The 276741-nt window shown below is 36.2% G+C and overlaps 8 protein-coding genes across 9 annotated transcripts; 6 read left to right on the top strand and 2 right to left on the bottom strand.

The window, feature by feature from the left end:
* Nucleotides 1-3209: 3209 nt before the first annotated feature.
* Nucleotides 3210-8270, bottom strand: LOC306867314 (stonustoxin subunit alpha-like; the record flags this gene model as incomplete). Its single annotated transcript, XM_079412915.1, has 4 exons — nt 3210-3281; nt 7344-7867; nt 8060-8113; nt 8252-8270. 4 exons carry the CDS (start codon nt 8268-8270, stop codon nt 3210-3212), a joined length of 669 nt encoding a protein of 222 aa, XP_079269041.1.
* A 53420-nt stretch (nt 8271-61690) lies between these two features.
* On the top strand, nt 61691-67519 carry dusp5 (dual specificity phosphatase 5). Its single transcript, XM_079412702.1, has 4 exons — nt 61691-62158; nt 63865-64007; nt 64380-64599; nt 66784-67519. Exons 1-4 carry the CDS (start codon nt 61795-61797, stop codon nt 67176-67178), a joined length of 1122 nt encoding a protein of 373 aa, XP_079268828.1. The 5' UTR covers nt 61691-61794; the 3' UTR covers nt 67179-67519.
* Nucleotides 67520-69373: 1854 nt separating this feature from the next.
* Nucleotides 69374-94626, top strand: LOC306867597 (structural maintenance of chromosomes protein 3-like). The gene is made up of 29 exons (XM_079413351.1): nt 69374-69586; nt 70122-70197; nt 70500-70538; nt 70629-70696; nt 70927-70998; nt 71070-71149; nt 71241-71319; nt 75954-76071; nt 76298-76473; nt 76576-76656; nt 77733-77897; nt 82342-82463; nt 82894-83107; nt 84053-84156; nt 84417-84516; nt 85713-85873; nt 85970-86111; nt 86352-86502; nt 86581-86733; nt 87480-87631; nt 87732-87890; nt 89615-89722; nt 89811-89919; nt 90002-90249; nt 91952-92164; nt 92751-92939; nt 93026-93203; nt 93602-93708; nt 93846-94626. The coding sequence occupies exons 1-29, from the start codon at nt 69572-69574 to the stop codon at nt 93915-93917; spliced, it is 3651 nt and encodes a 1216-aa protein (XP_079269477.1). The 5' UTR covers nt 69374-69571; the 3' UTR covers nt 93918-94626.
* A 5419-nt stretch (nt 94627-100045) lies between these two features.
* Nucleotides 100046-162116, top strand: rbm20 (RNA binding motif protein 20). Its single transcript, XM_079413050.1, has 14 exons — nt 100046-100346; nt 137817-138819; nt 139875-139936; nt 140341-140438; nt 141237-141328; nt 149246-149389; nt 149784-149915; nt 149992-150071; nt 151631-152249; nt 152530-152622; nt 153078-153624; nt 157602-157709; nt 158089-158210; nt 161451-162116. Exons 1-14 carry the CDS (start codon nt 100255-100257, stop codon nt 161517-161519), a joined length of 3261 nt encoding a protein of 1086 aa, XP_079269176.1. The 5' UTR covers nt 100046-100254; the 3' UTR covers nt 161520-162116.
* Nucleotides 162117-163470: 1354 nt separating this feature from the next.
* On the top strand, nt 163471-176517 carry pdcd4b (programmed cell death 4b). The gene is made up of 12 exons (XM_079413426.1): nt 163471-163578; nt 164000-164087; nt 164397-164699; nt 167300-167394; nt 167837-167950; nt 168101-168322; nt 173546-173643; nt 173722-173839; nt 173977-174084; nt 174163-174273; nt 174352-174491; nt 175782-176517. The coding sequence occupies exons 2-12, from the start codon at nt 164045-164047 to the stop codon at nt 175840-175842; spliced, it is 1413 nt and encodes a 470-aa protein (XP_079269552.1). The 5' UTR covers nt 163471-163578; nt 164000-164044; the 3' UTR covers nt 175843-176517.
* A 2980-nt stretch (nt 176518-179497) lies between these two features.
* bbip1 (BBSome interacting protein 1) lies at nt 179498-182042 on the bottom strand (the record flags this gene model as incomplete). Its single annotated transcript, XM_079412914.1, has 3 exons — nt 179498-179799; nt 179970-180014; nt 182033-182042. The coding sequence occupies 3 exons, from the start codon at nt 182040-182042 to the stop codon at nt 179627-179629; spliced, it is 228 nt and encodes a 75-aa protein (XP_079269040.1). The 3' UTR covers nt 179498-179626.
* Nucleotides 180647-203836, top strand: LOC306867158 (leucine-rich repeat protein SHOC-2). Of its 2 annotated transcripts, none has more exons than XM_079412710.1 (9): nt 180647-180731; nt 193884-194861; nt 195760-195897; nt 197247-197377; nt 197497-197685; nt 199213-199335; nt 199446-199583; nt 200484-200601; nt 200689-203836. In XM_079412710.1, exons 2-9 carry the CDS (start codon nt 194222-194224, stop codon nt 200895-200897), a joined length of 1686 nt encoding a protein of 561 aa, XP_079268836.1. In that variant the 5' UTR covers nt 180647-180731; nt 193884-194221; the 3' UTR covers nt 200898-203836. The 2 variants fall into 2 exon arrangements, with proteins under 2 accessions (XP_079268836.1, XP_079268837.1); XM_079412711.1 differs by lacking the exon at nt 180647-180731 and adding an exon at nt 184313-184473.
* A 1861-nt stretch (nt 203837-205697) lies between these two features.
* Nucleotides 205698-209278, top strand: adra2a (adrenoceptor alpha 2A). The gene is made up of 2 exons (XM_079413106.1): nt 205698-205866; nt 206493-209278. Exon 2 carries the CDS (start codon nt 206607-206609, stop codon nt 207774-207776), a length of 1170 nt encoding a protein of 389 aa, XP_079269232.1. The 5' UTR covers nt 205698-205866; nt 206493-206606; the 3' UTR covers nt 207777-209278.
* The last annotated feature ends 67463 nt before the right edge of the window (nt 209279-276741 follow it).

The following is a 276741-nucleotide window of genomic DNA, read 5'->3' as shown; positions in this document are numbered from 1 at the left end:
TGGATTTTTGAAAATGACCTTTCATGCAATGTAATTAACACAGCTCTAAGTGAATGAAAACGTCCTGCAAAGTTTTAAATCTGAAAGTGCACTGTGTATAAATTTATTGTCTCAAAAGAGAGTTGACTCTGAATCATTAAAACAAGTCATTTTTAAAACGAATCCCAAGCCGTTTCATGTTGACATCAACATGAAACATTAGCATATTGCCCGCCCTCTTGTTGCACGTGCAGACCTGGGGAAACGTGATTTTAGCATTGGTCTGAATGAAAATGCAAATTCATTCTTTGCCACTAGGTGCCGCTTTTTCCCAATCACATGTTGGTGGGTGGAGTTAGTGAAAATAGCTTCTGCCAACAAGGCAGGATATTTGCACTTAGTGTAAATAGACACTCCGATAAAATAAAGGACACTTGTTTTTATATTATTACTTGTGTTTAAAGAGTGCAAATACTTTTTTGGGGCCCCTGTAAATCTCATAGTGAAAAAAGTTACTCATCCTGTTTTTTTTTTTACATCACAGAGAGACACTGAATTAGTATACAGCACAAATCCAGTATAGAGGGGTATTAATGTAGTAATAATGCATGACTTAAAGGGGTCATTGGATGCAAAATTAACTTTTCAAGTTGTTTGAACATGTATGTTGGAAGTGTGTGTACAAATCCATCCTATAATGATAAAAATCCACCCAGTGTTTTTTTAAATCCCTATTTTAAAATCCCCTTTCTCAAATCAGGCTGTTCTGAGAGCCCTGTCAGAATGACGTAGTTCTGTACAGACCGCTCCCACGAGAGTTGATTGACAAGGCCGTCTTACCTTAGACCCGTCCCGAGTGAGCTAAGATCTGTTCGCCAACTCTGGTGCAGGAGAAGACAAAATGTCTCAGATTAAGCAATTGAGGCGTTTTGTTGTTGGGTGTAATAATGAATAAAGCAGTCGTCATTCACTCCTGACATCTGAGCCACTGAAGACACAGAGGATTAACTTTACTTTTGCTTTGATGTGAATGCGCCGATCCCGATCTACATAAATGCGTCTATGTTCGCGCGAATCATTCATGATCCAGCTTCCTCTACAGAAGAAGTGAGTATAAGGGTTTTGAATGAATCTTTGCAAATTGCCTTTCCTAATATGTGCTAGTTAGCCAGTTTTGCGGCTGAAGTAAACAGTACTGCTCGTCATGAGCATTTAAAGCAACATGGACTAAAAAACGGCTTGCTGAAAACAGAGCTGATTTTGACAGGGTAAAGAAGGTGTTTTTTACACTACCATTGAGAAATTTTAACCAAAGTATGTTATAGACTTTTCATTAAGACCCTAAAGAGTCATATCAATTTGTGGAAAATAGGCATCCGATGACCCCTTTAAAAAAATCTGCTGAAACTGTCAAAAAGAATGGGTTTCAGCACGACTGTTTTGAAAGAGTTACAGTTCCAAATGGAACTTCTAGAGTCACGTCACCTCATAACTTGTGGTAGGGGATGAAGTAGTAACAGTAGGGTCACGGGTGTCTCAGCATCATCAGCCTCACAGTAATAAATAGTATCTGGAGCATTAACAAACTTAAATGAAAAGTGCATGGTCTCCAATGTGTTCATGTTATCACATACATCAGCTGAATGCGTGCCATCGTGGGATTTTACACATAAGACAAGCTCTGCTGTGACATCTCTTTCAAATTCGCAATAAAAAAAGTATATTTTCATAATCTTCTATTTATTTATCACATGTCCCATCAGTCAAAACCTTATCTTATGCTTTACACTGAGTTTCTGTATCTCATATCTTAATGTGGAATGGTATCCACATGAATAATGATTCTTTATTAAATAAACATAAGAATCAATCAATATTACATCATAACACACTCTGGACTAAACAGAAGATGCTGGCTTACATTGTTCACATTAGCGAGTGTCTTAAACGACCGATTTTACTTTGTTCATGCAAAACATGTCGTGCTTGTCATCACAGAATCTGACCAATCAGAAAAAAGTGTCGTCATCAAGGCTTTCGCAGCCGATTTTGAGCAGCAGCAGCAGCGCCTGACCTCGGCGGCTGGTCTTGTTTTGCTCTTGCGGTACTTTGATGGCACATGTGATCGTAAGGTGGCTGCAGCGCTGGTGTCATGAGAAATCGAGCCTACATCTATAGTCAAGTATCCCCTTACGGTAAATACGAACACTGCAAAGACCTGAAGTAAAGGTCCTAGCACACAGAGTCCAAATTTTCATATGTGTTTTTCAAAAATTTTTTCATATTCGTCATCCTTTCCTATCAAAATGCATGCTAAGGATGTGAAAATGCAGAAAATCGAACCTGGTCCGAATTGTTTTACGATGGACGTAAGTTTTGGACTGGAGTTGAAAACCGCTGCGCTAGAGTTGAAAACCGCGACGAGTAGTCGACAAGTTCCCGGATATCCTACTGCTTCTGCCCAGATTCTTGAGTGTTCATCCGATGCACACTTTTCTATCCCAGAAGCCCCGCGTGAGAGGATACGTCATCATCACGTGACGGAGATCAGCGACGCGGGTGTTTACAAATGTGAGTATTATCGATCAAAAACACGGTTACATGTGTTAAAATCGCATTTCTTGAGCTCCTGTATAGTAAATTGTTGATTTGCTGAAGGTGTAGATGCTAGACAGTAACGTTACAGTATATTTGTATAGCTCCAGTAAACACTCGCGTCTCCAAAGTGCATTTACATAAACCTTATACATCTTAAAGACCATTAAATGTCTATTTAATAAGAGACAGGAAAATATTCTACAAGAATATTCAAAGGCTCTCAGTGAGCTGAAAACCTTTCAGTTACTGAAATGAATAAAAAATATTTGAAATCTTAAGGTTTCGTTTATTTTAATGATTGTGATTTCAAACGAAGCTGTTACAGCGCTTTTCTGATTCTTGATTGCTGTGCATTTGATGCAGAGCTTTTGTGCTGGAGCAGGTGACCGCGGGATTTGTGGGAAAAAAAGGAAAACAAAAATATAAAGTAAAAAATAATTTTGTTACTTCTAATACAGAAATCAAATGACATTGTGCTGTTAAAATGACTGCTTGTGTATTATGTTTGTGCATCTTTGTATGATCTGAAATGTCTGCAGACTGGTGTGTGCAGTGAGGATGGAGAAGTCCACAGCAGCATCCTGGAAATGATCCAGTGCCATGAATGAGACGCTCCATCACTCCAGCTGCCCTTACTGCCTCATCTGAACCGGATGCTGCTGTGGTCTCTTCATCCTCAGTGACCCCAGAGCCAGCGACAGCATCTAGAGAAAGACCAAAAGAAATTGAAGATGTGATTTTATTCAAGTTTGTCCTGCTGGTTTCTGTTTATACAACATCAGTCAATGGAGCAGGAGTTTCAGAAGCTTCAAAAGCATCGTCAAATAATTTCACGAAGAATCTGAAAGTTAGGCTTCATTGACTGATATTGTATGAACAGAAACCAGCAGGACAAACACACACACACACACACACAAGGATTGAACAATGTGGATGTGTGTAAATAACGACTGAATGTATATGTTTGGGTGAACTAACCCTTTAAAGCCCCAAATAGAAATTGTATGAAATATATGTAAGCATTTATATTATAGAAGTACTCTGAAGAAATAAACTTTAAGAAACAAGCAGCTTTGTTGCGCGTTAGTGCATTTAATGTTTTGTAAATTTACAATTATGCATTTGGCAGCTAGATTTTCCCACATGCGTTCTCCTGCTTTTGCTTCAAGATTGTGTGTGGTACAGGGGTGTCATCATGGTCTTCCTCATCCTTTCTGTGCACTCAGGCAGCAGTGACGGACGTGATTGACAGCAGAGACAGGTGAAGCTGGACACGGTGGTCTTCATCAGAATAAAGCTGCAGAACTGGCTCAGCTGTGTTGAGATGCAGTAGGATGTGGGTTCACTGCCTGGAAATACATGATTTTTAGAACAATTTTGTTTGACTAAAGCTTTTTCATGTGTTGTTGACTGGTTTATTTATTGTCATGGTTACTTTTATTTACATTTTACTCATTTGTTCATCTTTCCTGTTGTCAGTAAATAAAATATAATTGTTTCATTAACATATGCATTAATTCATTACTTGGCTGAAAATTGAGATGTATTCACCTTGGCTGCATTTGTCTAGTGTACAGTCTAGTGGCCAAATTCCCTCCACTGGCCCTTATCAATCATGGCCTCCTAGTAATCCCCATCCACTTGATTGGCTCTATCACACTCTCCTCTCCACCTGTATCTGGTGTGTGGTGAGCGCACTGGCGCCGTTGTGCTGTGGCTGCCGTCGCATCATCCAAGTGGATGCTGCACACTGGTGGTGGTTGAGGAGAGACCCCCACATGATTGTAAAGCGCTTTGGGTGTACAGCAATACACAATAAAGCTCTATATAAATGCATCATTCATTCAGTCATGCATAGCTATGGCATATGAAAAAAGAAAATTACATTTAGCTTGTTTTACTAAAAAATATAATTAATTATTGGTCAGCATTTATCATTATTATTGTTCATAAGTGTTGGGCAACCAATGCATTCTGAAGGAATCTTAATTTCTAAGTAGTAATACTTACATTTTTGGAGTAAAATCAACGATCCTCTCCAAAGGTAAGATCTTTGAGCAGCTGATTGACACTGACCTCCTTTGTGCAGAAATTACAAACATGGAGGAAAACATACTAGGTAGGGTTGTGGATTTATTGATGCTTTGAGATGTTTGTGTGCCTGTCGCTCTTATTTTATTTTTATTATTATTTATTATTACTGCAGAACATACAAGCTCAGGGAAAGATGGTAGTAGCTTTAACAATGAACAATCATAATGACACAAAAAAAGAGAAAGAAAACAACTAGAATTGGTTTGCGTACATCATAGTATGAGATTATATATGAACAGGGACAAAAAGAATAAATATCTGAATAATCATAAAATTAATATAATCATAATGCATTAAAATTGCATTTGTTTTTGTTATTTATAAGCCTCGGGGATGAACAAGAAAAAAAGGAAAACAAAGGAGATTTAAGCCAGTTTTGCATGTGGATGAACGATTTTGGTTTTTCGTAATAAAAAATTATATCTTTAAGGATTAAACTGTAGGGTTATATTAGTTGAGTTAAAAATATAAAAACTTAAATCAACCCTAAATTTGTTGGTTATACTACAATCATAAGGGCAGCTGTTTCTTCAACAAGACCAAAAATGAGCTAATTTCATCAGCAGAATTGAAATTGAAATTGAAATTGAAATGGGTGGTGATGGCGCAGTGGCTAAGACACATGCCTTTGGTGTGAGAGACCCGGGTTCGAATCCACTGTGAGACACCAATGTGTCCCTGAGCAAGACACTTAACCCCTAGTTGCTCCAGAGGCGTGCGACCAGGGGAAAAAGTAAATTCGTCCCCCGCACTTTTTCATTGGACAGTTGTGTTCTCGACATGTTGAGGTTTTAATGGAATTATTAAAAATTCAAAGAGACAAGATATACATGACGTTTACGTTTCCATGGCAATCAGTCACTCAGTTTGTGACGTCACGACATGCCAAGGCTCGCGCCAGCGGTCCCGCGCTGTATCCAGATGAGTTCAAAGCGGCAAGAAACTCTTCACTCCTTTTTTACGAAGAAGTCAAGCAGCGTAAGTTGTCATGTGGGATCCGAATAGTGTTGCACAATGTTGAGTGACTCTGCCTATTGCTCTTGTTGAATAATTAGCCAGTTTTGATGTTCATTATATGGAGAAAAAAAAGCTGCCTGGACAAACATGCACTTATTTATTTTCAGTGTATTTTTCCGTAACTCTTTTGTAACGTCTTTTATTTTAACACGTATGTATGTTATCAGAACCCTTCAAATAAGAATAAAGATAATGTTGAACTGAGCTTTTACAGCGTTTGCAGCATTGTGACATGTTTTAACTCAAATCTAAGTTACATTATGTATTTCAATCAAGTGTGCAAGCACTGATCTGATACAGGACCGATCTTCATTTAGGGCTGCTCTGTCATTATTGCACTCATTTGACGTTTTTATGTGTTGTCAAGAATGAACAAGAAACAGTCAGCCTAGGTTTGTTAGAGCAGAATCAGGACGACACACAAGAAAAACACACTTCACAGCTGAGAAGAACTGATAGAGTGGCTTTTAATACCTGGCTGTTTTTATATTGTATAAAATCTATTAATACAAGTGTTTGTAGGATTATATATGGACCAATCATAGAAAACACATAATTAGATAAAAAATAACATTAGTATGATGAACAACTTCTCATCTATCATTTTTAACTACAGTAGGTAATTATTAGCTTGCATATTGGTTGTTTATTAGTACTTAAGCACATATTAATTCTGTATTCTTCATGATCATATTCTGCATCCCATAATCCTAAACTTAACAACTACAACGACTACCTTACAAGATATTAATAAGCAGTAAATGAAGAGTTTATTGACGTAAAAGTCATAGTTAATAGTGAATATGTGTTTATCATTCTAAAGTGTTAAAAAATAATTTAGGATACAAATGATTGGTTATTGTCCAGCAGTGTATTTAATTAGTTATTTTTAATTAATTAGTTATTTTCTTCTGTATGTCACTATTCCCTGTATGTAGATGTTTCAAACACTGCTTTATTTGCTGTAGACAGAGGCAGAAGTGAATACACAGATGAGAATGAATGAGGCAGAAAGTTTCAGTGAGGCTTCAGAGGTAAAGATTATTTACAGCATTGTCTATGATAAGATATTTATTTTAACAGACTAATCAGACTAATGTATAATAGAACAGAACAGAATAAAGTAGTATGTGAATGTGCAAGTATCCATTACTGTGTGCCATGTACTCTACATACAACACACACACAATACAATCTGAAATATGTAAACAATAGTACCCTTATAAGGACATCTTTGTAACTTATACTCAAAAAGGTGCACATATAGAGTACCAATATGAACCGTAATGTACAACTATGAAACTTTTTGGGGTAAATAAGGTACAAAGATGTCCTTTTAATGGTACTGTCCCAGTGACAAGCTGTTGTATTTCTTTATTTTTTCTCTTTCCTTCTGTTTTATAATCATATATAACAATATAATCATAAAGCATATTAAGTAAAAAGGTATGATTAAAAATAAAACATGTCAATTAGACAAGGGTTAACTGAAAAAAAGAACAGGTATAGCTCTAGACATTCCCCCCCACCCCCCACTTTTGAAATGATGGCTACGCCCCTGCGTGCGACCTCTGACATATATAGCAATTGTAAGTCGCTTTGGATAAAAGCGTCAGCTAAATGTAAATGTAAATTACTCATCCTGTTTTTTTTACATCACAGAGAGACACTGAATTAGTATACAGCACAAATCCAGCATAGAGGGGTTCAGTGAATTTGGTGTTGAATGTGTATAAATGTCGGAGTGTGTTTGTGTCAGAGATGCTGTAGAAGGACAGAATCCCAGCCGGCTCGTCCACATACACTCCTACTTTGTTTAGGGGAGGTGCTGGGGGAGGAATGTGTGCTCCCACATTATCATGCCAGGCAATCAGTTTCTCCCCGAAGCAGCTCAGAATCCAGGATTGGTCATTGGCTCCGAACCTGCTTTCACAATGTTTTCCTTTCCTGCCGATTCCTTCATATGACACGACCATATCACCCAACCCGCTCCATTCAGCCTCCCAGTAACAGCGCCCAGACAGACGCTCTTTACACAGAACCTGCGGAAGGCCGTCAAATCTCTCTGGATTATCAGGATATGACACTGGTTCTGGATTACATATCAACTTCTTGTTGCCGTCTACAACAGAGAGACGATTGTGTGCCGTGTTTGAATCCAGTGTCAGATCACAGAAATCTGCTCACAAGAAAAGAGAACACAATTAAGTCCACAAAATGTCTTCAAGAATCATATTGGTCTTGGATCTACTTTTTTGTTCTACATAAATATTTTGGACCACATGTACACAGCAAACATTTTATACTTGAGATTTTATTTTGGTCTTCTGTAAAATGGTGTCCTGTGAAAAAAATGTATATGTAGACCTACAATTTAGGAGTTCTTCTCTACTCATGTTCCCTCCGCTGTGTTCCATGATCCAGACTGTTAAATAAAAAGAAAAGCATAATGTGTCATGTTCTAATTATTGGACTCGCCACCATCAAAAAAACAAAAACATAAATAGAACAGTTAATAATCTATAAAAATGGTTAGTTTACTCTCCTTCACGTCGTTCCAAACCTGTAAGACCTTCGTTCATCTTCGACGAGCGTTCAGGAGAGTACCATGCATGCGTTGTGATACTCTTGTGAACGCGCGTCGACTGACACGGAAGAGAAGAAATTGTTCAATAAAGTCAGATTTTTGTTTTCTTTGCACACAAAAAGTATTCCCGTAGCTTCATAAAATTAAGGTTGAATCACTGATGTCACATGGACTATTTTAACGATGTTCTTACTACCTTTCCTGGCCTTGAAGGTTTCGGTTGCATTGCTGTCTATGCAGGGTCAGAAAGCTCTTGGATTTCATCCGAAATATCTAAATTTCGTCTTACGGCTTTTTGACGACATGAGGGTGAATAATTTTCATTTTTGGGTGAACTAACCCATTAAATATAATAAACAGCATTTTGCTTTCCATCCTTTACTAGAATATTTTTTGTAGTTTATTAGGGACCAAGCACTGAAGGTACCAAGGCATCTGTTGTATCCGTTACCGGTTAACTAGTTTGCTAGATAAACATGGTCTTACAGACATACTGTACACCCATAACACTTGTACTGTTCATTGCCGGCAAACTAACATCAGGGTACCCAACAGACATGTGTTATGGAAATTATGGTGTTGTTAAATCCTGCATTTGTAACTTCTATGTTTTGTAGCAATTTTCAAATCTGTATAGTTTGTTTCATTAAGTATGAAGGCCAAACTATTTTTCGATAAGAACAAAATACTAGCACACATCAATTCATGTGACAATTACCTTTTATTTTCACCAATCTTAATGTAGTTAAACTATCAGTTCTCACTTTCTTCTTTTAATTTTATTGGCGGATGTCAAACCCAGTTCTCACTTTGTACAGCCAAACCAATAATCTAGTTCAAATGTGTCTTTAAAGTTTCTGCCACATCACTTCCTGTGGGAACTACTATTTTGGTGTGTTGTTGTTCTTCTTCTTTCAGCTTATTGGCGGCTGGCAAACTAAATTACAGTGCATTTCCGCTACCTACTGAGATGGAGTGTGGAACAACAATGAGGAGTATAGGAATACATATAAATATATATATATAAATTATTTTATTTAAATTTGTGATCTTTACAAATTCTAATAATATCTTGAAAACTGGTGAATTTCTTAATAAATAACCACTTAAACAGACTTAATTTGATTTCCTAGTTTTAACCTTTCATTTCTCTACTGTCTCTGGTTTTTTACAGTTATTACATAAACCTGACTCATGTTTCCCAATAACATGACCTATACGTAGACGAGAAATAACCACATCTTCCCTCATATTTCCACAAACCACTCTCTTATGACCTGCTTCTCTTTGAAAGTGTCTTCCCTTTCCCTCCTTATCCCACCTCTCTTGCCAGTAGCCTTTAGTTGCTCTTTTTATTATTCCTTTAACCCCAAATTGGCTTGGAATACTAAGTCCTATTTCTGTATTTTTTAATGACTTCTTAGCTAAAAACAAATCTGCTATTTTGTTTCCTTCCACCCCAACATGAGCCGGAACCAGGGCCGTGCAGAGACCTTTGGAGGAGCAGGTGCTCAAAGTATAAAAGGGGCACATGGAACAGGGCTTGTAATAGGGCTGTGCTCCTGGCTGATATTGATACAGCAGCAAATGCCATGACGCGGGTTTGAAAAAGAAACACTGAACAGAAAAGACCATTTTAAATGTTGGATATCACTGTAGCTGTATCACAGGATATCACTGTAGCTGAGATGAATAAAAAGCGTTTTTACTGATGAAACGTGAAGACAATAAAACACACGATTGCGAAAATATATGGTTTATGTGTGTGTTTCAAGTTATCTTCAGGTAATAAATAAATAAACTATATGAAAAGAACTGACTGAAGAGAGTTAACATGCACATTTCCTGGATTCAGCCATGCTGCATAATGTTACACTGAGAGTAAAATCCTATTTGAATCCAAAAATCCTCGAATGAATCAATACAGCTCGATATATATATATATATATATATATATATATATATATATATATAGCTCAGTGCGTTCATTACTGGCGTCTCCCAGCGAAACCGGGTTTTTGGCCGTATTGGAAACCCATAACAAACAGACTTTTATTTATTTTTTGTTCCGTAATTCAGCCGCCACGAGCGATCATACCATTAATTTGTAATCATTACAAGAATACCCAAATCTTGAGGAAGTGTTATTAGACAGCTTAATATCACGCTTTCAGAATCGGCGAATCTGCTGCGGTCGTCCCATCATCCGGTTCTGGACGGCGGTAAAGTTAGTTTTACGTTTGACATTCATTAGACATTCGGTTTCATTTCAGTTAAACTCTTAACGCCTGTTATGTTTCAAGCCGTAACTAACTCAGATAGACATAAATATGTGTCCTTTACGTTGCACAAGGCTTAATTTTTTGAAAGAAAAATTGAAAAAATTAACCATATAAATTAATTAAACAATTTAACTACATTAAATTATACTGTAAAACCAATACTAAAATGTTCTGAAAAACATCCCTGTTATTGCACAAGGCTCTGTTTTTGGAATTAGCATGTTATGCATTTTATAATAATTTTACAACTTTTAATGTATGCAATAATACAAATACATTAAACAACAATACCATCTGATTTGAAGGTATCTTACCAACTGTTAAAAATATCTACATATTATTCCCTATAATGCACAAGGCTTATTTTTTATGATTATGTCTTTGTTGTTTTTATATACAGTATAGAATCCATATTTTTCATGTTTTATGTACTGTACCTACTCAAATGAATTAAACTCTGACACCGTTGGAGATAAAGATATCAAACCAACTGTAAAATATTCAGAATATTATTCCCTATAATGCACAAGGCTTATCTTTTATGATTATGGCTTTATTGTTTTTATATACAGTATAGAATCCATATTTCTCATGTTTTATGTACTGTACCTACTCAAATGAATTAAACTCTGACACCGTTGGAGATAAAGATATCAAACCAACTGTAAAATATTCAGAATATTATTCCCTATAATGCACAAGGCTTATCTTTTATGATTATGTCTTTATTGTTTTTATATACAGTCCACAATCCATATTTTTTATGTTTTATGTACTGTACCTACTCAAATGAATTAAACTCTGACACCGTTGGAGATAAAGATATCAAACCAACTGTAAAATATTCAGAATATTATTCCCTATAATGCACAAGGCTTATTTTTTCAGATTATGGCTTTATTGTTTTTATATACATTATAGAATCCATATTTTTTATGTTTTATGTACTGTACCTACTCAAATGAATTAAACTCTGACACCGTTGGAGATAAAGATATCAAACCAACTGTAAAATATTCAGAATATTATTCCCTATAATGCACAAGGCTTATCTTTTATGATTATGTCTTTATTGTTTTTATATACAGTCCACAATCCATATTTTTTATGTTTTATGTACTGTACCTACTCAAATGAATTAAACTCTGACACCGTTGGAGATAAAGATATCAAACCAACTGTAAAATATTCAGAATATTATTCCCTATAATGCACAAGGCTTGTTTTTTCAGATTATGTCTTTATTGTTTTTATATACAGTATAGAATCCATATTTTTCATGTTTTATGTACTGTACCTTCTCAAATGAATTAAACTCTGACACCGTTGGAGATAAAGATATCAAACCAACTGTAAAATATTCAGAATATTATTCCCTATAATGCACAAGGCTTATTTTTTATGATTATGTCTTTATTGTTTTTATATACAGTCCACAATCCATATTTTTTATGTTTTATGTACTGTACCTACTCAAATGAATTAAACTCTGACACCGTTGGAGATAAAGATATCAAACCAACTGTAAAGTATTCAGAATATTATTCCCTATAATGCACAAGGCTTATTTTTTATGATTATGTCTTTGTTGTTTTTATATACAGTCCACAATCCATATTTTTCATGTTTTATGTACTGTACCTACTCAAATGAATTAAACTCTGACACCGTTGGAGATAAAGATATCAAACCAACTGTAAAATATTCAGAATATTATTCCCTATAATGCACAAGGCTTATTTTTTATGATTATGTCTTTATTGTTTTTATATACAGTATAGAATCCATATTTCTCATGTTTTATGTACTGTACCTACTCAAATGAATTAAACTCTGACACCGTTGGAGATAAAGATATCAAACCAACTGTAAAGTATTCAGAATAGTATTCCCTATAATGCACAAGGCTTATTTTTTATGATTATGTCTTTGTTGTTTTTATATACAGTCCACAATCCATATTTCTCATGTTTTATGTACTGTACCTACTCAAATGAATTAAACTCTGACACCGTTGGAGATATAGATATCAAACCAACTGTAAAGTATTCAGAATATTATTCCCTATAATGCACAAGGCTTATTTTTTATGATTATGTCTTTATTGTTTTTATATACAGTATAGAATCCATATTTCTCATGTTTTATGTACTGTACCTACTCAAATGAATTAAACTCTGACACCGTTGGAGATAAAGATATCAAACCAACTGTAAAGTATTCAGAATATTATTCCCTATAATGCACAAGGCTTATCTTTTATGATTATGTCTTTATTGTTTTTATATACAGTATAGAATCCATATTTCTCATGTTTTATGTACTGTACCTACTCAAATGAATTAAACTCTGACACCGTTGGAGATAAAGATATCAAAACAACTGTAAAATATTCACAATATTATTCCCTATAATGCACAAGGCTTATTTTTTATGATTATGTCTTTGTTGTTTTTATATACAGTCCACAATCCATATTTCTCATGTTTTATGTACTGTACCTACTCAAATGAATTAAACTCTGACACCGTTGGAGATATAGATATCAAACCAACTGTAAAGTATTCAGAATATTATTCCCTATAATGCACAAGGCTTATTTTTTATGATTATGTCTTTATTGTTTTTATATACAGTATAGAATCCATATTTCTCATGTTTTATGTACTGTACCTACTCAAATGAATTAAACTCTGACACCGTTGGAGATAAAGATATCAAACCAACTGTAAAATATTCACAATATTATTCCCTATAATGCACAAGGCTTGGTTTTTATGATTATGTCTTTGTTGTTTTTATATACAGTCCACAATCCATATTTTTCATGTTTTATGTACTGTACCTACTCAAATGAATTAAACTCTGACACCGTTGGAGATAAAGATATCAAAACAACTGTAAAATATTCACAATATTATTCCCTATAATGCACAAGGCTTGGTTTTTCAGATTATGGATTTTTTGTTTTTATATACAGTATAGAATCCATATTTCTCATGTTTTATGTACTGTACCTACTCAAATGAATTAAACTCTGACACCGTTGGAGATATAGATATCAAAACAACTGTAAAATATTCAGAATATTATTCCCTATAATGCACAAGGCTTGGTTTTTCAGATTATGGATTTTTTGTTTTTATATACAGTATAGAATCCATATTTCTCATGTTTTATGTACTGTACCTTCTCAAATGAATTAAACTCTGACACCGTTGGAGATAAAGATATCAAAACAACTGTAAAATATTCAGAATATTATTCCCTATAATGCACAAGGCTTATTTTTTATGATTATGTCTTTATTGTTTTTATATACATTATAGAATCCATATTTCTCATGTTTTATGTACTGTACCTTCTCAAATGAATTAAACTCTGACACCGTTGGGGATAAAGATATCAAAACAACTGTAAAATATTCAGAATATTATTCCCTATAATGCACAAGGCTTGGTTTTTATGATTATGTCTTTGTTGTTTTTATATACAGTCCACAATCCATATTTTTCATGTTTTATGTACTGTACCTACTCAAATGAATTAAACTCTGACACCGTTGGAGATAAAGATATCAAAACAACTGTAAAATATTCACAATATTTTTCCCTATAATGCACAAGGCTTGGTTTTTATGATTATGTCTTTGTTGTTTTTATATACAGTATAGAATCCATATTTCTCATGTTTTATGTACTGTACCTACTCAAATGAATTAAACACTGACACCGTTGGAGATAACGATATCAAAACAACTGTAAAATATTCAGAATAGTATTCCCTATAATGCACAAGGCTTGGTTTTTCAGATTATGGATTTATTGTTTTTATATACAGTATAGAATCCATATTTTTCATGTTTTATGTACTGTACCTACTCAAATGAATTAAACTCTGACACCGTTGGAGATAAAGATATCAAACCAACTGTAAAGTATTCAGAATATTATTCCCTATAATGCACAAGGCTTATTTTTTATGATTATGTCTTTATTGTTTTTATATACAGTATAGAATCCATATTTCTCATGTTTTATGTACTGTACCTACTCAAATGAATTAAACTCTGACACCGTTGGAGATAAAGATATCAAACCAACTGTAAAGTATTCAGAATAGTATTCCCTATAATGCACAAGGCTTATTTTTTATGATTATGTCTTTGTTGTTTTTATATACAGTCCACAATCCATATTTCTCATGTTTTATGTACTGTACCTACTCAAATGAATTAAACTCTGACACCGTTGGAGATATAGATATCAAACCAACTGTAAAGTATTCAGAATATTATTCCCTATAATGCACAAGGCTTATTTTTTATGATTATGTCTTTATTGTTTTTATATACAGTATAGAATCCATATTTCTCATGTTTTATGTACTGTACCTACTCAAATGAATTAAACTCTGACACCGTTGGAGATAAAGATATCAAACCAACTGTAAAATATTCACAATATTATTCCCTATAATGCACAAGGCTTGGTTTTTATGATTATGTCTTTGTTGTTTTTATATACAGTCCACAATCCATATTTTTCATGTTTTATGTACTGTACCTACTCAAATGAATTAAACTCTGACACCGTTGGAGATAAAGATATCAAAACAACTGTAAAATATTCACAATATTATTCCCTATAATGCACAAGGCTTGGTTTTTCAGATTATGGATTTTTTGTTTTTATATACAGTATAGAATCCATATTTCTCATGTTTTATGTACTGTACCTACTCAAATGAATTAAACTCTGACACCGTTGGAGATAAAGATATCAAACCAACTGTAAAATATTCAGAATATTATTCCCTATAATGCACAAGGCTTGGTTTTTCAGATTATGGATTTTTTGTTTTTATATACAGTATAGAATCCATATTTCTCATGTTTTATGTACTGTACCTTCTCAAATGAATTAAACTCTGACACCGTTGGAGATAAAGATATCAAAACAACTGTAAAATATTCAGAATATTATTCCCTATAATGCACAAGGCTTATTTTTTATGATTATGTCTTTATTGTTTTTATATACATTATAGAATCCATATTTCTCATGTTTTATGTACTGTACCTTCTCAAATGAATTAAACTCTGACACCGTTGGGGATAAAGATATCAAAACAACTGTAAAATATTCAGAATATTATTCCCTATAATGCACAAGGCTTGGTTTTTCAGATTATGGATTTATTGTTTTTATATACAGTATAGAATCCATATTTCTCATGTTTTATGTACTGTACCTTCTCAAATGAATTAAACTCTGACACCGTTGGAGATAAAGATATCAAAACAACTGTAAAATATTCAGAATATTATTCCCTATAATGCACAAGGCTTGGTTTTTATGATTATGTCTTTGTTGTTTTTATATACAGTCCACAATCCATATTTTTCATGTTTTATGTACTGTACCTACTCAAATGAATTAAACTCTGACACCGTTGGAGATAAAGATATCAAAACAACTGTAAAATATTCACAATATTATTCCCTATAATGCACAAGGCTTGGTTTTTATGATTATGTCTTTGTTGTTTTTATATACAGTATAGAATCCATATTTCTCATGTTTTATGTACTGTACCTACTCAAATGAATTAAACACTGACACCGTTGGAGATAACGATATCAAAACAACTGTAAAATATTCAGAATAGTATTCCCTATAATGCACAAGGCTTGGTTTTTCAGATTATGGCTTTATTGTTTTTATATACAGTATAGAATCCATATTTCTCATGTTTTATGTACTGTACCTTCTCAAATGAATTAAACTCTGACACCGTTGGAGATATAGATATCAAACCAACTGTAAAATATTCAGAATATTATTCCCTATAATGCACAAGGCTTGGTTTTTCAGATTATGTCTTTGTTGTTTTTATATACAGTATAGAATCCATATTTCTCATGTTTTATGTACTGTACCTTCTCAAATGAATTAAACTCTGACACCGTTGGAGATAAAGATATCAAAACAACTGTAAAATATTCAGGATATTATTCCCTATAATGCACAAGGCTTATTTTTTATGATTATGTCTTTGTTGTTTTTATATACAGTCCACAATCCATATTTTTCATGTTTTATGTACTGTACCTACTCAAATGAATTAAACTCTGACACCGTTGGAGATAACGATATCAAAACAACTGTAAAATATTCACAATATTATTCCCTATAATGCACAAGGCTTGGTTTTTCAGATTATGGATTTTTTGTTTTTATATACAGTCCACAATCCATATTTTTCATGTTTTATGTACTGTACCTTCTCAAATGAATTAAACTCTGACACCGTTGGAGATAAAGATATCAAAACAACTGTAAAATATTCAGAATATTATTCCCTATAATGCACAAGGCTTATTTTTTATGATTATGTCTTTGTTGTTTTTATATACAGTCCACAATCCATATTTTTCATGTTTTATGTACTGTACCTACTCAAATGAATTAAACTCTGACACCGTTGGAGATATAGATATCAAACCAACTGTAAAATATTCACAATATTATTCCCTATAATGCACAAGGCTTATCTTTTATGATTATGTCTTTATTGTTTTTATATACAGTATAGAATCCATATTTCTCATGTTTTATGTAAACTCTGACACCGTTGGAGATAAAGATATCAAAACAACTGTAAAATATTCACAATATTATTCCCTATAATGCACAAGGCTTATCTTTTATGATTATGTCTTTATTGTTTTTATATACAGTATAGAATCCATATTTCTCATGTTTTATGTACTGTACCTTCTCAAATGAATTAAACTCTGACACCGTTGGAGATAAAGATATCAAAACAACTGTAAAATATTCACAATATTATTCCCTATAATGCACAAGGCTTATTTTTTATGATTATGTCTTTATTGTTTTTATATACAGTATAGAATCCATATTTCTCATGTTTTATGTACTGTACCTACTCAAATGAATTAAACTCTGACACCGTTGGGGATAAAGATATCAAAACAACTGTAAAATATTCACAATATTATTCCCTATAATGCACAAGGCTTATTTTTTATGATTATGTCTTTATTGTTTTTATATACAGTATAGAATCCATATTTCTCATGTTTTATGTACTGTACCTTCTCAAATGAATTAAACTCTGACACCGTTGGAGATAAAGATATCAAAACAACTGTAAAATATTCACAATATTATTCCCTATAATGCACAAGGCTTATTTTTTATGATTATGTCTTTATTGTTTTTATATACAGTATAGAATCCATATTTCTCATGTTTTATGTACTGTACCTACTCAAATGAATTAAACTCTGACACCGTTGGGGATAAAGATATCAAAACAACTGTAAAATATTCAGAATAGTATTCCCTATAATGCACAAGGCTTATCTTTTATGATTATGTCTTTATTGTTTTTATATACAGTATAGAATCCATATTTCTCATGTTTTATGTACTGTACCTACTCAAATGAATTAAACTCTGACACCGTTGGAGATATAGATATCAAACCAACTGTAAAATATTCAGAATATTATTCCCTATAATGCACAAGGCTTATTTTTTATGATTATGTCTTTGTTGTTTTTATATACAGTCCACAATCCATATTTTTCATGTTTTATGTACTGTACCTACTCAAATGAATTAAACTCTGACACCGTTGGAGATAAAGATATCAAACCAACTGTAAAATATTCACAATATTATTCCCTATAATGCACAAGGCTTATTTTTTATGATTATGTCTTTATTGTTTTTATATACAGTATAGAATCCATATTTCTCATGTTTTATGTACTGTACCTTCTCAAATGAATTAAACTCTGACACCGTTGGAGATATAGATATCAAAACAACTGTAAAATATTCACAATATTATTCCCTATAATGCACAAGGCTTATTTTTTATGATTATGTCTTTATTGTTTTTATATACAGTATAGAATCCATATTTCTCATGTTTTATGTACTGTACCTACTCAAATGAATTAAACTCTGACACCGTTGGGGATAAAGATATCAAAACAACTGTAAAATATTCACAATATTATTCCCTATAATGCACAAGGCTTATCTTTTATGATTATGTCTTTATTGTTTTTATATACAGTATAGAATCCATATTTTTCATGTTTTATGTACTGTACCTACTCAAATGAATTAAACTCTGACACCGTTGGAGATAAAGATATCAAACCAACTGTAAAATATTCAGAATATTATTCCCTATAATGCACAAGGCTTATTTTTTATGATTATGTCTTTATTGTTTTTATATACAGTATAGAATCCATATTTCTCATGTTTTATGTACTGTACCTACTCAAATGAATTAAACTCTGACACCGTTGGAGATAAAGATATCAAAACAACTGTAAAATATTCACAATATTATTCCCTATAATGCACAAGGCTTATCTTTTATGATTATGTCTTTATTGTTTTTATATACAGTATAGAATCCATATTTCTCATGTTTTATGTACTGTACCTACTCAAATGAATTAAACTCTGACACCGTTGGAGATATAGATATCAAACCAACTGTAAAATATTCAGAATATTATTCCCTATAATGCACAAGGCTTATTTTTTATGATTATGTCTTTATTGTTTTTATATACAGTATAGAATCCATATTTCTCATGTTTTATGTACTGTACCTACTCAAATGAATTAAACTCTGACACCGTTGGAGATATAGATATCAAAACAACTGTAAAATATTCAGAATATTATTCCCTATAATGCACAAGGCTTGGTTTTTCAGATTATGGCTTTATTGTTTTTATATATGGTACTGGATCCATGTTTTTCATGTTTTATACATCTGTACCATCTTAAATTCATTAAACTCTGACACCATTTGACGTAAAGATATCAAACCAACTGTAAAAATAATGCACAAGGCTTTTTCTTTTTTCAAAGTAATTATTTATTATTTCTATATACAGTACTGAAATTTTATTTTTCATGTTTTATATTCTGTACCCACTTAATGGAGATAAAGGTATCAGCACATCTGTAAATTATGCTAATTTTTATTCCTTATTATACACCAATTTATCAGATTATAAAAAAAGCTTTACAATTTTTGTTTTTATAAGCTTCTTATTTTCTGATTTTATATTAGAAAGAGATTAAAAATATATTTTGAATTCAGTGTTACAAAAGGTAATATATAGTATAATATATATATATTTTTTACTTAACTAACCCTAACGTTTCTAGAAAAAATTACATTACATTAATAAGAAGAAAATCTGAGAAATATGGTTTTGAAAACAAAATAGAATATCATGATGTTCTAAATTAAGGGCTTTCTTTATGTTTAATGTTTATATGTGTCGTGTATTTTAAAGTAAACACAAAATGAAATGGGAAATGGGCAAAAGAAAAATAAATGTTCAATATCTTCAAGTAATACGTTGCAAAAGGTACTTTTATCACAAACTCTATGAATATAACAGCTGCATTTACTGGATAACATATGTGAATAATTTTGTAAAGTACTTATTTGACTTTATTAGGAAAACATATTTATATGGTAATATCCAAATGCTATGCCAAGGCATGAAATGAGATCGAGTAATGTTGACGTACATGGAGGATTGGATCCAAATGTTTGAGAGACCATTTACAAAAGGTTCAAGATTTTGTTGGGTTGTATTAGTAATATTTACATTTGAGAATTTAGTGGTTTACATTCAAATGTCCGTCCCTGTTTGTAAATTACACTTTAATACTGTACATTTTACAGTTTTGTTCTGTAAATGTGTTTACAGTTTTTCTGCATTTTTTACACCCACAGCTGTCAGAATTATTTTGTAAAAACTACGGAATTTTGCAAAATCCATATTATTGTAATTATGCCCATTGTCTACTTTAAATAACTTCCATACTTTGGTTTTATTTAATTTAATTTACAATGTGTTGGTACCTATTTCGTTTTCCTGCACTATAACACCTTGTTACATATGTATGTATGTATGTATGTGTGTGTGTGTTTGTGTGGTACAGTTTTTTTTTATTTTTACTGTTGATTTACATTGCATTTTATTGCCTTTACAATATTTAAAAAATAAAGCTAATTTTGAATATTATGCAATTGCCCTGAATATTTAACTCTATATTGCACTATGCTTGTTTTGGAAATGATGCGTTTGGAACTCTTCATGTACATTTTTCAAATCCTGTAGCCTAAACCATTCAACACAAATATTTTTAACTCTAGCAAAATTGCAGAATGAGACTTGTGTGGTTTTAAAACGGGTTCGGGGACACGGCAAGCAGTGCAGTGGACAGACACTAAATCTGTTTACTGTGCTTAACATGCAAGCAAATAGCCAATCAGGACTCGGCATAAGGTTCGAGTACTTTCAGCAGTGATCACACAGGTAGGCAGCCAATGAGGACACAGGTTTCAATGACGTTTCTAAAAAAAAAAAAAGTTGCATCGCGTTCGGGGATTGACATTTAGGTGAAGATTATAGCTACTCACCCAGAATGTTTTTTTTTTTTAATCTTTTTTGGGGGCTACTGTTTGAAACCCATTGGAGTTTTCTTCTAATTCAGTTGCATCTTGATGGCAAAATAAGTGTTTTCAGTTATTATTCCTGTGAGGAAGCCCGGTCTCTTGAAAATGTGTATAAACAGGCCTACACCAAAAAAACAACAACAAACAAACAAACAATCAAAAAAACCGCGTCGTAGTGATACGCAAAAATGGACTTTGGCTTTTATCTATGGCTACACGTAGTCAAAGAGAAAGGGATATGTTTATAATTTGGAATATCAATATATTGCATGGGGCCAAAAAAAAAAAAAATTATATATATATATATATATATATATGATATTGAACGAGGCCCTTTTTTTATGAAGTAAACATTGATTAAATCCATCCAAAAATTAAAAGAAATATATGTATTAGCTGTCCAATCTTTCAAACTATTTTTTCATATGTAATAATACAAGTGAATTGCTTGCTTTTCGTTGCAAAATCCTTTGTAGGATATTCCGAAACTGCATTTTAATAATAATAGTTTTTGAGTGTTGTTTAGGCCATTTATTATTTTTTTCTTTTTTAAGCAGTGTATCCCACTAAAAAATTGTAAAGCTTTTTTTATAATCTGATAAATTGGTGTATAATAAGGAATAAAAATTAGCATAATTTACAGATGTGCTGATACCTTTATCTCCATTAAGTGGGTACAGAATATAAAACATGAAAAATAAAATTTCAGTACTGTATATAGAAATAATAAATAATTACTTTGAAAAAAGAAAAAGCCTTGTGCATTATTTTTACAGTTGGTTTGATATCTTTACGTCAAATGGTGTCAGAGTTTAATGAATTTAAGATGGTACAGATGTATAAAACATGAAAAACATGGATCCAGTACCTTATATAAAAACAATAAAGCCATAATCTGAAAAACCAAGCCTTGTGCATTATAGGGAATAATATTCTGAATATTTTACAGTTGGTTTGATATCTATATCTCCAACGGTGTCAGAGTTTAATTCATTTGAGTAGGTACAGTACATAAAACATGAGAAATATGGATTCTATAATGTATATAAAAACAACAAAGACATAATCATAAAATATAAGCCTTGTGCATTATAGGGAATAATATTCTGAATATTTTACAGTAGTTTTGATATCTTTATCCCCAACGGTGTCAGAGTTTAATTCATTTGAGTAGGTACAGTACATAAAACATGAGAAATATGGATTCTATAATGTATATAAAAACAATAAAGACATAATCATAAAATATAAGCCTTGTGCATTATAGGGAATAATATTCTGAATATTTTACAGTAGTTTTGATATCTTTATCCCCAACGGTGTCAGAGTTTAATTCATTTGAGTAGGTACAGTACATAAAACATGAGAAATATGGATTCTATAATGTATATAAAAACAATAAAGACATAATCATAAAATATAAGCCTTGTGCATTATAGGGAATAATATTCTGAATATTTTACAGTAGTTTTGATATCTTTATCCCCAACGGTGTCAGAGTTTAATTCATTTGAGTAGGTACAGTACATAAAACATGAGAAATATGGATTCTATAATGTATATAAAAACAACAAAGACATAATCATAAAATATAAGCCTTGTGCATTATAGGGAATACTATTCTGAATACTTTACAGTTGTTTTGATATCTTTATCTCCAACGGTGTCAGAGTTTAATTCATTTGAGTAGGTACAGTACATAAAACATGAGAAATATGGATTCTATACTGTATATAAAAACAATAAAGACATAATCATAAAAAATAAGCCTTGTGCATTATAGGGAATAATATTCTGAATACTTTACAGTTGGTTTGATATCTATATCTCCAACGGTGTCAGAGTTTAATTCATTTGAGTAGGTACAGTACATAAAACATGAGAAATATGGATTCTATACTGTATATAAAAACAATAAAGACATAATCTGAAAAACCAAGCCTTGTGCATTATAGGGAATACTATTCTGAATATTTTACAGTTGGTTTGATATCTATATCTCCAACGGTGTCAGAGTTTAATTCATTTGAGTAGGTACAGTACATAAAACATGAAAAATATGGATTGTGGACTGTATATAAAAACAACAAAGACATAATCATAAAAAATAAGCCTTGTGCATTATAGGGAATAATATGTAGATATTTTTAACAGTTGGTAAGATACCTTCAAATCAGATGGTATTGTTGTTTAATGTATTTGTATTATTGCATACATTAAAAGTTGTAAAATTATTATAAAATGCATAACATGCTAATTCCAAAAACAGAGCCTTGTGCAATAACAGGGATGTTTTTCAGAACATTTTAGTATTGGTTTTACAGTATAATTTAATGTAGTTAAATTGTTTAATTAATTTATATGGTTAATTTTTTCAATTTTTCTTTCAAAAAATTAAGCCTTGTGCAACGTAAAGGACACATATTTATGTCTATCTGAGTTAGTTACGGCTTGAAACATAACAGGCGTTAAGAGTTTAACTGAAATGAAACCGAATGTCTAATGAATGTCAAACGTAAAACTAACTTTACCGCCGTCACATACGGAGCTGAACCAGGAAGTCACCGGATAACACGGAAACCACTTAAACCGGAACACCGCACCGTTTATTTTTTTTTTTTTAATTATTAGTTTTTAAAAGCACATTGTTTTGTTGTTATTATGACTATACACAAATAAATGATACCTTACTCTTATCTGTACGATGAAAACTCGTGGAGTATGTTTAGTTCATAAAGGTAAAACGGGACAGAACAGCAAGTAATCGCAGCTTTCTCCTGTTATGATGAAAACACACCGCTACAGGAATATATGACAAGGAAATCGACCTGCTGTATGTAGCTGATTCTGAACGAACTCGTCTTCGAGATGAACGTGTTCTAACGCATTTTAGTCAATAAACTATTAACAATAGCACATATCCGTCCATTATTTATTTTTTTGACATTATACTGGAAGCCGAGCTCCCTTGCAGTCTTAAAGAAATCCCCACTTCACGCCATTCTCGTAAAATAATAATAATTCACTAATATAGCTGCGAGCAGCGATGACGGGCCCAAGCCGTCAGCATACGCCACCCCGGTGGCATCGATAAAACGGTGCCCAGCGAGCACAAGCATTACAGTAACCCTCTGGCAGTTTGGTTTTAAGGGATACGGCAATTAAAGGGTTAATCCAAACCATCAACTCTGTGAAACACACACACACACAGAACAACATATAAAACTTTAAATTCTGTGAAAATATATTTTTCATTGGTAGTTGATGTTAGTTAATGCATTTACTAATGCTAACAAATGAGAAATTATTATAGTTACCAAAGGTTTTAATGATTTATTTTTCCATTAACTAACATGAATATTTTTTTCTAACACAAATGAATAAAGTAAAAAATATATTGTTAATATTTAATGTTATTTGTGAATTAACCAATGTTAAAAAACAACATTATTTAACTGTTGTTAGTTAACATCAACAATAATTATATACCATTTAATGTTGATCAAAATCAATTCCAAAATGTGTTAATATATTATTACATTTTAAAGTTTTATCTTTTGAACATGACTATTTTTCTAATATTAAAAATATTTTGTTCATTGTTAGTTCGTTGTAAGTTCATACTATCAATGAAGAATTAACATGCTGTAAAATATATATTTTTCATTGTTAGTTCATGTTAATTAATGCATTCCCTACTGTTAACAAATGAGACTTAATTATAAAGTGTTATCAAAACCTTTAATGCTTTATAAGCATTTTTTAAGGATTTTATTGAGAAGTTTAAACAGACCCTCTCTCTCTCTCTCTCTCCCCCTCCACACTCACTGAACTCACACAGTCAGTCACTCACCCAGTCACCCACCGCACACATTAGAAGCAGTGACAGGAGAACTCTGATAAGTTTTAAATTTTCTCCTCTCCATAGTGTATTGTAAATTCATGAAATTAATCACATATCCTCAGACTGTATTGTTCTGTGTATGTAATTTTTTATGAAGTGTTTGGAAGCTGCTCTTAAAAGATAAAAAAAAAAAAGTTCTCTTTTTTCTGTAACTTTAATAAATTGCCATTAAATCATCGTTCAAGATATCCTAAATCCGTCCACAATTTAGCATCTTCAGTATTTTGGCATCATGAGAAAAAATGTTTGGTGTGATTTCTGTGTTTCTGCTTGAAGGAGTATGAATTTGTTTACAGCCTGTTTAAAAAAAACCCACATTAAAATAAATATAGCCGACTTCCTGTTGGTCATAGCTAATGACTGTAAATTAGAAAGTTGTCCGGATTAATAAGAACAATTTATGTACCGAGTTTGGTGTCTGTAGCTATCATTATATATATATATATATATATAAACATTAATAATTATATACCATTTAATGTTGTTCAATATTAATTCCAAAATGTGTTAATATATTATTAAATTTTAAAGTTTATCTTTTGAACATGACTATTTTTCTAACATTAAAAAGATTAATAAATGCTTTAAAAAAAAATTGTTCTTTGTTAGTTCATACTATCCTGGAAGAATTAACATGCTGTAAAAATATATTTTTCATTGTTAGTTCACGTTAATTAATGCATTTCCTAATGTTAAGAAATGAGACCTTATTATAAAGTGTTATCAAAACCTTTAATGCTTTATAAGCATTTTTTAAGGATTTTATTGAGAAGTTTAAACAGACCCTCTCTCTCTCTCTCTCTCTCTCTCTCCCTCCACACTCACTAAACTCACACAGTCAGTCACCCACCCAGTCACCCACCGCACACATTAGAAGCACAGAGACAGGAGAACTCTGATAAGTTTGAAAATTTTCTTTTCGCCATAGTGTATTGTAAATTCATGAAATAATCACATATCCTCAGACTGTCTTGTTCTGTGTATGTAATTTTTTATGAAGTGTTTGGAAGCTGCTCTTAAAAGATAAAAAAAAAAAGTGTTCTTTTTTACTGTAACTTTAATAAATTGCCATTAAATCATCGTTCAAGATATCCTAAATCCGTCCGCAATTTAGCATCATCAGTATTTTGGCATCATGACAAAAAATGTTTGGTGTGATTTCCGTGTTTCTGATTGGAGGAGTATGAATTTGTTTACAGCCCGTTTAAAAAAAAAAAACACACATTAAAATAAATATAGCCGACTTCCTGTTGGTCGTAGCTAATGACTGTAAATTAGAAAGTTGTCCGGATTAATAAGAACAATTTATATACCGAGTTTGGTGTCTGTAGCTATCATATATATATATATATATACAAATTAATAATTATATACCATTTAATGTTGATCAATATTAATTCCAAAATGTGTTAATATATTATTAAATTTTAAAGTTTATCTTTTGAACATGACTATTTTTCTAACATTAAAAAGATTAATAAATGCTTTAAAAAAAATTGCTCTTTGTTATTTCATACTATCATGGAAGAATTAACATGCTGTAAAAATATATTTTTCATTGTTAGTTCACGTTAATTAATGCATTTCCTAATGTTAAGAAATGAGACCTTATTATAAAGTGTTATCAAAATCTTTAATGATTTATAAGCATTTTTTTAAGATTTTAAAAAACAGACCCTCTCTCTCTTTCTCTCTCTCACCCACTGCCTCAATCCACACTCAATCCACACAGTCACTCACACAGTCACTCACAGCCCACCCCCACCCCTCACTCAGCAGCAGTGACAGGGAGCTCTCACTCAGAGGCAGGCTGGCAGGGAGCTCTCACTCAAAAGCAGCTCTGATAGTTTTTAAATTTTCTCCTCCGCATAGTGTATTGTAAATTCATGAAATTAATCCCATAACCTCAGACTGTATTGTTCTGTGTATGTAATTTTTTATGAAGTGTTTGGAAGCTGCTCTTAAAAGATAAAAAAAAAAATGTTTTTTCTTGTTTACTGTAACTTTAATAAATTTCCATTAAATCATCGTTCAAGATATCCTAAATCCGTCCGCAATTTAGCATCATCAGTATTTTGGCATCATGAGAAAAAATGTTTGGTGTGATTTCCGTGTTTCTGTTTGGAGGAGTATGAATTTGTTTACAGCCCGTTTAAAAAAAAAACCCACATTAAAATAAATATAGCCGACTTCCTGTTGGTCGTAGCTAATGACTGTAAATTAGAAAGTTGTCCGGATTAATAAGAACAATTTATGTACCGAGTTTGGTGTCTGTAGCTAAAACTAACCCCCCCATTTTTGACAAAAGGTGGCGCTATAGAGTGTCTCTTCCACGCCCGTTTATGAGCTTTTTCCAGTTTCTAACTATCATTAAAATGGATATGTGTGTTGAGTTTCATGACATTCTAAACATGTTATCTGCCTCAAAATCACCAGAAACGAATTTTCAACTTTGACACGTTGCCATGGCAACACAATTTTAGATATCAATATTCCCTTCACAGTTTTACATCGGCCGTGTTTTGACATTATTCTGGTGAAGTTTGAAGCAAATCGAGTAAAAATAAGATGCTGAATTCAAAGCATTTTGAAAACGACACACTTCCTGCAGCCAGTTGGTGGCGCTATAACTTTCAGTCATAATAGTCACATCTATCCGATCGGCATCATACAACGAACAAATCTCTGAAGTTTGATCTACATCATACAATGTATGTGGACGTTATTAGGCATTTCCTGGGTCTCATTTTTCGCCATAACTTCATCGCCTCGCCACGGGCAAACCGTTCGACATATCAAAAATATCTTCGCAATTTAGCGTCCCCAATGTCTTGAGATCATGTTCACCGAGTTTGGTGGCAATCGTATGGAAATCCTCAGAGGAGTATATCAAATTCCAGAGCATGTGCTTTTTAAACAGCCCTGAATAGCCGACTTCCTGTTGGGCGGAGCCTAAGACATGCTGCACGGAAGTTGTTCGGCTCAATGAGTTCTATATGTGTACCGAGTTTCATATGAATACGTGCAAGTATGTGTGAGCTATACATCAAGTTTTCTGACAATTTTCCAGGGGGCGCCGTAGAGCCCCTGTGCCACGCCCGGGTCCCAGCCTCAGCGGCGTCCTAATGGCCGCAGGTTCCAATGTGCGTGCCAATTTTCAAGAGTTTTCGGGCACGTTAAGGCCCCCAAAAGTGCCCGGATGATTGAAATAAAAAAAAAAAAAAATAAAAAAAAAAAAAAAAAAAAAATATAGCTGCGAGCAGCGATGACGGGCCCAAGCCGCCAGTGCATACGCCACCCCGGTGGCATCGATAAAACGGTGCCCAGCGAGCACAAGCATCACAGTAACCCTCTGGCAGTTTGGTTTTAAGGGATACGGCAATTAAAGGGTTAATCCAAACCATCAACTCTGTGAAACACACACACACAGAACAACATATAAAACTTTAAATTCTGTCAAAATATATTTTTCATTGGTAGTTGATGTTAGTTAATGCATTTACTAATGCTAAAAAATGAGAAATTATTATAGTTACCAAAGCTTTTAATGATTTATAAGCATTTTTTAATGATTTATTTTTCCATTAACTAACATGAATAATTTTTACTAACACAAATAAATAAAGTAAAAAATATATTGTTAATATTTAATGTTATTTGTGAATTAACCAATGTTAAAAAACAACATTATTTAACTGTTGTTAGTTAACATCAACAATAATTATATACCATTTAATGGTGATCAATATTAAAAAAATTTAAAGTTTTATCTTTTGAGCATGACTATTTTTCTAATATTAAAAATATTTTGTTCATTGTAAGTTCATACTATCAATGAAGAATTAACATGCTGTAAAAAATATATTTTTCATTGTTAGTTCATGTTAATTAATGCATTCCCTACTGTTAACAATTGAGACTTAATTATAAAGTGTTATCAAAACCTGTAATGCTTTATAAGCATTTTTTAAGGATTTTATTGAGAAGTTTAAACAGACTCACTCTCTCTCTCTCTCTCTCTCTCTCTATCTCTCTCTCTCTCTCTCTCTCCCCCTCCACACTCACTGAACTCACACAGTCAGTCACTCACCCAGTCACCTACCGCACACATTAGAAGTACAGTGACAGGAGATCTCTAAGTTTTAAATTTTTCTCCTAAGCATAGTGTATTGTAAATTCATGAAATTAAGCACATATCCTCACACTGTATTGTTCTGTGTATGTAATTTTTTATGAAGTGTTTGGAAGCTGCTCTTAAAAGATAAAAAAAAAAGTTTTCTCTTTTTTCTGTAACTTTAATAAATTGCCATTAAAACACCGTTAAAGATTTCCTAAATCCGTCCGCAATTTAGCATCTTCGGTATTTTGGCATCATGAGAAAAAATGTTTGGTGTGATTTCCGTGTTTCTGTTTGGAGGAGTATGAATTTGTTTACAGCTAGTTTTTAAAAAAAACCCACATTAAAATAAATATAGCCGACTTCCTGTTGGTCGTAGCTAATGACTGTAAATTAGAAAGTTGTCCGGATTAATAAGAACAATTTATGTACCGAGTTTGGTGTCTGTAGCTATCATTATATATATATATATATATATATATATATATATATATATATATATATATATATATATATATATATATATATATAATCATTAATAATTATATACCATTTAATGTTGATCAATATTAATTCCAAAATGTGTTAATATATTATTACATTTTAAAGTTTATCTTTTGAACATGACTATTTTTCTAACATTAAAAAGATTAATAAATGCTTTTTAAAAAAATGTTCTTTGTTAGTTCATACTATCATGGAAGAATTAACATGCTGTAAAAATATATTTTTCCTTGTTAGTTCATGTTAAATAATGCATTTCCTAATGTTAAGAAATGAGACCTTATTATAAAGTGTTATCAAAATCTTTAATGATTTATAAGCATTTTTTTAAGATTTTAAAAAACAGACCCTCTCTCTCTCTTTCTCTCTCTCACCCACTGGCTCAATCCACACAGTCACTCACACAGTCACTCACACCCCACCCCACCCCCACCCCTCACTCAGCAGCAGTGACAGGGAGATCTCACTCAGAAGCAGCTCTGATAGTTTTAAAATTTTCTCCTCTGCATAGTGTATTGTAAATTCATGAAATTAATCACATATTCTCAGACTGTATTGTTCTGTGTATGTAATTTTTTATGAAGTGTTTGGAAGCTTCTCTTAAAAGATAAAAAAAAAAAAAAATTATCTTTTTTACTGTAACTTTAATAAATTGCCATTAAATCATCGTTCAAGATATCCTAAATACGTCCGCAATTTAGCATCTTCAGTATTTTGGCATCATGATAAAAAATGTTTGGTGTGATTTCCGTGTTTCTGCTTGGAGGAGTATTAATTTGTTTACAGCCCGTTTTTAAAAAAAACCCACATTAAAATAAATATAGCCGACTTCCTGTTGGTCGTAGCTAATGACTGTAAATTAGAAAGTTGTCCGGATTAATTAGAACAATTTATGTACCGAGTTTGGGGTCTGTAGCTAAAACTAACCCCCTCATTTTTGACAAAAGGTGGCGCTATAGAGTGCCTCTTCCACGCCCGTTTATGAGCTTTTTCCAGTGTCTAACTATCATTAATACTCATATGTGTGTTGAGTTTCATGACATTCTAAACATGTTATCTGCCTCAAAATCACCAGAAACGAATTTTCAACTTTGACACGTTGCCATGGCAACATAATTTTAGATATCAATCTTCCCTTCACAGTTTTACATCGGCGGTGTTTTGACATTATTCTGGTGAAGTTTGAAGCAAATCGAGTAAAAAGAAGATGCTGAATTCAAAGCATTTTGAAAACGACACACTTCCTGCAGTCAGTTGGTGGCGCTATAACGTTCAGTCATAATAGTCACATCTATCCGATCGGCATCATACAACGAACAAATCACTGAAGTTTGATCTACATCATACAATGTATGTGGACGTTATTAGGCATTTCCTGGGTCTCATTTTTCGCCATAACTTCATCGCCTCGCCACGGGCAAACCGTTCGACATATCAAAAATATCTTCGCAATTTAGCGTCCCCAATGTCTTGAGATCATGTTCACCGAGTTTGGTGGCAATCGTATGGAAATCCTCAGAGGAGTATATCAAATTCCAGAGCATGCGCTTTTTAAACAGCCCTGAATAGCCGACTTCCTGTTGGGCGGAGCCTAAGACATGCTGTGCGGAAGTTGTTCGGCTCAATGAGTTCTATATGTGTACCGAGTTTCATATGAATACGTGCAAGTATGTGTGAGCTATACATCAAGTTTTCTGACAATTTTCCAGGGGGCGCCGTAGAGCCCCTGTGCCACGCCCGGGTCCCAGCCTCAGCGGTGTCCTAATGGCCGCAGGTTCCAATGTGCGTGCCAATTTTCGAGAGTTTTCGGGCACGTTAAGGCCCCCAAAAGTGCCCGGATGATTGAAATAAAAAATAAAAAAAAAAATAAAAAAAAAAATAATAATCCTTAGAAGAACAATAGGGCCCTGCGCCTTACTGGCTTGGGCCCTAATAATAATCCTTAGAAGAACAATAGGGCCCTGCGCCTTACTGGCTTGGGCCCTAAATATAAGTTTACAAGCACACTTACCAGCAGCCGCGGACGTTACTGAAGGCACCCTTCTTCTTCTTACAGTAGGTGCACACCGCCACCTATTGTACATGAGTGTGTAACATCACAGTTTTATATACTTTAGTTATTCTTAATTTCTTTTCTTTCTTTCCCCTATCTTCCCCTTTTCCTCCCTTCCTTTTCACTCTTTATTTGCTTTCCTTTTGAATTATAACCTACCTATATTTTCTGATCTAATCCTGTATTTCTTAGAAAAAGAAACAAAGCCTTACAGCAATCTCTCATTTTCTCATTCCTTCCTAAAATCCCTTCCAAATTCCAATTAATCCATACATCTTGTCACGTAAAATGGTCCTCTCTGCGCTATATTTATTACACCCATAATATAGACACGACCGTATTAAGGCCCTATATATATCCATTAGTGATAATTTATCTGCTCCCCATTCGTACCCAGTAACTGACCTCATTAGGTTTATTACCTTTTTACATTTTGTTTCAATCTGATTAATATGATTCCTCCATATACATTTATTTTTTCTAGTAAAAAGCATGTAGCATGACTTTTCTATTGACATTTTAAATCATTCATATGAGCATCTTTCAATATGCAATATAGCACTCTTTATACTATTAGTCACGTTTAATATTTTCCCCCCTTTTCCATATAGCCCCATCACCTGCGTAAAGTGATGACCCAATGTCTTTACCAACATTCATGAAAATATAATTGATCATAATATTAAACAGGATCGGGCTGATAACACTGCCTTGAGGAATACCATTTATCATATACTGAAAAAGCATCTCCAATTTTAACATGGAATATCCGATTATTTAAGAAATTAAAAACCCAATTGTAAAGTCTTCCGCCAATATACCCATTCTCTGCATTTTAATCATTAAACCTAACTTTCACTAGTGCATCTGTCGTAGATCTTCCTTTACGAAATCCACTTTGACATGGACTTAACAATTCTCTTTGTTCTAGATAATATGTCAATCTACGAACAATAATCTTTTCCACCCATTTACATAGATGAGAAGTTAGCGCAGTTGGTCTGTAGTTTCCTGCATTGGTTGGGTCTTTCCCAGGCTTACCAAAAGGTAATATCAGAGCACTTTTCCAGCTATCAGGTATTAGTCCTCCTCTCCATATCTTATTAAACAGATGTAATATGCTTTCCAATGTTTCATCTGGTAGTCGTCTAAACATAACACATAACATAATTGGTCCTCTCCTGGGGTCGAGTATCCACTTCCCTCTAACGCCAATTTCATCTCATTTAATGTTAATTCCATGTCAAGAGCCGAAAAGTTACACAACCTCCACCTTGTTTTCAATTCGGTCACATCTAATAGAATTGTATCCTGGTATGACAAATTCCAGATGTGTTCTTAGCCATGTTTCTTGTAAACACATAACATCAGGTACAACTTCCAGCTCATCTACAACCTTCTTAAACTCTTGCCCATTATTAAACTTCTGGCATTCCATTGGAGAATCTGGGAAACCACGAGTAATCTAGTCTTCATGAGATACTCCATCACAATCGGAAGGGTTCAATCTCATGTATCAGTTCAGATGTAACTTCTTTAATCCCCAGATTTAGCAGAAATAAATTCTCTGACATCATAACTCATGTATCCCATTCTTACTCTTTTGGGTAACACTCGCTCAAACTCAAGGACTACTGAAAAGCTATCAGTTCTTACACCATTTCTTTGTGTTTGTAGTCTTGTGGCTTTTACGACTTTTCCTCCTTTTACTTCTTGTACTATCTCATCCATTTTCATTGTCAAAGGAACTTCATCAATAACACCTCTGAGTTTTGCTGCATTCCCTGGAATATGAGCACTAATCCTTGCCCTCCTTCATTTTTAAACGTTATCATCACTTTCCAATCAGTCTCTTCATCCTGTTTCTTCTCACTAGCCTTTGCTTTTTTAACCATATCGCTCACCTCCAACCCAGAGACTGAGCTTCCAGAGCTATCATTTCTACCTTTCCTCTTTCTAGTTACATCTTGCCATGCCATATTATCACTATCTCCGTCCGTAGTATCACCCATGATAGTTACATTCACTGTACAGTTGTTGCTGATCCACCACTTAATCCAGACAGAATTACTCCGACTCCAAGTAAAGTTGATCCTTCTCCGTCTCCACTCAGCTCTCTCAGCCAAAGAAACACGTTTGGTCACTCTTGAAGGCATCCTGAACATGAGGGATCGTCCCGGATGAGATTGTCAGGTAAAAGGCCTTCATGTGGATAATTTTATTTACGGCTAAACTATATTATTAATTAATTTTACTAATAGTTAGATTGGGTAGGCCTTCACAAAAGGGCGTTTAATTACAAACAAAATAAAAAATTGCCTTGACAAAAGGGCACTTTGGGCATCAAGGTGACAAGCACGTGCCAGCTATTTGATTTGACACTGGTTCTTTTGATCCAGTATATATTTTTAAACAATGATTATGCTCCATGTCCATATATTGTCTCACTGCCAAGTCCTTTGACATATATTTTTCCAAAATTATGTTTTTCAACTGAAGTTCAGCTACTGGTGCCATATATAGGGACAGGATCAATTTCATTTATTCCTGTTCTCCGAGCCTCTTAATCTGCAATCCAGCCATAGCTTTCCACCTTTGAATATTCATACTCCCAAAATGTTTCCATGATTTTTTTAACTGGATGCGTTTCGCCATGACATATAATTGAAATCCAATACACCATTCTTAATTGCATTCCTCTAAATTCCAATGGCGTTTCCCCTATTTCTACCATTTTGGTGTGATGTTAGAGGGGGGAATTTAGAAACAGCTGTTTTCTCGGTTCTTTTGTTGTTAAATCCCTCTTATGTTAATGTTTCTTACATTGTTTGGGAAGCTTCCATTTAGTTGTGTTTTGTCTTTATATTATTTCATTTGACTGCTGCAAACTTTTCAGTTTCTTCCAATTATGATGGTTTGTCCTGTAGATGGGATTTATAGGCTTGCTACCCAAGTTTGTTGCAAAAATGCTTACAGAAGAAGAAGTAGAAGTTTATTCAGTACTGCTTATGGACAGTACTGCAGCCAGTTCTTTATTTACCCTTGCAAGACAAACTGAATTTACAGCTGAAACTTAAAGTTAACAACGGGGAAAAGCAAAGCAAATAAAAGAAAATAAAAAAGTTCTAGATATTTCACCTGCTTGCTTCTGCTTGGCAAAAGTTGTCATACTATACTCCCACCACTAGATGGCGGCCGAGCTCTATTAAATTGGATTGTTTACTACTCACTGAATAATAACACCTCTGTACGTTTTTGTAGCACAGTTGGTGTGCACCTACAGCCCAACAGATGCTTATAGATGCTGCTCTCAGTCTGAATGTGCGATATTCATATGCATTTGAGATTCTGATTTCCTTGCCCTGTGTCAATGGCAGCAATTATAAACTGCAGGGATTGACTGACAGCTTTCCGCGTGATTTATCACTTCCCACAGAGCGACTCACAGTCGTGAGCAATAACTCTACATGCATATCAATAATGCACGCGTCCTGTGAGTCATATACAGCGCACGTGGTTGTTTCTTATCTAGACATGAGCTACTTTGAAGGACAAGACTGCTGATAGAAGACACAGTTGCTCTGTGAGTAAATAATAATAAAAAGAAATAAATACATGCATAGTGCAGTCAATGATTAATCCAAATAATCCAAAATAAAAGTTTTTGTTTACATATTATATGTAAGTGTGCTGTGTGTATTTATTATGTATATATAAATACACATGCATGTATATACTCCAGAAAAATAGGTATGTTTATATATTAAATATATTTATTTATAATATGAATATAAATGTAGACGTAAACATTTTCGAAATATATACTGTGTGTGTGTATTTATGTATACATAATAAACATACACAGAAAACACATATATTATGCAAACAAAAACTTTTATTTTGTATGCGATTAATCGCGATTAATCGCTTGACAGCAGTACATACATGGGTAGTATCAGTGTGTCCTATGGTGTGACGGAAAAATGTAAAAAGATATAACCTTTAACACTGAAGATAAACCTCTCTCATGTTATTTGTAACTCTAAGAATGAAGATTTTTCTCATGTTATTTGTATGTTTAGTTTTTTTTCTACATTTTTGCTGTCACACCATAGGACACAGGCCAATTTTTATTTGTTAACTACCCACATACATATTAGCAGCACTATGTTTTTGTGCAAACTTTAAGCAGTATCTCCTTTTGTGTTCCACAGAAAGGGATGTCTATACCAGCTTGCAGTTAATGACAGATGAGGTCATGTGCACACACACACACACACACACATGTCCTGTTTGCTCTTGTTCTTTGAAGAAGTCATCTGTGATCAAGTAGACAGTAATTTTCTCAGTCCACAAGGAAGAATCAATACCACTGATCCTGGATCAGCCATCAAGGCCAGTACTGACTCATCCAGCGGTGAGATGTGTGTGGTGATCACTGATCAGGCATCAAAGGTGAGGAGGCTCTGATGGATTCAGCACTGATGCATTAAATTGATCAATAGACTTTTACAAATTACTATTACAATAACAAATTGCTATAACCAAATCATTTCTATTTAAATAAACACTGTTCTTTTGAACTCTCTATTCATCAAACAAGTCTGAAAAAATATATTATCCACAAAAATAATTATTAAGCAGCACAACTGATAATAAGAAGAAATCTTTAGCAAATGAGCTTATTAGAATGATTTCTGAAGGATCATGTGACACTGAAGACTGGAGTAATGATGCTGAAAATTCAGCTTTGCATCACAGAAATAAAATACATTTTAAAATATATTAAAAAGTGAATCAGTTATTGTAAATTGTAATAATATTTATGATTTTAATGTATTTTTAATTGAAAAAAATGCAGCCTTGGTGAGAGACTTTAATAACATTTTGAACATTTAAGATTGAAATATCTTACCAACCCCAAACCTTTCAACAGTAGTGTGTTTTTTTCCGCATAATGGCTTTTAAATTAAAAATTATTATTATTATTTTCCATGAGATCCTCAGTAAACATTTAGAAGTTCAGTTGTATAGATTTCCTAACCTCAAAACTGACAGGCATGGACTAAAAGCCCCCAAATTTTTAAATAGGCCTAGATTTAAAGATGTCACAAAAACAACATTTTGTTGAAGCACATGGACAAAAAGTGTACAAATACCCGGTACGGTCTGCGCTGCTGTATCAGGCTGCACATTGCTCTATGGAGACCTCAGAGGTGACTAAATGGCAGTGTGTTTACGTGTTTGTGAGTATGATGAAGCAAACGGGTCACTTCCTGTGTGCTATGTAATGGGACAGATGAGTGACAATGACAAATCCCAATCTACGGATCCAAACAAACACATTCACAGAAAGCTAAAGGTGTTCCTCTCTCTACTTTCAGTCTAACAACGGCGTGGCGAGACTGGGCGTAGTTTTCAGTCACACTGATTCTTCACACATTAGCAAGATGTCCCTGATAAACTGGAAAAACAGCAAGAGAAGCTAACAAGGTGTTTTTTTCTGTTTTTTTAGAATATGAATGTGCTGACTGCTGTCTCGGTTCGTGACGTCAGAGATGACACCTCCGTTCATGTGTGAGGCTGGTTTGTGCGCTGAATGTAAAAAGCTCACAGATACATTTCCTGTTCTTGGTATTTATCTGTGCATGTGATGAGCCCGAGTGCGTTTGGTGAAAATGACGTGTGGTGTTTGTGAAAAATAACCCCTTCTGGGATCCAATATCAGTACGGACGCCATCCGTTGAAGGACAAACAAGGGTGTTCGAGATAATCAAAATGAGAAATCTTTTACAATGCAAACTCACATAGTTGTTTGTGTTTGTTTTGGTAAAACGTTGATGCCAGTGCTGTTGATTTTCATCAAAAAATTGAATTTAGCGACTCATGAGGCAAAAGTTCGAAAATGACCTAACTCTGTCATGGGATTGACATGAAAACAAAATGGCTTCCTGTCAGTTACACCAAACTGTTTTAAAATATTACTAAGATATACTAAATTTTGTTTACAAACAATTTTAACATTTTCCTAAGACCTTTTCATATTTAATGTATCCACCTTATTTTTCAATGCGTAAATAAGTCGTTTTCTGTGAATGTGCGAGACTCCCAGTTCATTAGCCGCTGTATGTAAATAATGAGAAGAATAACAAAGTGCAGGAAACGGTAAAACTTTTTGCACTACAAACCGGTGTGTTCATAATTAAAAAATAATATGGTAAGACACACCAGTTTGCTATATCAAGCAGCAAAAACAAGCTGTTTCGTACAGCTAAAAATACCTGGAAGTGAATGACAAAATGGCCGCGCCGGCTCTCATGGGAAAAATAAGGTGGATAGAAAGTGTGTGTAGGTTAATTTTGAATAGTCAATAGACGACAAAATCACTTGAAAACATTTCCCTCAAGGTACACAGTTAGACATGTTTAATATTATCATATTTCAGCAATATTTACTCAATCGTTGTTGAAAAGTCGATGACGATTTGAGCAGAAAGCGCCAAAAGAACTGACTTGAAAGGGGAGAAACGCTTCAAAAGGGTCACATCTGAATGCACTGTACAGAAGCTGACTGGATGTAAGGTAATTGTTTTTTTTAATAGAAATACACAAATACTTTTTAATATACTATTAAAGCCAGTCAGTTATGAAGCCAGACAGTTGGCTATTATGAATGACAGATGATACATAAAATAAAAGACAATGTTTTATGTGGAACTCACATCAGTGCGCTGAGTAAATGTTATTCACGTCATCACAGTCCAACAGGATACAGACTCATCGAGCTCATCTCTCGCAACAGCCTGTGTTATACTGCCAACACATACACTCACACACATCTGAAATGCTTCAGGGAATCAGTGTGAGCTGCACCCTAGGTGTCCTTGAAAAGAAAAGTTCACTCATGAATGAAGGATACTCTCATCATTTACTGTATTATGTAATAATAACATATTTTTTTTAAAAGTCAGATTTTAATACATCCATCTTTTCACCTTCCCTTGCTGACTAATTTCCCAGCTTTAGTCAGAATATATGCAAAACAGCTAGGTGAAACTCAACATAAGCGGGGTGTTTTGCATAAATCATGCAAATTTCTGTGTAACAATTGTGTTTTCTTCCTTTTTCTGTCTCATTTTGCTCATTTTCCCCTCAGTTCGGCCAGCAGGAAGTGCAGAGCGAGTCAGTGTGCGTCTTCTCTGACAATTTTATATCGCATGTCAAGAAATTTGCGCAAATGATGATTTAATGAACTGACATAATAGAGCGTATGTGTCAAAATGCCCGATGACAAATATTTACTCACATTTCATTCAGTTCTGAGAGGTAAAATGGTTTGATCTAACTAGAAACTGACAGATTTACCCAATAAGTGTATGTGTGCTATGTATTTTTAAACTTATTATTAGCTTAGCAACATGCTAACGCCAGATCAATTGAGAATTGAGCCTAAATAGAGTAGATATTATTATGAATATAAACAGACTAGCTTTACTAGCCTAACTTTAACAGCAAAGCAGCTTCGGATCAGTGATTATGTGTGTGTGTGTTTGTATGTTGTCGTTTAAGGCCTGCGTAATTGCTGTCGTCAAATCAATTCTCCTGTTGTCATCACACACACTTCAATTTCCATTTCAGTGTAATCTTCTAGAAAGCGGGTTTTGTGTGTATGTGTGTGTGGTGTGTCTTTGTGAATCACTCTTCATGCATATATTTTTGTTATGTATCTGAGGAAAATAGCAATCTGACTGGAAATTCATGTTTTTCTGTGGTTTTAACTAGGCCATTGGTCCAAATTTTGAAGTACGTCAGCAATTAGCGCGTTTCGACCACTAGCCATCCCACTTTGCAGCTCTCTCTCACACACACAGACACACGTTGTGAGATGACACAATGTGGTTTTGGGGTGTGTGTCATCATTTTTGAAAATTCACATGTTCACAACAAACGTAGCTGTTTGATTGGCAAGCGGGACCGTGAAAATAAAGCACCGTTCATTGACGTTTCTGTGTGAGTATGTGCATGTTTTGATTTTCTCCGCTACTCACCACACATCCAGGTATCGATGCTTTTGAAGCATTTTACCAGGTGAATACAGGCAGTGTGACTCACAAACACACTGGCTTTGTTCCAGAAGCTGCCTACCTAGGCAGCATTTTAAGGCATCATAGGTGCTCTCGACACAGATATTTTCAGAAAGCAGACAGCATAATCAGAATGAACTTAATTGGCCAGGTATGTTTACATATACAAGGAATTTGTTATAGTGACAGAAGCTCCACAGTGCAACAGAAAGACAGCAACAGGACAGGACACATGATAATAAAAGAATAATATACAAATAGGCAATGTACACAACAGCAAAAACACAATATATAGACAATTGTGTGTGTAGAGGTCTGATATGTGCAAATTGAAATGAAAAAATAAGTATGTGTGGTGAATAAATAATGTATAATAGAGTTGTGTGTTCCACGTTTAGTGTCAAGTGTTCATGAGATGGATAGCCTGGGGGAAGAAACTGTTTCTGTGTCTGGTCGTTCTGGTGTTCAGAGCTCTGTAGCGTCGACCAGACCGTAACAGTTCAAAGAGGGAGTGAGCAGGATGTGAGGGGTCCAGAGTGATTTTACCAGCCCTTTTGCTCACTCTGGATAAGTACAGTTCTTGGAGAGTGGGGAGGGTTGCACCAATGATTCGCTCAGCAGTCCGGACTACCCTCCGTAGTCTTCTGTGGTCAGATTTGGTAGCTGAGCTGAACCAAACAGTTATTGAAGTGCAGAGGATGGATTCAATGATGGCGGAGAAGAACTGTTTCAGCAGCTCCTGTGGCAGGTTGAACTTCCTCAGCTGGCGAAGGAAGTACAACCTCTGCTGGGCCTTTTCACAATGGACTCAATGTGATTGTCCCACCTCAGGTCCTGAGAGATGGTGGTGCCCAGGAATCTGAATGACTCCACTGCAGTCACAGTGCTGTTCATGATGGTGAGTGGGGGGAGAGCAGGGGGGTTTCTCCTGAAGTCCACAATCATCTCCACAGTTTTGAGTATGTTAAGCTCCAGGTTGTTAAGACTGCACCAAACAGCCAACTCCTTAACCTCCTGCCTGTAAGCAGACTCGTCACCGTCCTGGATGAGGCCGATCAGTGTGGTGTCATCTGCGAACTTAAGGAGCTTGACAGAGGGGTCTTTAGATGTGCAGTCGTTGGTGTAGAGCAGGGGTGTCAAACTCAGTTCCCGGAGGGCCGCAGCCCTGCAGAGTTTAGTTCCAACCCTGTCCCAATATACATACCATGTAATTTCCAAATAAGCCTAAATGACTTGATTAGCTGGATCAGGTGTGTTTAATAAGGGTTGAATATAAACTGTCCAGGAACTGAGTTTGACACCCCTGGTGTAGAGGGAGAAGAGCAGTGGGGAGAGAACGCAGCCCTGAGGAGCTCCAGTGCTGATGGTGCGGGTGTTGAATGTGAATTTTTCCAGCCTCACTAGCTGCTGCCTGTCTGTCAGGAAGCTGGTGATCCACGGGCAGATGGAGGTGGGGACGGAGAGCTGTGTCAGTTTATTCTGAAGGGTGTCCAGGATGATGATGTTAAAAGCGGAGCTGAAGTCTACGAACAGGATCCTCACATAAGTCCCTGATCTGTCCAGATGCTGCAGGATGAAGAGCAGTCCCATGTTGACTGCATCATCCACAGACCTGTTTGCTCTGTAGGCAAACTGCAGGGGGTCCAGTAAGGGTCTGGTGGAGGCCTTCAGATAAACCAAAACCAGTCTTTCAAATGATTTCATGGCCACAGACATTAGAACCCCAGGTCTGTAGTCATTAAGTCCAGTAATTTTGGGTTTCTTTGGGACGGTGATGATGGTGGAGCATTTGAAGCATGAGGGGACTTGGCACAGCTCCAGAGATCTGTTGAAGATCTGTGTGAAGATGGGGACCAGCTGGTCAGCACAGGTTTTTAGGCTGGCTGGTGATACACGGTCTGGGCCATTCCTTCTTTTGTTCTTTCTGAAGACCTGGCGCACGTCATCTTCACTGATCTGAATTTTAGGTGTGGAGAGTGTAATGTAATGGTTGTGTGGAGAGGTGTTCAGGGAGGGTGTGGGGTGTTTTTTCAAACCTGCAATATAACTCATTCAGGTCGTCTGCCAGTTGTTGATTATATGGTTGCAACTGGTTGTTAATATATGGTTGTTAATATGCTTGTTGTTAATTATATAAGACCCAACACTTTGACCAGAATTCAAAAGCAGCTATGCATTACCATGGAGACGCCAATCCCAGAATGAATTGCGAAAAATTTAAGGCGGCGGATGACGCAAGAAAAATGTAGATTAAAAATATATAGTTTATTAAATAAGAACTTGGGTAGGTGACAAAAAACATCCATTAATTTTTTGTGCAAAAATAAGGGAAAGTGTTTATTTTAGGCAGGATTGTTACTGTTAATGACAACCAAAAAAATATTAACAATAATTTTTCTTAATTGAAATAAAGATGTAATTAAATAAAAATATAAATATTAGATTATAGATAAATTTAAACTTAAAAAAACAAATTATATTTTTGTTTTTTAATCACCTTTTAGTTTGTACATTTTTTAAAATAGCTCTGCTGTGGAACACATTTATTTAAATAAATAAATAAAATGTAATTTAGGATCCATTCATAAATACAGTATCTTAAATTTGAAAAGAAACAATTATAAATATAAGCAATAGTAATACACAAAATTATAAGTTATTTATAAAATTATATAAATAAAAATGAATGTACTATAAAACATAATTTAAATAGGGTAAATTCATATAAATACAAACAAAAACATAAATATAAAATGAAATATAAATAAAAAAGGAATAGACTATAAAACATAAAAATACAATACCTGAAATATATTTAAAGAAAATAAAAATATAAAAATAAACAATAGTTATGCAAAATTATAGATTAATTAAATAATGATATCAATAATGTAAATAAATTAATGTAAATAAATTTACTATAAAACAATTTAAATAGGGTCTATTCATAAATATACAAACAAAAATAAATAGAAACAATAACTATATATAACCCGAATTCCGGAAATGTTGGGACGTTTTTTTTAAATTTGAATAAAATTAAAACTAAAAGACTTTCAAATCACATGAGCCAATATTTTATTCACAATAGAACATGTTTAAACTGAGAAATTTTACAATTTTATGCACAAAATGAGCTCGTTTCAAATTTGATGCCTGCTACAGGTCTCAAAATAGTTGGGATGGGGACATGTATACCAAGGTGTAGCGTCTCCTCTTCTTTTCAAAACAGTTTGAAGACGTCTGGGCATTGAGGTTATGAGTTTCTGGAGTTTTGGTGTTGGAATTTGGTCCCATTCTTGCCTGATATAGGTTTCCAGCTGCTGAAGAGTTTGTGGTCGTCTTTGATGTATTTTTCGTTTAATGATGTGCCAAATGTTTTCTATAGGTGAAAGATCTGACTGCAGACAGGCCAATTCAGCACCCGGACTCTTCCAGTACAAAGCAATGCTGTTGTAATAGCTGCAGTATGTGGTTTTGCATTGTCCTGCTGAAATACACAAGGCCTTCCCTGAAATGGACATCATCTGGAGGAGAGCATATGTTGCTCTAAAACTGGAGAACACAGCGTCCATGTTTTCCAACAAGAATGTCAAATTTGGACTTGTCTGAACATAGAACACTTCCACTCTGAAACAGTCCATTTTAAATGAGCCTTGGCCCACAGGACACGACGGCGCTTCTGGACCATGTTCACATATAGCTTCCTTTTTGCATGATAGAGCTTTAGTTGGCATCTGCAGATGGCACTGCGGATTGTGTTTACTGACAGTGGTTTCTGGAAGTATTCCTGGGCCCATTTAGTCATGTCAATGACAGAATCATGCCGATGAGTGATGCAGCATCATCTGAGGGCCCGAAGACCACGGGCATCCAACAAAGGTCTTCGGCCTTGTCCCTTATTCTCCAGTTTCTCTGAACCTTTTTATGATGTTATACACTGTAGATTTGCAAAACCTTTGCTATTTGACGTTTAGGAACATTGGTTTTAAAATATTCCACAGTCTTTTTACGCACTGTTTCACAGATTGGAGAGCCTCTGCCCATCTTTACTTCTGAGAGGCTCTGCCTCTCTAAGACATCCATTTTATAGCTAATCATGTTACAGACCTGATGACAATTAACTTAATTAGTTGCTAGATGTTCTCCCAGCTGAAATTTTCCAAATTTCTTGCTTTTTCAGCCCTTTGTTACCCACGTGCCAACTTTTTTGAGACCTGTAGCAGGCATCAAATTTGAAATGAGCTCATTTAGTGGATAAAACTGTCATATTTCTCAGTTTAAGCATTTCTCTGTGTTCTATTGTGAATAAAATATTGGCTCATGTGATTTGAAAGTCTTTTAGTTTTCATTTTATTCAAATTTAAAAAGCGTCCCAACATTATGCGAATTCGAATTCGGGCAGTACAAAGGCCTGTTAAATAGCAGTTATTTGCTGAAAAGTAGCAAAAATAATGAAAAATGAAGAAAAAAAAACTTATTCATTGTGTATATTGTCCCTTATTATTTACCTCCTCGTTGCAGACGCATCAGGGCTCTCTGTGACCATCAATATCGCCTGTAGGACGGGTTGGCCCTAATGTAGATTTCGAATACTGCCTTAGAAGTCAACTGCCTAGGTAGGTAGCAGATAGCACAGACAGCTCACTAGGTTTCAGAGTCACTCATACAGTACAATGTGTTCGGATATAAGTGGATGGGAGGAGAAACTCACAGTGCGAACGGCGCCACACACAATGGGTCAGAGTCCTTTGTAGCTCAGTGTAATAACAATGGACAGACGTCAAAATGAATCACCACTGCCTCCTTCGAAACACGTCAGTCTGCTGTGTGTCAGTAACAAAAATTCAGTTTGGGAGAAACATATTAACCTTAATACCACTTTTATGAACAGTGATAGCAATTCACAGTGCAATAGTACATGCGCTAACCGCTAAGCTAACCACTGCACTGTACTTTTTGTTTTTCTTGCACTACACTGCAAGTCATTTTAGTTTTCATCCTTGATTTGTCTACTTTCTCTCACATCCATCTTTTCCATTTTGCTCTTTTTTGTCTATCTGAGCAAATCTGAGTACTTTGTGTAAGCGTGTATGTGTGGAGTGGAGTTGCGTCAGTGTGTGCAGTGATTATTCACTGCAACGCCTGTGTATGGAGGTAGTGAGAGCGTTTTGTGTGTGATTTATTTGTGTGAGTGTGTGTGTTGTCGGTGGGTAGCGGGCTGATGGGCAGGATGCTGCTGCATAAACAGTGGGCTCCAGAGCCAAGCAGTCTCTCTTGCGCTTCCTTCCCTGGCTGGGGGGCATTGACGGGGGATGCAGGGCGTAAAAACACCCCTGGCTGTTAGAGCCTCTAAGATCAGATGGAGATTAGCATCACATGGTCATTAGTAGTGATTGATAGGACAAGCACCACTATTACTATAGACCTTAGTCAGGCTGGACGCCATATTGAATTTTATGCGGATGCAAATGAGGCTCTTTACACTGTATGAAGGTCCTAGATCACATGTAGGCCTTCTTTTTACAGTTTGATTATACGATTACATACTATTCACATTGTCACATATTTCATATTTTTATTCATTTTTTTTATTTTGATTGTTGTCATTTTAAAAATATGTATTTTGAGTTTACATGTTTATGATTTAGTTATTCGTTTTTCAATAAACTTACAAACCCCCTGCAGTTCTTTCACGAACCTCAACTTGGGAAACTTTAACGTATTATAATGTTTAATGCACTTCATGTTGTTAATAACAACAAATGGAATATGTGATAAATGTGACAAGTTAGTTCAAAAGTAATCAAAAAGTAATCAAAAAGTAGTCTGATTATATTACCTCAAAAGTGTAATGTAATCACAATTTTTGTCATGTAATTAGGAATCAGTAGCCATGTTTACATGTACACTTTTTTGTCATTCCGATTAAAATCATTCCGATCGAAGATTCGGTGGACTGTTTACATGAGACGTTATCTAATCCGAATGACAGCAAAGCCTACAAATCACCAGAGGAAAAAAATGCCCGCGTTTTATTGCGTTAATATTTTTAATAGCTGCTTGCGTTTGCTTAGAATAAACGGACTAATATTTGAATATTCGAGCGCTCAGTCATGTGGCCAGAACACATATACATTCATAGAAATTATACGTCTTCTATTGTACCACACACAGAACCAAATTGATTTCTCATTTGCAGTTTCTAATCACTAAGTTGCACAGATATGTCTATCAGATAAAATAATAAACGCAATATAGCTTGATCTTGATGCCATAACTTCTTAATGTTAAAGCATTGATGGATCAAATAACAGAACGACCCTCTGTAATGCAGCTCTGAAATTAATTGTATTGTGATAATAAAAAGTTTTACTGTTCTTAAATAGAACAAATAATAGAACGCAAGAGAATTTTTATTCGGAGTGGACTTTTAAACCGATTACAGTGCTCCATGTAGTGATGGACTACAATTTGGACTACAATTTCAAATACATGAACAGTGCTCCAGCTGCTATGTTCTATGCAGTTTTGTTTATTGTTTTCCTCAAAAACCTTAATTTCTTTTCGACTGAAGAAAGAAAGACATGAACATCTTGGACGGCAAATCATCAGAAAAATTTTATTCTGGAAGTGAACTAATCCTTTAAGAAGCTCGCAGTTGAACAGTTAATAGTTGAATAGTTAATTGGGGATGAGTATGTTAATAATACTGCAGCTCTTTGACCTGAGCCAGTAGGTAACCCACAAATACACCCACAAATTACCCAGAAAACCCTGACAACCATAGTAGAAACCCCCTATAGCATTGGCATGGGAACTACCCTAAAACCCCTTTGAACGTCTGAGCAACAACATAGCCACAACCCAGCTGAAGTTGTGCTTTAAAACCCATTTGTTTTCCAAAGATGTGTTTATTTTGAACACAAAATATCTGAATGCTGAACGTTAGCATGAAGTTTAAAGCCAATTAGCTTACAACTGCAGTATGAGGAACATGTCCTAGCATGTCACAGCTTCGCCACAGGAACAGACAGCTGAGTAAAAGCTTGCCACATCACACACACACTCGAGCAACAGAAGAGAAGACATGTCTGTGGTTCATTAGTAATGACCCACTCACAGACACACCTCAGCCCCACCCTGCACACCCACTGGAGTGGAATGGGGTTTTTTTTTTTGAAGCCCTACAGTTTCATTCTCACTCTTAATGGAAAGTGTGGGTGGATTCCCTGCTTGTAATCACAAAACCTATTTTTTTTGGTATGAAATCCACAAAGTGTGACATAACCAGTCGATTGGGGTGAGCAATTAAAAAAGATCTTTTGTTTTTGTCGAGTCCTCGAGGTCTGGCACGGACTAGTGCTGTTTACATGCCCTGAGGATGCGCATTGTTTCTAATGCCTGGTCGCGCATAGCAGCCCTTCACTGCCAGTCTAGATCTGCTCAGAGCTGTTCCCATTTCCTGCTGAACAGGAAGAGCCAGCCCCCATTGGTCTTTGTCACTCAGAGAGACAGGAAGAGGAAATGGCCCACAGGAAATAGCTCCCCCACTTGCTCCGAATCATCCCACTGTACGCTACATGAACTTACATGTACAAACTGTCCTCAGTCAGCTGCCTTATGGTAAAATACAGTGTGAAAGGGAGCATGTGTGTATGAATGGTAATATATTTATATTTATTAATATATTTATTTTCAGATCTTGAAAATAAATAAAAGCAAACATGTACTTTAAAACTGTGAACTCACTGCAAACCAACAAGTGTTTTCCATAACAAAGATGGTATCAGTCACTCAGTACATTTAATAATGTTAAAAAGGTTTCATTTATGAATTAGATTATCAACTCATCCATTCGGTTGTGAGTGCAGAGCACTTCCCGGGATACACACGCATCTGATTGGCTGTGATATTTGATTGATTCTGTCGCGTCGCATATAGTGCGGACACTTAAATTGCTTGTCGCTGGAATCTTGTCATGTTGTGTGTAGTTAGGACACGGTGTTATAATGAAAAAGCAAAATGACATTATATAGAATCTTATGCACAAAATTAAATAAGTAAAAAAAATAACTTATTGTCATAATATAAAACCGGTGATTACGCTACGCCTACGTCCTAAATCATCCACTGGAATGCCACTCTATTGTGAACGTGCATACGACAGTTAGCGGAAGCTAGATATTATAGTTTATAACGTTTCAAATAAGGATATTTGGTGACACTTTATTTTAAGGCACCCTTGTTACATGTTACATGTACTTACTATTATAATAACAATAAATTATGCATAATTACATGCAAGTAACTGTAAACCAAACCCTAATCCTAACCCTAACCATATAGTAAGTACATGTAGTTAATTGATTTTACTCCGTACTTAAATGTATAATTAGACTGTAACAAGGACATCTTAAAATAAAGTGTAACCGGATATTTTTCTTACACAAATGCATTGCTTCGCTTCAGAAGACCTTTATTAACCCCTGAAGCACTTTTTATGATGGATGGATGCACTTTTTTTGGCTTCAAAATCTCGACCCCCATTCACTACCATTATAAAGCTTGTAAAAGCCAGGACATTTATATATAAATATAAATCCGATTGTATTCGTCTGAACGAATAAAGTCGTAAATGATACCACAATTGCAGAATAATCCTATGCTTGAAGAATATTGTTCTGAAACTTAAATATATTACGCAATGAGATTTCAGGACTCCCACTGACCGTATGTTGTAATGCTTTTGTAATTTTTATGCTGTCATACAGTCTTTTAAAGGGGAAGTAATACAGGTGCAGTGTCACCATAATCTAACCAGAAAGAAACCAGAAATTTACATGGGCGCACATCTGTGACTGACGCACCCACCGCCGGCTCCCATCTGCCCACACAGCGTTCACAACCCTCAGCTGCCGCCAGCCATTTTTGGACTGTGAAAGAGGGTGTTAGTGGTTAGCTTTGATATGCACATCCCTATTTTGATCCTGAAAGTGATACTGAGGGGAAAACACAGGTATGGAGTTTCAACCTCATTGTGTGTGAGGACAGAGCTTTTAATCGAAACTTTTTGAACCAATTGCCAAAAATGTATCTTTGGCCGAAAAGCACTGAAAAACACTGACATTTAAAAATAAGGAAGTGTTTTAAATATGATGGGAATTTGCAGATACTACTAATGAAAATAGAGTAATAAGTAACTGTGCTGGCAAAAATGTCACAGATTCATACTAAACAATGCTATATAGGAAGACTCTCTAAATGCGTTTAGGTTGCTATTTTCATTTTTGAGATTTAAATACTTAAAGCGTTATTGTCAGCACTGTTTATTTCAGAGAAATTAATCTTCAAACAGACTATGGATGTGTTTTTAAGTGTGTGTGTGTGTGTGTGTGTGTGTGTGTTTGGACAGTCACATGAGTCATCAACATGGTACTTCCAGAAAAATTATTTAAATGCTGAAAAACAATGTGGTCAAACATGCCAGGGTGCTGGAGCTATAGAAATATACCAGTAAAATATGTAAAAATGTGTGTGTTTATGTATATGACTATTAGATCTCAAACATCCAGCTTCATTGTTCCAGGGGTGTCGTTACTCATATAACTTGTGTGACTCGGGTTTGGTATTTACTTTTAAGTGGTTGACTCATTCTAATCATTTTGCATACTTTTAATAAGATGGTGGATTTTAGCACTTCACCAGCAGTCCTCCCACTCACCAGGGCCGTCTGCAGCGAGACTGTTCAGCCTGCCACAGCGCTGGACTGCGATATTAATAAAGCAATGGAGTAATTAGCACCAAAACAATGATACGATTATATAATGATACACAAACTGCACGAAGATGCCATTTCGAGTGGTTCGGTGCAACCCTTTTAATTAAGTTAAGCCATTGTTTGTTCATTAAAGGAAGAATTTGGTCAAAAATTAATTGATTAACATTGTGTGACTCATGTTGTTTTAAACCTGTCTGAATCAATGAAGAGAGTTATTTAGCTGAATGTCCTGGCTGCTTTTTTCTATACAATATGAATGAGGACTGGGCTGTTGAGTTCCTATAAAAGCAAAATATATTTTTGTGTTCCACAGAATATTTAACCTAAAAATAATAGTAGTAGAATGAATGAATGAATTCATAAATGAATAAATAAATATAATAATTTTCTCACCTCATGTTGTTCCAAGCCTGCATTGAAAAAAGGATTACTAAGGATGCTTGTTTCAACCACACAATAAAAAAGGTAACAGTTTATTTTAAGGTGTCCATAATACAGAGTAATTACCTAATTAAGTACGTATTAGTAGCCGTCGTACTTACATGAAACAAAATGTACTTACCATGTAACTAAGTTATGGAACAGCCTGTAATTACAGTTTGTAATTATGTAGATGTAATAGTCAGCTACTGTTACACATATGTAACATACTGAGTCTACTCATGTAACCAAAAGATTGTTACATATGTGTTGCAGACTTTATACAATGTAATTAGAAATGTAAGTACACAGGCATAAGCTACTTAAAATAAAGTGTATCAAGATTGTACTTAAGTGTACTTCATGTGTTTCTATACTGTACACCTTATCCAGCTGCACCTTAGTTTGATTTAACCCACCAGTACATAGCTTAAATACATGTTATACCTTTCTAATTACATTAAAATTACAGAATATTACACAGGGATAAGCTACTTAAGTGTAAAGTGTATCAAGATTGTACTTAAGTGTACTTCATGTGTATCTATACTGTACAGTGTACATCTTAGTTTGATTTAACCCACCAGTACACAGCTTAAATACATGTAATGTCTTTCTAATTACATTAAAATTGCAGAATATTACACAGGGATAAGCTACTTAAGTGTAAAGTGTATCAAGATTGTACTTAAGTGTACTTCATGTGTATCTATACTGTACAGTGTACATCTTAGTTTGATTTAACCCACCAGTACACAGCTTAAATACATGTTATACCTTTCTAATTACATTAAAATTGCAGAATATTACACAGGGATAAGCTACTTAAGTGTAAAGTGTATCAAGATTGTACTTAAGTGTACTTCATGTGTATCTATACTGTACAGTGTACATCTTAGTTTGATTTAACCCACCAGTACACAGCTTAAATACATGTTATACCTTTCTAATTACATTAACATTACAGAATATTACACAGGGATAAGCTACTTAAGTGTAAAGTGTATCAAGATTGTACTTAAGTGTACTAGTAGCTGTGTAACAGACTCGGCATGATACATATGTGCAACAGTAGCTGCCTATTACATCTACATAATTACAAACTGTAATTACAGGCTGTCCCACTTAGTTACATGGTAAGTACATTTTGTTTCATGTAAGTATGACGGCTACTAATACGTACTTAATTAGGTAATTACTCTGTATTATGGACACCTTAAAAGAAAGTGTTACCAAAAAGAATAATTAAAATTGCGAATTTTTGTCTCATAATTCAGAAATTCACAATTATTTTTTTGGTTATTGTTTTTTTTTTTTGGGGGGGGGGGGGGGGGGGGGGGGTTGACAAAATCCTGGGAAAAAACTGAGAATTCTGAGTCCTTTTTTTCCTGCCATGAAATACTAATTTTTATCTCACAATTCTGACTTCTGTTCTTGGAATTGCAAGTTAATATCTCCCAATTTGTTTGTGAGTTTACATCTAACAATTAAAATTTTCCTTTCTACTTTACAGAAACAAGCTTCCATAATCTTCACTCAGAAATTGCTAGTGAATGTACAAATAATTACTAAGCAGCATGCAACACATTGAAATAAACAGTAAAATTTTAAATAGAAAGCCTGAAATAGTACTTTTTTGTCAAATGCACTCCAATAATCTTTGTTTTATTTACAACTTCAAACAATAATTTATTTTTTACAGTGGTGTGTATGGGCTTTTTCCTTCAGAGGACGTCTCCATTCATTATAACAAACGCAAAATATAATGCAGTATTTAAAATAGTAATAGGCTACTCAGTTTTATTTAATATCATAAATAAAGCTTAATTCGTTCTACAGTAATGTCTAAGTATGTTAAATAGATAATAATGCTGTTGTTAAAACAGATTCAATTGCTAATTACAATAAAAAAAAAACACAAAAGTTGGTTTTCTTGTTACGGAAATTGAATCTGTAAAGTAATTTAATGCTACTTGCATATGTGTATAAAAATAAAAATCTAAAATAAAAAATAATAATGTAAACTCGATCTACCACTACAGTTATTCCATATTCTTCCCCACTGGTTTTGAATTACCACACACTGTGTAATTAATGTTTTTCTTCGTGACACACTTTCGTGAGTTAGTTTGTCAGAGCCACCAAACTCGTCTTGAAGAATGTCATCTTCGCCCAGAAACACATTCAGACACACTCGCAGAAACACACATGTGTGCGCCCACGCGCTTATCACCCGGTGAGTCATAGCAAGGACATGTAGCGTCTGCAGACAGAGAGCACAACGGTTTTCTCTTCATCTCCTGGCCTTTAATTGGCTTGTGAGGAGTAGGTAATGGTCGATACGAGTTGTGTTTTGGCAAAGCTGTATTGCGCGTTGTGGGTGAAGTGTGTGTGGAGAGCTGTCTGGTCTAATGAAGGCACTAGGTTACGATATTTTTAGATTCTGCCACAGAGGAGGGGAGAAAACCTCCAGCTAAGAGATGTGTCACCCGTCTGTTGCCATTGCCTTTCTCCTCAACACCCCCTCCAGCCCTCCTTCCTTCGATTCTTCATCCCTCCTTCCCTCCCAAGGGATCTGAGATCCAAGAATATAGAAAAATGAGTCATTCGCTTCATATCGCTCTCCAGCGAATATAGGGATGCCAACTGCAAATATGAAGCATACAATCCATATCAGGCTTGCTAAAAATACAGAGAAACTTGCACATAGGAATGTTCCTGGTTTGAAACAAGTTCAGAACAAAAGCTATCATTGGCATCCGTGGCATCCTGTTCCTCCAGGTGTCAAAATAAATAAATAAATAAAGATTGGTTACAGTAATGCACTTTCAATGGAAGTCTATGGTGTGAGACATTCTGAAGCGTTTAAAATAAGAAATGTTATGTTAGTAGTTTATTTAAATTATACTATAAATAATACTTCTATACAAAAATTTGTAGAGATCTTTATGGTAGCACTACTTTTCTGAGCGGATGAACACGTCGTCATTACACAACAACAGTATCGGGTAAGGTATTCAGACAATTTAGCTAGTTAAGCTACAAAATACAATAAGAAAATTAGCTAAATTAGCTGAACGTTAGCTTTAAGCAAACTTAGCTGGTTACACAACAAACATTGCCCTTTTAATGGTGGGAACTACTTTTTTGGGTGAATAAATGTTTGGTTATTCATTAGCAGTATCGCGCTAGCAAAGCTACAAACTTTGCTATTAAAATGACCTAAGCTAATCTGAAAGTTACCCTTTAGAAAATTAGCTTGTTAAACTAGCTACATTGTCCTTTTAGTGGTGAGACTATACTTTAATGGGCGGATGAATGTTTTGTTATTCATTAACAACAGTGTCAGGCAAGCTATTTGGAAAATTGGCATAGCTAAGGTACAAACTATGTTATAAAAATTATCCAAGCTAAGCTGTAAGCTACACTTTAGCAAAATTATCTGGTTAAACTGCAAGCTACGTTAGTGGTGGGACTACTTTTTGTGTGGATGAATCTTTGGTTATTCATAGCATAACAATAGTAGGGCAAGCTATTCTCGAAAATTTAGCTGGCTAAGCTACAATCTGCGTTATAAAAAATGAGCTATAAGCTCAAAATTAGCTGGTTACACTTCAAGATACATCATCCTTTCAGTTGTTGGACTACTTTTCTATAACTACAAACTATGTTACAAAAATATCTAATCAAAAACTCTTAATAGTAAAAAAGTAGTAAAAGTAGCTAGTTACACTACAAGCTATGTGGCAAAATTAGCTTGCTACATAGTAGCTTCATATTTTTTCATATATGATACAATAAAAATAGTAAGCAGGTTGTTGAAATGCCTGTTTTGTAACACCCCCAGAAGAAGTAAAAAATTTAATTTGTTGGGGACATGAACTAAAACGTCCTCAACAACGCTAATGCTAACATGCTAATGCTACCACCTCACTACTGTTAAATGTAACTGCACTATTTTAGTCACTATTCACTATTTTATATCACAAATATTTCTGATATTATTTTTTACGAGTTGAAAAGTGGATATAAATTTGCACAGACAGAGATGGTAGTCACATGCTAACATGTAAAATTGTTGCTATACACTTTCAAAACATTTTATTTCAAAAGTCATCCGAGTGCAGTGTTGTGCCCCATAGATTTCCATTGTACATGCACTCCTGTATACGCCTTTTAAAACGAGAGAGACACGATTCAATGGTTTTCTGTGGTAATATGACACCGTAATATTACCACAGATTGGTAACATGATTTTAGGATGCATCCTTCCCTGTGAAAACATTTAATGTTGCAATCAATGTAAATTGTTGTCATAATAGGGGTCTTCCAGGGTGGAGAAAGGAGGAGGGCCCTTCAGCCCTGGCCTGCAGCTATATCCCGCCACATGGGGTGAGATCCGAATCCCCTCTGTCTGTCATTCTGTCTTCTTTCTCACCCCCCTCCCTTATCTGTGTGGGAGTCAGAAAGCCCAATCCACTCAGCTAGAATTAAAAGGAGTGACCTGCAGTGAAGGACAAGGAGGAAATCAAAGCCTGGATCACTTGCTTCATCTGTGCCAGAATCACCACAATCATCTAGCGCTGCACGTCATATTGCACCCTCAGGTAGTAAAGTGATGGGTTAATGAGGAAGTAAAGGATTTAATCAGACACATGATTAATTAAATGCAATGATACTGTTGATGAACAAGGATTCTGTTCTAAGTGACATTAGCAAGCAACATTTGTTTTCTAGACAAGTGAAAGTAAACATGACAGTCCAAGTGTCGGAGGTCATTATGTCTGTAATGAGAATGACTGTCATTAAATTTAAACTGGACAATAAGTTCATAGCAGGTCGAACAATAGGGTGTTTGTTTACATCTAGAGATTAGCTCTGGGAAACCCCTGGAAGCCTGAAACTTTCCAGCTGAATGTCAACACTTCTGAAATAGAAGATTATCTCACATACACGTAAATTAAAGAGAAGTTATGAGAATGTGCTTCCATGAACAAAACAATGCACTTGAATGGCATTTTAGAGTGAGGGAAAATCATGAGCAATGAGGAACATTTCCAACGTCTTGTTTTAAAACTCGTAATGCGTTTTGGCATTGAATATAATTGTATCATTTCCTTCAACTCAATGCCAGTTATTCAAAAACAGCAGATCTGTGCTCTGCACAAACACATACAACTGAGTCCAGTGGAGGTTGGTGTTAGCATGTTGCTAGCCAAACAATGCAGTCGGGTTGTTAAAGAGTTAGTTCACCCAAAAATGAAAATTCTGTCATTAATTATTCACCCTCATGTTGTTCCAAACCTTCGTCCATGTAATAATTAAATAGTCCATGTGATATCAGTGGTTTAACCGTAATGTTGTGAAGCTACGGGAATACTTTTTGTGCACAAAGAAAACAAAAATAAAGACTTTATTCAACAATTTATTCCGTGTCAATCTTCGACGCGCATTCACGAGACCACCACAACATATGTGTGTGATGCTGCGGACACAGGAAGCACTGATGTGCACTGATGTCACATGGACTATTTGAACAATGTCCTTATGACCTTTCTGGGCCTTGAACGTGTCAGTTGTGTTGCTGTCTATGGAGGGTAAGAGAGCTCTCAGATTTCATCAAAAAATATCTTCATTTGTGTTCTGAAGATTAATGGAAGTTTTATGGGTTTAGAACGACATGAGGGTGAGTAAATAATGACAGAATTTTCATTTTTGGGTGAACTATCCCTTTAATTGTACGTAATGCATCCCTGTTTCCGGGTCCAAACGCTCCTTAAGATCCCAAAAGCAAACAACAAACTGTGCTAATATACTCTCATGGTGTGCAGTAGTACAGCTGAAAAATCATGAACTCATGATACTATTGATTTATTTATTTATATTGATGTCCATGATTCTATAAATTCCAAGTATTCTGAAGCCATATGACACCATTGTTTGATGATCGGACCAAAATTTACGTCATTATTACCTCAAAATCTTCCCCTCTGCTGTAGCTCAAAATTGTTTTATTTAATGTAATTTAATTAAACGAGTCATGAAGTGCCACACCAGATTTGCCATCAACGATATCAACTATTATATTTTTTAATGCGTTTTAAATGTCATATTTATATATATATGAATGAAGAGTTGAGATGCAATGCAGTGCTGTCTGAAATTTTCATCTAAAATTAGCATTTTTATCAGGCTTTTATGTTTAGGTTCAGTAATTTTATTCTAATGGCAAAGTATAGGTCCTTTTCTATGCAATTAAAGTGAAATAACTGAACATAAATATAGGGGCCTGATAAAAATGGTCATTTTAGATTAAAATTTCAGATGGCGCTTTTGCATCTGAACTCTTCATATATATATATATATATATATGTATATAACACTTAAAACACACAGGGATAGAGAATTTATTCATAAAACCTCTTAAACTTTCACATTTAATTGACTTTTTACTTTAAAATAGTCTTAAATGACACAAGGGTGACTAAATGATGACAGAATTTTCATTTTGAGTTAAAGTTAGGTGAACTCCCCTCTACAAAACAAAAAACATTGCTTTACTTTAGACACATTTGACCCATTGTCTAGTACACTCAACATGATCTGATTACTTGTAATTCTCTGGGCATTAAGCTCTGCTGGCTGACTCATGTTTCATTCTTAAATCATATGATTATCTTCTTGTGCATATAAAAATAAACATTTGGAGCATTTGATCCAGCTCTAGAAATATTTGCGAAGAATCTTGCGAATAAGACTTCATCTTCTCTACTTGAAATTGTGCCACTTACTCATCTTGCTGTTAATGATTTCTACATTAGTCAGTCGCTTTCCACCCTCACTCACTCAGACACCGAAAGAGAGAATAATGTTGTTGCCAAGTTTTTGCAAAATCCCTGCGTCAGGATGTAACCTAAAAATGCTGTCTAGCTAGGTTTTAAAACAGAGCTACTGTGAATGCCTTAACAATCAGAAAATAACAAGCAACTGTTCACCTGAACCCAAGTGAGAAGACACAGCTTTCAAAATCTGGGTGTAAACTGAATATTTTCCACATATGTGATAGAAAATAGATGCACGCCGAGGCGAGGACCCCGATGTGGTTTCAGACAGCGTCTGCGAGCACCTGGAGTCTGTGCTATTTTTACTGCTCCTGACTAGAATTGCTTTGTTCTTCTGAATAGAGAAGGCGAGGTACATTTATATCTCTCTCTCTCTTTCCGTGCCCTGTAGCATTGAGACATTAGAATGATCAGTAATACAGTCAGTGGGGTGTGTAGTGTGACTCAGGCCTGTGTGTGTGTGTGTGTGTGTGTGCTTTTAGGAATGAACTCTACTTCAAAAAAAACAAAAGCAAACATGACTGTTTGGCTATGAACATCGTCCTGTAAAATTTAAAGCAATAGTTCACACCAAACTGATAATTTGTTGAAAATTTACTCATCCTCAGGCCATCCAAGAAGTAGATGAGTTTGTTTCTTCATCGTATTTGGAGAAATGTAGCATTACTTCGCTTGTTCACCAATGGATCCTCTGAATGGGTGCCGTCAGAATGAGAGTCTAAACAGCTGATAAAAACATCACATATAACATCTTGTAAAGCGGAAATCTGTGTTGTAAGGAACAAATCCACTATTTATATACATTTTTAACTTCAAACCATTGCTTCCGGCTAATATACAAGTCTGTTATACAAAATATTGATGTCACATAAAAAAAAAGTTGTCTTGTCTGAATCAGGAGTGAAATATGCACAGACCAAGCACCATTACAGTTTTGATGTGAGAGGAAAACAAGGGACAGACATACTATGGAATATAGTCTAGTGTTTTGATCCGAAACAGTGGTTTAAAGTTAAAATGCATGAATGATGGATATGTTTCTTACAAAAACACAGCTTTTCACTTTACAAGACGCTAATTGATGCACTGGAGTGGTGTGGATTACTTGTGGATTATTGTGATATTTTTATTTGGACTCTCATTCTGACGGCACCCATTGGTAAGCAAGTGAGTTAATGCTACATTTCTCCAAATCTGTTTAGATGACAAAACAAACTCATCTACATCTTGGATCTCCTTAGACTCAGAGTGAACACATTTTCAGCAATTTTTTATTTTGGGGTTAACTTTTCCATTAAATGCTTTGTTTTTTTGATGTGACGCAATGAGCGAGATCTCAAACATACGAGGCGTTAAAGAAAACAGACGTTTTATTCGAAGTGCATTACGCTCTGTTCCTGGAACACTTGTTCACTCCTGGAACTACTATTCTTGAGTGTCTGTTATTAATCAGCTGAGATGGTTTACTGCGTGTGTCATGACGTGACCCACTATATTACCGGCACACAGCTGTGAGTCTAGGAATTTTGACATTTACCACCATCATCGGCATCACCATCATCATCAGTGAGGGGACGGGGCTTACCAGGTGCCCACAGTGCACATATATTAGATTAGTGTCAAGGCTCTTTATGTGAAAGGGCCTGTGTCGTAAGTGTGTGTGTGTGTGTGCTGGTGTTTGCTGTATATATTAAGAAATGCATTGGTCAGCAAGGAATTTCTGTCAGGAATCCAGGAAGCACCTGCATCTGTGACTAGAGAAAAAACTCATGTGGGTTCCATTGTGATCTTTTGTCCTATAACACACATACATCAGGAAGGTATTTTATACACACACACATACACACACACACACACACACATACACACACACACAGACACACACACACACACACACAGGCTATGGATAGAATAGAGAAGAAAGGGTATGACACACAGGGAGAAGCAAATCAGGGGGTTCTAAAATGAGACAAACCCTTACCCTACCATGGTATTTTGAAATATACCACATTATTTTAATCATTATCATATGTGACCATGGACCACAAAACCAGTCATAAGGGTTTGTACGATAGGACAATAGGACAATATTTGTCTGAGATACAACTATTTGAAAATCCGGAATCTGAGGGTGCCAAAAAATCTAAATATTGAGAAAATTAACTTTAAAGTTGTCAAAATGAAACTCTTAGCAATGCATATTACTAATCAAAAATTAAGTTTTGATATATTTACAGTAGAACATTTACTAAATATCTTCATGGAACATGATCTTTACTTAATATCCTAATGATTTTTGGCATAAAAGAAAATTTTGACCCATACAGTGTATTGTTGGCTATTGCTACAAATATATCTGTGCTACTTATGACTGCTTTTGTTGTCCAGAGTCACATATATTAATACCAATTGCTCCAAGGTATTTAAAAAATACCACAGAATAAATAACTGTACCATTTGTTGTATTGTTTAGTATAACTGATTATGTATACATTACATTTATACATGCATAAATATGACTAAAAGTAGTAAAAAACAAAAATGTTTTAATTATATTAAAATATGTAAAATATAATATTTTAATGAAATATAATCTGTATCCTAAGTGATTTATGATGAATCGCTTGTTGTGTAATAATTATATGAAAAAATAATACAATTGTATATATGTAAAAAAAATGAATATTACATCTTAAATCATTTTAAATATTTGAAAATATTTTGTTGTTATTGTTAACCATAACTATTAAAACATTTATTTTCATTAAATTATATACTAAAATAAAATAATTACCAGTAAATATTAGGTTAACAACTTAAAATTTAAAAATAGAAATGTTGCCTGAATTTACTAAAACTAAAATAAATAAATTAAAATCTGAATAGAATTGTTAAAAAACTATTAAATAAAAATGACAAAAGCACATGACAATTTTACAACATTATTCTCTCTTCCAGCGTATATCTTGTTTTATTGTAACAATTATATGATGCCTTGATTGTATTAAACCTTCTAGCAGACTTCCTATATATATATCATTTTTTCCCCATAATGCCTTTACAATCCTGTTACAGGGAAGTCATACAGACATTCAATTGATCCTCCTCATTCAAGCACTCACTCCTGTGGGCCACATGCACATAGTAACATACAATTACACACAATCTTCACCTCCCATTCATTTTGTCAATGCTAGGTTGGCGTGTGAGGGTGAGCGGGCCGTGTGTGTCACCCCAACACACTGTGATGTCATCAGCCCAGAGATTACACAGGGCCATATGGGTGACGGCCTGCCACAGTAATCCTCCATCAGCCTGCTCTTCCTGTCACACACAAACACACAGACACACTCACTCTCTCCTCACCACGGGGTGCATTCTGGGAAACGTTGGGCCCTTACCAGTGAAAACCATTGCTCATATAAGCTAATAAGACAATATTTTGATTATATTGCGCAGTGTTCGTGTACGGTGAGCAAAAACAAACGTCTGTTGTTGTGTATTTCCATAGCTGGTGACGGATGTGACGTATAATCGCATTAGAGGTCCTGGGATTATGAAGAACGGATATAGGACAGGTGGATAGAGAGAAGCAGGTTATTTATTACACGTTACCATTCACTATAATGCTGCCAAGACAATGTTATTCATTGTTTCGATGACTAAATTCAACATAGCACACGTAAACTGTACAAAAATGACTGTGAATTTGACAGTAAAAGACTGTAAAAATGCTACAGTAAAAACCTATTAATTGGTTTACGGTCAGTTCCCCTACTATATACAGTGAAAAACTGTATTGGACATTACATGTCATTTTACGGTAGTATACCATTTTTGGAAGTGGCAAAAGAATGTATAATTTACAGTGAATAACCGTAAATTGACATTCCCAGAATTCCCTGCGTTACATTTAAAATTTGATGTTTTTCTCAGTTGTGTACATTAACGTTTTATGTTGCTTCTAATGTTGTTAAATTCATGTTTATTGCATTATTTCAGTTTCATGTGTGTTACCATGATGGTGTTTAGTGTTTGTGTGAATGACACTCTGCACCTTCTATATTTGTTAATATTTAAAAGCTGCTTGTGATGGGCTTTTGGTTCATCATGTAACTTTCTCGCCACCTGCTTTTGGTTTTGGTTATCAGTGTATTACAAAGGTACAAAACTGATTTCAGTACTTCCATAGGTTGGTATGTTAATATTATATCAGTTAATGAAATTACGGTATTTATATGTAAATTTAAGTTAAATCCACAAAACCTAAAATGTTGCTACCGTATTTTTACGGTAAAATTCACAACTGCCACTTTTTACTGTAAATTTTACAGATTTTTTTTTTACAGTGTACAGACACATCTATTTGATGTCTGCACTTACATCTGCAAGACGTGTTGTTGTTGTTTTGAGTGTTCATCTGCAATGCATTCCTATAAGATAGACGTTTAATAGAAGATGTTTATGATTTAGAACATATGTAAAACTGATATCTTAAAGACGTCTGTCAGATGTTTGTTCACAGCTGATGCTTTCCAGATCAAGCGATCTTTAACAGACACCTTGCAGATGTACCTGCTCTCTGGGTAAATCTATACTATTCTTTCTTTTCGGAATAAAGTACTAACCCAACGAATATTTCTCAATATTTTCGAGCTTATTTCCAGGGAAATGGATCTGAATGACAAGAAAATGACATAATGTGTGCAGCACGGTGATGAACTGGTGATTTCAATGTTAAGTATTCACTTCTATCTCGGCTTCAGAGGCAGGCTCAGATAACAGAATGTAGGCGCGCTCCCGTGTCGACATGTCCATATATGGTTCGTGACGTCGAGCCCCGGAGGTTCCATTCATATAAAAGCGATGGGACGGAATCCCCTCGGAGGAAATGTAGACTCAGGCTCAGTACACAGGGTTCAGTAGGCAACCTACACCCCTGAAACATCCACATCTCTGCTACAAACATTTCACTTTGTCACTCCAACATGAAGGTCTCCAGCATAGACTGTCGACGCCTGAGGAAGATCATACGGAAGGAGTGTGGAAGTTGTCTGATTGTGGACTGTAGACCGTATTTATCGTTCTCCAGCTCCAGTATCAGAGGCTCCGTCAATGTCAACTTGAATTCAGTGGTGGTCCGGAGGTCCCGCGGCGGTCCGGTGCCTCTACAGTTTGTCATCCCGGATGAGAAAGCGCTTTTTCGGCTCCGCGAGGGCAGCATCTCCGCGGTCGTGGCTCTGGATGACCGCACACCTCATTTACAAAAACTGAAAAAAGACAGTATTGCTCAGATTGTCATTAACAGTTTGTCACACTTGGCGAGTAGCGCGAGCATCTGCTTCCTGAAAGGTGAGGAAACATTGTTCGTTTTTTTCTCAAGTGTTTGAGGTCTAGTAGGCTATTTAAAAAAAAAAAAAGGTCTCATTTAAGTTTTGTTTACGTTAAGAAGGACGATTCCAGGACAAAGCAAAATAATTTGATGTCTGACATAGTTTAAATGTTTAGATGTATACCAAAAAATCTATTTTAGAATTCTTTACAAGTGTCTCAATTAATAATTAATTCGAAGAATTCTATGGAAGAATTGCATTTTAATGAATACACTGATATACTAATAAAGTGAAAAATAAATAAATGTGTATTTAAAATAAAATTTAAACGGTATTAAAATTAAAAGTAAATAAGGAAGTCTATAATATATGTAATATATATTATATATTATTATTATTATTTAGTCACTTAGCAGACACTTTTATCCAAAGCGACTTACAAATGAGGACAAAAGAAGCAATCAATTGTAGTATTAAAACAACTAAAAACAGATCCAAAACTAAAAGCTAAAACTTTATAAATACAACCTATACACATTTTAAAAATAAAGAAATGAAATAAAAATGACAAATGCATACAATAAAATTTCAAAACTTAACATTTAAATGAAAAAACATAAAGCTAAAAACAATTCAAAATATTAAAGAATAAAAGGTATGAGTATAATAATGATTCTAACATAACACAAAGCCAAACACCAAAAAAACTACAACTATATATATATATATATATGTGTGTACAACCACACACACACACACACACACACACACACATACATGCATACATAAATATATATACATACACACACATTTATAAATTCAATATATATATATATGTATAATTTCATTTCCATTTAGTTTGTTGAAGTATTAAAATAACTCAAATTAAATCAAACTAAAACTTAATAAAAGACCTATACAGACATAATAAATTCAAACATTATTTAACTGAAATTAAAATAAATAACAAATACAAATCACGACAGTATAGTTTATCAGTAATCCTAAGAAATAACACTGCTTCACACGAAAATACTAATTGAACTTAGCTGGACTCACTTTCCTTATTTTTTCACAACAAATTGGCCAAGCAAGCGCAGACACTGACAAGATACACGAGACAGAACGAGACGCGATATCAGCACGTCATAGCCTATATATGCTATGTGTGTGTGTATATAATATTATTATATATACAGTATGTGTATATATATATATATATATATACACACACACGCACACACACACATGTGTTAATTTAATGCATTTTACAATGTAAAAGTGATTTGTATTTTATTATAATAAAGAATACATATGAAATAGCTTTAGTATTTAGTTTGATGGAGCAGATCAGGGCTTTGTATGGTTTTCAAGTGATAAATTCTCTCTGTGCGTCAAAGGACGGATGAGTCAGAGAGAGAAGTATGAGAACCAGCACAGTAATATTTATAGCCCTATATCATATTTACTCCTTTCATTGATAGCATTGCATTCAAATATACAGGGATTTTTAAATTAAGTTATTCAGTTTGTTATAAAATGAAACGTTGAGTTGAACTAGAAGATTTTGATACTGAAAGTCAAGCTGTTGAGCTGATGCTCTGTTGGTGGTGGGATTTTCTTCTTGCCTCTCACACTCTGAACTGCAACACGTGAAGCTCTTGATAAGGTGAACGACTCAACAATCCTTGACGACTCATAATAACGGGTCATTTCTCATTCCAGGAGGCTACGAGAACTTCCATTCCCATTACCCCGAGCTTTGCACTGAAACCAAGTCTGTGGATCTGAGTGAAGACAAAAGTGAAAGAGGCATCAGCAGTCACTGTGACAAACTGGGTTCCCACCACAAACCAGACTATGATCAGGTAAGAGAGAAGAAAGCGAGCTGTTGTTTCCTCATTTCAACCCACTTCCACCGAAACCACTTCCTCTTAACTGTAGGAGTTTCTGCGACAACTCCCCTTTTTATGAGTTGAAATACGCACAAAAGACTGATACCACTCCATATATACTGTATATAACTCTACCATCCATCTATCCAAACCAAAGAGCCCCCTTACAAACCTTCAGAGACTTCCAACGGATATCTGAGGTTCTTTTATGTCTGACCTTTGGTCTGCTGTTCAGTTTTTGTGATAAGGTCAAACGTTGCCTCTACACCACCTGTTTGTCTTTGGGTGGTGAATCAGTCTTGAGAGTTTCAGTTTTGATATCTGTTTATTGTTGTTATTTTTCAGGGACGGCCGGTGGAAATCTTGCCTTTCCTATACCTGGGCAGTGCCTATCACGCCTGTAGACAGGACTATCTCAGTGACCTCCGCATTACAGCGCTGCTGAACGTCTCACGCAGGGACTCGCGGCCCGCCAAAGGACAGTATGACTACAAATGGATCCCGGTGGAGGACAGTCACACGGCAGATATCAGCTCACACTTCCAGGAGGCCATAGATTTTATTGGTAAATACTGTACATATGCTATAGTTTTGTCTGTGTGTGTGTGTGTGTGTGTGTGTGTGCAATTAATTTTTTTATTATTTATTTTAATTCCTTTTTTATTTGTATTTTTTATTTAACACAGTATCTATAGTAATCTATCTATCTATCTATCTATCTATCTATCTATCTATCTATCTATATATATATCTATATATATATATATAGCTAGATAGATAGATCTTCAGTGTTATGTAAACTTCATCTGTATGGCTAAAACCGTTCCCAGACCTGAGCACAGACCTATAGATAGTGGAGCTAATTTCAGGCCGTTTAAAAATAAGACTTCCTCTACTTTACTAACACATCATTTCCATAATCCGAAAGACCTGCACCTTATATTACACCCACAAATCCCATGTTACTCGTACTCTGGGAAGTGCAATTAATACCAACTCCTACTGAAAATAAAAAATGAGATGAAACATAAAGATAAAGAGAGATAACCGGACATGCCGCTGTGACTAATCCAGGATCTTGTGTATCTCAGGCGTGGCCAGCGTGTCAGTGGATGAGTCAGTGATTAGTGGCGTTAGGTGTGTTTGTGTGCTATGACTGCACTGTCATGTGTTTTGTAGGTTGTTCGAGGCTTTTTTATCAGGTGGATGTGTTTACTCAATAATCTGACAGCGTTTAAAGCAGTTTATGGGTGTTTTGCAAAAGGCTTGTCAATAACAAATCTAGGTTTAGGCCTTATCTCACCCCTTAAAAAAAATCTAATTGAAACTGAAACTGAAAGGTTCTTTAGTGAACCAAAAATGGTTCTTCTATGACAGCACTACATAAAAAACCGTAAGAGTGTACAGTAGACGTTGTTTAGATAGACTTCACCTATGATCAAAACTCACTTTTGACCTGTATTCATATTTCAGTTCCTCTGGTGAGGCATTAACTATGTCATCCTGTCATTCAAGGACTTGCGTATCATTCGATTATACCCAAGATTCATTTACATTTACCTCAATATAGACAATATTACATAAGAGGTAATTTGGTCGCCCGCAGGAAAGCGATAGCAGTGAAAGAATAATCCATCGAAAGCTTCGGCTAATGAGAGTGTGGTAATATTTAGGCGCATTAGCGAGTGTGATAGTCATTATGACGCCCACAGCTCGGCCCCGCTCCGCTCCAGATGGGCTTCAGGCGTGATTCACACCAGCAGGTTTTGTTTTAAAGAGACCAGCAGTGAGGGATGAACACGGTCTTTACTTCTCTTGTGTGCGTCGTTCAGAGATATGAGGCAGGAATCTGCTGAGCTGTATTGAATTAGACAGGAATACGCAATCGGAGCTTTCCATAATGGTGTGTGTGAGTTTATGGATTTGTGCGTCAAAACTTTCTGGGGTGGAAATGAAATTGATATGACATTACGATAAAACAGGGTCAGGGAGGAAATGAATTAGCTGAGCGATAATGGACAGGGTATATCAGAAGAACTGAGAAAAATAACCATGATTACGTTTCACTTGTTCCCTCTCACAGTTATAAAACACAAAGCCATTTTATACACATTGTAATGATATGTAAAATATTTTATATACCAAAATTAACTACAAGTTATTCGTACACTGTAAAAATGATTTTTGAGTTGTAAATAAAACAAAGTTTATTAAGTATATTTTAAAAAGAATATTTCAGTCACATACAGTTCAATATGTTGCTTGACGTTTTTTTAGTATTACTGGTGAAACTTAAAAGCAATTTCTGTGAAATCGTAAATCCGTCATCAATTTTTCTTTCAGTGTAGGATAATGTCCCTTAAAAGTCTGAACTTTGTCTCTGTGGTGTGTTTGAAGATTTGACCAGTCCTGCATAGCAACACTGGCTCAGCCAATGGTGTGAATTTGGGGCGGGGCTATTTGTTTTACTGACCAATGGTAGATGAGGGACGTGTTTAGGGAAACTTATCTGAAAACAGTCATTATTATTTTGTCTGGTGCCACTACTTTGCCTTTTATTATTATTTTTCTTTCTTTCTTTGTTTCCATAAGCTTAAAAGCGCACAGGGCTTCTTCTGTTGTTTTTAAATGTGCTTTATAAATAAAGTCTGGCTTGAAGTTTGACTTAAAAGACAGGCTGTGTTTTTGGTGACTCATGCTGTTATTTCGAGAGCTTTTGTAATGAATTCATTATCTTTTCTCTCCACAGAACGTGTGAAAGCAGAGGGAGGTAAAGTGCTGGTCCACTGCGAGGCTGGAATCTCTCGTTCTCCCACCATCTGCATGGCGTACATCATGAAAACCCAACGGTTGCGTTTGGAGCAGGCCTTTGACGTCATCCGACAGCGGCGTGCCATCATCTCGCCCAATTTTAGCTTCATGGGTCAACTACTGCAGTTCGAGTCAGAGGTGGTTTCTTCCACGCCTCCGTCCGTCACTCCTGCCGCTCAGGAGACGCCCACCTTCTTTAGTGGTGACTTCACGATCGAAACCGGGAACTTCGAGTCCTCGGTTTTCACCTTCCCTACCTCCTTCCTGACACCAATGTCCATCCAGCCGGCGGTTCACCAGTTCAAGCTGAGTCCAATAACTGCGCTGCCTTAAAATGGCTGCCTGACTCATCGCAGTCTCAGCGTACTTGAAAAATAATGGACGGGCAAACTGAGCAAAGCAATGGACTACCACAGGGAATAAAAATGCTTATGTTTTCATATATATATAAAAAAAAAAAAAAAAAAAATCATGGAAGACAGTGTTTGCTTTTTGATTTTGTTTGCCTTAGAGAAAACCACTGCACAATGATTACACTGCAATACCTGCCTTAGCTCGATGATGTTCTGCCTATCAACAGCGCCTAGCTGGGCAAATTAAATTATTAATTTTTATTAAACAGTTTCTTTTTTTATGAATTGTGGATCTGTTAATAAACATTTTTACAGAAGTGTAAAATTTGTTCATAGTGTCACTTTATTATCAGTTTGTTGGATTTCCTCTGCTCTTGTTTTGACAATTTTGAAACAAATTCTGCAGATATTCCTCTATAAACAAAGAGAAAATATACTTCAGTCAACAATAATTACCAAAAACACACTTTTGTCATGAAAGGAACATGTCATTGTTATTATAGTGACAGACTATAAATGTTTGCCCTCACGAAACATCATAAGATACAACAGTGACCTCTGCTGTGACGAATACTGCAGAAGTATATATGTACTATAGTATACTTTTAAGTGGAACATTGCTAAGCCTTTTTTACACCACATGCAAAAGCAACACATTTATTTTAACGCCCGTTTGGGATGCATGTAGGAAGTAGACACACATCGAGAGCTTTGGTGCGCAAGACATGTTAAAAATGCATTATGAACATACTCATCAACAAAATGATTAGCAATAATAAAAACTTTAGTGATGCAATATTAAAATAACAGCAAAATTTAAGAAATAAGAGCGTGTGTTGGACTTCATTAATGTTCTGCATGCAGGCACACAAACAGCAATTGCTATTCACATAAACTGACTGAATCCATAAAAATCAGTTTGTGTTTCGTTTTGCATATATTAATTACCATGTGAATTTAATTCCTGCTTCAGGTTTGTGATAAAATAATGATCACCATTTTATAATTTATGGAAATAATCCGTAGTCTAGTAACCAATGTTGGGTGTAATGCATTACCATTACTTTTACTTGAAAAATTGTTGAGAGAACTCAAAAATCTGCTGAAGCTGGTCGCCTTAAAATTTTAAGTTGGCTCAACTTTCTTTTTACAGTGTATATTAGTAATATTTAGTAATAAGTAATGCAATACTTTCAGAGAGAGTAGTTAGTATAGTAACCTAATTTTTAAACATCTTGAACATGAAATTAGTAGATTTTTTCGAGTAATTTACACAACACTGTTCAGTTATGCAGAAGGTTTAAGTGTGAAAGAAAATGTGCTATTGAATGAGTATCCATATACTCTATTTGTGACCCTGGAGCACAAAACCAGTCTTAAGTCGCTGGGGTATATTTGTAGCAATAGCCAACAATACATTGTATGGGTCAAAATTATTATTTTTTCTTTTATGCCAAAAATCATTAGGATATTAAGTAAAGATCATGTTCCATGAAGATATTTTGTAAATTTCTTACCATAAATATATAAAAACTTAATTTTTGATTAGTAATATGCATTGCTAAGAACATAATTTGGACAACTTTAAAGACGATTTTCTCAATATTTAGATTTTTTTTGCACCCTCAGATTCCAGATTTTCAAATAGTTGTATCTCAGCCAAATATTGACCTATTCTAACAAACCATACATCAATGAAAAGCTTATTTATTCAGCTTTCAGGTGATTCATAAATCTAAATGTCCAAAAATGTACCCTTATGACTAGTTTTGCGGTCCATGCAATACTATGGTACTTTTCTGTTGGTGAAAAATTAAATGAATAAAAAAAATTACAAAAAAAATTGAAAGAGAGAAACATGAAAGGAGGTACAACGATGAATGAGCATAACATGCTTTACTCAAGTGTTTATTCTGCAACTGTCTTTTTGGCGCCGAATCTCTGCCTCGATGGACTAAACCACTTGTACAGAAATAGGAGAAGCGTTACAGACAAAATGGATATGATACTAATGAAAACGCAAGGAGCTTATTAAAAGTTCAATTAATAACACATATAAGTACGTTATCTTGAAATATAACGTTTATGCGTTCCATTACTATTCCTTTAAATATTTATAATAAACAACAATTATAAGGCCCCCTAAAAAGTCAAGTAGACTCGTCCGTTTGTCCCGCCTCTGTCGCCATTTTAACTGTTATGTCTGTTTCGTGAGGGGAGGGAAAATAAAAATTGATAGTCCAGAGGAGTAAATATCGGACAAATTTATCCGGTGTTTAGGCATATTAATCTTCTTCTAAACCCTTCTTCTCTCTGAGGAGGAGGGTGTTTAATTCGGCTGGTTTCTGAGGAGAGTTTCGTGCGTAAGCCGCCATGTACATTAAACAGGTAAGAGACTGATGCGACACGCGCTGCGTGTAAAATTATGATTTATATGTTGAAATATGCGATTTAGTCACCTATTTACATATTTTCACTGCCAGATGTGCGCATTTTTCTTAATCTTGAGCGTGCTGGGTTGTATGTTTTGGCCAGTAACGTTACATGGCCTTCAATGAAGTTAGCATTAGCTTTAGCATTAGCTGTCAAAACCCGCAAAACATTGCAAGCAAATTTATTATGCAACATTTATATTAAACAGTTACTACTGAAATTAACTTTTATTTGCTGCTGCTGTTCAGATGTGAGCAAACTACTAGTAGAAAAGTAAATAATAGCTGGTTCTTATGCACATGCTAATACGAGAATACATAAAGTGCTGTTTTATATACACAGACACATCTCTGTACGTTTTTGTTTGGGTTATACATTTGTTTAAGCTCATTGTTTACTTTTTAGCATATTTGGATGACACGCTTTCTAACATGTTGAATAACATAATATTGACGTTGTATGTAAAATTTTGTGAAATGTGTGTTTTTAGGTTATTATTCAGGGGTTTCGCAGCTACAGAGATCAGACTGTGGTTGATCCCTTCAGCTCCAAACACAATGTTATAGGTAAGGCTTTCCTAATCTTGGCATTTTCATCATAGCAGAAATATGTAAAGTAGGTAAATACGTTTTATGTATTTAAAATCAGACAGTAAAACAGATTTGCCTTAGATATGTTATATTTTGTAATGTGTGTAAAAGTAGGTATATGTAATTACATTTTATTTGTCAAATACAAAACCATATATATACAACCACCCTGTTACGTAAAAATAAGAAATTTAGAAGTTATAAAATAAAGCTATACAATTATTAATAATAATGTATGATATTAATATTTCATATATTTTACATGTCACTTTTCACAGTTGGAAGAAATGGATCAGGAAAGAGTAACTTCTTTTATGGTAAGTAACCGTAATTAATTTAATACATCAAAACACTAAAGGTGCAGGTGAATAGTTTGTGATGAGCAATTTTCTTTTATTCTCCATCAGCTATACAGTTTGTACTCAGTGATGAGTTCAGTCATCTTCGTCCAGAGCAGCGTCTGGCTCTGCTTCACGTGAGTTTTTATTTTATATTATTATTATTTTTATATTTTACTTCAATAATTTAGGAAAACAAAACAACAACAAAGAAAGAAAAAAAAACATTGTGTTATTTATAGATTTTTTTTTACCCAACATTTATTTATGTTCCTTGATTATTTCTTATTTTTAATGTTATTTATTCATTTTGTATATAAGAGTTTTCACTAACCCGCTAAACCATGTTCTGTCATGTAATTTTCAGGAAGGCACTGGTCCCCGAGTCATTTCAGCCTTTGTGGAAATTATATTTGACAACTCTGACAACAGGCTGCCGGTAAGAAATTTATCTTAAATTTTGAGAAGCGCACTAAAGGCAGGTGAGTAACAAGACCTCATTGCCCTCAGATTGATAAAGAGGAGGTGTCTCTTCGCCGTGTCATTGGAGCAAAGAAAGACCAGTACTTCTTGGACAAAAAGATGGTCACGTAAGTTTAGTTCTTGTAACACTGTAACATATCAGAAGAGCTTTGACTGCTTAGAGCTGTAGACAAATGAGTTGTGTTCTCTGTGCTTCAGTAAGAACGACGTGATGAACCTGTTAGAGAGCGCTGGTTTCTCCCGCAGCAACCCTTACTACATCGTCAAGCAGGGAAAGGTACATGGGATAAGTTATTAATGGGTGTTTACAATTATTCATGATTTTATTTAAAACCTGTTGTCACTTTAAGTGACCCACTTAAAGGGATAGTTCATCTAAAAATGAAAATTGTTGTCATTTACTCAACCTCATGTTATTCCAGACTAGGGTTGCAAAGGGGTGGAAAATTTCCGGAATGTTTCTGAAATTTACTGGAAATTTCCCACCTTTTTGCAACTCTATTCCAGACCTGTATGAGTTTCTTTCGTCTGTTGAACACAAACGAAGATATTTTAAAGAATGTTAGTCACCAAACAGTTGACAGTAGCCATTGACTTCCATTATATGGAAAAAAAAAATACTATGGAAGTCAATGGCTACCGTCAGCTGTTTGGTTACCTACATTCTTTAAAATATCATCTTTTGTGTTCAATAGAAGAACGAAACTCATACAGGGTTGGAATAATGGGATGCTGAGTAAATGATGACAGAATTTTCGTTTCAGGGTGAACCATCTCTTTAAACTGCAGCTAAAAGCCCTCTGGGACTGTAGCAAACAACATCATCTCTTTCATTAACATTAATGGGGTCATATGACGTTGCTAAAAAGAATATTATTTTTTGTATTTGGTGTAATGCAATGTTTATGCGGTTTAAGTTTAAAAAAAACACATTATTTTCCACATACTGTACATTATTGTTGCTCCTCTATGCTCTGCCTTTCTGAAACGCAGCAAAATTTTACAAAGCTCATCGTTCTGAGAAGCGAGGCGTGCTCTGATTGACCAGCTATCCAGTGCGTTGTGATTGGCCGAATACCTCAAGCGTGATATGGAAATGTTACTAAGTGATGGTGTTTCCTAACACCGACGAGAATAAAACCCATTACAAACAACGCATTTGTTGCATCCAGTGGGGACATAATTACTGATTATCATGACTTATCAGTGTTTCCCCAATAAATTTTTCCAGCAGTGGTGCTGTTACGTGCATAAGGTTGTTACCAAGCCGCTCGCGGGGGGGTCCGAGGGCATGCACCCCCAGAAGATTTTTTTTTTTTTTTTAATAACCCCTTAAACCATGACTTCTGGCAAGTTTTGTGGATAGAAATGCACATTTTGAGACATACAAACTTGACATACCATCAACAGAAGGCATGATTATTGCAGCACGTACCTTGAACTGGTCACAAACAAGATTAGGACAGGATTATTCATGTTTTTCTTTTGTGTTAATTTTCAGCTGTAAGGTAGAAATAGATAGTGGAAAAATGAAACGGCACAACCCAGAAAAAGATTATTTACAATTTATTGAAAATTTTATCCTAATGGCAAGGGCCACACCCAATCTGTGAGCACTTAATTTTTCTGGACTTTTCATAGAAGATTCATATCATGTAGGGTGTCATATCAGGTGAGTTTTTATTGATCGGATGTTGGGTTATTTTTTTGTGAAAAAAGGTATGTACCAGGTATCTGCATGAAGAGATTTCAGTGTGCCTGGAGCTGTAGGTATACAGAAATCACGTCAATATGTCTTAATGAATGAATAATGGATCTGATTAAAATCACCCTATTCAGTGTGGAAAAGTCACGCTCACAGTTCACACTGGAGATTGGTATGCCACAGGATTTCACCCATCTGAAAAATAATTTACCAGTGAAAATTCACGGTTTTCGGTACCAATTTCGCAGTTCGCTTTCTCCTTTCCACAAGCGCTTGCTCGCTCTCCCGTGGCGTCTGTCGTTGCTATGCAACCATGAACAGAGGAGCGCAAAACGAGAGTGCTGCGTCGCTTTCCGCGCGGCCACATTTGAAATATTTGCATATGAACGTGAACGGCCCCTTATGGCAATGTGACATATTAGCCTAATCAAAAATAATTTCCATTTGTGGCTCTTTCCTCCCTTCTTGTCAACTAGTGGATTCAGAGCCATCGCATTAGCAGCGCCGCCGGTCGCCATGTTTGTGTTATTATTGTGAATGTCGTGATATTACTGATCATGTGAAGATTTTTCAGCGGCGCTGAAAATCCAGCGGTGGCGCTGCGCCGCTGCTTAGTACATTGTAGGGGAAACACTGCTTAGTACATTGTAGGGGAAACACTGCTTTTTGAAACACTTGTCTTTTTACGTGTCGCGTTGCATCGCACCACGTAAACATTACCATGTCTGCATTTGTGATCGGAGAAACGACAAACAACAAGCACTACTCTACACTGCTCAACTCATGTTTGAATCGTCAGTAGCAGAAACATACTTACAGGCTGTAAATCAGAAGCGCCAGACTGTCCTTGCAAAGTTGGAATTGCCCCACTTTATAGAAACATCCTTTGAGAACAGCTGTCAGGCTACTCTCCCAGGTTCAGGAAATAGTCCTCCGTAAAATGCGCTGCACACACTCTAATATTTGGGTTGAACTGTTCTGGAACAGTGTTGTAAATACAACTTAACCACTGATTTCTAGTTGTGTCCTCTTTTGGAAGCACAAACAAAGTACTTTCACAATGAAACAGTGTCTCCACGACATGGCGCCAGCGGAAGCAACAATACTACAGCGAGAATAAAAATCATGCCCCCTTTCTTTGCATGTACAGTGCCCTCCAAAAGTATTGGAACAGTAAAGACAAAATTGCTCTGTTGGTTGTGGAGTCAAGACATTTACAAATATGATTAAAAGATGAATATGAGACAAAACTACAGAATGTCACATTTTATTATTAGCCGTTTCAACACATGTTGATGTTTTTCCAGCAAAGAAGTTCAGCACTTTTAGAGTTTCATCCCTCTGTCTGATGTGAGCATAAGTATTGGAGCAGTTGCCTCACAGGTCTTTCTAAGTGATCAGCTGTGTCCTGCTGCATTCATTCTTCAGATATTAAAAGCAGGGAATGTGTCGTATCAGTTATATCCATTACTTCTGCATTCTGAATCTTGTATTCGATGATGACACACACAAACCAGGATGAAGATGAGGGAGCTGACTTTGAGAGAAAAGCAAGCAATTTGGATGCTAAAAGAAAAGAGGAAGTCAGTTAGAGCTCTAGCAAAAATAAAGGGCATGGAGAAATCAAGAGTTTGGAAACCACCAACAACGACCTGATCGGCTGAGAAGACAACAGTAGTTGATGACAGACAAATCATAAAAGCTGTAAAAAAGGAACCCTAAAAGACAAACTTCCAGAAAGCTGGGGTGATGCTCTGACAATCTACTGTCCTCAGGAGACTTTGACACAGAATTACAGATGCTACACAGCAAGATGCAAATCTCTGACCAGCACCAAACATAGAAAGGCAAGATTAGAGTTTGCAAAAAAGCACAAAGGTCAGCCAGAAGAGTTTTGGAACTGTGTTTATGGACCGATGAGACAAAGATGAATCTTTATCTAAGTGATGGGAAAGCAACAATGTGGAGAAAAAAGAGAACTGCAATGATCCCAAGCAGACAGCCTCATCTGTAAAGCACGGTGGAGGTGGTGTCATGGCATGGGCATGCATGGCTGCCTCTGGAACAGGCCCTCTCAACTTTACTGGTGACTTAATGTATGATGACTGTAGCAGAATGAATTTTGGAATTGGGAAGTGCTTCATATTGCATCAGGACAATGACCCAAAACACCCTGCCAGTTCAGTCAAGGAATTTATAAGGGCAAAGAAATGGAAAGTCTTAGATTGCCCAAGTCAATCTCCAGATTTAAATCTGATTGAACATGAATTTCACCAGCTGAAGAGGAGAGTAAAGGCAGAAACTCCCCAAAACAAGCAACGATTGGTATTGGCTGCATTAAAGGCTTGGAAAAGCATTTCAAAGGATGAGACCAAGAGTCTGGTGATGTCTATGGGTCACAGACTCACTGCTGTGATTGTGCGCAAGGGATCTGCAACTAAATAATCGCTTTGAATCTTTTATATCTGCCTTATGTTCAACTGTCCCAATACGTATGCTCACATCAATGAGTGGGATGAACTCTAAAAGTGCTGTTCTTTTTATTTGGTAAAACATGTATGTGTTGAAATGGCTAATAATAAAATGTGACATTCTGTAGTTTGTCTCATATTCTACTTTTACTTACTTCTTGTCATTTAGCAGACGCTTTTGTCCAAAGCGACTTACAAATAAGAAAAAGTAATTAAAACTAAAAGTTACAACTCTATAAATACTATATACCCACACATTTAAAAAAAATAAAGAAATTGAATAAAATTGAAAATATTCATCTTTTAATCATATTTGCAAATGCCTTCACTCCACAGCCAACAGAGCAATTTTGTCTTTACTGTTCCAATACTTATGGAGGGCACTGTACATTTGGGCGGTGTTAAGCAAATCTTCCCACATCGTGATGTAGACATGTGGGGGCGTGTTTGAATGGGCTGTTTTAGGGGGGTGTGGACAAGTCTTAACTTTTATAAAGAATAGCTCTTTGGTTTTGAGACTTTAGTCTTTACAACTTCAGGGATCTTATCTATGCACAAACAGCTTGTAACACAACAAAGAGAACTTGAAATCACATCATATGACCCCTTTAATGCTCGTTTACAAACAAAAACATGTCTCTTGGGAGTAAAGTGGTGCTAATTTTGTTGCTACACATTCTAAATGAGTTTGCTCACTTTTTTACACTCATTTTACTCTCTGAAACATTAAAATAGATCAATCAGATGGCAACAGCGCCTGACTCTCAGCGTCTGAAGCTGCTCAGAGAGGTGGCCGGCACCAGAGTCTACGATGAGCGCAAAGAGGAGAGTATCTCGCTCATGAAGGAAACAGGTAGACCCTTTACTGATGTGTTACTATTCAAATGTGTCATCCTTAAAGTGATAATGCCATTTATCATTTCCAATCTGGAAATATAGCCTATCAAATAAGAGAACTGGTTGTCCTTGTATAGTGAAACCAAAACGTTTTAATGAATAAACACTGGGAAACACTACAGTAGATGCTTTATGGTCAAAGGTTTGTGACATGCAGTTTGTTATTGTGTGTATGTGTACAGAGGGAAAGCGAGAGAAGATTAACGAGCTGCTAAAGTACATCGAGGAGCGTCTGCACACTCTGGAGGATGAGAAGGAGGAACTGGCTCAGTACCAGAAGTGGGACAAAATGAGAAGGGCTCTAGAGTACACCATCTACAACCAGGAGCTCAACGAGACCCGGGCCAAACTGGACGAGGTACACGCATCAAAACACACCTAACAGTAAATACATTAGCATTCAGCACTGTATAATGCTTTGTTGCTGATAATTTAAAGATGGTGCGATTCCCTTCTCTAGTTGTCCAGTAAGAGAGAGACCTGTGGAGACAAATCTCGACAACTGCGAGATGCTCAACAAGATGCTCGAGACAAAGTGGAGGTAAACTGAGCTCTTCAGTGTGTTCTTGTTCTGGAAAAGTGCTAAAAACACTCAGAACAACATCACGGCGAAATGTTTTGCATGGGAATTTGTCGCATTTTCTTCTGAAAATGAAAAAGAAAAAAAAAAAGGGCATTATACTTTATTTTTAACCAGCTTGTGCATTCACATGTCAGCACATAACAAAAACCTGAAGATGTAGGGGTGGGCGATATACTGGTAGGCATGATTAACCGGTAGAGATTTTAGACTATTGTCTCTACATGGTCACCTGATGTTGCTGTGCTGCGTGGTCACGAAAACGTAATCTTTTAAGCATTGCAGATTAAAAACAAGTGATTTTAAGCCATTGAAACACAATCAGCCGTGAAAGAGAGCTTGTTTCGTTTTGTCGTGTCATGTTTCAGGGCGTGGAATTGTCCCCATAACAAGATTCTATTCCGCGAACTTTAAATATTTCACGTACTTTTGAAAATCCAGCGTTTAGTTAATTTTGATAAGCGCTCGGCATCTGTGTTTCCAGGCGGAACATTAAAGAACCGTCTCATGTATATCCTGTATAATTCAACCAATCCAGTGACGACTTTGAGACTCCTGAAGTGTTTCTATTATTTTGTGCGATATGCATCAGACGTTCAGCCAACGGTTTGTGGGTGTGACTTCTGAGGCTGAGACTAATGTGTAACAGTATGCTGGATCCGGGCAGCTCTTAAAGTGACAGCAGTCTAATATTCCTGCTGTCTGTCTGTCACATTAAAAGCAAAAATAGCTATATCGTGTGATTATATCATTACCATGGAACAAAATTACTCATTTCGTCATTTCGCCCACCTCTACAAAGAAGCATTATAAGAAGGGACTTCTTATGAATGCACTTATGAATCAAGCTCAATCAGACCAAGATCATTTGTGAAAGAGATTAGTTTTGATTTCAAGTTCACGTTTCATCCAGTCTGTCTAAGAAATTGACTCTACAAACTGAAAATAAAGTATTAAAATATGAAGATTTACGTAGACTCTGCCTTCATAAAACAGCTTATATTGTGTAATCTTATCTAACCTCTGTGTCTCTGTAGGAGACGGAGCGTGTGGTGAGGGAGCTGAAGTCTCGAATCTCCGCCATGAAGGAGGAGAAAGAACAGCTGAGCGCCGAGCGACAGGAGCAGATCAAACAGAGGACCAAACTGGAGCTCAAAACCAAAGATCTGCAGGACGAGCTGGCAGGAAACAGCGAACAGAGGGTGCGACTAGCAGACGCGCACACACGAACACATGCACACGCTCCAGGCACACATATGCACTCAACACATACACATTTCGAAGAAGTGCCATCTTGGAAAAGAGAGAGTTAGTTTTTTTGTTAAAGTTTAAAGTGACTACCGTTTATAAGATTTATTTTTATATTCACCCAGGCCGCATTTATTTGATCAGAAATATAGTAAGAACAATAATATTGTGGAATATTTTAACAAATAGTTTAAAATAACTATTGTGTATTTAGATGTTAAAATGTAATTTATTCCTGTAATGCAAAGCTGAGTTTTCAGCATCATTACTCCAATCTTCAGTGTTATGAGATCCTTCAGAAATCATAATATGCAGATTTTCTGCTCACAAAACATTTCTTCATTATTATCAATGGTGAAATCAGTGTTGCTTCATATTTTTGTGGAAACTGATGCATTTTTGTCAGGATTCTTTAAAAGCGTAAAAGAACAGCGTTTATTTCTGATTTTTTTCAAATTCCGTTTTCTCCATTTAAATTTTTCTGGATTTCATTTGAACTTTCTGGACTCATTTTTAATGGTTAAATAAAATTTTATTAATCAAAAAGCATGTCTAATGAAATAAAATCATGAAACGTATCATTACTAAACAGCTATTTATTATAAGTAAAAAAAACAAGTTTAGGGCCCTATGAAATGTTTTATTTTTTCTCACCTTATGTTTTATTGTTACCAAATTCTGTTTTTAGCATGTCTAGTTATTTGAATGCATAAAAACAACTTTTATTTATTCTTACAATAGCCTTATGAAATTCTATATTGTGTATTTAAACTTTCTGGTTATCAAATGGAGGCATAAAACATGAATTTATCTTTTAATTAATGAAAATTAAAATGTATTTTTTTTTTTTACAAGTAAAGGGGATTTACTAGGGATGCACGATATTGGATTTTTTTCTGATATGCCGATATTTTTCAACTCATTTTGGCCGATACCGATATATTTACTTTTGTTTGGAAACAACACCAGAAAAAAATTGCTAAATATTTTTGTTTTTGTTTTGATATATATTTTGGTTAGTTTTTAAAGGGCATATTGCAGGTTAGAGACTCCAGTGAGCCGATGTATAGAAAAATACTGTAGGAACTAGATTTTCTTTAAAATACGCTATTAAGGCTTCTGGAGTCGTTTTTGTGAGAGAATTTTACTTCCGTATCTGAAACGCGTCAAAACCGGAAGTGACGCATCAAAAGGGAGAGCGGTCCATTTAAACCACAGGAAAACAATGGATCGCAATGACAGTTCGGACGCTGAGGAAATTTTAAATGTGTATTTACACTCGTATGATGGACCACAGATAAGATTATGAGCCTGCTATGCAGCCAAGAGAGCAGGACAGGCCAGGATTAGACAGAACAACGGTCAGAGAAGACTAATTGAGTTGATGTGAGGAGAACAGGGCTGGTGTTTGGTGAGAGATCAGTGTTAGTTTACAGATATACACATGTTAGGTAATAGCAATGCTAGTATTGGTCATCTGAGTATTGATACTTACCAGTAATAGAAACTAATAAGTGTTGATCAGGCGTGTCACACTCGTTAATATCCGACACTAACGTTACATGATAGTGGTTTCTTATCACCGCAGGAGAGAGAGATAAACACGTTTTTGATTCATAGGTGCTTGTGTGGGAAATGCGAGGAAAGCATAGACCTCTCCAGACCAGCAGACACACGTTTTAGGGCAGAAATCATTTATTACTCTAAGCTAAATGCTTGTATACATGTATAAATACATTGTTAAAGATTTTAATATTAAAACAGTCTGAATAATTTTGATTCTCAATTACAAGTTAACTCTATTTAGGTCATGACTACCTATAAGTAACACTTTTTGATGCCATTGGTATAACACAATCAACAATGACAGCATAGAGACAAGTTGTCCGCTGGGCCTATGGTGTTCTGGGCAGCTCTTACCTGCATGTGTTGTGTCAGCCATTAGAAGATAGTTTACAGAGGAAGGAGGACTTTATAAAGGTTTTGAATTGCCCCATTTTGTTGCCAATCAATAAATTAAATCATAATCAAGCAGATCTGTATTTATGGTTAATTCAATTCCGTTTCATTTATACAGCACTAAATCATAAATATTATTTCATAGCACTGTTAATACCCAACTCAAAACACATTTTGACTGTTAATATATATATATATATATATATATATGTGTATATATATGTATATGTATATTATGTATATGTAGATGTACCAAACATATACTACCAAAAGAAATATCATCTAAAACATTTAACAATCTTTCAGTCTGGGTATCACACTAATGTGTTATAAAGTGTGTTAAATCGTGAAGGCTGTGCTAGATATACAACAACAGCCTCATCGTGTTGATCCTCTGACTGGAGGGATCTGGAGAGAGGAGCAGGTGTAGTGGACGTGACAGTGCTGTGTTCTTGTGGAGCCTGTGGTGACCTGCATTATTCCTCTCTCAGACGGCATATGCTGGGAGAAGCAAACACAAGTTTAGATCACATTCACTGCTGACCATGCTTTCCCACTTGGCTCCATCACATCTGTTAAGTTACACACCACCGCGGTGTTTGAAGCAGATGCATTAGTGAAGTCCAGTTTCTTCACCTGCACTAATGCACCGAGGCCCAGAAGATACCGTCCTATTTCTTGTTAGGAAACCTGTGGACTCGATGTCCTGACAGGCTGGAGTTGACAAACACGATAATTTACCATGATAATGATAAATTGAAATAAAAATAACTACCGAAAACACACTGACTCGCGTGCGCTCAAAGCAGAGTGCGGCACATGACTCCCTTATGTGACGTAATATGACACGATGTTAAAAAAAAAAAAAAAAAGCGTTTTTTGAGAACTGTCAAGGAAAGCCTCACTTTTTTTTTATCTAAATTTGTGCCCTCGCGTCTTGTAAAACATTTTCAAATCCTACTTTAAGGGTTCATGTGGTATTTTCATACAAGGTTATATATTCATTTGAAATTTTTTTTTTAACCTGCAATATGCACTTTAACAAGAACTTATTTGTTAGAATTAAATAAACAAAAATTGACAGCATATTGAAGCTTTGAAAATAACTGCGAATAAACTATATCAATCGCTGCACCCCCCCCCCCCCCCCATTATACACATTATTTTATGACATCAATTATTTAATCAGAAACACAGTCTAAATGTTATTTATGTAGGCTAATTTTAATTTAATTAGAAGTAGGCCAACAGCGCCCCCTACAGATTAAAATTCCTTACAGAGTAGGCGTTAGGACCCGGGGGAGGCTGCCGCTGCACGTGCTGTTACTGTTTACTCTATCACACACTAACGCTTCTTTCTGTAGGTGCTTTCACAGATTAAATGCAACGATCCAAAAGAGTGAATATAATCATCATTCAGACAAAATTTTGCTTCAAAAATGAGTCACACTGCTGACGTGATCTAATCACTAGCACACACTGAGCACATGTGAGTTAACGTATTCCTCTTATCGGCACCATTTTTCTTATCGGGCCGATGCCGATATTTACATTTAAAGCCATTATTGGCCAATTCCGATATAATTCTGATAATATAGTGTATCCCTAGGATTTACTATTAAAATTAAAACATGGAAGAAATATTGTGTGACTTTTAAAATTGTTTTATTAATTTTTCAACCATAGTAGTAGGATTACACACATTCTACTGAATGATAGTAGTATATTTCTTTTTTTTGATGTACAAGACTTCATATAAGTATAAACCCCATTTCCTCAAAGAAATACTCACCTGCTTGCTTTTCTCCATTGCTGTTGCTGAATTGGTCGCTGCAAAAGCAAAGTGGTGACCGAATTCACATAAGCAAACACGCGAGATTGATGCACATGCTCACAAATGCAAACACACTCGTAAATGCACACTAACAGCCAGAGAGCTGCAGGAAATGCTGGCAGGCACTAGTGAACAGAGGGTCCGCAGTGTCTCCGTCTGCGTCACTATATACACACACTCACTCCAGCCCGGGCTCGTAGCCAGATGCAAACACACATATATTTTGTGTATCCCTGTATGTGTGAAATACACACTTTCGGTCGGCCCTCCTGCATCCTGGCCTCGCTTAGAGAGGGATTAGCCCCACCTGGCCAAGTGTGTGTGTGCTTTTCTATGGAGGAGAGGCAGAAGTGCGTCATTTACCCTTTGATTGGTGAATGTGAATGTGGGTTTGCTCAGATGGAGATCCCCTTTGTTCTGCTCATGACGCTGAATCTACACACCTGTTTGTGTGTGGTTTATTCTTCTCCATTTAAATATGAACACCATCTTATGCATTTATGCTAAATTTATTTAGGCTTTCTATAAAAAGAGGCGAGACTCAAGAATTGGTTGTCATTATTTGTGATTCAATACTCTGTCCCCTCTCGCTTCCTGTCCAACAGAAACGGCTGCTCAAAGAGCGTCAGAAGCTTCTGGAGAAGATTGAAGAAAAACAGAAGGAGCTGCAGGAAACTGAACCCAAATTTAACGCAGTGAAAGAAAGAGAGGAGCGAGGAATTTCCCGGTAAACTCTTTGAAGTGTTGAAAGGGCCCATGAAGTGGGGAGCATGGACTTCTTTTTTTGTGTTGACATACTTAATTGAAACAGGAAGCTGGGGTGGGACATATTTATTAAATTTTTTTTTTTTTTCTCATAAATAACAAATTTTTTTAACCAGAATTTGCTTATTGCTACCCCTACTATGTTATAAATTTATAGACTTTTGATTTTGTAAGAGTTTATCACAATGGCGGTATTTATTTTTAAACAGTTGTCTGTCATATCCGTGTGTATAAAATCAAGTCCCGTCCCTTTCATGATTCCACAAATTATTTCAACTATTCACAAGATGTCATTTAAGGAGGTTAAGTTATTTTTAAATGTCTTTAAGTAATGCTTGAAGTGTGTTTTGTTCTGGAGTAATTTGTTTCATGTTTGTTCGTGCATTTTTCAGACTGGCTCAAGCCACACAAGAGCGAACAGACCTATATGCCAAACAGGGCAGAGGCAGTCAGTTCACCTCTAAGGAAGAGAGAGATAAATGGATCAAGAAAGAGCTGAAGTCTCTGGATCAAGCAATCAACGACAAGAAACGGCAGATCGCTGCCATCCACAAAGATCTGGAGGACACTGAGGCCAATAAAGAGAGAAACCTGGAACAGTATAGTGTAAGATTTGGCTATGTTAATAGTCATCTTGGTATTAAATAGTAGATACGTAACTTTTGCCAGTTATGGGAAGCATTTATTCTTTAAAGGATTAGTTCACCCAAAAATGAGAAATTGATAAAAAAAAAATGTACTCCCCCCTCAGGCCATAGAAGATGAATTTGTTTCTTGATCATATTTGGAGAAATGTAGCATTACATCACTTGCTCACTAATGGATCCTCTGCAGTGAATGGGTGCCGTCAGAATTCGTCCAAACAGCTGATAAAAGCATCACAATAATCCACACCACTCCAGCCCATCAATTAATGTCTTGAAAAGTGAAAATTTGTGTGTTTTAAGAAACAAATCCATCAAGATGCTTAAATAAAAAACATTTGTTTATAATCCAAAATATTTGCTTTCTCCAGGGAAAAGTCTTCTCGTCTGAATCAGGAGAGAAATATGCACAAATCAAATACTGTTTACAAGGAAAAATAGTCCAATTGGTTCTAAAAAGTATGTGGGTGTATTTTGATGTGAGCGACAACAGGGTATCAGGACTTTTTCACTGGAGGAAGCGTTATTATGGATTATGACTTTCAATTTTGATCAGAAGCGACGTTTTAAAGTAAAGTAAAACATTTATTTCTTACAGTCATACAGCTTTTCACTTCACAAGATGTGAATTGATGCACTGGAGTGTTGTGGATTATTGTGATGTTTTTATCAGCTTTTTGGACTCTCATTCTGATGGCACCCATTCACTGAAGAGGATCCATTGGTGAACAAGTGAAGTAATTCTGAACTTCTCTAAATCTGTTCTGATGAAGAAACAAATTCATCTACATCTTGAATTACCTTAGGATGAGTTAAACTTATCAAAAAAGTAACTTTGGGTGAACTACTCTTTTAAGATGTTTTTGAACCTTTTAACATTTCTTCCCAACTTTGATTTCGGCCGCAGAAACTGGACCAGGACTTGAGTGAAGTGAAGACTCGAGTGGAAGAGCTGGACAAGAAGTACTACGAGGTGAAGAACCGAAAAGATGAACTTCAGAGTGAGAGAAAGTAAGATCCTCCTGGTCCTATTCCCAACGCATCATTGGAAAATGTTTGGTCCATTTTCCAACATCCCACCCTTTATTATTACCTGTACGAACTGTTCCCCTCCTCACCTGGTATTTTAGTTATTAATAATCCACGAGCCATAGGTTTCACAGCACGAGGAGGCTTTACGCATGGGCTATAGAATAGGGTCTCCTGCTGAACCCAGGCGTAGCGTTTGTGAGCCAGGGCTGATGGGTGTGTCCGTGTCCCTCCTCCTGCAGCTACCTGTGGAGAGAGGAGAACGCAGAACAGCAGGCGCTGACAGCCAAACGAGAAGAGCTAGAGAAGAAACAACAGCTACTGCGAGCAGCCACCGGAAAGGTTAGAAACCAGAACGGACCTTGTGTTTTGAACACGTGTATGAATGTTGCTGATCTTATTGTGTACAAATCATCTGTGTATTATTTTAATATTTATATAATATCTGTTTATAAATGTAATGCCTTTCTACACTCTAGAAACATATTTTCTGTTACTTCAGAATAGGGCTTCATTACTTCAGCTAGCTTAGTTTTGACTTTTTTTTTTGTTGTTTTATTTGCACAGTTTAGCCAAGACATTTGTGACTGCATATATATACGGCTTTAATAATAATATTAGTAGTAATAGGTATTGTCATTATTTTTTTGTTTATTTAGTGCTACTAATAATTAAAATAAAGTATAAATGCAATATTTCACTGTAAAACATAAGTGTAAATGGTACAAATTAGTATTTAAAAATACAGTATTATTATAAATGTTTTTTTTTTTTTTTATTTAAAACGAACGACAGTAGCAATTACACCACTAATTCATCTGTCTTCATTTCTTCCATTTCAAATGTTTAATACCAAGCTTTTTTATTGGTGAAAAAACACAGGAAGCCTTTCAAGTGTCTATTTCGTTGACAAAAACTTGCAAATTCTCGGCGCTTGGTTTTGGTCCCAGAAAATGCACATTATCAGCGACCAAAATTTAGAGCAGATGCAGAATGTTGTCAGTTTGTAGCAGCATTTACTTTACTTATATTTACTCCTTTTTTACTTATGTTTACTTTGAACCAAATCAGAAACTGAAAACACTGCGGCACAAGCTGTTTGTGTGTAAATGAACACATTGCCACACTTAACTCTTAATATGCTGTGATAATTTTTAATTAGATTGCAGCCATTGAGATTTGATAATCACACTAAGCCATATCACTATTTCAATTTTATTGTGATTAATCGTACAAACCTACCCCAGAGTTTATTATATGTAACCGGTGTGTATGTATTTAAAATCACGTAATGCCACCCACACCGGTTCACTGTGTATCAGTTGAACTGAACCATACTTCCTAAGCTCAACTTGGCCGCTGGATGCTTTCTCAAGAACTGAGTCAGTCTCTAAATATAGCAACTCTCCCACATTACAAAAATATACATCAGTATAGATGAAGTGGGATTATCAGGACTTCAGATTGTCATCTTGGCTTGAAATGACAGTACGAACTCTGAAACGCAATGTTTTGCGTGTTGTTTACTTTTTCTCTAGGCTATTTTGAATGGCATCGACAGCATTAATAAAGTACTGGAACATTTCCGCCGGAAAGGCATCAACCAGCACGTCATCAATGGTTACCACGGCATCGTCATGAACAACTTTGAGTGTGAACCTGCCTTCTACACCTGCGTGGAGGTGACCGCTGGCACCAGGTCAGACACATTGATTATTATTAGTGTTTTCTGCTTAAATGTTGTTCTGTGTGTGCATTGAGAGTGATGGAGTTGTGTGTGCTGGGGTTTGCTCAGGCTGTTTTACCACATCGTGGAAACAGATGAAGTGAGCACCAAGATTCTGATGGAGTTTAATAAGATGAACTTGCCAGGAGAGGTCACCTTCCTGCCCCTCACCAAACTGGACGTCAGGGACACCGCTTACCCTGAGACTAACGTAAGCTTACACCACTGACATGACATTTAAAAGGCACCCTGTTGGATTTCCCAAATGCATGTTTACTTGATGCGTTCAGATCTACTTCCATCCAATTAGTGACTGATGATAGAACCAAGTCGCTGCTTTTTTCAGTAATCTGTTTCACTTGAATGTACGTCACAATACAGAAGATTTTTACAGAAAATACAGAAAATTTATGGAAATAGCTTCTAATTCGTTCTCTACATTTTTCTGTAGGATGCAATCCCCATGATCAGCAAGCTCCGTTACAGCACAAACTTCGACAAGGCCTTTAAACACGTGTTTGGGAAGACGCTGATCTGCCGCAGCATGGAGGTGTCCACTCAGCTGGCTCGAGCTTTCACCATGGACTGCATCACACTGGAGGGTAAACCGAGGCTGTCCTATTGGTGTACTGCTTTTATTCAGTCTGTATGATTTCTAAACCCTTGTTTTGGTGTATCAGGTGATCAGGTGAGTCATCGTGGCGCTCTGACCGGTGGCTACTACGACACTCGTAAGTCCCGTCTGGAGCTGCAAAAGGACATGAGGAAGGCCGAGGAGGAGCTCGGAGAACTGGAGGCCAAACTCAACGAGAACCTGCGTAGAAATATTGAACATATCCTCCTCATATATGCCTCACACAGGCTTACTTATGACGCAGTGGCATGAAATCAAATTGATTGAGTCCTAATAATGTGTCTTAGCCAGTAGAGCATACTGGTACAATCGGCCTAAATGACACGAGGTCACAGAGAATCACAGAATGAGTCAGCTAGTTATTAACGTGTATGCGGTCATGTGTGAGCTGCACACATGCCGTTATATTAGTGAAAGGGGTGAGAGATTATGTGTCTGGATTGGTGGACGTGACTCAAGGCTTCGAGAGATGTCCATTTAAAGCCGGTTTAAGTTTTTGATCAACACGCATTGGCTTTGTGTGAATCGTATTCTGTGACTCATTCAGAGCTAATATGATGACGTAATCGTTTTCTCATCTGCAGCAAAAACAGGACAAATAAGTATTTCTACAGCTGAGATAAGTGGATTTAGTACAATCGGATTTTGATGATATTTTCAGTGTTTCAAAAAGCAGCGTTATTGTTATCTAAAACTATTAAAAGTTTTTTTTGTTTATGGAAATAAAGCTGAAATCAAATCCTAAAAATTTAAAATAAAAAAATGTTGTCTTGGCAGCTCACTAAAAATAAAGCTAAATCGAAAAACATTTAAAATTTTAAATAACTGAATGTAAAACTGAAAGCCAATTAACATGAATAAATACTATAATGTTATATAAATAATATTAAACTAACAGATAAGCAAGAAGGGAGTTCTTTTCTGCTCCTTAACTCAGTTCTTCACGGATTAATAATGAAATTGACCAGCTGATGAATCAGATGCAGCAAATCGAGACCCAGCAGAGGAAGTTCAAGGCATCCAGAGACAGTATAATGTCTGAGATGAAGATGCTAAAGGAGAAGAGACAGCAGTCTGAGAAAACATTTATGCCCAAGGTAACCCATGCTACTGTAATACCAAAACTGCTGTTATTTACTGTTATTTTGTTTGTGTACCAAATCATTAAATGGGTTTCCCTCTGGTGTTTTCCCCCAGCAACGCAGTCTTCAGAGTCTGGAGGCCAGTCTGCACGCCATGGAGAGCACGCGGGAGTCTCTGAAGGCAGAGCTGGGAACAGACCTGCTCTCTCAGCTCAGTTTAGAAGACCAGCGCAGAGTGGACGACCTCAACGACGAGATCAGACAGCTGCAACAGGTTCAACAACACAATTAACACAAAACTTTGACTTTGAAAAGCGTCATGTGTATATCTATATATACAGTGCTTAACAAATTTATTAGACCACCACCACTCAGTGTAAGGTTTAGCCACAGCTGCCCTAAACTAAGAGTATTGGAGAATATCAAAATAATTTCTTATGTTTTTGTGATGTTAATCCAGTATTTGTAATGCTTAAAATATAATTATTGTTGTAATTCAATAATTTTTGAATTTACTGTTCTACAAGACAGGCATTTATTTATTAGAGCACCTTTCATAATAAAGAGACGACACAAATATTTATTTTTATACAAATTTAATCTAACCAATGCTGTTAGTTTAGGCCAGCTGTGGCACAAACCATACATTGGGTGGTGATGGTCTAATAAATTTAAGCAGTTTAAATAAGTAAAAATATGAAGAGTTCATCTGCAAAACTGGATAACTCCTTTTTTTTTTTTTTTTTTTTTTTTAAATTGCGGCCAGTTCTAATTTGATTAGTGAAGTCGCAAAGTGGTGTTTACAAGGTCTAAGGCTACAAGAAAGTAGTCGCTGGACATTGAATGTGAATGATATCTCTATTCTATAGCCATAATCTCATCTGAGAAGTGTTAGTCCATGGGTAGCCAGTGGCTGTATCCGAAATCGCCCCCTATACCCTCATTCACTATTCCCTACATTAGTCCACTCATACAGTTCACTTGAAGGAGTGAATGAAAACGAGTGAGTGAATTCAGACACTGAGTGCACCGGAAGGACTGCCGCTTTTGCATAGTTTGCTTGCTGTTTAATAATCATTTGATATGGGCAGCTCCAGTAGTAAGATTGAAGGATTAATAACTCTCACGCAAATTGTGTATAAACCCTAATAGTCAATTTACAATTAATGTTGTACCTGTGTTGTATTACGCTGTATTACGCCATGGACAAGCGCTATTAAAATCAATGAATGGATGATTCAGCAGCGGGCGCCATCTTCTGGTGAAACGCAGGAATTCACTCGGCGCGCGACTCTCAGTGCATTCTGGGGATTGTCTAGCCGTTGAGTGTACATCGGTTGTACACTCGTTTTTGCGGTGCATTGTGGGATTGAATGAGTGCACTCGAGAACATCCACTATGGTTTCGAACACCACTTAAAATGGCTGTCCCCTCAAATAGTGCACAATTTGAGGGTATAGGGGGCGATTTCGGATACAGCCAGTGTCTGTAAAATTTCCATCCAACCCTAATCAAGCACACCTGAGCAAGCTAATCACTAGAAAGCTACAGGAACGTGAGTTTTTATCAAGGTTTCTCCACCCCTGGCTTAGTCATTCTGAAGCTCTTGTTAGATTTATATGAGAAATTAGCCCTGAAGCCACAGCTGCAGCTCTTTCCCACCTCCAGCCCAACACATGACACACACACAGCAAACAATTGAAAAGCTACTTTAAATGTTGTATAACCGGCCCACATCATTAGCCTTTGTTATTTTTGTATGGACTTCAATTTGGTTTGCTAATTTGTCTGCTTTTGTATTCTCAGACAGGCTTAGCATTGAAGCATATGCATACGAGTTTCATTTATTCCTTTAGATGTACGTTCATGCGGCCAAAAGCCACATGTTCTGTTTTTAGTCTAAAATTGCCTTCATAATAAACGATTAAAACCGAACACGTGGCTTTTGGCCCTTTAGTCTGGGGTCAGTTAAAGATGTGTGGCCTGTTTTTGCTATAGGACAACAGACAGCTGCTGAATGAGAGAATTAAGCTGGAGGGTATCATGACCAGAGTGGAGACGTACCTCAACGAGAACCTGCGGAAACGTCTCGACCAAGTTGAGCAGGTGAAGATACCGGTTTTCCTTTTCACCAATAAAGCCTTTATGAAACACAGTGGCATGTAGTACAATAATAAAGCGTGTGTTTGTGTAGGAATTGAATGAACTGAGAGAAACCGAAGGAGGAACTGTTCTCACAGCGACAACGTCAGAGTTAGATGGCATTAATAAACGCATAAAAGACACTATGGCTCGATCGGAGGGTGAGTTTTTTTTTCTCTCTCCTCTCTCTTAAAAAGCCCTACTTTTGTTGGTCTGCATTTTGTTTCTCATCTCAATTTTCAGATTTGGACTCCCTCACTGATAAGACGGAGGTGGAAATAAAGGACCACCAGAAGAATATGGAGCGCTGGAAGAACATTGAGAAGGAGCAGAACGAAGCCATCAACCATGACACAAAGGAGTTGGAGAAGATGACCAACAGACAGGGGATGTTACTGAAGAAGAAAGAGGAATGCATGAAGAAGATTCGCGAGCTAGGCTCCCTGCCGCAGGAGGCCTTTGAAAAGTACCAGACGCTTACTCTAAAACAGGTACTGCAACCATATTTTATTTTTTTACCCAGAAGTGCAACGTTTTTTCCTCTTTAGTTAAAGTTCATGGTGAAATTTCCGCATAATTTCCTGTGACTCATTTAGAGTGATATTAAACGGTATTTTCCTTCTCGCTCAAAAAATAGCTTGTCGCAAACGAGGTCATAAACGAGTATTACGTAATCATGTGAAGACCAAGGCATGACCGGGTACCCTTGAAGTAGCCTCTTGCCTCCTCCTCGGCTCATGCCTGGCTTTAGTTTACCCTCTCATCCCCCTCCAGTCTCGCAGCCCTCCCACCTGGCTCTCATATTCGCTGTCTTAGTTGATCTTCCACCGCTCCAGTCGGGCTCTATTGTGTGTCAGCCCTCCTACACAGAGGTGACTCATTCTTCATTACCCCATCTTTGCGCTCTTCTTTTTTCACCCTCTCTTGGTGAACTTGAGTGCGTGGAGTTGAGGAGGGAGGTTCAGTTGTGCCATTTCTGTGTGTGTTTCTTGAGCTATCTTCTGGAATTTTCTCTTGCAGGTTCAGAAGTGGGAAATATTTCATAACATTCATTTAAGTGATTTTGGTGTGAAAGAAATTAACGCATTTTGTAGTTTGCAAATTGATAATTAGGAGCTGATCGAAAACTGTGTTTAGTTTGATTAATGTTATTTTTTGTGGAACTACTAAAAGGACGTGGTGATTGAAAAAAAATAAGAGCTGCATGTTTAATGAAAACTCCATCTGGCAAACGTCCCCAATAATTTTTTTTTGCTCTCAACATTTTTATATTTGCTCATATTCCCCAAGAAAAGTTTGTATTTGTTTGCAAAGTTTTTACCTTTGGTCACTAAATTGTTATATTCCCTTAAAAACCTCTGCATTTACTTGCAAAATTATTAAAGAAACTTTGTGTAAACTTGTAAAATTTTACCATTCGTTTGCAAAATTTTGTTTCCCTGAAAATCTTTGTTAACTGAATTTTCTCTTTCCCTTGAGAAACCTTGGATATACTTGCAGAAATTTAAAATTTTCTCAGAAACTTTGCAAACTTTTCATTTGCTTGCAAAATTTTCACATTCCACTGAAAACATTTGTTTTCATTTGCAAAATATTCTTTCCCCCAAGAAACCCTGCATTTGTTTACAACATTTTTCCAGTTGATCACAAATTTTTCACATTTCCTTTGCATTTCCTTGCCATATTGTCTCTCAGAAAAACTGCTTTCACTCACAAAAGTTTTACATTCGCCTGAAAACCTTTGCGTTCACAATGCAAAATATTCTCTTACTCTCGGAAACCATGCAAACACACTCTGAATTTTCATGTTCCTTTAAAAATTTAGCAAAATTAAGCACCCCCCCCCCCAATTTGCTTGAACATTTTTGTATTTCACTGAAAATCTTTGTATTTCCTGCGAAAATTCTCATTACCCTGAAAAGCTTTGTTTCACTCAAACCTTTAATGTTTTCCTTGCAAAATCTTTGCATTCGGTCACTAAATTTTGTAATTTCCCCAAGAAACTCACACAAAGTATTTTCCATCCTCTCAAAACCTTAGCATTTACATAAAAAGTTTTTATCTTTACCTTGAGATACTTAGTTTTTTTGCCAAATTTATTCATTTTGTTTTCTATCACCACGTCCCCTTAGAGGCTTCATACTATTTCATTGATTGTGTTAATTTACCTGTAATTATTTTCTGTACGTGTAGTTGTTCAGGAAGCTGGAGCAGTGTAACACAGAGCTGAAGAAGTACAGCCATGTGAATAAAAAAGCCCTGGACCAGTTTGTCAATTTCTCAGAGCAGAAAGAGAAGTTGATTAAGAGGCAGGAAGAGCTGGATAGAGGCTACAAATCCATCATGGAGCTCATGAACGTCTTGGAGCTGCGCAAATACGAGGCCATCCAGCTCACCTTCAAACAGGTACGACTATGAGACCGAGTCACTCAAGTAGCGTTTATATTTCAATATATATTTTATTTTTCCATCTCTAATAAAAATTAAGCATTGTCCACTTTTTCAAAAAAAAACTTAAAACACAATTTTATTTGTTTTGTTTTTAATAATTACATTTTTTTTGTTTTGTTTCTAATCTTGAGACAGACAAGAAAAGGTTGTTGTTCAGTTTCTAGTCTTGACACAGCAGACGTTGTTTGTTTTCACTAAAAACAAGTTTTTCACATTTTGTTCCGCAACATTTTCATTTTTGATGTTTTTTTTTCCCACGTTAAACTTTACTTAAAATAATAAACTTTAAAAAAAAATGTCTTTTTACTTCAAACAAGGTTTTATTTTTCACCACAATGTTTTTTTTTTTTTCAAAAGGTTTAGTTTTCACAACAGACATTATTCACTACAAAATGTTTTTTTCCATTTAACAAAATGTCTATTTTGACTACAAACAAGGATTTGTATTTTCCTTTTTAAAAAAATAAATAGAAATTTCTACCACAGTAAGCTAAAAACATGTCATCTGGTCCCACTTAAGTATCCTTCTGTCTCCCTACAGGTGTCTAAGAATTTCAGCGAGGTGTTTCAGAAGCTGGTCCCCGGCGGTAAAGCCACTCTGGTGATGAAGAAGGGCGACACTGAAGGTGGTCAGTCTCAGGACGAGGGCGAGGGAGCGGACGGTGAGAGGGGATCTTCCTCCCAGAGCAGCGTACCCAGTGTAGACCAGTTCACTGGAGTGGGCATCAGGGTAAGAAGAGGATGGACATTCAAATGTTTGCGTGTGCAGTTATTACTGCTGATATTTGACCAATCGTGTGTGTGTGTGTTCGTCAGGTGTCATTCACAGGTAAACAGGGAGAGATGAGAGAGATGCAGCAGCTCTCTGGAGGTCAGAAGTCTCTGGTGGCTCTGGCTCTCATCTTTGCCATCCAGAAATGCGACCCTGCTCCTTTCTACCTGTTTGATGAAATCGACCAGGCTCTGGACGCCCAGCACAGAAAAGCAGTGTCAGGTACCATCAGCCAATGCATTGTTGACCTTAGAGATGCGCCAACATTTCAGCCACTAAAAGTCAGCTCAATAGAGGAAAAAAGCTTGGCCAAGATTAAACTGCTACATCACCAGAACAGTTAATAGAAGGAAAAAGCAGTGTATATATAGGTGTGTGTGTGTATATATATATATGTATATGCATGTATGTATATGTGAATTTATCAAGTTTTGTTTTTTTTATTCTACCAGAAATATTGTGTAAGTTTCTGATGTCATCATAAGACAAATTTTTGATTTTGTAATTCCCACTACAAAAAACATAGTTGCTGCTTTTGGAGGTTGCAAGCTTCTGCTTTAAGTGTATTAGTACTGTTTTGTTTTTTGGGCGGTGTATCATTATTTTGTATTGTCTTTCAGACATGATCGTGGAGCTAGCTGGACATGCTCAGTTCATCACAACGACCTTCAGACCTGAGCTTCTGGAGTCAGCTGACAAGTTCTATGGCGTCAAATTCAGAAACAAGGTAACAAGCATGATGTGCCAAGTAATTAGCAAATGAGTCTTCTGCGTAGAAAATGAACTATAAATGGAAGTCTTGTCAAGTTGAAGCTGCACAGATGAGGTCCCCAGACTTACTGTGTGTGTGTGTGTGTTTGTTAGGTGAGTCACATCGATGTGATCTCAGCAGAGCAAGCGAAGGACTTTGTGGAGGACGACACCACTCACGGCTAAGAGAAACAATACACCTCTATCACTCATGTTCCTCGTTTCTCACCCCCGTCTCAACTGGTGTGTTTCCTTTTTAAAGCCCAGTTGGAATGAGTGCAACGTTTTTTTTCTTGTATTCTGAACAGGATATACTGACTAATTGTCGTTTTACAGTTATTTTATATTTTCTTTCCTCTTTGTTAATTCTCGTATTGCAAGGATAAACACTGAACATGTTTTTCAATATTTTGATGAAATGTGCCCTGCTTTACACCTGCATCAGCCCGAGTTATTTAAGGTTGAGGAAGTTCAGTCGCTCTGTTTCACAGTTAAGCTTCAGTAAGGGAACATATGTAGTTGCTGAGACTGCAAGCCCGCAGCTCTTTAACATACACCTACCTGTGTATTCAGCCTGCTCGTTTGGCACCGGTTCTCTCTTCCTTTATACTCTAAACCAGCATGAGCTGTTCCTTCATACTCTCTTTTTTTTAAGTGATATACAAGAGGCTCATTTTGTAGGTTTCCCGAAGCCTAACTGTTTTCATCATTGTTTTGTTGATTTCATTTGTTTTTTAGGTCATTGTGATTTATAGTCTTTTAATGTTTTCTGTTACCCAAAAATAATAAAATAACTCGTCTTTATCAACATGCACTGGTTTCTTGCCGCTAGAGGGTGCTGTCACACATTTTACTGTTTTAATGCTATTATATTATGTGGTTGTGCTACACATTGAAAAAAAAAAAAATCAAGACTTGGAGGCTGCTTTTGGCTCGTGCAAGTAAGTACATTTTATGTATAAATATATATTAAAATCTAAAGAGTGTATACTTATAAAGTTCTATAATTTATGTACTATATTTGATCAATTTTATGCACTATATACATGTTTATATTTATTTATATACATTTTTTAAATATCTGTTTTTGTAGGTTTTTTTGAGAAGCTCCTATAAAATAAATCTCACGGTTAGATGTAAACCCTGAGCATATAATTTAAATGTGAAATGTTAATATGGTTTAATATATAAATATGTAAGTATTTCTGTTTTATAATGCTTCTGTCATTGTTTTCCATCCTAGTGTCTGTCAAGCCTGAGTATATGCAGATTAGAGTTGCGTGTGGAGATGAAGCTTTGGAAATATACATGCTTGTCTGTAATAGGTTTGTAGTCATTCTGTTAAAGGTGAGTCATGTTCACTGAAACGTTGAGGGGAAATTTGATCCTCTTTCCATCTGCCAACAACACAAATGCAATTTTATCTGCCAGATCTGCTCAGCTGATCACTAAACCGGTCCAAGTGTCCTTTGGGCCTGTCCATCTCTCTTCTCTTAACTGCTCACGCGCTTCTCTCTGCCAGAATCGCTCTCTGGTGACCGAGATCAACCCCTCAACATAATCAACCGATGAAACCACCCCATAATCACGGCGAGGCCTCGCTAAACCTTGCATAAATCTGTCCCTGCTTTACAGTCGTTCACCACACAAGTTAATTTGTTGTCTGACAGGTGCTGTGTCAAACCTATAAGCACTTGGTCTTTCCATCTGCCCTTGACTCTGTCTGTCTCTGAACAGTGTTAGGGTCCCATTAAACTTGTCAGTTTTGTGAGCAGTGGCCTGCTGGGCGAACAGATGCTGCTGTCTCGATGGCTCTTCAAGTCACTTTACTGTCACGGGATGAATGCGACATAACATTCAGCTGTCCGTACGATCAGCAGCATCTTTTGGGGCATTTGGTTAAAATTATAAGAAAACCTTTGACTATATGTATGCGTGTTCTGTTTTGAGTTCCTACAAAAATTATATGGAATTGCTACTATTATTATTGATACATAGCAATTTATTTATACCCTAGTGGAAAATAAATGTATTAGAAATGCATTTTATTTCATGCAAAGTACACTATAAATGTACACTATTAAAAATACCCTTCAATTGTACTTTTAATATACTAAATTGGAACAAATAATATTGTACTTAATGCACTTTGTGTATAAAATAGAATAAAGATATGCTGAAGTATATTTGATTGTGCTAAAGTGGAACTACTGCAAGTGTACTTCAGGTACACTTTAAATAACTTGCATTTACAGGCCAATATTATTCAAAAATCATACAATCCTCATTAATAGTGACATTAAATCACATTTTAGGTTTAATATAAACACGTGCATTGCGCACAAGCGACTCTCCAAATGAAGTTTAATTAAGTTTTATATCAGTAAGTCTCGAGCGTTATGTCAGTAAATATGTTAATAGATTGCTATAGAATATAATATAACTATACATGGTATGAAATAAATGTATTTTATAAATATAGATGTATCATGTTTTAACTGGGGTAAGTATGCTTGTATTTCATTTGCAGGTTGTTTTTTTTTTCCTAAAGGAAAAGGGACTTTTCTTAACAGACAAACTGTTTAATTTGTTATTTTCTTTTTAAAAGAAAAAAAAAAAGAGACACATTGCTGTGACCAGTGGAATAAAATGGCAGACTCCTTTGTGTGGCTAAGGCTAATTTCAAAAGCTAGCATTTTATTTATTTATATACAATTAAAATAATTTGTAAATTATTTTCACACATTTTATCGTCAACAAACCTTTTTTCTGTGACTAAGACGTTGACGAGCTAAAACTAATATCTGATGATAAAAACTGACGAAATGTATGCAGCGTCTTCGTTAACAAGACGAGACGGGACTAGAATGTTATTTGAGGACTACCGGACATTCAAAATACATCCTATAGGCTAAATTAACGGTCTTGTCTTTCAAAATGTGTCATTGGATAAGGGGCATTTGCATATCTAGTCTAAGTATGGCAACCGCAGTGGACGGATAGGCTACCAAAAGGCAAACTAGCGATCTGAAACAATTTCCTCAGCACCCGAAGGGTTAGGGAGTGGGTGACCAGACGTCCCGTTTTTCCCAGGGAGTCACAATTCATTGTTGATTAAGTTAAAGTTAGTGAAGGTGGGATAGGCGGAATCATTCTGATAGAAGTGCTCTCTCTCGCACACGCTCCACTGATCAGTTCTCAGATCTCAAATACACAAACATGCAGTCCAGATGTCTATCGTGTAGAGTCAGAGTATCTCCCGTAAATACAGTCGGTTATGGCTTAAGTGAGCATAAACAGGTGGGTGAAAACTGAATGTGTGTCAGTATTACATGCATACCTTCCGTCTTAAATGGACAGCATTCCTAATTATCTGTCATAAATGTTAGCCAATAAAAGATGTTAAATGTGTACTTAAGTAAACCTACTGTAACTGAAAAATTTGTTTAATTTGTATCTCTACCAAAAAAGAAAATTATTCCAGTTTTTTCCAAATTCAATCCTTGATTCAAATTTATCATAAGCTTAATTGATTTGGTCTAAAGAGATGAATTGACACATTTTGTTTGAATGCTACATAAAATAGCTACCAAAATAAATGTGACTAAGACTTAAGCATTTTCGTCTCAAGATAAAGACTAAGACTAAAGCAAAAATGCCTGCCAAAATTGTCACTGAGATATATATATATATATATAAAACATGCTTTAAAAAAGAAGTCCCAAATCACTATGTGACCAGTCATTTAAAAATGCCCCTTTTATTCAATTATTGTTTCATGTGCTTGCTTTGTCCAAGTAAGTGCTGAACACAAAATTAAAGCTTTTCTTGTAGCAGAGTCCACCAGCAATAAAATAATATATTTCAAAAGTCAAAGTACAAAAGGACTATTTTTATTATTTTTGTAACACTTCCTAACTTCCTCTCTGGCTATTGCACCAAGAAAGTGTCTGCAAAGAGCAGAAGTAAAAAAAAAAAAAAAACCTTAAGTGTTATTTGCGTGTTCGTTTGTTTTCAGATGATCCGTTTACTGGCTTGACTGAAAAATGATGAGATCCTTCGAATTTGACCCAGCAACTACGAGCTCCACATATAACCACTCGCTGAGGCGTCATTGTGTCACTGCCGTTCCATTTATACTCATGTAAACCATCACATGCCTCAACCCTGTGTGAAAAGGCATTTACAACCTGCCGTGTTGAGTGGGAACTGCATTCGTTCCTTTTTTAAAGCAGTTTTATGAGGTTATATAGGACCTGCCGATCACATCTCTGTGGCCTCAAACTGAACTTGAGATTTCACTCTGAACTTAGCGTTATAATATATGCATACTCTACTGCAAACCATTATTGCTTTCCTGATGAGTGACTGTTGAGCGTTTTCATCCAGCACGGCATAAACATTGGGTCGTTTGGGGCGAGTTATCGTGAATGGCATCTGCAGCTGTGGCCCAGGCTTTTTCAGAACAGTGATCTAGTGCAAAGGGCCAACGTTGTGACTTAGCACAGGTCTAATGAGCGGGGGTGCTAATTTGAACGGGTGGATCGTCACATGGGTGTTGCTCTCTGCCCTTTTTAGAAAATAAAGACTTTACACTACCAACACCAACAACCAAAAAATGGATATACATGCTTCACAGGAGAATTCTCATTTTGATCGTTTCCAACACTTGTTTAAAATCGTTCTGTGGTTGCTGGAATAAGAGCGCTCCTTTGTCTCGCTTATTTTTCACATTTCAGCATTTTATTTATTTGAAATACAATGAACTCACAAATTAAATCAGGTTTATTTTAATCTATTAAATTATAATAGATTTCAGTCATTGTATCATGGGTTTTCATATGTTGATTGCCGTTTGGAAAAGTAACTGCGCTGTAAGTCTAAGAAGCGTTATGTGAACTCTCTTCATGCACGGCTCCACCTGTCGTTGTGGTTTGAGGGTTTTCTGCGTGCAGTTGTCCTGCTAATGCGGAACATTTTGTTCAGTGCTTGTAGTTTTAGTGTCAGTCATTCCCTAAACCGGATCTGCTCTGCTGCTGGTCAGGAATACTGCTGGATTGCGAGTGTCACACGTGTCTGCAGGGGTTAATGAGAGCGTCAGCAAGAGTCTAATTGATCTGTTGATTATTTTAACAGCCACGAAGACTGAAATTAGAATTCTTTATGCTCATATTATATACTTTCCATCTGTTGTTCACTCTGTATTTGATTTATCTATCATGAGTTCTATTGTTCTGTTCATCGGTCTATAGTTTCATCTGTAGTTTGTCCTGTCTATTATGCTGTGTATTGTTCTACCTGTAAATCTGTTTATAATTTTGTTTACTGTATTTGTTCATTCATTCACTCTTTCTGATAATTTGTTTGTTCTATCTGTTGTTCATTAGTTTTTTTGTTCATGTTTGCGCTATTGTTCATTCCACCTATATATCTATGTAGCTTTCGTTCATTCTTTTTGTTAGTTCCTCGTTAGATAAATTTATTTGTCTATCGATTCTATTTATCTATTCGATCAGTAATATATATTTTTTCTGTCATGTTTTGACATGTTTTATCTACATATCCATTTTTTTTAGATTACTATTGTATGATCATGGTTATATTGTTCTATCTGTATCTCTAAATGATCTATCATTTGATCTAACATTTGTTTGTTTTATCATTCTGTCAATATATCTATTTCATTGTTTGTTCTGTCCGTCTGTCTGTCTATCTAGCTAGTAGAATTGACATTGGTGTTTCACTAATGCATTCAGTAGTGAGTATGTTACTTGTTTAGTTGAGGTTATGTGGATTTCAGGTTTCAAAGTTTTCAAGACTTCCCAAAGTCTGTTATACAGGTTTGTCTTATTTGCACATCTTGGTTTCATTGAGAAGAAATCCTGCCCAGTGTTTTAAGTCGAATGAGACCCAAACTCAAAGTCCTTCCTCCGGCATCCAGATCTCCAGTAAATGTCTGGGACTCTCCGTCAGCAGTAATGTTCCAGAGCTTTACGGTGCGGGAATCAAAGGCTTTGCACATAGATGTGTAGCAGGGGCCCCATTGTTCCCCACAAAATGTTAATGGCCGGAAATATTAATAATCTGCACACAGCTCTGGTCTTTGATGATCTGTTGACGAAACTGATCCGGCACTTTTGAGTGACTGACTAATGGCATTCCTCACACGTGCTATCATTGGCTGGAGAGAGAAAGAAAGTGTACGGCAGCCCTCGGGGACTCCCAAATGGTCAAGTGCCTTTAACGTCCCTGCTTCAATACTCCAGCCCTCATCCCAGTTTTACTACCAGCCCCTTTGAGCACCCTTTTTTGTCCACACTTTTTTTAGACGTTTGAGGGAGAGGGAGCGAGTGGGCTAACTTTCATTACCCCTGCTGATACCAGAGGCACTGGAGGCCGATCCAAAACAACACGGTTGCACGGAAAGACTGGACCTCCATCGGGTTTCAGTGCAGAAAAACCTCCTTCGACTCTCAGGAAACAACTCGTTGGATTTTCTTGTGGGTAGAAAGTTTTTTCTACCATGAAGCAAACTTGGGACAAGGGTGTTTTTGAGAACGGCCAGTCAAAAATTCCCGGGAATGTTGGGAAAGCTTCTGCTGAGCACCTCCAGAGGTACGTAATGTGCTGCTGTGGGAAAAGTAATTTGTGTTGCACGAAAAATGTGTGAGAAATTAATTTGTTCATGAATGTTTTGGTGGATAAATCATGCTTAAGTAGCAAGTACAGTAAGAAATCTTCTAAATGCTTGAAGTCGCACGGTTCTTATCAAGACAGCCCAGGATGATGGATGGGTTTGAGTGTAACTTGGAGTTCTTTGCCAAATTAATTTCACTGAGATTCTGATTAGTATTATTGTAGCCAAAGATCTCTAACATAAAGTTATCACAAATATAAATATTTTACCTATGTAAATTTAAAAGTAACACTGAAAATGTATTCACTTGGATCTGGTAAAAACAAATGTGATGAGTTGGCAGGACTGATAAAATGAAAGAAAAAAAATCCATATCTATTTATATACATCAATAAGATTGCTACATGAGATTATTAAATCCTTACTAATAATTGTGGAATAAATAAATGTATTTTTGGTAATGGATGTGGTCAAACTTTTAAAAGCTAGTAGTTAACTAGCTTGTTAAAAACCTGGGGGAAGAAGATTGATATAAATCAAAAGCAAACATGAATAAGATTGTTACAGCTAATTATTATTAACATTCCTTATGGATATTTATGGCTTAATTTTTTAAAAACTGACCTTAAGTCATACAAATTGTTGAGAAGAGCTACAGAAAGTGTTAAAATTAATTTAGCAATTAGTTTAGTGGTAACTTAAAAAAAAAATCACAAACTAAAATCTAATAAATTATTAATAAAATAAATACTTTATCAAATAAACTCAATCCAGTGCAGTACGAGTAAATCTTTTAATGTATGCACTTAAAAACATACTTTCAGCTGAAAAGTTAATGTGGAAAGTAGGATATGACAACAGAACTATTCCCTTTAATTGATTTGACAAGATAAATCAGTTATGAGGAAGAAAACAATTAACTTGGGTCTCCACAGACAGAGACAGCACATGCGAGTTCAGCAGATGGTACTGGTGACAAACTGCTATTTGCTCGTAACAGATAAATGGCACACGGCGTGATCGGTGCTGATGTGCGCGTAAGTGATGACCACATTCCTGCAACATGCCTCCATGAAATCACTTAGCACTGGTCAAAATATAATACTAATCATGCAAAAACATACTGTGTTTGTGCAGTTGTTCATTTAGATGTTGGATTATAAGCCGTCTTGCAATGTTTGGATGGTTGCATTGGCAAGGAAAAATCTTTTTTGTAAATATCCTGCATATTCACTAATGTACGTCATTTGAGGGACTTGCATAAAACATTTGAAGTACTACATGACTTGCTAGAGTACAGGCGAACAAAATTAGCCTTGTATACTGGACAAACATGGCAGTCTTGAGTGGAAACCCACTGTAGGGTCACCAGTGGCTGACGTGTTGAACCATTCAACTCTTCCGTGTGTGTTACTGACAGAAATGTGGACGCCAGTTTTGTTGCAGAGCTAAAAAGGTGTCCGTTTATGGACGTGCCGTCCACGGAGTCTATTTTAACCCATCAACATTCTCTGTTTTTGCACAACACAGCCTGTAAAAGGTGTCTTAGGTTGCATCTAACCACTACAGTTCATATTAAATTTTAGTGCACGTGTGTGTATGTATATGTATGTATGAACATATGAATATAAATATTCTTTAAAATGTCATTTATTTCTCTGATGTAATGCCAAATTTTCTTTTAGCAGATATTATTCCTGTCTTTAGTGTCGCATGATATTTCAGAAATCATTCTAATATGAAGAACTTGTAAAATACGTTTTTTTTTATATTATAAATATATATATATATATATATTAAATATATACAATATTTCCAGTGGTGGTGTGTTTTGAGGAAAAATTATGAAAGAATTGATGTATTTAAGATTTTAAAAGTCAATTTTCATATATTTTCTCCTTGCAAACATTAGCATTGTGAGACGGAAATTATTTGATCAGAAATATTAAAATTAATTAATCATTTAAATTAATTGGAAACTAATTCAAATGAGTATATTTTTAAAAGCACTTCAGTACTGGACTCCAAGTCTGTGTTTGTGAACACTTTCAATCCAAAATAATCCTGCAGTACCAAGCCAATGTTGTCACGGTATCATTTTAAACATGACTGTTACAATTTCGTGACATTGCTTGAAAAATCTCTGTCATACTAAGTCGGCTTAATTATTTAACAGTACTGTCCAGTTTGGCTCTTGCATTAAACGCCACAGCGCATTAAACCCTCAGCTGCCTGCGTGAAGCTTTTCACAGCCAGCGAAAGGTCGTGGGCTCTGACAGTGCGGCGAAAGATGGGGTATTTTTGATGGATTGTTTTTAAATAGCGCAGTGGGCCGCAGCATTAGGACTGGTATTGTCAGGATGTATCAGGGCTGTTGTGTTGGCCTTTTTTCCTCTCGTCCGTCGTACTGTATCGCTCCCTCTCTTTTTCCCATATATCCCTCCTCAGCTGCTCTCTCTATATCACTCTGCCAACCCGACCCAAAGGGGGAAGTTGCCTTGTACCCCCGGGAACGTGAGGGCTGATGGGAGTCCCAGACGCCATTCTGGGTTACAGAGCTTCTGAGTTTACTGGATACTGGTGTAAACTGCTGTGTGAATATGCCCCTTGAAAGGTACTTTGTTCGATTTTGATGTAACATTTCACTTTTTTACAAAGCAATCTTGGTTGTTGGTGTTGTTTGACCATTGAACGGTTGGATCTAGATGTTTTAAACCATGTATAGAGCGGTGAAAGGTTTTAAACTTAGTGAAGGCCTGAACGCGGCGTTGACCTTGGCTCTTCATAGCATGCGTGTTTGCTGGTATTACCAGGGATGCTTAAATCACAGCTGGGAAATATGTTGTGAATGCCTTTGTCCCTTCAGCTCTTAAGACTACCCGCTATTCGGTTGCCTTTTGTCATTAGCTTCGTGTGTATGCGGTCATGAAGCCGTATGGTAACACAATGCTGCATGGAAACGCTTGTGTTTTGAGCTGTTTGATGTGTAGATGCGGCAGCAGAGGCCTGTAAAGTTCTTAAATGACAGGAAAGAGTTGAATGCGTGTGCTAAAGACAGTCACCATGAGAATTTAAAGCAAGAAATGTTCCTGTCACACTTTATTTTAAGGTCCAATTCTCTGCATTAACAAACCATTGACTACAACTTTTGCCTCAAACTCCTAATTTGCTGTTTATTAATAGTTAGGTAGTTGTTAAGTTTTGGTATTGGGTAGGATTAGGGATGTAGAATATGGTCAAGCAAAGTATGCTTTATAAGTACTAATAAACAGCCAATATGTTGTTAATAGCGTGCTAATAAGAAACTAGTATAGGGACCAATTATGATTATTAACTTACCAGTTACCAGTGTTTCTTTTGTTGGTCCTGGAACAACAATTATGTTAAAGCCTTAACTATAAACACAGACAGATATTTAAAAAAATATGGACAGATCAGAACTGACAGGAAGTGAAGTGGGAGAGAGATTATTTTGTACATTTTTTAAACACTGGACAACACTTTATGAATGATGGGAATGACTTCCAATCATAAATTTGTTCCCGACTTCCACAAAGTGCTGTTTGATGCCTGGATGATGGCGTACTAACAAAGTCCCTTTCAAGGAAAGTCGGTGGCCATTCGGTCACGCAATCCTAAAATCTCAAAAACTGCTCGCTGAGCTCGCAAATAAATTACATATTTCAAATCAGCAACAAAATCAGAAGTGAACTGCCTCATGAATGTTGTTTCGTATACTCAAATAGTGTTAAAAATGCTTATTTTTCCGGCTAGACCTGCCGATGCGCATGTGCAGTTATAACGTGCTTAAGATGCATTGGCTGGTCTAGCATCAGGTTTCTATGGGAACCAGAGCTTCTAATGGCGGCCACGGTGATGCAATGACTTTACCAATCAGCGATTGGCTCTTTCATTTAGAAGGCGGGACTATTCCACCATATTGTGCATAGCAGTTTCTCACATTCATAAGTATAAGGTTGAACCATCAATTAAACATTGCAACAGAGCAGTTGTTCTGTAGGTGTATCATCACCAACAAAGAGTGGTCGGTTTACTGCAAGCATTCACGAAAAGAGTTTTACCTTCATGTAATTTAGCAACTTTTATTAGTTATAAGTTACATCTACGTGCCACCAGGTTTATGTGACATTGGCAAACCTGAAACCCAGCAAAACATCTTCACACTTACATTCATTTCGTTGTCTTATAATATCTCTTTGATCTTTCATTGTAATTGCCAAGGCCAAATGGTTCTGATGCCATTTGGCTAAATCTCGAAGTGTGCCTAGTTTCGTCCTGAGGCTTGGATCACATGACGGTTTATTCAAGAAGGTGTGATCTCTCAAATAACAGCACCTTTCAGCAACCATAAGCGTGCTGTCATCTGCTTTGATCAATGGGCGCTGGGAAAAAATGGCAGTCATTAATTATCAAAACCAGTTAGGTGGTTAAACAAATTCGGGGAGTGTCAGCGTTTGGAAAGACAGCGGACACAAGTGCTATTTTCTTCACGTCCACGCACAAATGCAACGCATACAGTGTGAAAAGATTTGTCGACAAGGCACCACGTTAGCTTGGTGAAAAAGTGTTAGGTTTGGCCCTTAGCTGGTGTCAACCACTATCAGCCTATTTGTGGTGACACTTATTTGTTTCCGTCTTTACAGAATTGCGGGTTTCCTGCTGTGCCATTGGGGTTCGGGCCTCTGAGCATGTGTTCATTGCTTTGTTGACATGTAGAAGCAACTGGGCTAATCTTTGAGTTAACGTATGACAGTTTTATGGCACTAGCAACTTCTGCTATTTCACTGAAAGGAAATTTCTGTGCTTTAAAGTATTTTGGAGGTAAAAAGGCGCATTTCTGAGGTTGAAAGTACATCACAAATTGAAATTTGTTCAAAATGAGCTTTATTCTCAAAATTAGGCAAAAAAAGAAAAAGGGAAGAAAACTCATTGAATTGGCCCCACGCAAAGCTGTACCAGAATTGTAGACAATATCATAGTCAACCACATGGCAAAGTGGCCAAGCCATATTATAATAGATTACTGTAGCTGAAAAACAATAATAAAGATATCTAAAAACAAACCTATATTTTATAAGCCAAATGCATGAACTTGCGGTCTGATGACTTCTTCTCTGCTTTATATGCATTTATAGCTTAATCAAATTGTGTAATCAAGTGGTAAAACTGCACGAGTTCATATCTGATGTAATTAGAAATGGGAAGTGAGCCCTGATCACTGCTTCACACCAATCCCGATGCTGTATCCCTTGCTCGATGTGACGTCACTGACGGCTCTGTGTGTGTGTTTGAATTAGATGAGCTCTGCTGTTGTGGCCGTTCTTCTGTGTGCCGAACATATGCTGAGAACACGTCAGCCAAGCGTAAAGGTCCCTGGGTAAACATTGTCTAAAATTAAAGAAGGTGTTTATCCGAGTTTAATTGGACGTCTGTCCCTGAGCAGAATCGAGGCATGAGGCAGTTCTGCTTATAAACTAGATTTAGCCTTTATTTGATTGTTAAAATACAAGGTCCTCCAAGGGCAGAATTAAAAATCATTGTCATGCCGCTGCAGGCACATTCAGTGTTCAATGTCAAATTCCTGTCTGATAACTCCTGACAATACGGTATCGCATATCACATTAAAGTCAATACTGTTTCCTTAAATAACTATCTATTTTGTCCCCCACATGCCAATGAATTAGTGCCCCTTAATTCCATATCATAACTATGTCCTTTCCATTATAGTATCCTTTTTTGAAATTTGTATTCATGTCCGACCTTTTTTTCCCAATTGTATACACATTTTAATTTTAGTTTAATTTATATAGTGCCCAGCTCTGTTTAACACATTGTCTTATACACTTACCAAACCATTCTGCAGAATTTCACAGATTTTGTTCCAAATTAGCACTAGATCTGCAACTAAAATATTATACTGGATGTCATTAATTATGATTTAATATTATTAGACGCATTTAAAAAAAAAAAAATGCAAATTTAAATAAACACATATTGTTTTCCCTGTTTAAAAAAAAAACTCAAGGTTATTAATTTGGTTAATTTAATCCATTGAAATAATTATAAATGTGAATTTTTTTTTTTTTTTATTAATATTTTTTCTTTAAGTGCATTTCACTCCTGATTGGGAGTCATTTCTCTAGCTGATGCAGAAGGCATGCGGTTACATTTATCTGAACGGGATAGTTACACTTTGGCGGCCACTGCCATCAGTAAACCTGCAAAAACACATCTTATCAAAATCTCAAAGCTATACTTGGCTGGAGAAAGAACTGTGATAGGAACAACATTGCTATCAACTGATATTAGGATTAGGGCTCAGGTCATACATTATGAAAGATTACAAAGACAGTTGGAGTTTACTAATGAATCATACACAAAAAGATGACAAAAAGCGTGCATTAAGAAAGTAAAAGGGGTGCATTTTGATTTGATGTTGACCTGGCATTGAGTGTTCATGTAACTAACATGTCACAGACCCTGACAACATTCCTGTCATGCCTTAATGTCAGGAATGTGTACGGTTTCTCTCTAAAGACTTTGAAATCTCTTGTCTAAAGCTCAAGGTTGCACTGATGCAGTTGCTCTGTGAATTGTGAGCAGTTTGTAGCACGTGTGCTCACCATAAAGGCATCTATGTGCATCACAGTTCAGGAACACTTGTTTAAACTTCCGGCGTGTTTGTTTTACAACCTGTAGCTCATTTGTGCCGTTGTGCCATCCTTTATAATGTCTTTAGTTATTTTTGTCATGATAATATAATTCCATGTATAGTAAAGCACCAAGGCACAGGTATAATGCCCTAAATGAGTATTGTAAAGCCAGAATAATACTTTGTTCTATTTCCAATATATTGTGTTTCTACATTAAAATACTTTCTCATATCACAGTTTACTATACAGCCATTTGTAGGTTGATTCCCCTAAAAACACCATGTCTCTCAGGTGTATTCAAAACATTGTTTTTTAATCAACTAGCCAGCATAGCAACACTGACTCAGCCAATGGCACGAGTATGGGGCGGAGCTATGTGTTTCCCTAACCAATGGCAGGCCTTGGAAAAAAACCTGTTTGAAAACTATTTAGTTTCATTTTAGAGGCACTGATTATGCACTTCTCCACTGAGATAATAACATTATTATATTACATTTTCATCAAATAATAAGTGTTTCTACTTGAGGTTGATTGAGTTTCTAACACCTCGTGTATGGATTTCTCTATGAAATCTTTATTGGGTGTAGTATAGGCTTGTGAGTGTTCATGGTGCTAAGTACTGTGCTAAATATTCCTTTTGTTTTTTACGAGTTTATGGTGTTTTCACACATTCTCTCTTCTTAAATCTTTAGTGTGCCATAAAATGGTACCATCTTAAACAGATGTGGCTCAAAGAAAGTTCAGGAGTCACAAATGTGCCTTTTTCTGCAAATAACCCAAAAGAGTAAGAGAAATCGGTCAAGTTTTAAAAGAATATATCAAGTGGAGAAAGGTGCTTTTTAGTTCCAAAAAGAGTACTATCTATTAGATGGGACTAACTGACTGAGTAACTGAAGTGTGCTGAGCATTCCTCTGGACAGCCTTTAAAAACCAGTGAAACCAAAGAGCCCTATGAGGGAAAGCCGTCTCCTGTCAGCAGACGGGTCCGCTTGGCCCTCAGAACCAAAGCACATGATTAGCATACAGTACAAATAAAACTAGACATCTACGAGATGCAGCTCTGACATGGTGACAGAGAACGATGTTCACTAATAATAGAATAACACCACATGGTTTGATTTACGAATCTGACTTAGGAGGCACAGGCGTCAATTTCAATGTTGATTTGGGGAGGAAAACCAGTCAAATTCTGCGGCATGGATTGGTATATTGATATGAGTTAAAGTTGAGCTGAGAGCACTATAATATTAGCCAAAAATAAATACAATATTTGTATTCTGTAGAAAAAAATAACAGCATAAAGAATGAATTGAAAACCATGTTATATAGCATTTCACAATGTAATATTTGTTTCACTTAATTGTATTCTTCTGTAATTCTGGTGTGCTAATTATTGTTCTATTTTCATGTAGCATTACTATTTTGGTAAATATTTAGGTCAGGTAAATTTTAGAATTTCTGTTATGAAGAATCATTGGTTTAGTACAGATAGGGTTTTGTACAAAATTTGTTTATTAAATATATTTTGCTTTTCTGCAATGTTGGGAACATTCTAGAAGTTTCTCAAACATTCTAGAATATTGTGGGACTAGGATTAGTCAAAAGCTGAAAATCATTCAACGTACACTTCTGAAGTTTTGGATGACTCACTTTTGGTAACTCGTTGTTAAACTGTTGTTAGCTCAGTATTTTTTGGTTAATCACTAAACGGCACATTCAAGATACACCTGTCTAAGCTTCTCTACATCAGTTATATACTGCCTCCACCTGTTTCTTCGTGATCATATATGGTGCACATTGACACTTCTAAAGAAAGCTTAGATGTTGTACAAGGCCCTAAATTCTCGGTTTATTAATTATCTTCCCTTCAAACCTTGACAAGTCATGGTTGATTTGTGGTGTATTAAGATACAGATCAACATACTATATTGTAAGAGTAACCTTCGTTTTCCATATTAAGCCAGTATAAGGTTCATCCACATCTGAAACAGAGACGGGCCTGCTAGCAGGTTGCGCTGAGGTCTCATGGACTGGCCAGGTGCTCGGTGTATAAATTACCAGGCAGGGCAGCCCCTAATGCAATGCCCACATTTGCCAGCAGGTGTGCTGAAGGGAAGAAAACAGCAGGGGTCCATATATTTTACTACTCAACATTTGTAATTTTAGATGCTGACTGCTGCCGATGTTAATGGATAGCAATGCATGATATTCCTAATGGACTAACAGCGGTGTTCGGCTCTGATCACATGACCTGGCCTCGCCTAAAGTGTGTACTTTTGTGACCGACATTTTGTTGACTTGCTGACAGTTCAAAATAGGTTACCTTTCGATCGCTGCCAAGACCGCGGTAGCCATTGTTCAGCAAGTTAGATAAATGAGGATGATCGAAATACCTGAAATAATTATCCCATAATCCACTGGTGTTGACGCCTAAAAGCTTCTCATGGACGGTCACTGTTGGATAGTTGTTGTTTTTTTTTTTTTTGATTTTCATTGGAAGTTTCTGTAGAATTATCATCAATATATCATCTGTCCTTTACATTCATGAGTTAAGATTGCAAAATAAATCTCCAGGCCATATTTTAGCCTAAAAGGAAGGGAAAATGTAAATTTGATTTAGGATTTTAAGATCTTTTACATTGTGACCTTATTTTTTTAATGACAAGTACATTTTCCAATCAAATTCTCTTTAATATAGTTTTAATTATAATTGTTATATCTTTAAATATAGGCTAAATGGTGGATGGCAAAAGCAACGTTTAGCTTGATGTTTAGAAGTTGGAACTTGAGTTTTCTTTTCACAATGCAGACACTTTAATAGCATTAAAAAGTAAGATTCATTTTAAGCAAAACATTTGTACACTTCCTTTTTTTCAAATTAAAAGCTAATGCAAACACAAAACCATAGAATAGACCACACATACAGCCTCTGAGGGCTTCGAGATTAATTTAGAGGACACGGTGGCAACAGGCAAGCCATGTTTTACAGCAGCTTTACAGACCCTGTGACAGCTTGTCTTTCTCTGAGACTCCATATGATCTTCCTTGTAACACAAACCCACCCGGCCATGCCAAAAAATCTCCTCACCATAATAGTGACAAAATTAATAGATGAAGGGGTGTAGGGATGATCTGAAAATGAGTGGACACATCATAAAACTTGTCAGCTTTGCCCATGAATATTAATTACTAGGTTTTTAATCAATTACAATTAGTTTGTTTTACTCGTATTGTTCACAAAATGATGTTAACTCATTGCTAAATCGGCACTAGCCATAGTAATATTAGTGTTTAGGTGTCTAAGTCCACTGTGAAAGTTAGAAACAAGGTTCTACATGAGAACTACAATGATGCAAGTTTATGTGCTTGACGAAGTAGCATTAGCATAGTAGCATAGTATGTTTAGTCTACGTGCAAGCTGTAGCTATGCAATTTGTTAGCAAGGTTCTACAGACTACAAATACCACAAGGACACACGTTGATGTGCTCGACAAAGTAGCATTAGTGTCTGTTTTGGCCAACTGTACAAGTTGTACATGAGGACTACAAGTACCATAAAATTGCGAGTTTGCTCGTCAAATTAGCATTAGCATAGAAGCATTAGTGTTTGTGTTTTAGTCCAAGTTGTTAATAAGATTCTACATACAGACTACAAATGCCACAAGGACGCAAGTTGATGTGCTTCACGAAGCAGCATTAGCAAAGTATCATTAGTGTTTATACGTTTGTTTAGTTCACTGTTGCTAACAAAATTCTACATAAGGACTACAAATACCACAAAAGCTATTCTAAAAACCTGTTGGAAATTCTTTAGGGAATACATGGAGAATTAGCTTTCTAAATGGACATTGATTAAACGGCTTCATTTCAAAATGATATATATATATATATTTATTTTTTTATTTTTTTTATTCAAAGGTATTTTTTTATGCATTTTCTTTTTTGAAGGTGAACACATTAATTTTTGAACAATGAAAGCCCAAATTTACATTCCTAAACTGTATTTCCTACAGGATTCTACTGCAGTGTTTCCCAACAGATTCTTTCTATGCCACGTCTCTTCTGACTCAATTTCAGTGGGCACCTGCCAAACATTGTTTGTTTCGTTTAGCACGGTGGGGAAGCCAACCCTGTGCTTCTGGTGTCATTAGCTGAACTTGATAAGATGACAAAACAAGCTAAAGTTTCCCTCTGGAGGCAGTCTGAGCGGATGACACAGGTGCAGGTTGGCGTTGATTGTCTGAGGGGTGGGACGTGTGAATATACGGGCTATTCGTGTTCATTCACAGTGTAAATATCAGACAGATGCATGAAGAGTGAGTCATGTAGACATTTTAAGGGTCGAGGTGACTCATGTCCACCCACAGTCCTTCTTACATAACACCCAAAACATCACACACATGAACAAGAACTCAGGTAGACCTGTTTCTTTCAAACACCACGGTGATGATGCAACAGACAAGTTACTGGGATGTTTTTTTCAACTTTTATACTTTTATTTATTTTTTTTATAAAAGTTTCAATGAATGACTCGAATGCTGTAACCACCAAAAACAAAAAGTAATGATTATTTTCAAAAACATTAAGGTAAAAACTATTTTGTTTTAGAATCAAATGTCATGATACTTTAAAACAAAACCGTTTTTGCACTTATTATTATAAAAATAATAACTGTTAACAAAATGTATTTTATATGATCATCATAACCCAGCTTGTGAGTGGCGTCTCGTTAACCACTTCAAGATGATTGACATGTTGACGTGTTTGGAGCGGTCGAATGTGGCATCTGCCTATTACATATCTATGGTTCAAATTGTGCGGAAGCCCTTATATGGAGATGGTTTGGCCATGTTTTCTGCTAATTAGTACCCACACACACATGCTGCCTCAATTGTTTAGAATTATACATATTTATCAACAGAAGAACAAGGATAAGAACAAATGAATGTGCTTATATGCATCTAACGTGAATGTTTATGCATGAAAACCACACTTAAAGAGTTAGTTCACCCAAAAATGAAAATTCTGTCATTAATTACTCACCCTCATGTCGTTCCAAACCCGTAAGACCATTCATCTTCAGAACACAAATTAAGATGTTTTTGATGAAAACTGAGATAGACAGCGACGCAACGGACACGTTCAAGGTGATATTCTTGTGAACGCGTTTCGAAAACTGACATGGAAGAGAAGAATTGTTACGTGCAAAAAGTATTCTCGTAGCTTTATAAAATTTCGGTTGAACCACTGTTATTACATGACGTCCTTACAAACTTTCTATGCCTTGACTGTGGTAGTACCCTTGATGTCTATGGAGGGTCAGAAAGCTCTTGGATTTTATAAAAAATATCTTAATTTGTTTTCTGAAGATAAACAAATGTTTTACGGGTTTGGAACGACATTACGGTGTGTAATGACAGAATTCAAATTTTTGGGTTGTACACAATTTAGCCAACTTAACAAGGCAAAAATGTTATTAGAAATGCCGCTAACCTGACATTGTTGATTACCTTTATAAGCTGTGCACTCATTTGCTTTTTAAATCACTGGCCCAATGTGGTCAATGGAACAAACAGGCCGTCACTGCTCTATTTGCAGCTGCTGCTATCAATACAGCTCATGGTTATCTCATAAGAGCTTTTACAGAGACGGAGACAGAGGGTCTAATGGAGGGAGGACGTGTTTCTAAGAGAGGGTGTCTAGTTTCATTACACTTGTGTTGCCTGCTTATGTCCTTTACTGATAAATGAAATAATCTATGTCTTCTCAATTTTGTGGATGACGGCAATGATGTGTGTGAATGAGACTGAATCTGCGTGTATGTGATCTTCAAAAGCGTATTAATAACATCTCATAACCCCAGGTGGCCAGAGTGCAATGAGGTCTGGAAAGTGTACAGCTGTCAACGGCTGTAACCTCTCATCAGATGATCTTGCCTAATCAATGGGCCCAGTGGGGAGGAAGTGATGTTGGGGCCTCTCGTAATGGCCAGTAGTAATTAAATGGCTGCAAATGGGCCCCAGATGCTAAAAAGATGCTAGAAGTTAGTGTCGCCCCCAACTGTGATGCTAAATTCAATTTATTTGTTGCACACAAGGGATGAAGGTTTGATTAGCGTGGCCCACTTAGCCCCTGCTGATAGATACGGTAACAACAGCATACAGTATTTCTGCAAAAAGCATCTTTCAACACTGATGGCCATTTAAAAGAAGCTATTTAGCAGTTAAATCTGTGCGATGCAGTGAACCACACTGGAGAAAACCAGGGATCTCTTTAAAAAAGGTTTTGGATTTTTTTTATAATGTTCTATTTTATATAAAATCTAAAACTGGATAAATATATATACTTTTTCTAAATCTTTCTACACTCATGGCCATTCCAAAGTAGATACGTAGCAATTAACCGTAGCTACACGGGTGATGCGGTAAAGTACACTGTGGGATGTCATTATTTGTAAAAAAAAAAGTAATAATAATAAAATTATATATATATATATATCTCAATTTAGATTTTTGCAATGTTCTATATTATTTAGAATCCCCAAAAAATATATATTAAATATAATTTTTTCTATTATTTTCTCTTTAGATATCTAAGCAAATGATTGTGTTTGTGTGTGTCACTGTGGGATGAGTCAGATGTGGCGGTTACTGGACTGAAGCAGGCAGCCTGCCAAACAGTGATATTTTTTTAGGCTTTACTGCAGTGCTAAGTTTCTTTTAATAGGGCTTATTTAAAGAAGTGCAAGCTCATTGTGCATGTGTGAACTTCATCTGCAATATGCTTTAAAACATCATAAAGGCGTTTCATGAGCTAAAACTTTAGAAACTTTGGTTTTCTTTATCATTTTTTATTTTTTTGAATGCACAAAGACTCCAAAAATGTGGATGCTTCTGTCAAGATTAAAGAAATAGTCAATCCAAACATGAAAATTTGCTAACGAACTATGTAACCTTGGGCCATTCAAAATATAGATGAGTTTTTTTCTTCATCAGAGCAGATTTGGAGAAATTTAGCGTTACATCACCAATTGATCCTCTTCAGTGAATGGGTGCCGTCAGAATGAGAGTTGCATGTTTGTAAGAAATAAATCTGTCATTAAGGGAATTTAACCTTAAACTGTCGGATCCAGGTAAAATATGTGTACTTCATGCGTTTTGTCCATAATGAAAGCCAATGGGGTCCAAACCCTCATTGTATTGATATTTTTCAAAATATCATCTTTTGTGTTCAGCAGAAGTAATTATCTCTTAAAGTATATCCTTGATAATATGAAGTCTTTCTACACTGGCACAAACTCCCTAGCTCCGGCTGCTTACAGCTGTGGCATCTGTCTTTTTGCCAGCACTGCATGCGTGTAATGGCACAACGGCGGAAAAGTCACAGTAGTTTCATCCTCCACTTCCTCATTTGTCTTCTCTGACAGTCTGCGTGTCTTTATTAAATCCAGTAGGCATATGACTAGTGATTTTCACACAGGTCATCCAGTTTCTTTGAGTATGTGGCAGCTGTTCACAGGTTTTCTGTAATCTTCTTTATTTACAGTTATTTCTGTAATGGCCATTTGATAAGCATGTTTCCGTTCTGTGAAATGCACATATGGCCATATCCCTTTTCATAATTGCATCTTGCTGAGAGATAGAATAGAGATTCTGTAATGTGGGGTTTGGCTTTGACTGTAATGCATCGAGCCATATTTTTAATTCTTAGGGTTTGAAATAAAGCCTGCATCTATCCATTTGTCTTCACTGATGTGTTAACAATTTAAAGCTGCTTTCCACCGTCCCAGTAGTCAACAAACTGCTAAGGCCTAAAATTTGATCAAATGTTTGGGCTTGGTACAATTTTTTAAAAATTTTTTGGAAAGAAATTAATACTTGTTTTCAGCAATGATTCATTAAATTGATAAAAAAAATTAAAGCAGCAAATCAACATATTAGAATGATTTCTGAAGGATCATGTGACACAGATGATCACATGAATTAATTACATTTTAAATATATTATTTGAATTGTAATATTACTGTATTTTTGATTAAATTGATACAGCCTTTGTAAACAAAACAAGGAACTAGTTAAGTATATTGGGATTTTGCTACTACTGCTAGCATTTCCAACGCTATCTCATGATGAATTTGTATGTATTTTACGAGGTGGCTAATTTGAATTCATTTATAAGCCCTCATTCATACGATATTGTATGATTTCTATTAGGGGTTGGTTTAGGGGCATTAGAGGTGGTCATTCATATGAATTCCTACGGATTTGCCACCACATGAAATATGTCCGAATTGCCATGAGATTGGGTTGGCATTTTACTTGACTATAATCAGTTAAATAATAATCATTTCTACACTAGAAGAAGCTAAATGCTACAAATTAAAGTAGCAAAGGGAGTAATTAACACAGACCAGGTGTGTCGAATTTAGCTCCTGGAGGGCCGCAGTTCGACAGAGTTTAGTTCCAAACCTGCTACTACTGACAAACCTGTAGTTTTCAAATAACCCTGAAGAACTTGATTAGCTGGATCAGGTGCATTTAATGAAGGTTGAAATGAAATCTGTGGCCCTCCAGGAACTGAGTTTGACACCCCTGATATAGACGGAAATATTCTGACGTCACAACTTAAGCGCTTGATGCTGACAAGTTCAGTTGGATCTGGTGTGCTAATGGACTGGAAGTAGCTTGAGAATAGGTATGCCGATGGATACTGTCTTTCTCCAACTATTTTAGACCGCCTTGAACCAGAAAGCCTTGGCTCAGGTGATTTTACCAGAGAAACCTTTTCGTAGTTCCTAGAACTACTGGCGGGAGTTCCCGCTTTTTGACGTGTTCGCATTGCAGGAACTAGGAACTGATTTAGTTCTAGGAACTAAGTGTACGCTGACGAAACGCCAGCTCACACGAAACACCGGCTACCCGGCATTTTTAAAAAGCCATGTAAAAATATTTACTCCACGATGGAAAAAAGTTTATAACGGCATAAAAACGAATATAACGGCATTTAGCTACCTGTTGTCTGTTTTCTCAGCCTTGATGATATGTAACACTGCAAGTTGTCGTAGGAGATTTAGTCAGATTTTCATGCTCTTTTAATCGTGAAAATTGTGCGTTTACATTCCATCTCCGTTAGCATGAAACCCACGACACACAACAAAAATAGCTCCGATCACAGAGTCGTCCATTCACCGGTTATTGACGTTTGTAAATGCTGTGAATAAAGATGTTGCTGTTGGCCGCTTTAGATTTCCTGCTGTCTATGCGAATGCAACCAGGAAAGCGGCCCCGAGGGAGAAATTGGTTCTCTAGGAACCACACTGCTGGCTAGTTCCTAGAACCACATGGTGCGAAAGCGCCTATATAGTGTTTAGTCCTTCGTATTTACGAGTTCGCAAGTCGTAATTACGGTGTCATGTGCATTAGAAAAATTACTTTGATTGGAGCAAGATGGCGATATACCTTTTTCTACACAAAATTCAGCAACAACAAAATAAATAAATAATGTGCATGCAGTGTTTTTGCTTTTATTCAATTCATGAAGGAGCTGTACATTTATTTATTTCCACTGTCATAATTGTACCATACTATGGTATTTTGTACAAACCCCCAGATACTTAAAAAAATAAATCCCAAGTTTCCCACTTGTAATCACGATTTTGTGGTGCTGTTCATGTGCAATGAACTTTTAAATACGTTTTCCGACATGACTTGAACGCGCCATTTAATTAGACTTGGAACTGAATTGCAGAAAGGTAGATCTCTAGGAGTAGAAGTCCTCATTTATTTCACTCTGGAAATCTTGTGCAGTTGAGCTCAAAAAATATGCGAACTTCGGATATCTTTCTGAGGGTGAGTGTGTGTGTGTATGTTTAAGTGCATATGGGCAGGCATAGATTTCCATGTGAGGACAGAGACAGGTGGATGAGGCACTGGATACTGATTGGCAGGGGAGGACATGTATCTAGGTAGTTCTTGGCAGCGATTGGCTGAGGAAGGCGGTATCGCTGGGGAGTGACAGGGAGTGATTGGCATCCACAGGCTGATGGTGCTGACAGATGGTAAAATGCTATGCACGCTCTGGACAGATCCACTCACAGGGTGGTGGTAGTTGGGGCGGACAGGGGGCGTAGTGTGGGGTGGCGGGGGCAAAGAATGCTGGAATGGATGCCTCTAGAATGTTGCCCTGAACTTGGATAAAATCTGCTTATGTTTGGAAACATCTCCCTTTTTAAATACAGAGATGAAAATGTTCTCGTGTCAACTTGATTCACTGTGACATTGCAATGAGCTGCATTTCAAAACTGGGTAGCCTGCAAATCGGCCAATTAATCTATTTTGGTTCTGCCTAGTCAAGAAAATTTACACCCTGCCTTAGAGACCTCCTTTAAAGGAATAGTTCTACCAACAATTGAGAATATTTATTAATATTTGAAAAAGTCATGTGGTGCAACCAAGATTTATAGAGTCTGAGACCCTCATGACTGTGTCAAGGTCAGTAAATCTCTTCAAATATCAGATAGTTTGACCTTTTTATGGCAAGGCAAAGCTGGTCCAGGTTGTAAGATGTCATGTGATGCAACTTCCCTAAAAACATAATGATATTTTGGAAGTTTAAATATACATATTTTTAAACTTTTTGGAACTAATGATTACAGTGTGTATTCCCAAGTGGGATTGATTGGTTAGGGTGTCTGCGGGATTTTTTAAATCAAATTTAAGACCTCTTGAAATTGTAATTAAGTCTTTTGTACTATATAAGACTTTTTATGGCCTTAAATCTGATAAAGACTTCTTGGGGTTCCCGTAGTGATGAAGGTCAAAATGGCAGGTGTGCCCTTCTTTGCCTCCACTGTGCGATTGTGCTGTTGTAATTTAATGTGCTGAGTAACGCCGTTTTCCCCCACCGTGTCCAATATTAAATCTTTTTTTTTTTTTTTCTGGAGCACTACATTCTCCCATTTCTAACAGCGATGCTTGATTCAACTTCCTGCGTCTATTATCTGTGCAGATATTAACAGCACAAATGGGTTGAAATTTGTGTCAATTGTGTGAGTAGAATTTGTTTCATACAATATCTGGCAACTGAACAACCTTGGAATAATATATTGATATGATTATTCATATAACGAGGTTTGGGCCATACAAATTATGTACGTTTCCCAGGAAAAATGACAAAACGAGGGGTGGGAGACAGATGAGAAACACTCCCAGAAAAAAGTGTTGACCGATGTGGACTAGTTACATAAAATGCATATAAATATAATTTTTCACTTTTTATTTCCCAATAATATGTCTTATAAGTTGATATATAAATGCTTTGTTTCATGATCTAAGCTGTCTAGTTTTTATTTTGGCGGGCAAAACATATATGCAGTGCAATACAATGATGATTGAGAGATGAACAAATAAATATACCTCATAAGCCATATTAAATCGTATTTAATATGATTTAAAAAAAAATGTATAGATAATCAAGCAAACTGAAGTAGCTTCAGTTCAGTGTTTGTCTTGAAATATTACTAACAACAATATAAAAGTTATTCTTATACAAATCAGTAAAGACTTCATAGCAAAAAGAAGTGAACCACAGAGGTGGACATTTTTATAATTGCGCTTAAAGGCATTACTTGTTAATGTATATAAACTATCAATCAGACAACAGAAGACGTAGTAGATTGTGTACATCAGGTTTTTCAACAACGTTCTGATCATATTGATAATTTAGAAGTCTGCTCCAGATTCATGATGTCGCTTTTGTTCTTTTAAATATTTTTTAGGAGACGGTGGAAGTGCAGATAACGGAAGTCCATCCTTTCACTGTTTGAAGTTTTTTTTTTTTTTTTTTTTGGAGCATACTGGACTTGAGACAGCGTGGAACAGATTGAAGGCCGTCTGTGTTGGCCTGAGTGTGTGAATGTTGAATGTAGTCCACATTATGATGTGCTGAGCTGGCTGGACTTAGAATACTTATAGGCTGGTGGTCCCAGAGCCAAACATTCTGCAATCATCTGGCCTCTGCCCTCAACACGTGCTGTGACATGTACTGTCAGCAACCTGCAGGTAGGTGGGCGTCTTTTTCCTGTGGCTGTCAGCACAGGGGTTGGAGCCAGATCTTCACTGCCCAACCAAACCGACCAATCATACTGGTGTAGTGTGTCCAAGAACACTCAGACAGAAGGAACATTGGACCTGCTGTTAGGAACTCTGTTCCAAAACCTAGTGAGTGGCCCCGGCGCCTATATAGGCAGCATCCTGAAATGGAACCTAGCGAGTGACCGATTTGGAATGCTTTATATACAGTCATGGCCAAAAATATCGGCACCCTTGGTAAATATGATCAAAGAAGGCTGTGAAAATTAATCTGCATTGTTAATCCTTTTGATCTTTTATTAAAAAAAATCACAAAAATCTAACCTTTCATTGGATAATAAGAATTTAAAATGAGGGGAAATATCATTATGAAATAAATGTTTTTCACTAATACACATTGGCCACAATTAACGGCACCCTTTTATTCAATACTTTTTGAAACCTCCATTTGCCAGTTTAACAGCTCTAAATGTTCTCCTATAATGCCTGATGAGGTTAGAGAACACCTGACAAGAGATCAGAGACCATTCCTTCATCCAGAATCACTCCAGATCCTTTAGATTCCCAGCTCCATGATGGTGCTTCTTCTCTTCAGTTCACCTCACTCATTTTCTACAGGGTTCAGGTCAGAGGACTGGAATGGCCAGCAGAAGCTTGGTTTTGTGCCCAGTGACCCATTTTTGTGTTGTTTTTGAGGTTTGTGTTTGGATTATTGTACGGTTGGAAGATCCAAACATGGCCCATTATAAGATTTCTAATAGAATCAGTCACTTATTGACTTTTTATCTGTTGGTATTTGATAGAATCCATGATGCTATGTATCTAAACAAGATGTCCAGGACCTCCAGCAGAAATATAGTGGGGTATGAGTGGTTATGAACGAATGAATGAAACACATTTGTCCGTGTTTCACTCCGTCTCGAAATGCGCTCGCAGAAAATGCTTGAGAAACAATGTCTCTTACGCGGCTCTGTACACTTTCAACTTGTTTTTTTTTTTTTTTTTTTGTCTCGAGCAAGGCTGTACGACATTCACGTTACATGATTTGACTGATTTTTCCGTAGAAAGGGCGACAGCGCACCACATTAAAATAAATGATTATTCATGTTTTCATAACCGGTGGCCAAATTCAAAAACTAAAATTAAATCATCTTTGAAAGCAAGGGGGCCCCCTGGTGTTTTGGGGGCCCTACAGGCAGCTTGCGTATTTTGCGTAAAGGGAGGATCGGCTCAGATTTTTGGCCATGACTGTATGCAGCAGTTCTGCACGCCTCACAAATTGCATTCTTGCAACTGATTTCAGTGGATGCTAGCAAGTTGCTAAACTAAACAACATGATACTCTAATTAGGGCCATATGATTTCTGTGACATGGAAAATGTGGATGGAATCACAAAATACAATGTGGAATATCACTGCAGAATTTGGATGAATAAATAAAAGGTTTTTAGGCAGTATTTACATTACATGGTCCAATTAAAATTTTTCTGGATATGACCCACAAACGTGTAAGCAGAAAGAAAAAAACACATGGATTCCAATATTCTCAGATCGGTTTCAGGCTTCATGCATGTGGAAATAAATATGATATGAGTCAGATATGTGCAATTGCGTCTGCCATGTAAAGTGGACAGATCGGATATTCCCCTGTCAATGAGTCCTACGTCACTGGAAAAGCAACTGTGGCAAATGAGGTCAGCTCAGGTGGGCGCTTCTCCGGGTCAGTACACATTGCTACAAAGTCTTCGGTTTTCCTGTGGAATTGGGTTAGTTTGCACCATTGCTGCAGGTTGTTTTTCTTAATCTTTTCCCCTCATGATTTCAATGGAGGGGAATCCCCCAGAATGCAATGATGGAAGGGAAAAATGTGACTGGGCTAATTTGAGAATGGGTCTGAATAGCAGTTAGGCTGGTTTTGTTTCACAGATGTAATGCAGATATGGGACACTTCTAAAAGATGTAAGCTTTACAAATTTTATTATTGTATAGTAGAATATACTACTTAAAGTAAATACTTCAAACATTATTTTTTCAAGGAATAGCAAACGATATTACAATTTTTTTTCATTATCACCCCCCCCCCCCCCCCCCAAAAAAAAACAACAACAACAAAATGATGAGAATTGTTCAAATTTCTTTTGATTTTATATATTTAAAAGATGAATTAGATTGTTAAAGTTGTATGCAGCTTTAATATGATTACCACTGTTTTTAATAATAAATTTGTTTTAAATCATAAAACATAGCATCCAGAAAAATGGAAAATGTCAAACACTGATTTTGGGAAGAATTCAAATGGAATAAAAATGATCACATTTTCTAATCTAATCTAATAAAACAATCTAATTAGCATAAAATCATTAAAAAAAAGATAGAAATATTTTGTTTAGATGTACCTGTAGGTGTATGTGTGTGTGTATATATATATATATATATATATATATATATATATATATATATATATATATATATATATCTATATATATATATATCTCAATATTTACTGTGTCATGCCGAACAATGATTTATCATCACTTTTCAGTATTGAATGGAATATGGTTTATTAACTTTTCCCTCAACTCATTCACCATCTTGCATTACTTTTCACTGAGTTTGTTACAGTGCATTCTGGGATTGTTTTCTCTGTCAATATGTCTTGTGTCAGACGAGCATTTAAGTGATATTTAAAATTCTCCATGTATAGGCAGCTCAGTTTTGGACAACAGAATCCAATGGCAATTCGCAACTTTTTTACATTTGGTCTTTGTATAGTCTCCCATGTTTAAGGGTGGAGTTTCATGCTGCTTTTTTTCCTCTAAAACCATATGTTTCCATACAGATCACATCGCACAAATTCATACGAAATCACCACCTTGTAAAAAAAAAAATACAGTTTTATTACAGAATCAGGATTCATATGTGGGAATTAATCTGTGTGACACAATGCCCTATTTGTTCACGCATGGTTTCTTCCTTTAGAAGTGCTTGTAAAAGTCACCATATGGTATGACTAAATATGGACCTTTTAAAAACCTCTCAGGGGAATGTGATGTGATGGTTGATGTGATGGACGTTACTACAGCACATGAATCCCAATCCAGAAGCCTGCGATGGTACGCTGTTGCCTCTTGGACTAGACTGTGGTTTGGGTCACACCAGAACATCGTAAATCTCTCTCTTCTCAATGGTGTTTGGCTCAGACACACCCCACAACCCCAACTGGCCAATCCGCACTGACTCTAATGACTTGGCCAAGTGGCATAGGCTGCGTTTGATTTAGATTTTTTTGCTATAGTTGTGTATGTGTTTATAGTGTAACCGCTATGATGTTTATGAAATGGACAGTTGCGTTTCTAAAATCTGATAGGTTGAGTCATATATCAATTGAAATTTAGTTGACTTGGGACATTGACATTCTCTACACTGTAAGTTGAGAAAGTTTAGAGAGTATAGACTCATATATATATATATATATGTATGTGTATATGTATATATATATATGTATATGTATATATATATATATATATATATGTGTATATGTATATATGTATATGTATATGTATATATATATATATATATATATATATATATATATATATATATATATATATATATATATGTAAAGAATATAGGAGTATTGAAAATAAGTTGATTGGAGTATATATTATGATACTTCAGTCTTATTTCAGTCTTTCTACTTCAAAACTGAAGGGCAAAGAAAGAGTAACACATTAAATGTGAAATTTTGAAGTAAAAATAGTGTAAATCCTACACTTTTTCTTCTTCTAATTGTACTCAACTTATGAGAAAAACATTCTAATTACCAATTCAAAAAAATAAAGTTGGATTGTTAAACATAATACAAGTTCCATAAATTACAAATAATGTATTTTGTTTTGTAAATACATTCTTATTTAAATGGTAGACAAAATGAACACTAAACACCCGAGTGGTAACTTTAAACAGCACAACTTTTACATGAATATATAATCATGCTACATCAGGTTTATTATCATTAACTAAAACTATTAAAATGTTTTAACTGAAACAAAAAAATAAATTAGATGAAATGGAAATTAGACATAAATCTAGAGTGACACACAAAACTGAAAATAAACTGGAAATAAAGCCTAAAACAATTGAAAAATAAATAAAACCTGAACAGTAATATAAAAAACTAAATCTAATGAAAATTATAAAAGCACACAGCAAAATTACTCAAATTTAAACAAAATAATATAAATAAATTTTCTGTTTTGATAGTTCAATCAACCTTTAAAATAGAACAGATAAACTTAAAGTTGTATGTTTTTCTTAAGGTATTTTTAAGGTAACACCACACTGCTTGTGCTACAGATGCCTCAAAAATGGCACCTCAAAGCGACGAGAGATGTGCTGTTAGTTTCCTATGCAAACAGATTTGTAATTTTAGCTATGAAAATCCCATACACTTACATTTTAGGGAAGAAGCTAAGCCAAAAGTCAGTTGAGGTGTGAGATTTCTCTGTTAACTCTGTGTGGAGCATGTGATTTTCTGAAGCAGCAGATTTATCTTCCAGTACACACTGCCCTCATTAGGCCGCATGTGGATTATAATACACAATTAATATCTGGGATGCTTTGGTGACAGTCAGAAATCTGTCAGCACCATCTAGTGGATTTGCGGTTTTATGTGCTTATGGCAAAGAATGAAATCAGTCACTTGAAATTACAGTTTGTCAGGGATCAACTTAAACCTTGATGAATCATTCTTTCTAATTATATTACATCTCATTTAGTTCATTTATGTTGTGATTTATCATTACATTTTATTAATATTAAATTTTATCAATAATATATTACATTGTATTAATGTTTTTGTAATTAACATTTGTTTATATTGTTTCTTTATAAATTTTATTTTGAGTGTGATTTCCTTTATTTTCCTACTTAGTAATATGTACATGTATATAATTGGTTAATGTAGTTTACATTTTTATATCTATCTATCTATCTATCTATCTATCTATCTATCTATCTATCTATCTATCTATCTATCTATCTATCTATCTAATCTCTTACATTTTATTACTGATATAACATTTTCATAATATATATTACATTTTTATGCACTTTATTTATATTGTTTATTATTTCTTATTTTCTAACTTAGTTTTGAAATATATGTGACCCTGGACCACAAAACCAGTCTTAAGTCGCTGGGGTATATTTGTAGCAATAGCCAAAAATACATTGTATGGGTCAAAATTATTGATTGTTTTCATGCCAAAAATCGTTAGGGCCTTAAGTAAAGATCATGTTCCATGAAGATATTTTGTAAATTTCCTACCTATTTTTAATTAGTAATATGTATTGCTTAGAACTTAATTTGGACAACTTTAAAGACTATTTTCTCAATATTTTGGGGGGTTTTTTGCATCATATTCTAGATATTCAAACAGTATCTCGGCCAAATATTGTCTGATCCTAACAAACCATACATCGATGGAAAGCTTATTTATTCAGGTTTCAGATTACGTATAAATCCCAATTTTGAAAAATGTACACTTATGACTGGTTTTGTGGTCCAGGGTCATATTTTCATATATATATATATATATATATATATACTGTCGTGCAAAGGCAAAAGACCGTAACTTTGATTTTTGTCAAATTAGTTATTGATATTTTTGGGACATTCAAGGCATCCTTTATCATGTACATAAGTATCTTGAGTCATTTTCGTTGTTTTTCCGAGAAAATTATGCGTAGTCTCAACCGTAACTTCAAAAAGCCCCAGAGAAACCAAGGCAAAACACCGTATAACACCAGTTACCGCTCTTTCACTTTGGAACGCTCAAATTGAGTTACAGCATTCTGCCTTTGTTTAACTGTGCGTCAAAACTAAGTTACGGTGCCAGCTTGGAGTTACGGTGTTCTGCCTTTTTTTACTGTCCATTAAAGTCTGCCGCATTTTAATTACGGTGCAGACAAACTAATTAGATCACGATCTACCAAACTGCTCCATATAACAAAGCACTGTAAAGACTAGACGCCTTGGCAGCAATACATAATCGTGAATAACCTTTAAAGATTTTTTTTGTTCCCTTTTTGTAATGCAGATTATTCACCAGGCTGTCACTTCTAGTTGAATGCATGTGCAGTTGAATGCCGTAGCATACATGTAACGTTAGCATGATCAATCATAAAATCAGTAGCCTAACAGTTCGCAATTAAATCCATATTCTACCTTTTCTTGTAACCCGATAAAATCAATCCATAGCGCTGAATGTCGTCGGAGATGTTTAATCCACACGCATTTCTGAGCATGCCTGCTTGCTGGCGTTCACATAAATCCACAAGTCGTTCTTTTAGGTTAGGCTATTTAATTCAAGTTGATATAAGCAATTATGCTATGACTAGCATTCTTTTACGTTACGGAGCATAGCAAATAAATTGGTTGCAAAACGGTATCCACTCACGTTTAACTTTTAGTATGCTTGTAACATTCAAAAAATAAATTAATACATTCACATTACTATATGCAATAGCCTATATGAGATAGCCCATGATCACTGAATGAGAGGTGTTATTGTAACGATTTTGTAAATGGTGATCAGCAACAAAATGTGTGTATATATATATATATAATTTATTAGTATTATTACAACAGGTTTTACTCATTTATATATTTTTTATTTTGATTAGTTTTCCTTTATTTATTTATTTTTAACCTGTGTATCAAAGCAGTACAGTTTAATTTCTCTAATCAGCACATGTTGTTGGTTTACCTCTCTTTTGTTTTGGCATCAAAGTAAAGGTCTAGTTTTACAGCAGTCACGCTGTAAACATGCTGTACGCTGTCAGAGGGTTTTGACTGAGTGTCCTGTGGCCCTGTGTGGCTAAAAAAGGGGAAAGAATCTGAAATGCTGGTTGTTGTGTCGTTCGGTCTGAATGCCAACAGATGGCTGGCTGTAAATCTGGCACATTGGCACCTCGCTGGGAATTGGATGCTGGGACGCTTGTGTACAAAAGCCTGTTTATGGCAGGCCGTGAAGAGCACTACAAAACTACTACCTAAAATTATAGTTGATTAAGAAATAAATGGTTGCGAGATAATCAAAATATATATATAAAAAAAAAACTTAAGTGATTTAGTTGTCATATTAATGGCTATATTTTTTTCTAATTATTAACAAACAGTAACACACTTTAAATTATTGTAATTATTGTCTATTTCGTCACATTTCTTAGTATTTGCTTGGTATGTAAATTAAATAAATATGAAACATTATGTAATAATGTTTGTTGATATTATTAATGGAAGTATTTTGAAAAGTTAATGTCGTCTGACTTAACCACAATATCTAGGGGCATGTTGTCAAAATGCAAATGCAAACTCATTTGAGAAGAATATTTTTGTGTTGAGCATGACCTGCTATCTAAAGTAAATTAATATATAAATAATAAAACATGATATACAAAATTCAATTGAATTTTTATCAAAAGAATTGAGAATTAAGTTTTTAATCAGGTGTTTGAAACCAACGCTCAAAACTATACTGTTAGAGAAAACAAGTGTTTATTTATTTGTGCTTTTGACATAAAACCGTATAGATAGCGAGATCATGTAAATATGAGATTGTCTATGAGATGCTTTGTAATTGAAAGTCTTTCTCGTATCTTTGAGGGCTGAGTTTGGACACATTTCTTTCACTTTCAGCGGCTCTGAACACAGCTCGGCTTCAGGGAATGGTGACCATGTGTGTTTGAGGTCAATGTACTTGAACCTGACGAATTTCAGATTTCACTGGTTTTACTTTCAGATTAATTGATTCTGTTTTATTCAGTAATTATTCTTGAAATATCGCATGGAGTATCCTCATAGAGTGCTTTACATAAACCAGGGCTGTGCACTATTGAGAAATGAATTGAGAATGAGCTTAAAATGTCAATTTTAATTTAATTTAAAGGCTGTAAACAAAATGCAGAATTCAAATTTGAAATTTAAAATGAAATGATATTCAAAGAAATTCATATAACTACTGTTTAAAAAAAAAAAAAAAAAATTATATATATATATATATATATATATATATATATATATATATATATATATATATATATATATATATATATATATATATATATATAATTTTTAGTTTGAATTACAGATAAACAAATGATCAAACTTGCCAGTTCAACATTCAAATAGAATATTCAAATTAATTAAATGATAAAACATAATTACATCATTAATTTTAATTTATTTATTAACAATACATTTTATACAGTTTAAATAAAAATAAAAAACACCATGAAAGCATCTTGCCATCAATAGAAATTTAAAATCATTTATATGACATGAAAGCTAAATTTCTGTTAATGGGAAATTCGAGCTTAAAATTAAATATAATGTTCATTTTATGGCCCATGGAGGAACAACACTTCATTTTCACGGAAGGATCTTACCCAAAATTTAGATTTGAGTATTCTTAAAGTTATGGGAAAACAATGTGATGAACATTTATATGGAAAAATTACAATTCAGTTCAAACATTTAGTTACTAAATTTCCAATTACTAGATGTGTGTTGTATTTCTTATAATATGGGCTACTTTGCATATTTTTAGTTTATGTATATTTTAGCTGTTACCTGTGGAGTTAATGGTAAAGAACATGTTAAACCTTAAAATAAAATAACTGTTGTTCATTCTTAATAGCTTACATTTTTAATATCATTACAAGATTTACATTATGATAGCAAACAAATGACGGAAAAAACAAAACGTATAATATAATAATTTTTTTTACAATAATTATCGATTATAATGCTATTGTAATTGAAAAATTTATAATGTTTTGCAACAAACACAATTAGGCAAATGAACTATTATTTTTATTATTGCGTGATTATGTATTATTCATTTTCAGATTTCATCAGTACTTTAGTCCAATCTTTCCACCCAAAGATTGGATGTGTTTGTGGTTCATAATGACTTTCTGTTGTGTGGTAATATTCCCAATAGTTGTAGATCTGTCAGGGAGTTTATCCCAGATGCTGTCAGCGCTTCAGTTCATCATGATAAGCAGGTGATAGCACTCATCTGTCATTCCAGCACATGGATGTTGCTAATTAAAAATGTGAAAACTAGGACAGAGAGAAACTCGACATGTGAAGTTCAGAGCCAGGTGCGCGTCTTGGCAAAGACAGAAAGCTGTCAAACAAGGATCACGTTCAGGATTTAATACTCTTAACATTATCCTACTAACTTGTACGTGACTCCCGGAGAACATTTTTGTCTGAATTTGGATTACTCATGTTTCACTTAGATTTTGATTTAATTCTGTTTTAAAGGTCCTACAGGCGTATTTTTAACATGTGAATTATATTTCGGATATTTAGCTTTTTACTTAAATTTGTGTGGTTTATATTTTTTTGGTCAGGCAAAAAACTGCACTATATTTTCATGTGGTGATATTTAAATTCAGTTTTATATTTTAATTAAATGAAATTAAGCCTAGTCCTAGACTAAAATGTAAGTCTGAGCTGTTTCAACTGAAATAAACTTGCACTGACTGATCTTAAAATATATCAGTGCCTCTGTTTTGTCTTTAGACGCACACCAGTAATGTTTTTTTTTTTTTTTCTAAGGCACGTTTATAAAAACTACTTAAATGTCCTAATTAAACTATGGCCTAATCCTGGCTTAGTCTAAGCCCTGTCTGTGAAACCAGGCCTAGATTTAATTTTAATTAAATTCAATATGACTGCATCAACCTCAAATCATTTTTATGAGTCCTTTATATGCATTAAAGATGAAAAACATTTGCCACAGACAATCTGCAGGCTAAAATGAAATTAATATTAAGAGTTAATTTTAAAATGTATGTATATTTTAAAAATTAGCTCTTATATATGATACATTTTATATGCAATAAATATAGAACCTGCAATGTAGTTTATGTTGAAAAAAATGGCATAAACTATTTTCACTCATAAATTTCATAAACTATTTCAAAGCAAGTAACAACTTGAATTAAACATGCAATTTCAAAGTAGACAAACTGAAATGGTATTTTCTCATAAAACATACTACAATAATCTTTATTTACAACTTTGATAATCAGTGTAGTTAATTTAGTTAAAATTGGCTATACATACAAATAAATTAGTTGCTTTACAAAAAATACATTATTAATGTTTGTTTAATGTTAATGTGATTAAATCAACATGACTACATTAGAATTGAAACAACATTGATCTTAATAATGACACTATTGTCTTCTGTAAAGCCGCTTTACAGCTACAATTAAACTGCTTTCATAATTCATGAATTTTACAACATACTGTTATTTTGATTGTTATATATTATTACTACAAATCTGTATTGTATAAAAGTAATATAGTTATACTTACAAAATGCATAATACTTCTTTTGGTTGTTTGATTTTTTCCTGCTAGTTCAGTTAAAATGTAACTAGAAAATTAGTTCAAATTAAATGAAAAGCTGCCGTACATGGTAAAGTCAAGCTCATACATCTGCTAAATATTTGTGCGTATAGAAACTATATTTGATGCATCGGATGGGGAGGCACGTCCCATTTGGGAATGGTTTCATCCATAAGGTGTTACTGTAGTTCACGTAACATCTCCCTCCCTGTTTTCCCTTCACTTGCTTTTGTGAAGCACATGTGACTCTTCATAACTCCAGCCGCTATTCCAGGCCAAATCAGCCTGCAGGAGCAGCACACTTTCATGGCAAAGAGAAGTACAGGCGGCTAGTGAACGAACGCAGAGTCCTGCTGGATCTGAGCAGAGGTCGTTATACAGACAGAAACTCGTAGGCTTGAGTGAAGGAACAGTGTAAGGTAAGAGCCAGCGGCCTGCTGATGTGTTGACTCGGTGTTCGGCCATAAATTGTAAAGTGGCTGCCAGATTTATTGGATTTAACGCTCTTTTAAATCTTTGTCACACATCTCAAGGGGCTAATTTATAATTTTTTTCCTCTGTGAACACGGCCTTCAGAGGTAGTGTGTGTTAAAGTGCGAGGAGAAAATATTTGTGGTGTGGTGTTTCTGGACCAGTGTGATAGATGTGGACTTGTACGCCGAGACAAAGATGAGTGTTGGTTTTGATGGAGCGATTCTTCGAAACTTAGCATTGAGAAGTTTTTGAGCAGTCTTGCAGGTTGTTGCAATTTTTGCTTTTTGTGTTTGGTTGCGTTTTTAAAATTTGTGTTTTTAAAAAGACAAAATGGTGATGTGACCCCCCCCCCCCCCCAAAAATGTGGTAACATCTTAAGTAACTAGTTTAATTGAAGTCAAATATATTTAATTTTATTCATTTCATTTAACTGAATCAACCTTGCTACACTGTAAAAAAAGACATTGCAAATAAAAAAGATTATAGTAGTGTGTTTGGATAAATGATTATTGGAGTACAAGGAAATACTTCATAAAATTTCATATTGAATTCAATGTTACTTGCAGTTTCTTTGTAATTGCAAAACTCAATTTCTAAGCGAAAATAGTCTCTGCACCTTTTTTTTCAGTATAAATGGAGTTACACTAAATGAATAAAAGTTCCAGACCAGGTTGGAAAAGGTCCTGAATTGAACAATTGAACGTTCACTTTTTACAGTATAGTGTAACACAATTTTTTAATAAAATAGTATGCCTAATTTTAGATTAATTCCTAAAAAGAAAGGATTCTTATATTTATTTACGGTTAAAACAATTGGTTAAAAAAGGTATTAGCTACATATTGCTTTAAAAAAAAAAAAACATTTTTATGTGGTTGAAATATAATCTCTTATGATGGCTAAATAGCCTAAAATAAATAATAATACAGTAACACAAATAATTTTAGTTGTACATACAGCTAATAACACTACACTGTAGAATAATTTGTACGTTTCCACTTTAAGTTCAGTAAAGTGTGCTAGCATTTGAAGCCAATGTGAAAAGAAACCTACATTTAGTACATTTCAGACACCAGATGCCCCTGTAAGCAGTAATTGAATATGGTAATATACACGCACTGCTACAAATTTGTAAGGGGTTTTCAGGATAGACAGCCTCTGATTTCCTTATTGAACCGTTTATGTTCAGGAGTACATTTTTGAATGTTTTTGTAATAAAGGAGAGATGTGTTTGTTGAGACATTTTGAACGTCTGAATTTTAGATTCTTCAGCAAATGTTTTTTTTTTTTTTTATATATATATATATATATATATAATTTTTGATATAACATGGCTAACTGCTGTTTAATTCCAGAATACAAAAGTTTGTTTACAGTTATTTTAGCATTACTTACATAAACACAATAATCCTAAAAATAGCCAAAAATAGTGATAAATCAGTGTAAAGTTGCCACTTGAAATTTCGATTTAATGACTATTGACTAGCAGCAGAACATGGCATTTAACACATGAACCTACAATAAATAAAGCAAACATTACAGTAAATACAACCAAAAGAATATATTCTAATTAAAACAAAAACAATACTAAAACTATTAAGAAGTTTGTTGCTACTTGAACCTCTACTATTTAACATGCATGGTTATGCTATCAGTAGGCACATGAGAAGATGGTGTTAAATATATTTGTAGTAGTTGTGGTTTCTTTGTGGATCTTCTCAATTCTCAGTTGCTTGTGGTGGCAAATTTTGTATAATAAATGCAAATGTGTGTTTTGTTTTATGTTAAGTCATAAGTCTCCTTATGTTCACCAAGGCTGCATATAGTTGTACAAAAATAGAGTAAAAAGAAGTAAAAGTGTGAAATATAATTAAAATGTATATATTTCTATTTTAATATATTTTAAAATGTCATTTGTTCCTGTGATGCAAAGCTGAATTTTCAGCATCTTTACTCCAGTCTTCATTGTCACATGATCCTTCAGAAATCATTCTGAATTTATCTTTTGGAACATTTTAAATATTTTTACTGACATATTTTAACACTTTAATGGATTGTTTCAGTCAATGGTTACACTTTATTTTACAAATATATGTACTTACAGTGTAATTACGGTGTAATTAACAGGAAAGTACTGGGTAATATGAGTTGAGGTTAGGTTCAGGGTTAGTACCAAGTTATTACCCAGTTATTATAATTGCTGTAATAAATACATTGTATGAGCACGCAGAATAGGGCTGTAAAATAAAATGTTACCGTTTTAATGACAAAAAAAAAACTTGAACCGTGTGTGTGTATATATATTTCCATAATTTCAATGTTCAAACAACATTTTGGCCACTGTGTCTTTGGTTAACCTGAAACAAATTCTGCATCTGAAGCATGATGTCATGCATTTCCAGCCAATAAAAGTTCAGCTCTTATAAACTGGAACAGTTGCTTTCGGGACACAGTTTGTCGCATCATGAGGTCGGCGAGGCGTGACCTCTGTACTCTTGCCAATTTATCCCAGGATTATCTAGAGAGAGACTAAGTCACGCAGATTGTTCCTTCCCACGGCCCTGATTGGTGCAAAGACATTGTACATGCACAATAGCGTATAATTATGCTCCGCACATTAAGACGGGCTTGTATTAATTGGCGAAGGGCATTTGGCACCTGGATCCTCTGCTTATATGAGACAACTAGAGTGCAGAAGTGAGCGGGCAGCTGTGAGAGCCGTATTGGTTTGCGTTGGTAGCTAAACGTGGTGTGTTGTGTGTCACTGGAGTATTTTGGGCTTTTGAGTCATGACGATAGGACGATGCAGCTGTAATGTCCAACGATGCAAAAGAAATTGCAGACGAAAATGTTTATGCAGTTTTGATTTTTCCAATGATAATTATTTTGATACAATTCCAACAAAATGCTAAAAAAGGTAACATTACAACATGCTAACAATGCGCCAATAAGGTTTTAATGGAAGAAAAACAAATCTGTCGAACGAATCTATTCAAATAATCTTAAATAAAACTGGCAAATGTACTTTAGTTATTAGGCACAACTTACGTGCTACTAATGTTACAATACTTTTGAAACCCAACCTAAGAGGGCATGCCAACCGTAAAGCTAGACTTTATAAATCCATCGTTGGCTCCATTTCTGCACTTTTAATCGTGGTATGCAACAGTTGACCAGCTGTTGGGTCTACAAGGCCAGTTGTACCATAAAATCTAATTTATGTATGTTGTGTCTTAGCCCAATATTTCCATTACATTTTCGCATGCCGTTTCACATGCCAGGTAGTACACGTCTATTAACGTGGTAATATAAACCCATATTTAAGTACCAGTTTATACTGCTGCTACTGCTTATAACAATAAAAATTAAACTGTATGTGCATCTTAAAATTTCCACAAAGACATAAAGTGCTTCTCAGAACATAAGAAGCCTTTAGCTACATGCTAACATGCTAACAACAAACCATTTTTGAAAGTAATATATATACGGCTATTTGGGGTCTGAGAAATAGGCTAATAATATATAATATTGAACACATTTTAAAGATTCTATGCCATGAACTTTAAATATTTCACATACTTTTGAAAATCCACCGTTTAGATTATCCTGATAAGCGCTCGTCATCTTCTTCCATGAGGGGGTTTAGCATCACGGCATCTTTGTTTCCAGGCAGAACGTTAAAGAACACGACACGCACGTCTCCCAGAAATCCTGTATAATTCAACCAATCCGATGACGACTTTGCAACTCCTGAAGTGTTTCCACTTATGTGTGCCATATGCATCAGATGTTTAGCCAACAGTCCATGGGCGTGACGTCTGAGGCTGAGACTAGGTGCTAACATGCTAACAACAATAAAACTAATATTATATCTTTATTTGTGGTCTGAGAAGCATTAAAGTCAAATATTTAAAGTTAAATGTAAACATTTTGTTTCTCAAAAAACACATTCTTGGTCATATTGTGCATGATTACAATTTTTTTTTTTTTTTAACATTCCATCAAAATATATAACTAGCTTCTTTTGCTGACTTTTTTTCTCTCCTCCAACCACTCAATGATAGTCTACTTTTCACAATCCAATCAATTTCTCAAAGATAAAATCAAGTGCACCCTACATTTTTTTTAGTATATTATATTAGCGCTAACTGTGTATGAACTCTAGAAGTTGGTTAGCCTTGCTTGGCTCTTGCTGTGTAATGTCATTGACAGATGAGAGTCACTGTATCCCTGCATAAATATCAGGAGTGCTTGAAGTAGAGGTGGCATGGTTGCCAATCTCTCGCTGCAACTCTATATTCATTAGACTAATTCTTGAAATACTGATGTAGCCATGTGCTTTGCCTTTGGGTATAGATATTTTGGTTTGTTCTTACACATTCACCAAGGGGTATGTTCCAGTTGCCAATAGTGAAAGTGAAACACTTCAAAGTATATTCCGCCATCCTTTATAAGATTCAAAATCAATAGGAGCATGTATTCTGAGTCTGAAGTGCACTGCAAACAACATGGAATAAATCCATCTGTATATCACTTATAGGCAGAGTTAGGTGATTTGGTTCAAGAAGATTTTACTTTATGCTGTTTGAAAGTCTTTTTACATCCCGATAGTAATCAGTAAGTTAGGTGATCTATATGTATTTTTTTATCACCCGTGGAAGGCGTAGGCCATTAAATTGTTTGTCCAATCATGTCCCTCGGTATGAGGGCTACGATAGATTGTCCTACCTGCATGTCAACATATGTATTTGCATACCTCAGTGCACCCTGTTCATGCAGATATGATATGTCATCAGCACGTTACATTATGCTATTGCAGACCAAGCGAGAATGGAAGGCGTTATTATTGTAATATTATGCGCTTTGTGTTGTAATGGTTTCTCACCGGTGAATGAGACATGAGGTAATCTGACAGCATTGCATTCAGTCCTCCGCGAATGCCGTCTCTCATTGTGTTTCTGGTTTTCCTATGCTCTGCCTGTGTGCGTTCATGTGTTTTGGAGGAGACGTGGCTTTGGAGAATGATTTGCAGGGAGGGTGGGATCTTATGTTTTAAAAGCTAGCTTGCTATTGCTAGCCTCTCCAAAAATCCCTATCCCACTTTTAACAGGAAGTGGAAAGGTAAATTACCGCTGAAGTCATTGAACACTGTGTAGGAATGCTGTAAATTGGAATGCAACTATGGTCTGTCTCCTCCATGCAAATTGTTAATGAAATGTGTTATAAATATGAACTTGTTTAATAAGTAGAAAAACAGACATCTTATTATCTTCTGGTCTAAAGAAAGAAGGGATAACTTATTTACAGCCGGTATTGATGTGTGAACTTTACGATCTGGAAAGGCTCCTGTAAGTCCATGTCATACTCTTAAATGACTCCAGCACTACTCTGGAGAGGCGCTAATCCCACCAAAAGATTCAGTTGCACAAATTCAGATCTGAAAGGATCTGAGGGCCTCCCCTTGTTCCAGCTGTTTCTTGACTGCTTATGCAGAACCTTGGTCTGTGTTTGAAACACCAAAACACCTGAAATCTACTTCATTAAAAACCTCTGAGGACTAAAAAATCCCCTTATCACGGCATGTAACTTTGAGAAACATTGTTGTTCCCTCTTTCACCACTATTACAACTTTCCCTTGGGTTTACCACTTATGTCAGCTCTTGGCTTAGAGGGTGTGTGCTCAGCTAGAGTGGTATCAGACTCGCACATATATTTTGATTGATAGTAGTGCTCGCTAAATTTAGCAAGCATGTGAGCGCATTAATCAGTCTAGTCAAACAGGGACAGGGAGTCCAGAGTTTCTGTACTCATGTCAGGCCAGGAAGAATGTTTCTGAATTGGACGAAACCTTGAGGCTTTGCAAAATAACACCTTTCATTTTTAAAATCTCTCACTAAAATAGTGACCCATGAAACTGTTTTTGGTTCCTGTAATGTTCTGGGAACATATTTTTTTTTTTAGAAAGTTCCTAGAACTGATCTTTGAGGTTATTTATGGATAGCTAGGAAGGTTTTTTATGGAAATAATAACCAATTACTTCAACATAATCTAAATTTGTTAATCAGAATCAGAGTAACCATACTCTAACATTAGAAGAACATTGTGTGTTTGCTGGCTGAATGTTTGGATAGTCACTAGTTTTTACTGTATACAGTGGGCAAAAAAGTATTTAGTCAGCCACCATTTGTGCAAGTTCCCCCACTTAAAAAGATGAGAGAGGCCTGTAATTTTCATCATAGGTACACTTCAACTATGAGAGACAGAATGGGTGGAAAGAATCCAGGAAGTCACATTGTAGGATTTTTAATGAATTAATTGGTAAATTCCTCTGTAAAATAAGTATTTGGTCACCTACAAACAAGCAAGATTTCTGGCTCTCACAGACCTGTAACTTCTTTTTTAAGAGGCTCCTCTGTCCTCCACTCGTTACCTGTATTAATGACACCTGTTTGAACTCGTTATCACTATAAAAGACACCTGTCCACAACCTCAAACAGTCACACTCCAAACTCCACTATGGCCAAGACCAAAGAGCTGTCGAAGGACACCAGAAACAAAATTGTAGACCTGCACCAGGCTGGGAAGACTGAATCTGCAATAGGCAAGCAGCTTGGTGTGAAGAAATCAACTGTGGGAGCAATTATTAGAAAATGGAAGACATACAAGACCACTGATAATCTCCCTCGATCTGGGGCTCCACGCAAGATCTCACCCCGTGGGGTCAAAATGATCACAAGAACGGTGAGCAAAAATCCCAGAACCACAGGGGGGGACCTAGTGAATGACCTGCAGAGAGCTGGGACCAAAGTAACAAAGGCTACCATCAGTAACACACTACGCCGCCAGGGACTCAAATCCTGCAGTGCCAGACGTGTCCCCCTGCTTAAGCCAGTACATGTCCGGGCCCGTCTGAAGTTTGCTAGAGAGCATTTGGAGGATCCAGAAGAGGATTGGGAGAATGTCATATGGTCAGATGAAACCAAAATAGAACTTTTTGGTAAAAACTCAACTCATCGTGTTTGGAGGAGAAAGAATGCTGAGTTGCATCCAAAGAACACCATACCTACTGTGAAGCGTGGGGTGGAAACATCATGCTTTGGGGCTGTTTTTCTGCAAAGGGACCAGGACGACTGATCCGTGTAAAGGAAAGAATGAATGGGGCCATGTATCGTGAGATTTTGAGTGAAAACCTCCTTCCATCAGCAAGGGCATTGATGATGAAACGTGGCTGGGTCTTTCAGCATGACAATGATCCCAAACACACCGCCCGGGCAACGAAGGAGTGGCTTCGTAAGAAGCATTTCAAGGTCCTGGAGTGGCCTAGCCACTAGCCAATCTTTGGAGGGAGTTGAAAGTCCGTGTTGCACAGCGACAGCCCCAAAACATCACTGCTCTAGAGGAGATCTGCATGGAGGAATGGGCCAAAATACCAGTAACAGTGTGTGAAAACCTTGTGAAGACTTACAGAAAACGTTTGACCTCTTGCCATTGCCAACAAAGGGTATATAACAAAGTATTGAGATGAACTTTTGTTATTGACCAAATACTTATTTTCCACCATAATTTGCAAATAAATTCTTTAAAAATCAGACAATGTGATTTCCTGGATTCTTTCCCCCCATTCTGTCTCTCATAGTTGAAGTGTACCTATGATGAAAATTACAGGCCTCTCTCATCTTTTCAAGTGGGAGAACTTGCACAATTGGTGGCTTTTTTGCCCAGCTGTACATTTGCCATGGATTATGGTCATGTAATTAATGAACTGTTATGTTTCTCTCCACAGTACCTCAGGAGATAAGCTTGATAATAAATCTGCTCCTCTGGCTGGTGCTCATGGTGGAGTGGGTCAGAACCTGCTGCTGAGTCCTGCCAGTCTTCAGCTGGCTCAGCTTCAGGCCCAGCTCACCCTACACCGCCTCAAACTCGCCCAGACCACCAATACCGCCGCCGCAGCCACTGTCCTAAATCAGGTTCTTTCCAATGTGGCTATGTCCCAACCTCTCTTCAACCATCTTCGGGGTTCCAGCATGGCCCAGGCCCACAGTGGGGCCTTTCCACCTCCCCCAATAGCCTTCCCACCACCAAATGCTGCACTGGGACAACTGGTTGGTGGTGGCTTTGCCCCAAATCCCACTGGAATCAGGCCCACCAACTACAGTGGGATGTCCAACCAGAATGCTAGTCAGCACAATGATTTTGGGAAAAAGGCTGGAACGTATTCGACAGACACAGACCGTCGCTTGCAGTTTGGGTATCTGGGAGGGGTTTCAGTGGTCACTAGTAAAGCATGTGATGGAGGACAGTATGGTGGAGCCTCTACACAACCCAGAAACAATGTCCACAGCAATTTTCAAAGAGACTTTTACTCCTCGGAAACACCAGTACAGCAAACTGGTTTCATGGGAAGAAGCAATGATCAGAATCTGGGATCAGCTTCTAAGGATCAATGGAAAGGTCCGATCAACTTGGGGAAGATGGATATTGGTACAGGAACAGGTTCTGGGGGTTGGGTACCACCCGGACCAGGGTTTGTGGGTCAGAGAGCAGAGTTGTATAACCCAGAGGAACCCACAGCAGATCTTAAATTCAACTCGACATGTGGCCCAGGAATTGGCCCACCCATTGGGCAGCAAGGGGGAATTCAACAGCAGCCACAGGTTTCCCAGAGTGAGGAAGGGGTGACCTTGCAATTGCAGCCCCACCAGTTTAATGACTACCATGGGACAATACCTTCACACCTACCCCATCAGTGCACCATTTGTGAGAAGAAGGTTTACAACCTGAAGGTGAGTAGATCTGGCGTGTTGGTTGAGATTAAAGGAAACGACCCATTCACACCAACTTCAAAATGGATTAGCATTTGCACTACCAATTTAATGTGTTTTCAACTACTCCGAATGTTGATTGCATCAGATACAGCTTAAGATGTCATTACAACTAGTTGTCCAGTTGAGATCCGACGAGCCAAGTTGGGATCAAAAACATTTTTGACCCTGTTCATACTTAATTCGTATTTAATTTTGACCCTCTGCAATCAGATAGCAAAGACTGATCTCAATACTAGGTGTGAACAGTGTAAAGTGTAAAGACCATCGACTCTACCGTGCGACTCCACCGGGCAGGGACACCGGCAAGGGATAGTAGTAGCTTTTTATTTAATTTTTTCATTGATATGTTTATTATTGAAATGTTGTTGTTATATGCATGTTAATTTTATTTAATTTCTTTATTTTCTTAAATATGTGGGTAGATAGTATTTATAGAGTTGTAACTTTTTAGTTTTAGTTACTTTTTCTTATTTGTAAGTCGCTTTGGACAAAAGCGTCTGCTAAATGACAAAAGTAAGTAAGTAAAGTAAATATTTGTAAGACAAACCTCAAAAGACTCATCACTTTTTTCCTACATGTGCCAATTTTATGCTAAGCTTTGAACGCTGCTTATGAACGGTGTATTGTATCTAAGTTTATCCTGATATCTCCAGCATCCAGTGTACGGAATTGAGATCCAGTTTTTTTCTCCAGTTATTTCTGCAGAACTGAGAGGGTTTTCATGATACTTGGCTAAAATGGGCTCATTGGTTACTCTAGGGTGTGAATGCTTTTGTGGCAGCTGGCGTGTGTCGAGTGGAGGCAGGTTTAGAGGGGGCGAGGACACAGTTGTTCAACAAGTTTGCCGTAATCGCATTCGTTCTCAACTATTGCTTGCCTTTTCTCTGCTGTGAACTGCTAGCTTTCTAATTGGCCTCAATTGTGGCTACGCCAGGGGAATCTCTCACTCTCATAGAGAAGGATCATAGTGAAGTCTATCTGACAGGCGTATCGTATGTGTATGCTGTTTTCAGGACTGGGACCAACATGTGAAGGGCAAGTTACATCTGCAGAACTGTTTGCTCTACACTGAAAGGTGAGTACAAAGGAAAATATAATTTGTACCATGTTACAGCATTCATCAATTGATGAACACTGTATTTTTAAGTGTCTTGTGATGGCAATAATCAAACAGCAAATTCTGATACATGGGTGGCTACAGTAATAGTTGCTAACCTGGTGTAGAAACAAGATACTTTTAAAGGGCTTGTTTGTATGTGGTCTATTTTGATCCTTGCTATGTTCCGGTCATCGCCTGTGATGCTCTTGTTAAGCATTTTATGAGTACAGCCAATCTCTGTATTAAACGCAGAGTTATTTTATAAAGAGTCTTCTTCCATATAGAGAGGGATATGACCTGGATTCGAGCTGTGTCATAAGATATAGTCAGACCAGATGCACTGGGATTTAGGATCTAAATGCAGTGCTGTCCCTTCACAGCCCGACGCTCGGAGCAGTGCACTTTCCAGTGTCGTCTGAAGGATGTCTCAACATGGCATTGAGTAACACTATGGCATACACGTCGACTGCCAGTCAAGGTAAGTCAAATCTCCTAATTTGTCCTTCAGTGTAAGTGCTGAAAAATCAGGAGACTGAAAGCTCTGGGATGTGATTTTAGAGGACTCTATTTTTAGGGCTGTGAGTACAGTGGCGGGGGAGTGGAGTGTCTACAGACTGGCACACTGAGTGACGTCTGCTAACACCAGTTTTTGTGTTTGTCGGAAACTTTTCACCAGTCATTTTTTTTTTTTAATGAATGTGTTCCTTGTTTTGGTATCTTTTGATTAGACCCCATGAAATAACATGTTTGTAAGATCTTAGGCCATCTATATACTAGTGCAATTCTTAAAGTTAACAAATTAGACATATACAATAAAATCCTTGAAATAAAACTATTGATTGATCTTGTACTCAGAGATGTAACCAGTTTGGTCCAGTATGTTGACAAAACATGTCCCTTCTCCGATACCACCTGCCATCGACTAGCATTAGCAAGATGCAAAACAGAGTTCAACTGTGTGTCTTTAGTTATGCTAACACTCTTACTTTTTAATTCGATTCAACCTACTTTTTTATACTTTTTGTGGGGCAGTAATGTAAACTATATGCTATTGGCTATTTTAAAAAGAACTGCAAGCCCTTAAGTATTCCCTGCCCCAACTGTTTCAATAGGAAATACATCAACACAATACAAAACTACTTTAGTCAAACTATTGTTTCATGGGGTCTTACTATGTAGTGTTTCCTCAGTTTACTGATTAGATGTATTCTACACAATTGCAGTATATAAAAACATATATTTGGATATCTGAAGTGCCGTTTCCTGTTTTCTACAGATGCTTCAACTGGAAGTGCTTCATATTTGCCTGCCACATCCATGAAGTCATTTCCTCTTTCAGGGGTGGGATTTACTTCTCACCAAGCAGGGGTAAAGGTTACAATTGTGCAAACAATTAAACAGATTGTTTAAAAAAAAAAAAAGATTCATATGATATTTGATGTTGACTTTCTAAGAAACTTGATTTAAACATTTTAGTAGTTGTACAGTTTAAAAAAAAAAATTGATGAGGTCTTTATTTGTGAATGTTTGTTGGCTTATCTCATAGCGCTGATCTTTCCGCCTTTAGCTCAAAGGGTTTGTAAAGAAGCCACGAGTTGAGATACAGAGCGTGCTATATTTAGGTCACATTATTTCACTGACTGACAGATTACTTAATGCTTATTATCACAGTCTAACGGTTATTATTCAAAGCACAACTGAGCCATCTTCACAGCTAAAGCTCTTTGAGAACAGGTGGAAGCCAGCAGTATTGTACAGCTCAGTCACTGCTTACAAGAAAAGAGTTAAGTTCAGTAGCATCAATATGGGATTGTTTCTGTATCAAGAGTTGTGAATATATAGCTTTGCAAACTTTCCAGGGCAACTGTATTTTTACAGCTAAATGAATAGGCCTAGTCACCAATCACACTCAGTTCAGGCAGTTATGTTGTTGTGCTGTTGTAATATAGTGGGAATGCATCAGGCCAGACAGACCATGTCCCTTGTGAAAACTAACACTAGTTTTTGTTGTCCAGGGACTTTATTTAGCTGTGTGATCAGGCTCCAAAATTAACTTTTTGCCCAACCTGCCAGTGCTGAGTGATTAGAAACAAATCTGCCAACCATGATACAAAGCACAGTATCATGGTCAGAAAATATACATAAACATTACTATTTATTTTAATGTTTATGTATATAAATAATATATAATTTTTACATTAAATACATTAACAATATATTCAATAACAGTCAAATTTATATCATTTTTCTTGCAAATATCAAATAATATCTGTCAGTTGTAGTAATATACAGTCTCACAATGAAACATGATGACATAAAACCACCCGTTTTGCGTTGGTTTGTGGTTTAGATCTTTGAAGTTAGGACAAAATAAGAGATTTTTTTTTTTCAACTAAAAAACTGATGGTAAATGTTCCACTGAGGTTTTCTTCAGTAAGCGGGTTATTGGTTTGAATCATCAGTGTGAGTCTGAATGTAGTTCTTGTGCTGTATTATGTTGTAATTCCTAAAATAAATAAATGTTACTGGCCAAATTAAATAAGTCCATGTTATTTAAAGCCTATATTTATTTACCAAATTATACTAATTAATATGATCTTTTTAATTTAATTTTTTAAATATATTTAAATGTTTTTATTATTTATTAGTTAATAATAAACTTTGACTTTTGTGCATTATAACACAAATTGTACTTGTGATAGATGTACACCACTGTTCAAAAGTTTGGTGTCGTAGGATTTTTTAAAGTTCACCCAAAAATGAATGTACTTTCTGGGCCTTCAACGTGTCAGTTGTGTTGCAGTCCATGAAGAGTCAGAAAGCTCTTGGCTTTCATCAAAAATCTTTATTTGTGTTCCAAAGATGAACGAAGGTTTTACGGGTTTGGAACGACATGAGGTTGAGTAATTAATGACAGAATCTTCCTTTTTGGGAGAACTATCCCTTTAATGTTTTTGAAAGAAGTCTCATACGCTCACCAAGACTAATATTTTAATATGAATGTATTTATTAATGTAATATTTAGAAAAATTACTGCAATTGAAAATGACAGTTTTCAATTTGATTAGATTTTCAAATATAATTTATTCCTGCATGGCAAAGCTGCTCGATAAACTTTTCTTCTTATCAGTGTTGAAAAGGTTGTGCTGTGTAATATCTTTGTAGAAACTGTGATATACATTTTATCAGGATGAATGATCAGAAATCTTTTGTAACATTATTAATATTTTTACGGTCACTTTCGATCAATTTATTGCACCGTTGCTGAATACTTTTAAATGGTAGTGTGACTAAAAATACATACATATATATACAATTGATCATTCAAATTACAGATAATTTATTTTATATATTAAACTATAGTTTTGAAATATGCATTTTATTCATTGTTATAATGCATTTCTTTGACTTTATTCTTGTCATGGGTTTGTCTTCTGACAATCTGTTTTTCATTTCATCTCTCGTGCTTGTTCTGTTTGTATGAACTATATTAATGTGAGTTGGGCTCAGACAGATGGCTTTTGCATTGTTTCGGATTAGATTCTCTGACCTTGCACAGACGTCTGCCACCTATAATTGAAGCCATGTCCTGTGCAGGACGGTATTTTATGCGGTTGCCAGCTTGTGGATTCAAACCCTCACACAAAGATTCTTTATGGTGGTCTTTTTTGCCAAGTTATTTATGATTTAGTCCACTGGAGAGGTGAAAGCATGGGATAATATTAGCTCCTATTAAACCCACCTGTTTTACAGCAGCTGTACATCGGTGGTGCTTTTGTAACTCTTTTAGTCTTCAGCTTATTGCGTGAAAAGATGCACAGACTCAGACTCTGGTTCAGAAATCTGTGCACACAGAAATTCAGGGTTTCGACAGATCAAACCGTCCGGCCAAGTAATCAAGATTTGTGTGATGTGTTCCAGGTTTCTCTGAGGCTGGGAATTCAGTTTCAGCTCACAGAATCGGAAATACTAGGATATCTATGAAATTCAGAAAGCGCATGGTATAGATTTCAGATGAACCTGTTTTAAGGCCCATGTAAGGCAGTATAAATCCTCTCTTGGTAAGCAAACAGATGTATCTGTAGCGTGATATGGTGCCTGTCATCGCTAGATCTCCAAAGATAATGCCTTTCGTTCTCCTAATTTATGATGTGCTCACAACAAATCTCTTCTTTTCTTGCCAAATTTGACATCCATAATTCAGCATATGCATTCTGTTACAGTCACATAAAGAGATGTGATCAAAGTACCAGTACATTTTTATAAGAGAAACGAAGCTCTGTCACTGCTGACAGATGTTGGCAGATAATGACTGAAACATATTTTTGCTTTGTGGAAACTTCAGTTAAATTTGACTGGTAACACTGAATGCGTCATATATGTTACATATCGTAACACTAGTTGTATTTACTAGGTGTAAATAAAACCTTTTTAAAATAAAGGTATGGATACAATAAAGATTGGAGTATGTTTCGTAAGGACGTTTTTCTACTTCAGAATTGAATGACTAATTTTAGTGTGTTCCTTGCCATTTCATTGTAACGGTTTATACAATTTACTAACAATTTCTGAGTGAAAATAGTTTCTACACCAATTTTTGTTCATTGTATAAATTTTAGGACATTGTATTAATTGAAATTGCATTTATCCATTTGATCCAAAGCAACTTGTTAAACCCACTCTCATTAAATCTAAATAAAAGTAAATAAATAAGACATATTACTATCCCTTAACATGTCATGTGACACAATTCTCCAGAATATTTTTTGTTATTCTGATTTTCCGCATTAATAATAATATTAGCAATTATATTGTATATAAATATTCCAATATTTTGTTGGCATTTAATCTGTTCTAGTCTAGTCTTTATATAATCTCAGTTATTTCTCATCTATATTTAGTGTTAAAATGCAACATAACTTTATCACAATTTTTGGGGATTACAGTTAACAAAAAATAAAATGTGACCATAGCAAACATTTTCTTACTTGAAATAAAATAAACATTGACTGAAATAAAGTATAAAAGTCAGAAATTTGATTAAGGCAAAGGCAGTATTTCTTGTTTTCATTTACACAACACTAAAAAAAGAAAATACTGAAATTAAAATGAAAACTGAATATATCAAAATACTTTACAATATTAATTAGAAGTGTAATAGTATCCTGCTACTAAAATAGCACTGCAGTTTAAAGTAGAGGCAACATTAAAGGGGTCATATGATGCGATTTCAACTTTTCCTTTCTCTTTGTTGTGTTACAAGCTGTTTGCGCATAGATAAGATCCCTGAAGTTGGAAAGATTAAAGTCTCAAAACCAAAAGAGAGATTCTTTATAAAAGTTAAGACTCTGTCTCATTTCTGTCACACGTTTGAGGTATTCAGCCAATCACAACGCACTGGATAGCTGGCCAATCAGAGCACACCTCACTTCTCGACACGTTTCAGAAAGGCAGAGCATAGAGGAGCAACAATAATGTACAGTATGTGGAAAATAACCTTTTTTTAACCTTAAACCGCATAAATGCATTGCATTACACCAAATAATGTTCTTTTTAGCAACGTCATATGACCCCATTTTTAAGTTGAGTTCGCATCAAAATGTGCCTTTGAAGCCACTGTTTACACTGTGATACTTTCAAATATTGTTTGCTCGGTTTGTTTATGAATCCCAACCAGCCCATCATAGCAACTAGGGGTGTCATATACGTATAACGGTATACGTATTCGTACAGAACATTTTTGGTCTGGGTCTTTCGGTTCGGTATGCATGTGTATTGAACAAATAAACCACTGTTTTAACCACTGCACGAATGGACTTCCAGTATTATATATTGTTACTTTTGATACGAAACAAAGTCTCATCTTTCAAATTATTTCAATTTTTTAGGAAATTCAAACCGTAAATGCCGTTTTGGCTTTCTGTGATGCGCCGCAACAGATCGCTGAACGTGATCATCCCTTCATCTTTACAACCAGCTTTAACACGAAAACATGAATGAACATCTCGCGCCTCACGTAATCGCGCCATCTGCGAAAGACGGCAGTGAAACCGCGTGGTAATAAAATATCACGTACGCAAGTCTTCAGTGTCTACGTTAGTTTGCTAGAGAAGTTAAGTCTGGAGAAGAGCATTTCGCGAAAAATTTGACTATACTAATGATGTTTTACTTTAACTGTTAATAATGTCTTAATTATTTAATGTACGTTTAAATAAATCTGTTATGAAATAAGTTATGACAGCCACTGTGTAAATTAGTATATTTCAACAACAAATAGGAATTTTATCATTTAGAAGTTAATTTAAAAACTGCATTATGCACTTTTTTTTAGTTGAGAGTTGATTATTATATTTGAAAAATAATACTAATTAAATTTAAGTTTGGACTCTGTATTTAATTGTAACCTTATAGTAATGAAAAAGGGCTCCCTATAGTTTGAGCCAGATTTTTATCCCTAAGAAAATTTGTATTATAATTGTAACAATTTAAAGAAAGAGCCATTTGTTAAATAAAAAAACTGTTTAATAAGATTAAAATAAAAATTAAATTTAGTCCTTTCCCCCTACTGTACCAAAATCATAACGAACCATGAAGTCTAAACTGAGATACGTACCAAATCGTCATGTTTGTGTACCTTTACACCCCTAATAGCAACACTTACTTGACCAATGGCACGAGTTTGGGGGTGTGGCCATCTGTTTGGCCAGCCAATGACAGAGAGAAAAGTTATTTGGGGAAACCTGTTTGAAAGACTCGTTATTTTTGCAGCACTCTCTCTTTGATGATACTCACCTGAAGCATATTTAATACTTATACGTTTCAGTGGATAGACTCTCTCTCTCAAAAAAAAAGTATTAATATGTACCATTTATGGGTAAAATACTGTAAACATATGTAACTTTTAGCTTTTGTATCTTAGAGTATCGTCCCAGTGACCGCTCTGTTCCATTTTTATTTTATTTTTCTCTAAGAATGTAGTTGTAGACCAGTCATAAAAAAAAAGTCTTTTGATTGGCATTCCATGCCGGCCAATCAGCAGCAGCCACAGCCCCTCAGGGTTTCGCTGCACTGCCAGAGTTATGTTTCACCCAGCATTTCAACATAATCACCTTCACTGCCAGAACATTGAGCCACTCAACAATCTTCGACTGCCTACAATAAGCTGAACGAAGTCCAAAACACTGGTGTTGCATATTACTAGGCCAGCACAAAGAAGCCATTCACAGTTACAGTCTGACTTATACAGCATATAGCAGAGGCATAAACAGCCTGTTTGGAGGTCTATTTTGGTATGTGTTTATGGAGGCAGACCTAATGTGACCTTTTTTGGCACATTTGGCCAAAGGGAAAGTCTGGCAGGAAGCCTTTCATAGAATTATCACGAGCTCTGCTCTGACTGTCAGAGTCGGTCAGCGGCCAGCCGCAGATAAACCCAGAAACCAGCCGTGTCTAGATTAACATTGGTTTAAGGCTTTGAATTCGCGAGGGTTTTGGCACATTCTGTGCCTTTTTGGCACCGATTGGAGTTCTGGTCTGAATCCGACAGTTGAATAGTATACACAGATGACAGGATTGTCATGAGTTTCACTGCTTTCATTCTCACGATCGGTGCTCATGATAATTAATCGGTTCTCACGCACTCTGTGGATCTCTGTGGTGCTTACACTGTAATACTCCTCCTATGGTGTGTAAATTGCAGTGTAAACACTGACCCTCGTCTCTGACCCTGCGCTCATGTGGGCTGAGTGCCTCTCACACTTGCTGCTGTCAATCAAATCCTGCCATCTCCGTGTAAAAAAACTCCCTGTACACATCCTAACACGCTGTATCTTAGATTACCGTCATGAAAACTTCTTTGACATGCTTTTTAGAGTATTACGATTATGCTATATGTGCACGTATAAAAAGGTAGTCTGAAAATGTCATTCTTTATATTTCCTGTACAATAAAATACATTATGTACAGTTTGCATGAATGCATGAAATTGATTAAAATCTCAGTAAGGACATTTATAATGTTACGCTTTAAAATGTATTTATTAAAATGTTTTTCCTTAAGCAATCAGAAAAAACAAATCCTGGTTTCCAATAAAAATATGAAGCAGCACAACTCAACATTAATAATAATACGTTTCTTGAGCAGCAAATCGGTGTATTAAATGATTTCTGAAGAATCATGTGACACCGAAGCCTGGAGTAATGGCTTTTAATTTTAAAATCTACTCAAATAGAAAACAGCTAGTTTAAATTGTAACAATATTTCACTATATTACTGTTTTTACTGTGTCTTTGATTAAATATATACAGCCTTGATGAGTAGAACTTCTTTCAAAAAACATAAAAAAAATTTCTGACAATCCTTTCTAAGGGTTAGTATGATAATATAATATTATATAGAATTATTAAACTTTTATCTATTTTACATCATAGAATAATTAGCTAAAATTGCATTTTATATACTGAAGATTTTAAATGGTTAATTGTTATATTATAAAATTGATGAATTAGTTGTTTTTTGTTGTTGTTGTTGTTGTTTTTAAGGAGACATTTATGATATCCCACAGTGATATCTCTTTTTTTTTTTTTTTTCCAGATCTGGTTTATTTTTTCAGTATGCTTGGGATTGCTTGTTTTTTTTTTGGCTTGGTTTAAAATAATACATTTCAACCTGAAATATGTTAATGTATATTATTTTAGACCAAAGATGCCCAAAGTTTTTAATATGAAGGGCCAAAAAAAAAAAAAAAACTTAATTGAGGACTCTAGGCCAAAACTGAATGTTGCATTATATCCAACAATTATATTAAAATGTTCTTTTTTTTTTTTTTTTTTTTTTTTTTTAGAATTAAAGAAAAACATAAATACAGTTTTAAAGGTTTTGCATTATTATTATTTGTTTTACTAAAATTCACACATTGTTTTTTTTTTTTTTTTTTTTTTACATTTCAATGTTAAAAAAATAAATACAAATGTGAAATTAAGTTATGATTCAGTGGCATGCAACTATTTTTTTCCTTCCTCACAATCAAAGGTCATCATGGGCCATCTCTGATTTAGTCCCTCAGCTGCTACACTTTCATCAGTATTTCAGGTGCATGTAGTATTTGAGCACCAGTAGGTGGCATTAGTGAGCACAGCAGGGGCCAGAATGGAACTGTTTCAACACACATGAACACAACAGCTAGTCATATATATCTTAAATGTTCACATATATTTAATCTATATATTGTTGATGTAATTAAAGTGTTTAATACGGAATGTATAATAACTATGTGTCCTCTCTCAGTTTGTTCAGCGTAAAGCGTGTCCCGGACGCGTCGTGCACATCTGTAACCTCCCAGAGGGCAGCTGCACGGAGAACGACGTCATTAACTTAGGGCTTCCCTTCGGCAAAGTGACCAACTACATCCTCATGCGCTCAACGCATCAAGTAAGAGATTTCAGCTCTGAAATAAAGATAGCAATGATATATCATACAGTTTGTCGTAAATAAAATGCTAGCGCTAGGCTGAGTACTGCAGAAATAGATTTAGACAAGCATTTTATGTACTTTATCTTCGTACATTTAAACCCAGACAGCGATGATGTCTCAATCACCATGATTCGTTAATCAAATTTGACTTTTTGATTGGTTCTGTTAGTACAGTCTGGCTCAAATTCTGGTTTCAGTGCCAAGTTTGACATGTGCCTGAAATGCCTGGCATTGAATTGATCTTGTAAATGTCTCGAAGATTTATTATGCAATTAAAAAGAATATCTGTTCGGATCACATTTGACACATTTTATGTTTCGTGCACGCTTTTACGATTTGACTTTGGCGTCAGGCTTTTGTGGAAATGGCATATGTGGAAGCGGCGCAGGCGATGGTGCAGTACTACCAGCTCCAGCCGGCTACCATCAACGGACACAAGCTACTGATCCGCATGTCCAAGAGATACAAGGAGCTGCAGCTGAAGGTATGAAGCTCATCTGGGCTCATTGTGATCACGGGATTCAAACAAACCCAACTCAGTGTTTTCCTTTCTGACCCAGAAACCAGGTAAAGATGTCGATTCTATTATCCAAGACATCAATTCCCAGAGAGAGCGAGACGAGATGCAGGAGATCGACAGGTGAGGCCAGGAGACATTTTTATTGGGACTTTTTGAGTCGTTTTTTTTATTATTTTAAACTTAATTTGAAACTTAAATTATTATAATTCATGAATGCTTTTGAATAGAGACCTAAGGTCGGTCTCTTTTTAAAGAAGACAATTAGCAGATTATTACAAGTGAAATCATTTAATAAAATGAAAGTATTAAGTTATAGAAGTTTAAATTTACTGTAAAGAAAATGTATTATACTATTTTTCTTTTATATAAAATAAATAAAAAAAATTAAAAAAAATACAAAATTGCTACAAATTAAAGACATATGTCTACATAAGTTGTTTTCCAAATTTTAAGTTGATATAAAAAAAAATTGAGGTTCATATGCAGTTTTGTTTAGGCGTTATTCCAAAAACAGCCACCGGGTGCCATTCAAACTCCATTGAATAGTTTTTTTTTAATGCATTTCTGTCACAAATCGATCAATTTCTCTCGCAATATTACATCTATAACAAAATAACCACCAAATAAGGAATCTTGAGACTCAAGATACATTTCCAACGATATATATTTTGTCAAGATTATAAAAAGTTTTGATTCTAAAAGACCGTAATACATTTTGTAATATGACACCCCCGCTAAGGGGGAGGAGACCAAACATTTTGAAGTACCATTTCTATGGTAACGCAATGTCCGAATTTTGAGATTTTAAGCTTTCAAATGGTATATAACTTATGATGATTGCTAAAACATGTGATAGGAAAAAAAGGCAAGGAAATAAAGACTTTTTGTGACAAAGGTCAGAACTCCTGTTATGATGTAGATTTATCACAGACTCTTGGTGCACTCTTGTCATAAATTAATCTATTACTGTTCCCACATAATTTGTAACAACAAAAAAATGGTAAAATATCTATTTTGGAGTCTTAGACCTTTCCAATGATACATAGTTTGTCATGATTACATTAGGATTTAATTTTAATATAGTGAAGTAAACTTAGGCGTCCCATATACGGGACGGTGAAAATGCAAAAATAAATTCTTAAAATGAACAAATTTCTTTTTTTTTTTTTTAATTCATAATATGGATTCAAATTAAAATATTTTTTTATTTATTTATTATATAATATTATATTATATAATATTTAAGAGTTTCTCAAAAAACGTAATGATATTTATTCATTAAAAATTAAAAATATATATTTTTACAGTATTTGTAAAAAAAAAAACCTTTTCACGTTAAAAATATATATTTAGAAAGTTTTTTTTAAATCATGATTAAGACGTGTACAATCACGTGTTTAATATATATATATATATATATATATATATATATATATATATATATATATATATATATATATATATATAATTTTATAAATTTTTTTACGTGATGGTTGCACCACATGACATTATTAAATTTGAACTTTTTTTGAAAATGGTATAAAAGCTTTTCAAGACAATAAACCTGCCAAAGAGCTCAATTCTAAGAACTTTGCCAAATGTGTTTTAAATGTAATTTAAAAAAAAAAGACTTTTTCTTTTCTTCATCATTGTCTCAAACCTGCTGCTGTTTTGCGCAGGTATTTGCCGGAGCGTGACAGATCACGCAGTCCGGTCAGTCGTTCTCTGAGTCCGCGCTCACACAGTCCGAGCTTCACTTCCTGTAGCTCCGCTCACAGTCCACCGGGGCCGCCCTGTCGGCCTGACTGGAGCAATGGTATGGGGCCCCGCCGGTCCTCTTGGGACTGGACGTCCCATTCCCGAGGCGACGAGGACCCCCGCGATAGAGACGACTGGAGGAACGACGACGAAGAGAGACCCAACGGATGGCTGTCTGAGCGCAGGAAACCCTACCTTAAAACTGGGGACCGGATCAGCCCACGTATGGGGCCCGGGGACGAACGGGGCAGGGACTGGTACCCCCGCGGAAGCCCTCAGGGTTCATCCTTCTCCTCCTATCACTCCATAGATGACTTTTACAAGAAAGACTCGCTGTACAAGACCGATAAACTGAGCAGGCTGCAACATCAAAGACATGAGGGGAAAACGAAGAGAAGGGAAGGTGACTACCACAGACCCCGGCACTCAGAGTCTGACGTGATGGACGACACAAACTCCAACCGGACAGCTGAAGACAGAGGACGCAGCAAGAGGCCGAGCCGGAGACAAGACAGGGAGGAGAAGGAGTCTGAAAATCAGGCATGTCCTGTTTCACTTCAATAGTGTTCATTTGAAGAACAACTGTTCAGTTCATATATTTTATAAAATATCTTTATATTATTTTAGTTTAATATTATACATTATTTAAAATATATAAACTTTCAAAAAAATATATATTTGAGTATACTATTTTATTAAATATTTTAATTATTTTTAAATTCTCTATTCTATTCTATTCTATTCTATTCTATTCTATTCTATTCTATCCAAATGTGCTTTATAGACAATATTTTAATAGCACTGTTTTATTGTATTACAGAAGGAAGAATATAAAGCCAAAGAAAGATCAACGTCTCCTGATAACAGCAAACCTGTAGAGTCTTCAAAGTGTGACAGAGATGGTGACAGTGAAGTAAATATATGTTCATTCATTCATTCATCTACCAGTCTGCATTTTTGCATTCTGAAATTTTGAAAATAAATAGTAAAAACACTAATATTGTGAAATATTACAATTTAAAATGACTGTTTTCCAATTTAATATATTTAAAAATGAAATGTATTCCTGTGATGCAAAGCTGAATTTTCAGCATCGTTATTCCAGTCTTCAGCATCATGTGATCCTTCAGAAATCAGTCTAATATGCTGATTTGCTGCTCAAGAAACATTTCTGATTATCAGTGTTTGAAACAGTTGTGCTGTTTCCTATATATATGGAAACCTTGATCATTTTTTTCAGGATTCTTGTATTTACAGCATTTATTTGAAATAAAACTACATTATAAATGCCTTTACTGTTACTTTTGATCAATTAAATCCATCTTTGCTGAATAAAAGTATTAATTTCTAATGTGTCCTGGTTTTCAGGGATTGGAAAGTGTAGATGGAGAGGAAGAAAGCTGGTATCCTAAAAGCATGGAGGAGCTGGTGACCGTAGATGAAGTTGGAGGAGAGGACGACTCTATAGTTGAACCTGATCTACCTGATCTTCACGAGGAGGACCAGAGAGTCGAGCCCAGTCAGTCAACGGCAGAGAGCCCTAAACCAAATGCAAAGACCCCAACAGAAGGCGAGGAGACCACGGTGGACCCTCCTACCCTTCCACTGCTGGATCTGGTCCCAGAAGAAAGCTCTGGAGGTGCTCAGTCCAGCCCCGGAGAGAGACCATCTGCCCCAGAGCAACCAGTCTGTCAACTCAAGCGCATCCCGTCCCAGGAGTTCAAGAGCGCTTTGGAGGAGTCCTGCTCCGCCACTCTTAAGGACACACACATCGACACAACCACACCAGCTGAGCCTCTAAACAACAGCAGCACATGTGAAAGTGGGAAAGTGAATGACTTGAGTAATGATGAGCGAAAGACAGCAGAGATGGACAACAAGGAACCATGTCTCAAACAGGACAGTCAGAAGAAAGGTACTCTGACTTTAGTTTGTTAGTGAATGCCTATAATGACGTGGTCCCAGCTAATGAAAATATGTTCCAAGAACGCTTTGATAATGTTCCCATTAAGTTATTAAAATGTTATTTTTGAATGTTCTAAAACGGTAAAATTGTAAAAACATTAGATGAATGTCCAACTAAAAGGTTTCAGGAAAAAGATGTTTCCTGGATGTATAAATAATGTTTTTGAGCTAGCGTTTTAAGAACATTATTAAAAACCAGGTAAAATTAAAAAGCCGTAACTTTGACAGAACTTAACCAGAACAATAGTCAGTGTTCTAAGAACATTGCCTGTTCGCTGGGGAGTTCGGGAGGGTTACTTCTTCATACTGATACCATTGTAGCTCTTAGTTCCTCATACAGATCTAAAAAGTGTCACTTACCATCGATCGGCAAATTTTTGCATGTGAAATCCTGTCATTTCAATAGGAATGCACATTGGGAATTATATTGTGAGGGCGAAGGATTTCCCCATGCAGATTTCACATCAGATTTGGTCATGCAAATTCCCCACTTAGACCAACAGAAAGATGAAAGATAAAGCTTGGTGTATGAGTGACTTTTGTGTGAGCTGTGCATCACACATACATGCTTCACTGACAACTGCAAAATTTAGCTAGGACCGCACCTATAATCTACGATTTAAGATTGCTGTTCAAAAGCGGTTCAGATTCACTGACTGAGCAGGTTTTCTTCAAAGCGTTAACTAGTGACTAGTGATTAAGTCCGAAACTTAGATCCTTCTGACTGACTCATTAAAAAGAACAGATTCTGGTGAATAATGCGTCACGAACTTCGAATTTTGTATTGAAATATTACTTAAATATTAAAACTCTTTAAGATTAATCGTTTTATGTATTCCCCAATTGTAAGTCACTTTGGATAAAAGCGTCTGCAAAATTACTAAATGTAAATGTTATCAATATTCGAATGACATTGTATTGACCCGAATATACGGAAGGCAACCCTGATTATAAGACGACCCCCCTTTTATGTAACTTTTGGAAAAAAAGGCTTTTTGAAAACCAAATCTTGTTTTTTCTTAAATTATTTTCATGTTGCATATTTTTCCTATTAAATTTTTTGTTTAGAAAGTATCGTAAATATTATTAAAAATGTACCACCAATTACAGTTTAAAATTTACACTTTTTGATAAATCATAAAAATAACAGGGAGCCCATCTGAATTATATAACATTTCGGCTATCCATCTCATAGTAGCCTAGCAAAATGTCATTAACAGTAGAAGTGAAATCTTATTGTAGTCTTCAAATCTGCGTACTGTCTTACGTTTTAAAATCACTTGCAGAAGAAGTTTGGTCCCATCAGGCTAACATGACAGTCATGACTCATGCCGCTGTAAGCTTTTCTTTTTCTTTAGTTTTCACTCGTGATGTTCTAAGATTGCACACATACAGTACATACGTATTTCTTGGCACACTCGTTTTAAGCGTATTTGGCACCAGGTATTGTTGTGGGTGTATTATTGACATGTCAAAGTCTAGACCCTGAATATAAGACGACCACGTTTTTTTTCCAGATGCATTTCCAAGAAATTCAGTTAGGGGGAAAAAAGGCCACAAGAGGGCGCATCGAGTAGAATATTACTAATGCATGTTTATTAAAAGCCAAAAAAAACATGACTATCTGTGAAAAAAGGGCATTATTAAAAGTTGAACGTACATTAATTTTACTTGGTTTTCTATACATGCATCTCTCTTGTGTGAGACGCAAGTGCAACAGATGTCCTGTTAAAAAATGCGCAAACGTGTTGTGTGTGAACGGCTTGGTTTCAGTTTTGACCTTAACAAGATCTTCGCATTAATAAGCCTGCCTTAACGCACACCCAAAATTCGAATGCAAAAACGTTGGATTGTGGATTTTTAAATTCGTCAAATATTCAAATTCTAATATTTATTTGACAGCCCTAGCTCACGCTTTTCATTTTTCCATGCAAAAAACACTAGTGTGCACTCAAACATAACTTAAAGGGGTCATCGAATGCAAAATTCACTTTACAAGTTGTTTGAGCATAAATGTGTGTTGGAAGTGTGTGTACAAATCCATCCTATAATGATAAAAATCCACCCAGTGTTTTTTTTTTTTTAAATCCCTATTTTAAAATCCCCTTTCTCACATCAGGGTGTTCTGAGATTCCTGTCAGAATGACGTAGTTCTGTACACACCGCTCCCACAATAGTTGATTGACAAGGCCATCTTGCCTTAGACCCGTCCTGAGTGAGCTGAGAGCTGTCCTCCATTGTGTCAGCTCTGGTGCAAGGGAAGACAAGATGTCTTAGATTAAGCGATTGAGTTGTTTTGTTGTTGGATGCAATAATGAATATAGCAGTCATCATTTCCTCCCGACATCTGAGTCGCTGAAGTCTCAGAGGATTAACGTTACTTTCACTTTGAAGTGATGGCCCCGATCCCCGATCTACATAAATGCATCTATGTTCGCACGAATCATTCGTGATCCAGCTTTATTCTTGAGTATAAGGGTTTTTATGAATCTTTTCAAATCGCCTTTCCTAATAATGAGCTAGTTAGCCAGTTTCGCGTCTGAAGTTTAGTATGCTCCATAGATATATATACACCTAGATGCCTCATTATCGACTGTTTCTATGGGCCACGATACGCAAGCCATCCGCCATTTTTGGAACGGTCTGCGAATCTTTGAGCGCATTGACTGTGTGCGTCTACAACAGCACGTTATACGCTTGTATATTTTTGAATATTCATTGATTATTATGGTGGCTGACGCGTCAACGTATCTGGAGCGGTCGAATAGGGAATCTACACATCTATGGTCTGCTCGTTACTCCACTGAAGAGAGGGGCGGAGTCAGCAGAGCTCACTAGGATTTAAAGAAACATGGACTAGATCAGCATGCTGGAAACAGAGCTGATTTTGACAGGGTAAAGAAGGTGTTTTTTACACTACCATTGAGAAATTTTAACCAAAGTATGTTATAGACTTTTCATTAAGACCCTAAAGAATCATATCAACTTGTGTAAAATGGGCATCCGATGACCCCTTTAAAAATAAGGCAACACCACCTAACGAGACGAATCTGACGAAACAGCATTTTTTTACATTTGCTTTTTTTTTTTTTTTTTTTTTGCATTTGCAACAATTTTAGATGCAGCCCTACTAATATTTTTTTAATGAGCCAAGCAAAAATGTAACTTAATTTGATTAAACTTTGTCTTGATTGAAAAGCTTTGACATTTGATAATATTCTTTTTTTGCAGTTTGTGACTTTTGTCTGACCCGTTTAAACATACTTAAGAATAATTTGCCCATGAATCAGACATCACTGTTCGCACCATGCTCATTTTTGCATGCCGGAAACAATGGTGTGAAGTTGAAAGTGTCCTAAAAATGAACTAACACCTCCTCACAAGATGATATCTGACTAAACTGCATTTGTTGCATTTGCACAGTCCTGCTAATATTTGGTTTAATGAGACAAGCAAAAAATTGCCTAAACTTGATGAAATTTGCAAAGCTTTTGTGGAAAAGCTTTGACATTTTGAAAATAACTTTTTTTGTGTTTTGCTACACGAGGATAGCAAAACGGATAGATGTCAGAATTTTCAGGTTAAAGCGAATGATCTGCAGGAACTTGATTGGACTAATGTTTTCAAGGTAAAAAAAAAAAACTACCAAAAATTTCTCAAATTTGGACATTTTGACAAATATTTTTTTTCAATCTTTTTTTTTTTTTTTCTACAAAACTTGTTCAATTCAGTCATCCAAGATTATTATTATTTTTTTGAAGTTGCATTTAAAATCTGCTTGCCTCAAAAACCTTGGGGGGCAATTTTGAACATTTAGTGGCAGTTTGTGTGATTTACAGGCTGCAGAATACATTTTTTTTTTAACTCAAATCAATGAGACACAACAAACACTAAAGCATTTCATTACACCTATTTTGTCTATTCCAGATATTCCTGACTCATTTCCGGCCCCTTCACCTCAGGCAACAGACATCTTTGCTGCGTCACCCTCTCAGGAGCAGGAGAAAGCCATCAGTGAACACAGCATACCGTTAGGTACGTCCACCAGAAGTCAAAAGGGTCGAACCAAATGCCGCAAGTGCCATTTAGTCAGGAAGAAGAAAGCATGAGCAATAGTGACACTTTGCAGTGAGAGCAGTGCTCTGGCTGTGATGTGGGCTCTCAGTGGGAGACTGAATCCTTTAAGGCCAGCTGATATCAGAGGAACATTTGTCATCCTGCTGAGTGAGGTGTGAATTGCACCCTCGAGGCCCAAGCTTGTGCACTCATAACCACACAGCTAACGCACTAGATTCCTTCACAGAAGAGCTGACTTTACACCCCTGCACACACTCACAGAGACGTATACGTGAAATGTGCCTCAGAAAGAAGTGTTGGTGTTCTGATTTCTGGCTGGTTTTGTTGTTTTTGGCAGGTGTGGAGTTCATCGTGCCAAGGACGGGATTTTATTGCAACCTGTGTGGTTTATTTTACACCAGCGAACAAACAGCCAAGACGTCACACTGTCGGAGTACAATTCACTACAGGAACCTACAGGTCATAAATATGAACATTCTTCCTTTCTCTTTTCTCTGTAAAGTCATATGACAACCGATGACAACACAACAATATAAACCCTAAAACGACTGATTGATGATTCACAGAGCTCTAATAATACAAACATTTTAACATAAGAATTTATCAAATAAAATGATATGTTTCAAATTTCTGAATTTCATTTTATACTTGTGTGTGATAAATAGACTAGAGCAGGCTTGATATTTAATCACTGGCAAAAACGCTTTTGTTTGCATGATACATCCACATCCATAGGTGTCAGTATGAAGTCCAAAATGACTTGCGTAACATGCCAGTGACACACAAAAGCTTTTAGCGCACCCTTACCTTTCTGGCTGTTGATTCGGAGTAAACTCTACTTAAGAAACTAATCTGATAACAGTAGATTATCATGCCTTGTAAATGAATCAAACTTTCAAGCAGTACATATGGGAAAAGTTACACTACAGACTAGCTAACTACATGGAAGCTACTTAAGTGATTCAAATCAGTGAATGAGTGAAATCAGTGAACTGCTGCTTAAAAACTCTTCTCAAATAAACTGATTCTCTTAATTGAATCAGACTTTACAAAGGTACATATGAGATTAGCTATATTAGCCTACTGATGAGTTAACTACATTGAAGATACTTAAGGGACTTGAATCAGTGAACTGTTTCTTAAAATCTCTTCCTAAATGAACTGATTCACTAAAATGAATCAGACTTTCCAACAGTATATCTGAGATTAGCTACACTTACAGGTTAGCTAACTATATGGAAGCTACATAAGTGATTCAGATCAGTGAACTGTTTCTTAACATCTCTTTCCAAACAAACTGATTCACTTAAATGTATCAGACTTTACAACAGTACATAGGAGATTAGCAAATTTACTGACTTGCTAACTACATTTAAGATACTTAAGGGACTCTAATTAATGAAATGTTTCTTAAAATCTATTCCAAAACATACCGATACACTAAAATAAATCAGATTTCTAGCGTTAGATATGAGATCAGCTATGTTACTGACTAGCTAACTACAATGATGCTATTTAAGGGACTCGAATCGGTAAATTGTTTCTCAAAATCTCTTCACAAAACGAACCGATTCACTAAAATAAATCAAACTTTTAAGTGGTATAGATGAGATAAGATACACTACTGATTGGCTAACTTCATGGAATCAGTGAATCAGTAAATTGTTTCTTAAAATTTCTTCCCAAACGAAGAAGTACATAAAAGATTAGCTTCAGCTAACTGCATTGAAGCTACTTAAAGGACTTGAATCAGTGAATTGTTTCTTAAAATCTCTTTTCAAATGAACGGATTCGCTAAAATGAATCAGACTTTCCAACAGTACATCTGAGATTAGCTACACTTACAGACAACTATATAGATGCTACATAAGTGACTCCAATCAGTGTTTTTTTTTCTTAAATCTCTTCCTAAACAAACTAATTCACTTAAAAGAATCAGACTTTTCAGTGGTATGAGATTAGCAACATAACTGACTAGCTAACTACATTGAAGCTACTAAAGTGACTCGAATCAGTGATTTTTTTTTTTTCTTAAAATCACTTCTTAAAAAATTATTTGTTAAAAAGAATCACATATTCTACCGATACATGAGATTAGCTACATTCCTGAATAAATAACTACATGAAAGCTACTTGGCTGCTTATGGAAGACTTGAATCAGTGAATTATTTCTTAATCTCTTCCCAAATGAACTGATTCACCAAAATGAATCAGACTTTCCAGCAGTACCTATGAGATTAGCTACATTACTGAATATCTAACTACATTAGAGCAACTTAAGTGACTTAATTCAGTCAACTGTTCTTAAAATCTCTTTCCAAATAAACTGATTCACTAAAATGAATCAGACTTTCCAGATTTCCTGATTCAGTAAAATTTATCACATATTCATGAGATTAGCGACATTCCTGATAACTAACTACATGGAAGCTACTTATGGACGACTCGAATCAGTTAATTATTTCTTAATCTCTTCCCAAATGAACTGATTCACTAAAGTGAATCAGACTTTCCAGCGGTACATATGAGAGGACTACTTAGCAGGGTGTATTTGGCTCGCGTTAGCTCACTTGGCAGTAAAGCTGCACGCAATGTGAACAACGTGAAATGCAAAATTCAACAATGTGAAATTCAAACAGCGATGTAACATTTGGTCACGCTACACTGCTACTTGTTGGAAATAGTAGCTTGTTACTGAAAAGGCTACACTTACTTAGTTACTCCCCACCACTGGTGACTGCAATGGGAGATTGACTGATCTAAGAGGCCCGGTCCTCAGGGTGAGATATAGTTTCTCATTATAACCCTTCAGAAACGCACACACATAGACAGACGAACACACTTTCCAACACAACATGGTTGAGGCGGCAAGAAGCCGGACATTCCCCGTCATCACAGTCAGACCACAACCAGTTGTCGTGTCTCTCAGACAAGAGCGGTCAGCCAAAAAGCGTCACCTCATACTTCACTTCTCCGCTTTGAGGACTGCCAGCTGTGTTGAGTTTACAAGAACTACAGTGAGAAGGTGGCAGCTGAATTTAACACCAGAAGCGCAAGACAGGTGAAACCGAGACAGACAGAGAGAGAGAGACTGTAAACTCTACAGGAAACACCTGCTTTCCTCCCACATTTTGACCTTCTTCTGTTTCAACTCTCCTTGTTTCACGGGTAAACAAATTTGCTTTTTGGAGAGACGCACATATATGGGAGTTTCTTCAACTCTTATGTCTTGAAAAACCTACCTCAACAATAAGTCCAGTAGAACATGAGCGCAAAATTACTTTGCAACTTTAAAATATGAAAGTACTATCATGTAATTTAGTCAAATTATGCAAAAACTGTAACTAGATTGTGTGCAACTAGGATACATAAAAAGCTTGCCATGAAATTAGCCGTAGTAAGAATAAGTCAGCCATTTTATCCACTAGTAGACATTGTTAGTGGACAATTATTAAACAAATGGGTTTGGAAAATATGTTTATGATAGAGTTTAGTCTCTAAGCCAAAAGAGTCCAGAAATACGCGATATCCAAATGTAGCATGAACTAAATTGAGTATAACAGTCATAACAGATGCTGTCAGTCAGCCATTTTAGTCAGAGAAACCAAACTGTTGCTCTTCAAGGCTTTATGGCTGCTCCTACGCCTGTAATTTAAAAGCAAACTGTAATTTAACGGACGATTGTTTGTGTTTTTATAGAAGTATCTGTCGCAGCTGGCGGAGGAAAGTCTCTTGAACTTCCACACGGATTCGCCAAACACTGAATGAAGCTCTGAGACTATCAGGACAGCACCACTGCTGGGACATGCTGAGAGACACAAAACAAGGACAAAGAGGATGGGACACAAGGAGAACCAGAGCAACTGGATCCGCTGTGTACTCTAGTTCATAGCAATATGAATTGTGCGAAAGTTTTAAAGAATTAAAAAATCGGCTTATTAAATGTCATATATTTTAAAAGAGTAGTTCACTGAAAAATGTAAGTTCCAAATCTCATATTACTTTTTGTTCAGTGACATGCAATTTAATTTTTTTTTTCAGAATGTTTATGATGCTATTTTTCTGTACAGTGGAATTGAAGCGTTTTGTAGTCCATGCAACGTGCACTATATTAATATTAGTTTCATCATAGCCACGATTCAGCTAAAATGAGGGAAAGAATCAGGCTTATTGTCGCAAACTAAAACCATACATTTGTTATTTGAAACAAATATAAAATATTAAAAAAACCTTAAACTTATTTCAGCTAGTTGCTAAGGCAACATTTCTTATTTTCATTTAGTTTAACTTTAAGTACTTAACTAAAAATTAAAATTAAAACGAATAAATAACAAATAAAATCTATATAGACATTTATTATTATTTAAAAAAAGGACAAAACAAACCCAGAAAATTACTAAAATGAATTAAAATTAAAACAAACTAAATTAAATAAATAAAAATTAAATCTAATCCACAATATTAACAAAAACGTAGTATAATATACTAATATAACACTAGAAAGAATTAGTACAACATGGCCATGATTTACTTAAAATGAGGAAAAGAATGAACAAGTCATGGGAACTAATTCTTTAATTTGTGAACACAACATCTTTTTATCCAACATGTCATTTGTACTTGACAGCCACAGTCTCCATTCACTTTCATTTTATGGAAAAGAGCAGCAGGAACATTCTACAAAATATCTTCATTTATGTTCCACGAGGGGAAAAAAGTCAGTCATACAGGTTTGAAACACGAGGGAGAGTAAATGATGACAATTTTCAGTTTTCTGTGAACTCAAAGTGCCCTGTCCTTATTTGTAGGACAAAACACAGTATGCTTGTCCTCTGTAGTCCAGCATGTCATTTTATTACACTGTGAAAAATATTTATCAGAATGTGAAATGCACTGGTAACGTGTAGTGTTTACATCATCTGCATCTGCCTCATTCATACTCTAAAGCTTGCAAATATGTTGAATTTTCTTTGTGGTGGACAAAACTTCTATTTAAATTTAAAGAGTTGTAAAATTATCCTCAGGTTAATACTTGTGAATATTCTGTTGATGCTCTTTAAAATATACATTTTTGTCATTCTGCAGGTCTTCGATCTGTTTCATGCTTGAAATATTCACTTTCTGTTGTGCCTTATAATGTATTAAAAGCCCCAAATGCTTAAAAATCAGTTGAACGCAATGGAAAGCTGCTTCCGTATAATGTCTGCCATACTATTTTGCTTTTGATTTTCATCATTGCTGTACACAAAGCTCAGACTTTAGGGATACTTGAACTGGACCATGTTTATTTATATAAAGCTGAGGGAATGCTAGTATATTGGAATGGTTCTGGAAAACATTTTCTCCTGCTGTTTTATATTCTGTTAATAATAGCACTCAATTTTATGGAAGAAAAATATAAATATTTTGGGTTGCATTGATGCAAATATTAAATAAACATTTTGGAAAATAATGTTGCTTGATGTTTATGTGAAACGGACGTCTGAAGAAAGATTTTTTTAACGTGTTAAAACTGTGTCAAATGAATAATATAACGAGAGAGAGGGAGTTCATCCTCACCCATGCGCAATCTGTTACATAATTACATCGCTTCTGTTCCAGCGTCCATCGCAGAGCGGCGGAAAGTCACGATCTTTACCGAAGACCTCGTAGAAAATACGAGAAAGACTGAACTCAATTTTCATTGGTCATTCTGTCATCCGCCTCTATTATTCTAACCAATCAGAGAGCTCGCTGGACAGCATTACGCTATCGAGTTGCTGGGCAGAGAACGCAAAATCAACATCAACGGAGAGTACGCTCTAACTTGGACTACGCGATAAAGCAGGTTAGTAGACTGCCCGTTGTTTTAAAGCAACTTATTTTGTGATATTCAAGACTTTTGGAGGGTTTTACTTTAGAGTCCGTGTCAAATAAGGACAAAAATGGCGTTTGTTCGCAGCTAGTCCCGAGGCTTTGTTTATGTTTTTGTTGCGCTCGTGCACTTGCAAATAACTACATGCATTGAAGGCGTGCTCTAAACACGTTAATAGCAATTAACATAAAAAACAAACGAGTTTCTTTGCCAAAACACATTATTGTGCAGACTGCGGGTCTTCTGTCTGTGTGGTAATGCGATGCATTCATTGAATCAGGCTTGTGGTTGGAGCCAAATGGACGCTGCTGATTTGGAGCAACTGCTTGTTTTCATTTATTCATTCATTTTTGCTTCGCAAAGAAATATTAACGTTAATATTTCTGCATCCTAGGTGTGAAGGCACATTTCATACGCTGTAAAACTTAATTTGCTAACCATGACAACTGACTGTGAGGCATGGCTGAATGCAAACCCTGTAGGTAAGTTCAAGTTTATTTTTATTTTTATAGCCATGTTTAGTGATTTTATAGCACAGTAAATGTTTTTAGGTCAGTGTTTGCCCTCATATTTGGTATATGATATGAAAAGTCTTGCAGAATCCTCCAAGGTCAAGACTATCACTTGTTTTTAACTCTTACATTGGGAAGAAAAAAATATACATAAGGGGCCCAAACTTTGGCCCCTAGTGCTAATGATGTTTTTTTTTTTAATGTATATTTAGTCTCAAACTTCAAGTTTGATATGCATATACACATGTAAATGGTTCCAAACACACTCGTCATCCACAGAAGCTGGAGATCTCAGTGATTCCTTCCCTTCCGGGGACGAGGACAACACCTTCACTAGAAATGTTAATAACGAGATCAACGGAAACTGGGTATCGGCCCCCACCGGAAGCATCCACGAGGCAAGACTCAAGGCCAAGGTGAAGAGACGACTGAGGAAGACCTCCTCCAGGGACTCGGGCCGGGGCGACTCGCTGAGCGATAACAGCGAATCGGTCCGGTCCGTAGTTCCACCCACCAGCCCTAAGGGCAAACTGTTAAACAGGAGGTCGAGGATGGGCAAGGGACGAGGCCTGCCGAAGAAAGGTATCAGTGCTGTTTGATTCCTTTACCTAGAACAATAGGGGCTTTCGCATTGGAGTAACCTTTTCATAGTTCCTAGAACTACTGGTGAAAGTTCCCGCTTTCTGGCGTGTCCGCACCGCAGGAACTAGGAACGAATTTAGTTCTAGCAACTCTGGGGAACTAAATTAGCTCCTACTTCAGAATAGGGTCTAAAACAGTTCTATAGTTTTTTTTACAGTTTGGATTCTGATTGGCTGACAATGTTTTTATCGTTCATTAGCTAAAAAAAAAATTCTATATTGTTCTTCTGTCATTATTGTTATAGTTGTGGTTTGGAGTTATTTATTCTTGTAGATTCAGAATGATTATTAAAACTTTATAGCTATCATTAAATGTACTGCTGTTGGCATGAACAGCCCTTTAGTCTGATATTTTCTGTTTGGAATTTTGATTGTTGAACTTGGAATGCACGTAAAAATCATTAAATTTGAATTTAGAGTTCTGGAATTCTGAAAGTTCCGGAAGTCCAGTGCATGTGGGATTCATTTATATGAGTTCAGAGCACATGAAGTGTTGACTTGGTTCTGTTCCAGCATCTGCTGTTTTATTTTAATCAATTACATGATTAACAAATATCCGAGTGATTGTTCACACAAGCGGATTGATGCACTTACACATTCACACATACGCGCATAACACACGGTCACTCCTATTATTCAGTTGTTGTTTATCCCAGTGTTGGTCCGTTGTTGAGGGTTCATCGTCAGTGAGTGCAACAGACCTCAATTGATTTGGAAAAGTCTGGCTTGCAGAAAGCGTCAAGTACACTATGCTGAATAAGCTTTAAAAAAAAAAACATTTTGACTCTACTGTCTTTGTGTCTAATGGTGGATCGTTTAATCACCTAGATGAGATTTGAAGAGTTTTAGTCGTGACCTTTTCACCTCCCCCATCATCCGCAAGATGACTTCATGGCACACTTCTGTTTTTGATTCCCTCAGCGCTGGTACATTCGGCCCTGTGTGTTATATAATTGCTGATTAAGTCAGCCAGAAGGGCAGGGCTGGAGTTCCTGTTAGCTTTTTTTGGCCACAAGCCTTCAGATGCAGACATTGCAGTGAAAATGCCGTCGATTTAGAAGTGCCATATTACAGCATATTGACAATCTTCTTTGGAGGCTTTGCGGTTGTTTGGCTTTTAAATTGGGGATTACTAATTGGTGACACATTTTCATTGTCAAACAGTAGTCTGATCAAAACAATATCATAAATGATCCTGAATAATAATAGAAAAAAAATCTCTGTAATTTAAGTGGACAATATTAGGCATTTAAAATTAATTACAAGTCCTAATCTAATTACAGTCCTAATTTGACCTTAATTTAATTTGGCTGTAATATAGGCCGTTAGGTGGTATTTTCAAAATAGATGGCTAGATAGATAGATTAAAAAAAAAAACATTTTTAATAATCGCTAATTTTAATAACAATAATATTAGTATTATATTTTGTGTTTAGAAATATTATGAATTACACTTATGTATTTAGTATATAAAAACATTATACTTATTACCGTATTCTTTAATGACATATTCATTCCAGTGTAAATGGAAATTTAAGATGCTTAAGAAATATTTGTTAATTTTAATATTTAAGACAGCTTTTTATTCTGTATATGTATTTAAAATAAATTATATATATATATATATATATATATATATATATATATATATATATATATATATATATATATATATATATATATATATATATATATATATATATATATATTTTATAGGCCTACTTTATTATTAAAGATTTCAGTTCCCTATTTTGCGGCCTGAGGAGAAAAAGAAAGCACATTTTGTGGGGGGGAAAAAGTAAACCGATTTAAATATTAGAATTTATTGCTCACATTTTATTGCTTATGGAACAAAGTGTTAAGGAAAATTAGATACTCTTATGAATGCACGTTTGATGTGAATAACTTTTCTATATTCAAAAAAGTTGTTATACAACCTTTAAATCCAGCCAAAAGCTGAATAGTTTATCAAAGGGGTAGTGCATCCAAAAATGAAAATTGTCACCCTCATGTGATTTCAAACTTTTGACTTTATTTCTTATGTGGAACCGAAAAGATATTTTGAAGAAGGTTAGGAACCAAACAACATTGGACCCCATTGGCCTCCTTTGTATGGACAAAAAACTATTACATTTCTCAAAAAAAATCTTCTTTTGTTGCACAGAAGAAAGAAAATGACCAAGATTTGGAACATCATGAGGATGTAGCAGAACATCTACATTAATGGAGGCCACGTGCATCAGTTTCCGTTTGGCACTTGTGGTCAGAGCTCTGCACATATCGAGAGTTGATGTCAGCAGCTGTGAAATAAAGGGGCCCGGCTCTATTTAGGGGAATCGTTTCAGAAGGGACGACACTGTGCGTTTAACATGAAAATGACAGGAACAGTATATACTTTTTATTGGCTACTGCAGAAGGCACTGAAAGAGTCACATGGTTTTCTTTCTTTTTTCTGTTCTCTGTTGACATGATGCCATTTTTAAAGTTATTCCAATGCATTTTATTGTTTTGAAAAGCTATTTATGTGTTTTGTATCCATAGGTGGGGCAGGGGGTAAAGGTGTATGGGGATCACCTGGGGAGGTTTATGATGACGATGAAGTTGACGTTAAAGACCCCAATTACGATGTGGAGCAGGTAAGAGCCACACAGTATGCTTGCTTATGTTATTTAAAGGAATAGTTCACCCTAAAATTAAAATTTACTGTCCCTCAGACCATGCAAGATGTAGATGAGTTTGTTTCTTCATCAGATTTGGAGAAATGTAGCATCACTTGTTCACCAATGGATCCTCTGCAGTGAATGGGTGCCGTCAGAATGAGTCCAAACAGCTGATAAGAACATCATAATAATCCACACCAATCCAGTCCATCACTTAATGTCTTGTGAAGTGAAAAGCTGCACATTTTTTTAGCTGTTTGGACTCTCATTCTGACGGCACCCATTCACTGCAGAGGATCTATTGGTGAGCAAACGATATAATGCTACATATCTCCAAATCTGCATGTCTATTTTGAGATGAACTGTTCCCTTAACCATGAAACTGGCACACAATCCATCAGACTTTGTGTTTCTGCAGGAGAACTGCGTATATGAGACAGTCGTCCTCCCTCTGGACGAAGAGACGTTTGAGAAGACGGTCACTCCTATTGTTCAGGAGTACTTCGAGCATGGAGATGCTAATGAAGTGGCGGTGAGATTTATAACTGTTGTTGACTGAAGAGATGGCTTTTGCCCTTTCATATCTAATCAGTGCCATGCAGTCTTGTGCACTTATGAGTAAACAAACCTGAGGAATGCTGCATTATCATTATAATCAGAACATCTCGCTCTGTTCCTTCAGGAATTGCTTGCCGAGCTGAACCTGGGCAGCATGCGTGGCGACGTGCCCATGCTAGCTGTATCGCTAGCGCTGGAGGCCAAAGCCAGCCACAGGGAGCTGACGTCACGACTGCTCAGCGAGCTTTGTGGGAGAGTGCTCACAGCCGGCGACGTGGAGGCCTCCTTCCACAAACTGCTCAAAGAGCTGCCCGACCTGGTGCTGGACACGCCTGGGGCTCCACAGGTAACATGCTACCGCTATATATATATATATATATATATATATATATATACAGGTCCTTTTCAAAAAATTAGCATATTGTGATAAAGTTCATTATTTTCTATAATGTACTGATAAACATTAGACTTTCATATATTTTAGATTCATTACAACACAACTGAAGTAGTTCAAGCCTTTTATTGTTTTAATATTGATGATTTTGGCATACAGCTCATGAAAACCCAAAATTCCTATCTCAAAAAATTAGCATATCATGAAAAGGTTCTCTAAACGAGCTATTAACCTAATCATCTGAATCAACTAATTAACTCTAAACACCTGCAAAAGATTCCTGAGGCTTTTAAAAACTCCCAGCCTGGTTCATTACTCAAAACCGCAATCATGGGTAAGACTGCCGACCTGACTGCTGTCCAGAAGGCCATCATTGACACCCTCAAGCAAGAGGGTAAGACACAGAAAGAAATTTCTGAACGAATAGGCTGTTCCCAGAGTGCTGTATCAAGGCACCTCAGTGGGAAGTCTGTGGGAAGGAAAAAGTGTGGCAGAAAACGCAGCACAACGAGAAGAGGTGACCGGACCCTGAGGAAGATTGTGGAGAAGGACCGATTCCAGACCTTGGGGGACCTGCGGAAGCAGTGGACTGAGTCTGGAGTAGAAACATCCAGAGCCACCGTGTACAGGCGTGTGCAGGAAATGGGCTACAGGTGCCGCATTCCCCAGGTCAAGCCACTTTTGAACCAGAAACAGCGGCAGAAGCGCCTGACCTGGGCTACAGAGAAGCAGCACTGGACTGTTGCTCAGTGGTCCAAAGTACTTTTTTCGGATGAAAGCAAATTTTGCATGTCATTCGGAAATCAAGGTGCCAGAGTCTGGAGGAAGACTGGGGAGAGGGAAATGCCAAAATGCCTGAAGTCCAGTGTCAAGTACCCACAGTCAGTGATGCTGGTGTTGGTCCACTGTGTTTTATCAAGGGCAGGGTCAATGCAGCTAGCTATCAGGAGATTTTGGAGCACTTCATGCTTCCATCTGCTGAAAAGCTTTATGAGATGATTTCATTTTTCAGCACGACCTGGCACCTGCTCACAGTGCCAAAACCACTGGTAAATGGTTTACTGACCATGGTATTACTGTGCTCAATTGGCCTGCCAACTCTCCTGACCTGAACCCCATAGAGAATCTGTGGGATATTGTGAAGAGAAAGTTGAGAGACGCAAGACCCAACACTCTGGATGAGCTTAAGGCCGCTATCGAAGCATCCTGGGCCTCCATAACACCTCAGCAGTGCCACAGGCTGATTGCCTCCATGCCACGCCGCATTGAAGCAGTCATTTCTGCAAAAGGATTCCCGACCAAGTATTGAGTGCATAACTGAACATAATTATTTGAAGGTTGACTTTTTTTTGTATTAAAAACACTTTTCTTTTATTGGTCGGATGAAATATGCTAATTTTTTGAGATAGGAATTTTGGGTTTTCATGAGCTGTATGCCAAAATCATCAATATTAAAACAATAAAAGGCTTGAACTACTTCAGTTGTGTTGTAATGAATCTAAAATATATGAAAGTCTAATGTTTATCAGTACATTACAGAAAATAATGAACTTTATCACAATATGCTAATTTTTTGAAAAGGACCTGTGTATATATATATATATATATATATATATATATATGAAGAGTTTATTTGCAAAAACAGATAACTCATACACTCTAAAAAATCATGTTTTTTATTATCATGGTTTTGTGTTAATTAGCTGCTTTTTTGTTTTTTTTAACCCAGTCAAAATAACCCATCTGCAGTTTGATTGAGATTAAAAACATGATTTCTGAGAGTTGTTAAAAACTCTTAAAAATCTTTTTGCAAATTAATTCTTCATACATACATATATATATATATATATATATATATATATATATATATATATATATATATATATGTATGTGTATATATATATATATATATATATATATATATATGTGTGTATATACTGTACAAGTGTTTTTAATATAGTATTTCCATTTTTTAACTTTCATTTTATATAGTGATTATATAATATTACACACTAACTATTTTAGTATATGTTAGTATTTATAATATACTACTGTAATATATTAGTATTATAGAATTAATAAAAAGATTTATTACAATCTAATACAATATTTTCATACTTTTAAAATTTTATTTTATATACAAGTTAATACATAATTACACTGATAAAATTCTGATATTAATGTATATCTAATTTCTAATATATTAACATAATAAATCTATAAATTATTTCTATAAATGTATAATATTGTTATACTGTGTGTATAAAGTATAATATCTAACAATATTTTCCTTTATGGCAGGTTTTGTTAGTAAATTTATATTTATACCATAGGACAATATGAATGAAGTTCAATATGATTGTTTTTTTAAGTCTGTGTGTTAAACGGCATGAACAGAAGAGGTCATTAATTTGCAAATCACAATGATCTGTGGGACATTTAATCATGAGCTGCTCTTGCTGAGGCGCAGGTTTAATTTGTGCCGTGTAACATTTTGCAGAGTTTCTTAGCTGCGCTGTGTTTCTCTGCGCTGCATGTTTACTTTGCTAAAAGCGTGTTTCGTAAGCTGCGGTCCACAATGAAAACTCTGTGGTCGGAGCGCGTCTGGTGGTGCAGATGAGCCAGTCAGAAGAGACTTTCAGCTGTTTCCTTTGGCTTCATCGAAACACCAAAGCTTGTGCTTTTGTCTGGCTGTGTGCAGAATGCTGGCTCAGCGCTGTGCCTCAAACACACTGTCTGCTGTATAAACACCTCTCCTGTCAGCCTTCACGCCGAACACCAGAGCCAGTGTCGTTCCAGCAGCAGGTTTTGGCAAACTTAAAAACCAATACAGTCCGAATACAAAGGGTAGATGTGCCAAAACGGCACGTGAACAAATATTGACCTCCGACTGCATTAGTCTGATCTGATATGTTACTGCATTATCTGACTGTGTTTCCTCCAGCTGCGCACACAACTGCACTGTTCACAGTACGGCACGCACACATCCAGTGGCATTTAAAAATGTCACGATAGGGAACTTAAGGGGCTTTTTAAAATGTTTTCAAGTTAAATTCTGCTGTGTTAAATGTTTTAGTTCCTTTTTTGTGTCACGAGGGGTTTTGTGTGTGTAAACAAGAAATATGGAAATGCTTTCGGTGGAACTTTAACTGGAAATGTGCAATTTCTCTCTTCTTTTTATTTAGTTTTGAGAGCTTTATTTTGATGACTTTTACTATTAATGATTTCAGTTCCTTTATTTGGACCTTGTGGGGGAAAAAAACGCAAATGATAATTTAATATTAAAAGTAATTGTTATATTTCCAGTTGTCTGTACAAGTGTTTTTAATATAATATTTTCCTTTTTATTTAATTTCCCATTTATATAATTATGTAATATACAAAATTTAGTATATGTTTGTATTTATAATATACTATTGTATTAATATATTAGTATTATAGAATTAATAAAAAGACAATATATTACAATGTTATTATACTTAAGTTCTCTATTATATATAGACCCCTTCAATGTTTGTAAACATGGAAAGCCTAGGTTGGGTGCGCGCGCAGCATGGGGTCAGAAAAATGGCACGGCTAATAGACCGGCATATTGTGTCAAGGTCTTTGACTCCACAGGACCGGGAACAGTACCATTCTAAGCTTGTTTTAGCTAATGGTGATTGTCTGCCTGATCCCGAGCTCCTAACAGAATGGGTAGACAACGTTAGCAAGTGGCCAGATATTCACTGGCACGCCATATACTGCTATCTGATGGACAAGCAGAGTATTTACACACACGAAAAACTAAGAGCCTACAAATCTCTGGACGCCTATAATTACGTAGTCTGTGGGCATGTCCAGACGGTTTTATATAGAGATGTAGGCGATGACTTTTGTGTGTTAAAAGCGGAGGTTTTACCGAGCCAGCGCCAAGGGAAAAACACCTCTATGTACCAAGCCTGGGTTGTGATCAACAAGCGGGAAGGCTACATCCATACTGCAAATTGCACCTGCATGGCAGGGTATTCATTTATCATTGGAGACGGATGCACTGTAGACTGATTTCCTTGACTTGATGGGTTTATTTCCCTAGAAGATCCTGTTTACTAATACATTCCATATACACGTCAGTGCGCGATGAGGTCAAATAAAAAAAAAAATGAAAAAAATACTCGGACATGTCATTTACATAACACACGGTTGGAACAGGCATACGTGGCAACACGTACATAGTAGACTACTTTTTTTATTTTTGATATGAAGTGAGCACAACAAACACGAGCCTCTTTGATCGTAGCATTGTCCCTAGCTTGCAGCCACAGATGTCGTCTTTTCTTTTTTTTTTTTTTATAAACGGATGAGATCCTGCAGCAATCCTGAAAAACTTGACTCCAGAACTGGTGCGATTTTCACAGTCCACAACAACAAGTAGGCATTTTTTTGTTGATGAGAAATTCTCTGGTTAACACACAGTTCAATGGGATGGAATGGACTTTCTGACCCCGACATGCGAACTGCGAATTTTCCTGTGACGTGAACCGTGAAGGGGTCTATTGTTTTATTATATTTATGACGATATGATCAGAAAGTGGATCGGGTTGAACAGAAATATGACAATTTTGTAAATATATTAATATTTGAGCGAATGAGTGATCTTTAACTGGAAATATGACATTTCTCTTTTCTTTAAATGTCAGTGCAATTAGAAAATGGAACAATACATATTAATTAATATTTAATTTAAATCTTTATTTTAGAAGAAATATAACTTTAATTGTATGTATCTAAATATGACTTGAAATAACTTGGTTTATATTTAGTTGTTAAATAATCTTTATTTTAATCAGGACAATGTGATTTGAAAATAGATAAACGTTACCAAATAGCTGTATAAAAAGTAATATTAAAGTATAATATTTTAATATTAATCTTAAAAATACTGTTTAATATTTCATACTTTTATTATTTGTCAAGGTAATAAAAATTCATATAGGCCTATTTGAATTTCAAATGATAAATGATTCAGTTCCCTTTTTTGTGTCAATAAGTGATCATTACCTCATAGGAAAAACCATATTTTGTTGTTGTTATTTTTCATCTTGTGAACATAGTGGGTTTCTATGGAAATGTTTTGAGCTGAAAGCGCTCAGAATGAGTGATCTTTAGCGGGAAATGTTTATTTTTGTCTTGCAGATGCTCGGCCAGTTCATCGCTCGAGCCGTCGCAGACAACATCCTCCCAAAAAGCTTCATAGACGGCTACAAAGGACAAGTGGACTGTGAATACGCCAGGTACTGAATGTTTTCCTCTCGGTGCGTCTCTTCTGTGTTCTGATGGCGAGTTTGACGTGGGTTTGTGTCGTTGATCAGAGCGGCTCTGGATCGCGCGGCTGTGCTGCTGAGAATGAGCCGATGGACCGGTCTGCGCATCGACAGCCTCTGGGGCTCAGGCGGCGGCCAGAGACCTGTCAATCAACTCATCAAAGAGGCAAGGACACACCCATTCGCCAACTGCGACCTTGCATAACATCTGTGGTCTACGAGCTGGAAGATTTAATGCCATATTAAGCATCAACGCTTGCATTCATCCTCTAACTCTGGATTGCATAATGGCTGTTGTTGCAGGTTAACCTCCTGCTGAAGGAGTATCTGTTATCTGGAGACACCGTGGAAGCCGAGCGCTGCTTGAGAGAACTGGAAGTCCCACATTTCCACCATGAGTTTGTTTATGAGGTAATAATGGCAACAAAACAGGGATTAAAGTGGAAGGTTTGTGCCTGATTGTTAATTTTTTGCTCTTTTCACATTCAGGCGGTTATCATGGTTCTGGAGTCTAAAGGCGACCGGACGCTTCAGATGATCCTGCAGTTGCTGAAGTCTCTGTGCGCCTCCACGGTCATCACTGTGGACCAGTTGAGCCGGGTATGACGCCACCTGCTGGTCAGTGTGGATCACAGCAGCTGTGAAAGCACATCTAAAGTGAATGCTGTCCTCTTGCAGGGATTTGAGAGGGTGTATCTGGACATGGCAGATCTCAGTATTGACGTGCCGTGTGCGTATTCGCTCCTGGAGCAGTTCGTGGAGCAGAGCTTTAACACCGGGGTCATCGATAAAAAACTCAGAGACCTCTGTCCTTGTCGGTGAGTTTTTTTTTTTTTTTTTTTGTACTATATTTTATTACAATAATAATAATTGTTATATATGAAGAGTTGATATGCAAAAGCCTCTAAGTGCCATCTGAAATTTTCATCTAAAATGAGCATTTTTTTCAGACTATGTTTGTTTTACTCTATGCAATTAAAGTGAAATAACTGAACAAAAATATAGGAGCCTGATAAAAATGCTCATTTTAGAGGAAAATTTCACATGCCACTTAGAGGCTTTTGCATATCAACTCTTCATATATTTAGGAAAGGTTGTAATGTATAAAATTAGATATTATTATGTTTTTATTATTATTATTATTATTATTATTATTACTACATCAAAATGATGTATGTACCTAAAACTTAGTTTTCATTGTTGTATTTTATGAATAGTAATGTATATTATTTGTATTATTATTATTATTATTATTAATAATAATATACAAATACATCATAATGTAATTATATAATAAATATACAAATACATAGTAATTGTTGTTATTATATGTAATAACATGTATAATGTTATGATACATCAAATTAACTTAGTAATTGTTTTTATTGTTGTCATTTATTATGAAAGGTAGTCATATATAAACTATTATTATTATTATTTACAACTATAATATTAATAAAAGTATAAAAAATTACATACAAATTATTTTGTCATTACCTAAATAAACGGACTAGTTTTCATTGTCATATTTATGAAAAGTAGTCAAATATAAACATTATTATATAAAACTATAATAATAATAGTAATGTATAAAATATTACATCAAAATTATATGATATGTAATTACCCAAATTACCTCATTTGTTTTCACCGTCATATTTATTATGAAAAGTACTCCTATGGAAACATTATTTATTATATACAACTATAATAAATATGAATGCAATGAATATAATCAATAATATTAAAAAAAGTACATCAATTATTTTTGATTTGTCATGTACCCAAATACACAAATTGTTGTCCTAGACCGTAGTAATGTGTAAACTATTTTTCTATTTATTAGTATTACATAGTTTATTATTAATATTATACTACAGATAATATATAAAATGGCTTTTAAAAATGTCATGTTACATATTAAGTAGTTTTTTTCCTGTCATATTTATGAATAGTAGTAATGTATACACATTTGTTTTATTTATTATTACCTAATATTAGTATACAAAATTTGTTGTAGTTATTATTATGTGTGTGTGATAATATATATATATATATTATATATGTACCTAAATTAACTTATTAATTTGAGTTTTTCTTTTGGTCAGAGGCCGTAAGAGGTTCATCAGTGAAGGAGACGGTGGGCGTCTCAAACTCTCGAGCTACTGAGTTCAGGAGTCCCAGCCGTTTCCGAGGCAGCTGCTCCAGTCGTGACGCTCACCGGAGCTTTGCATTTCTTTAAGTTGCTTGTATTTGTCATGAAAATTTAAGTACTAAAACCGTTCCTCGTGTCAGAACACAGGGCCAGGCACTTTCAATCTGATGGAGACGTAATCCCCCGATCCTTCTGATGTGATTTATATAAGCTAATTCTGAAAGTGCCACACTTATGACGTAGTCATTCCATGTTTTGTATCCCTGAGTTCACTGCCATTCCTGTTCTCCAGTCAGCAGTGTTTGTAGAGAATTGCAGATTTGTGTACATGGCTTTATAAGTGCAAGTTCAGAGCTCTTTCTCCTCCTGGGCTGCTTTTGTATACTGTGCTCCAGTTTATTTTCCCTTTATTTCCTCTTTGACTTCTCAAAGATGTCATTTCTGATGGTCACTGGCAAAAGGACAAAGCTGAGCAAAGCACAGCAGCTGGGACCGTTTCACAGAACATTTATTTTTATATTTCAGTCGACTGGTGGATGTGAAATGTACCTGACTTGCTCTTTGTTTAAAATGGTTGATGAATAAATAATAAAAAGTTGTCATCGCTGATTACTGGTACTGATGTGGGAGGATGTTCTTTGTAGATATTGCAAAAATAAAAATAATCCCATTTTTAGGGACACAAATTATTTCAATCATGTCATTATTAATACCAGCATAAATTGCAACAATGTCATTTAATAAAAAATGCAATTTGTATATATGTGACCCTGGAACACAAAACCAGTCAAGGATACATTTTTTTTTTTAATTGAGATTTATACGTCATCTGAAAGCTGAATAAATAATCTTTCCATTGATGTATGGTTTGTTATGATAGGACAATATTTGGCTATATTTTGACTATTTTGACAATATTAAAATCTGAGGGTGCAAAAACAAAATCTAAATATTGAGAAAATCGCCTTTAAAGCTGTCAAAATGAAGCTCTTTGCAATGCATATTACTCATCAAATTATGTTTTGATATTTATGTTAGGAAATTTATAAATATCTTCATGGAACATGATCTTTACTTAATATCCTAATGATTTTTGGCATAAAAGAAAAATCAATCATTTTGACCCATACAATGTATTGGTGGCTATTGCTGCAAATAAAGGTGCTGGTCATAAAATTAGAATATCATGAAAAAGTTGATTTCAGTAATACCATTCAAAAAGTGAAACTTGTATATTAGATTCATTCATTACACACATACTGATATATTTCAAATGTTTATTTCCTTTAATTTTGATGATTATAACTGACAACTAATGAAAGTCCCAAATTCAGTATCTCAGAAAATTAGAATATTGTGAAAATGTTCAATATTGAAGACACCTGGTGCCACACTCTAATCAGCCAATTAACTCAAAACACCTGCAAAAGCCTTGAAATGGTCTCTCAGTCTAGTTCTGTAGGCTACACAATCATGGGGAAGACTGCTTACTTGACAGTTGTCCAAAAGACGACCATTGACACCTTGCACAAGGAGGACAAGACACAAAAGGTCATTGCTAAAGAGGCTGGCTGTTCACAGAGCTCTGTGTCCAAGCACATTAATAGAGAGGCAAAGGAAGGACAAGATGTGGTAGAAAAAAAAGTGTACAAGGAATAGGGACAACCGCACACTGGAGAGGATTGTGAAACAAAACCCATTCAAAAATGACTGCAGCTGGAGTCAGTGCTTCAAGAACCACCACGCACAGACGTATGCAAGACATGGGTTTCAGCTGTCGCATTCCTTGTGTCAAGCCACTCTTGAACAAGAGACAGCGTCAGAAGCGTCTTGACTGGACTAAAGACAAAAAGGACAGGACTGCTGCTGAGTGGTCCAAAGTTATGTTCTCTAATGAAAGTAAATTTTGCATTTCCTTTGGAAATCAAGGTCCCAGAGTCTGGAGGAAGAGTGGAGAGGCACATAATCCACGTTGCTTGAGGTCCAGTGTAAAGTTTCCACAGTCATTGATGGTTTGGGGTGCCATGTCATCTGCTGGTGTTGGTCCATTGTGTTTTCTGAGGTCCAAGGTCAACGCAGCCGTCTACCAGGAAGTTTTAGAGCACTTCATGCTTCCTGCTGCTGACCAAATTTATGGAGATGCAGATTTAATTTTCCAACAGGACTTGGCGCCTGCACACACTGCCAAAGCTACCAGTACCTGGTTTAAGGACCATGGTATCCCTGTTCTTGATTGGCCAGCAAACTCGCCTGACCTTAACCCCATAGAAAACCTATGGGGTATTGTGAAGAGGAAGATGCAATACGCCAGACCCAACAATTCAGAAGAGCTGAAGGCCACTATCAGAGCAACATGCTCTCATAACACCTGAGCAGTGCCACAGACTGATCGACTCCATGCCACGCCGCATTGCTGCAGTAATCCAGGCCAAAGGAGCCACAACTAAATATTGAGTGCTGTACATGCTCATACTTTTCATGTTCATACTTTTCAGTTGGCCAACATTTCTAAAAATTATTTTTTTGCATTGGTCTTAATTGATATTCTAATTTTCTGAGATACTGAATTTGGGACTTTCATTAGTTGTCAGTTATAATCGTCAAAATGAAAGGAAATAAACATTTGAAATATATCAGTCTGTGTAATGAATGAATCTAATATACAAGTTTCACTTTTTGAATGGTATTACTGAAATAAATAAACTTTTTCATGATATTCTAATTTTATGACCAGCACCTGTATATCTGTGCTACTTATGACTGCTTTTGTGCTCCAGGGTCACATATAATTTAGCTTTCGGAATGAAATAGTATTCGGGCATTTCCTGAAATTTACAGAACTAGATTTCTTGCGATCAAATGTTAAGGAGGGTGGATGATAGATGACAGATGATGCAAAGACAAATGGAACAAAATATTGAAATTAATGAATTTTTAATCAATATTTATATCCTTTTCACTACATACTGAAAACAGTAAATGTTTATTATCCATAATCTCAAAATAGTGAAATATCAGCCTAATTCTATAATGGTGAGATTTTTTTTATGCTTTTGAAAGTCTCTTCTCACCAAGGCTGTATTTATTTGATCAAAAATACAGTAAAATTATTTAATTTAATTTTAATATATTTTAAAATATAACTTATTCCTGTAATGACAAAGCTGAATTTTTAGCAGTTTTTGAGGAAACACTGACATGATTTTTCATGATTAATTGATGAATAAAAAAAGCAAATAAGCATTTTTTTAATAGAATTTTTTTAACTGTCACTTTTGATTTATTAAATGTGTTCGTTGAATAATTTTACACATTTCTTTAAAAAAAGACGTAGTAGTTCTGAAGTTAAATATCTTTAAATATGACATTTACAAAGTGTATGTATTTAAAAACTAGACAGGAATGTAAAGACCTGTGCATAATCACAATTTCACACATTAATTAGCTGGCATCTTATTCAACAAAAGCTCATTTACAGTGAGTTTATATATATATATATATATATAATTGAATTTGAGAATGTAGCCATTGAAACCATGCTACAGAGCTGCAACTGTTATGAATGAACTTTCTGGCATCTGAAACAAAAATTCATCTGAATCTGAACTAAATAATTATTCATGTGGATATGAGGCCTTAAGCACACCCAAACTCATGCATAAATATAATTTCTCCCAAAACAGCAAACAAAAATGAAAACCTTTGATCTGAAAGGTGACCTATGGCTGACTACATTAGTGATCTGTGCTGATATTAGGTTGTGATGGAAGTGTGTACTTCATCTCTCAGAAGTGTGCCCTACTCTGCTCTCTCAGGCTGCTGCTGCTCCTTCAAAGCCAGTTCTTGTTCTTTGATGATCTCCTGAGCTTCCTGCTGCATCTTCTCCAGTTTCTCCAGCATCACAGACTTCAGAGGGAGGAGTTTGGGTTTGCACAGGACCATGGTGGGAACGTCCTCCATGGAAAGCTGACCTGCACAGATAAAACACAACACAACCCTCATGCACTGGGTGTTTGCAGCAAGATCCAGTGCTGCGGTTGTTTTGGTTGTCATGTGGGCGTCTTTCAACTCAGTCTGTACAAGGGTGAGATTTTGAAAGCTGTGCACAGAACAAAACAACAACAGCAGTGGAAAAACTCACCTTGTTTAGGCAGAACCTCTCTAAACATCGACTTCAGCGAGGAACCTGTTAATGAAACAAAATAAGCATATGAAAAGCAATACTATCAAATCTATCATGTATTATTAGTCACATACAGCACATATAAAACAACATATACACGCATAAATATTAATTCATACATAACCATACACTTTTATTTTTTATTTATTCATTTCTTGGTTTTAAACACATTTGAGCTATCTTTCACTTCAAAATGATTATTATTATTATCATTATTATGATGCTGATGATTATTATTTTAGTTATTATTGTTGTTTTTAGCACTTATTGGTCATATTTCACTCCAAAATTAAAAGAGAATTATAATTAGAAATGCCATTTTACATAAAATATGCACACTTCTAGACTATTATTATTATTGTTGTTGTTGTTGGTTTTGCACACATCTAGGGTTTATTTCACCCAAAACTATTATTATTATTAATATATTTATTATGGTTATGTTTATTGTTAGTTTTTAAAATGTAGGCTATTGGCCATTTTACACTCTATAATCAAAAGAGAATAACAGTTGGACTATTATTATTATATTGTTGTTTTGTGCCGTCCCCCAAAGCGTGACTTTCTCCCCACTTCATTGCGTCTGTCATCATCGCTGCGATATTTCCAAAACAAAAATAACGCGGAGCTCCGGCAGTCTCGTGACGCGTCAGTGACGCGCGCTGCTGGAAACAAGGAGGAGGAAGCGAGGACGGCGGCGGCGGAGTCACACCTCTGAAGGTAAAGCGCTTTCGCGGCTCGACGCGGCTCCGGATCGCACCTTCCGCGGCGCGGCGTTGATGTTCGGCACGATGAACGCCCGCGTGCGGCGGCCAGGCGTGATCGACGCGGAGCGGTCCGCGTGCGGCGGGTCTGAATGCGCTCTTTTGTTCAGTCCCGGAATGGCCGCTGCTTTATGTGTGTGTGCGTGATGGGTTTACTTTTCTTTTTTTAACGCATTCCGTAGGCTTCCGAAAAGAATGAGAGAGACAGAGAGAGAGAGAGAGAGAGAGAGAGAGAGAGAGAGAGAATAAAAAGAAAGGTGCTGCGAAAGCCAAGTGCGGAATGCGTCTGAACAGCAAACAAAAGAGAGATTTGTCCCAAAATGGTCATAGAGTCAGAGTCAACAAATCTTTATTGGCACGATTGTTACCATTTTACTATATTGCGAACGCGTATACAATACTTATAGAACACACATATTTATTTAAAAAATAAATAAATAAGTGGATGCAGAAATGACGGAAAGGTATGAGATATGGTAGATATGAAAATAAATATACCTTTAAGTGACAGTGGAGCACGACTGCTGCTGCGCGCTCACGCGAATGAGTCGTTCTTTTGAATCGGATCTTCTCGGTGAATCGATTAAACCGGTTGACGAGATTAAAATTGCACTAGAGAGCACTTTGGAGCAGGGTATTCCAGCATGGCAATGACCCAAAACACACGGCCAATGCAAAAAGGAGTGGCTCAAGAAGAAGCACATTAATTAGTAAACGATTCATTCGCAGACTGGATAGGACCGAGTGATTTTGAGTGGAACACACTTGTTGTAAAAATGCCAGTGACCTTTTTTTTTTTTTTTACTGAGCTTTTATTTAAACAATTTGATTTTCAATATTTTGCATATCTGTTCAGTCAGTAGTCTGTATGCAACATATGACACAGTTCAACAATTGTGTTGCTTCTAATTAGCAGTTGCACATATTTGACAGAACACATACTCATTGGTGCACTAATAAAATGTGTAACACTTTACTTATCTTACTTCCAAATTACAACCTATGTAATATCTAATAATTTAACTTACAATAGTACTTGGTGCAAACCCGAAAAATTTGACTGAAAGTAAAATAGGTAATTTTGAAATTTGAAAAAAAAAAATTATAAAAAGCAAAAGCAAAATATTCCCACATATATGACGTTTGTAGAGTATGCAATATGGTGCGCTGGGACATAATGGACTACGCGAGGATGCAATTTCTCAATGAATAAAAGTCGCGATAAATACAGAAGTAGCGACAGACTGTACTTCTTACTGTATGGCATGGTTCAATGCATTGGTTGTTGATTGGATGCTGAGATGTGGGTGTTACAGTGAAAAGTGGTGGCAGGTCAACGCAAGCTTGCAGAGACGGGTTTTAAAGATAAAGGGCAGGTGACTTTGGAGAGTGATAGGTGAGCATAAGCAATTAATAACAGTTTGGTCGACCAAAAGATTTCAGGGCTATCAGACTCCAACTAACGTTATAAATGACACAAATAACCTCGTACACTACATGGTTGAGTACCTAGTGCATAAGTACATAGTGGATAAGTGCATAGTGGAGTCATTCTATATTTAGGGGTACATTTCAGGTCAGCCAAGAAGTCAGAAAATTACTATTCTTTTTTGATAAATAAACTATGTGGTTGAATAATATATCCTCTCAATGTGCTAAATTAATTATTTGGCAAGCTTAAGCTCTAATGACTTTTTAAATATGTTAATGAAAATTAACATTTGATTCATTATTTTGTCAACTGTGTTACGGACAAATGCTGTGTCACATGAACCATGAATGAAGTACCACATGCTTGAGAACACATTTGTTTGAAGGTTTCTGAGTCTATTCACCAGAGCTTTTGATGTTATCTAACTGATTTGAAAATATGAATTTGGGGCATCATAATGAGCGTTCTGTGAGATGCTATCGTGAAGAATGAAACTTTCTTCAACTTAAATCCAAAGTATGCTGAAGTTAGCGTTATTCACCATCCTTACCAAAGACATCCATCTCCAGACATATCCCTATCTTTTTGTCTGACGGTTCAGTTCATATTTAAAAGATTAATAACATAAAAACCACACATAACACAGTTGACAGGTATGAACTTAGTATCCATAAAGCCATTTAAACACACACACATTATAATAACATACATAATAACGTTAATGACTGTATTACATTATTATAAAGTTAAATTAAGTTTTATAATGCATCATGACACTTCAAGTTTTCAATAACATCATAACACTTTATCAGTTATGACTATACGGAAATTAGGGTGATCATACATGCCATTCTTCCCGGACATGTCCTGGCCAGGATTTCTATATTGCTTTGATTCAAAGTGCCTCGAGAGTGTTTCGAAAACATAAGGAACCGATGTCATACACCACACATGTAACTATGTAATTTCTGTGTAATGACAATAGTTTGTGAATATTTTCAACAGCACTCAGCGGGAGCATAAATTGACCCACAAAAGTTGTTTGCACTGCACTCTTTCGTCACTTGATCTTTCGTTTAGGTGCGTTGATCCATTAAATCACTTACTACACAAAACCATGATCCACACTCACACAAAATAGTCTTTTCTTTTCATTTTATTCAACATTTTATCACCAATAGGACAAGGACACATACGTTTCAGCTCAAAGGTGTGTATAAATTGACCCTGAAATGCCAACAATGTCAGCCGTGTTAATCCTTGTCAACTGTGTTACAGCTGATGGGTAACACAGTTGACATTTCGGCCATTTTAGGGCCTTGTGCAAACTGCTGACCTTGGACTAGTTACTACATGACCTTGATTAACTTATGTTTTTAGATTCTTTCTCTACATATTTATAAATATAACATGTGACGCAAGTTCACCAGAACATGTTGATAAGACAATCAATTAATCTACTCTACGTGACAATAACATAGATAAAATATTGAAGAGGAGAAGTTATGACTTTCTACAGTGTCTTCAAACTTCCCTCCAAAAAAGGAAAATCCATCAAGGGATGTTGGACATGTGACTTTGGAACAAGCCATTGCTGATTTATAGGGCGTTTTATAGTGAGTAACACAGTTGACACTGATTTCTCGGACGTACACAAAATGGATGATTTAATGTAGATGCATGAGCAAAATATTTTTTAAACACCTTTCTCATAATTTGCAGAAATAATTATCAGAAATATATGCAGTAAAATGTATTTTAGAGCCAATCTGAAGAGCAAAACCTCACATTTACCAAATCGGACAGCACAAAAACAGCAACTTCCAGTATAGAATAAGCCATTTTTGCAAGATAAAAGATGGATATTTGTTGGATTTTTGTATTAAATTAATTAGAAATGTCCCCTGATATAAAAGTGATCATTGTTTGAAGTGAAAATGTAGTAAAATTGATAATAGAGTCCATGGACATGACATGTACCCCTGATTATAGAATCACAATATGCCGACTTGCTGATTCTGACTCTTTGAACCGAAACGTTCGAAAGAACCGATTCGCGCGAACGAGTCGGACTTTCCATCACGCGCGCACGCGCTGCGGCTTGAGCTGCTCTTCCCGCTTTGAGCTCGAGCTGCTGCGAGCGCCGTTTGGCGGATGACAGTTTGTTTTCACAGAGGGCCTGTCTGAGGAGAAGAACGGACATTTACACCCTCAGCTACGGGAACCGAATCGCTTTTCGTCAAGATGAGACCGCTTATTCCCAAATGTACGCGTTTGGTGAGAAGTGTGAGGTGACATTTGTGCTTTGTGCTGTTTTTTGTGTAAGCTCGCGCAGGGCTAATGCTGCTAGTCTGTTAGCCGCAGCTGAAGGGTGGCTAACGTAATGCTAGCAGAGAGATTTCCTTAGCCAGCCTTCAAATATCACGACACGGCGAACGCGCTATTTTCGTTATTTTTTTCTTTAGTCAGCAATATTATGCAAGTCTACATTAATGACAGTTGTGTGGGTTTCTGTGGTTTAATAGCAAGTTAGCTAGTTAGCCGAATCAAAACAGACGCTTTGCACTCTGAGCCCCCTTACACACATCAGATAATACTGATTTTTATTGCTTACCATATTTAAACGTTTTATTATACTTGTAAATGTGCTTTAGGTTAATAATCTGGTCTGTTTGTAAACAAAACTAGACATTTGCAGCTTTTGCTGACCCGTTGATGTGTAGAGAGATATTTAGGCCCTCAATCTACGTTAAAAAAGTGTTCACAAAAAGTTATATTTCTTCACAAAGCTTTTTTGTTGTTGTTGTTGTTAAGGTGATAATGTGTCAGTTTCTCAGAAAGACTAGCATTGCATAAGGCACAAATAATTTTAAATCTGCTTCAGAGTGAAGAATAGTCTTTCATTTGAAGAGAATTTGCTGAAATGTCAGTAAAATTTCTCTTCTCATTCGACTTTATGCTTGTGTGTGTAGACGTGCATCTGTTATCTATTTAGAAAGCGTTCTGTGGGTTTCTTGGCCTTGTTTTAAAGCCAACATCCTAGTCGAGCTGAGCGTGAGACTCCTTATTTAGCAAAACCATGAACTTTCAGGTGTTAAAATAGACTTTATGCAACATCCCAGTATTGCACACATCCATGTAATGTTAAAAAACAAAGAGTCGTTTGCTTTTGTCTTGTTGGGATTCGTGTGCATTTGGGGATCTGTTTCATAAATATATCAGATGCATCATCTCTGTGAGCTGATGTAAGTGTGTTCTAAGCGTGGTAAGAAAGATGCATTTTTTCCTGCAGTCGGATGTAAGATTAGGAGAAGGTTGTGCAGGATGACCCCTGCCTTACAGTGCTGTTCAGCAGTCTTCGCCCACTACACACATCCAGAATTGCTTTGGTTTTCTGCATATTAACTATCCTGTTTTATTTCCTGTACTTTGGATGTTTCATTGGAGATGCTCTGCCTAATAGCTGGTAATTATATTATGGCTGATGATGATCAATATTATAGGCTTGGTTTGTCTTTTGTGTAGGCACCAATCTAGACATGTACTTTTACAGAATGCTTGATTGTGGTTTGGTACTTTTGTAATTGAACTGTTCGGATTCCACTTAACAGTTCTTTTAGTGCTTTTTTATAAAGAAATCTTTGGGGGGGGGGGGGGGATCTATTTACAGCCTTCTCAGTCAGTTGGCAAACGATGAGATGATTTTGGGGCACAGATTTATAACAGAACAGTTGTAATATTTCAGAAATTAATTTTGAGCAGAGTCACATGAGCCACAGCCATATCACCCTGCAGCCCAAGACTGGTTGCCCACTGAAGCTAAGCAGGGTTGAGCCTGGTCAGTACCTGGATGGGAGACCTCCTGGGAAAACTAGGTTGCTGTTGGAAGAGGTGATAGTGAAGCCAGCAGGGGGTGCTCACCCTGCGGTCTGTGTGGGTCCTAACGCCCTGGTATAGTGACGGGGACACTATACTGTCAAAAAGCACCGTCTTTCGGATGAGACGTTAAACCGAGGTCCTGACTCTCTGTGGTCATTAAAAATCCCAGGATGTCTTTCGAAAAGAGTAGAGGTGTGACCCCGGCATCCTGGCCAAATTTCCCCATTGGTCTCTGACCATCATGGCCTCCTAATCATCCCCTTACACTGATTGGCTTCATCACTCTGTCTCCTCTCCACCAGTAAGCTGGTGTGTGGTGGGCGTTCTGGCGCACTATGGCTGCCGTCGCATCATCCAGGTGGATGCTGCACACTGGTGGTGGACGAGGAGACACCACCCCTCACAATGTAGAGCGCTTTGAGTGCTTAGAAAAGCAGAAAAGCGCTATATAAATGTAATTAATTATTATTATTATTATTATTATTATATACAATTGTAACCGTAACCTCAACTTTTTGATTTTTGAAAGGAGGGGCAAGTCAATTTTTTATTTTTTTTTGTAATCAACATTATGCCACAAAAGCATTGTACTGTAACCAGAATCTTACTTTAAGTATGTTGTCCTTAAGCTGGCATGGAATGAAAATTTGCCATCTTTTTTTAAGTGTATATTATAGATTTAATTGTGAGTCATGCATGCATTTTTGAAGTTTTCCTGTGAAAATGTCAGTGTTTCTGGTGATGTATGCAGGATTAGTCCAATCATTTAGTCCATTTAAACTCCGACCTCTGCAAGCTCATTTTCCTGTACCTCCATTTTTTGAGTGCCATGCCCACATCTCAGCATCCAATCAACAACTGATGCATTGAACAAAGTCCCCATCCTACATTTTAATTTTAATTCCGATAATTTGTTTACAAGATCTATTGTAAAATGTAACTATTTTACATTTTGACATTCATATGAATTTGTATGTTTTCCGTGAGATCTGTGAAGGTTTAGGTGTTTTTTTTTTCTCATGAGATCGGGTTGATTTTAACCCTTTTTCACACATAATATATAGCATAGCCTACATGTTTGCTTTCATAGTCTTCAGTTTGCACGTTGTTTGGAGAACAACTTTAGACGTGATGTGGAATAACACATTTTCTTATTTTTAAGTAAATACTGAAAATGTTTTCAGTAAGGAAAAAGGAAACTAACAAATAAAGTAAAGAGTAGAAAGTATGCATGGGGATATTTACTCATGTACTCCACACGTGAACCTGCTGGGTAGTATGGGGGTTTTACACAATTTTTGTTTGCATCTGTATATATACATACATTTTTTTATGTCAGGTGGATGTGTTTGGCTGTCACATCACATTTGTATGCTTTCTTTCAGGATCTTGCACCACATGTGGAACAAAATTAGGTTTTTTGACACATTTGTGTATGCTTGTGACTGATTTTCAATTGATGCGAACTTTTGAAAAGCTGAAGTAGTCCCACACTTAATGTACTTTCATGATCAATCATTGCTGTCACTTCTGAGTGCTTGTGCCCATCCCTGTTAGAAAGCGACCATTTACCATAGCCCACGTTTTAAAAGCCAGTGAAGTGATTTTTTCTTCTTCTGTGTTTAGTTCGGTGTACATTTAAATATTGATCTGCAAATGTTTGTTTTGCTTGGTAGACTTGTTCTGCGAAACCAGTGGCTCACTCAGAAGTGGTATCAAGTGGCTTTTCTGCAAAATATCACATCTTTGGGATTTCAGTTTATCTGAAGTCATGCGGGCTTACCTGCTTCTAATTTAAAGGAGTTGTCCCGGTTTAAGAGTGTCAGCATCTAAAGTAGACAGTGGAAACATACAGATCCTACAATGAATCAAACACATCAAAGTGGCTGACAAAGTGACCTGTTTACAATGCAAACAAAGCATTTTTTGACTGCGTATAAAGGCGCAGGTCAGCAGAAACTGCAGCAGTTCACTTTTGCACTCTGCTCACCTCAAGATGTAACCAAGATTAGTAGTTGGAAGGTCATGAAACTGAAAGTTATTTTGTCTAAGTTGCAGGTAAACTCCGTTACACATTCAGTGGTAATGGAGGTCAGTTAATGTTTGACAAATTGCTTGGTCTTAAAGGAATAGTTTACCCAAAAAGGAAAATTTGCTGGAAGTGTACTTACACCCAGACCATCCAAGATGCAGATGTTTTTCTTCATCAAAATAGATTTGGAGAAATGTAGCATTATATCACTTGCTCATTAATGGATCCTCTGAAGTGAATGGGTGCCGTCAGAATGAGAGTCCAAACAGCTGATAAAAACATCACAATAATCCACAAGCAGGGATGTGATTTTAATACGGATGACCCATGTGATTCGCTTGGTTTGAGCCACTTTAATTTACTTTTGGGAACACAACATTCGTCATTTAGAAACGTTTATAAATCTGTTGTTGTTTACAAAGAGAAGTTTCAGTGTCACGTGATCCTTCAGAAATCATTCTAATATGCTGATTTGCTGCTCAAGAAACATTTCTGATTATTATCAATGTTTAAAACAGTTTTGCTGCTTAATATTTTTGTGGAAACAATGCCACACAAACATTTGTATAATATTTAAAAAATATATTTAAAAAAGTTTTATAATTTTATTCATCATGAAAGTGATAAAAAGTGAGTGAAGACATTTAAAATGATTTTTGTTTAATAAATGCGTTAACAAATTTAAAGAATATTTTTGATAAATGCAAATAAATGCTGTTCATTAAACTTTATATTTATCAAAAAATCCTGAAAAATTGTTTATTACCATTTCCACACAAAATATGAAGCAGCAAAATTGTTTTTAACATTGATAACAATCAGAAATGTTTCTTGATTCAAATAAATTGTAATTTCTAAAAGATCACGTGACACTGAAAACTGGAGTAATGATGAAGAAAATTCTGCTTTGCATCACAGGATTAACATTACATTTTATATGTTAAAATTGAATAATTTTGTTTTTTAAATATTTCACAACATTGCTGTTTTTTTTTTCTTCATTTTGATCAAATAAATTCAACCTTGATGAGCAGAAGATATTTATTTCAAAATCAATAATAATTGTAATGTTTCCAAACTTTTGGCCGGTACTTTAATAATAATAACAGCAATTCTATTTACCATAATATATTATAGTACTTTATTATAATATATTATATTGTTATCATGATTATTAAATGCTGCTTTTTATTTTTTACAGTACAATAGTATGTATTATTACAAAATAAGATATATCTTTTAATGTGTTAAAATATTTTTTTATTAATAAGTAATGGGGAGTGGCTTGTGGGTGTGATTTGGGGTGTGGTCAGATTTTCCTTATTTTTTGTCTCTAGCTGATCACATGCCTGCACAAGTAATCCACCAGTCCATCAATTAATGTCTTGTGAAGTGAAAAGCTGCGTATTTCTAAGAAACAAATTAATTGTTAAAGTATTTTAATGTAAAACTGTCACTTATGGCCAAAATATCCATAGTCCATAATCCATAAATTCATCCCCTGTTGTCCTCTCATATCAAAATCCATCATAAAATTGGTTTAGAACTGTTTCTGGCTGTTTTGGGCTTGTAAATTGTGCTTAATCTGTGCAGAGTTCTTTTCTGATCCACAACTTTTTTACTGGAGAAAGCAATATTTTGGATTATGGACTTGTATTTTAGCTGGAAGCAATGGTTTGAAGTTAAAACTATCTTAATAAACTTGTTTCTTAAAAAACATGCATCTTTTCACTTCACAAGATGTTAACTGATGGACTGGAGTGGTGTGGATTGCTTGTGGATTATTGAGATGTTTTCATCAGCTGTTTGGGTTTCATCAGCTCTCCGTTTGGTGGCACCCACTCACTGCAGAGCATCCATTGGTGAGCAAGTGATGCAATGCTACATATCTCCAAATCTGTTCCCATGAAGAAACAAACTCATCTACATCTTGGATGGTCTGAGGGTGTGAACGAAATAAAATTTTTGGATGGTCTGTTCTTTTAATGTGAGGATTTTGATGCACTTGCCATCTGTCAGTATCAACATGGGAGTCTTCATGTACACATTCAGGATAGCATTATTATTATTATTATTATTGCAGACGAGCTGGACGCTTTGGCCATAAAGGTCTTCTGACCTGCGGGAGGCCTGAGCTTTGAAGAGCACTCCCAAAGATTATTCCCCGTGGCATTAACCTTTCTGCGGCTCTGATCTGGGCTTGAGCTTGGACTAGGCACACGCACGCTGAGCACTTCAACTGCACACACACTTGAATTTCACAATACAGGACAGAGGAACACATGCTTATTCAAAGATAGCATCTCTCAGAGTGCTGAGGCGTTTCTGATTCGGGCTGCTTGTGGTTTTGTATTGGATTACTGGGTGTTGAATTTCATTTGTGATTTAATGAAGCGTCTCACAGGTAAAGGTGTAAAGCTACTGTTCCTGTAATTGATGCAAAGCTGCTTTGTCTTTTTATGAGCAAGTAAACAGTTGTGCAGGGCTTTTCAAACTCGGGTCTCAGGGGCGCTAACCATTCTGTGAAAAACTGTACCGGAAAAATGTATTTTAGAAAATGTATTTTGGGGCTGTCATCATGCACTTAAGATATGAATGAAATATGTTAAATGTATTTGTTTTACTTTGATATTCAACAGATGTGATATTTTTATGTAACTCTGCTAACTCATTTAGATAAATTGTTAGATAATTGATAGTTTTGATAAAAAAATCTGCATAGAGTGTTGTAAAAAGAAATAAGTATCTCAGATACACTGTTAAAGAAGGCTGCAAGTAATGATTTTGTCAACTGATTTTTTTTTCATTATTTTTTTGATTGATTGATCTAAAGATGACTTTTCTGATGGATCTATTAATTGTTTTCTGGTTAGTAGATTAATCCTTTGGTTAACTCATATCATTATACGATGCTCATTTCAGCAAGCACTTATTGGGGATAAATTAAATTAATGTGATGCATAATTCAACACAAATTTACACAATCAACATTGACATGCTGCTCTGGCCATACTGTTAACCTAATAAAAAAAGAAAACATTTTCCAGGGAATGTTTAAATGGATAGTACACCTAAAAATAAAAAACAATAAAGCCATTTTTTACCCACCCTGATGTTGTTCTAATGACCTTCTGTTTTTAAACCACAAAATAAGAAGTCCTTGTCCATATAATGGAAGTAAAGAGCAACCAGCTTCTAATTTTGAAGAAAAAGATGCAAATATAGCACAGAATGATCCTATACAATCTATAGAAAAAAGTACATATAGGCCTATAATTTTTTGGGTACAGATTAGGGCTGAACGATTAATTGCATTTGCGATAAAATCGCGATGATTTTTCAACCGCAGAGGCTGCGATTACACTCTCATGTGACACGCGAGAGTAGAGAGGTGTGTTCGACTTGAAGATCGATCGGTGTATGACATCAAAGTACGGCGAGAGAAAGCATAAGGAGACGCCCGCTCTCGCAGTATTTGATGACACACAGCGATCGGTCTAGCTGAGCTTCTTCAAGTCGAACACATCTAAGCAGTCTTCAGAGGAAGCATCAAGTTTGCACGCTATGTTGCCAAGTCCGCAGTGTGCGGTCTTACATATCATGCAGAATTGACGCGCTACATGTAAATGATATCCTTTGTTGTATTTTCCTGTCAAAATAACAGGAAGTTGCTTTAGAATTCTTCAGCTTTTAAGAGCTGCCAGGGTTTTCCGGTAGTGGGCGGGACTAATGCGCAAACGGCAATCTCATTGGCTGGCGCTCACCTATTATCCTCCCTGTTTTGATTTCAGCGAATCAGTTCAGCGAACGCAGACAACCTGATTAATATTCATGAACCCAGGAGCTCAATAATCCTTAGTCCGTTTTATATTGTTCTTATTAGTAGTAGAATTCGTAGTAGAATCCCCCTTTTTTTATAGAAACACTAAATGACAAACAATATCTTAAGCACCACCACCAGACCTAAGTTCAGTCAACATGACAAATATGCATTCATACATGGTTATTCTAATTACTGAAGTTCTATCATCATTTAATGCTAAATTATCATAATATCATATCATGTTTGACTGACTGATGCTAAGTGAGATATTAAAAAAAAAACTGCCATTTTCCAAATATAAGCTTTTATTTATATATATATATATATATATATATATATATATATATATATATATATATATATATATATATATATATATATATATATATATATATATATATATATATATATATTTATTTATTTATTTATTTATTTATTTATTTATTTATTATTATTATATATATATTTTTTAATACATCAGTCAATTAATATTAGTCTGGTGAGTAAACTAAATAATTACAAGCCAACGGAGATTCTATTGCCAAGTAGAGAGTGTTGATAATATTTACAATAATCCATTGAATTTGATAGGTGTCTCTCACATTGTCCCACAGAAACATTAAAATAGTGTAGATTAGTGTACAATGTTTTATAATAATAATTTATTCTATTTAGTGACCATTTCATTCAACATATTTAAAATTGGGGGCATCCAAGTTATTTGACATTTGAACATTTAAAAAAAAAAAAGAAAAAAAAAAGTAACAATAGTTACTTTCCCTGGTAATTAGTTTCTTTTATAATGATGTAACTCAGTTACTGTTTGTGAGAAGTAACTAGCAATATAACTTAATATAACCTGCCCAACACTGCATAGTATACAATGATTTATTACTTGTCTTTGTTGAATAATACAGAATATAAAAAGCTTTAAAAAATAATCGCAATATTGGTAAAAAAAAAAAAAATCGCAATTAGATTATTTTCCAAAATTGTTCAGCCCTAGTACAGATATACTCAAAATGATGCACTCGTGTGTGTTTTTCTTGGGTGAGCCGGACTGAATTTATGCTCATGAGCAGAAAGACCAACGACTAAAGTCAGGATTTTGGATTTTCATATTACATTGCATTTAAATTTTGATTTATTTTTAAACAAAACAAATTTTTTGATTTTAATCATATACCTTCAGAACACTTGAGAGAATGTGGCACAAGTCATTAAGGGATCATTCTGGGATTATTATTATTTTTTTTTTCCCCATCTTTTTCTTTAAAGCTTGAAGCCAGTCACTGTTAACTGCTATTATATAGACAAGCAATAGAAGGAAATTTCTCATTTAGAGTCATGAAAAGGATTATGCCATTAGAACAACAAATAATGACTTTTCATTTTTGGGTGGACTATCAGTTAAACGGTTTACTTTAGTACAATGACAATATAAAAGTCAACTGTATTATTTTGGAATCAGACCGACCAGTTGTGCTTTTGATTTGAAAAAAAAAAAAAAAAAAAAACCGGCTTGGCTTTTTCCACATCCTCAAAATGGATCTAACGCATTCTTATCAGTGAAACACTCCCAAGCTTTTCCTAGTGTAAAAGCACCCGGTGTAATTTTTCTTCCAGGGTGGTTAATAAGTTCCCGCAAATCCTCCAGTAAAGGATCATCTGATGCATCGCCGAAAGAGATTAGAGATTTAATTGCACTTAATTGCCTGAAGTGGCTGACCATTGACGGCCTGATGCCGTTTCTTCCTGAAAGCGCTTGTGGTACGAGCATACAGGAAGGAACTGTGTGTTTATTAGTTAGTGGTTCACACATTTGCGTCACTGAGAGGGAAGCTCTTACCTTTCCCACATCTGAAATCTGAACGCAACTTTTGTCTGCAAGTCATTCCTGGCATTATGCGTCCTAACTGAAACCGTTTGCTTTGTTTAACAGCCAAAGGATGTGAATCCCGGCAACCCGTCTGTGCACAACAGCTCTAGCTGAGCCGAGGGAAAGAGTGCAGTTCAAACAAGCATGAGGCTGCTGGCCTCCTCGCTACACCGACTACAACAAACACGTGTTGTCCCGGTGGAGTTTTAACCTCTGCAGGAGTACTGGCTGCTTGGTCCACCGAGGCTGGTGAAGAAACACAGGTATGTATGAGCACCCGCAGATATAACCGCCCCTCCCTTTGGTTCGACACCCTCGAATAGCGAACAAAATACTAGAGCAAGAGAAAGCGAGTGAGAGACTGAGGGTCCCATGTGCCATTGGGCAGCGGGGCTTTCGCCATGAGCAGTACTCTGGGTAAAGATAAAGACTCTAAGGAGAGGGAACCCAAAGCGGAAGGGAAATCCAAAACCAAAGGGAAAGATGCCAAAGACGGGAAGAAAGACACGAGCGGCGCATCGCCCGCGGTGGCCTTCACCTTGGACAGCACGATAAAGCGGCCCAACCCGCCGCCTAGCACGCGCAAAAAATCCAGCAACGCGGAGGTCATCAAGGAGCTGAACAAGTGCCGTGAGGAGAACTCGATGCGCCTGGACCTGTCTAAGAGATCCATCCATCTGTTGCCCTCTTCTATCAAGGAGCTGACCCAGCTGACCGAGCTCTACCTTTACAGCAACAAGCTGCAAAGCCTGCCGGCCGAGGTGGGATGCCTGTCGGGGCTGGTGACGCTGGCACTCAGCGAGAACTCTCTCACCAGCCTGCCCGACTCGCTGGACAACCTTAAGAAGTTGCGTATGCTCGACCTGCGGCACAACAAGCTGCGGGAGATCCCGGCCGTGGTCTACCGCGTCACCTCCCTCACCACGCTCTACCTTCGCTTTAATCGGATCACCACCGTGGAGAAGGACATAAAGAATCTGTCCAAACTCACCATGCTCAGCATCAGAGAGAACAAGATTAAACAGCTGCCTGCAGAGATTGGTGAGTGAGCTGCTGCTTAAGACTATTCCTTTAAAAAAAAATCACATTATCTGTGTGTAAAAGTTTCAAAAACACTATACAGTACATATTTTTTTAATATTTCTAATACCAGTCAATATTTGATATTGCATTGTAATCTGTACACCTGTGCATGCTCATGTTCACTATTTTTACATTTGGCATTATCTAACATCCTAATGGTCACATTTTTACATATTTAATGTTTAACATTTTATCAAGTTTAATGTAATTTTTAGCAAATCTCAAAATGAATATCCAGTTTCATATTGTACATTGTAATATTGTGATGCCTAAATCAGTGTTATTGTAGTATTTTTTTAATGTTGTATTTATTAACATTTTGACTTGGCTATAAGTTTTAATTTGAATTAGAATTAGCTTTTGCCATTTTTAAGTTTTTTTTTTTAATTTTTAATTTTAATAATTTTGATTAATTATAATTTTGGTTTTATTAATTTTATATTTATTCAAAAACAATTTTAATAGGTTTAGTTTTAGTTATTAATTACAGCACTGGCCTAAATTCACTTGTAGCACTAAAAATAATTGATTGCATTTATTATTGTTTTATCTTTGAATTATTTAGACAATTTACGTAATTATAGTTTCATTGTTTTAATGTTTATAGGCCGTAATAAAAAAAAAAAAAAAATTGACTTATCAGTATCTTATCAGCTTCCTGCTTCCCATATATGGGCTGCTCTGGGATCCATCAAAATGATTGACAGGCAAAACAAGCCTCAGAGTTTTCTGATTGGTTAACAAATCTGACCATATCTCATTTATACATGAGTATCACTGCGCAAAATCTCTTGCATCATTTTGCGAATGAAAGTTCAGTGTTTATTTGTGATGATTCTGCCGGCTTATGTTATAGGTGAGCTCTGTAATTTGATTACGCTGGATGTAGCCCACAACCAGCTGGAGCACCTTCCTAAAGAGATCGGCAATTGCACTCAGATCACCAACCTTGACCTGCAGCACAACGAACTTCTTGACCTACCTGAGACTATAGGTGAGGATCTACTCAAGGTGGAATCTTTATTGTTGGAAGCAAAATATTTTACTGCTTTTGACCATTTGGTGAGAGTTCAGTTGTACTTTATAATTATGTATAATCTCATCAGTGGAGAAAGTATGCTTAAATGTCCATGTAAATTAGATTAAATCAACAGTTTACACTAGGGATGGGCGATATGGGCTTAAAAATATATCACGATATTTCTGGTATTTATTGCGATAACGATATCAATGACGATAATTCAGGGAATTCTGTTCCTTTAGAGAAAAGTATTATCTTTCCTATTTTTACCCAAAATAGGGTGTTGTGAGCATTACTGAGTACACACGTCTAGACTGTTTAATTCATACTGGAAGCCAGAGAGCGCTCTTGCACAGAAACTCCACATATCCATAGCAGAAGTAATGACGCTCCAGGAAATCCCTAATATGGAAAAAAGGTATCCAGTTATCACTGTAGCTGAATAAAATGCACTAGGGCTGCACGATAAATCGAAATGGAATCGAAACCGTGATTAGACAGAAGCTCCGATTGTCATGCGTATCTTTCAGTGAAGCACAATTCTGTGATCAGCAGTAAATCTTCATCCGAAGGCCAGAGGGCGATCTCGCACAGAAACTCCAACTATGCCCTGCAGAAGAAACCCAGGAAGTGCCTACCACTGCAGCTGAATAAACAGAAGATTTAAATGCTTTCATTGATTCAACATGACTAATAAACACACGACTACGACAATATATTGTTTATCGGAGTTCTTATTATAATTTTCATTATAATAAAGTGTATCTATAATGTAATGCTAATCGACATAGCCTTTATCACTGCTTAGAATACTATGAAATATGTTGCGTGCCTTATTCTGTGTAAGAAGCCTCATCTCACAGAAGGAATTATTTCAAACACTCGACTGACGTTATGGAGTGAGTTTGGAGTAAAAACATGTTATTAAATGTGGTGTTTTCACATGCTTTTCATATATTTTTGGACAACAGGTTTGTAAACGGGCTCATACACATGCAAAACTGTATCACACATGTGCTACTATAGTATATTTATTCAAGGCTCAGACCAATTTTTGTGCACTGTACAGCCCTGACCAAACCAGTTCCAGATTGTAGAAATAGCTCCTTATTTAGCGATAAACTCCTCCTCAATTTCACGTCCGCTTTCGGCAGTGTCACTCCGCAATGTCGCATACAGAAATATGTCAACAACTAGAAGTTATCGCGGGAAGACTAATTCTTATTGTGGGGAGAATTTTTAATGGTATATCGCAAACGATAAGATATCGCCCATCCCTAGTTTACACATTTGAATCATAAACTGTTCATTTACTGTTTCAGGTAACTTGTCAAGTATAAACCGTCTGGGTCTGAGGTACAACCGTCTATCAGCGATCCCTCGATCTTTATCGAAGTGCAGAGAACTGGAGGAGCTCAACCTTGAAAACAACAACATCTCGGTGTTACCAGAGGTTAGTCTTGGTTCAGCTCATAACCGCTTTTAATAATTAGCTGTTTTATGTCATTTATTATAAATATTTATCACCCCTTTTATAAATTATTAAATTGGTCTCTATCTGTTTCTCCTCAGGGTCTTCTCTCCAGTCTGGTGAACCTGACGAGTCTGACGCTGGCGCGAAACTGTTTCCAGTCCTACCCAGCGGGCGGCCCGTCCCAGTTCTCCACCATCTACTCACTCAACATGGAGCACAACCGTATCAACAAGATCCCTTTCGGCATCTTCTCCCGAGCCAAAGTGCTCAGCAAGCTCAATATGAAGGTGAGAGCGCATCTACTCGATCACTGTTGAATATAGTGGGGAAAAATATTATTTGATCCCCTGCTGATTTTGTACGTTTGTCCACTGACAAAGAAATTATCAGTCTATGATTTTAATGGTAGGTTTATTTGAACAGTGAGAGACAGAATAACAAGAAAAAAATCCAGAAAAACGCATTTCAAAAAAGTTATAAATTGATTCGCATTTTAATGAGTGAAATAAGTATTTGACCCCTTCGCAAAACATGACTTAGTACTTGGTGGCAAAACCCTTGTTGGCAATCACAGAGGTCAGACGTTTCTTGTAGTTGGCCACCAGGTTTGCGCACATCTCAGGAGGGATTTTGTCCCACTCCTCTTTGCAGATCCTCTCCAAGTCATTAAGGTTTCGAGGCTGGCATTTGGCAACTCGAGCCTTCAGCTCCCTCCACAGATTTTCTATGGGATTAAGGTCTGGAGACTGGATAGGCCACTCCAGGACCTTAATGTGCTTCTTCTTGAGCCACTCCTTTGTTGCCTTGGCCGTGTGTTTTGGGTCATTGTCATGCTGGAATACCCATCCATGACCCATTTTCAATACCCTGGACCAATAAACTGCACCCTAGCATCGTTGAGGTTAGTTTACATGGCCAAGCAAAAGAATTGTAAACCATACCAGTGTTTCCCACAGGATTTTATGACACTTGTGGCGGCAGGTGACGTCACATATTAATTTGCATATTTATGACGTAATTGCGTCAAGTTTGCGTTCAGACTAGTTTTGGCGCTTTAGATCTGTTCTACTCTATGAACTGTCACTGTAATACAACTGAATGCCCAATAAAGCTGTTCACATTTACATATTTTCTGTTGTCATACATAAAACGGGTATAAATAGTGACTAAACACGACCCATTAATAATACATGTTTACCAGGAATCTCTCACTATACTCCTTAAATCCTGATTTTATAATCGCGACTTCGTCTGATAAAATTAACATCTACACTAAAAAGCGACTATATGCTGTGATTTTGGCTATATTACCGTTTTGTCTTATTCAGCGCACCGCCTGCGTCTGTATAACAAACTGTGAGCATTTTAACAGAAGAATTACGTTCAAATTTATAAGCCCAAACAGTCAGTAAGCGACAGGTGCTTGGAAACGCTGTTTTGTAAATGATTTATTGACGAGTCTGCTGTGGTACGGCCAGCTGAATGCGCTGCTTTTCTGCCGCTCGCTGCACAGAACAGATGCCGAGACCGGGTGAGTCAGACCTCGCGCTCGCGGGGCAGCACTGGAGACATCTTCTGATACGATAGCTAAGGTTTTTTTTTTTTTTTTTAAAGTCACTAGGTTTGTCAGTATGTACCTTTTATGGAAAAAAGCCGCTAAAAGGGTCTGAAAGTTGCAAAATATTGTGCTAATGTCACACAGGGGGCGGTTGGGTATTTGTGGCGGTCGATGTGGGTATTGTGGCAGGCCACCACAAATAAATCAACGTGTGGGAAACACTGCATACCATCTTTTTTTGAAACTATGATTATAGGACAACCAGTTAACGTCTCTTCCGCTGGATTTTGGGACGTGGACCAGTATGGTAGAGCTGAACCTGGCAACAAACCAGCTGACCAAGATTCCAGAGGATATCTGTGGACTGGTGTCTTTAGAGGTGACATGCTCTTCTATATTTTACCATCACTCAGTTTCAGGATAGCAACCATTATTGTCATGTAGTTGGTTCTATGTTTTGGGTCATCATTTTTCCTTTGGTTCCTTCAGGTCCTCATATTGTCCAACAATCTTTTGAAGAAGTTGCCTCATGGGATAGGAAACTTACGGAAACTGCGAGAGCTTGACCTGGAGGAGAACAAACTGGAGGCCCTCCCGAATGAGATTGCCTACCTTAAGGATCTGCAGGTAGGACAATTGTCTACATAGTCAGCATTTTTTTTGTGTCCATTGGAGCCTTTTGTTAGCATGTTGCTAAGCTAACTAAAAGTGATAGACTCATAAACAAAAAATGTTCTGCACACAAAAATGTAATGATACTTTGCAGTACTGTGCAGAATGCCTAAAAGGGACATGGGGATGAGGAAAAATGAGATAGAAGAAGAAATTATATTTCTCTCGCAAAAGTATTGCATTCCCCTGAGAAACTTTGTGTTTGCTCAAAAAAGCATTGAAATATAGTTCTTCCTCCCACCTCGTATTATTTCATCACGGAAGTTTTGTGAGCAAACAAACTTTCTTGGGGGAACACAAACGTTTTGTAAGAAAACGCAAAACTTTTATGAGCAAGCACAAAGTTTCTTGGGAAGATGCAAAAGTTTTAAAAGTGAATGCAAAGTTTCTTGGGGGAACGGAAGAGTTTTATGCGAGAATGCTAATGTTGTAAGAGCGAATGTACAGTTTCTTGGGGGAACGGAGGAGTTTTATGATCGAAAAAAGTTTTAAGATTGAACGCAAAGCTTCTTGGGGGAATGCAAAAGTTTTATGTGTAAGCAAAGTTTTGTGAGCGAATGCAAACTTTATTAGGGGAACACAAACATTTTGCGAGAGAATGCAAAAGTGTTAAGAGTGAACAAAAAGTTTCATGGGGAAATGCTTCTATGCGCATTCATTCTCTACCAAAAGTATTGCTAGGGAATGCGAAGGCAATGAAATATAATTTCCCCTATTTCAATACAAATATGTTTATAATCCATCCTGTTTTTTTGCTTGTTGCAGTGATTTCTGGGATTGCCCTATCTGTGGGGAAACTGAATAGATGCTTTTATAGTGTTTAGTGTAAAACTCATTTCTCAAATTTATTTGCAGAAACTTGTGTTGACCAATAATCAGCTGACCACTTTGCCGAGGGGAATCGGTCACCTGACCAACCTGACGTACCTGGGCTTGGGAGAGAACCTGCTGCAGCACCTACCGGAGGAGATAGGTATGAGCTCACCGCTGCCCTCAAACACACACGTCCACACCAATACGTACGCAACTCGCTTACAGCCTTTCTCTCTCCAACCCACAGGTACACTGGAGAATCTGGAAGACCTGTACCTGAACGACAACCCTAACCTGCACAGTCTGCCGTTCGAGCTGGCGCTCTGCAGCAAGCTGTCCATCATGAGCATAGAGAACTGCCCCCTCAGCCACCTCCCGCCGCAGATCGTCGCCGGAGGTCCTTCCTTCATCATCCAGTTCCTCAAGATGCAGGGTCCCTACCGCGCCATGGTCTGAGGCAACTCACACACTGTATAAAGAGGAAACCGAATCGCCACACGACCTTTGTCATCATTATATCTCGGACAAGAAACTGCTTAACTGGGTTCCAATCGATGGAGGAATCATAGCCAGTTAGGTCCCCTTTACCCCCGTAGTAAACAATGTCTACACTTCAGTTGCCAAAATTAATGTACATTAGTGATTCTGAAGAGGCGCTCTTAAAATGTTTCAATCATTTTGCCAATTTATTGAAAGTCGTTATAGGGGTTTCGACGCCAGGAAACAGTTGTATGCAAAGACAAAACATTTTTACAAGTTCATTTTTGCTGCTGCTGCTGCCGCCATACTGTATGAGTTTTTTTTTTTTTTTTTCTTATCCCACAACCAAAAGATTTTTATTGTACAGAGGACCTGTTTGGAAGCAGTGAACAAATTGTATTTCTTTTTTTTTATTATTATTATTATTAATTGTTATTCTAGAATTGTGCCTATCCAGTGCAGTTGGGTGGTTTGTGTCTGAACATTATTATCCAAGAAGTTTTTAAAACAAAAAGGCTGAATTTACAAAAGTATAATTTATTCCATAATTCCTTATTATTATTGTTGATTATTTTATTGCTCCCTTTTAAAAAAAATATTAATTCCTCTTCGCTGTCGGGACGTGTTGCTGCGCTTGACATTTTAAAATGAATCCGCAATCTTTTTTTCTGTGAAATAGTGAAGCAACAAATTAATCAGAAATCATTTTTGATAGCAATCACGTCATGGCTTAAGTGAGCTAGCGCGTCACTCAAAGGTGTGGGTCTGGTTTCAGGGGTGTCTGTTCTGAGCGTGGGGTTTGTGATTGTTTACTTGTTTGCCATATCCACAGTGTCACATCTACATATCAGGTGCTGAATAGTGCTAGCAGTTAAAGGCCCACGTTTACTGTGAGGAATGCCAAACGCCCATTCAACATCACTTCCGTCCTTTTTTTTTATTGTGCATTTCAAGGATTTCCTGGTAGGTGTCATCGGACCGGTTTTAAACGCCATGATTTCTGGTTTCAAATTCACAGAATATTAAACAATGGTTACAGTTTTTTGCACCGTTTGTCCCACATACCGCCCCTCTTATGCTGCTGCTTTTAATGCACTTTGTATTGATATTTGGCATCCTCCTCAAGTAAAAGGGTCGCGATATTTCATGATACCGATTAAACGTATAGAAGGGGGCATTTATTATTATTATTATTTCTGAAGTATTTTATCTTTTAATTCTTTATCATGTACATTTTATAATAGTGAATGAAAAATTTGCCTCAGCAAATTCGAACGATAACATTCTATTTAGAACCTTTTTTTTTTTCAAGGCTTTGATGCTATTTCTCTTTATTAAATGTTTTGATTTAAACTTCTGTCGGACTAGTTTGTGTTTCTGTATGTTTAAAAATTCATATCAGTTTCAAATGGTGCAGATCATCAAGTATTGCAATTAAAAACCCAAATGTTTCCATTATACGAATTGCAAACTTTTTTTATTTCACCATTTTAAAGAATGGAGCGGTTTCGCGCAAGATGGAATTTCTTTTGGTTTAGTATTATATGACTGTAAATGCCCACCTCCACTTTAGTTTATCAAGCCAAATGTATTTTGTTTGTGTTGCGTCCACACTGTTTTTTTGTATTTTTTTTTACGTTTCCTCTCGCTTTCATTCGTAAGGACATTGTGTACATCGGCAGTTTCGGAGAGGCACTTCGCATTCGTGGGGCCATGAAATGGACAAATCGCTGCTTTTTTTAAATCAACCAGCAGAACCTGTTGCTGCTTATGGACCTCCTAGAAACGTAATGCTGTAAAGAACCGGCCCGCGTGAGATGTTACAGACTGGCTTCTCGGGCCGCTTCTACCAGCACAGACATTCTGCTACAGATGAAATCCCTCTGGATCTGCTCGGTGCATATATTGCACCTGACGCAGACGCTGAATAAAAACAAAAAATGACACCAATACAAACACTGTAAAAAGGGCTTTCTCTGTTCATGCTTAACTATACACCAGAGGCATTGCATTCCTGGTTTTGTATAAAAGCTTAGAACTGTACATTTGAGTTTTCTTTTGTGTGTGCGTGTGTGTGTGTGTGTGAGGGAATAGTTAGATGTTAACAAAATGGAATTATGTGAAAATAAATGCCTTTGAGTACTTCAAGTGAGATGTGCATTAGGGACGCGGCCTTGTGACGCGTCCCATTTGTTTAATTTTGTATTATTTTCAGCATTTATGTGCCATTTATGCAGGGGGGGTAGGACTGGTTTTTATGTAGGTTAACAGTATAATCGGTTTTGGATGAGAATGCATCAAAAATCAGGAATGTAGTCAAAAAAGACAATAAAACTTAATTGTACTTTCAATGATGGATACTGACAGCGTGGTTATAATCAGCCGGGGCGGCGATTTTCATCTTGTGTTGTTCTGGTGAATCCTTATGATTGGAGCTTAAGGGTATGTTGTTTTTTATATATATTGTCTGTGCATTTGGTCATAGAAATTGTATAAATGAAGTTCATTTTCCATGTTTTTTTTTGGTTTTTAAACATAGGAATGTTATGTTTCCTGCTTTTTTTCTTTTCTTGCCTTGCTATGTATAGGAAACAAGCATGTTGATTTTAGTTTTTTCTTTCTTTTCTTAAGATTCATAATTGTCTGGTTGGGTAGACAGGGATGTAAAAAAAAAAAATACTAGATAAAAATGTTGCTCTTTTGTAACTATAAAATGTTTTTTTTGTTTTGTTTTGACACTTCATAGGGTATCAAGTGTTGTGCGGACATACTTTTCTTTAGAAAAACAGCCTTAAAGGTGACTTGATTTCTCTTTCTTTCTGACTCAACCCAAGCAAGTAACAAGACCCTCTTCCATCAGATCAAGTCTTTGCTTTGATGAGCATTCTTCAAATAAATGTTCATTTGACTGCCTTACCAATGTCAAATGTGCTCCTCTCTCACCCCTCATACATTTTCAAATGATCAATCCAGAGTAATAATCAAATCAATAATACACTCAAAATATTGCTTTATTGAGAGAGTATATACAACTCTTATTTATTTGCCTATCTGTCTGTCTATACTTTTAACTATCTATTTGTCTGTATATCTATCTGTCTGTACTTCTATCGGTAAAAAAGGTGTGAACACATATTATAACACATAATATCTCATGATCATAAACCTAATTTTATTTAAATGCTTAAAATGAGTTTTGTAGAAATTTTTAATATATATATATTAGATATATAAAATTGAGTTTTAACTGAATGTAAAGAAGCCCAAAAGTGTCCAGAATACATGCGAACGACTTCAGTATTTCTTAAAATCCCATAATGCACATTATGAAGTTGAGAATAGACTAAGTGTGGCTACTTTGAAGAAGCCTTGAATATAAGAGTGTCGCATTTTTGTTTACTACATAATTCCCATCTATCATCTTGGTAACTCAAGATCCACTTTCATGCAGAGTTTCACTCCATTCCTGATCAAATGCATCTTATGAAAATTAACCATGGTTTTATTGTAGTAAAAGTATAGTAACCATGTTTTGTTTTTTTTGGCATATTGATTACAATTTGTATAACCACATTTTTACTACAAATACCATAGTGTATTAAAACCATGGTTAATTTGTGGTCAACTATAGCCATGTTTTTTTGGTTTTATTTGTAGTGAAACCATGGTTAACCATCTACTCCAGGTCTTTAAGATTACCATAAAGCATTACTATACAGGCAGGTAAGTTTGATGAAGGTCAGAGCTAACAATCTGCAGGAAAGTGGATTTGAAGAGTATAAATGCCGTGGGAATAGTAAAGATACCCGGTAGATGTCGCTGTTTCATCTCTGCTCTTACTGACTGAGTGCATTGTTTACATTCATCACTTAGCCTGCTACTTGAAAAACTCTTTTGCAGTAATGTTTCTGGATATTATTAGGGTTCCCACGGTTTCCTAATATGTGTTTGAAATTCACCCCAGAGTACATGAAATGGCCTTCATTTATCAAGTTATGAACTACTGGTGTAGTTAAAAATAATGTAGGTGTATGTAGGCTAGTGTCCATGATTATTTAAATCAGCGATAAACAATCCCTTAGTTTATTGGTCAGGTTAAACAAACAATTATTTATTTATTTTTGTATTAGCCTACATGTTTTCTCAAATTCTGTTGAAATATGCGAAGGAGGTGTTATCTAATTAAAGAACAAAAATCTCAACATTGTATAAGACCAGGCAAATTATATATGAACAAACCCCTCTGTTAAAGGTGTATTTTGCATGTTTTCTTTCCATTTTCCATGAAAAATAAAAAATAAAATACTCCATGAAAAGCCAAAAATCTCAAAATTAACAAGTGCATGAAAACAAACAAACTGTTATTTTGATAAGTTGTTTCTGGACATGATTCATAAAATTTGTTTGAAATTCACCTCAGAGTAAATAAAGTGGCCTTCATGTATAAATTTATAACTTCATGTATAATTTATTCAGTTATTAAAAAATACTTTATTTAGTATGTTGTTTCTCAAGTCGATGATTTATCAGCGATACACAATCACTAGTTTATTCTCTCTTATTCAGGTAAACACTAAAACAAGTAGTTTAATTGGTCGGCACGTGTAGAAAATGTTTTAAGTGGTTTCCGGACATGAAAAAGTGGGCGTGGTTTGCGTAATTTAGCCAGCGAGAGCGCGCGCGCGCACATACTCTCCTCGGTGCGCGTCTCTCTCACACGCACGCGCAGCGCGCACACGTGTAATATGATTACGCGTCTATTAGCTCTGCGCGCGCACAGCTGAGTGGAGCGCTGGCGACGAAGCGCGGTCTTCAGGAGATGCGAGGAATTAATGGTGCGGTTTTTCTCACGCCGAGCCACTTTAAAAACACAAGTCACACTCTGAGGAACGTTTCTTGGATGGTTTAATAAGTTTGTGGGTCGTGTTAGGCTTTTTTCACTAAGGTAAGCTCCATTCCTGTCTTACTTTTTGCTGTTAGTATGGTATTGTGGTATTTTTTAACAAAGTGTGAGAAAGAAATTGACTATATGTGACTCTGGACCACAAAACCAGTCATGAGGGTCTTTTTTTATTTTTTTTATTTTTTATTTTTTTATTGACATTTATACATCATCCAAAAGTTGAATAAATGATCTTTCCATTGATGTATGGTTTGTTAGGATAGGACAATATTTGGCTGAGATACAACTATTTGCAAATCTGAGGATGCAAAAAAAAATCTAAATATTGAGAAAATCTCCTTTAAAATTGTCCAAATTAAGTTCTTAGCAATGCATATTACTAATCAAAAATTAAGTTTTGATATATTTACAAAAGGAAATTTACAAAATATATTCATGGAACATGATCTTTACTTTGGCATACAATAAAAAATCTATAGGCTAATTTTGCCCCATATTGTTGGCTATTGCTACAAATATACCCATGCTACTTATGACTGGTTTTGTGGTCCAGGGGCACATATTTTTTTTATATTATGACTTACTTTTGCGTCTAAAAATTATTTATTTATTTTAAATACATTTTTACTTATTTCTTTAAATTATATTCTTCCTCCTCATTTTTATAGATGCCAAAATGACAAAAAATGTCACTTTTGTCTTCAATAATATGGAAAAAATTAACTGCCATCAACCGAAAACATAATTTCAGTTGTGAGAGGAAGAGATTGTGATTCTCAACAATGGAGTGTGACAATTCGACCAATGGGACAGGTACGCCATACACCCTGCTGGTGGCCCTTCCTATGACCGTCCTGGTGGGGTTTCTCATCCTCCTCATTGTCTTTGGCAATGTGCTGGTGATAATTGCTGTGTTTACGAGCCGAGCTCTCCGGGCTCCCCAGAACCTGTTCCTGGTGTCTCTGGCCTCCGCTGATATATTGGTGGCCACTCTGGTGATGCCGTTCTCGTTGGCCAATGAGCTGATGGGCTGCTGGACCTTTGGGCAGGTTTGGTGCGAAATCTACCTGGCCTTGGACGTTCTCTTCTGCACGGCCTCGATCACTCATTTGTGCGCCATCAGTCTGGACAGATACTGGTCGATCACGCAAGCCATCGAGTACAACCTCAAGCGCACGCCACAGCGAATCAAGCGCATTATTTTTATAGTTTGGATCATCGCCGCCGTGATCTCCTTCCCGCCTCTGATTACCATGGAGAAGGAAGAGGGCAAGATCTGCAAAATCAACGAAGAAAAATGGTACATAGTTTCCTCTTCCATCGGCTCGTTTTTCCTGCCTTGCATCATCATGGTTCTCGTGTACATCAGAATTTACCAGATCGCCAAGAAGAGGACCAGAGCGCCACCTGGGGACCGGAGGATAAAGGAAGCTGGTAAGAAGGAGAACGATAAGGAGAAGAATCCCCATGAGAAGCTCAATGGGAGTCCAAACCCTAAACCGGACGACAAGGGTGAGATAAATGGCATGGACATGGAGGAATCATCGTCCTCGGACCACAAGGTCTCCAACCCTTGCTCCCTCAAGAAGAAGAGCTCAAAAGGAAAGACGAAGCTGAGCCAAATCAAACCAGGGGAGGGCGACAAGTGCGAGGTCCTTCAGACCACCAAGACCAGCAGGTGGAAGGGCCGCCAAAACCGGGAAAAACGCTTCACGTTCGTCTTGGCGGTGGTCATAGGCGTGTTTGTCATCTGCTGGTTCCCGTTTTTCTTCACCTACACGTTGACGGCGTTTTGTGAAAAATGCGTGCCAGAAACGCTTTTCAAGTTTTTCTTCTGGTTTGGCTACTGCAACAGCTCCCTCAATCCCATTATATACACCATCTTCAATAATGACTTCCGAAGATCCTTCAAGAAGATCCTCTGCCGCAGAGATAACAGGAGAGTGGTGTGAATTGGGTTGCTGTTTTTTTTTCCTTTCCTTTATCCAATGTAATATATCACCTGGCGTTCATGGGAAGTCCCTGAGTACAGTAAGCCAACATGTGTGTCATTATACAACATGTCCGAAGAGGGAAAAAAAGACACTTACATGCTTTGTACAAATGCAACAATGCATGGTTATGCAAATACAGCACAATGCATATTCATCCATTTCTGAAGTGTATTGTTGTATCGTTTTTGATATACAGTGAGTGGTGTAGTTTCATAACTCTGGTATCTTATCATCTGGAGGGACGTATTCGAAGTCAATGCGTCTCAAACCACGCTGGATGTTGTTCAAAATGTGAAAAACAATTAAAAAAGGACTACAAACTTGGCCCTCAAACTTCATAATGTGCTGCAAAACTGTCAAACTATGCCGCAACATGCATGTCGATGTGTTCTCGCAGGGCTTGTTTATTTCACTGACATTTTGTATAATTAACCGTGAAGGTGTTGATATTGTTTGGTGGACTTAATTGTCTTTTTTTATCGCTGCCAGTAAAATCTTGCTGTGGACCATTAGGCAAAAAGATGTTGAGCTCGTCTGACTAGAACCTGACAGGCCGGTGTCACAACAAATTTCTTCGGCTTCTGATGTAGTTTATATCTGTCACCATAGATATAATGGATGGCTCTTTAGTACCACAACACAAGGGATAGTTACAGTCCACGACTAATAAACTGTGTCAAACAGGCTGCTGGTTTAGCTGGCGAATTTGTAGAAATGCACAACAAAAGAGAGCTGAATATTCAGCAAGATATCGAATGACCGACAACAGAGTTTCTCCAGGTCAAGGTGAGGTCAGGACTCTCGCCGTGCTGTTTTTTTCCCTCTGGATGTGTGGAGTGACCTGAGATATCCACTTGTAGAGAGATGGAGCGAATGTCCAGTCCAATTGCTAAAATGGTTGAAAACAAAGGTCTTGAATGACATCTACAAACTACCTGTCACTGTGCGTTATTGCCATATCTGAAAAACCTAATCATGACGTATGACTCGCTTTCGATATATTGGCTGTCTTCTGGTTGTGCTCTCAACGTGTTTAACCACTGAGGTCTGAAAAAAATTGTGTTTGCACACACAAAGAGAGAAAACACAGAAAAAATAAAAAGTGCAGAGCCGTTTTTGTCTGTTATCATTCTGGAAATGCAACTGGAGAATTTATTTCTTATGAAAAGCAAAGCCTTGCTGATGGGATCAGACTCTGAAAGTGTTGAAAGTGTCTTCACAGAAGCAAAAATTGTGTTTACAGCAATGCTTTTAAAACGGAAAGAAAATATTGATTGTGATAAACATCAAAATACACACAGTTTTGAAAGTATAACCACAAAACGAAGTGGTTTCGTGTAGACAGATCCCTGACTGACAGCTTATTCTAGAAAAGGCCACTTAGACAAGAACAGCGATTGACATGCAAATTGACCAAACATGGAATTGCTCAAATCCCTCAACTTTCGCATAGGTAATGAACAAACGGCAAATGTTGCTGTTATCTGTCAGCGATTATCTCGTCAATTTCAATTATTTTGCCCGCCTCCCAGTTCAGTTTGACTTTAATGCCTCAGTTAACCGTTTGCCTCAGAAATCCGGTCGATTATGTGCCTATTTGCTCTGCATGTGATTTACTCATTTCATTTTTTTCTCCCCGAGTTCAAATTCAGGAATAACTTTTTACAAATAGCGTAAAACACTGCCTGCGGTGAAGTTCCCCAGTGGCAGAAATACATTTATATGCTGGCGAGAATGTACCTTCATAATTATGATGGATCATGATAATTTCATCTCATCTAAAATCATCATTAAATTGTCAAGACAGCAGGGTTATGATTACGAAGTTTAAAATAAGGTTTTTATTACACGGACCTGTAGCGCCGGTTTCCGTACCCATTTATGAACTGATATAAAAGCATTAAATGGCAGCTTTAAAGATATGGCAGAGCTGCGCTTGAGATATATGACATTATATGAGCTGGAGGTGATGGCTGTGTGGATCCTGCTGGCCGTGCTGAAGTGTGTGTGAGTGGGAGACCGCAGAGATGGACATTCAGTGGGAGTGCAGGGGGTTGTATTGATTAGCCACTTCAAAAGTGTGAATGAGAGGGTGTTTTGGTCAACTTCGTGAGAATTATTATGATTTTTTTTTTATCTTGATAGTTAATTACATCAGCGCAGGTGAGGGGTGTGAGAACAACTGCTGCCAGGTTTTTCAATAGTTTGTCAAAGACAGGACTGAATCAATAAATAAATCAATAAATATAAATAATAATACATTATTATCAGGGAAGGTTATGCTTTATGCCACTCTTTAATGAACAGGCCATCCTAGTAAATAAATCTGGACAAAACAGTGCTTATGTCTATTACTTTTGTAACAAAATGTCTGATAAAAGTCTCCATGTTTTATGCTAATTTCATTGATGTTTATTAAAAAATAAATAAATAAAATCACAATAATTATTTTATATACAAAAATAATAATAATCATAATAATTACAATTATATCAACATTAAATGATGATGATGACTATTATTATTATTAAATAAAATACCTTTATACAATAATAATAATTAATAATAATAATACATGATTGTGCTCACCATCAGGGATGGTAATGAAAAAAGAAAATGCCTTAATAAACTAATAAAAAATAAAAAAAGATTATTATATCAATTTTTAAATATAAATGATAATGTATAATACTCAAAATAATAGTCATCATTAAGGATAATGATTACAATTACATTAAAAATAACTGACATGAAGATGATGATAATAATAATATTAATAATTATAACAAAATCGATGCTAATTTCCTTGGTTTAAAAAAAAAAAAAATTCACAGTAATGCTTAAATATCAATTTTCATATATAACAATAAAACAATAATAATTATTATCATTATTAAAATAATAATCAATTACATTTATAAAAATAATAGTATAAGTAGTATTGTTAATTATTTAACAGGCATACTTGTGGTATTATAATATTTATTTATTCAGTTTGAATTCTCTATTATGGGTTTGAAATGGGCTTACATAATTAAAGGAATGATCTGAGTAATCTCTATCGACAGCATTTGATTACCATTGTGTGTGACAACAAACAAAAATCTCATCTAGAGTAATGAACTTAGAAATGGAAGTCTATGTAGAATTATAACAGCAACTGGGGCCTTCAAAGAGGCTGGAGCCCCGGGGCTCCCGGGACCATAATCCAATTTTAAACAGGATGCAGGCTAGACTAAATAAGTGAGAAAATGAGGGTTTTGAGAGCTGGCATATGTTGTACTGCATGATAAACTTTATTTGTAATGAACGGTACCTCATCGCAGCAGATGACTGCACTGAATGACAGAACCAACAGCCAAAATGTTTGGTCTCCAGATGCGTCTCATTTGAAACTTTCAGATTTGGCTCGCAGCTGTCAGCATGCGTATGTACAACAGATCCGTGTTTGTGCTGCTTTTAAACGACGCCAATGAATTCACAAAGTTGAGAAGCCTCAAAGGTCAAGCTTAAAGAGAGGCTGAGTGCTTTCACAAGAGACCCCACTGCGCATTTTTTCATGCAGCGCTGTTAATCAATAGCAGTTCCTCTCTTTTTTTTTACAGCAGGCAAACAAAGAGGCAGACATCTTATTAAAGAGAGCGATGGGAAGTGGGAGGGAGCGGAATAGAGGAATTTGTTTGCCCCATCCAGCGTGTTTCCTGGACCCTACTTTTTCCTCGCAATCCACCCTGTGGGAAATCAATTTGTGTTTGTCAAATGAGCAATACACTTAAAGCCACTGAAATGCAGCTGTGTACCAGAGAGTTGGTGCGTATGTGTGTTAAGCACAGTGATGCATCAGTACATTTGAGAAAAAACAAACGGCAGAAATGCAGCGCTACGAGTGTTTAATTGCAGAATGCAGGTTATAAAATTAGTCTGCGGGGACACAAACGACATGAGATGAATGCTGATGGGCTCCATTATTTCAATTTAATGCACAAAGTTTGAGAGTGACGCCAAATAAATCACTAGAACTTTTCAAAAGTTTATTTTAGTCTCAAATGAGGTTATATGGTGAGCAATGGAGAGTCTGTGACTTCTCAAATTTGTCTTGTGAGATGCCCATGATCTCTACCGTCCTCTAGCGATGTTAACAATATTTGCCATTACTTGCGATCTGCGTTGTTTTACTGCGCGATCCACTTAAGCAGTTAACAGTGCAAATTTGAGATAGCCTACAGGACACATTCAATGCAATTCTAGAATTTCTATAACTTCGCAGAATCGTACAATATATTGTACGACTTACACAACTATACATTTTTACTATAACAGTCATAGTTATGGGTTGGGTATTACATTGGGTTATTTTTCGAAACCCAAGTCATTCAGTTTTCTTCCGGTTTTGCTGTTTCATGACATTAGACAATGAGAAATCCAATAACTGACTAATGACTTTTTAGCCATTTATTGTATGTCTGTGTTGTTTTAGCGCACAATTCTCTATAGCAATTATGCGAATCAGTTAACAGGGCAAAGTTGGAGATTCGGGATCGCTTGAACAGAAAGACACATTCAACACAATTCCATGACACTTCGTAAAATCTCATAATATCTAAAAGTTTGCAAAATCGTAATTCATGTGACTTTGTATACTTTTTTTTTTTTTTTTTAATTATGAATAGATTTTACGGGTTGGCCTTTATATATTTATGTTTGGGTCTTACATTTTTTTTTGCGACCCAAGTTGTAAGTAGGCTATACTTCCGATTTTGCCATCTCATAGGCTACAAATTATTAGGAATTCTTACGAGATCATGTTGGACAATGAGAAATCAAGGGAAGAAATTAACTCACAATGACTTGGTGGCCATTTACTTGCGTTCTGTTGTTTTAGTGAATGATTAACTTAAGCAATAATGCAAATCAGATAACAGCGCAAATTCAAGATACATGAGAACTGCATTCCATGAGAACTAATAAAATCTCATAATTTGTACAAGTTTGTGAAATACTAACTTTAATATAATTTTTTACATCTGGTTAGGCTAGACGTGAAGATTTTGGTTTGGGTTTTACGTTTTTGCGCAATCCAAGTTGTATGTTTTGCCATTTCGTACAAATGAGTTCTAATCTCCAGATTGGACATGCTGTATATATGCAATATCTGTGTTTCATATTTTGTGTCTCTATTTTTATTTATTTTATTTATTTATTTTTTTCATTTATGATAGCCTACTTAAATGAAATATACCGAGAGCTCCATGAGGCCACCTGAGCTATAAAAAAGCAACATCTGAGCATTACAAGTTTCCTCTGGGGATGTTTTACTTTATTCAACAAACTGTGATTGTAAAGATGCTAGCTGTCACTTTGAAATGAGGAAAGCTTGCGAGTTGAGATGTAAAAACTAAATTTGACCTTGATGTTCCACTAAATCAGCATGATTTTTTAGTCCCTGGAGAATGTCTATAAATGTTGTCACATGAACTGAAAATGGCCTAAAGGTCAGATAGCTTCATATCATTATGAAGATGTTTGGGTCGGTGAGGACGAGGACACGTAAACAATAAGTAGTTCCTGCGGTGAGCAAATCAGCATGGAGTAAAAGCAGGCTCCTCCGGTAGTCCGTTCACACAGGGTCCGCTGGGAATTGGTAGCCAGTGTTTCAGACAGTTTCCTCTTTGCATCTGTTGCCCTTTTCTCTTGTGGCTGTTTTGGTAAGTGGAAATTTGCTGAAGAAATTTGAAGACCTACCAGACAGAGAATTCATGTTTCTGTTAAAACGCACGTGCATTTGTGTGCGTGTGTAGGCTGGCTATTTTTCAATATTAAAACAGAACAAAATGGAAATTGAGGTAACTCCGTCCAAGAAGGCCTTATTACCTGGAGAAAACTATCTGTTAGCTTTCCCATTTATTTTAATGGCAGATGCATAATTCATAATATTTTCCATTTTTTTCTTGTTGTTGTTCAAAATTGCTACTACCACAACAAGCGACAGATTCGTTTGAATAGGATCTTTTAACTGAATCACGTTCACAAACTTGTCTCTATGATAAGTGAATTTTGTTGGCAAGAAGAAACAGTGGAACTGTCAGAAATACGAGACTGAAAGGATTCTGATGCAAAAATTTGAAAAAATAAAAAATGCTATTTATACCGAGATACTGTATCCACGAGAAATTAATGTTATAGTTTTATTTTTCAGTACCTTAAACTAACTAATTTGTGGGAGAGAATAAAAATAAATAAATAAAAGGGGGAAGGGAGTAAGCCCCATACCAGTTGGTGGCGGAAATACACCATTTTGTTGTTTGTCAAACGCCAATAAAATTTCTCTAAACCATTCTTTTATGAACCGAACTAAATAATTCAGTCGCGAATTGGACTGAATCGGCCCAAGCAGATAATGCTCAAACCGTCTCTTTCAGAGTAAAGTGAAAGTCATGTAATAGTAAAACGGCATTTCACGAGTTGAATCATGAATCATAAAAAACTGTTTTTTTTATCGGACGAAAGGAGTCGGACCGACTCTGTTTTCGTGGTGTCACGCTAGGATGCCTCGCCCATAGCGAAACCTCATTGGTCCAAAGTCCCGCTTCATGTAACTGTGTATATTAATCATCAAATCTGATTGGCTGTTACTGTTTTACCTCAGGGAGCGGTTTTATTCACACTAGGCGTTTCTCAATGTCAAGGAAGGATCCTCGGAAGCCAGAATTTCGAGGATGCTACGTCATCGACATCCGTCGAAGGACTGTTCCAATGTCGAGGATCCTCGGAATTTCAACCAAGGACTGAGTCCTTCGTTCGAAAAATATCCCATACACAGGAAAGGATGCATAAGTGTAGCCTTCGCGCTCTTCGCGCGCTAAAATCACCCACAATCCTATGCGCGCAGCTTTGCTATCTTGCTCAAAAATTCAAAATGTTGGACGTTAGCGGAGTCGGAGCGCCAACGGGGCAATATGCGTTCAAATGTAACTTAAGTATATTTACAAATTACTTAAAAAACATTTTTGTATTAAAAAGTATTACTACCGTATTGATATTATAAATTCTAGAAATTACGTTATTGATAGCTAACTGAACCGGACTAACTTAGTTAAGTTGTCCAGAGTAAAAGCGGACCGTTTCACTGACGTAATGACGCAATAACGTGCACTTGCTAGCCTGTTCCATTTACGTGTTCTCCGAATGCTTAAGAGGAGCCTCGCCTAGCCTCTGAAGGAAGTGACTTGGAAGGACCAGTCCTGCCAAGGACGTATCTTGACATTGAGAAACACCTACTGTGGACAGACAAATGACTTGTCGCTGGACGTTTGACAAGGTAAGCTCTGTCAACAGCATTTAATAGTGTATGACTATATATATAAATATATATAACAATATTGACTGTCACAGGAAATAATTGAGGTTTCCTGAGTTTGGAAAAACTGCTTGCCACAGCTTCACCCAGACCATTAAATTGATGTTTTACCTGACTGTAGAAACATTCTGGCAGTAGTTCACCATTGGTTTTATTAAAATATTTTGTTTAATTTTGTCATAAGAAAAGACATGGCACCTTACACACATATACTCTGGCGAGCATAAAGTAATGGTAATCTAATCACTACAGCTTCTGTGAGTAGGCCGACCCTAAATCCACACCAGACAGTAGCCAGACCTGCATATGTCTCATTTGGTTTAATAATGCCACAGCTAAGATGAACAAATTTAACCATTCTACCCGAGGGCCGAGGCGTTCGTCTCTTCTGTCTTTATGTCTTTACGCTCAACAAAACCGAATTAAAAAATGGTTCTAGAGGGGAGATGTGGTGGACTTCTGAGTTGAGGTGGCAAAATCAGTTTGTAGTCCAATGTAAATTCATATTCAAGATCCATTTATTGTTTAGTCTATTTTGTTTCCTCTTGATAAAGAATAGCGATAAATAGCTAGTTTACGAGCTAGACTTGTGCAACCAAACTACATTTCCCATGATTCCCTCTGGCAGCACAAAAAATGAAATAATACACTGATAAATCATCAAGTACACACAAAATGTGCATCCATTGCTCTTTATTGTGTTGTTTTAGTGCTAAAAATCTTGGAATATGAATTTGTCTGAAAAGTTCTGACTAAAATTACATATTTCCCTTTTCATTCTCACAAAAACTTTTCAAGAACAAGGTGGACAGACCATGGTGAGCAAGTCTCCTCTGTGTACTTGCTATGCAAATCGTGTCCCAATCCATTTTAAAACCATTTTTATTGAATATTTTCCATTTCATGCTTTTGTTAATGCCTTAATATATCTCGGTCCCTTTGTGATGTCAGTTAATTTATTGCAATGTTCCCAATCCAACAGATGAATCATGTAGGACATTACTGAAGAAAGTGTTGAATTAATCCAGGTGAACAAGTATCAATATATAGCATTATATAAATTTAGACCATGATTTATTCAAAAGGATTTTCATTTTAAAAATAAAAATAGAAAAATAATGGGTTGGGGCAGTGGTGGCATCAGTTTCCCTTTATTCTTTCATGCCCACTCTCTAGGGCACTTCCTCATAATTGATGTGCAGGTAATTCACAGGGTTCTTTGGGGTCCTTAGGGAACAGATATAGTGAGGGACATGAAATGCTGATTCTAATCTAAAGAGGAAAAGTTGCTCAGAAGAAGCAGTACTTGAAAACTGTTAACTAATATATTTAATATAGCATAGTGTAATTAATATAATATAGTATTGTCACATATAATAAGATATTATTGTACACCAGTAGAAGAAGGTATTGGTATCGGTACATGAAAGCTTGACTAATATCAGAAAGGGAAAATGGTGTTGTCTGAAATATCACGCCTTTTTTGTATATTTCTTTTAGTTCCCCTAAAAATTAAAATTTGCTGAACATTACTCACCCTCAGGCCATTCAAGATGTAGATGAGTTTGTTTCTTCACCCGAACAAAATTAGCATTACATCATTTGCTCACCAATGGATCCTCTGCAGTGAATGGGTGCCAAATCCAAACAGTTGATAAAAACTTCACAATAATCCACAAGTAATCCACACCACTCCAGTCCATCAATTAATGCCTTGTGAAGTGAAAAGATGCTCTTTTGTTAGAAACAAGTCCATCAATAACACTTTTAACTGCAAACCATTGCTTCTGGCTAAAATAAATCCATATAATATAAATAAGTCCATAATCGATAATATTACTCATAGTGGAAAAAGTCATCTCATCTGAATCCGGAGCAAAATATGCACAGATCAAGCACCTTTTATTAGCTAAAACAGTTCGAAATATTTCTAAACAAATATGATGGTGGATTTTGATGTGAGAGAACATCAAGAGATGTTTTTTTTCCTCTGGAGGAAGCATTATTATGGATTATCGACCCTTATTTGGGCCATAAGCAAATGCCTTAATAATGGATTCATTTCTTACAAACACAAAGCTTTTTACTTTTCAAGACAATAATTGATGGGCTGGAGTGGTGTGGATTACTTGTGGATTATTGAGATGTTTTTATCAGCTGTTTAGACGGCACCCATTCACTGTAGAGGTTCCATTGGTGAGCAAGTGATGTATTGATACATTTCTCTAAATCTGTTTGGAAGAAGAAATTAATTCTTCTGCATCTTGGATGGCCTGAGGATGAGTAAATGTTTAGCAAATGTTTATTTTGGGTGAACTATTTCTTTAAAACACGACTGTATCAGTGTTATTACGTTGTGATTCATTCATATATAGCAGAGAGATGGTAGTATACGTTGTGTCAGGATTATTGATTTATTACCCTCATAAAAATTCCACCCCCCTCCCATAACTGGACACCTGTTTGGACACCTGTTTGTACACCCCTAGCCCCCACCGTCTCTAAGCGGCCATTTTATTGACCTTATGGTGAACTTAAGAATTTATGACTGTGTGTGTGTGTGTGTGTGTGTGTGTGTGTGGGGCCAATGTTATGTGCTTTAAACTTTAAATGATGAATTTGTGTTAAATGGGTAAAGGGATATTTTATTAAAGTGTTTTCACATACACATCAAGAAAAAAACCATCAAACATGTACGTAAAACGTACAAAGACTGTTTATTTCCCTACAAGTGTAGACTTAAAACAGGAAAAACGTAGAAAATAAAACCAAAAAGCATTAGATACACTATCTTAAAACTAGTTGTTTGACAAAGTTAAATAGAAGAAGTGAGCGCGTTCGTTTAAACCTATTTTGCGGTTTTAAAAAGTTGTGACTTTAAAACAGATACAAAGTTAGATAATATAGATTCGTTTTTATCTTACGATGGTACGTGTGTTTTTCCCTTACAAGTGGACACTAGTCTTGTTAAAACAGTTTTAGGAAAAACTAAAACAAATAAAAAAGCATTAGATACGCTATTTCCTATCATTAGAATTTAAAACTAGATCGTTTGACAAAGTTAAATAAATAGAAGAGTTGCGAGCGCGTTCGTTTATCTATAACAAAAAAGAATCGGATGCGTTAGTTAAAACAATAAGATATTTATCAAAAACTATGTCTTGCTTTAAAAAAAATAGTTTGACTTTATAACAGCCATAAAGTTAAATAATATAGAGACGAGTTCTCTTACCGTGAAGTGAAATAAAAAATATCAGACCGTTAAAACACCAGCATAAGATAGCTGTAAAATCTTCTCACATTACAATTGCAAACCTAGTCTTTGTCCCAACTTAGAAAAGTTAAACAAATGTCTATCTTAGGCAGCGACCGTTTACACAACCTCACGCTTCTGTGTCAAAACTGAGAATGAGCTGCGGGCCGCTGTCAGGACACACCCACAGCACCGCCCTCTAACGTTGTAAGGAGAGACCGGTCTGAAGATTTCCATGTTAAAGAAATTAAAGTAATGTTTTAACATTAGAACAAAGTTATTTATAAATATTTTACATTTCTCAATTAATGAAACCGTTCACCATTCATCATAAAGCTTTTCACTTTTGAAATTAGGTTAATCTATACAACTTTTCTTTTAAACATTCACCTCTAGGACACAGGGGAAAAATGTTGTTTTCAAAATCATTGTTTGAAAAACGTTCTTATTTTATTTAAGCGTCTTAATTCCTATAATAGACCTTTGATATCTGTCAAGCTTCTGCCGTGGTATAACCCAGACTTTTTTTTTTCGTTTTAAAAATGAGGTTACACAAGCTTCTTCTAAACATTCACCTCTAACCCAGGAAAGTGTTGTTTTATTTTATTTTATTTTAGTTATCCATACTTAACACCTTTTATTTATTTACTCTTTGATATTGTCAATCTTAAAACTTCTAGTGTGCTGTGTCGGTTAAAATACACGTGCGGGAAGAAACTGAAATGATAGCAAATGTTTTGGATTTTCAGTCGTAATTAGAGGGGTGGTAAACTTTTTTTCTACAACATCTTACGAATGTAAATGTTTTGTCTCACGCAGAGCGACCGAATGAGAAAGTGCGCTGCGCGTCTGGTCGCACGGGCGCTGAAACGGCGTTATCTGATCAACGTTGTAAAATATCTAAACTTTCTGGGATTCAACTCATTTGCAATCTAATGAGTTTTTGAGGGGATCTGGCGTCGTAAACTTTGTTAGAACGCGGTCCATTGATTAAAACAGACGGTGTTTCTAACATGTTCAGCGATCAAAGCATCTCTATGGCATCTATTTTACGATGTGCACCTGCGCGTGTCTGTGCGTCTCTGTCGAAGGTTTAGACAAAACTTCCCAACCCGGTCAAAGGAAGTGTGACCTATTGAACCTTTTCATGACACGCATCTGGCGAAGTTAGATGTACTTGAGAATTGTGTATTTATAATGAGACGAGATAGCACAAAAGAAGAACCAGAAACTTAAACAAATAGAGGTCCCCAAAGATGATGGTTTTAATAAGACGGTCTATAGGAAAACATTCTTTAATTTACTTCATTTTACTTTATTTCTTTTTTCACTCATATATTTTTCAGCCCTCAGCACAAACACACACACACACACACACACACACAAACATTCAACATATCTACACGTAAACATCCACATAAACAACCATACAGTTAAATATTTAAACTTATGATGTCTCATACAAACCTTTTTTAAAGAACGTTTAGAATCACACTGGGTATCTTTACAAGGTGATGAAAAGCAGCATGATTAAACAATGATATAACTTTTGTTTTAACAAATAAGTTTAACCTAAACTTATAACAAACCTAAAATCATTATCCTTTAGACCAGAGCAAGGATTAGAAGCAGTCAAACGATCCTCTGAGTAAAGCAAGACTCTTACAGAGATTTTTCTTTAGGAATTGGACCTATATTAGACTGAAAATTACTTAAGGCTGTCTGCAACAAAAGTATAAGGTCCCACAAATGCTTCTCAGGATCTTTACAACAGATTAGACTTTCTTTCTCACCTTAAAAACGGTATTATTAACCGCAGAGTTTAAATGTAGCATTTGTTCACAGTATAATGTTCTATTAAAATAAAAACAACTGGTCTATATAGGTTTATCTGACTAAGATTTGATCAAATAACTGATATAAGAAACATGCAAATATTTGATAAGTCCATCTTATCACACCACAACCTGACGTGTCTGATGGTTTATGATGATATCTTACTGATGCAGATGTGTTAAGTGTCTGTAAAATAGTTTAAAAAGTCATATTTTTAGCTTTCACGTAGGATCTGTGTCCACGCTCAAGTGGTTTTTGTGTAACAGAATCCTGAGACAAATGAAAACAGAATGCGTGAAAGGGTTTTCTCTTTAAGATATTTGTAATGACAGACTAAAAGCTTTATAAAACAATCGTGCGTATGCATTTCTCTCGTACATGTATACAGTAACCGATGAATACACAAAACAGTATTAATACATAACCTCATAAATTCAGCGTGATTCTATCATATCAATCAATAATAAAAGATTTAATTATATACCGCATCTGACTTGCTCTTCAAAACACAATAAACTTTCTTACGACTTTTTTAAATGTGTTGAACAACCGGTTTGGGGGAAAACAGTATAGTGTTGTGTTTCTAATTTAGGATGCTTGTAGTTAATCCCGTCTTTATCTAAAATATTTTTGTATTCAAACTGTCTCACGCACACACACACATGTTGGTTTTAATGTTTTCTGGGGACTCTCCATAGGCGTAATGGTTTTTATACTGAACAAACTGTGTGCGCTATTGCCCTACACCAACCCTACACCTAAACTTAGCCCTCACAGGAGACTTTGTCCATTTTTAGATTTTCAAAAGAACACCATTTAGTATGTTTTTTTTTTTTAAGCCTTTTGAATTACGGGGACATAGGCAGTGTCCTCATAAACCACCTTCATATTGTAATACCTCTGTCATACCCACGTCATTATACAAATTTGTGTCCTCATAAACCACATAAACATGCACAAAGGTACACACAGCTTTCCCGGTCAGCCGCAAATTGCCAACAATATTCTTAACTTTTGTTTTATCATTCAGCTGTAGCTAAAACCTATAACGGAGTTATACTATAGATGCTGAAAGAGCTCATTAACCTGTTTAACTCTAAAAATGTTAACAATGTCGCTCACGAGTAGTTTAACAAACAAGGGTACGCTCATAAAACAAGTCTGGAAGCGATTTGAAGCATTCTAACAACAAGAACAACCGCTGCAGAAAATAGCACCGCAGTAGGCTAAACTCTGGATGTGATATCGACCGCCTTATCAGATGTTCAACATATTATTACAAGGCCTTGCTTATAGTTTATGATGAAGCTAGAAAAATATAAGAACACAACCAAATCCTAACGCTATTTCACGAAATAACGCAACAACGGGTGCTCCGTTTCAACATATACACGTCAAATCTGTTTTACCCTAAGTATATCCTATTCTTCTTATATATATATATATATATATATATATATATATATATATATATATATATATATATATTTGTTTAGGCTAAATAGCAACGTTTTAACAATTCTTTTTGTTTTTACAAAGATGTTATATTGAACGCGTGTAACTAATAACTCCTTCAAACGTTGCGGCCTTTCAGGTCAGCGAACCACAATACCCAGCATACACCTCAGACTACAAACGTGGCCGTCGGGGGTCCATATCCCAAAACGCTTGTGCGTGACAGCGCTCTAAACCGTAGGACTTCTGATTATACGGGCGCACAGATATAAAAAGACACGCTTTTCCACACTTTTTGTGAAGTACACGCACCTTTCCGTGTTGTGATGATGTAAACCCTTTTTGTGGTCTCTGTTAGCGACGTGAAGTCCAATTCATTTCTGCGAAACGATTCTTTCCCACAGTACGGTTCAGTGATTCGGTTCAAATAACCAATTCTTTGTCTCATTAAGTCGTCTCGCTGTAATCAAAATGGGTGTGAAAGGTGGGATAACATATTAACGTGATGTTTTGGTACGTGTCTTACACAACTGCGCGTTACTTAACGTTTTTATTAAGTTTTAATATAAAAGGTAATAGTCTGTTAACAATTTTGATGCTTTTATTATGAAATCGTACAAAGAACCACTAAAGTACGCACTGTTTGTTAACACGGAATAATCAAAATAATAACCTACTACGAGGTTTATTTACAGCATGCCGAATGTAATACAGTTAAACAGAAACATTACAACATTTCAAACTTGTTAAACAACAGCTTCAATACATTCCTCTTATGAAAACGGTTAAAATCGAATGCTGTCAAACAGAACGTTGTCTGCAAGTTCCCGACGTGTAAATTACCAACAAGTTCTCAATATTCTCAATATGAAAATATGTTCAAAACACATAAACATCCATCACGCATATAGTTTGTGCGTCGATTTAACACGTTCTGTACACACGATCAAAAACACGACCGACAGACAGACAAAACCTCAACGATAGCTGAGATGGATCAGGAGGGAGGACAAAATTATTATTCATCGTCACAATAACATACCGGGTCCGAGAAATTTGATACCCTTACTACAGATTTTCGCGACATTCTTTATTCTAGTTGTTATTTTCCTCTTATTCAATCATAAACCTGCAAGAGTTAAATTAATTGATAACATTTGAACAAATTCTCTAAGTGAAAAATGAAATCCTGTGTTTTACGTTCAGATTTGTCTGATCGTTTTGCGATATTGCATCATTCTGTAATTCGGGTTAACGGGTTAAATTCTCAAAAGAAATACAACAACGATTAAATGACCGTCCTTCTACATGACATCGCTTAAGACTAAACAACACTAAAGGACATCTTTCTGGTCTGTCTACGATGTGTACGTTCACAAGACAGACCTCCACTTCAAATTATTTCCCTTGAGGCGTTTGTCCACTGAATCTTTTTCAACACAACGACATTAAACATTAAAGCGTGTTATCGGTCACTATCGCCATCTTCTGTGAGTCAAATAAAGCAACATCTCTGGCGTACCTAAGCATCTACAATGCGTGCATGCGGTAAACATCTTTGTTTCTCCACTTCTGTCATTTTTGTTAGATGTAATGCAAACAATATTTTGAGAACTATGATGTTCCACGCTTTTGTAAAGGCTATAGAAAGAATTCAAACATAATTTTTTACATAGGAATTATCTTTGCGCAAAGCCGATCGACTAAAAATCATTGAATTACAAAATGCAAAACTGTATACACCATTTAAGAAAAATTGCTCTAATGCCTACAGAATACAGAAATCCTCCTCTTGATCTATTGCGACTGGCATTTTACTAAGTCAGACGATCGGCATTACGGATGACGCGGCTCACATTTTGTTTGCTGGATTGCATATGCCATTACGCTGTACTGTAGGTGAGGCCCTCCCTCTGAGAACCATCAGCATTCGGTGTTTATAGAAATAAATGAAAATTAAGAAAAATTTATTGTGAGTGTTTGACTAAGTCGGTATTTCTTTTTTAGGACAATTATACATCTATTTGATGTGAGACTTCATTAAGGCGTGCTGTTTTACACTTACAGCTGCAACGTATCTCACCATCGTACTCAAAGTTACACATTCAGTAAAGTCTGAAGTTGTACGCGATCTTGAAAAGGCTACAGACACAAAATATTAAGGATTTTTTATGCTTCCTATGTAACTCAAGAGTCCGAGTCACTAAGAAAATTATCATATGAATGCAGAAAACCCACTCATGATCATCTGGGTTTATTTTTGTAAATGTTGTTTTAAATTACTTTTTTCTTATAACAAACAACTAATACTGAAATCCTCTCTTCTAAATATATTGATACCACTCTATACTTTTTCATTGTTTTTAGATGAAGACTATTCTCTGAATTCGGTCAATCATGTCGCGACTGCTTGCTGGAAAACATGAACAAATGCATTATAAGATAATAAAAGAATAATCCTTGTACAAGAGTTTGTTTAAACCGAGATTGTGATGTACTGCAGATCTTTTTCTGCTCTGTCTACAAAGCGGCCATCAGACACAAGCATTCCCCGATCTTACCGTTTCTCCGTTACATGTACATCTATGTCATTTAGAACACAAAGTTGCACATTACAAATTGAAGATGGTGTGGAAACACTATTTTCTTTGTACGCGTCTCTAAACAGGTCTTTAATAAATAAATCACAGACGTCATGTAGTTGAATTCATTGAAAGGTGCGCATTTTTGGCCGTTTTAGACGGTCTGCTCCAGCACACAGACGCGTTTTAGGTATTCATCTGACCAAAAGGTTTGATCCTGGGGAAACACGCACGACAGCGGCTGTGTTTTGTCACGATTGTCTTCATAATTGATCCGCTTTTATTAAAACAATGCAGTGCGAAGTTACTGTATTCAACAGCACGGACCCTTGAAATATTTTAGTATATTTTTTTTCCCCCCTTCTAAATATCTTAACATGTATTTAGCTTAAATATTGTTTGTTAAGCGTTTACAAAGTTGTCATGCCGGTCGTTGAATTTTATAACATATATTTCACCAAACCTAAAGGACAGAAAATTAGGTTTAGCATAAGTCCGCGTTTCAGCTAAAACGCAAGAGAACTGAGATTTCTTCACTGAGATAATCTACAGAATGTGAAACAAACTCATTAGAGTTACATTAGAGTTTTGGATTCTAGCGCATGTCGAATATTGTTTGTTACTGTTTCACAGGTATAACACCTCATTATTTGAAGACTCATAGGCTGCTGTATAAATCACAAAGTTTTCCACTGTAGTAGGGCGACTCTGAAACCAGACCAAAAATAAATAAATTAGCTTGAGACTTAGTCGTAGCAGTATGACAATTGTTGTTTTTATCTTTCTATGATTTGTTTGTGTTGTTCCGAACCACGGTTTCATTTTACCTATTGTATCGTCATGTGTGATTGTAAAAGTTTTGTCTGTGAGTGTCTTGTTTTTTTTTTACAAACAGTACTGCTGTAATGTTAGCGAACTCTTTGCGTTCGTCAATATTTATGCAAATTTGCTTGATGAAATAAATATACCCTCTTCATTCACAATATTGTATCAGGTATAAGATACAAGATCCTTTCTTATTACATTGATAACAAACAAACAAAAAACTTACTATCTGTACCGCTTAAATAGTTACCTTTAAACGTTTTAAATAATGACATTTTTATGAAGTCAGAGAACAGAACAAGGAGTTGTGACAACCTTTTATTTCAACAATATATCGTTGAGTATACAATCATACATTGAAGTAGTGACAAATTTACAAACAAGCGGTAGTAACGACATTATACCGGTGGTCTAGCCAGAAAAGAAAATCTCTGCAGACAAACATGTTTTGCTCAAATATAAAATCAACCAGCGATTCAACAATTTCACACGTTATAGAATCACAATTTTTTGCAGCCAACGACGTGCATAAATCTGTTATGCACGTACACAGACAGAGAACCTCGTTAATGTCCATTTCATCCTCACATTCGGACGTTACATCCAGAATTTTTCTGGTTATTAAAAAGGCAGACTCTTTGCCGGTGAGAAACATGCTACTCAAATCAGGCCATGGGTTATTTTTCAGGCTTCTTACAATATCCATTTCGTTCTTGAGATTTTTTACACGCTCTGTATCCCCCGCACAATCGCGATTCGGATCGCAAGCATGCTCGATGACCGTTTGCATCAGTTTGATCATCTGTCCTCGGTAATGCGGTTTAACAGCGGGGTCTATGACATCTTTTACAAGACACGTTTTTCCAGTACCGTAGTCGGACTCCAGTCGCACATCCGCGACATCTCCAGAACTCCGGTCACGATCCATTAGCTTTTGCACAGCGTCAGACGATTTTTCAGAATTCGATTCTTTCCAAGAGATACGTTTTGTCCCCTAACCGATATAGAACGTTGTCCCCGTTTCCTAAAATCTTGATTGACCGTTTTAATCCGCGATGGTCCTGTGGAATTTCGCTTTCAGTTTCCGGTTTATGGTTCAGAACCGCCGAAGCGTTATCAGTAGAAACATTGCGGGGGGCGTCAGGCTCAGATGAATTGGATTCTTGAATCTGATTCTGTCGATCCATGTATATAACGTTTTGATTGTTTTTGGTAGCTCGTCGTCTGCACTTTCAAACCTGGTAGCAACGCCGTAACTGAGTTTGTCAGGCCAGTCATCGACGGTTTTAGATTTCGGAACCGCCCTCAACCTGTTGGCTGGTGTACAGGGTGGGGGTTGTCGCCAGGAATTCCTAAACATCGGTCTCGCCTAAGATAAGTTTTTTGTTTGTTTGTTATCAATGTAATAAGAAAGGATCTTGTATCTTATACCTGATACAATATTGTGAATGAAGAGGGTATATTTATTTCATCAAGCAAATTTGCATAAATATTGACGAACGCAAAGAGTTCGCTAACATTACAGCAGTACTGTTTGTAAAAAAAAAACAAGACACTCACAGACAAAACTTTTACAATCACACATGACGATACAATAGGTAAAATGAAACCGTGGTTCGGAACAACACAAACAAATCATAGAAAGATAAAAACAACAATTGTCATACTGCTACGACTAAGTCTCAAGCTAATTTATTTATTTTTGGTCTGGTTTCAGAGTCGCCCTACTACAGTGGAAAACTTTGTGATTTATACAGCAGCCTATGAGTCTTCAAATAATGAGGTGTTATACCTGTGAAACAGTAACAAACAATATTCGACATGCGCTAGAATCCAAAACTCTAATGTAACTCTAATGAGTTTGTTTCACATTCTGTAGATTATCTCAGTGAAGAAATCTCAGTTCTCTTGCGTTTTAGCTGAAACGCGGACTTATGCTAAACCTAATTTTCTGTCCTTTAGGTTTGGTGAAATATATGTTATAAAATTCAACGACCGGCATGACAACTTTGTAAACGCTTAACAAACAATATTTAAGCTAAATACATGTTAAGATATTTAGAAGGGGGGAAAAAAAATATACTAAAATATTTCAAGGGTCCGTGCTGTTGAATACAGTAACTTCGCACTGCATTGTTTTAATAAAAGCGGATCAATTATGAAGACAATCGTGACAAAACACAGCCGCTGTCGTGCGTGTTTCCCCAGGATCAAACCTTTTGGTCAGATGAATACCTAAAACGCGTCTGTGTGCTGGAGCAGACCGTCTAAAACGGCCAAAAATGCGCACCTTTCAATGAATTCAACTACATGACGTCTGTGATTTATTTATTAAAGACCTGTTTAGAGACGCGTACAAAGAAAATAGTGTTTCCACACCATCTTCAATTTGTAATGTGCAACTTTGTGTTCTAAATGACATAGATGTACATGTAACGGAGAAACGGTAAGATCGGGGAATGCTTGTGTCTGATGGCCGCTTTGTAGACAGAGCAGAAAAAGATCTGCAGTACATCACAATCTCGGTTTAAACAAACTCTTGTACAAGGATTATTCTTTTATTATCTTATAATGCATTTGTTCATGTTTTCCAGCAAGCAGTCGCGACATGATTGACCGAATTCAGAGAATAGTCTTCATCTAAAAACAATGAAAAAGTATAGAGTGGTATCAATATATTTAGAAGAGAGGATTTCAGTATTAGTTGTTTGTTATAAGAAAAAAGTAATTTAAAACAACATTTACAAAAATAAACCCAGATGATCATGAGTGGGTTTTCTGCATTCATATGATAATTTTCTTAGTGACTCGGACTCTTGAGTTACATAGGAAGCATAAAAAATCCTTAATATTTTGTGTCTGTAGCCTTTTCAAGATCGCGTACAACTTCAGACTTTACTGAATGTGTAACTTTGAGTACGATGGTGAGATACGTTGCAGCTGTAAGTGTAAAACAGCACGCCTTAATGAAGTCTCACATCAAATAGATGTATAATTGTCCTAAAAAAGAAATACCGACTTAGTCAAACACTCACAATAAATTTTTCTTAATTTTCATTTATTTCTATAAACACCGAATGCTGATGGTTCTCAGAGGGAGGGCCTCACCTACAGTACAGCGTAATGGCATATGCAATCCAGCAAACAAAATGTGAGCCGCGTCATCCGTAATGCCGATCGTCTGACTTAGTAAAATGCCAGTCGCAATAGATCAAGAGGAGGATTTCTGTATTCTGTAGGCATTAGAGCAATTTTTCTTAAATGGTGTATACAGTTTTGCATTTTGTAATTCAATGATTTTTAGTCGATCGGCTTTGCGCAAAGATAATTCCTATGTAAAAAATTATGTTTGAATTCTTTCTATAGCCTTTACAAAAGCGTGGAACATCATAGTTCTCAAAATATTGTTTGCATTACATCTAACAAAAATGACAGAAGTGGAGAAACAAAGATGTTTACCGCATGCACGCATTGTAGATGCTTAGGTACGCCAGAGATGTTGCTTTATTTGACTCACAGAAGATGGCGATAGTGACCGATAACACGCTTTAATGTTTAATGTCGTTGTGTTGAAAAAGATTCAGTGGACAAACGCCTCAAGGGAAATAATTTGAAGTGGAGGTCTGTCTTGTGAACGTACACATCGTAGACAGACCAGAAAGATGTCCTTTAGTGTTGTTTAGTCTTAAGCGATGTCATGTAGAAGGACGGTCATTTAATCGTTGTTGTATTTCTTTTGAGAATTTAACCCGTTAACCCGAATTACAGAATGATGCAATATCGCAAAACGATCAGACAAATCTGAACGTAAAACACAGGATTTCATTTTTCACTTAGAGAATTTGTTCAAATGTTATCAATTAATTTAACTCTTGCAGGTTTATGATTGAATAAGAGGAAAATAACAACTAGAATAAAGAATGTCGCGAAAATCTGTAGTAAGGGTATCAAATTTCTCGGACCCGGTATGTTATTGTGACGATGAATAATAATTTTGTCCTCCCTCCTGATCCATCTCAGCTATCGTTGAGGTTTTGTCTGTCTGTCGGTCGTGTTTTTGATCGTGTGTACAGAACGTGTTAAATCGACGCACAAACTATATGCGTGATGGATGTTTATGTGTTTTGAACATATTTTCATATTGAGAATATTGAGAACTTGTTGGTAATTTACACGTCGGGAACTTGCAGACAACGTTCTGTTTGACAGCATTCGATTTTAACCGTTTTCATAAGAGGAATGTATTGAAGCTGTTGTTTAACAAGTTTGAAATGTTGTAATGTTTCTGTTTAACTGTATTACATTCGGCATGCTGTAAATAAACCTCGTAGTAGGTTATTATTTTGATTATTCCGTGTTAACAAACAGTGCGTACTTTAGTGGTTCTTTGTACGATTTCATAATAAAAGCATCAAAATTGTTAACAGACTATTACCTTTTATATTAAAACTTAATAAAAACGTTAAGTAACGCGCAGTTGTGTAAGACACGTACCAAAACATCACGTTAATATGTTATCCCACCTTTCACACCCATTTTGATTACAGCGAGACGACTTAATGAGACAAAGAATTGGTTATTTGAACCGAATCACTGAACCGTACTGTGGGAAAGAATCGTTTCGCAGAAATGAATTGGACTTCACGTCGCTAACAGAGACCACAAAAAGGGTTTACATCATCACAACACGGAAAGGTGCGTGTACTTCACAAAAAGTGTGGAAAAGCGTGTCTTTTTATATCTGTGCGCCCGTATAATCAGAAGTCCTACGGTTTAGAGCGCTGTCACGCACAAGCGTTTTGGGATATGGACCCCCGACGGCCACGTTTGTAGTCTGAGGTGTATGCTGGGTATTGTGGTTCGCTGACCTGAAAGGCCGCAACGTTTGAAGGAGTTATTAGTTACACGCGTTCAATATAACATCTTTGTAAAAACAAAAAGAATTGTTAAAACGTTGCTATTTAGCCTAAACAAATATATATATATATATATATATATATATATATATATATATATATATATATATATATAAGAAGAATAGGATATACTTAGGGTAAAACAGATTTGACGTGTATATGTTGAAACGGAGCACCCGTTGTTGCGTTATTTCGTGAAATAGCGTTAGGATTTGGTTGTGTTCTTATATTTTTCTAGCTTCATCATAAACTATAAGCAAGGCCTTGTAATAATATGTTGAACATCTGATAAGGCGGTCGATATCACATCCAGAGTTTAGCCTACTGCGGTGCTATTTTCTGCAGCGGTTGTTCTTGTTGTTAGAATGCTTCAAATCGCTTCCAGACTTGTTTTATGAGCGTACCCTTGTTTGTTAAACTACTCGTGAGCGACATTGTTAACATTTTTAGAGTTAAACAGGTTAATGAGCTCTTTCAGCATCTATAGTATAACTCCGTTATAGGTTTTAGCTACAGCTGAATGATAAAACAAAAGTTAAGAATATTGTTGGCAATTTGCGGCTGACCGGGAAAGCTGTGTGTACCTTTGTGCATGTTTATGTGGTTTATGAGGACACAAATTTGTATAATGACGTGGGTATGACAGAGGTATTACAATATGAAGGTGGTTTATGAGGACACTGCCTATGTCCCCGTAATTCAAAAGGCTTAAAAAAAAAAAACATACTAAATGGTGTTCTTTTGAAAATCTAAAAATGGACAAAGTCTCCTGTGAGGGCTAAGTTTAGGTGTAGGGTTGGTGTAGGGCAATAGCGCACACAGTTTGTTCAGTATAAAAACCATTACGCCTATGGAGAGTCCCCAGAAAACATTAAAACCAACATGTGTGTGTGTGCGTGAGACAGTTTGAATACAAAAATATTTTAGATAAAGACGGGATTAACTACAAGCATCCTAAATTAGAAACACAACACTATACTGTTTTCCCCCAAACCGGTTGTTCAACACATTTAAAAAAGTCGTAAGAAAGTTTATTGTGTTTTGAAGAGCAAGTCAGATGCGGTATATAATTAAATCTTTTATTATTGATTGATATGATAGAATCACGCTGAATTTATGAGGTTATGTATTAATACTGTTTTGTGTATTCATCGGTTACTGTATACATGTACGAGAGAAATGCATACGCACGATTGTTTTATAAAGCTTTTAGTCTGTCATTACAAATATCTTAAAGAGAAAACCCTTTCACGCATTCTGTTTTCATTTGTCTCAGGATTCTGTTACACAAAAACCACTTGAGCGTGGACACAGATCCTACGTGAAAGCTAAAAATATGACTTTTTAAACTATTTTACAGACACTTAACACATCTGCATCAGTAAGATATCATCATAAACCATCAGACACGTCAGGTTGTGGTGTGATAAGATGGACTTATCAAATATTTGCATGTTTCTTATATCAGTTATTTGATCAAATCTTAGTCAGATAAACCTATATAGACCAGTTGTTTTTATTTTAATAGAACATTATACTGTGAACAAATGCTACATTTAAACTCTGCGGTTAATAATACCGTTTTTAAGGTGAGAAAGAAAGTCTAATCTGTTGTAAAGATCCTGAGAAGCATTTGTGGGACCTTATACTTTTGTTGCAGACAGCCTTAAGTAATTTTCAGTCTAATATAGGTCCAATTCCTAAAGAAAAATCTCTGTAAGAGTCTTGCTTTACTCAGAGGATCGTTTGACTGCTTCTAATCCTTGCTCTGGTCTAAAGGATAATGATTTTAGGTTTGTTATAAGTTTAGGTTAAACTTATTTGTTAAAACAAAAGTTATATCATTGTTTAATCATGCTGCTTTTCATCACCTTGTAAAGATACCCAGTGTGATTCTAAACGTTCTTTAAAAAAGGTTTGTATGAGACATCATAAGTTTAAATATTTAACTGTATGGTTGTTTATGTGGATGTTTACGTGTAGATATGTTGAATGTTTGTGTGTGTGTGTGTGTGTGTGTGTGTTTGTGCTGAGGGCTGAAAAATATATGAGTGAAAAAAGAAATAAAGTAAAATGAAGTAAATTAAAGAATGTTTTCCTATAGACCGTCTTATTAAAACCATCATCTTTGGGGACCTCTATTTGTTTAAGTTTCTGGTTCTTCTTTTGTGCTATCTCGTCTCATTATAAATACACAATTCTCAAGTACATCTAACTTCGCCAGATGCGTGTCATGAAAAGGTTCAATAGGTCACACTTCCTTTGACCGGGTTGGGAAGTTTTGTCTAAACCTTCGACAGAGACGCACAGACACGCGCAGGTGCACATCGTAAAATAGATGCCATAGAGATGCTTTGATCGCTGAACATGTTAGAAACACCGTCTGTTTTAATCAATGGACCGCGTTCTAACAAAGTTTACGACGCCAGATCCCCTCAAAAACTCATTAGATTGCAAATGAGTTGAATCCCAGAAAGTTTAGATATTTTACAACGTTGATCAGATAACGCCGTTTCAGCGCCCGTGCGACCAGACGCGCAGCGCACTTTCTCATTCGGTCGCTCTGCGTGAGACAAAACATTTACATTCGTAAGATGTTGTAGAAAAAAAGTTTACCACCCCTCTAATTACGACTGAAAATCCAAAACATTTGCTATCATTTCAGTTTCTTCCCGCACGTGTATTTTAACCGACACAGCACACTAGAAGTTTTAAGATTGACAATATCAAAGAGTAAATAAATAAAAGGTGTTAAGTATGGATAACTAAAATAAAATAAAATAAAACAACACTTTCCTGGGTTAGAGGTGAATGTTTAGAAGAAGCTTGTGTAACCTCATTTTTAAAACGAAAAAAAAAAGTCTGGGTTATACCACGGCAGAAGCTTGACAGATATCAAAGGTCTATTATAGGAATTAAGACGCTTAAATAAAATAAGAACGTTTTTCAAACAATGATTTTGAAAACAACATTTTTCCCCTGTGTCCTAGAGGTGAATGTTTAAAAGAAAAGTTGTATAGATTAACCTAATTTCAAAAGTGAAAAGCTTTATGATGAATGGTGAACGGTTTCATTAATTGAGAAATGTAAAATATTTATAAATAACTTTGTTCTAATGTTAAAACATTACTTTAATTTCTTTAACATGGAAATCTTCAGACCGGTCTCTCCTTACAACGTTAGAGGGCGGTGCTGTGGGTGTGTCCTGACAGCGGCCCGCAGCTCATTCTCAGTTTTGACACAGAAGCGTGAGGTTGTGTAAACGGTCGCTGCCTAAGATAGACATTTGTTTAACTTTTCTAAGTTGGGACAAAGACTAGGTTTGCAATTGTAATGTGAGAAGATTTTACAGCTATCTTATGCTGGTGTTTTAACGGTCTGATATTTTTTATTTCACTTCACGGTAAGAGAACTCGTCTCTATATTATTTAACTTTATGGCTGTTATAAAGTCAAACTATTTTTTTTAAAGCAAGACATAGTTTTTGATAAATATCTTATTGTTTTAACTAACGCATCCGATTCTTTTTTGTTATAGATAAACGAACGCGCTCGCAACTCTTCTATTTATTTAACTTTGTCAAACGATCTAGTTTTAAATTCTAATGATAGGAAATAGCGTATCTAATGCTTTTTTATTTGTTTTAGTTTTTCCTAAAACTGTTTTAACAAGACTAGTGTCCACTTGTAAGGGAAAAACACACGTACCATCGTAAGATAAAAACGAATCTATATTATCTAACTTTGTATCTGTTTTAAAGTCACAACTTTTTAAAACCGCAAAATAGGTTTAAACGAACGCGCTCACTTCTTCTATTTAACTTTGTCAAACAACTAGTTTTAAGATAGTGTATCTAATGCTTTTTGGTTTTATTTTCTACGTTTTTCCTGTTTTAAGTCTACACTTGTAGGGAAATAAACAGTCTTTGTACGTTTTACGTACATGTTTGATGGTTTTTTTCTTGATGTGTATGTGAAAACACTTTAATAAAATATCCCTTTACCCATTTAACACAAATTCATCATTTAAAGTTTAAAGCACATAACATTGGCCCCACACACACACACACACACACACACACACACAGTCATAAATTCTTAAGTTCACCATAAGGTCAATAAAATGGCCGCTTAGAGACGGTGGGGGCTAGGGGTGTACAAACAGGTGTCCAAACAGGTGTCCAGTTATGGGAGGGGGGTGGAATTTTTATGAGGGTAATAAATCAATAATCCTGACACAACGTATACTACCATCTCTCTTATAGCCACACTGGGAGGTACAATGTGCGTTTCATTAGCAAAGTACAAGGTGTCCAGTACTATTGGACCATTCAATCACATCAGTTTACTCAGTGCTGACATACACTTCCTCTTTCTGTTTCCCATATCAGTCAACGCAAGACTCTAATTCATATAGTGACCCTGATGTTCTCACTGTCTGAATCCCAGACCTCAGCTTTCCTACGCAATCACCAAAACACACACTCATACACACAAAATAATTGACTAGAGGGCGTAAAGACAGGGCAGTCATCAGCAGAGATGGGTCCATAAATGTGCCGTAACCCCGAGGTCAAAATTGCTCCCTTTTGGAAATTAATTTTCCACAAGCAATTAGTTTGTTTCTTTTCAGATTTTTTTTTTTCTTTTTTCTGAAAGCATAAAATGATTCAGCACTGAAATTATGCATTTAATAGCACCAATCAGTTACTCACAGAGTTTTAAAGGACTGCAGCTGATTTATAGTTAAATAAAGGTTTAATTATGCCATACTGCTCCAACAGTTGCATCCGGCCCATCAGGTTATATTTTGTGACTCGTGTCATGCCTAATTATGAATGTGCTTATTATAATTAACTCGTTACTAAAAGTTGCATTAAAAATGAGACTTATAATATGAAAAACGGCAGTCTGCTTTTAATTTAGTGTCTAATTCAGTGTCATTCTAACCGACAAATATAAAGCTAACTCTTTATCAAAGAGCTCATGAGTCAAACCAGCAAATTTGATGATGAAAAATAAAATAAATAGGCAAAGTATGAAAGTGCAAAATATTATTTTAGTATCATTGAGATAGTATTATCATTTTTATTATTATTTTAAGTTTTATTTATAATACTTTTTTGTATATATGGTTTTTATTATTATTAATTTGGTTTTAGTTATTTTAGTACATCAAGTTAAACTAAATGAAATAAGAATTAATAGAATTGATAAGTTTCTTTTTTTATTACGTTAAAAACAATAAATATCTTTAAAAAATATTTTATTTCACTTTAGTTAATGTTCATTTTATGTATGTTATTTATTTATTTTGGTTATATTTTTCAGAATAAGCATATATTTTGTAATATATTACAATGCTATATATATTACAAATATATATTTGAGTCAAAGACGAGACATCCCATTTTGGTATCCGCATTAAATTAATTTCACAAAAGTGATTTTATACACACAAAAAGCATATTAAGTGCAAGTAAAGTGTCTTTTTCAAATAACTTCTGTGGAAATAAAATGTCAAAAAGTGCTTGAAGTAATGTTTAATTGTCCTTCAGGATAATATATATGTAAAAAAACAAAAAACAAAACAGCACACATATTCTAAAGTGATGCAGAATTTTATTATATTGTAATTAATATTTTGATTTTTTTTGCTCGGAAAATAATTGAATTAAACAGGACACATATATAAAAAAAAAAATATATATATATATATATTGCCATGGATTGAATGTGGCCCTCTTGATTGTAAAGTTGAGTGGCTCTTTATTTGCTGTGTAGCCGAGGAGGGCTATCACAATGAACGTGTGATTCTACATTAGATGTTTTAAATTGTGAAGAGCATTTTTTTGCCACCTCTGTAGCCCACTCTGATTTTTGATGCACTGTTGGATGCATTAGTACCTCTATGCTTTCCAAACCCCCAACCACCCATTCCTGCCAAAAAAGAGCCATTTTGTCAATTACGATCTTCCAGAGTCACTTTAGCTAAATCCACACTTCACAGCTAATTAAGAAGAGCGCTGTGCTCTCGTGTGCTGTATGCGTGGTAAGAGAGTCACATTTAGCATGCCAATGCAATATGCACAAATCTTTCTTTTTGTTTTCCAGTGAAAACATCTAAATAGCCCTAAAACAAGTTATTTACTTGAGAATTGTTCGATTGGTTGGTGTTATATCTACCAAAATGGAGCTAAACCAATGCTGTTAAAATATTAACTTAAATCCGAAATAGTGCACATTCTATCAGGAATATGCAATATGAAACAATTTTTCTTTTAAAAGCCGCTTCATCTGTTACCCTAACCAACAGCCTGTGTTGCTAACAGCCGTGTTGCTCCACTTGATTCACACTCGATTCAAGGTTTAGTCATCTACATAGTGTCATTAGGTTGTGATTGTGACGCAGACGCTCTCCGGATATCCTATTGGCCGATATTTTTCAGCTGTTGGCTCTTCAGCTAATTAGCGCTGACGCATTTGTGGGGTATCTGGAGCTCAGCAGCCCTCCGCCCTCCAGAATCATTTCCTTTTGTCTTTATCTTCTGACAGTGCTCATACATTGTGCGTGTAATCGCATGAGCTAATATCTAACTGCTATGCACAGCTTCCCGAAACAAAATGAGTTAATCAGTCCTTCTTTGCCCAGAGACACAGTAGTTACATCTACTGCGTGTGTTACATCTCAAATGTAGGAATGTAGAAAAAAAGATAGACATTTGCATAATAATGTTCTTAAAATTTCCACTCCAACTTGGAATGCATTAAAAAAATGTCAACAACCACAAATATTTTATTCATTTAAAAATACCTTATAAAATATAAACAGTTTAAAAAGGCAAAAAGTTATATTATATAGATTAATATTGAAAATATATTCTATCCATCCATCCATTTACATATAGTCCACAAGAGAAAATAATAGTTGAATTTATACAAATGACCCCGTTCAAAAGTTTACATGCACCTGATTCTTAATACTGTGTTGTTACCTGAATTATCCACAGCTGTGATTTTTTTTGTTTAGTGATAGTTGTTCATGAGTCCCTTGTTTGTCCTGAACAGTTAAATTGCCTGCTGTTCTTCAGAAAAATCATTCAGGTATCACAAATTCTTTGGTTTTCCAGCATTTTTGTGCATTTGAACCCTTTCCAACAATGACTGTACGATTTTGAGATTCATCTTTCCACACTGAGGACAACCGAGGGACTATACACACACACACACACACACTCATGTTGGTTTTGCTATACTTGAGAGGACTCTCATAGGCGTAATGGTTTTTATACTGAACAAACTGTATATGCTATTGCCCTACACCTACCCTACACCTAAACTTAGCCCTCACAGGAGACTTTTTGCATTTTTACATTTTAAGATAAACTTCATTTAGTATTTTTAATAATTTATTTCCCTTGTGAGGACCGGCCAAATGTCCTCACAAAGTCAAAAATCTCAGGCTTTACTATCCTTGTGGGGACATCTGGTTCTCACAAGTATAGCTAAACCCGTACACACACACACACACACACACACACACACACACACAGACAGTGCATTCAGAAAGTATTCAGACACCCTTCACTTTTTCCAATTTTGTTATGTGGCAGCCTGACACTACAATTGTTTAATTAGATTTTTTTTTTTCATTTTCATTTTTTCACACTCATAAGGACCAAGTGAAAACAGAATTTTAGAAATGTCTGTAACTTTATTAAGGGAAAAACTGAAATATCACATTTACATAAGTATTAAGTATTGCAACAACACTTGAAATTGAGTTCAGGTGCCTCCCATTTCTCTTGATCATTGCTGAGACGTTTGTACAACTTGATTGGAATACACCTGTGGTAAATTTAATTGATTGGACATGATTTGGAAAGGCACACACCTCTCTATAAAAGGCCTCATAGCTGATAATGCATATTAGAGCAAAGACCAAGCCCTGAGGTTAAAGGAACTGCCTGCAGAGCTCAAAGACAGGATTGTATCGAGGCACAGATCTGGGGAAGGCTACAAAAAAAAAAAAAAAAAATCTGCTGCACTGAAGGTTCCCAAGAGCACAGTAGCTTCCATAATTCTCAAATGGAAGAAGTTTGGCACAACCAGGACTCTTCCAAGAGCTGGCCTCCTGGCCAAACTGAACAATTGATGGAGAAGGGCCTTGTCTAGACTGATGACCAAGAACCTGTTGGCCACTCTAGTTGAGCTCCATGATCATATATGTAGATGGGAGAAATCTACAGAAGGACAAACATCACTGCAACACTCCACGATCTGGGTTTATGGCAGTGTGGCCAAACTCAATCCTCTCCTCAGTGACGCATGAAAACAAACTTGGAATTTGTAAAACAGCACCTAAAGGACCCTCAGACTGTGAGAAACAAGATTCTCTGGTCGGATGAACCTCAATTCTAAGCATCATGTTTGAAGAAAACCAGCTCTGCTCATCACCTGCAGAATACCATCCCAAAAGTAAAGTGTGCTGGTATAGCCTCATGCTCTGGGGCTGTTTTTCAGCGGCAGAACTGGGAGACTGGCCAGGCCTGAGGGAAAGCTGAATGGAGCAAAGTACAGAGATATCCTCAATGAAGACCTGTTCCAGAGCGCTCAGGACCTCAGACTGGGCCGAAGGTAACTAAGCATTTGTTTTAAATAAGAAAAATACCTTTTTTTGGGTTACAGTGCAAGGCAATATACATCTTATTCATTTTGTTAGTAAAAGTTAGATGTTTAATATGCGAATTTGCCATTGTACTATTTTATGGCTGACGTGTTTTGATTTAATAAGATAATAATAATAATAATAATCCACAAACTATGATCGTTTTAAGGTAGCTTAGGGGAAATCCATTTTTGTGTTAAACGCAGTAAAAACATTAATTTTGTTAATAAAAGATCAAAGTTTAATGTGTCATTGTACTATTTTTATTGGATAGCCTTGTAACAAAGTTCGTAGAACGGGAAGGAGGCGGGAACCGGCATACATTTAAAGACTTTAATAAAAATTAACACAAAAGTAAAGCGACAGTCCCTCACGGACGACTGCCGCACACAAAATAAAGTCCAGGCCTGGTCCTCTCTCGTCTTCTACTGTCGTCACTCCTCCTTTTATCCCTCCGGAGCTCCTCCGTGGGACTCGAGACCGGTGAGTGGTGCAGGTGTCGCTCATAATCATTAACTCCACCGGCCTCGTTCTGCTCCCACGGCTCTCGGCCCCGCCCCACTCACTACAAGCCTTTTTTTTTTTTTTTTTTTTACAACGCGGGTAACTTAGGGAGGCTACATCAGTCTTATTCGTTCTGTTCATAAAAGTTTTATGTTTAATAAGCGAGTCAGTGACTTTGTCATTGTAGCAGTGTTTTTATTTTATATATATATATATATATATATATATATATATATTCTTTGCACATTCCATAAAATCTGTTTCTATTCTATTACATTCCCTTGTTTGTTGTACCTGTGCTTTCCTGGCTCTGAATGGCTCCATGAGGGGACATTGTGCTGCGTGCATCTTGCTGAAGTGCAACATAGGTCACATGACCTCTATTACAGTCCTTTAGTTTCTTTGTACTTTTCATGCCTCCTGGCCATTACACTGCCTGCTGTTTTCCCACAACATGGGGTTATCTCTCTAATACAGCATGCTGGACCGACACAGCGCCACGTTTTATGATGAATTTAATAATATATTTAGACAAAATAATTTATTTAGAGCCGCTGAAATATGTCAGTCGTGCTCTCTGCATTGAAAATGCTTCACCAAAGTACATTAAAACATCTCTTGTGCAAGTTAAATGGTGGTTAAACACCGAGGTGAATTACACATATTAGCTCCAGGCTCATGTGTCGCCAAACACTGGACTGAACAATTGAGGAATTAGAAGAGCAATGAGCCCATATCTACTTTGATCTGTGTGTTTTATTAATATTTAAACAAAGCTTTGTGGAAGGTAGAAGTACACAATGATCCAAACAATTATCTTCACATAAGATACAAAAGCTTGTATCAAGCGGGAACAACTGGCTCAAGGCAACCCTTAGAGCAAATGATATATATATATATATATATATTTTTTTTTTTTTTATTAATAATTGAAAATTGACAGGGAAACCAATTTTGTGTGTGTGTATGTGTGTTACATACACTTTAATCATAAGTTACTTATAATTATTCATTCTTATTCAGGTACATTCTTATTCAAAATATCCATGGCACCGGTTTGATGTTTAATGAAACATTTAATTACTTTTTAAGAATTCAATGAGTGCAATAAATGCAGTATGATATACTTTCATATCTCACATTTCACATCTCTATTGATTGCAGCGACCAACATTCAAACATGACCTTGACTTTGCTAACATCATGAAGAGCTATGCTTTATTCAATAACACGTATTGAGTTTATTTATTATGCAAATTCTCAGAAAGTAAATGGAAGAAGCTGGAAGTTAAACATTTGGCTGTATCTGTCATTGCCATCACCTCAGCTTCAAAAAGTCTGTAAACACTGCCATTATCGAAAAATAAAACATTGATGTCCCAGCACACACACCGTTTTAAACAACCTTGTCAACATATCAGATGTACACAATCGTACAATTGAAACCCAAATCCATGAAGCAGTCCCAGACAAAGTCTGGTGAAAGCGTTGGGCGTTAAGAGATGAGCCATAACCTGGATCTACATCCTGCTACAGATGGTGTGCTATTTATTGAAAAGTCTCCCCGAACCTCCGTTACCCACAACAGGTTCTGTCTGAATATGCCAGTACTCTGCGTTAATACCCTCTGGATCCCGTCCAGTCTGCTTGTCCAATCTCCCATCCAAATATACTGTACTTTCAACTCAAGTTTTTAGAATTGTGCTCCGCTAGTTTGACAGTGGAGTTACAACAGAAAAGTTAAAACTATGATATATATGCGTCAGAAACAAAATGGGTTTTCAGGCATCAAAACAATAAAACTGCCATGTATACTACCAAGCTAAACTCTCAGAGAGTCGTCATAAGAGATATTTCAAAGTATTTGGTCTTGGTGGAACCGATCTGCTGTTGCGACAGAGCAAGTACCGAGATTTGCTACTGCTAATACATCCACAGACATGCTGCTGTGTGCATTTCCATGTTGGAAATACTGCTGCTGCACATATAACATACTGTATATGAATAGCCCTCCTATATATATATATATATATATATATATATATCTCTATCTCTCATGCATGAATCACCCCGTTGCAGACCTATACAGGTGGAGCTGGGGGAAGTGGAGGGTTTCTGAAGCGTGCTGTAATTGCTACGGCAAGCACTAGCAGAGAATTTTAATGTTGTGCCACGAATTTGGCTGCTGATGTGAAAAGAAACCAATCAGCTGCATCATGTGAGTTATGATGTCATTATGTGAGACCTATCGGCCTTCACCATCTAGAGTTTCATGACAGAACTTTGGATTTTAATGCAGCTTTAAAATGTTTAAAAAAAGACACTTTAGACACCCAATAAAATGTAATTACGTGTAACAGTAGTTCATATCCCAAAACATCTCGACAGGCATATTTAAAACCAGAATCATTAGACTCTATTGAAGGATCACAATGCAGCCCCCAAAACTAATATTTTCTTCAATACCTGTTTTCTTTGGAATACTGTTTTAATTGATAATCAATTTATAGATTTTTCTGTGTCTTCTCTGTCACTTAACCTCTTTCCAAGCAGACAGAATATCCATGTCAGATAAGATCTGAGAAGATGGAAAACACTTACAATATTATTAGACGGGCGTTTTAGTAGAGCGCTTGAATGCCTTTCATTTAATTTGCTTACGTCAGGTAAAACTGTGAGGATCATACTACTTGGGATTTAAATTATGAATTATGTAGCAGTCCCTAAAAAAGTCAGTTTTATTAAAAAGTCAAATTTATTTCACTTGAATTTGGCACTTGGAAAGGATTATACCTATGTTTTCAGTGTTTTAATCATTTATCAGTTTTTACAATGACCTGTCAATTTTGTCCTTTTTTCCCCCAAAATGAGATTTAAAAAAAGAAAAATAGAGATGTCAACTTCCATTCCAACATTTCTTATATAATAAAATAAAGTACAGAAATGACCCAGGCGCAATAGACAAACTTGATGTTAATTGAAGCAACAGTGTGAAATTGGCTTGATGCACTATATTAATTAACCCCTGTGTGGCATAAAAGGCTGTTTTGCCAAAAAATAGAAGCTGAAACGGAAGCAAAAACAATGCAGCATGGCAAAATGCAAACTTCATCTCATTACCAAGATGGCTATGTCTGCACTAGATTTAATAGCTTTGCCAAGGGTGCAAATTTGTAGCTAAACCTCAATGCTAATGCATGCTGGTTATTAGGAATACGAAGGCATTGGGTTGTCAGAAAGTGCTTTTAACATCCACATGGGATTTGCCTTCTACTCTGGAGTAGCTCACTTCTGTCAGGGGGGAAGGAACAATTTGGGATATCCAGTCGTAGAAAATTTTGTTGGGGGGGGGGGGGGTATTTTTTAAGTTTTCTATTTAAATTTGCAAAAGTGATTTATGATTGTAGCTCCACTCATGGCACATGCATTTGCTTATTATGCAAATTGCAGGTCAGATGCTCCTGAAGTTTCTTTTAAGGAGGTAATCACATCTGAAAAGAATTTCAATATCGGCGTGTTGTGTATTGGATGTTATTTGGAGATTTCATAACATCTCGTCCCATTGCTAACGGCAAACACTCAATTACGCGGTCAGGACCGAGCGCTTCAGACTCCAGTGTGGCTTTAAACAATTCCGTGTTTTTTTCCACAAAGTGTTGTCGTAAATTGATATCAGTGAGGCAGTAATTTCGTTCTGCATATTGAACACACATCGCGACTCCATGTTACAAAGGGGATCTGCGTTTCTGCTGCAACCTCTGATACCCCCAATGATTTCACATGTTTTGTATCCAGGCAACCCACGGCAACATAATTATCATTCAAGTAGGGAAGCGTCCACTTTTTTTCATGCATGCTCAACCATTCCCCATCGTTTATGGATGCAGCTACAAACAGGATTTACAAACCCTGTCACATACCACTAAAAGCACCTAAAATAGCCACAAGGCGAGAACATACTCTTCTAATGCTTCTCTGACTTCCGCTCGTATTGAGGTTGAACTTGCGCGACACGCTCCCATGGAAAACCCATCGTATTTACAGCCACTTATGTTTAATGGAGTCTTCTCATGGATTAGCGTTGAAAGAAATTCATCAGACTTCCTTGTTTAATCTAGTCTGTTTTGTTTGAATGCGACTAAAGCGAATCAACAAAGTAGACTGATAGTATTAGTCCACGGTAATAACATTTCAGGCACGACACACATATTGGGTTTTGTGTGTAGATCATATCACGATCTCGCATCCTGGACAAACGGATCATCCTCATTATGTTTCAAGGCTCTGTTAGCCTCCATTCTCGGTTTCCAGGTGTTTTCCTGGAGCACAACACACCTATGCTCTTCATTTCTCCAGTATGGACCAGTTCTACAGGTCATAAAGTGTGTTTCAGGACTGCAACTCAAATATATTAGCCTGAGCATGGCTCATTTGGCATCTAGAGTTGGTGTGCATCTTTGCGCTACATCGGGTCGTGGGCGGTCACATCCTGATTACACAGAGTTGAGTAAACATATCGGCAGACGCCTCACTCAGTATTGGGGTTAGGATGTTCTGTACATAAAAACACAAAGACATGCACACATTACCAGAAACATATCATGAGGAGCACGAGAGGGTGGAGTGAATAAAAACGAAGGAGAAAAAAAGTACAGTTGAGCCACGCACTAGTGCAAGAGTTGTATTAGACTGACATCATGAACAGCACGGTATTCCCAGACTCCCGATCTATTGTTGTCGACTCAACCAGAAGCTCTCAGAGCGGCAATCCTTAATCAAGCCATGACTAATAAAAACACTTAAACAATTGCTGTTGCTCAGAGTACGGCCACCACAGGAGCTAATAATGGGAAAATTAATGGAGAACAATGTGGAGTGGATGATGACGGCTCTTAGTCATTCATGGAACACTCCGCATTAAATCACTCCAGAACACAGTGTGTTTACACATTAAAGGAAAAGATCACAATGTAACCGTACTAAGCTAGAAAATCCACTTTCCAGCCTTGTTCGGGCTGTAATTGTTTCTCAGCGTGACATCCGTGAAGGAACATTTGCTCTTTACGTGATAAAACTCATGATTGAGGAAAGTTTCAGGTTTAAGATCTATCATCTCTATCTGTGTTGATTACCACAGTAAATCATAGATGTCCACAGAGCTTTTTTTTTTTTTTTTTTAACCTATTAAACCTATTTATTTGAAACTGTTTTCAGTGTCCATTAAGATACAGCAGAAGGTGTATGGAGAAGATAGATAAGAACTTAGAAATCATTTCAAATAATATGCATAATATTACTTTTTTATATATATATATATATATATATGGAAAAATAGCTTTTTAAATTAGCTTTTTTTTTTTTTTTTTTCTAAATGCATATTTTTTGCAAATGCATTTCATTGGACTAGCAATGTGTCAAACAGTTTAAATACTTTAAATGCTTGGCATTGGTAAAAACAAATGTTTCCTAACTATTTTGGAGCCTGTTCCTTTTTGTAAACACAGAAACACAGATGCTGATCCAAGATGGCGGCGCGGTCAGACGCAGCGGCTGCTCCGGAAACTGTGACTGCTTACATCAAAAAGTGCACTGATGATGTGACCGTCACCAAGACCATCACCACACGTGCAAACCAGAAGCCATGGATGATAGCAGAGGTTCGTGGGCTGCTAAAGACCAGAGATGAAGCATTCAGATCAGGAGACAAAGCAGCCTTGGCATTAAAAATGCAAAACGGTCATATGCTTAAAAAATCAACAGTCACTTCACAGACAGCAGAGACACACGGAGCCTGTGGCAAGCCATTCAGACCATCACTGACTACAAGCCCCCGCCACAGGCCTGTGATGATGACACATCCCTCCCCGATGCACTCAACCACTTTTATTCATGGTTTGAAATGCAGAATGACACACCTGCACAAAAACTGCCCACACCTCCCAACGACCGGGCGCTCTGTCTGTCTCCAGCCGACGTAAGGAAGACCCTATCTAGGATTAACCCACGCAAGGCTGCGGGTCCTGAGAGACTGTGCTGCACAGCTGACAGATGTCCTAACAGATATCTTCAACACCTCGCTGAGCCAGGCAGTCCTCCCCACATGTCTCAAATCCACAACAATCATACCAGTACCAAAGAAATCACCTGTGTCCTGTCTCAATGACTACCGTCCCATAGCACTGACTCCAATCATGAAGCACTTTGAGAGGTTAGTCATGCACAACATCAACACACTCGACCCGCTCCAGTTTGCATACCGTCCAAACCGTTCTACGGACGATGCAATTTCTTCCATCCTCCACCTGGCTCTTACCCACCTAGAAAATAAAGACTCCTATGTTAGAATGCTGTTCATTGACTTCAGCTCGGCATTCAACACAATAATCCCACAACAGCTCATAAATAAGATAAACCTGCTGGGCCTTAACAATTCCCTGTGTAACTGGATCCTGGACTTTCTAACCGGAAGACCTCAGTCAGTCCGTGTCGGCCACAACACTTCGAGCACTACCACACTGTACAAACCACCTGTAGTAACACACTCTCCTCTATGTGCCCTAGACACTTTACACACACTGCTGCGTGTACACAATCCCACAAAAGACTCAGCAATATATGTATGTTTACATGCTCATGCACTACAAATCATCCTGCACTGTTCCCCAACCAGCTGCTTGACTCAAAATGTTTCTCTTTGCACATGTACAGTATTTGTGAAGCATTCATATAGTTTGTATATTTTCTTTTTTTTTTTAGTTTGTATAGGGTGAATATTTATATATAGTATACTTATAGTTAAATCTGTCAGTAGGTTAGTTGTGTATAGGTTTATAGTGTTTTTTTTTTTACTTCACTGTTGTATGTCTGTATTTATGTAGCACCGTGGTCCTTCGAGGCACGACATTTCACTTCACGACGTTCCACTGTATGTCCCCACATGTAGCGGAATGACAAAGCTCAACTTGAACTTGAAATGTTGATTTAGATGAGAATGCATTTACCTCAGAAACCTGTTGTTTGTCAAGAGTTGGTAATTCGATAAAATTTTCCATTTGGATGGCAGTAAGTGATAAAAAAAAATACCTCACATTCCTATGAAAAACCATTACCATCTGAATAGGCCTTACGGTAATACACAGTGGACGGTGTTCTTAATTCGTATTCTCCAAACGGATGTTAAGCATCTGTCTTACTGACACAAGAATCCAACAAGTGTAGTCGTTTATCCGAGGATGGATTATGGACCGGGTCAATACTAGGGTCAGTCCCTCAGGGCCTTTAAGAGTAAGGGGCCTTCAGCTGAGAGGCCCACAGCATCCCCACACCTGCAAACAAGCCACTGCGTATTTAAAATTTATACAGGTCCTTTTCAAAAAATTAGCATATTGTGATAAAGTTCATTATTTTCTGTAATGTACTGATAAACATTAGACTCTCATATATTTTAGATTCATTACAACACAACTGAAGTAGTTCAAGCCTTTTATTGTTTTAATATTGATGATTTTGGCATACAGCTCATGAAAACCCAAAATTCCTATCTCAAAAAATTAGCATATTTCATCCGACCAATAAAAGAAAAGTGTTTTTAATACAAAAAAAAGGCAACCTTCAAATAATTATGTTCAGTTATGCACTCAATACTTGGTCGGGAATCCTTTTGCAGAAATGACTGCTTCAATGCGGCGTGGCATGGAGGCAATCAGCCTGTGGCACTGCTGAGGTGTTATGGAGGCCCAGGATGCTTCGATAGCGGCCTTAAGCTCATCCAGAGTGTTGGGTCTTGCGTCTCTCAACTTTCTCTTCACAATATCCCACAGATTCTCTATGGGGTTCAGGTCAGGAGAGTTGGCAGGCCAATTGAGCACAGTAATACCATGGTCAGTAAACCATTTACCAGTGGTTTTGGCACTGTGAGCAGGTGCCAGGTCGTGCTGAAAAATGAAATCTTCATCTCCATAAAGCTTTTCAGCAGATGGAAGCATGAAGTGCTCCAAAATCTCCTGATAGCTAGCTGCATTGACCCTGCCCTTGATAAAACACAGTGGACCAACACCAGCATCACTGACTGTGGGTACTTGACACTGGACTTCAGGCATTTTGGCATTTCCCTCTCCCCAGTCTTCCTCCAGACTCTGGCACCTTGATTTCCGAATGACATGCAAAATTTGCTTTCATCCGAAAAAAGTACTTTGGACCACTGAGCAACAGTCCAGTGCTGCTTCTCTGTAGCCCAGGTCAGGCGCTTCTGCCGCTGTTTCTGGCTCAAAAGTGGCTTGACCTGGGGAATGCGGCACCTGTAGCCCATTTCCTGCACACGCCTGTACACGGTGGCTCTGGATGTTTCTACTCCAGACTCAGTCCACTGCTTCCGCAGGTCCCCCAAGGTCTGGAATCGGTCCTTCTCCACAATCTTCCTCAGGGTCCGGTCACCTCTTCTCGTTGTGCTGCGTTTTCTGCCACACTTTTTCCTTCCCACAGACTTCCCACTGAGGTGCCTTGATACAGCACTCTGGGAACAGCCTATTCGTTCAGACATTTCTTTCTGTGTCTTACCCTCTTGCTTGAGGGTGTCAATGATGGCCTTCTGGACAGCAGTCAGGTCGGCAGTCTTACCCATGATTGTGGTTTTGAGTAATGAACCAGGCTGGGAGTTTTTAAAAGCCTCAGGAATCTTTTGCAGGTGTTTAGAGTTAATTAGTTGATTCAGATGATTAGGTTAATAGCTCGTTTAGAGAACCTTTTCATGATATGCTAATTTTTTGAGATAGGAATTTTGGGTTTTCATGAGCTGTATGCCAAAATCATCAATATTAAAACAATAAAAGGCTTGAACTACTTCAGTTGTGTTGTAATGAATCTAAAATATATGAAAGTCTAATGTTTATCAGTACATTACAGAAAATAATGAACTTTATCACAATATGCTAATTTTTTGAAAAGGACCTGTATAGATAGATGGACAAGACTTGAATATATGCCAGAATCTAGTCATCATTTAAGATAGTATGGCTGCTCACTAGGCTTTCAATCAGAGTTAGGGGCCGTTCCCCCAGAACGCATCTTTGCGTCTAAAACGTGAGATGCAGAGCTTAGAAATGGTTTTAAAACTAGCTTATCGCTGAATGTCTTCTCCGCCATATTGCTTTCACGAGTTCACCTTAACATCTAATTTGCTAGCAAATAGTAAGCATATTTTGGCGTGCTGCTGTAAGCCTGGAATATAGCCCGAACCCTGAGAACTCCCCCTATCCCTAATATGGGATAAAAATAGATTAGGAGTGAGGAGTTGGTGTGGAGGAGGGATGCCGGAAAACTGTAGCAGGACAGAGGTAGCGAGGCTGCATATATATACTTATTGTGCTAGTTAGGATGGTTAGCTAAACGAGTTGCACCTGTGCCAAATTGGTTGATTATGTGATTGTGCTCCTCCCTAACCTTGTTAATAAAACATCATGTCAAATAAAAACACTGCAAAATAATCATTTTGTATTTTATTACATATTAGATAATAATCAAATAATCATTAACTTAGAAAAATTAAGTTTGTAGATAATCTTCATTAATTATTATCTTTGTATATGCACTAAATAAATATTAGATAATCATTAAATAATTTATAAAAATAAAAATAAATCAGATGTTTATCTTTATGTATATATACTAAATAAATATTAGATGATGATCAATCATTTTGAGAAATATATTTATATTTTATTCATCATAGATAATGATCAAAGATTTTCTTCATAAGTCTTCATAAATCTTTAATCATCATGTCTGTGTGTATAAATATACAGATCAAAGAGTCATTAATTTAGAAATGTTTTTTTATCAAATCATAGTTAAAGTTCAAAGATTTATTAAAAATGTATGAAAATAAAATGTATAAAAAATAATCCTCATTCATCTTTAATTACCTCTGTGTGTGCATACTAAATAAATATTAATGATGAAAGAGTCTTATAAAATGTAGAAAAAAAAAACTTTAGAGAAAATAACGTATATTTAAATACAAATAATTTGATTTGTAGCTTCAGATATTTTTACATTTTTGACACGCTGATATTATAAGGGTATGGCATAATCGCAGCTTCATTTGTATTGAATGGGAATGCTGAGAGACTGCGTTCTTCAGGTGTTACAGAGATGCTGGCTTTGTTCGTGTGCTGAGGTGACAGCAGCACCTGTTGGGACAGTTTAATATCCTCTCTCACCACAGAGCTCTGCTGAGAAGAGATGGCACAGGACACGGCTAATGTGGTTGTGTCTGCTATTAGCCTCTGGGCGATACAACCAGCCTTGCTCTCTCTCTCTCTGTGACCATTAAGAGAACAGCAGGGGTCCTCGGCATTAGACAGAGTGGCAAGAGGGCAGAACCCTCCCCCATTTTTGTCATTAAAACGCATTAACCTCCTCTGAACAGACCGCTGTGCGAGGAGAGCATCACCTGGCTTCAGATGGAAAATACTTTTACTTATCCACTCTTTCACAGCTCTTTGATTACAGGACGCCTCTCCTCTGAGAGCCGTCTGAAAGCCATCGTCTGATCAGAATGCAGAGCGTTTTTTGATATATAGGTGCCTCGGATGCATCTGCAATATCTTCTGCTTTCATTTAACCGTCAGACAAGAGCATTGTCATGGAAACGATTCCCTCCAGTCTATGGTATATGGAGAAAGAGGAGATAATTGCATGTGTGAGGTGGGGGTGGGCGGGGTCCGCACTTCAAAACCAAACTGTTTGCCATCATTCATTTGATTTGCACAGCGGCATCTCAGATTAATGCTGCGCTTTAGGAGTAATATATAACCAGCTCTTCACAAGAACTACAGCTTCTTGAGCAGAAAACTGATAACTAATGTGATGAAACCCTTAACTAGCTGCCCCTGAGATACAGCTAGCTTTACATATTTTGAGTGGTTAAAAAAGTTGTATAAAGTGGCATAAAAATGTTATAACAAAATGAATACAATTCATTTGTGCATTCATTCATTAATTATAATTTTTTTTTTTAAAGTAGCCTAAGCCTAAAGTGACAATAAGGAACAGTAAACAGTTGAATTCAATTGACTATGAAAGTTGTTTCAACTTATAAAAAAAAACTGCGGTTACTTTTTGATCATATTATTACCTGTAGCATCTGTGCCGTGCCCAAATGAAGAATTAAGTACCATTTATATAGCCATAGCAAAGAGACAGCAGGGAAAGAGCAAGAGCGTCTATTTATCTCAGCAGCAACCAATCTTGCATTTTCACATCTAGCACTTATTTTGATCTTTACCATTAGATCTTTCCTTTTATTTGAACAAAATTAATGCTTAAGGTTGATTCAATATTACTCTTAATGAAAAAAAAACAAAAACACATCAGCAATACTACAATGAATAAGTCTCTTATATTAAACAAAAAACAGAATGAATATACCTTTGAACTCGTCACAATTTCATTCATGTAAATGTGTACACATACACACAGTGGCGTGAAAAGGTTTTTGCCCCCATCTTTTCTTTTTTTGCATATTTGTCACACTTAAAAGATTCAGATCATCAAATAAATTTTAATATTACACAAAGATAAACCAAGTAAACAAACCGAGTAAACAAAATGCAGTTTTGAAATAATTATTTCATTTATTAAGGGAAAAAACCTGTCCCAACCTGCCTGGCACTACATGAAAAAGTAATTGCCCCCTAAATCTAATAACTGGTTGTGCCCCCCTTGGCAGCAACAACTGCAATTGAGATAACTGGCAATGAGTCTTAACATCGTTGTGGAGGAATTTTGGCCCACTTTTCTTTACAGAATTGTTGTAATTCAGCCACATTGGAAGGTTTTCGATCATGAATGGACTGTTTAAGGTCATGCCACAGCATATCAATTGGATTTATGTCCGGCCTTTTATTCGGCCACTCCAAAACCTTAATTTAGTTTTTCTTGAGCCATTCAGAGGTGGACTTGCTGGTGAGTTTCGGATCATTGTCCTGCTGTATAACCCAATTGCGCTTGAGCTTGAGGTCACAAACTGACGGCCGGACATTCTCCTTCAGGATTTTCTGATAGAGTGCAGAATTCACGGTTCAATCAATTATGGCAAGTCGTCCAAGTCCTGAAGCCGCAAAGCATCCTCAGACCATCACACTACCACCACCATATTTGACTGTTGGTATGATATTCTTTTTATGAAATCCTGTGTTGGTTTTACACCAGATGTAGCGGGACACGCACCTTCCAAAATGTTCAGCTTTTGTCTCATCAGTCCACAGAATATTTGCCCAGAAGTCTCAGGGATAATCAAGATATTTTTTGGCAAATGTGAGATGAGCCTTTGTGTTCTTTTTGGTCAGCAGTGGCTTTTGCCTTGTAACTTTCCCATGGATGCAGTTTTTGCCCAGTCTCTTTCTTATTATTGAATCATGAACACTGACCTTAATTACACTGACCTTAACTAACCACCTGAGGCAAGTGAGGCCTGCAGTTCTTTAGATGTTGTCTCTCCATAATGGCTCTGACCATGGTTCGTTGGAGTCCCAAAGCCTTAGAAATGACTTTATAACCCTTTCCAGACTGATACATGTCAACTAGTTTGTTTCTCATCTGTTCTTGAATTTCTTTAGATCGCAGCATGATTTTTTTGCTCTTTGAGCATGCTTTACTTTGTCAGACAGGTTCTTTTTAAGTGATTTCTTGATGCAACAGGTCTGGCAGTAATCAGGTCTCGTTGTGGCTGGTGACATTTAACTCCGCTTTCTAAAATAATGTGGTTAATCACAGTTCTTTCATGATTTAACAGGAGGGGGCAATTCATGTTTTTTTTTACCAAATAAAATTTAAAAACTTTTACCAGGTAGGTTTGGAAAGCTTTTTTCCCTTAATAAATGAAAGCATCATTTAAAAACTGCATTTTGTATTTACTTGCATTATCTTTGTGTAATATTAAAATTAGTTCGATTTGAATTTTTTAACTGTGACAAATATGCAAGAAATAAAAAATAAAGAAAACAGGAAGGGGGCAAAAAGCTTTTATACATTTACATACTTGTATATACTTACATACTTTTGTTTAGCTTACAAGTTAAACAAAAACTTTGGCTTACATTTGGTCTTACATTTCTATATAGAACTACAAAGTTGTTAAAGAGTGTTTTTATTCTTCAGCTTGAAGTGAAAATACATCAATGACATGCAAAGGAACAACCTTAGAGTGACTTATCGAAACCAAAATGAATGATTTTAACGGCGCAAAACAAGATGAATTAAGCTGAATCTTAAGATGAAGTGCACAAATTAATCTTATCTCATGTTTAAAACATTCTGAGTGGCACCTTTGTGGAGGGTTACACAATAATGCTCACCGCTGAATATATAAATTTGGTTTTAAATACCTTCTTTAAAAGCCAAAGAGAGCTAATACAGGCAGAAAGAGGAACAGAGAGAGTGACAGATTGATGAACTGGTGGAATTAATGAGATGTTGACATCCAAGAGGTCAAACTCTTGCCGTGGAACTTTAACAGCAAAAGCGATATGCAAATTCTACATGAATATTCTCTTTTTTTTTTAATCTCTTTCATGCTTAATGGTAATGGATACCCCAAGGGAAACCATAAATCTTGATCTTCCTCTGACTTATGGAAATGTGTTCACCTTAAAGAACTGTCGATTTTCAGCAGGCAAACACGTAATTTGTGACTGCTAATCTCGATGAGTTAAAAATGGTGTTTATTTTTCACTATGCAAAGAAGAACTGTAGTTATTTTTCAGTAGGATAATCTGATGAATTGATGATGATCAAACATTTTCATTCGTTTTATCCTGGAGGAATCATGTTTGTGTACTTTTAGAGCAGTTATATTGATCTGCAAAGGAACTTGACATGTATTTTGGAATCAATATGCGGCTCAGGGATGCACAACAACACAATAGAATTAATAAGACAGACATATTTTTCAAAGTCACCACAGAGGCGCTGAGGACAATACATTAGTTTGACTACTTATGTATTCCATGAAAGAAAAAGGTGTGTTACTCTGTTCATCCGTGGCAGTTTCTCAAGATTGTGCTACCATAAATATGAAATAATTGAAATACACACACACACACACACAAACACAAAGTCTGACCCAGTTGCTACAGTTAGGATAGAATAAGGACACAGTCTGCTTATGCACACCCTGAATCTGTCCATCCTGAATTTAAGATGCACACCTTTTGAACAGGAAACTACTGGATGAACGGCAACCTGGCCTTCATATTTCAACATTTTAAACAGACTGCAACTCTTTACAACACTACAGCCTAATGCAGCGTGCCACTCATTGATCAATTTTACACCATGTTTGTTCACTCAGACCAAGGTTTCTTTCTCTATTTCTGTCACCTGATGGACTTTGGATTTCTTCACTGTCACATTTTGTCCTGCTTAGTCGGGGATCTGAAAGACACAACTTTCAGTAATTTATCAATATGGCCACTCTGACACCATCAGATGAGAACAAAACTTGAACTAAATTAAGCTGGATGTTATCTGTAGAGATAAAGCTGACACATTGTGCAGCATAAACACTGATATTTAACTAAATTGAATCAACACTGAACTGGCTTGAGCTGAATAAGATATTGCTTCTTTTTGAAGAACTGCTTATAGCTGAATTGAACTTGGATATTGAAATTGAATTTCACACTGTTATTTTCTGAACTGAGCCAACTGATTTAAGCTAAATAATTACACCATTTTCTTTTAGAACTGCTTTAAAGCAGAATTTGAATTGTCTCCATAGTTGAGTTTCCATAATTGCTTCCTTTTTATCACTGTGGAGCTGCTTTGACACAATCTGCTCCGGGTGTGTGTGTGTTCACTGCTGTGTGTGTGCACTTTGGATGGGTTAAATGCAGAGCACAAATTCTGAGTATGGGTCACCATACTTGGCCATATGTCACTTCACTTTCATCTGTATTGTATAATGTGCTCTGGAAATAAAGGAGACTTAACTTGTTTCAGTGTTGCTCACCAACATAAAGTAGGGCTCGACAATAATCCAGACCAGCTAATGGAAAATAATATCATTTTAGTTTTTAATTGATATTTATTTGTTTAAATTTAACATATCTCACATAAAAACATTACTGGAAAATTATAAACTACATTTTGTTGGCCATTTAGTTTCTTCTGCAGAGTCGTGTCAAAAAAGTCCCATTTATATGTTGGACGGAAGTACCACTCCTGATGAATACTAAATGTCAAACATGGATGAAGAGAGACTGTGGAATTTTAGGGGGCTTTTATCCGACACAGTTTTCAACATTTTATGCTTTTTGACCATTAATTTACATAACAATTGGATTTTGGGGGCCTGGAAATTCCCCACAAACTGTGGAAGATTGATGCACATTTTTGAAAGAGATACCATTAATATTTCTTTGTAAACTACAATAATGCGAATTTGTGAAAGCGATAATATCATGTACGTGTTACATTGCAGTCTATATGTATGTTTATAGTGTTCCTTTACAAAATGACATAGACAGCCATGTGAATGGGGATCGTTTTAACAACGTCATCCGTACGCAAAACTTTTAAAATGGGCAAAGGAAAAACTTTTCCATTTTTAGTACATCATTGTCGTTTATACAACAGGGCTGTTGAATGCTTGAATCTGATTGGCTGACAAACGTTCTAATGTGTGCAATTATTTTCAGGGAAATGTACGGTGAACATAGTTCCAGTCAGGTCTTGACCGCATTACATGTCTGTTTCACTTCGCTAAATGAGTTATTTCAAAGGTCCTTACAGCCTACAACAGCAAAAGAACCAAAATCCACAACGGCATTGGCCAAACAAATAAGTATAGTCAACAACAGGGTAAAAACGACCCTGTTGTTGACACATTTTCTGCAGAAGTTGAAAATGTTCAACTTGTGCAGAAAATGCTCATGACGCGCTGTCGTGCAAGCCAATCAACGAAGAGCTTATGGACATGTCTGGTTGTGTCGGAAAATGGAGGAGAGCATTACGTGATGTTTTTATTTCGGCAAGTGACACAACAAACATAGCGCGTGTAATCTAGAGTGCTAAGGCGATGCGAATATTCACTTACATAAATTTTGCCCAAACTAGCTGCCTGGAGGTGTTGCAAATATGGGCAAATTTTCTTAGAAAGGAAACCATTGTAATCGGCTGTGTTGCATGACTGATACTGCTGTGACCCTGGAATCCCCTCGAAATGTGCCTGGTTAGATCACAGTGTTACTCTTGATCCCTGATAAACAGCTTTAAATTGCAGTTTGTGTCTTTGTCAAAATACTGATTTTAAAAGCCTGTGGCTGGGTGAGTAAATTGTAAAATTAGGCATTTACAAAAATAACAGGGTGACATGTCTAAACAAACCTACAGGAGTCTGAACACATGAGCTCAATAGCAGCCGTGCGAATAGCACTGAGATTAGTGACATAAACAACATCAACAAGCACTACAGGATTTTACACGGCGCTTGCTGTTGTGCCCAGCAGTATGAATGGATTTTGGGAAATGCATCAGAACTCCATTTCATCTCGAGAAACAAAGCTGAACCGCTGACCTCCGCTCTCAATTTTCTCATTCTCTTTTTTTGTCCTGCCCAACTCTGGATCGATTGAGGCTCTCAGGAAAAAATCCAGCATGGTAGGTCTGCTACGCTGATCCTGTTCGCTCTTCCTTTCCATTCCTCTCTATATCTTCCACACATCATCTTTTCTTTCCTAAAATACCATCCAGTGAGGAAAGTCCTATTCCTGATGGGTCAATCAGGATGAAAGAAGAGTTTCCAAAGTTTGCAAATGGATAGATAGATGAATGAATATACATTTTCATTCATCTATATACACTCACCTAAAGGATTATTAGGACCACCTGTTCAATTTCTCATTAATGCAATTATCTAATCAACCAATCACATGGCAGTTGCTTCAATGCATTTAGGGGTGTGGTCCTGGTCAAGACAATCTCCTGAACTCCAAACTGAATGTCAGAATGGGAAAGAAAGGTGATTTAAGCAATTTTGTTGGTGCCAGACGGGCCGGTCTGAGTATTTCACAATCTGCTCAGTTACTGGGATTTTCACGCACAACCATTTCTAGGGTTTACAAAGAATGGTGTGAAAAGGGAAAAACATCCAGTATGCGGCAGTCCTGTGGGCGAAAATGCCTTATTGATGCTAGAGGTCAGAGGAGAATGGGCCGACTGATTCAAGCTGATAGAAGAGCAACTTTGACTGAAATAACCACTCGTTAGCCACAACACGCACAACCTTGAGGTGGATGGGCTACAACAGCAGAAGACCCCACCGGGTACCACTCATCTCCACTACAAATAGGAAAAAGAGGTTACAATTTGCACGAGCTCACCAAAATTGGACGGTTGAAGACTGGAAAAATGTTGCCTGGTCTGATGAGTCTCGATTTCTGTTGAGACATTCAGATGGTAGAGTCAGAATTTGGCGTAAACAGAATGAGAACATGGATCCATCATGCCTTGTTACCACTGTGCAGGCTGGTGGTGGTGGTGTAATGGTGTGGGGGATGTTTTCTTGGCACACTTTAGGCCCCTTAGTGCCAATTGGGCATCGTTTAAATGCCACGGCCTACCTGAGTATTGTTTCTGACCATGTCCATCCCTTTATGACCACCATGTACCCATCCTCTGATGGCTACTTCCAGCAGGATAATGCACCATGTCACAAAGCTCGAATCATTTCAAATTGGTTTCTTGAACATGACAATGAGTTCACTGTACTAAAATGGCCCCCACAGTCACCAGATCTCAACCCAATAGAGCATCTTTGGGATGTGGTGGAACGGGAGCTTCGTGCCCTGGATGTGCATCCCACAAATCTCCATCAACTGCAAGATGCTATCCTATCAATATGGGCCAACATTTCTAAAGAATGCTTTCAGCACCTTGTTGAATCAATGCTACGTAGAATTAAGGCAGTTCTGAAGGCGAAAGGGGGTCAAACACAGTATTAGTATGGTGTTCCTAATAATCCTTTAGGTGAGTGTATATATATATATGTATATTAGAGAGAAAGACAGTCAATCTGTTTTTTGTTTTTTTTCATACAATCTGTGGGTATTGGTCACCTTTTCCCATGAATTCACAGGTCACCAGTTTTACCAGTATACCAGACCTACACTGGGACACAACAAATTTACATGAGCCTGTATTTTCAGTTTCCTGTCTTCGCATGCATATGAATGAAAGTCCATGGAATAAAAAGTGTAGTGTGACCACCCCTTACTCCAGATGGAGAGAGTAAGCTGTCAACACAACGACAATGCAGATGAGACAGGTCTTAAAAAATTCATGCTGGCTATGGAAAATAGTAAGAAAAAAGCTAATTAAAAATTAAAATCTCAACTGCTACAGCATAACAAAAACATCTGTGATAACACTTTAGGCGCTTGCTGATATTTCTCACTCCTTTCTAAGACCTTTTTGCACACTTTTGTTGTTTTGTCACAGAATGTGATTGGTACTGTTGATGTTTTGTTGTTCCAGCAGTTCTGTCTGAGAATTATTATTATTATTACATCACTGAACAGTCAAAATTCCTTACTCTTTTCATAAGTTAGTTTGAATCCTTAATGTTTATAGATACTCTTACTAGTTATGTTTTCTAAGGCAAGAATCACTATTACTTATGCTCATACTTGGGGTTAGAGATTTGAACAATACTTTTAATTTTGGCAGTTCATCTCTTGTGTGGGTTGTTATTTGTGGTTTGTTCGAGAAATGTGCTGTTACTGATTGGAAGATTTTACAGCAACACACTGGCAACCGCCATGAACACACTAAAAATTGCATAACAAAATGATAATAACTATTTTAAATACCCTAACCTCTGTATAGGAACACACTGGCAACCCCATTCACACAGAAACAAATAAAGTTAGTCTCGACATTTAAGTAGATTTTGTTACTCACAACACCTAAGCAACTGCTTAGTAACACCATTCAGAACACCGTAGCAAATACATAGCAACTCTCTATAAACACTCCCAACACCTCAGCATCAACACGGAAACACTCTGTCAAACATAGATGCATCGCAACGTTAAAAAAATTTGTAACACTAGCAAGCATAGAAACACCCAGTCAACCATTAAAAAAAACTATGCAAAATAATCGCATAGCAGAGTGCTAAACAAATAAACTTAGCCTCAACATTTTATATTAATTTTATTTGGTGACTTAACACTAACAACTGCCAATCACTTACAATACTTTAGCAACTGCCTAGCAACACCCAAAAACACAGCACCTTGGCAACCACATAACAATGCCCTGTCAACCGTAACTGCATAGAAATGCTTTATGCTTTAAACTGCTCACAACAGTTTAGCAACTGCATAGCAACACACTAAGCTGCTATGCTAACATTTAAGGGATTATGGTGACCCACAACACCTTAGCAACAACATAGCAACACCCTGTCAATCATATTCATATAGCAACTCCTAAAACCATTCACAACCGTTTAGCAACTGCATAGCAACACCTTGTCAACCATTACAACACCATAAGAACTACCTACACTAACACTTAAGTGGACTTGGTATCTCACAACACCTTTAGCAACACCCTGCCAATCAAATTCACATAGCAACCCCCTAAAACTACTCACAACCATTTAGCAATAGCATAACGCTCTGTCAATCATATTCACACAGCAACCGCCTAAAACCACTTGCAACCCTTTAGTAACTGCATAGCAACACCTTGTCAACCATTACAACAGCCTAAGAACTGCCTACACTAACATTTAAGTGGATTTGCTAAGTCACAACACCTTTAGCAACTGTATAGCAACACCCTGCCAATCACATTCACATAGCAACCCCCGGTCACACTTTATATTAGGCGGCCTTAACTACATGTACTTACATCAGAAAATAAGTACAATGTACTTATTGTGGTCATATTGTATTTTAAAACACTTTTGCTGCTGTTGAGGTGGGATACGGGTAAGGTTAGAGAAAGGTTTGGTGGTATGGGTAGGTTTAAGGGTGGGTTAAGGTGTAAGGGATGGGTCAACAGAGTAATTATAAATGTAATTACAGAAATTAATTACAGATGTAATTACAAATAGGTATTTTTAAAAATATAAGTACAATGTAAAAACATGTATGTACACAATAAGTGCATTGTATCAAATTATTAATTTAAATGTAAGTACAGAGTAAGGCCACCTAATATAAAGTGGGACCCAACCCCCTAAAACTACTTACAACCATTTAGCAATAGCATAGTAACACTCTGTCAATCACATTGACATAGCACTCCTTTAACCCAATCACAACACTTCAGCAACTGCATAGCAACACCATTAACCATTTAAAACATTGAATCGCATAGCAACAACCTAAGCAAACAGCCTCATCATTTAAGTGTATTTGGTGACTCACAACACCTTAGCAACCACATAGCAACACCCTATCAACCATCCACAACACCCTTACATAACATTTCCTTGTGAATATGTAGAAATCAAGTTATGAACTGATGTTTTTAAACCGAGCCAGGTTTCTTTTCTGACTGTCTAGAGTTTCTTTAACTCCCTGCGCTAATGAAATTTAAGACTGATATTGCGAGGCGGTCCACGCACACACCTGAGAAAATTGTGTATATGAGCAGAATGATAACTAGATGAGTTGCGAGTCTGTGTGGAAAAACTCTTTTGCCAATTTGAGAGCTGATCTTGGATTGTGTTTCTGTCAGTCTGGATCGGTTGTAGCTACTTTGAACAGTTTGGTGATGAGCGAAGCTGATCTGGCTTCAGCACCCGTAGTCGGCTTTGTAAACACGGCCTCTAGTCTCTGGGTAGCAGTTATTCACAGCAACAGATGGTCCCTTAGTCTCTCTGTTCTAGTCTTCCTTTGAGACGAGCCCCTTGTGCTCTCTCTCTAGATGTTTGCAATAATTAATCGGACTAAATGTCAATGCCCACTGGCTAGAGAGTGTGAGATTACAGACACCATCATTTAGCAGGTCATGATTTTGATAAGGGCAATTAGACAACAAGCTGCTGGAGAAAAATCAATGTGCCATAGCCACGGCCTGGCGAGAGAGGGGAGAGCGCTTCAGACCACCCTTGCACTCTAGGTTATGCCACCAGGGGCTTGATAACACACACATGGAAATTACACTTTTGCTTCCCACAGCTACATATCACATGAAAATACTAATGCAACTGGATATCATTCTTCAATCTAAATGTTAAAGGTGAAGTGTGTAATCTCTGCACTACCAAACATAATTGCAAAAATTAATTGGTTGGGCAAACAGGAAGTCTACAAAATATATATAAAAAAAAAATCTATTTAAAATTTTGTTAATATTTAAAAAAAAACAAAAAAAAATATATATATATAAATTATGCATTTATAAATATGACATAACAAAAATATATAAATCTAAATATAATATTTATAAAAATATAGACATTTTAAATTGAAAAAATTCTGCATTACAATGCAGCTACGTTCACACAGCAGCAGAATATGGTTGTCAGTTCTTTATTTGAGTCTTTAATACAGTTACAGTCCCACACAGTATGGTTATTTACACGAGTTACAACTGCATTGGCGGATTTTGGTAGTGTGGTGGATGGCAGATTTCGATAGTGACTGAATTTGTATCATGATAATTGTTTGTTTTGGATCTTGGTTATTCCGTTTGAATGATATTGGATGCGAGACAGATGAGGTTTTGTTTTTGAATGCAATAAGCACTAAGTGAAGCAGATCAATAAATCCACTTTGTTGACATATTAATTTCTGAGCCCTATTATTTCAGCAGCCGGCATAATCAATTCAGCAGCAACGATTCAGGAGAGATTGCCGACACTACAGTCGTGTGTAATGGATGCAGAGTCAGGACAATAGAGATCTTATTGCATTTTCCTGAACCTCTTCATCTCTTCACCCTTCTTCATCTTAGACTCACACTTTACAAAGCCAAGCTTAACCCTCTGGTTTAACATTTCATCAAACTAGGCTTCTGATAGTGACCTTAGAGAACAAAGTTTCACTGAAATGCACAAGTTCTAGAAAAGATGGCATTGACATCTTTGGATTTGCTGAAATGGCAGGATCATCTTTGGATCTTTCAGGCGTAATCCTGTTAAAACTATCACCTTCTGTTGCAACATACGAATAAGGATTTGTATTTGTGTGTGTTTTGGGACAAAACCCACACACTCTCAAATTCAGGGAGAAACATATTACAACGCATTTCATCATTGAGTCTCATAAAGCACCTTAGAAACCAGATATCAATGCCCTGCCAACCAATGATCATCCTAGACACCACATATCAATGCTCAAAAACTTCTTAGCAACTGCTTGGAAACACCCTGAATGTCACTCTGAACAGCTTAGCAACACCCTAACAATTGTTTAGCAACATGTTACAAATCACTAAGAAAACTTTATCTCCTGAATCGCAACACCCTGGCAACAACTCAGAACACTTTATCAACTCCACAGTAACACCCTAACGACCAGCCACAACACCCTAACAACTGTATAGCAACATGCAAAGAAGTGCTCAGAACACTTTATCTCCTGTATCACAACTCCCTGGCAACCACTCAGAACACTTTATCAGCTGCATAGAACGACCCTGGCAGCCGCTGAGAACTGTTTATCAATTGAATAGAACCACCCTGGCAACCAGTCACAACACCATAAATACTGTATTATGACATGGGGAAAAAAACGAAAACACCCAGAACACCTTAGCAAACAGATAACGACACCCTGGTAATGCTTAAAAACATCATCTTAGCAACTGCAGAGCATTACCCTGGCAACCACTCAGAACACTTTATAAATTGCATAGAAACACTCTGGCAACCAGCCACAACACCATAGCAACTCTATAGCAACATGCTAAGAAGCACTCAGAACACTTTGGGCGAATTCCAAACTTCGGGAAGGGAACGCCATTTGTTGGGACATTCCTTAACGAAAGTGAACAACTTAATCCCTTCACAAAGGGCCCTTCCAGAATGGTCACTTCACGGAAGTGATTTTCGTTTGTGATCATGTGATCTTCAATTAGGAGATCTTGCGATACATTTTAAAGCAAAGTAGGGGTTTATTTTGACTTTACATACAAACGTAAGTAGAATAAGCCAATGTAATACAAAATATTTTCATCAGTGAAAGAAATATTATTTTAGACTGTATTGTAAGCAAGTTTAATTTGAAAAAAGTTTAATAGTAAATAAGACACAATTAAACAGTATTTGAATAAAATAATAACAAGAAGAAGAAATACCACTCAGAACACTTTATCAAATGCTTAGCAACACCCTGGCAACCACCTACCCTCAACACCATAAACAATTGTATTGTAACATCGTAAAAAAACAAACAAACAAAAAACACCCAGAACACCTTAGCAACCAGATAATGACATGCTGGTAATGCTTAAAAACAACACCTTAGTAACTTCAGAGCATTACCCTGGCAACCACTCAGAACAATTTGTCAGCTGCACAGCAACACCCTGGCAAACATCCACAACACCCTAAAGCAGCATGCTAAGAAGCACTCAGAACACTTTATCTCCTGTATCACAACTCCCTGGCAACCACTCAGAACACTTTATCAGCTGCATACAACGACCCTGGCAGCCGCTGAGAACTGTTTATCAATTGAATAGAACCACCCTGGCAACCAGTCACAACACCATAAATACTGTATTATGACATGGGGAAAAAAACGAAAACACCCAGAACACCTTAGCAAACAGATAACGACACCCTGGTAATGCTTAAAAACATCATCTTAGCAACTGCAGAGCATTACCCTGGCAACCACTCAGAACACTTTATAAATTGCATAGAAACACTCTGGCAACCAGCCACAACACCATAGCAACTCTATAGCAACATGCTAAGAAGCACTCAGAACACTTTGGGCGAATTCCAAACTTCGGGAAGGGAACGCCATTTGTTGGGACATTCCTTAACGAAAGTGAACAACTTAATCCCTTCACAAAGGGCCCTTCCAGAATGGTCACTTCACGGAAGTGATTTTCGTTTGTGATCATGTGATCTTCAATTAGGAGATCTTGCGATACATTTTAAAGCAAAGTAGGGGTTTATTTTGACTTTACATACAAACGTAAGTAGAATAAGCCAATGTAATACAAAATATTTTCATCAGTGAAAGAAATATTATTTTAGACTGTATTGTAAGCAAGTTTAATTTGAAAAAAGTTTAATAGTAAATAAGACACAATTAAACAGTATTTGAATAAAATAATAACAAGAAGAAGAAATACCACTCAGAACACTTTATCAAATGCTTAGCAACACCCTGGCAACCACCTACCCTCAACACCATAAACAATTGTATTGTAACATCGTAAAAAAACAAACAAACAAAAAACACACAGAACACCTTAGCAACCAGATAATGACATGCTGGTAATGCTTAAAAACAACACCTTAGTAACTTCAGAGCATTACCCTGGCAACCACTCAGAACAATTTGTCAGCTGCACAGCAACACCCTGGCAAACATCCACAACACCCTAAAGCAGCATGCTAAGAAGCACTCGGAACACTTTATTTCTTGAATCGCAACACCTTGGCAACCACTCAGAACACTTTATCAGTTGCATAGCAACACCCTGGCAACCACCCTCAACACTCTAACAACTGTATAACAACATGCTAAGAAGCACTAATAACGCTTTATCTCCTGAATCGCAACACTCCAGTAGCCCCTCACTGCAGAACAAAGATCCAGGGGCGGGGTTGGATCCACATCTAGGGGGTGGAGATTGGTAGGTTTAGGGACGGGTGGGTTTAGGGATCAGGGGGTGGAGACGGGTAGGTTTAGGTAAATGTAAGGTGGGAGGAGTTAGATCTAGATCCAACCACTCCCCGTGGATCTTGTGCACTCTGGCAACCACTCAGAACACCATAAAACTGTATTGTGACGTTTAAAAAAAATAAAAAAATAAAAAAACAAACAAAAACAAATACCCAGAACACCTTAGCTACCAGATAACGTAACCCTTGTGGTCGTCACACCTTGGCAACTGCAAAGCATTACCCTAGCAACCACTCAGAACACTTTATCAACTGCATAGCAACACCCTGGCAACCACCCACAACAATCTAGTAAAAAAAATCACTTATAACCCCATAGCAACTGTGTAGCAACACCATGACAACCACTCAGAACACATTAACAGTTGGATAGCAGCATGCTAAAAACCATTCAGAGCACCCTAGCAACTGCACAGCATCCACCCAGAAAACCCAAACAGCCACAGAACAAAATGGTAAACAAATGAAATTGGCCTCGACATTTAAGTAGATTTGGTTAATGGCGTCACCATCTTTGGATCGTTTTAGCCGTAATCCAGTTAAAACTTTGAATGTCACCTTCTGTTGCAACATACGAAAGTGGATTTATTTTTTGGAATGTTTTCGGGACAAAAAAAGAGACACACACACACAATCAAAAGCATTGAGCATGTCTAGGGCATACTTCATCCCATATTGTCTTTTAAATCAACGTCCTTTGTCTTTTACATAAAGAAAACAAGGTTTGTTTTTCTCGTTTGTGCGAAAGTTCAGAGTGATTTATCGAGGCTGATCATGCCTGTGTTTAACATTCAGGGTAATTAGATCCTAATGCAACCAATGTCAGCACAAACATGATCTCCTGTTTCGAACATGGTAACAGCACGCATACTGAAGATGTCGAGGGTTGCTGAGCAGGTTTGTATGTAAAGGTCCACTGAGACATGGGACAATTGGATAATGGGTTTTATTTTAATGTACACACACTAAAAGGACAGAGCTCTTATGCTTTTAGAAGTGTGTGGAAGTCCAGACTGCATGTGTCAGCACCAGTGTGTGTGTGTGTTTCTCACGATGTGGATCGTGCTTTCGTCCCTGCTGCTGGGACAGCGTCGGCCCATTAGTGCATTCTCCTCTGTCCAGCTTGAGGAATTTTCCCAGCATGCATCTGAGGATGATGGGACCTCAGCAGGTGCTCTCGTACCAGTAAACTCAGCTCAATGCCTAGAGAGCGAGACAGACTGAGAGAGAATGATAAGCTGAAAAAAAGACTGCAGAACACATTTGCTTCTGTCAGTTATGTATCTATTGTGGAAAAAAGTATTCCAGATGTCCTTGAAATACACACCCACAGAAACCAATTACTGCTTTATTACCGTCCGTCCGTCCGTCCGTCCGTCCGTCCGTCCGTCCGTCCGTCCGTCCGTCCATCCATCCATCCATCCATCCATCCATCACCTTGTTGACAATAAAACGAGCGGGAAACAATCTTGAAACTGAGCCATATTATCTTATTTTGTTTGTTTTTGCTCTGTTTAATGTTTTATGTAGTTTGTATTGTTTTGTTTTTGCTTTGCTTTTTGTTTCTTTCTTGTTTCTTTCTTTTTGTTTATATAATGTGTTGTTTTTTCGTTTCACGAGTGCGCTTACCCATCCAGTCCTGATGGTTAATGGTAAACAAACTTGGCTTGCTGTCCTCAATGGAGGAACCCGAGGCTCGTCTTTAACGCCGAGTTCAACCCCCCATTGTGGTACTACCTAGAGGGAGAAAAACAGAAATAGAGGAGGAGATGGGGAGGTGGAGAGATGCCGGAGGAATTGTTTTGTGTTTCGTTTGTATTGTGTTGAGTTGAATTGTGTTTTGGCTTTGTTTGATTTTTTTATTTGTTTGTATTGTTCTGTTTTGGCTTTGTTTCGTTTTGCTTTTTGTTTTGTTTGTTTTGTTTTGTGATGTGTTGTTTTTGTTTTGTTTTTTTGTTTCTGGTTTTTATTTTGTTTTTTGTTTTTGTGAAAATACTGTTTTTGCTAGGGTCTTAGATTTTGATAAATTTTCGTATTTTGTCTGCTACAAATTAAAGTTGTTTAGAAATGTATAATTTATTCATTAAAATCTGTAAAGTAGCCTAAAGTGGATCCCACTATTTATGCTATTTGCATAGATGCTTTGCCATTACATTGTATAAGATATTCATGCCAATAAAGCACTCTGAGACATTAAAACTGAAATTTGAAATAGGAGAGAGCGTTAGGAATACAGAAAGTGAGAGGTCAGTCCTAATCTTAGTTGCAGACGCACACTGAATTACAGAAGTGTGCCGAGACAAAAGAACCAAGCAAAAAGAGACACTCTGACAGCTGAGAGGATGATTGTCATGTCACCATGTCCCTCCTACATCTTGATCTTCTTTCTCTCTGCTGTACCGTCTCTCTTGTACACACAGTTGTTGAAGATGATGACTCACAGGTGTTAACGTGGGAGGAGTGGCACATGAGGTCAGCAGTATCTCTCTGCCTTCATTACCGATCACTTACACACACCACTGCTCACACAATACCTTACACACACTCTTATGCATGTACTCACAGCCGTACACACGTTATTTAAATTCTCCATGCACACGTGTCTCTTGGCCTATACATGTATAGGTCACACTATATGTTGTAAAAGACCTTATATTGAGGTATTTATACTCGAAATGGCCTAAATTGAACAATTCTGTATTTGAATCGCATATGAAATTTCCATCCAGTTTGTCCATTACACAGTTTGTCCATCAACAAATATGTGATCCATATAGTCAGCCATACATAAACATGCTGTAAAAAAAAATAATTAAACAAATAAAAATAAATTACAGTTCTATATAAATTGTAAGTAAAATTATGATTATTAAAGTATGTTTTACAAGAAAATATCTCTCAACTTCAAATTTATATTTTTAATTCAATGTGTTATTTGCCATTTCATTGTAATTATTTGTGAATTTAAGTAGCAAGTTAGAATTGTTTTATCACCCTTTTTTTCCATTGCAGGTAAGATTTCTGTTATAGTACTAATTAACTGAATGTGTTTTAAATACACATTTACACACTATTTTCATCAACAATAAATCCAATTATTTTCATTCTCATTCATTTTAACTGAATGAGTTAATGAATTAATTTTAATCATGTTCATATGTTTTAACTTAATAAATCTAATTGTTTTCACATAAACTGATCAAACGTAAGCAATTTGAATAAACATATTTTGAAAATATGATTAAGGAAAATTAAAGATGCAAAGATGCAGGTGATAATAAAATATGATTCACTGAATGCAGAAACATTTTATTTCTGTATGACTGACAAATGTGCATAAGTATATTTGTTTGTTAAAACAGTATAATCCAAATGGACGGTTTTTTGTTTTTATTTTTTTTTTACAAATTGAATATAATTTTTTAGACAGATGAATAAAAGTTAACATGAGATGAATAATAGGAGGACGGGATGAAGGTCTAGGACCCTCTACTGTCTGAAATAAATACTGCATCTTAAAAAAAAAGATCTACACCTGGTGCTTTAGCAACTTCTTTATATTATATTTGCTCTTTCGCTGTTCTTTTTCTTTGAAACATCAGTCAAAATCACTGGTTTGTGGAAATCATAATGGAATAATAAAAGTCAAATGTTAAGGGTTGTTATCTGACTATGGGCTTATTTGCATTACGTGACAGATTGAACTCCGTAATGCAAAACCATTTTATTAGCATTTTATTATAGTTACACTGTCAAGCTCAATAGTTCAAGCCTGTTATAGGGGAAAAAAATCACATGACCTGCAAAATATGTTTTAGTATAATGCCATGCAATCTGTCAAGGTAAAGGAACACTTTGGATAGAAAAGCATGAGTCATTTCCACCATATTGAGATGTAGCAATAGCTGAATAGCACTGATTATGTTTCAATCCTGAGACTCTGAACCCACCTGAACCTTGTCAATGTCCATTTCTACTTAGCAACTAAGTACAAACACATTGTACTGTCACCATCTGTTGCCTTGTTAGCGAAGCAATGCTGACCTGTGCGTCGAATGCAGACATATGGTTAGGCTGGAGTAATAGCTGGAAATTGTAGCTTATAGAGGATCTTGCACAACATGATCTTTACTAAGAAATGCCAAACAGCATTTATTGGAAACTGCTGAGATAATGATAGCTGTTCTTCTGGAATTCAAAAACAGTCATTGTGAAGTGAAAATGTGGGTCTAGGACGCTGGAGCGCTGGACGGATGGCAGAACCTAATAAATATATATTTACTATATTTTCACCAAGCATGACAAAAATTTGGGTCACATTTCAAGCCAAAATAAAAATAATAATGAGAACACAAAGAGAAAGAAGAAGTAGAGGAAGAAATCATAATGAAAAAAGAGAGGTAGAAGAAGTTTATTTTAGGGCCATAAATATAAATTGATATTATTATAATTATTATTTTTATTTAAATATGATATTATTTTTTAATTACCTCCAAATTAGGCAAAAATGAATATGAATTACTGAAAAATAATAATAATAAAAAATCTATATATTTTTTTTTATCAAAATTATATGAATGTATAATCGGTCAGTACCATGAAACAATAATATTTTATTTATTAAAAATACAATAAATGATATATTTCAACACAAAATTAATAATAATAAAAATTTCATTTTCATTTAAATTTTAATTTACATTTTTGCTGTTTTGCAATAAATAATTGCATTTGCAAAGCAAAATAAATAAATACAGTTTATTCATAAACAAATAAGCATGACTGGGTCATAGTTAACCACAAAAGAACAACAAACAACATTATCGTACAGTAATAAAAAAGATAAAATAGTTAAATTGTGACATATTATAAAATTGTCATAAAAATATTGTCATGTTGCAAAATATCTGGATAACACATTTTTCTTGTTCTAAAACGACAGAACAAATTTTTAATTTGTGGCCATGATATATATATTTGGTGCATAATTTTGTGGCTCTGTAAGGTCTAGAGATGCTATTTATTTTTAAACCTGGCATTTCTTTTAACTTGAGTGCAATGTTTTGAGAATGCAGTTTTATGCTCAATCTAATAATGCATTGATTTTCCTTTTCTTTCTATGTAAATATGCACTAAACGAATGTGCTTGACCGTTGCACTTGTGTCTTTTATTAAAATGAGTTCAAATGTGTATCTAGTGTATCTTGTTTTTATATTCCACTACCCTGTGTCTTGCTTTTATTAAATGCACAAATGCTTTGTGTGAACGGCCTTCAAGAAGCTTTTGGAGCCTTTTGTTGTTTTCAGTTCTGGTTTAGATGACAGTATTTGCGAACACTAAGTTACCACAGTTTTAATATAGAATGAATGTAGAAACAGTGACTGAACATCAGAATATGGTAAGGATATTGGGTAAGACTTTAGTTTAGGGACCAATTCTCACTCTTTACTAGTTGCTTATTGGCATGCCTGTTATTAACATATTGTCTGTTTATTAGTACTTATAAAGCACATTACGCTTGACCATATTCTATATCCCTAATCCTAACCCATACCTAAACTTAAAGCTGCAGTCCGTAACTTTTTTGTCTTAAAAATGTTCCAATTGGTAAAGTACATAACCAGCCAGTGTTCAAAACTATCGCCTTACTTTAGCGCGATTCACAACGGTTAGCTTATAATGTTTTCTAATTTGAGTGGTACGGGTAGGTTTTCGAGTATAGGACATTTTTCTTGTTCTATGACTTCAAGAATTCTTCACAAGAGTGCAAAAAGTTCTTGATAGTTATCTAGCACACAGAGAAATGATGTACTGATACAAACATGCATTAGCATACCAACAAACAATTTACATCTAATTTACATCTAAATGTCCCTTTGGCAAGATTAAATTCTCGCTCTCTCTTTCCAAAGGTCGTACTCTAATCTATTTTTTCTGTGTTTTAAACGGTGCCATTATTTATGTACTGTGGCCTGTCAACACACCGAATGACAGATTCAACATCTCTCTGAGACAATGTACACAATGTGCATGCATGTGGGATTTTCCCACAGCTTATGTAAACAATGGCTCTTCTCCACATGTTTACTCGTCTCAGCAGTAATAAAGAGTTTTCATGAGTCTGTCTGAACGTGTGACAGGATGTGAACATGATTGTGTGTGGGGCTCTGAGTCTGTACGGGGCTGATGGGACACACATGGCTGACTGTGACCGTATGTTATCAGTTACACACATGACCCATGATATGAGAGAACATATGCCCTAGCAACATCTTCAAGTATCCTGCTGTAGTTTCTGCCAGTAATAAATCCACATTAAATGAAAACAGCATCACTTTCGAATAGTGTTTAAAATGCGAGAGTGCAGAGCAATGAATTTTTTTTTACAAATAATACATAATGATATTAGTAATTCAAATATTCAACAATAGTTCCCTCATTTTAGTTAAATCATATCCACAAATTAGGAGTTTGCTCCCCCAACATATTAACTCATTCCTTCATTTGAAATCATAGACACGTTGTACTTGTTTTGATTAAATTAAATTGGTACATCATGGTCTCGATTGTAGGGAAGCTTGTTTCTGCCACGGAATGAAAAAAATAAAATAAAAAAGGTAATTTTGACTTTATAACACTATTCTGACCTTTTCTCACAATTTGAGTTTTTCTTGCAGTTCTGACTCTTTTTTCCTCAGTTTTGATTTTTTTTTCAGAATAGTGAGTCAGAACTTCAAGACAAAAACTCGCAATTCTTAGAAGTAATGTTTTAATTGTTAGATATAACTTGCAATTATGAGAATAAAGCCAGAATTGTGAGATATTTAAATGCATAATTGGCAAAGAAAAAAAGTCTGAATTGTGATATTGTGATAACTTAAAATTGCAAGAAAAGTCAGATATAAACTATTCTGACGTCTTTCTCTGAATTCGAGAAAAAGTCAGAATTGTGACAAATTTTGAATTGTGAGATATAAACTTAGAATTGCAATAAAAATAGTCAGAATTGTGAATGAATATCTCGCAATCTCGTCTTTTTCTGGACTCCAAGATTGTGACATATAAACTCAGAATTGTGAGAAATTTGCAATAATTGTGAGATATAAATTAAGAATGGCAAAGGATTTCTTTATTAGTATCTTGAAATTATGACATCTTTCTCTGAATTGCAAGAAAAAGTGACACACTCAGAATTGGATGAAAAACAGTCATAGTTATGAGCTATACATTTTGAAATGCGAGAAAAATAGTCAAAATTCTGAATTACTATCTTGCAATTCTGAATCACAGTTATTATTTGTTAGATATAAACTCAGAATTGCTATAAAAGGGCAGAACTGTGAGATGATAAAGTCACAATTACTTTTTTATTTTTTTATTTATTATTATTATTATTTTATAATATGCCAAACAAGCTTCCATTTGATTTACTAAAACGACAGAACAAATTTTTAATTTGTGGCCATGATATATATATTTGGTGCATAATTTTGTGGCTCTGTAAGGTCTAGAGATGCAATTTATTTTTAACCAAACTTTACGATCTAGACCATATTCTATATCCCTAATCCTACCCCATACCTAAACTTAAAGCTGTTTTTTTGAGTTAAAAATGATTCAAAATTAATATTTGATAAAGTACATAACTAGCCAGTGTTCAAAACTATCGCCTTACTTTAGCGCGATTCACAACGGTTAGCTTATAATGTTTTCTAATTTGAGTAGTACGGGTAGGTTTTCACGGGCACTGTGTCATTACGTCACGTCTGTAAACATAAAGAAGTTTCCCGGCTAGTAGGCTATCGCATGTGATGATTCTGCAGGTGGCGGATCATTTATAGCCTTTTCTCACAGCAGCTAGAATAATTAAATTTATAATTTTGATGGTGGATTGTGATTCAGAAAGGATTATGTGTTTATGAAACACGTGTGAATGAAATTAAATTATATTCCAGTTTTAAACGTGCTTCTGATTACAGATAGCCTGAGATTACACAAGATTTGTGTTTTAAAGAAAGCCATTTCGAAGGGAGCATAGTTTGCTTTTGAGGTTAAAATAATTTCTTAATATGAAATTTGAATGGTATGACAATTAGATTAGACTGTACAGAAATTGAAATCTACACGCTAATACACACTATACTCATAGTCACACAATGCTGATGTTGTTAACATTAATAATTTGAGAATAAAATATAACAATAATAATAATTTGCAAGGTTTGATGTTATATGAGCTAACCGATTGTTAGATTTAATCACCGTTGGTAGCGCGATTTATGGTAATGCTTTTTTCCTCAGTTGGTCTGAACAAACGTGGCAGATTTGTTACTTGTTCAGATGACAATATCTGGTGAAAATTCTGATTTGGGTCATACATTATAAGATGTAGGATTACTAAGTGTTTGATTCACGCCGGTGTGGTGACTGACAGCTACACATTCAACTCAAAACATTAGATTCATCCGTGCTGAAGCCGTGCCAGAGTACAGCCCACATAATAAAGATAATTCCGCACCTGGCTGCAATACCAGGTTTTCAACAGAGATGGCGACAAAAAGGCAAAATTTAGGGACTGCAGCTTTAACTACCTTACTAATTATTAATAAGCAGCAAATTAGGAGTTTACTGAGGCAAAAGTGGTAGTTAAAGGTTTGTTAATAGCAAGAAGTGGACCTTAAAATAAAGTGTGACTGAATATTGTAATTTAAATACGCGATTGCCAATCAGATTAAGCCAATATTTTGTGTTTTATAGAAATCTGAAAAAAGACATCTGGTGTATGCATGTAGTAACCAGATATTTGGGTAATTTAAAATACTTATTCCTAATATCCACCATAATTAAACATTCACTTATCTGCACAGGTGTCATATCACTGATTATTATTTTGCAGTAGCCACGGACTGTACAGTTTCCCTTATATATCAATGATAAACAATTTTGACAAAAAATCATTGATATGATTTTTGCTAGCCAGTGAAAGGATGCTGTACAAATGTCCACCCATCTGAGCTTCTTTTGTCAAAGAAAAGATTGCGTATGCCTCCAATTTTCAAGTTTCTGAAAAGACTGAGATCACGGAGACATATTAAACTTATTCCACCCTCATAATTGGTGAGACTGACTGCAGCCTTCTTGCCTCTTACTATCCAGCAATCACTTGTTGTGATATGGAAAATGTCCAGCGAATGTGTTACATTTTCTTCCTTGTGAGCATATTGGCCATTGGTCAGAATAGCACATTTCACATTTTCACCATTATTGCCCAGGAAGAAAAAAAAATACAGTTCCTTTAATACATGTAGACCTTATAACAGGGGGTGTTGCTACAATAGGTGAAATAATAAACCATATATATGGTAAAATAACATCCAGCCCTCAGTAGGAGCAACAGTAGTAGTGTTTCTTGCAAATTAATGCACTAAAGTGTTGTTTCTTCATTGTACACTAGAGAGCACCAATGAGCTTTATACATGCAAATGTATTAGGACAGGATATTAATATGTCCTCAGAGTTGACTATAAAAACAGGGTGTGTTTGTTATTCTGATTAACACTTGCCATACTCATACCAGCCTTATTGTTCCTCAGCTCTTAGGAAAAGAGAAAAATCAGGCTTTGTGTGCATGAGGATGTTTGATCTCAGATCTCATCCTCAGGGCAAGGGTGAATTATATTTTGACTCTGTGTATTTGTGTGTGTGTATGTCTGGGATGTTGAACTTGGCGTTTGTGGTGGTGTGGTCTTGGCGTGACGATGCTCGCAAGTTTATGTTAGCAGGTCAGAAATCCAGGAGGCCACAATCTGCAAATAACCACCGGAGACAGACTGGAACATTCACCCGTACCTCCACCTCTGTCTGAACTGCTCCAGTTACTAGAAATCTACATTTACTCACTGAATACACAATCTCGGCTAACTAACATTAAGGTATGTGCTCCACATACTGTATAATACAGTATTATAGCAACTGCTATAAAAACAGCATTGCTGTTTTGGCAAAGCTAAAAACATCCAGAATGGCTCAGTAACCGCGTAGCAAAGCCCGAACAATCACTTACAACACCTTAGCAACTCCTTAGATAGCAAATCTTTAAAAATACACTGAGAACAGTTAAGTCACCATATAGCAATGCCCTAGCAACTATTTGTAACATCACAGCACTGCATAGAAAAGCCTAAACAACACTTGGACTATGTTCGTTACCACCCAGATCACCAGAGCATTGCATAGCACAGATCAGTTACGCAGAACAGTTTAGTAACCACATAGCAACACCCTAGCAACTGCCTAGAACAAAACTTAAAAACCACAAAACAACAGGAAATAAGGCTTTTTATGTTAATATTTCTGAGTTCAATCTGTCACCAGTCAGTCAGTACAAATAATTGATTCTTTTTTTTTTTCCCCTTAAGATAAATGACTGTATAATGTGAAGCCCCGTCCTACATTCCAGCCGTCAGTCAAAAGTTATTGGTTGGAATTGTGTAATTGTCTTTCAAACAGACACATGTCAAACTCATCCAGCATGTATTCTTTCAGACAATAACTCCCGATGTGGGCCAGACAGGCTTCTGTAGACCAGCTTGCTACAGGACACAGCGCTGGATATGTGACCTTCTCAAGTCTACCTGCTAAACTGTGTCGTCTGTGTGAGGGAGGACGTGTGCTATTTTTACACAATGGCAAATTTGTGAAGGAAATGAAGTGAGAGGGAGGGTTGAGAGTGGACGCCGAGACCTGTAAACTCCCTGAAGCGAGACCAATAAGAGAGAAATTTCAATTCAACATAATATATTGAATGCTTCAAGTGTCACGTATGTACTGTAGTGTTTTAGAAGAGATGTCGGTAGTATCTGTTTTCCAATTTGTCAATATATCAAAATCAGAAATCATAGATCTCTGTATGAACTCATTTTTCTCATTATTACTAAGATCAAACTATCTGAGCGATGCTATTCACATGAATTTTACTGCTACACTCAACCGAGCAATAAAAAATATAATTAGGCATTTAATCAGTGTGTAGGCTGAATTAGCTGGCTAATCAGCTAGTTGTGTGCTAAACTAGTACCCCAACAATAAACTTAGCCTGCTAAATGTGTTTCTCAGAGCAACTGTCTTGCACAAATGTCTTGCGTTCCTCCGATAAACTGCAATATTTTGCAAAATGTTTGCATTCCTCTGAGAATGTTTGCATTCTCTTGTGAAACTTTACGTTCACTCACAAAATGTTTGCATTCCCCTGAGCAACATTGCATTCACTGGCAAAACGTTTGCGTTTTCTTGTGAAACTTTATATTCATTCACAAAAAGTTTGCGTTCTCTTGTGAAACTTTGTTCACGCACAATTTTTTGCGTTCTCTGGTGAAACTTTACATTCACTTGCAAAATGTTTGCATTCTTTAGCGAAAATTTCACTTGCAAACTTCACTTGCAAAATGTTTGTGTTCCCCTGAGAAACTTGCAAAAAGTTTGTGTTCCCTAGTGAAACTTTACAATCACTAGCAAGATGTTTGTGTTCTCTAGCAAAACTTTACACTCACTAGCAAAATGTTTGTGCTCTTTAACTAAACTTTACACTCACTGGCAAAATGTTTGTGTTCTGTAGTAAAACTTTACACTCACTTGCAAAATGTTTGTGCACTTTAACCAAACTTTACACTCACTGGTAAAATGTTTGTGCTCTTTAACCAAACTTTACACTCACTAGCAAAATGTTTGTGCTCTTTAACCAAACTTTACACTCACTGGCAAAATGTTTGCATTCTCTACCAAAACTTTACACTCACTGGCAAAATGTTTGTGTTCTTTAACCAAACTTTACGCTCACCGGCAAAATGTTTGTGTTCTTTAACCAAACTTTACGCTTACTGGCAAAATGTTTGTGCTCTTTAACCAAACTTTACACTCACTGGCAAAATGTTTGCATTCTCTAGCAAAACTTTACACTCACTGGCAAAATGTTTGCATTCTCTAGCAAAACTTTACACTCACTGGCAAAATGTTTGCATTCTCTAGCAAAACTTTACACTCACTGGCAAAATGTTTGTGTTCTTTAACCAAACTTTACGCTCACCGGCAAAATGTTTGTGTTCTTTAACCAAGCTTTACGCTCACTGGCAAAATGTTTGCATTCTCTAGCAAAACTTTACACTCACTTGCAAAATGTTTGCTTTCTCTAGCAAAACTTTACACTCACTAGCAAAATGTTTGTGTTCTTTAACCAAATTTTACACTCACTAGCAAAATGTTTGAATTCTCTAGCAAAACTTTACACTCACTGGCAAAATGTTTGTGTTTTCTAACCAAACTTTACACTCACTTGCAAAATGTTTGCTTTCTCTAGCAAAACTTTACACTCACTAGCAAAATGTTTGTGTTCTTTAACCAAATTTTACACTCACTAGCAAAATGTTTGAATTCTCTAGCAAAACTTTACACTCACTGGCAAAATGTTTGTGTTTTCTAACCAAACTTTATGCTCACTGGCAAAATGTTTGCATTCTCTAGGAAAACTTTGCATTCACTTGCAAAATATTTGCGTTCTCTAGTGAAACTATATGTTCCCCCGAGAACCTTTTTTACTGACTCATGTTTGTTCCCCCAAGAAACTTTGTGTTCTTTCAAAAAATGTTT

This window comes from Barbus barbus (assembly GCF_936440315.1).
Source record: "Barbus barbus genome assembly, chromosome: 49".
In the NCBI taxonomy this organism is placed as follows: Eukaryota; Metazoa; Chordata; class Actinopteri; order Cypriniformes; family Cyprinidae; genus Barbus; species Barbus barbus.
This window is presented reverse-complemented; position numbering and strand designations above follow the sequence as displayed.

Excerpts from the sequence above, each read along its gene's own strand:
- dusp5 (XM_079412702.1), top strand. The coding sequence starts at position 61,795 with ATGAAGGTCTCCAGCATAGACTGTCGACGCCTGAGGAAGATCATACGG. Across the intron at positions 64,008-64,379 it reads ACAAACCAGACTATGATCAG|GGACGGCCGGTGGAAATCTT; the intron begins GTAAGAGAGAAG and ends GTTATTTTTCAG. Across the intron at positions 64,600-66,783 it reads GGAGGCCATAGATTTTATTG|AACGTGTGAAAGCAGAGGGA; the intron begins GTAAATACTGTA and ends TTCTCTCCACAG.
- LOC306867597 (XM_079413351.1), top strand. Across the intron at positions 70,539-70,628 it reads AAAGAGTAACTTCTTTTATG|CTATACAGTTTGTACTCAGT; the intron begins GTAAGTAACCGT and ends ATTCTCCATCAG. Across the intron at positions 83,108-84,052 it reads GAAACCTGGAACAGTATAGT|AAACTGGACCAGGACTTGAG; the intron begins GTAAGATTTGGC and ends TTTCGGCCGCAG.
- rbm20 (XM_079413050.1), top strand. The coding sequence starts at position 100,255 with ATGAAGCAAACTTGGGACAAGGGTGTTTTTGAGAACGGCCAGTCAAAA. Across the intron at positions 149,390-149,783 it reads TCATGCGCTCAACGCATCAA|GCTTTTGTGGAAATGGCATA; the intron begins GTAAGAGATTTC and ends CTTTGGCGTCAG. Across the intron at positions 149,916-149,991 it reads ACAAGGAGCTGCAGCTGAAG|AAACCAGGTAAAGATGTCGA; the intron begins GTATGAAGCTCA and ends TTTCTGACCCAG.
- pdcd4b (XM_079413426.1), top strand. The coding sequence starts at position 164,045 with ATGACAACTGACTGTGAGGCATGGCTGAATGCAAACCCTGTAG. Across the intron at positions 167,951-168,100 it reads GAGATGCTAATGAAGTGGCG|GAATTGCTTGCCGAGCTGAA; the intron begins GTGAGATTTATA and ends CTGTTCCTTCAG. Across the intron at positions 174,492-175,781 it reads AGAGACCTCTGTCCTTGTCG|AGGCCGTAAGAGGTTCATCA; the intron begins GTGAGTTTTTTT and ends TCTTTTGGTCAG.
- LOC306867158 (XM_079412710.1), top strand. The coding sequence starts at position 194,222 with ATGAGCAGTACTCTGGGTAAAGATAAAGACTCTAAGGAGAGGGAACCC. Across the intron at positions 197,686-199,212 it reads TCAGCAAGCTCAATATGAAG|GACAACCAGTTAACGTCTCT; the intron begins GTGAGAGCGCAT and ends CTATGATTATAG. Across the intron at positions 199,584-200,483 it reads CCTACCTTAAGGATCTGCAG|AAACTTGTGTTGACCAATAA; the intron begins GTAGGACAATTG and ends ATTTATTTGCAG.
- adra2a (XM_079413106.1), top strand. The coding sequence starts at position 206,607 with ATGGAGTGTGACAATTCGACCAATGGGACAGGTACGCCATACACCCTG.